The sequence below is a fragment of the Lichenostomus cassidix genome, chromosome 4 (assembly GCF_008360975.1).
Source record: "Lichenostomus cassidix isolate B80296 chromosome 4, HeHo_3.0, whole genome shotgun sequence".
Taxonomy (NCBI): domain Eukaryota; kingdom Metazoa; phylum Chordata; class Aves; order Passeriformes; family Meliphagidae; genus Lichenostomus; species Lichenostomus cassidix.
This window is the reverse complement of record NC_139484.1, coordinates 11,131,908-11,396,581: the sequence shown is the minus strand read 5'-3', so window position 1 is coordinate 11,396,581 and position 264,674 is coordinate 11,131,908. Positions and strand designations below refer to the sequence as shown.

General features: G+C 41.4%; 11 protein-coding genes and 3 long non-coding RNA genes across 27 annotated transcripts; 7 read left to right on the top strand and 7 right to left on the bottom strand.

Annotated features, from left to right (window-relative positions):
- The first annotated feature begins 20,492 nt into the window (after positions 1-20,492).
- On the top strand, positions 20,493-22,769 carry LOC146437862 (uncharacterized). Its single transcript, XR_014851572.1, has 3 exons — positions 20,493-20,682; positions 21,921-22,017; positions 22,588-22,769. It is a non-coding gene; the product is annotated as an uncharacterized LOC146437862 (long non-coding RNA).
- A 27,286-nt stretch (positions 22,770-50,055) lies between these two features.
- LOC146437861 (uncharacterized) lies at positions 50,056-53,536 on the bottom strand. 4 transcript variants are annotated; one of them, XM_085057890.1, is made up of 6 exons: positions 52,548-53,490; positions 52,246-52,353; positions 51,555-51,706; positions 50,558-50,808; positions 50,340-50,383; positions 50,056-50,283 (listed from the first exon to the last, which is right to left on the bottom strand). In XM_085057890.1, exons 1-3 carry the CDS (start codon positions 53,197-53,199, stop codon positions 51,609-51,611), a joined length of 858 nt encoding a protein of 285 aa, XP_084914016.1. In that variant the 5' UTR covers positions 53,200-53,490; the 3' UTR covers positions 50,056-50,283; positions 50,340-50,383; positions 50,558-50,808; positions 51,555-51,608. The 4 variants fall into 4 exon arrangements, with proteins under 4 accessions (XP_084914016.1, XP_084914015.1, XP_084914013.1 ...); XM_085057889.1 differs by having other exon boundaries at positions 50,056-50,383; positions 50,493-50,808; XM_085057887.1 differs by having other exon boundaries at positions 50,056-50,383.
- Positions 53,537-53,596: 60 nt separating this feature from the next.
- On the bottom strand, positions 53,597-68,507 carry RASSF6 (Ras association domain family member 6). 6 transcript variants are annotated; one of them, XM_085057883.1, is made up of 13 exons: positions 68,298-68,507; positions 66,771-66,878; positions 66,118-66,231; positions 63,691-63,780; positions 59,533-59,611; positions 59,024-59,175; positions 57,159-57,250; positions 56,535-56,719; positions 56,331-56,432; positions 55,680-55,731; positions 55,022-55,140; positions 54,838-54,935; positions 53,597-54,490 (listed from the first exon to the last, which is right to left on the bottom strand). In XM_085057883.1, exons 4-13 carry the CDS (start codon positions 63,759-63,761, stop codon positions 54,415-54,417), a joined length of 1,026 nt encoding a protein of 341 aa, XP_084914009.1. In that variant the 5' UTR covers positions 63,762-63,780; positions 66,118-66,231; positions 66,771-66,878; positions 68,298-68,507; the 3' UTR covers positions 53,597-54,414. The 6 variants fall into 6 exon arrangements, with proteins under 6 accessions (XP_084914009.1, XP_084914008.1, XP_084914010.1 ...); XM_085057882.1 differs by lacking the exon at positions 66,771-66,878; XM_085057884.1 differs by lacking the exon at positions 66,771-66,878 and having other exon boundaries at positions 68,346-68,507.
- A 20,873-nt stretch (positions 68,508-89,380) lies between these two features.
- LOC146437859 (interleukin-8-like) lies at positions 89,381-91,662 on the top strand. Its single transcript, XM_085059884.1, has 4 exons — positions 89,381-89,510; positions 89,689-89,824; positions 90,445-90,528; positions 91,125-91,662. The coding sequence occupies exons 1-4, from the start codon at positions 89,447-89,449 to the stop codon at positions 91,153-91,155; spliced, it is 315 nt and encodes a 104-aa protein (XP_084916010.1). The 5' UTR covers positions 89,381-89,446; the 3' UTR covers positions 91,156-91,662.
- Positions 90,921-130,305, bottom strand: LOC146437855 (uncharacterized). The gene is made up of 3 exons (XR_014851990.1): positions 130,241-130,305; positions 109,744-109,833; positions 90,921-91,151 (listed from the first exon to the last, which is right to left on the bottom strand). It is a non-coding gene; the product is annotated as an uncharacterized LOC146437855 (long non-coding RNA).
- Positions 94,173-97,091, top strand: LOC146437858 (interleukin-8-like). The gene is made up of 4 exons (XM_085059883.1): positions 94,173-94,251; positions 94,902-95,040; positions 96,001-96,084; positions 96,733-97,091. Exons 1-4 carry the CDS (start codon positions 94,188-94,190, stop codon positions 96,806-96,808), a joined length of 363 nt encoding a protein of 120 aa, XP_084916009.1. The 5' UTR covers positions 94,173-94,187; the 3' UTR covers positions 96,809-97,091.
- Positions 102,693-106,021, top strand: LOC146437857 (interleukin-8-like). Its single transcript, XM_085057879.1, has 4 exons — positions 102,693-102,889; positions 103,655-103,790; positions 104,557-104,640; positions 105,206-106,021. Exons 1-4 carry the CDS (start codon positions 102,829-102,831, stop codon positions 105,234-105,236), a joined length of 312 nt encoding a protein of 103 aa, XP_084914005.1. The 5' UTR covers positions 102,693-102,828; the 3' UTR covers positions 105,237-106,021.
- Positions 116,203-118,165, top strand: LOC146437856 (permeability factor 2-like). The gene is made up of 4 exons (XM_085059882.1): positions 116,203-116,390; positions 116,503-116,629; positions 116,714-116,797; positions 117,174-118,165. The coding sequence occupies exons 1-4, from the start codon at positions 116,336-116,338 to the stop codon at positions 117,190-117,192; spliced, it is 285 nt and encodes a 94-aa protein (XP_084916008.1). The 5' UTR covers positions 116,203-116,335; the 3' UTR covers positions 117,193-118,165.
- Positions 130,306-130,553: 248 nt separating the features above from the next.
- Positions 130,554-157,932, bottom strand: LOC146437854 (uncharacterized). Its single transcript, XR_014851563.1, has 3 exons — positions 157,340-157,932; positions 149,880-150,054; positions 130,554-130,597 (listed from the first exon to the last, which is right to left on the bottom strand). It is a non-coding gene; the product is annotated as an uncharacterized LOC146437854 (long non-coding RNA).
- A 4,254-nt stretch (positions 157,933-162,186) lies between these two features.
- PGRMC2 (progesterone receptor membrane component 2) lies at positions 162,187-174,632 on the top strand. The gene is made up of 3 exons (XM_085057878.1): positions 162,187-162,555; positions 172,250-172,405; positions 173,416-174,632. Exons 1-3 carry the CDS (start codon positions 162,228-162,230, stop codon positions 173,511-173,513), a joined length of 582 nt encoding a protein of 193 aa, XP_084914004.1. The 5' UTR covers positions 162,187-162,227; the 3' UTR covers positions 173,514-174,632.
- A 3,916-nt stretch (positions 174,633-178,548) lies between these two features.
- Positions 178,549-205,751, bottom strand: LARP1B (La ribonucleoprotein 1B). 2 transcript variants are annotated; one of them, XM_085057873.1, is made up of 19 exons: positions 205,272-205,751; positions 198,258-198,319; positions 197,462-197,521; positions 195,488-195,656; positions 193,942-194,085; positions 190,971-191,114; positions 190,696-190,864; positions 186,710-186,854; positions 186,338-186,512; positions 185,375-185,547; positions 184,833-185,204; positions 183,893-184,013; positions 183,166-183,371; positions 182,681-182,787; positions 182,072-182,229; positions 181,617-181,761; positions 181,054-181,163; positions 180,706-180,833; positions 178,549-180,501 (listed from the first exon to the last, which is right to left on the bottom strand). In XM_085057873.1, exons 1-19 carry the CDS (start codon positions 205,492-205,494, stop codon positions 180,280-180,282), a joined length of 3,033 nt encoding a protein of 1,010 aa, XP_084913999.1. In that variant the 5' UTR covers positions 205,495-205,751; the 3' UTR covers positions 178,549-180,279. The 2 variants fall into 2 exon arrangements, with proteins under 2 accessions (XP_084913999.1, XP_084914000.1); XM_085057874.1 differs by having other exon boundaries at positions 182,072-182,226.
- Positions 205,752-208,267: 2,516 nt separating this feature from the next.
- Positions 208,268-228,396, bottom strand: ABHD18 (abhydrolase domain containing 18). Of its 2 annotated transcripts, XM_085057877.1 has the most exons (14): positions 228,212-228,396; positions 226,007-226,171; positions 225,082-225,190; positions 222,480-222,564; positions 221,814-221,914; positions 220,062-220,140; positions 219,887-219,971; positions 219,349-219,376; positions 217,318-217,456; positions 215,446-215,535; positions 215,064-215,165; positions 213,802-214,177; positions 211,675-211,837; positions 208,268-210,997 (listed from the first exon to the last, which is right to left on the bottom strand). In XM_085057877.1, exons 3-14 carry the CDS (start codon positions 225,171-225,173, stop codon positions 210,946-210,948), a joined length of 1,392 nt encoding a protein of 463 aa, XP_084914003.1. In that variant the 5' UTR covers positions 225,174-225,190; positions 226,007-226,171; positions 228,212-228,396; the 3' UTR covers positions 208,268-210,945. The 2 variants fall into 2 exon arrangements, with proteins under 2 accessions (XP_084914003.1, XP_084914002.1); XM_085057876.1 differs by lacking the exons at positions 219,887-219,971; positions 220,062-220,140; positions 221,814-221,914; ... (2 more) ...; positions 226,007-226,171; positions 228,212-228,396 and adding an exon at positions 217,867-217,961 and having other exon boundaries at positions 219,349-219,363.
- A 155-nt stretch (positions 228,397-228,551) lies between these two features.
- MFSD8 (major facilitator superfamily domain containing 8) lies at positions 228,552-238,570 on the top strand. 2 transcript variants are annotated; one of them, XM_085057870.1, is made up of 12 exons: positions 228,552-228,688; positions 229,718-229,803; positions 230,722-230,765; positions 231,686-231,926; positions 232,250-232,363; positions 232,979-233,123; positions 233,730-233,788; positions 234,385-234,493; positions 235,479-235,613; positions 235,980-236,083; positions 236,182-236,441; positions 237,138-238,570. In XM_085057870.1, exons 1-12 carry the CDS (start codon positions 228,582-228,584, stop codon positions 237,351-237,353), a joined length of 1,620 nt encoding a protein of 539 aa, XP_084913996.1. In that variant the 5' UTR covers positions 228,552-228,581; the 3' UTR covers positions 237,354-238,570. The 2 variants fall into 2 exon arrangements, with proteins under 2 accessions (XP_084913996.1, XP_084913997.1); XM_085057871.1 differs by lacking the exon at positions 228,552-228,688 and adding an exon at positions 229,053-229,072.
- Positions 238,571-239,141: 571 nt separating this feature from the next.
- Positions 239,142-252,918, bottom strand: PLK4 (polo like kinase 4). Of its 3 annotated transcripts, none has more exons than XM_085057868.1 (16): positions 252,839-252,918; positions 250,912-251,007; positions 250,359-250,454; positions 250,149-250,263; positions 248,258-249,284; positions 246,616-246,716; positions 245,016-245,389; positions 244,471-244,575; positions 244,001-244,103; positions 243,402-243,551; positions 242,894-243,024; positions 242,410-242,501; positions 242,055-242,193; positions 241,103-241,243; positions 240,106-240,212; positions 239,142-239,747 (listed from the first exon to the last, which is right to left on the bottom strand). In XM_085057868.1, the coding sequence occupies exons 2-16, from the start codon at positions 250,912-250,914 to the stop codon at positions 239,648-239,650; spliced, it is 2,784 nt and encodes a 927-aa protein (XP_084913994.1). In that variant the 5' UTR covers positions 250,915-251,007; positions 252,839-252,918; the 3' UTR covers positions 239,142-239,647. The 3 variants fall into 3 exon arrangements, with proteins under 3 accessions (XP_084913994.1, XP_084913993.1, XP_084913991.1); XM_085057867.1 differs by lacking the exon at positions 252,839-252,918 and adding an exon at positions 251,438-251,618; XM_085057865.1 differs by lacking the exon at positions 252,839-252,918 and adding an exon at positions 251,133-251,213.
- Between the last annotated feature and the right edge of the window lie 11,756 nt (positions 252,919-264,674).

Genomic DNA, 264,674 nt, shown 5'->3' with positions numbered 1-264,674 from the left:
GAAAAGAACGGGTAAAAGCATGGATCAGGACAGGAAACCATCAACAGTGAAATTTACAATGTACATTTCCCTGCTGTGAAGTGCATTGACCAGATACAGTTTCCTTACTGACACTAACGAAACAAACCAAGGAATTGGCCAACACAAGCTGGTTTCACACCTTGGGAGTCCCCCCCTGTGCAAATAAAAATGTAGTACTTGTGTGTTGTTTTTTCTCCTTACCAAATGAAAATGTACAAAAGTACCAAAATTGATAAGGGACACTGTCAGTTTCTCATAGGAATGCATGAAGCTACATTTTTGGCATTGACAGTGGTAATTTAACAACACAAACTTTTCTACTGAACATGTAGGTTTTGGGTGGATATCACAGCCATTGGTTCAGTAAAAACTTTAGAGAGGTCCAAAGTGCAAATCTTTGGGATGACGTTTCCCAAACGTCATCCCAAATTAGTAACCAAATTAGTTTCAACTTAATCATATTGCCACACTCTTAGTCAGTAAGAAAATGCCACCATTTCTGTATTGAAGGGACAACCTCTCACGTAGGGAAAGCACTGATAACCTGTTTGCATGAGCAGCCCCTTTCTGGGGTCACTGCTATCCTTTCTGTAACAGCAGATCAGTTTTTCAACAGCATACAGAGATTAATTTGCAGTTTTGCTTGAGGGAGAAAGGTATTTTCAGTGCAGATGAAAGGAACAGAGTTCTGTGAGAGGGATGACATGAGCAGCAGCATTGTGTTAATGAGGGCATTCCTACAGTGAGATATGCCTTTGCTCCTTAGATATTTAGTGGTATCTTTGAGAAAAAATGCAGCTATGTTAAAAGCACATACATTTAGTGCCACTGACTGCTATGGTTTTGCTGGTCCTCAGTAAAAATAATGCATTTGCTAAAAGCCACTGTGACTTTGAGAGCAGGACTGGTGTTCAGGTTACCTGGTGAGTTTTCCTTTGGCTTTGGGGTCCCCATCCCCACCCATGTGTTCTTGCTCTTTTTAAAGTAAGAGGTTGAATTATCTCTGGAGTTATTTATAGGCCAGACAAAATGAGCCCTCTTGTTACACTGGGATTAACACTGCTAATCTGTGTTTTGGCATCCTGGAGAACACAGAGGTCAGCTCTTGGGCATAGCTGGCAAATAAGTGCATCAGCAGTGTGCACTGAGCTGCACTTGTGAGCATGTAGTGGCTGCAGGGCTAGCTGGTCTCCTGTCAGGAATCTCTAGGAGCCACGCCACTGCTCCCTTACCATGCTCCACAGCACATTTCACTTCAGGCTTGGCACCAAATGGGCTTTTCCTGTGGGATGCCAGCATGTCTTCATGTTAAGGATTTCCTTTTGTTTAAGTACAGGTCAAGGAAGTTCAATAATAGGATTTTGGCAACTCACTTAAAAATACAGTCCAGACCCTCCAAGGAGGTAACTGAGTGATACTTTTGAATATGTGAATAGGCCCCCTCTCTTTGATTTAAATCCTTACCTGAGTAGAAAAACATTTTGACATTTCTAGAAGCTATATTAATTTCCAAAAAGGAAGTGTTGGGAGTTTTCTTTCACTGAAGGTGTGAAACCCACAAACTCTACTCTCCCTTACTGAGATGAAACCTCTCCTTTGGTTCAAGGTATGATTTGGTCTCCTGCATCTGCAAAGTGTGCAGCAAACCCCACCTATTTAATGCAACATGTGCTTGGCAGTGTGACAAAGAGATCAGAAAGGTGTTTGCACTATGTAAAAAAAAATCCAGAAAACACATTTTAATACCTTTAAAGTACCCACAAACAGTTTTTTTCTGGCTGATGTAAAACAGTAGATGGTCTGAATAAAAATCTGGTGACAAAGAACAGAAATGCAATTACTGAAGTGAGGAGAGATCAGCTACAAAGGTGGAGAAAATGGGGAATCATAATGCAGAGAGTACACTAAGTCTGAAATATCAGTGAACATTCAGGGTGGGGATGATGGCCTATATAATTGTTTTTTTGTTAAACCTTCAACTTGATGAATCATGAAATCATAGGAGATACTCAGATTTCATTAGAAAAAAATAAAAAAGGAACAGTGTGACAGTGGAGCCAATACTGAACTTTCACTGCATGAAAACAAAGTCCCAGTCACCTGCTGTGGATGTCTCCGCAACAATGTTGGAACGTTTTGTGTTCTTCCTTTTAAAGTAGTAGTGTAACGACAAATCTATATGGCATATAAGTGATCCACTTCCTGGTTCTGTTCAGTGCATAGCACACATCTTGAAGGTTCTGTCCCAGTTAGTGCCACAAGAGCAGGTCCAGAGTGGTTTTTAATTCAGCAGTAACTGTGTTCTCCGTATCCAGACTGTGACAGGCACTGCTTGTGTCAGAGGGTGCACCCATGACTTTACTGCTGAGTACTGAAAATCTGGGTTCCCCTGACTCATGGCCCACAGCTGGCCTTGAGCAGCTGCCTCACCTCAGAACTCAGGTCCTGTCTGGGAGAGCAGAGTAGGGCAGCTTTGAGGAGACTGACTCACCTCCATGTTCTCATCTATAAAATCAGTGTAGTGTCTTGCTATGCGACTGTAAAACACTTTAGAGGCTTATGGAGGAAAACTCTAGCTGAGAACACTGCTTGAACATGAAACACCAGCTATTTCATGTGCGCTTGGAGCGTGAAACGTGATGGTTTAATCCCCTTTAAACTGCTGAATAGTACAAATGCCGGTGCCTTGATTACTGTTTATCAAGCGTTTCTCTGCTCACGTCTCTCCCTACTCTTTCCTCTGTACAATACATAAATTGGTTTTATATCAATCCCATGAGGGTAAAACAACTTCCTGCAAAAATGTTTAAAATCCCTTACAGAAAGTATTCATTAAGGCAAAAGAGAAGTGGAAAACTTCCTTTGTGTGGGTGTTGTTTTGGAAATGTCTCTTTCTGCTTCTGGATAAACTCTTTTCATCCTAATTACCCAAACTGAGTGTTAGAAGCAAAAGAAAAAAGTTCTAATTTTATAGAACTGTGGGGTTTTTTTATATTAAAACATTGAAAGAAATTGGTAATAGAGGCTCTCAAGTGTTCTTCAATTACTGCAGTAATTTTTTTTTGTCTTATTTGAATATGTGAGGGTTATTTTCTATTTTGTATTAATTCAGTAATGTGAACAAAGCACTGTCAGAGAGCAGGTTTGCCCAATAAGCTCTTTTAATTCATTTTCCCCTCTTATCGCTTCATTGTTGCCTGTTTTGCTTCTGGTCCCCTGACAGCCGTGAGAAACATCATTTTACACATTTAAGGAGCTGTACAATCTATCTCAGTAAATCCTGTGCCTTGGTTTTGTACTGCTGACCCTGATGGAGTCTGTTTTGGGCACAGTTACTGAAACCACACAAAATGTTTATGATGAGCTAAAAGCTAAGAAAACCCCAGGAGACAACTGGTTTGGGTTTGGGTTTGCATTTTTTCTCGGATGAAGTCATATCCCAGCTTCATATCTCAGAGGCAGGAGTAGTAATGAAAGGCTCTTTTGCTTTGCTTAATTATATATACAAAATTGCAGAAAGAGCTTGGTATGTTGTGAAACATCTTGGCATGGAAAATATGTTGACATGGAGGGAATAAAAGACAAAGAAAAAACTGGAATCACTTGGAGCAGAGAGGTGGTACAAATCACCCAGAAAGCAAGTGCATCCTCTGAAGGCTGCTCTGGGTTGGAAGGTCTGAGCAGCCCTGGAGGCTCTGTTTTGACCTTGTGAACAGAGACAAATTTTCATTCCTTTCAGTTTCTATCATCTCCGCTAATCAGGAAACCGACAAATGGAGCTGTGGAAAACAACTCAGTTGCTGATTTCCAACTTTAAAATGGAAACAAACTGAGGAGCCAGCTGGTGAAAATATTCAAGGTGCAAATAGCTGACATCAGCTTTGGTGACACTCAGCGCAGCTCTCACTGATCCTGAGGTCAAGAGTCTTTTATTGCAACATGAGATTCAGTCATTTGTACTACAGCCAGTGCTGGGACCAAACAAAATATAAATTCTTTGTTGAGATGACAACACTTGGCCAGTTCAAAACAGTGAGGCAAAGTGGGGAAGACGTAAAGGCAAATGTGCTTGTGAGAGTCCTTGGTAGAATCTGAGGGGAAGGAATTGGAAAGAGCTTATAACTGGCTCAGAATTGTTTGCATCTGACCTGGTAAATTGCTTTACATTAATAATAGTCTGTTTCCTTTCTGGAACAGAACAGTGTTCTGTGTTTGTGCTGATGACCAGGACTCTGACTTCATTTGATAGGGTAATATGTTCCTACTCACTCTGTGAGAGCACTCTGAGATCTCTGTATTTGGCCTCTTGCAGTTGGACTCAGGATCCCTGCCTTCAGTTGTCCAGGTTCCTGGTCATTCCCAGCTCACCATCAGTCTAGTTGCTTTCATTCTTTCTTAGAAACAGGGCCTGATCTCACCCTTGCTGTAACTACTTACTTTTGCAGTCCTAAAAATGCCTAAGGAGTTTCTTTGATAGAAATGCTGTGTGCTCTGTGCAGCCTTTTTAAGGAAGGCTGCAATCCCAACTTATTTAATGAATAAGCCCTACAAAGTTGTTCTCTTCCTTGAAAAAGTTGCCCATGTGACTAAAACACGTGGCCTTTCTCAGCAATTCCTAATCGCAGCACATGCTTTATAAAGGGCCTGCTGACAGTACACAGAGATCTGGCTGGTGGCAGAGTGTTCCCTTCCTGAAAGCTAAACTTTGTTACAAGAAAACTAAAATGCCCAAATTCCAACACTAATACTTCTTTGCTGCTTCTGCAACTGCTTTTGAGATCAAAAGGACAAAAGGTGAAGGTCAAGCACAAGTGATCAGCCTGAATGGTATCCTAATTCCAGCGGCGTACAGATTAGACTGTGGCATCCTTTGTTTAAGTACTTTTGAGCACTAAATATGTTACTTTATGGTGCAAAAAAATATTCAAGTATCATTGAAAACTCCCAGAGCCATTGATACACTACAAAATTACTTGTAGCACTGAAAAGTCTTGGAAGAGCCACAGGCATTGAGGTTCAAGAAATAATTTTATGTTGAAGATTTTTCTTATACCCTATTTGCAGAGGTAGATTTTACTGTTGAGAGTTGTTCTGTAAAATGAGCCTTTTTCTCCCTTAGGTGTATTTTTTGAGTCTTAGAGAACTGCAAAAATATCTCTGGTCATTAGTCCTTATGCTAAAAATACTTAGTTCTTGATATAGTCTTAAAAGCTTCAAGAGAAGGGAAAAAGCTCCCTGGAACTGAGAGCCTGGGAAGAAAGAATGTCTTTTGGGTCGCAAGTGAACACTCTGTGTGCTGCTGCATGTTAAATTACAATGACTGGAGATGTCATTGCTGGCTGACTCCTACCTTTAAAAGCCCACTTATAAATACTGTTATGTTGCTTATAAATTGTTTCATTTTGCAGACAGGTTCTTTCCATTCATAAGCTGTCAGCTGAGAGTGCATTTCAAATACAGTGGAGGTATGAACTCTTTCATTTTTGTTTTGTTTGGTTAGAAAAACTTTTGCGAGTTGTTCAGCCAATGCCATTTGCATCCAGGCTAAGGAAAGGGAAGAATTTTGTCAAGTGTCATTGGAAGTTATGTGCCACAACAAAATTAGTGGGAAAGATGGAGGAAAGAGAATTGCTGCAAGTTCCTGCCAGATCTAAGTGGATACAGAAGTACTGTAATAAGTGTTCATGATTTTGCTGTAGCCTTTCCTGCAATAGGCTGTCAATTGTTCCGCAATGCGAACGATGGAGGCAGGGCTGTTGCATACCCTGGTGACTGTCATCCCACGCTTGGCAGCCCAAGTGCATAGGAAATGGCATAGGTGAGTCTTGGGCACGAGATAGGAGTAACTTTATGTCCTTGATAAGAGAGACAATTATTAGGGGAAGAGCTATGTTGGATCTCTGGTAATTTCCTTTGATGTAAGGGCTGTTGGGTACTAGACGTTGGTCAGTGTTTCTCAATGTTTACTGCTAAAAAGACAGGAATAATTTGTCTAAATCTACAGGAGAGAAAATTTAAACTAGACAGTGGGAAAATCTTTTCTGTAATTAGAGTAAGGAGTCAATAGAAGAAACACATTAAAAGCAGTATCCCTATCAAAAAGATTGTGGAAGCTTTAAATTTTTCAATGTTTTATTGATTCTTTTTAAAGGCTAAATAGATAAGTATCTGCTCAGAAAAGATTGAAGTTGAATTGTAAGTACACATAGTGGAGCTGAGTAGTTCATCTGAACTCAGTATTTACACATATGCACTCACGACAAGAAAACTCTGCCTCAGTGGAACTTGATGTGACCTGTAACAGAGATGTTAGGAACTTAAGAATTGATGGTTCCAGCCCGCAGTGTGCTGGCTGCTTTCATTTACTGTTTTGTTCATCTGTGCTTGATTGGAATGGGCCTGCAAACTGCTGTAATGTGGATTTTACTGAGGACATTATTTCAAGTTTTGTTGCAAAGTCAATATAGTAGTATAGGTTAGCTTACAAAACACATGAAAACTAGATTTAAGGATAAAAGAAAAAACTACTTGTGTGGCAGAAGGACCTGCATTGGACTATAAATCAAGATTTGTGATGGGATATATTTGGAAAAGGGGACTGTGAACTAAACCCAGCAAAAGTGTGAAATGTTTTCCAAGTTCACTTTTTAAGTTGGCTAGGAAGTTTAAAGATGATTGAAACAATCTGACAAGCTTTCAAGACATACACATTTTTTCAGAGCATGCGTTGGCTTTCCAATGCCAATAAAATTGTGTAATCAGTTTTAAAAAATCCTATCTGCATTTTTTCTGGGTTTTTTTCTCAGTTTACAATTGCAATAACAATTTCTCTGCAGGGTCCTGGCCCATCATTTCCTTCTAGCCTTTGATTAGTCTGTAGGAAATGCTTACACCTACTTACTTCTGTTTAAACAGAACTGTCACAAATAATAGTAGTGCTTGTAATCTTTACAAAGGGTGATGAATTCAGACTTGCAGTGTCCTTGAGAGGAGATTAGTAAAAGCAATACAATGAGCCATGAAAAAAACCTGGGCAATGCCCACATAAATGTGGTTTTTGCTGACAAGGGCAGAAAGAACCAGAAAGGCAGGAGTTCTTGAGACTACACCCAGCAGACCTGGCCGTCCAGGGTGAGGGATTTAGCAATCGTGAGCTATTCCTACAGACCTCCCAATCCATGTGCACCACCAGAGGGACATCAGCATGGACAGCGAGTGAGGAGAGGAATAACCGAGGTTTGGTACAGGTGATTATCTTGTGCGAGCAAGGGGGAGATTCTAGAGACAGCCCAGCTATGCACTGAGCTAAGTCCAGGTTTGGCAGTGAGATCTGGCAGTGATGAAAACGTGGAATATGTCAGCTGATACCTCAAACATTTGCCACTGCCTGTAGTGATTAAATTCTGGGGCCTTACATTCAATCCAGCGTAGCAGGACTGGTTCAGACGTGAGCTTAATTAAATCACTGCGGTGTGCACACTGCTCAAGCAGTTTCTGAACTGATTTAATTAAATCAATCAAGGCAGAGTCTGTATTCAAACTCTTGCTCAAGTACTTCATCTGTGATCAAAGACATAATTTCTCCCTACTCCCTGTGTGCCATGAGTATCCCTGGATGTAGCAGGGCATTCATGTTTATTTGTTGCTATCCTGCCCTATATCAAACTCAAATGTTTAGAAAATAAATCAACCAAGTGCCACTTTCATATCTAAAGCAGCCTTATCTGTTAAGCTAGTATGTGTTTGCATTGCTATATGAAAACCCAGTAAAACGCTATAGGAGGAAATTTGGTAAAGCTTGGACTGGACGATGTTGATAAGTCCTGGTATTGGTATATAAACCACAAATAAGATAAAATTATTTATTTAGTATGCTCTGTATTTGTATTCCAAAAAAAAGGTGGCTAGTTAAACCCAAAAGCAGACAGTTTAAACTGCTTCTGGGAAAAAGATGTAACTATACAACGGCAGACAGACATAGATATACATAGAAACAATTTTATCTATGTATGTAATACTGGACTAACCTGTAAAACCTTTTGCCATCAAGGTCATGGAGCTTAATAGCTCAGGTGGATGCAAAGGAGACATCTACTTTGATAACAAGAAGGCTCACAATTACCTCAAGCAGCTTGATTGATTATTCAGTAAAGTGCAGTATTAACTTTAATGCTTCATTCCAGGTGACAGAAAAGGTGGTTTTATCATTTTGATATCTATTGTTTACTTTTTCTTTTTTAGCATCTGGTGTAGTGCACTTTCAAAGTCTGGATGAGTCAGTTACCAAATTATGCTTCACACAGCAATATATTCTAATATTGTTACGTAAATAGTGTGGTTTACCTAAGCAGCTCATCTGTCTGCAGAACACGTATCTGTGCATGCTAGAATTTTCAAGCAGTATTAAGATGTAAACTTTTTTTTTAAAAAAAGCAGTTCATTTATTTAAAAACAAAACCTGTTAGTAGGATTTGTCTTATGTGGAGGGAAATAATGTTATTGTTTCTTAGCTTTCTCATGTTTGATAGCATTTGAGAAATGAGAAAAATTGTCCCAGTTGTGCTTCATTTCATTTGAATTCATTGATTCAGTAAGTGTAATTCCCAAAAGCATTTCCAAGCCTCACTGTCATTATGAAGCCAGACACTTTTCAGTTAATAATTCTGGAGTTATGTGGGAATGAAGAACACTTGCTGTGACCTAAGAAAGCAGAACCTTCCTACATTTCCTCCTGCTTGTTTCCATCACCAAGAGGTGCTTACTGATGGTAGTATCTATGGTTAAATATCTCTTTTTCTAATGTATATTCAGCTGGGAATACATAATTCCTTAGATAAGGTACCAAAATCTCTCTCGAGCTGGGCTTCTGCCAGCCTTAACTGCTTCCATTTGTGAACACTCTGCTTTGCATATAAAATGCTTTAGGACATGGAAGAATACAGAACCTAGATTATCTTAGCATAGGCTTGCTACAGAAGGCACCTGTGTCTACCAGAAAATGTCTACCACATTATGATGCACTTCATTTAACAACTGTGTGGCTGAAGTCACAGCTTCATGCTATGACTTCTGAGTAGTCTACAAAAATGGGATCCAATCTTTTATTCTTGCAGGACCCATTTACAAAGGCCAAATGACTCTGTGGGATGTTCTGTACATTTTAGATATTGGTACAGAAGTTTGCAAGTTGCCTTTTCTTTCAGAGGGAAGGAAAATAATTATTTCTTCTAATGCTGTGTAACTGTTGTGTAATATGGAAGTTTGTCTGAGGAGCTAACTTGCCTTTTTGCAATGGTACCAGCTCAGCTCTTTGAGAAAGGGAAGATCAAATCATGAACTTAAATATTTCCATATCTGTGGGAACAAGTGTGCATGAAGTACAGAAATCAATAGCAGCATACACTGAAACCCTGCATGCCAGAAAACAATTGAGGACAGCTAAGTGCAGCACATATTTTCTTCTTTTACTCTGCAACTGTGGCTGGGCTTCAGAGCTACATTCTATTATCAAATGAAATCATTGCTTATCTCAAATGAGGTTACATTGCACAAACTGGTGACAAACGAGCCCATAAATGTGGTTTTGGCAGTCGGAAACAGTGTCACTGCTAACCAATGACAGGAGCCTGAGAGGGGTTGCACTGTTTGCCCACAAATTTCATCGTAGGCTCTTACCACAGCACGAAGCTGGGGTTTGCCATTTCTTATCATCGTGTGGGCACAGAAAGGAGAGCAAGTGTATCCTTCTGCCTCAGCTTAGACAGTTTCTGGGGCTCAGCTTATGCCCTGGTGTGCCTTCGGAGCTCTGATGATCGTATCCATCTGCAGGTATCAACATATTCGATACACAGATGCTCAGCTGGGCATTCTGAGAGTCACAACAGAGATGGAACCGCAGTGATGACTGAGAGGCCAGAGCATGTGCTGCACCCATCCATCCCAGTGAGTCTGATGGCACGTGGCTGTCCCACCCTCCCTGTGACCCTGGGACAGAAGGGGAATAGCATTAGCAGCAAATGGTCTTTAGCTGGCATCCTTCAGCTAAAGCCTATGAGGAGGCAAAAAATCCTGCTACAAAGGGTACCAGCCTGATAAACAACCACCACAATGCCCTGGTCTGATGTGAGCATGAATCTTCTGCTGAGCTGTGCTCCTCAGTTGTTCCCCGAATGTGCTCTGTCTCTGAAAAAATGCATGTGCAGCATCATTAAAAGCAGGATGCAAACTTGGCTGTCATTGATGAAGTAGATAAAGAACGGCTTGATGTTCTTTGAAGTACAGAGCACACAGCATGTCTGAGGGTATAGAATAAATTGCCCAGTATATTCTAGAGGAGAAACAATATGTCATGTTATTAAAGACTCAACTAATGCACAAAAGAGCAGGCTTAAGGTGGCAGACTCAACTTGGCATTATCATTTCTTAGGTTTTCCCTCTCCAGGTGGCATATATAATTATATTATTGTTGCAGGACACAGTGGGGATTTCACTGTTGATTATTATAATTCCCAGAGTAAATATCCATAATAAATCTCAATCTCTCTCTTTTTTTTTTTTTTTTGGCTTTTCAGGAGGGGTTGGGCTCAAGACATCCTTACCCTGAAACTCCATGACCTTTATCACTTAGCTCAACAACAGCTTGTCTAAGTGTCTGCTTTTAATTGATAGAAAGTTAAAAGAAGGTTTCAAGTCTGCATAAGGCGGGCAAATGTGCAACATTATTTTAAGACAGAAATTACTACTTGACCTCCTGTGAACCATTTCTACTTTGAACAAAGAAGATTGATGTCTCTGGTGTGTCTCTCTCAGCTGGCATTAATGCACACACTCGCTTCTGTTAGACTGTTTTTTGTTTCCTTGACTGCTATCCTAGTAACAAGGAAAGCTCCCTTTGCCCAGCCAGGCTAACAATGATTAAACCAGACAGCACATCTCAAACTTCTTCTCTTCTTCTGCCTGCTCAAGTGGAGAATTAAGCTGTGTTCACAAATATAATTCCAGCCATTTTTTTTGTATCCTTGTACACCAGTCAATGTTAAGCAACTCCAGGAAAAAAGGCAGAAACAATAAAACAAAAATACAAAGAACAGCTTAATACTACAGTAAGCAATTTAAACAGCTGTCTTGGTTTATCCTGCCCACAACACAATGTTTTCTTCATTCCCCAGCAGGCATCTCTTCCAAAAAGAAAAGTAAACCTTTGTTAGAGCCTACCAATTGGGCAGAGATGAATTAAGTTGGAAAATATTTTCTTCATTTGTTTCACATTTGAATTATAAGGCTTTATTTGCCTTTTATGCTACTGTGAGGTTTGTGTTTATATAAATTCATGTTTTCAATTTGCAGACATTAATTTTGTACAGACACTATACATAAATGGAGACTTGTTACTATTTGCAGACTTAAGGATTCTTAGTGGCTTCAAAACCAGTTCTTCTTCACAATGCAAATGGCAAAGAAAATATCAGACATCCCTAAGAAAATCATTGAAACTGAAAAGATTAGATGCCTGTTCTTCATATATAGGAAGTACAAAATGCTCAGGTTTCCACAAATGTTACATTCGTTTTAAGTCACTCAGATAGGAAGAGTTCCTTAAACAAAGGGAAGGAAATTTATGTGTCTGTAAAAACTCACATCAGTCTTAGAGGCCTAGCCCAGTTTGCTGTTAACTCATCCAACATTCTTGGTTTATTTTTCCCATTCCTCCAACTTCTATGTTTCCATTGCCAATTTTTTTAGTGAAGCCTTTTGGAGAAGGAGCATAATTTCTCATATGGCGCGGGCACATAGCTTCTTGAGTCATTCTGGAAATTAATGGATGGAGACAGCAGCCCTGCAGCTGAAAGTAAAGATCTTGGGGTTATCAGAACTAGTAATTCCATAGCTTCATCTCAGTTCTTCTAAGACTCCAGTCCGAGTAACTTGCACAAAAAATGGGGGAGTAAACAAGGAAACAGGTGGGAAGAGTGATGCCATGCTACCTCAGAGGGATGAATTGCCTGTTGTCTGGCTTTGCAGAGGAACCTTTGGGTAACCAGTGCTCAGGGTAAGGTGGAAAAGAGAAGTCCTTGTGTGTTTGAAGGCAGACAGAGGAGCCAGAGCTGCTGCCCTGTGTGCCTGAGGCCTTCATCCTCCTGCAGGGTTGATAATGCCTTTTGATACATGCAACAAATCCAGTGAGCCCCTCCTGGGACAGCAGTGTTAAGGTAGCCAGAGATACAAGCCAGTACCTTCCCTGCACGGGGCTCTTCCATCCCAGTGATGGCACAGTTACTGCAGACCTCAAAACACCCCTGGCATGCACTGTTATGGGCATTTCTCATCCATCTCTGATGAAGTTAACGAAATCCACACCCTGCCATAGACCAGTGTGAGGCTTTAGAGTATAGCTATGCAAGTTTGCAGTAGCAGTATCTAGTATCTACTTGATTATTTCCAAAAATTATATTTCCATACGGATCCTGCTTCCAGTTCTTACTCTTGAGGCATGTCTCTGTGCCTGACTTGTCTGTGAACTCCATCGGGGAAAGCAATACTGTGGTTGCACTTCTGAGACACTGCCTGCTGATGCAAGCCTGAACACGACTCCCTAGGTTCAGTTTGGGCAGAAAGGGAGCAACAGCATTGCAAAACATGCCTGCTGATAAATTCTGGAAGTATGTTTGTTTTCATGTCACCCAGTTTCCTTAAAATAAGTTGACAGTGCAATGATAGGAGGTTTCAATCTGACTCCCCTCAAGCCTGTGTCTACCCACTGTGCCCAAATCAAACTGGTCCAGTTGCCTCTGGAAGACCCCACGGCACTGACTGCAGCAAGCTTTCAGCAGGGCACCTAAAAGGGGACAGTCAGTGGCTGGCTCATTCCCTGTACAAATGAGGTGCTCTGACAGGACGTAGTGCAGGTTGGAAGGAGACAGTCCAAACCTCTGTAGTTTACGCTGTAACTTACAGTGAGTTGGGCTGCCCCACTAAGTTGTGGTGCCTCTATTTCTTTAGAAACTCCCCATGAGGAAGGCAGTGCGTATCCTGCGCCACGAGGTCCCAGAAATTATTAAGAGAGTTGAGTTACCCATCACGGGTCTCTCTAAATTGATACTTCCCAAAATAACTTGATTTCAAAGGCTTAAAAACAAACGCACACACAAAATTTGTTTATTCCCAGATAGATGAACCAAACTTTTCTCTACACTCCAAAGTCCTTTCTAGAACAGAATTTCTTCCACGTTGCCTTTTCATCAAAACATATTTGGTTTGTTTAAAGTGGTGTGTTTCAATGTGTGTGTCTCTTGAGCCCCATCTACTTCAGATCCAGCAAGGGTATCAGTGTCCCCTGTGGGTCAGCATCATAATTTTTTTTACATGCTGTGACAAGCAATCTCTTCTGTAATATTCTGGTCCAATTTTTACTGGGCTATTTAATCTCAGCTTTTTTTAAATTGAGTGTCCTGTAAAAGGAAACTGCGTTAAAGAGAGAGCAATAAATGCTTCATTCAGTGTGCTTGGTCAAAATAGCTCACTGAGTCTTGGAATGAAAAGACCCTTGTCCATAACAACACAGACACAATTACAAGCACAGACAGGATGGTTTTGGCTAGAAGGAAAAAATGCATTGAGGAGGAAGGTTATCAGCAAATGGAGGAGGAGGGTGAAATCTCTCAGTGGTAGGGCAAGCAGTTTGGTAATAAACACAGTTTGGAAGTGTGGAAGAGATGGGAGGTCAGAAGTGCCTAAGTGGGACTGCAAAGTGAACCTCCCATCTTCCTAAGGAAACCACTTCCTCTTGCTGCCTTCCTGTCTCCCTTGAGAGAATATTTAGGATAACTCCTCAAAGAAGCATTCCAAGGAGAAAACTCCATCACTTGTCACTAGCTACTCCTCCCTCCATTGTTCTTTCTCAGCTATACCTTCTTGAATGTCCTAACTCTTGATCCAACCCTTTGCTATGGCATCCTTCTCTTCAGTTGTTTGCATGTTGCTTTGCCTCTTGAGCTCTCTCACAGATTTTGCACTTTGCATTCCACTTCTACCCTCGGAGTAGAGTCTTCACCTTGACTCTTCCTCTAGCTTCTCTGGTCTTAATCTGCAATTCCTTTTAACTCCTTGTAACTCCTTTCTCCCAAAGGACTCATTTTGCAGATAGCAGCAAAAGCAAACCGAAGTGCACCTTAGAAGCCATTGGACAATGATTTTCCACAGTATGAGATCCCATAGCAGTGCTAAGAGGGATCCAACAAAGACCTTGTCTGATTACAGGAGTCAGCCTAGCATGATGTCTTTTTTTATTTGCCAAAAATTAGTAACTCCCTAGGCCAGTTAAAATCATCCCGCAAGGTTCAAATCAGCATGAGCTCTGCCTTGCAGAACTGCAGCAGCACTGCAGACCTCAGAAAGGAGTTTGGCTGAGGCTTAGCACTTCATCATGTTCACTTCTTGCTTCTCTGAAAGTTCTTCAGAATTTGGTTTCGGCAAGAACCAAAGAAGCAGCAGTCGTGACTAAAACAAACGTTTTGTTCTGATAATAAAGTTACCAAAAAAAGTTAGTCTTTTGGTAGGGTTATAATTGCAGAGTGGCTGTCAAATGTAGGGAATGCTGCTCTGCACGTCTACAGTGCAGTAACTGTTCCTGAAAGGATCTTTCATATGTCACAGCATTTCTGTTCCTTCAAGGAGTGCTTTCAGTTCCTCCCTTGATCACAAGTTCTCTGACAGGACTGCATTGGGGAAAAAAATGTTGTTTGTGAGCTCTTTTCATGCTCACAATCACTAGGTTTCTATTTTGTGAAAAACACTGGCTGCAAAGACAAGACTTACATATTCACCCAGTTTATACACAGGAAATTTAAGGTAGGGAAGCACATGGTGTAGTGAACAGTGTATGGGATTCACAGGGAGGAGATGCAGGTGCTCTTCCACTTCTGCAGACAACCTGCAAAGATGTGAGACTTACAGGTCAGTGATCCAGCTACCTAAGCTGAAAAAACATTGTATGCATCAATTTACTTCATCACGATGAAATCTGCAAATATAAAGAAGGGTTGTGTTGTTTTGTAGTAGCAAATGGTCTTCCTTCTCTTGCCATGGGAACAGAATCTCTGAAGGCAGTTTGCTCTCAGAGTCCTCTGCTTTTTGAGAGCAATAGGATGTGATTTGTTCCAAAGCAAAGTGCTTTCTGAAGAGGCTGTTACATGCTTTCCAGATGGGCTCTGCATTATCTCTCTGTACTGTTGGGGTACACTTACAAAGCTCTGCCAGCAACAGGAAGTTGCTAATGTGCTCAATCGCATGGTTTAAAATGCCTTAAGGTGAACTGCCAGATTTTCAAACAGAGGTTTTTCTGTTTAGCATGCCAGATATTTCTTAAAGAAAACATACTCTATTTTCTCTTGTCTGTAATACCAGTCAGTTGCCCTTTTGGCGTGGAAATGATGTTCTAGTCACAGTGCAGACTAAGAGAAAACAGGTTTTGCTTTTCTCCCTGGAAGGGGTACTAAGTAAAACAAATAAACAGCTGGTTAAATTACATCCTCATAGTGAACGCACTTTATGTTAAAAACTTTTGTTTGATGATACTGCTGTCAGCCTTCAGATAATTACATATAACAATGCCAGATGTTTTCACTGATGTTGTTTCCAAATGGAAGGTTGTCCTTGTACATGCCAACATGTCTTACACCACTGTCTAGACATGGCCAAAATTACTCTCAGCCTAGATTGACACTGTTGTGGAGACAGAGATAAATCCGTAATATGGATTTTCAACCCACTCAACACAGTGCGAAGAAATTTCTTTAACCTGAACTAAAAATGAGCCCAGACAATAGAAGCATATTGCCATCTTGGCCTAATACAAAGCACAGTTATTTTCACCTCCACATGTCAAAATGAAAAATGTGCAGCTTAAGTGATTATTTTCATATTGAAAATTTTAAAAAATGGTTCAACCGTGGAAAGAAACCCAGGATTTCTTTGTTCAGGAGGTGAGCAAAGCAGTTATCCGCTGGAAAGCACAGCCACCTGTGTGTGGAAAGCACAGCCACCTGTATATGGTTGGGCTTTGTGTCCTATTGGTTCCCATCTCCTCAGCAAAGCCACCATGCTAATGTGATGCTGTGGCCACACAGCCTGGGCTTTAGCACAGACCACAGCCGTTCAGAACAGACTGTAAACCTGGCTCAGGTCCCTTCAGGTGCACAGAAAGGTAAGACTTTTATGTACTTTTCTTTTTAAATATGTGATACAGTACTGTCACCAGAGTTCACCTGTAATGCTGAACTTTATCAGAAAAATTACATAAAGTCCCTAAAAAGTCAAGAGTTGCTTTTATTAATGTTTGCTACATTTAGTCTAACACACAGGACATATTTGAACTAAAAATTTGGTTATGGGTTAATTTGTCTTGAATTGCCTTTGGGGTTTTTCCTTCCTCTGGTACTCTGTTGGTGTGTGCATATAAACACACAAATGTGTATAAACACTCAGGCAAAAGTTACATTTCTTACATAGCAAGGTGACCAGCAGAGCTGATACTGCAGACCAGACAGCATCATATGCTCAGGCTCAGGCTATAAATCTGTGAGCAGCATATGCTGCACTCATGTTATTGAGACACAGCACTGCCTGCTCTGCTGCTCATTCACTGGGTGACGCTGGAAAAAATCCCTCTCTGCCTCGTGGTAAAATGAAAGCAATACGTGTCTCTGGAGTCCCATTTACTGACTTCAGTGGGAGTTGTGCTTGACAAAGAGTTGAATAATTGTAGGTTTCATCCCTGTATCAGCCTGTATTAGATGACTTGGTGTTATTTTGAGTCAACAGCTGCTCAAAACAGCTCTTTTGAAACCTTGGAGTTTCCCTTTAAGATCTGATGAGATCAGTGTCATTCAGCAGCTCATTTTACTTCCTCAGCATTTTCTCACTTCCGCATTGTGCATATTGGCAGTCATGATCAGATTGTTTCAAAATAGCCCTTCTGAACACAGGAGAGTTCTGAGCACCCGGTCTGATCTCACACCAGCAGTGAGCCAGCAAAACATCACTACATCAACAGTTACTCTGGATTGCTGTTAGGGTACAAAGATTATTTAGGCTCATTTGCAAAAAGTATAACACAAACATTCTGCAAATGATTGAATTCTGTCACTTTTTAAAGACAAGAAAGCATGCTGTCAATAGAATGCAATTGGGTTAGCCAAACTCTGTCAGTCTCACCATCTAAAACCTAGAGAAGCTCTCATTGACCATGGAACTACACCAACAGTGTATTGAGCATACACCATAAAAACCCTAAGTCAGTCTAAGAAAGCTTCCCAAGGAATGATAGTTTTTGTTTTTCACCATGTCCGCTCTCACCAGTGAAGTAGTAGATGTTTGTCTATCACACAAAATTGCACTTTCACTTGTGCCAGAGCATACAGTGCAGGAGCTCAGTTCTTTGCTACTGCAGTTCTGCTCTCAATTTCAGAGGAGTTGTGCCTGCTTTACACCAGTCCAAAGAGAAGGGAATCAGACATTCCATCTTCAGGGCTTTTGTTTCAAAGATAAATGACTCTGTTTTGCAGCTTTCCCTGTGGCTTATTCCAGAGATCTGCTGCCAATTCAGACTGGCTCAGTGTCAAGACTTGACACACAGCAAAAACAGTTGAAAAATAGCAACGCTCCTTCTGATCGGCTAATTTGGAAGTTTTGTGCACTGGGAGCTGTAATGCTTGGGAAGGCAGCAGAGCCACAGCATTTTTAGGTACCTGTTTCTGTTAGAATGCTGTGCAGAAGTTTACTCTCTGTGTTTTGGACAGGAAGCAGATGACTCCAGAAGCTTAAACGCTGAAAGAAGGGGGAGGGAGGAAAGAACCAGCTCATTCCTATAGAACACATGCAAATGCAAATGTGGGGCCAAGCACAACACAGCAATGTGTCACTTTTGGACAGAAGATAAACTGAAGGTCAGCTAAAGCAGTGCTGCTAAGACAAACTGATGACATGCAATTAAAGTCTCTTTTGTAAAGAATGGTCTTGTTGCTGAGTTTGGTCCCCCTGCAAAGATTCACAATTGTTTTGTAACTTTTCACAACAAGAAAAACCTTTGTTTCCTGCCTTAGCTTAAAGGCATTGAAAGAAATAGGGCCAAATTCATTTCCTTTGAGACTTTTCTAGTGATCTGTCAGAAAGAAACATCTCTGTAAACACTTAACACGTTTCACCTTCATCAGTAATCAAGTCCGCACTGCTGAATAGAAAATCTTGAAAATGAAGCAGACACCATTTCCATGGGGAAATTTTTATTTTACATCAGGTGCAGAGTGGACAATCAGATTCACATCTTAGAGCAGTTTGCACATGGTATACTGTTTGGGAAAGAAGTTTTAAGTTAGAGCAACTACTGCATCAGAAATAACTCCTAGAACTACGTGTGGGAGGTAAAAGAGTTCAGCCACAGTCAGAAACACATCAGCTGTTCATGTCATGTAATGTGCATAACTTGTTAAAAAACTATTCAGGCCATGAACTTTAGCTTCAGTCTAACACCTGCTTCCAAACAAAATAATTTCCTAAGTTCTCTATGCAATTGTGAGTGGAAGCTTCACCCTGCAGAGTGAGTCCATATATGAAGTTATGTTTATTTTTTTTTCTTTGCTGTGGATGTTCAGAGCCTCTGACTAATCAAAAGGACAGTCTCCTGCTTCCCTACTCCTCCTGGAGCTGAAAAACAAACACAGTAACAGGAGTGAGACGTTTTTCATCTCCCATTGTCAAGGAATGGGTTATGGTGCTGTTACACACAGCATGCAGAATTTTATTCCACTGTCACCTCAGCTGTGAGAGATGCTAATTAATTCAGAAAGATTTTTTTTCTTTTCAAGATGTGTGTGAGCAAACCTAGCTGAAATGTCAGCTTCCACATTTCAAACCTGACAGTTAAAAAAAAAAAAAAAAAACAAAGGAAAGTTTCTGCTTGTTAGCTGCTGAGGTTTCCTTGAGGGATACATGGAAACCAATTCCACATGGGGTGTGTCCCCCCCACTTCTTTAAAAAACAGTCTCCTTTAGTACTGGGACTGCATTTCAAATCTTCTAACAACTGCCTAAAATAATCTTTTTGAGAAACTATTCAGCAAAGCACAGTGTGAAACTCCCACTGTGGATAAGGAATATGATAGGGTCCAAGGCTTGTTTTGACCATCTCAGCTGCCCATCACCTTGAAAATGGCATTGAAATCCTTCTCTTCAAGGGACATCTGGAATCAACTGTGGGACAGTGAGGAGCATGATTACAGAGCAGAAACTTAGCTCTGAGCCTAGCCTCAGCCAAATAATTTAGGATGCTCAAGTGTTCCCGAGGGATGGACAACATTTTTTCTGCATTCAGGACTCTAGCAGAGCAAAAATGTTACAACCAAAAGATGGTTAAATGTACTATACTGTGGTGACTTCTTTAGTGAGTGTTATGTAATCACTTCAGGAGTGACCTCTTTTCATTACTAAAAAAAAAAATAAAAAATCACAGAATCTTTTACCGTACATCCAAAGCCTTGATACTACTGCCTATCTGAACCTAACTGCTCTTAAAAGCAGAGTTTGTCCCTTCTGTGCTTTAAAATCTGATCCGAGGGCAAATGTCAGGTCATGTGAAAGAACTTAGCATTACACCACCAGCCTATTCCTCCCATTCTGAGATGCCCACAACTTCACTTCAGTGGTTCAAATGTACTTTAAGTGGGAACACTCTGTATTCAGTTGTTGTCAGAACAACTGTTGTTAAGACAGGGAGTCCCAACTCAATCCCAAAACATTGTGGTTTTTCTTTTTTTCAAGCAGAAGTGTCTTAACTTACCCAAGTTTGCACTTCTAGGATTCACTTCTTCAGCTTCTCTTCACTGTCATGTAAGAGGACTATTTAAAATTCCCCAGAAAACTCTCCCTTAATTATAAGATTTCCAGAGCTATTTTACATGAGCAGCTCACATGAGATTTGTGGTTTGCAGTGATAGAGTCAATGATACCGACCTGTGGAACCTCTCTAGCTTACATTCTTTAACTGACATAACAAAGGGTGTTTTTTTCCTCTGTAAAGCACAAAATCCTCCAGAAATTGAAGTGAAAGCTGCGTGAGATCATCTACTGCCAGAAAGAGAAGGCAGCATCAGTCACTCTAGATAACATAGCTGCCTGCCTTCTAATTAAAGGCCCATTCCCTGGGAGGCAGATACCTTTTATCTTGGACATGGAAATCATCTAGTAGTCTCCCTCCTGCATTACCTGAGGTGTGTGCAGACAACCATCAAGATTATTACAAGCCTTATAGGTAAAAAGTTCCAAGAGTGTCACATTAAGAAAAGACAAAACAGAGGCATAACAAATCATCGCTTTCTTACAAGACTGAAAGTAATGTGTGTTGCTATAGAAGTATCTATTTTATTTGGATTTTAGGTTCTGTACTTCAGAAGATCCTAAGGCAATTTCCAAACCACAGCCCTCATTCTGTGGAGGTTTAAGGTCAACCATGGACTTACTTGCTGGGGTTGGAAATAGACAATGTGTTTTGTTGCACATTTCCACCCACCTGTCTCTAAGCATCCATGATCCATGATCACCCATCCCTAAGCATCGTGGGAAGCTCCAGAGGAGAGCCATGAGCCTAGTACCCATTGACTTGTTGATGCAGGTTTGAATGTCACTCCTTCTATGTAAGATAAAACAAGCATAAAATCCCTGCTTACTGCTCCCTGGGCATCTGGGGAGGGTGAAAAACTCTCCTTCCCCACACAGCTGCACTGGTTAGACAGGCTCTGGCCTTGGTACTACACTTGTTGCTGATAAATGGTCTGTAGAAGGCAGTGGATTTCTTATGGAAGCAACATGTTCCTTTTTTCACTCAGAGTGATTCCAGTGACAAAGGGGACTGGCATGGGTTTTTGCTTCACCAGTTACACAAAGTCTTCATTGACTGCCTGCTGGGTGAGAGAAACTGATTTTGAGAGAAGCCTGAGGCACTGGGTAAAAAAATCTCCAAGGATTCTGTCAAATGCTGAACCCATTACTCAGCAACCGTGAAAAGAAACTCTTCTCAGATCCAGCAGCTGAGATATGCTGCAAAGTGACATCTTCTCTTTGGAGAAACAATATTGATATCCCAGCAGGGCAAGAAGTGCTACAGTGTCTGAACTGATGTGCATCCCTAGAGAGGGAAGAGCAGAATGGTCTGCTGCACTGCATTATAACAATTCACCTTTAAGAGACAACTCATACTTCTGTTGCACAGCAGCATTTCCAATTAGTACCTTTTCCTAGCCCCAAAATATTTTGCTGGGATGTGAGTAGCTAGGAGAGCTGCAATTCCCCAAACAACTGTTGTCCTGCTTTTGCACCTAGGGAAACTCCTGGTTGGAGTCTGTAAGCATATGAGGGTCAGTCAGCACAGTGCTGTCTGGAAAGCAGCAGCTGCTATGAATCATATCCTGGGAACTCCACAGAGAGGGTACAGATATGTGAGGACAGGGCAGCAGTCCCTTTCCAGCCCAGGACCTGGCTGTCTCATGTTCTAAACAAGCAAAAGAAACAGTATGTGGGAAAGTATTTTAATGGTTGTGCAAAAAACTTCTAGAAAACTGTAGTTATTAATAATTCACTGTCCAGATGGAAAAAATGTATTTTGCAAGTTTCCAGAGGTGTGTTTTCCTACCTAAGTGCTGTTAAGTATTTCCACAGAAAATCTGGTGATACTTTTAATAGGGAAAAAGAAAATTAGAGATCATGCCTCTAACACCTCACACTGGCTCACACTGGCCAGGAGGCCTGCTTGTACCACAGCATAACAGAACTAGTTTGAAGTGTGACTTGAGAACATAAAAAGAGGATGCAAGAGGTGTGAGGTAACCCTTCCCTTCCATTCCATATCCACAGGAGTGCTGTGTTTGAGTAGCACACTGCCCTTCAAAATGAGGCATGGACAAGGAGGATATCAATGAGGACCATCAGATGTCTGGAAACCACACAGCCTGTGAGTAAATATGAAGTGGGAGAAGTTGTTTAACCCAGAAAAGAGTCAGCTTATTAATGACAAAAAAAACAAATGGGAAGGGATCAGTCTGTGCAGCCACATTCCCTTTAACCAGGGCAGATATAGGGGTACATAAGTTATACCAAATGAAATTTAGGTTAAACATCATGGACAAATTTTGTAGCTGAAAGGACAGTTAAACATTGAATGAGTGGCTGGGGGAGATGGTGGTGTTTCCAGCACAATGAGGTTTACAGAACAGCCTAGACAAAAGGTGCTCAAGAGCAAGCATATTAGTTTCTGGTTATTCTCCAGGCAGTCCCTTTTCCCAGGGCTCTCCCACTTCTTCCCTGTGGATTTAACTACTTTGTCATCACCCCACCTATCCTAGCTACTCTCAGAGGGCCTGACAGGTTACATACCCTCTGCAATCCTTGGCAACTTGCTTGGGTTTGTAATTTACTGCTTCTGTGTAAGACTGGAACAAAACCTTGCATCCCTTACCATTGAAATATTACCTGTCCACTGATACTAGTTCACATAATAAAGGTGCAACCTGCTCCACTCCAGGTGGTTCACCTAGAATCTAGACCAGCAACACTACCAGGCCTACTTGCTGTTCTCCTACTCCCACCTTAATTGATCAGGCCAAGTGCAGACAGCATTTCACAAGGGCTGAAAACCAGACTTGAATCCTGGCTTGGCTGCCAGAGCCCGAGTACAGAGCCTTGCCCAAGGACAGCTTCCTCTTTGCTAAGTGAGTACTGCTGACAATCCATTGGTGTTTTCACTGTGTCTGTTCCTGCCCTGGAAGCTGCCCATTTTTTAGTGCTCTGTGGTCCAGCTGTGTCCGGTGCCTGATGACAGCCTTACGGACAGCTGCTACAAACACAGTGGGAAGCACAAAGGAAAAAAATGGGTGCACATTCCAACAGCTGCTTTCCAAGAAAGCCTTCTGGAGCTTAATGCACAGCAACCACTCTGTACCCAGCTAGAGACAGTCCTTTTTCAGCCACATTGCCTAACAAAACAAAAATCATCCCATCTCCATGCAGTCCAACTCTTTCCTAACAGCTGATACTGCAGCAAAACCCCCATCCCTCCCTGTTAGTAACACAAGGTGTAGCACTGTTGCTCAGCTTCTGGGGCCTCTGACCAAGGCTATCCCACCCATTCCAGGATGGGTGGGAAAGTAACCAATTGCAGTCATTTCTACTCACCAAGATAGAGATAGCCAGGTTAGCCATGATTCCTTACTGACGTGGCATTTCTGTTCACACTTCCATTCACACGCTGAGGATTATGGTAATTTTTAGCTACAGCTCATGCCAGTTCTGCCTGGCTCTGCCCCCAGAAGATTTGGGAGCTTGTCTTGAAGCTAGCTTTAGTGATGCATTATCAGTGACTGACCATTCAGATAGCCCAGTCCCACAGGGTTGTTTTGCTTCCTGTAGCCTCTCACTTGTTATTTTTTTCTCCTGAAGGTCCCATGTCCCAGGAGCTCTAGACCTCGAGGAAAATCTATTTAAGTTGTCCCTGTAATCAGGTGTACAATAGTGTATAATCTTTAAGGCAGACACCACACTCCTCATGCAAAGAAAGCACTTGCATTTACAGTGCGAAGCCTGCAAGACAAGTTTTCCTTTAACCTACCGCCTGATAAGTAGAGAGCTTTAACACGGCTGTCAGAATTCCCTGAAGCAAAGGCTATAAAGAAGTGGGATTTGGCAAGAGCTGCTGTCATCTGCAAGGCTGCCTCTTTGATCCTCCTTACACTTGTGTAATCATGCCAACATCTCTGCAAAACAGAGCAACAGAGCTGTTGCACAAAGGTGATCTCCTTTCACTTGCTTTTTTCCTCTGATGTAATTTTTGCTTGGTGACTCTTATTTTTATACAGTAAGAAAAGTCCTCCTTCTCCACAGTCTCTACTTTTGTATTGCAGTATTACCCATGTTACAGGTATTTCCTTGATTTTTCACTATATTTTCAGTACCATGTTATATTGCACAACAAGTGAAAAGTAGTTAATGAAGTCAAGTAGGAAACCTTGTCCTGAGGAGTCACCCATTGCCAAGAGCTGACTTGGCTATGCCAAGAGCTGTGGCAAAACTCCAGGCAGTCTCTTCCACAGGCTTGCACTTATGTGCTGCCAGTACATTCATGTACCTTTCAGAACACTGTAATTGAAGACATTGGTCATGCAGCATTTATAAAAATTCAGTGTTTATAGTCTGGACCTCTTCTGATTTCTGAACTCTGAAGGTAGGCATCAGCCACATTTCTGAACCTTTTTGCCATGTTCTTCTTAACATGCTAACTGTGATTTTATTATCAGTGAATTAACACAGAAAGTTAATCAAGAGAAAAGACACAAGCACGGGAGGTTTAAAACACTTGAAGTCAAAGTCTTCCCTAATTCTTGTAACAAAAAGTTTTATGTACCTCATTAGAGTACATCCACTACATTAATCATTCAATATTCATTGAAGTATGTAAAGATTAACAGTATAAAAGTACATGTGGAATACAGAAACAGAAATTACTGTTTTACTTGAGACCCTTTTGTACATCAGATGAAAGCCAAGGGAGATAAAAATATATGTACAACTAGCATGCAAGCTTTTGCTTCCAATTACAATCAAACTACCAAATCCTTTTGCTACTTATGCTTCACTAGACTGTTTCTGTTTCTGAAAGGAACAAACCATGTCCCAGCTGCTGAGCTATACTTATCTAGAAAGCAGGAAATCAGAGCTTTCCAACATGTGCCTTTACAGTTAACATCCACCACAAAATTAGTACTTTCTTTAAGAACATGTGTTTTTAAGTGGGAGCATCTTTGGAACCTTTGAGTAGGTATTTTTAGAATCAAAACCAAAATAGAATTTGGACACTCAAAGCACTGTCTTTATTCTGTGTTTGTGTAGCAGCCAGTACAACAGGTCTTGGTTGATAACCGGAGTTCCTGTAAACTGACACAGTGTTTGTCTTCTAAAGAAAGCCAACTCCTGCACTGTCATGTACTACTGTGGGAATTATGTCCTTCAGAGGATCCTGCATTTTACATGACTCTGGATTATGTTCCTTCTAGAAGCAAACAGAACCATTTCATTTACCAGTACTTTAAATACAGGTGCCATTTAGAAAAGACCCAGTTTTGGACTCCCTTTCCCTTGGGACCTGCAACACAACTCAGTGTTTCGATGCAGCAGTTGCTGGGATATTCCTGAACAGAATTGGAACATGGAAGCAAGTCCAGTGTTCGTTGTAAACATGGCGTGAATTCATTGAACCAAGGTCCAAAAGTTATCAGTTTGCATTTGACCTTAAATATTGGGCTTCCATGAGTGTGTGTGTTTAACAGGTTTGTCCCCTGCTGGTGTATCTTATTCTTTGTGCAGTCATTTATACCAGCTCTCAGGGATGCGAAGATTTATCCGGATCAGTGGTAACATCTGACATGCACTCACTTAACCCTTCTGTCCTACATATTCATCAGTCTTTTTCCTTCTCTTGTTCTCTATTTACATCTAAGATGACATTTCAGACAAGAGAGCGAAAGAAAAGATCATTATTCTCTGCAGCACAAGGGCCAGATTTTTTGTTGCTTTCCACCATGCCAGGCAAAGTCATTTGGTTTCACTGCAGCTGACGTGGAGCACAGAAGAGCCCAAGTGGTTTGTGCCCCTCTTTGAGCCAGCTAAAATGACAGCAGAAGGTGAGGTGGAAGGTCAGGTGTGTTGCCCATAGTCTGTAGCCTAAACAAATGCCATCAGTTGGGCTGCATCACATACGTGTGCCCTCTGAATGCGAAAAACTCAGTAAGCACACAGAAACTTGCTCAGGACAGCTGAGTTGTAGGAGACAGTTTTCCCTCAGCCGTTTACAGAAAGGGACACAGCGTTAAGTTGTTCTGCTTGGTTCAGCAGCATTAGTAGGCTTGGTCACTACCCAAGAGCTCATCTCCCTTGCAATCAACAAGAAAGTTCCTTGAATGCCAGAACAACTAACTGTTGCTGGTTTTTGCCCAGGCAGTGCCCAGTATTGTCTTTGGATCCAAATACAGTTATAGCAAAGTAACTGAAGTGATAAATCAGGTAAAATCTACAGCAGATTGACATTGTTCAGTAACAATCATGTTGATTGTTACTGAACTGCATTGCAGCAAACAGGAAAATAGCAAGCAGAGCTGCTCTGCTTTCACCCCACACTGCAGGTAAAGAAGAGCACAAGCCATATTTGACTAATAGGAATCTCTACAGCAAAATTTAAAACTTAGTGTAATTATATTTTTGGGATGCTCTTCACAGTAGTGTTGTGATGCCAGAGGGAGGCAAAGAGAAATTTTCCATTTATTTTTGAAAGGCTGAGAAACCTCCACCAATATTAAGGGTGAGATTTGAAGAATATAGACTTTGTATGCAGTGCTCCCCAGTGATGCCTGACACCCCAGAAGGGAATCCTAAGACTTAGACAGGACCAGTTAAATTGCTTCTCCTGACAAAGCTTGTCTAAAACTCCTTTTCCAGTTTTCTGATCTGTGTTTTCATGTAATGATAATTTGTAAGCTGTGGGTATTCTGCTTCACTGAAGAAACAAACAAAAAGCTTTCTGCTGCAAAACAGTTTAATAAAGCAATTGGGAGGGAGAACTCAGGCCTCATCTCTTCTCTGCAGAATGCAGCCTTGCTTCCAATTGTTTTCATTCTGAGCCATTTCAACACTACTAAGTACCTTGTTTTTGACCTATTATGGGAGGATAATACGCATGAACTGTGCACTCAACATATTTCACCATTTTAATGAGCTGATTCACATTGTTATCAACAGCATATTTCTTGTTTTAATACCTTGATCCTGACAGTCTGAAGCATGTCTTTAATAGCCCAGAAACAGTCCTACTGTGAGGGGAATGAGGCAGTGCTAAGCAAGCCTAAAATATAAAAGCCTGTTTCAGCTCACCAGTACCCATGTGCCTTGTGCCAGTGGAACACTGCGAGCTGAGTGACACACAGGGCTTGGTTTCAGACAGGCAGCAGAGCTGGGAAGGCAGAAATCTTCCAGGCATAACTCCCATTAACCTCGGTACCCGTTTCCAAAGGGAGCTGTCGTTTCCCTCTTGGTAAGTTTTCATCTGGGTTGTTGCTGACAAGCCATCGAAGCGTCCAGCCGTCCCTACTCACATAACCAGTTGTACGATCACTGGGGAGAGGACAGGAGCTAGACCTGAGAAGGCTTTTGGCCTCCTGCTGTGCTTAGATTATGATTTAATGCTAAAACGTTGGCATGGCAACCAAATGCTTGGCAACAAAATGTTACTGCCAAGGAACGGGTCCAGAAAAGGGCCAAGCAAAAGTGCTGCCCATCTCTTCCACGGGCAGATCTGTGCTCTGCATACCCCTCTTGTCAGCGCTTCTGTAGGAGCCAGGATTACAGCAGAAGAAGGTGTTATTAATAAGCTAGGCAGGGCTGCAATAAGAGAATAGCAAATTTCTCCAAAACACTTGAAATGGACCCTGGCATCTCATTCAGGCTCCTTTTCTCCGTCCACCAATCAGCACATGTTGCCAGGAGACATTCTTGCTTCACACGAGGACTCGCCACTGGCTTCCATTGTGCTCTCTCTCTATGTCCCCCTCCTCCCCTGTCCTGCTCTTGCTCTCTGCAATGACAGAAGCCTGGCACTGCTCCGTTTCTCAGTTCTGACACAATTACTTCTTTTAATTTGGAAGTTCTCAAAAGCTTTTTGGTTTTTCTACAGTGATCAACTGAGCAAAATCCCCAACCCGCACAACTCCAGGCTTGCAACACGCAAGCTGGAAAAGGGATGCAAGTGCTTTAAAGGGTAGGGCTGATCTAACAGGGGATTAGTGAAGTATGCTGTGAAGACCACTCGTTTGCTGCCTGAGTACTGTGGCTGCATCTCCTGAAGTCCAAGGTATTAAGTTCAGGTGCCTGGTTAGGGTACACAAGTTCCATTTAGCCTCACTTGTGCTGGGAACTTTGTATAGTCCATTAAAGCATGCCCTTGGCTATTTAAATATTCTCAGACTTTCGTTTGATCATATAGGGCCTCAGAAACCTCTCTTGCCTTTGGATATTGGCAAGCTTAGTCCCATGCACATCAGAAAATAAGCCATTTGTTCCTCAGCCTTCCTGAGGCACTTCCTTTATACCCCTAAGGAAACCTTTTGGATATAGACTTGATACGGGCCAATACAGCGTCACCTTCCCAAGTCTGCTGGTGCCAGTTCCAATCTCTTACTTCAGAGAGCTGGGCTGCTAAGCAGATAAGTGAAGTTAAAGGCTAATCAGTTCCAGAGTTGGTTTGCCAAATACTGTGAGCCAAGGATCAGTTTATGCTGCCATTTGGCATCATCTTCCATGGTCAGAACAAACTGAAAGGTGGCAGCCAAGGTGGAGACTGCTGTTGTGACAGTGACCTCAGCACTGAAAGGCTCCAAGACAACAGTGTGGCCAGGGCATAACTAGAGAACATAGTACTTCAGCTTCCTCAAGGATCTTGGAAAGCAGACAGAAAATGAGCAGGGATTTTAATGCACTGTTTGCAGGGACTTAATGACACAGCCTATCCGTGTGCCTGTGGGGAGGGTAGTTCCTTTACCTGTTATTCTCAGTGCTGTATCCAGACTGAAGCATCATCCTGTTTTTACCTGGATGAGAAATCCTTCACTGCAAGTAAATTAAACTGAGTGTCCAATCTCCATCACTCCAATACTTCTTTTTCAAATTGCAGCATTGCTTTTCTCTGTCCGACACTTCACCATCCCACCCCTTTTCCCTCCCTAAAGTCAGAGATTTCCAGAAGCTCTTAAACAGACACGCTCTTCCTCTCCATGTCATTTAATGCAGAGAAACTGACACAAAGAAAATAACTTTAATTAAGTGGACAGGCTAATTAGACTAATTTATTTCATTTCACCAGAATTTCGCTGTTCTGTTTCCAATTCACTCTGGCACCATGGGACACATTCCCCTCATTCTTCTCTCCCATCACTAGGAGCAGTGACAAATGAGTTACATCTTGTTACTCTTCTGAGACTCCACAGTTGAAAAGGACATTCAAAAATAAAGCATCAACCTCACTGTTTCCAGCTTTCATAGTCTGAACAGAGGAGCTGTATTGTGATCCAAGAGCACAAGAGTAGATTGTCTATTAGCAATCCCAGCTTCGTGCCTTATTAGCTGAAGATAAATGGTTGAGATGTTCTCTTGAACAAAATGGAAGGGGAATTTCAGACTACTCAGGCAGCATAGTGAGTCTTCAGGGTGACAGGTGATACAGGGCAGCTGACCACTGTTGAGGTGCACATAAAAGTGTGTGGGGAGCACCAGGCTGCTCATTTCACTCTCTCTCACCATGCAGTCCTAATGACCATGCTAGTCACCAAATCAGCTGTGCTTATAAGCCTCACTTATGGCTGTTTTGTTTGTAGACCTCCTGAGGTAATTGTAGCTTGTCCTAATTAATGTGAACTTACTTTCCAACTCTGCTTTTAGGAACATGTGGAACGACATACAGAAATCTTTCAGACACACCAGGGACAGGCCATAGGCCTGGCATAGACAAACTGCAGGTCCTCTGGTGCATGGAAGGGTTATGTTTGCCTATTACTGCCTGCCCATCCCTCTCCTTTTGTCTTTGATTAAAGATACAAGCCACACACTGACCAGCACGTGGACAGCCAGCAAAGTAAGTGCAAGGAGGTTCACAAGCACACACACATACAGCTGAGGCTTTGTTTCAGTCCTGTTTACTCGCAGGGTGAACAGTTGAGCATTGTTTCTGTGTGACAAATTGTAACTGTCCAGCTAGGAGAGATCTAGTTCCAGCTGGTTAGAGCTGCTTGCATGTCTTACCTCCTCCCCCTCCCTCTCCAATAACTCACGAATCCATCTTACCCTGGGACAAAAAGAACAAGTACAAGCTACTTGTTGGATTGCTTCCCACTTTGAATTGACACTGACCTCATCAGTGTCACTACTTCGACTGCCAGCAGCGGTAAGATCCTTATGAAGCATGGCTGGAAAGGTGAACTCACGCTTGACAGGTGTCCCAAAGACATTAGGGTCCTGCACTTGTGTTGTGATTAGGAGTGAAGAGAGACCCTTTCATAGTCCCCACCAAGTGCCCTCAGCTTGTCAGGCACTGGAGAACAGTGGACACTTGATAGTTTTGGTGCACAGCCACAGGAATCTCAGAGCTATTGACTACTTAATTACTTTATTGCTTTGTGTAGAACCTGATGCAGCAGGGACTGATTGTCTGCTGCGCAACAACAAACGTCATGTACAACTCTTGATCCCAGCCTCAGAAAATGAGTATTGGAGCTCTCTATTGTCAAAACAAAGCCACCCATTTTCTGTTAGGGGGACAGAGAAAAGCAAGGCCAGAATGCCATGAAGTGCTGGATTTACATCCTCTTTCCATCAATTAAATTACATTACCTTTTTCAAGACAACTTACTACTTTAGAAGTAGGCATTGAGGCTCTAGCACAGCAGAAGAAACAGCTGTCTCCATGACTGTCATCTCAAATCTTCACAGAGCAGGGGTGGCAGAATCAGATTGGTGCTAAATGACATAAGGTGTGTAACAGATCTGCAAAGAGAACCCAATGGTTCTAGAAATATAGAACCAAACTGAAATTCCTGGCTTAGTGAGGCCTAAAGTCTTACTCCTAAAGACATCAGTATCTAATGAACTCCATACAAACAGGTGCTTGCTAGCTTCACTGTTCAGTCAGAAAGGTGGATTCAGAAACTTTAAAATCCATTTCCCAAATAATCCTACTTATGTTGCATTTTAAAACTGGTTTCTATTTAATTTTTTCCCTTCTGTAATTAAAAGCCAGTGTTCTTTACCTAGTGCTGAAATGCCTCCAAATAAACACACACACACACAGACACAGGAAAGTCTTTCAGAGCATAATTTAAAGCTAAACTTGCCCCATCATCCAGAACCCTGACCTTTGACTCCTGACCAAACAGTAGGCCTAGAAACTGAGTGCACAGTTCATGTGTATATAATTTGTGCTTATAGATGTAGTTAAAGAAATGCAATTTAAGTACTTTAAAATGTGTCACAAAATTCAAATGTAATAAGCTGAGCATAAGCCCCAAAGTTCTGTATTTGTTAATCCCACCATCAGTACACAAACGAAGGCTGAGTGCAGTGTTAATATTTCTGCTATATTGCATTTAATGTGCTACTTTAAGCTTCTTTGCATGCCAGCCTTTTGTGCGAGGATGGAGAGCTGCATGACCCCAGCACTGATTTCCCGTTTAGAAGGGGAAATTGTTCTTGTGGGCCCTGTGAAGGAAGGCATGCTCAGCTTTAGTACCATAAGGCCATCTCATACCAACAGATCTCATGACTGCCCCTCTCACTTGTTCCTCTAGTTACTAAGAATGCTGTAGATAAACTTTACTTTATCTGAAGGGAGGAAGTTGCTGCCGGATGCAGAGTCAGGAAAGACGGCAGCCTATTGCACACAGCAGTAGCTTTAGAGGAACTGTCGTTTTCCCATGCAGATGGGAAAGCAAGACTGTTAACCACCTGTGTGCCATGCCACTCATTCAACCTGTACCACTCCATGCAGTATGTATGCGCTATACATACTGCAAGGTGTACATACTGCTTTTTCCCTTACAATTTAAAGGGGGAAATAAACTATTGAAGCTCTTTGGTAACCTGAGCTGACAGAAATAAAAGTCTTGAAATTAGAGGGTGTGAGGCAGGGACTCTGTACCTTGTACTGCAACAGGAATCAAGTCTTTCTCTCTGCTCTCAACTCCCTATATAACCATAACCGGTTGGGCTTAGTGATTAGGCAAGAACACAATGCCGAGGAGAACTGATAGCTGCCAGTCCAGTTCAGCTGCCAGGGGTCAAGGCAGCTGGAGAAAGCACTGTATGCTCAGGAGTTGATCACTAAGTTGTTTTAAGAGTCACTCGGTCTATCTTTGGGGGGCACTTGGAAGATTAGGCTGATCTGAAAGAATGCACACAACCAGGACGTTCACTTTTCAGATGTTCTCTGCTCAGTCATCCTTTTTTTTTGCTCAAGTAGGAAGTCTGAGGGCAAGTGATAGCACCTCCTATATCAGGCTGCCAAGCCCTCAATATTTCTTAAAATTTAATTTTTGACAGATGGCTATCCTTCTGTGGTAGTAAAGTTCAGAATGCCTGTCTCTAGGCTCAGATTAAAAGTGGCAACATCTCCAAGCTACCAAGACAGACAGAATCTCCTCACTTCAGCTGCTAAGCAGATAATTTAGGGGGAATAAAAAAAAAAAAAGAATAAAGCCGTCAAACTTTCTAGTGGTTATGTCCCCATTAAATACTTCTGTCTGGGAGGACTGAAACAAGCAAACAGATGCAAGGACATGTGCCTCCCAAAGCCCAAAACCAACTCTTCCTGTACTGAAAATTAAAGAGGACTTTGCTGTATTCCAGCGTAGTATGACGCAGGCAGGCAGCCCCAGAGCTGGCTCTTCTGTAGGAACTGAAGCAAGTGGTTCAGGATCTTGTTTACAGAGAGCAGCTACTTGAGTTTGGAGATAGTGACATTGAACCTCAGAAGCTGGGAGGACTTGAAATATCCCCAAGGATGCAATACGTGTGTATCCCAAGTCTTGGTTCCTTCTGCTTGTGTCTGCTGCTTTATGGGGGAGTTACAGTTCATAGTTTACAATGTTACTTTAATTTTTTATCGCTCTAGGATTAAAGTCCTCCAGGACTTGGCTCACCTTAAGGAACCAAGGCCTGTCGACTTAGTCTTTACACAACCAACAATTTACCACTTGGCCAGCCTCTCAGAGGCCTTATATCTGCATATCCTGATAAGATAAGGATACATCAAAGGTGTGATTAACTCTCCAATTGCCTCTCTGGGCTCCTTTAGCTTTGTCCCTGAAGCATTGTTACTTTGAAGTGCAAGTCATTTGCTCCCCACTTACATAAGCCCTTCAGGGAACTCTCTACCTTGTGTTAAGTGCAGTCCGGCTGTCCCTCTGCCAAAGAAAAGTTACAGCAAAGCCTTACCTGGAGCCTGGAGGGAACAGCATGCCATAATCTCTTCTGAGCATGAGCAGCCACCCTGCTCTGAGGTACAAGTCACCCATAGCTGGGGTGTCACCTCACTCGTCTCTTGGTGCAGTGCTCCCCCAACAGAGTTCTTCTCTGGAAAATAGCATTATTTTTAATTACTTAGAACAGATCTGAACTTAATCACATTACTGAGGCCCCCAAGTGCAATATACCTGTATAACTGGTAGTGCCAACTACTCTCATTCCTGGAGCTCTTGTCTCTCAGGACAAAATCATTATCTTTCATCCCTTCATAACAGTTTGTTGGATGTCCCAAGTGCTGTTGTTACTGGGTGCTGGGTGCCATTGTTACAGATTGCTAGGTGCAGGGTGCTTGGGCTAAAGAACAGGCAGCTGTAGCCAAATTTACTTGATTCCCCCCCAGGAGCTGGGGCTCCATTCCATAGGTGGCCACCTCTCTTGAGCCATAGAGTCCATCAGAGCAGCAAAGTTTCTTTGTAACTGTGATACAGTCTCCCCTTCTAAGGTCTTGATATGCTTTCTGGACAGGACATGGCTAAACAAAAAGACCAGCACAACCTCAGTGGCAGTGCCATGATCACACAGGTTAGCAGGTTATGTCTCATCCAGTGGTGTTTTAACTTATTCTAAAAGCAAATCCACCCAGTTACGCATGGGTGAATGATGTTTCATGCTTTCTGAACTCAGAGTCTCTCTGTACATCTGCAGTAAGAGACACAAACATATGCTTCTCTCATTGAGTCCTCTTCATAAGGATACATTTCCCATATCAAATCAAATATCTGGGAGAAATGGCTTGACAATGAAATCTTAAAATCTGCTGAAAGCCAGAGAAAAATTTTATTTTTATCCTTTGAAACCACCTTGATATTCAACCATGCAGAGAATTCAGTGTTTGGGAGGGCTATTTTTGGGTGACAGAGGGGGAGTTGCATTTCCCTCCATGCACTGAGCACATGGACACCAGGGGTGCAAAAAGCAAGATCCATTCCAGAAAGGGAAGGGAAAGGAGGGGGCAGTGAGAAGCATGGAGACCAACCACGTAGGCAAAACAGGAAGCTCTGTCTGAAGAGGAAATGCTTCAATGCTGTCTTAAAAACATTTTGCTATGAAACTCCATGCAGCTATAGAGAGGTGAAAGAAAAGCAGTTTTCTGCAGATTCAGCAGTCTGAAGCTCATGTCCTGCCACACACAGGCTGTTGTCCCTTTCCCCAAAGAGGGGCCGCGGCTTGTGCTGCCCCTGTATGAGCAGCTGGAGAGAAGAGCCAGCCTCCCGAGAAGCAGTTTGAACACACACACTTCCATTTTGTGTGTGCAGGCTGCACGTGTCATTTCACGTGGTTTCTAGAAGTAGGTGAGGCATGCTCATAATCCTTCAGTGGCATGTGCCCTTCCTCTTTGGAAGCAGCTTGTCCAGTGACCAGAGCAGGTACATCCCATAGCATCATTCCCAGTCTGTGTTCGGCTGTCAGGATCCCATGCAGGGGAAAGTGGTTCAGCAGCAGCTTTAAAAGCCTCAGGGACGCCTCATTTCAGCAGCAGAGTAGTTTCCCTAGGACTCTCAGAAAGAGTCTTCTGGTGTATAGGTTTTAAGAGAAAATGGATTAACAGGATCACAGTGAACCTGTCTGAACATTCCCATTTAGAAATAAAGTACCATTCATCTGCCTTACCTTATTTTAGTGCCTGTGTAAGTAGAGAGGAAGCAGACTCCTTTTTAAGGACTAGGAAATGAAAAGTCTGAGCAATAAGAAAAAGCCCAAAGTGGCAAGTGTCTAGAGATAAGAGCAATCCTTGCATATCAGGCTGTGATGTCAGATAAGTCACAGATATAACTAATGCCTTGCATGGTCACAACCACACTGCTCCTTTCTTCTGTGAATTATAATCATTACAGGCATTTATGCTTTCAGACACAGCCTTTCTCCAAGCAGTCAAGGGTACTCCCCATGAATGAATGATAGGATGAGAATCAATGAGCACTGTTCTTCCTAATTCAGACATCTCAAAAAATAATTGAAACCTCATGGACCTCAGTTGTAACTTCCCATTTAGTTTGTTAAGTGCCAGGACACCACTTGCACAAAAGCAAGTCAGCCTCTTAAAGCCAATTTAGATAATCCCATGATCCATGGGACAACAAACAGGCAGAATTTCCAAGTACAGGGCCATCTTTATGTAGTCAACACCTCTGATGTTGAAAGACTCTTTGTGTCATGCAACCAGCATCATCTCTGAGTTTTCTCAGAAGCCAGTGTAAAGAGGCTCACTCCAGCCTCCGTTCTACAGCAGGTAAAGCTCTCTTGCCTACTGTGCAGGGCTCCTCCAGCACAGAGGGCAGCTGTTGTAAGGCTCACACAAGCCCAGACATCACACACACACACACTCACACACACATGCATGAACTACCCAACCAGCTTTTGTTGCTCTGGGGCTTCAGTAATTTGCTGAGTAGTCTTCTTTTTCTTTCTAATAATGGTGAAAGGCAGTTTTCAGTTCGCTGTCAGTGGTGATCTCAAAATGACAGGCCAGTGAAACATTGCATAGACCACAAAAGAGTGTTTTCCTTGGCAGCACGCCCAACTCTGTCATATTAATGCCCAGCCAACAGCTATTGTCCTTGACAAGTGACTCTGCACTGGCAGAACAGGATCCACTGCAAAAGTTCTTCCCATGTGCTACGCCGCTGGTGTCTTCTGAGACTTTAGGAAGGCTGAAATATCTGCCAGTGCTGGAAAACTTACATCCCCTATACCCAGCTATTTGACAGAGCTCAGGGGCAGTGATTTGGTATTGGAGCAGAGAACCACTGCCCAGGAGAAGCTGGCTACAGAACGGCCCTAAATAGACCCAGAAAACACGTAGGCCAAACAAGACCCAGCAGGCTGGGGGAGGGCAGCAGTGAGGAAAGGGCATTCACACTGTACGAGGGTAGGCAGCCAAGTGAGCAGAGTAGGCAGTGCACAACTGGCTCCTTTAGCAGCTGCCTTAGGGCAGGGGGTAAAAAGCACTTTGAAGACTGCTAAAACCCCATGTTTTGCCAACACTGAAATATGTCCATGTTCTGCTTTTTTGATGCCCTCTCATTTGTGATGAAAGAAAGTGCAGGTTCCCAAATACAAGATCGAAATGTTTTCTTTTGGTGATGAACAAATCCTTCTTGTCACAGAAACCCTCCCACACAAAATTTTCCTTCCATTTATCTGTGACTTCCAATTAATAAATGTTTTGTTGTAAAGTTGTCAGCCCTCCTGAGTGGAGCAGGGCACTATCAGACTGCTTAAAAACTGACAGTAAGAATTTTCTTTTAAAAAAAGTAAATGAAAGAACATGATGAGAGTCACAGAAAACTTCCCCCATGTAAGAACAGATCTGAAGGGAGATTCTGAGGAGCCAGTGAGATCAAAGAGCATAGCACTGGCATGCTGGGCTCTTCACCATCAGATACCTCATAGCTTCTGCCCAGGGTCTGCATGTCAACAAGGCCTAGAGGAAGTCTGTACGCACTAATTTTCACCCAGGAACAGAACTACCTGAGTGTACCCAGCTTGTGTTTAAGAGAGATGACTTTCCACAACAAAAGTGACCTTGGTTATGGCTGCTGCCAGTCAACACACTAAGCTGCTGAGCCCAAAAAAGTGGTGCACCAAACCAGTGTGGTGCCGTGGTGTAGAGAACCCCACTCACCCTTGGGGGGCCCTGTAGGCAATTCCTGGGATGGGAAGGTGTTCCCATGCTCAAGCAGATATTCATGTACCATACTACTAAGCAAGAATGTGGTAAGCTTTAGATCATGACACGTTCTAGTCAGATAAATGCAGGAGCTAAAAGTACACCCATCCATACGATGCCAGCTGCTTCTGAGGGGAGAGATATCTGAGTGTGAAAAGTCAAATGGTTCCAGTTTCCACTCATTTGTCCTTCAGCTGAAAAACTTTCTGGTGCCTTGTGTCATACACAGGGGAATCTCACCCGTCACTTCCATTCTGCTTTTAAGACAGGAGAGGAAAGGACACATTCTTTTCAAGCACCTATAAATCTTGGAACAGAACACCTTGTGTCTGTTTTATTTAATTGTTGATGTTATGATCACTTTCTTATTTGGGCTGTTAGGCAAACCTTCCTTTCCCTGATGAAAGAGTGAGAACACCCGCTGCATGTCTAAAGCAAGAATATGAAAAAGAAGCTCCATAACTGGTTTTGCTCTGGTTTTGAGATGGAATCTGGAGAGGAGGTTTGGGAATGAGATCAGAGTTTTATGGAAATGCATTGCATTTGTAGACTTTAAACAGAAATCTATGGTTGCTGTGCTCTGCCACTTGTAGTTTTTTGGTATTCTTTACATAGACCTTTTTCTCTTTTCATACTTAGACAAGGTTGTGCTTCCTTTCCCGTCCCAGGGGATTGCCAGTGAGATTTGAATAGAGTAATTTCTTTTCATAAGTTGAGAAAGTGTTACCATTTCTGTAGCTGAGTCACCTATGCATGATCACAGCTTTAAAGACACAATTTTCAAAGCTGGCTGGGGATTTGACTACTCAATTAAACCAAGAGAAACTGAATCTCCCAATCCTCTGAGGTGCTTTGGAAAAATCTCTTGCTAAATGTAGCAGCTTAATAAAGATCTGAAGATTCATAAAGACATTTTCATCTCTTTTTACTGAAAAATCAAGGGCTACTTCCACACTGTGGAAACTTGACAGGCATTAAAGAACATCACAAACTCCTCAGAGGAAAAATTTGACTCCATTCTTCTGGACTGCTACTCGGTTAGTAGCCCTGTTGTTTCTTTCCTGAAGCATGGCTAAATTATAGGGCTAGGGGCAGTATATCTGGTGTATTTTGGGGCTGCCTTTCCACAGGCAACATAAAGAATGACACCTCAGAGGTCTGCAGCATACTATTTGAACACAGGTAGTGTTCATCCAGGTTGGATGGCTTGATTCAGATTCACACCTCCATATTTCCATTCCAATTCATAAATAAAATAAGAATTGGCACTAGAAAGCTGACATGAAAGCTGTCAGAGCACTGAGGGCACCAGGTGCCCCTAGTTGCCCTGAATTACCACCCTCTGCCCCTTGGGCCAGCAGTCTAACTTAAGCTCAGGCTCAGGTACTGGCTTCTGCTGAAGTGCTATGCTGTTTGTTTGGTTTTATTAGTGTGTGTCTTGTTGTTCTGACTGTATTTCATGGTCGTCTTACTGCTGTGAGGTGGCCTGTCACAGTTTAGGTGCTGCAGTTGCCTTCATGAGACCTGCTGTGCCCTTGGCTACTCTCTTGAAGTAGTGTGGGCTGTGCCCCATGGCCTGAGGGCACAGCCATGCCTGCTGATGGTTAGCTGGAGGTCCCAGCTCGCCTGCTTCCACTGCTCCTTTGGACAGGTGTGCTGAGCTTCCACCTCACATCCATCCCTGGCAATGGGTAACAACAGAAGGGCTTCCATAAAAACACCTGACAACCAGGTCGCCCTGGGTACGAAGTGCCAGATACCACTGCATCTACAAACATTCTGTAAGCTTAGGTGCAGCTATAACAGGTTTTGATTGCTCTGTAAATTATGATCACACTTTATTGACTGGTATATCCAACATGATTCTGTAATCACTCCAGAGGACTTAGCTATCCTATTACTGTTTGCATAGTGAAAGCTTTTTAGTTTACAGTTTTGTTTGGTGCAATACCTTTTTTTTTTTTTCATTTATTCCCTTGATTTATTTAATTTAGAACTTTACACATGAGCTTGATGAGTCATCTGATTGAGAAACATGGTGACAATCAGAGCAATAGCTGCTGGGTTGTTCTGTTTATGGATAGGCTGTATTTCCCTTAGCATGAACTATAAACAACAGATGATTTAGGGAAAGAAAATTTGTGGAAAATTATGAATATTTTCTGTATAAAGGTTGTCAATGACATTCAGAAAACATGATTTACTCAAATACTGAAGCTCACACCATAGCAGAGGATTGCAAAACACATCTGTCTGGTGGCTCCCTTACATTTTTCTAGGCCAAATCTGTGAAGTGGTTTGGCTTCAGTGATAATACAATCCAGATGCTGGCCTACAGGGAGAAAAGGTATTTACTAAGCAGAGTAATTCCCCTTTTTTTTCAGTGATAAATTCACCAGATTCCCCTCACCTTATGAGAAAGGAACACACTGCTGAACAGTAGCAGGAAGCTCTACATCTTATCAAATGGCTCACTTATACAAGTTGCTGACACCCACCCAATAATGGCATCAAGCTTTGTTTTTGCCAAGTATTCGTGGTGTGGGAAAGGGGGAATTGGGATTCATTTTACCTTACAGGCTAAAGTTTCTTGAAACCTGGTGTATTCACTAAGCAGCACACAAATTGGGGTGATTTACTGTGACAGGGCATGCAGTCTGTCAGCAGTCAAGTGCTTAAGGGAGTGGGGAAGCTTTGGGATTTATTTGCTTGGAGACTGTCATATGTAATTTTTAAGGAAAACTCCTTTTTCCCAGAAGTTGGCTAGCTAGCATGATTCTGCATCTGTAAGCTTCCTACAGAACCTGGCTTTTGCTCTAGATCATTCTGTGAGTGCATTCTGGTGATGTTTACACAGTTGTTAAATGCTGTAACATTAAGTCCATTCAGGAATGCAACTGGGAGCTGTATCCTGGTGCCCTGATAATCCAGGTAACTGCTTCCTTGACATTGCATTGCAACTGGTGTTATGTGGAGTTTGCTGTAGAAAATATGGAAGTATATAGACCTGTGTTGTGGGAAAAACACTGCTAAACCTGTTGGTGAACATTTAGGGGGATAGGTGATTAAGCAGAAAGAGTGGAAGGTTTTTTAAGTAGTCTGAGACTTGCTGTAGAGTCTTTTGTAAGTGACTTCTTGTCTTCTGTGCAGCTCAGTGCAAAGCTCCCCTTCATAGCTCTTTTATGAGCATTGTTATCTTGTCTTGAGTTCTGCAAGCTGAAGTTAATTGACAATACTGGTAGCCAGAGCCATTGCCCCAACAGGGAATGCATGTAGGGAGAAATCCAAATCCCACTCAAGTCATATGGAGGATATCTCTGTTAGAGTACAACCAGTAAGTTGCTCCAGGAAAACGCAGGCAGTGTGTTAATCTGTATCCCCCACCTGTTATCTATTAATTTCAGTCAGTTTCTAGCCAGTGGTTACTTTTAATCTATTCCTTGAATGGAAGGATTTTTGTCAAGGTGGAAGCCAAACCTGTCACTGATTTTTCAAGAGGCGTATTTTGTTTTATTAAATCTTGTGCAGAGTTAAATACAGGAGCCCTTGGTACAAGGGAAGGTAATTGTTTTACAAAGCTGGTCTGTAGGGAACTTAGTGGAGATGGCTTTTAATAAAAAGCATCTGGAAGGATGCCATGATTTAATTGAAAGGCCACCCCACTGAGCAAGGCACATGTTAAAACAGGAGGGTGTGAATTAAGCCTTGCACCATCAAGTGTGGCCATGAACATGTGTGACAGTAATTTTCTGGCCCAAATGGCTACCTGCTCCAGCTAGTCTTTCCAGGCTCCTGCTGGGAATATTTTCTGGAATGCTGTGAGGGGCTTCCCAGCTGTATGTCTACAGGCAGGCCTGCCCTTGTAAGGGCTCCACGAGTCTGAAACAAGACTCACGGCTGTTGCCTTACTGTTCTTTATGTTCTAGAGGTGCTTACGGGACCTGCCAGCAGTGCTCTGGGGACACATCAGGCTGTGCCTGGCAGCAGGCTGTGTGCAGTGCTGGGCTGAGCAACCCAGCTCGCCTGAAAAACCACGAGATCCAGGAAAAACTGTACTGCTTAGGGGGAGCTGGGAAGATGGTGGAAGTTCCCTAAGTGGTCTTTCATCGAGAAAATGGTTAGATAAGCTTCTCCAGCCCTTCTTTCTAAGTACTTTGGCTTGATGTTGATTGAGGAGTCACAGCAGTGTTGATCCCTTTCCTTATCTAGTGTGACAGGCATGAGCTCTGTGACTAGCTTCCTATGATGAAGGGTGGGCACATGTTTGTGGCAGCAGGTCTCCTAGGAGAGAAACTGGAGCCTGGATCTAGGAGTACTGTGGAGCTTAGCAGACAGCTGTTTCTCCCAGTGTGATGCAGTGCCTCATGTTCCATTCCCAACATGTTTCTTCTAGTGAGGTGACACCACCTGGTGCCAGTCTGCAAAGCTGCCTCGTTCTCTCCCTGGATACAGCCACCTGCCAAGAGGTTGTGCTGGTAGTGCTCTAAAGCTCAGGCAGGGAAATTCAGGCAAGGCATTGAGGACTAGAGTTTATCTTAACAGTATTTCCACATCTGGGTGGCAAGGTTGCACACAGGGCATGTATTTATGTAGATGGGCTGAGTGTCTCCACGAAATCCTGACCAGATTTGGCAACTGGCAGATGAGAAAGCAAGTATTTCTCTGCTCTGCACCTGGTCTGGTATTTTGTAGAAGGTCATAAGATCACCAGCAAAGGGGAGATGACTGTTTCCAAACCACAGAGATATAAAATCAAGCCAAAGTGTGTGTGTGGGGGGGAAGTATGAAGGTGTGGAAGACTTCATGACTTCTTATTTCAGCTGTAATAAATTAAAATAAAGAAAAAAAAAAAAAGGAAAAAAAGAGACTCTCATGTCCTCCTACCACAGTAACAGGTATTTCCCTTTTGTGGTAGCCTGGTAGATTAGGGGGTTTCTGGAACACGTTGTTGGAAAGGGCTGCTTTACAGCCTACATCCTTAACTGCTAGAGAAAATGATCAGTGTAGCGGCAACTTAAATAACAGTGACGCATAAGATCAGAAACAGACACTCAAGCTTGCTATAAAAACAGGTAGGTAACAAAGAAGCTCTGAAAAACTATTATTATTTTTAGAGAAATTCTGTGAGCAGAAACACCCAAGCTGCCTCATCATCAGCTGGGCCCTGGGGAGCTGCTCTGGGAGCAAGGACAGAATTGTGGGCAGTTTTACTGCATCTCCATGGTCTTTGATTTATGCTGGATAGAGCAATGCATTGCCATTTGCTTGCCAGTTTGTTGTGACTTCTACCTGCAGTTTCAAAATCTCTTTGTAAAGTTTTCCATCTCTTTTTGCTCTGATAATATGTATTGGGACAATCTGGAAACTTGTCTTTAAAGGTCCAACTGCTTTTCCAGGACTGGTGAAATCTGACTGGCACTCCCTAGCATGAACCAAACACATAAGCAAGCAGAGGCAAAATGTCATACTCAGATATGAGTGGATTTATTGGAGAAAAATCCAAGGTCTAGGCAGATTGCTGGCAAAACACAGCTAGAAAATTGGGAGTGGAGGAAGCTTTACGGTTTCCGCTGCTCCAAAGTTACGTCACATTTCTTTAATGCCATACAGCTGCTGTAGGGGCTGGTAGTGCTTTCAAACAGGCTTTTGCCTTGCAGGCAGCCACAGACTGTATTTGGCAGAACCAGCCTCTGATAATATTTAAGCACAGACCACAGCATGTGGCAAAATAACAATCAGCAACTGCCTGAAGAAACCCATTAAAATAACCAGCTGTTTATTCTGATGCTTAATGAGAAAGCAGTTAGAGTGTTGCAATTTTACACTTACTTAAACATTTAAGAGCTCTTCGAGGTAAATGACAGTAAACTGGGGTAATATAAGTCTTGTGTTCATTTAGAGCTTGCCTTCAGGTACCTCCTTACAGCTTGTCAGCACAGGGGCCATATGGAGCTCAGAAGTGTTAGACTGCCTGAGAGGGAGAACAAGTCGAGCCACAAGACAGTAAAGCTTGGGAGGCATTTTGTCAGGTGCTGGAACAACAGCTGTTCTAAACATCAGTCTCTGCTGTTGTTAGCCTGGGATCCATGGCTTTTTGGGCTTTTGACCTAAAAACTGATGTGTGGAGGTAGAGATACTTGCTTTAAAAAAAGCAACAAAGTTCTTGGGTTTGGGGGTGAGGGTTGGGTAGAAGATGATTGTAATTATTTCAGTGGAATTCATAATAATGAAAAATGGTGCTCTAAAAAGTGAACCTGCTCTGACTCACCCATTGCAGGCTTTCTCATTTTTTTTCCCCTCTAATTAACTAAAGGACTAAATTTTTAGGAAGCTTGCTAGAGTTAATTTCCTGTTAGAAATGTAAGGTCGGTGGCCCCTGTTATGGTTTGACTGGCAGTCATTTAAACAGATCCTAGCAAAATGAATCAGCGCTTTAATTGTAGCTGATGCTTTTAAGTTTAAATGAAGCTTTGTTTCCTACATTCATTAAGATACCAACTGCAATTTCTTTTCTAAGGAAGTCAGGTCCAGGGATATTTTAGATTGCCCTGAAAATATTCTTATTTAGACTACAGGAATGAAAACAAGTATGTGTGGAAGGGTTTGCCCCAGGTCACCTGAATTTATCTTCATTATCTTAGCAGAGTCAACCTCCTTAAGAAAATGTGATTCATGATGGAGAGTTTCATTGGGGGATATACACAGCTAACATAAAAGCTGCTTATATATACATACATTTGCAGACTTTCCACATAAATACTGATGTGAGGGTACAGCACTTGGAATAAATGCAGTGATGCCAAACTCTTGAGGGAAGAAAGGGACTTGGAAGATCCCAGAGGATACTTCATCAGTGTCTGAAGTCGGTCTGCAGCATCTGTGCATATGTGATGTTCTGTGAGGACTATGTCACTCTCTCAATTTCACCAGTCAGTGACCCAAGGCTAGAATCCAGCACCATCCTGAGCAGTTAACACTTAATGGGAACATGGAAGGGAGTGAGGTGTAGGACACAAACATGACAGCTATCTGATTTGACTGTTTCTTGATGCCTCAGGTTAGCACCACTTGAGAGAACCCAGGTAGTGAGTGATCTGTGACCATGACCGTGATAGTACTTGAGTACTTCTGAAGGAAAGGGTTTCAAACATCCAGTGAAAATTTTGTATTGAGAGGCATCTTTTGGTCAGAATAGTGTGTTTTGAGCAGTGTGTTCATGAGCTGTGGTGGTGCCCAGGACAAATCCTGTTGCCCAGCCAGAGGTTTGGCCAGTATCGGGTCTGTAATGCTCTGTGTTGACACCACTGTGTCAGAACTGTGCTACAATCCAGGCTGTCTTTGAGAGAATGAGGAAAAAAACCTTGGCTGTGGGATTTAAGAGCAGGCATCCAGTCTTTTGTCAGCAAAGGTGAAGAAGAGACTCCATTCTGTGGGGCATAGGAATTCTGAATTCAGAAACACTCAGCTGGGGGGGAAACATGCTCTGGAGCAATTATTTCAGTTTGCAGTCACAGTAAGGGCTTGCTTAAAGAAACTGATGTGGTGTCATCCCTGTCATAAGTAATGGTAAAAAATTTAGGACTTAATTCTGAGGGGTTTGAAATGTTCAAAAGCTCAGACACTGATGACAGAACAGTGTTACTGCCTTTATCAGCTCATCTCTAAATTCAATATGTCACAAGAAGGTGTGCAGAAATACTCATCTCAACAAAAATCTCACAAAGCAGTCTGAATAAAAATGTGCTTCAGTTGTGCACCAGCACCACTCCTGCTGGCTTCAGCAGTATGTTCAACAGAAGCGAACATTCCTTCTGGGAATGTGCTGATTCCTGCTCAGGAGGAAGCTGATACCCCTAACTTAATGCCTGAGGTAAAATTAATATCCAGAGTAATCACCCCAATAAATGTATCAGAAAGAGATATTTAGAAATAATAATTGCAATGCCAATATTTCATAATTTTAAACATTCAGTCTCTCACCCCAGAGTTCTCCTAGGAAGGTAGGCCAGCCCAAGCCCTGCAGTGATTGTGTTTAATAGCAGCATAAGGAGAACTGACAGTCACTGTTCCCTCCCACATTATTCAGTATAGCAACACACCCAAACTGAGTTTGGAACATATATATTCACTGGATAATTTCTGTATCGCATTAACAAGTTTTGACACTAATGCTAATGCTTCATTAGAAGAAACATGACAAGTAGGCTGGTTTAATATGCATTTAGCACTGAAAGATTTCTAGCACATGCAGTGAGACTTTTATTGCTGTCTGACAGCTTTGGCTATCTCAAGTCTCTGCTCAATCACAGGGGAGGTGCAGCCAGCAGTGCTGCTTTCCCTCCTTTGGCTGCACTGGGGTACTGGTGCAGAGACTGATTCTTTGTGTACAGACACGGACATTTAATCTTCAGGCCTGTTTCGTTTGGGGTCTCCCTCGGCAGACACTGCAGAGGAGCACAGAAATGCAGGATTGTGCCTTTGCTGGGCTATTGAAGGGGGCAGCAAAGCCAACACTCCTGACACTGCAGAGGTTGCAGAGAATTTGGAGGTGGGGAAGTTGTTGCTGTCTCGTATGTGGCAACCCGACCTAAATCACCGAAACGCAACATCACCAAGATGAAGCGGCAAGGAAACTTGTGTTATAACCAGCAAACCCCCCCCAAGCCGGGGTTTCTCTGAGCGGTGGCAGCTCGGGCAGGAAGCAGTGCCGGGGCCGGCCGGCCTCCTCCCACCCGGCGCAGGTGTTCGGCAGCGACGAGCGAAGGAAGGGAGCAGGGATCGAGCCGGGAGCGGATACGTGTCCTTGGGCGGCCAAGCGGGGCTGCGAGGGACAGGAGAGCGGGCGGACTGTGCCGCCGCGGCGTGCACAGTGCTCGCATGGCCAGCAGGGCAGTCCTGCCGTGCTCCACGGGCTGAAACAGAGCCCAGACAAGTGTCAGTCAAGGAGCTCTCGGCCACAGGTACTGTTTTCAAAGCTTGGGGGAGCTGATGCAGATCTGGCTGACAGCTTACATCATGCCCGGCCAGAAGATGCCTCTCAGCTCTCTGGCTCGCTGGGAGAGGGGGTAACAGACACCACGCACGGCCACTGGGCCCTGGCAGCTCCTCCCCAGCGTGTGCTTTCTGATTGCCAGAGATTTTAGGGACTGCCTGTCTCAGAGGATAGTCAGAGAAACAGAGATTTCCTGTGACTGGGTGCAACCTTGGCAAGACGGTAAAATCACCCTGGTTTCAGGTCACTGTGTCCAATTTCATATCCAAACTTTTTCGAATCAACGGCAGCTTCTTGCCAACAAGTTCATAATATCCCTAAGCCCTATATCCATCAGCCCAAACCTCTCCACAGCTGCAGCTGTCAGCAGAAGGGTGGATTTCAGCTTTGTAGTGCCCCGTAGTGAGCGGTGGGGGGCTGATGTGCCAGCTGATGCCCAGGCACAGCCCTCCTTACCCGTGGAAGGGACGTGGCAGGTGCTTGCTAACTTGGCTGTGCTTCCTGCTTCCAGCTGGACTCTGGGTCTGAGCCAGGGAGAAACACCCAGGTCTCAGCTACACGGAATACTAAAACCCTTATGTGCGCAGCTGGAATTAAAGCACTTGCACGCTCCAGAACTAACTGGCTGACCCTCAGTCACGTGTCTGAGTTTTGTCTCTTTTTGAAGGGCTGGAATTGTGATGTTCTCTTCTGTTTCTGATTTCTTTCCAGCTATGGAGATGCACATGCAGCCCCTGGCACAGCGTCGCAGAGTTAATTTCTGCCGCGCTGGGTGGGAAGCTGTCTGACAGAGCCACAGGTGCTCAGGCAGCTGCTGAGTGGCTGATGACCTTCAGAGGGCGGACAGTCCTTCACAGAGGTAAAAGAGACTTTCCCCCTTTGGCTCTGAGCTTCCCCTCTCAGTTGCTGCAGTGCACCGTGGGCAGCTGGTGTGGGCTAAAGGATCACACGGGCTGTGGACAGCAGGGATTTGTCCCATCCTAGTACAAGCAGCCACATTCAGACCTCTAGTGGCACCAACACTGGCAGGACAAACACAGCTCCCTCCGTGACCAAGGCAGTAGCTGAGGCACACAGACTTCCCAGGTGCTCCCCGTTTCCTGTGTGGGTACCCACTCCTCCTTATCTCCTGGAGGAACAGATTGCTACGGATAGTTCTACTTCCACTCTTCCCCAGAGAAACTTTGATCCTCCAGGAGGAAGGTGTTGCCCAGCTCGTAACTGTTGCCTGCTGGGGCCTGGTTTTCTATGTCTCCTGGATGCCAGGTGCCCTGCCTGCCCCTCTCTCCTGCTGCCCATTGCTGAAGGTCCCTTGCAGGCAGCCCTGGCACGTTGCCCTCCCTGTGAGGCTGAGTAAGCTGGGGCAGTCCAGGGTGCTGTGATGGGGGAAACTCTGACCTGCCAGTTTGGTCTGTGCCTGCTGGGAGATTTCTTTTTCCTCCAGCCTTCTTTTTTTTTAATTTTGAGTTGGGTTTGTCTGTTTGGTTCTATTTTTAGGTTTGTTAGTGTTAGCTTGATGATGGTTTCTGTTGCAGCCTCTACAGTGCAGGTCTCTAGGAGATCCCCATTTCAGGAGTTACGGGGATGAGGCCCATTCCTGAGGCCCTGGACGTGCTGTGGTCAAGCTCCCTCAACCCTGGGGTGAGACAGGGAGACTTTGCCTGTGGTGATTCTTGTCCCCACAAGAATCAACCACCCGGTGTGGTGGTTCTTGCTCCTGGCACCCCATGTCAATCTCAGGGGGACACTTTGCTCATGAGGCTTTTTCCAAGGTTTGTGCCCTGCTGATGCTCCATTCCCCAGGGAGCACAGAAGAGCAGTGATGCCCCTCATGAGGAATCGTGAGTGAACATCCCCCAGGCGGTTGAGCATTCTCAGCTTTACCCAGGATGCATCGTCCTCTAAATACTTAATGAATGACTTGTAGTGCTTTGGTTTCCCTTACACTTGGGCTTTCCACTGACACATTGGGCACAGCCATTGGTGGCAGCGGCTGCGGCTGCTGAGGACATGGGAGCCGGGGCAGTCCCGGGAGACCTCCGGGCTCCCTTCACGGTTGTGTGAGTCCCGACCCTTCCTTTTGGACTCCCGTGCTGCCGAACGAAGGGATCACAGGGGTCACGGGCTGTCAGCTCCCCCGACGGAGGTCCTGCAGCGGGGGCGGGGCCGCTGTTTTCGGGGCGCTGGGGCGGAGATCGGCGGGATCGTGGCCTCCGCCTCTCCCGGGGCAGCACCGAGCTCCGATTCTGGAGCTCGGACAGTGAAGCCGGGCCGCCCGCACAGCTGTTCCGGGACTGCGGCTGCCGCGGGAGGTTCCGGGGCGGGGCGGGGCCGGTCAGGGGCGGGCCGGGCTGGGGCTGGATTGGTACCGGGGAGGGCGGGGCGAGCGGGGCCGGGAGCGGGGCTTGTACCGGGACTTGTATTGGGGCGAACAGGGTCGGTATCGGTGTCGGTACCGGGGCGGGGCCGGACTTTGGCTGGGCCGGTACCGGGGTTGGGGGCGGAGCGGTAACGGAGCGGGCCGGGGGCGGGCGGGACCGGCAGCGAGGCGGGGTCGGGGCCGGGCCGGGCGGGGCGGGGCGGGGCGGGGCGGTGGCGCCTGCGCGGCATATAAAAGCGGCGGCGGAGGGCGAGGTAAGGCTTTTTAGGTCCGCGCTCTGCGCGTAGGCTGTGGCAGTGGCGGCGCGGAGCAGGTGAGGGGTGGGGAGGGATTGGAAATTTGGCGGGGGCCGGGAGCCTTGGCGGGGGCCGGGTAGCTTGGGGAGGGCTGGGACTGAGAGCCTTGGCGGGGACTGGGGGAGTCCACGGCCCGAGTCTCCCCGCCCGCTGGGGACGGAAGCTGCCTCCGGCCAGGCAGGGAGTTCTAGGGCCGAGGGGGAGCGGGGAGAGTCCCATCCCGCTGCTCGGGCCGGCGGGTCGGGCAGCGGCGGCTATGGGGGTTCCTGCGGCTCTGGGCGAGAACTGGACGCCGCACGGGCTGGGGGGGCAGCGGCTGGTGCTGCTGCCGCGCGGGGCTTTCCCCGGAGAACGTTTGGGGGCAGCTGAGGGAGTCTCCTGGTGGAGGTTGGGGGACAGGCGGGAGGTTCCTCGTGGAGGTGTTTGGGGGGCCGAGGGCATGGTACCCCTTGAGGAGTTCGGGGTGTGAGCGAGGGATGTCCCCCTGGAAACGGGTGTATTCTTACTTTCTCGGCTGGGCTGTGTTCCCAGGTGAGGGGCAAGGTGTTGCAGCTGGTTTTCTGTTTGCAGGTGAAATAAACTTGAATAAAGTGATTCCCTCCCTGTGCTAGTGCTGCCCCACAGAGACACAGCACCGGACCCTCCGTTGAGGGAGGGTGCTTCCATCCCAGTTCCCAAGCACTTCCTGTAACCTGGATATGGGGTGGTGGGTGGGCAACACTCCTTTCCAGCCCCCCACCCCTACATCACACATGGGGTCACAGAGTTGCAGTGCTGGGTCTTAACTCCCAAGTGCCGTGATTTGGGTGCTTGGAACATGCTGAGTGGGTTGGGTTTGGAGCTCAGAAAGACAAAGTTCTGCATTTTCCACAGTTGAAAATGGAGACTAAGTCTTGTGGGTTTGGGTCTAAAAGCAAAAACTAAGTCTTGTGTTTTTCACCTTTTGAAAACAGAGACTAAGTATTGCAGTTTTGGGCCTTAAAACCAAGGTCTGGGGGATGATTGTGGGTCCCAAAAGCACAGCCCTAGGTGTGTGAAGTTCAAAAAAAACCTAAGTCCAGCATTTTCTTTTCTTGAGGCTGCAGGTTATGTCCTGTATTTTCCCAGCTCAGAGAAAGAAACTACTTTGGTGTTGTGCTTTTGGAGCTCAGAAGCAGAGGGTGGGCATTACCTTTCTGAAGCTCAGAAAAAAACTAAGTCCTACATTTTCTTTTCTTGAAAATGCAGGTCAAGTCCAGTGTTTCTGGGACTCAGAAAAAATTACTAAGTGCCACTTTTTGGAGACTTGGAAACAGCAGCTCAGCTGGCTGTTTTCAGCCCCCAAAACAGTGACTGGGGGTGGAACTTTGGGTGGGAGGGCTGGGGCTGGGCCTTGGGGTGGGGGGCTGGGGCTGGGCCTTGGGGTGGGGGGCTGGGGATAAGGACCCTCTCCGGAGGAGGGGGTCCGGTCACCTTGGTCCCCAAACTTAGGGACGCTGGCATGCACCAGGCTGATTTAAGGGTTCGAGATAGTCTCAGGAGCGAAAAGCACTTTTCACCCCTTTTTCCATGTCCAACTGTTTATTGTGTACAACAGTTGTTACTTATACTTAAACAATAACATTATGATAGTTATATGCAATTGATGACAGTGAGTGATTTACAACTTGGCCAAAAGCCCAGAGAACTGCAATTAGCTGGAGTTTTAAATTGGCTTGTAACAAGAAGCAGCATTTATTGAACTGGAGCAGCCATCAACTGGAGCATCTCAGAGCCAGAGCTGGAATGAACTGGAGCAGCCATCAACTGGAGCATCTCTCAGAGCCAGAACTGGAATGAAGAACACTCCATAGCCAGAGCTGGAGCTTAAAAGGCTGGACCAGATTTCACCTGCAAGTGAAACAAGCAGAAGGAATTGAAATCACCTGGGTCCTCAAATATCCTGACCAGTAAGTCAGCAGAGGGCCCAGCAGCAGGAGCTGTTAGGAATCAGGAATACCTGTTGTCCAGAGTGTCCATCAGCTGGAGCTGTAATAAGTGTCCCTGGGGGAGAGCTGAGCTTACCTGCAGCTGGAGCAAAACCATCTTGTGGCTGGAGCTGAAACTGCTGCACCCCGGATTCCAAACCAGGCATCGATGTCCCTTATCAGGAGCTCTGAGCAGCAGGGAGCCCAGCCTCTTCCACTGGTGATTAAAGCCACGCCAGGTGCCACTGTCCAAATGGAGGTCTCTCCCAGTCCTGTTCCTGAGAGCAGAAGTGAGGCAGGGACCCCAGGCTCTCCTAGGGATGTGGTACAGCAGCATCTCCTCTGTCTCTGCAAAAAGGGGGTCAGTCAGTTGCCACAGTGCACAGCACAAACCTTGATCCCACCCTGAACAAGCCACGGGGCCAAATATCAAACACAGCTGGGCTAAGCCCAACACTAAATATCAAATTAAATTATCTGGGCCCCACAAAGGGCCCAGAACAACCAGAAGCCCCCCTGGAGGGGGAGCAGGGCAGGATTGTCCCCAGCCTGTCCATGATCAGAAGCTAAACCAGCACTAGCACATGCTGGGTGATTGCTGATGGTGTGGGGAGAAGCCACCCTGGTGCAGTTCTGGTGCAGCACCTTCTCTCAGCTCCCTTCACAGCAAATGGGTGCCAGAATTATTTGGCACAGCTGAATGCCAGCCCCAATTCCTGTCCTGATCCCCCTGCAACCAGGGCCCTGTCCAGGAGCACTGCCAGTGCAGCCCCAAACCACACCACAGCAGGACGTGCCACACAGCCAGAAATCCGCAAGCACAACCCTTTTCTTCCAAGGGAATAGCCAGGCACAGTGGAGAAGCAGGGCACAGCCACAACCCTGACCCTGCTGCAGCCTGGCAGTGGTGCCAGCCCCAAACTGCCCCGCAGCAGGGCCAGCACCAGAAGCCACCAGCACACCATATTCTCCTCAACCACAGCCTGGCACAACTTCCTCAGCTCATGTGCATTTGGGGCATTGCTTCCTTCCTTCCTTCCTGCTTCACCCTGCCACATTCCCCAACAGCGCAGCAGATGTGTCACAGAACTCACCAGATATGCCCTCCTGTGCCAGCCTCTCCCGGTGCTGCGCTGGGGCCATGCTCCTCACCTGGGCTCATCCTCCCGTGTCGGTGTGCCCAGGGCTGCTCCTGCTGGGGTCATGTCCCAGGCTGAGCCCCTCAGCCAGTCCCCTGTGCTGTTTCCTGCATGGAGACAGTCCCTGGTGAGAAAGAGACTGCAGCTTTGCCTCTTGGAAGATGAAGCTCTTGCCCCAGCAAGAGCTCCCAACCCACACCACAGGTCCCTGCAGGCAGAAAAACCCAGTGGTGAAAGCAGACCCTGTTTTTAAGGGCTGCAGCCGAGCCCTGTGGGTCATTCCCTGCCCCGTGCTCCCCCCTTTTCTCTACACGTGCTGCAGGGGCCGGGTCAGCCCCCCCGAGCACCCGATCGCTGCAGCTTTCCGGGCAAACAAGAGCCCCAGTGCCTCTCAGAAGCTTCTCCCGGGCAGGTTGGGCCCCGGGCTGGTGTAGAGGCTTTGCCTCCTCTTCCCCCTGCTGTGGCTGCAGGCCCCACCTGCCCCTTTCCAGCCTGACCTGCAGTTTGGTGGCTCTGCCTCCCTCCGGTGAGCCTGGGAGCAGGAACCGAGCTGTGCCGAGCCGGGCTGCCCAGGCAGGGCCTCTGGACAACCAGGAACAGCTTGCTGGGAGACAGGGACAGTCAGGAAACCTTTCCCCACACTTACCAAATTTCACAGCGATGACCAGGTGGCTGCAATTGCCCCGTCGGGGGAAGCCCATTTTGGGCAGCTGTGCAGGGCAGCCTTCTCTGCAGTTTCTCCACAGCCGAATCTCTGCGAATACATTTGGAAGACACTTGAGTAGGTACAAAATTCCAGAGCGCTGCCTGGCTCCCTTCTCTACCTGTAACACTTTCCTGCGGGAGAGGCTCCAGCCCGGGGGCAGCCCCGAGCTCCCGGCACAGCCTCGGAACGGCTGCTCCCGCCACGCCGCCCGGGAGCCGCACGCTGGGAGAGCACACACTCACCCTGGGCCCGAGCTCCGCAACGCCTCGTCCATCCCCGCAGACATACAAAGGTCTCTCCACACGCACGGTCCTGCCGGGGGAGAAGAGCAGGCTCACAGCACAGCAGCCCCAGCCCCGGCGGCAGCGGCTCCTTTGCCCCACGCGGCATGCCCGGGCAGCGCGCGGCTCCCGCTCCAGCCCGGCCACTGCCGCAGGGACGCTCCGCCTCTCCCGGCTCCCGCTCCAGCCCGGCCACTGCCGCAGGGACGCTCCGCCTCTCCCGGCTCCCGCTCCAGCCGGTCACTGCCGCAGGGACGCTCCGCCTCTCCCGGCTCCCGCTCCAGCCCGGCCACTGCCGCAGGGACGCTCCGCCTCTCCCGGCTCCCGCTCCAGCCCGGCCACTGCCGCAGGGACGCTCCCGCTCCCGCTCCCGCGAGGCCGCAGCTCCCGGCACAGTCCCGCCGGCAAACGCGCACTGCGCATGCCCCAAGCAAGGCCGCGCTCCGCCCCCGCCGCGCTCAGCGCCCCGCGCTCCCGCCATGGCTCCCTCTGGCGGCCGCGCGGTGACAGTGACGCGGCCCCTCCCAGCCCAGCCTCGTGTCCCGGCGCTGCCCTGCTCGCTCCCGGCATATTCCCGTGTCACCCACGGCGCTGCGCTGCTCGCTCCCGGCATGTTCCCGTGTCACCCCACGGCGGCACGCTGCTCGCTCCCGGCATGTTCCCGTGTCACCCCACGGCGCTGCGCTGCTCGCTCCCGGCATGTTCCCGTGTCACCCCACGGCAGTGCCCTGCTCGCTCCCGGCATGTTCCCGTGTCACCGCACGGCGGCACCGGGCTTCGGTGCCTCATCCTTCTCTGGGAGAACGGATCCCACCCCTTCCGTGCCGCGGAACGGCCGCTGCTGCCCGAGAGGCGCGGCGTGCAGAGCGGGCGGCTGGGTCGCATTTCACGAGACCAGTTGCTGTGTGGAACTGCTCTCTGAGCAGAGCACCAACACATGGACCTTCACACACTTGAAGAGGCTCATTTCTGCAGCATATTTGATTACAGAGGAACACGAACCTGGGTCTACTCTTTTACATCCAGTCTTTATTCATTCTTCCCCATAAGTAGCACAGGAAGGAAGACAATAATTTATTCCAACTACAAAAGATGCTGAGATGCCTTTCAGGACACAACAGTGTTTAGTCAGGGTTCTTACTCTGCAGTTTATGAGGTATTTCAGGGATAAATTCTCTCTCATTGCTAAGAGCTGAGCAGCTCCTAAGAGGGAGGGTTTCCAGTTATGTTTTTCTAACAGTAGCTCAAAGCTTAAGCAGTTTCAGCATCCACCAGCCCAAAACCAGTGGGATTTCAGGCGTGCTGCATGGATATTTTATAACTTAAGTGAAAATTTTACCTGCAGTCTTAAATACATAAATATCTTCTGCCACTTGGCTCTACTGAAAAGCTTTCTGCTAATAAAAAATCAGTATTTCTCTAATAGAGGGATAACCATATACTTAATTTGCATATTTTCTATCAACACATTGGTTATTGCAGTATTTTTCTGTGCCAGCCTCCTGGTACCAGGTCATATATCAGCAGGATTTAAGCCTTGGGGTTTTCAGGAGATTTTTCCCCTAAGTTCCAAGTCAGATTCAGCATCTGTTGTTTGGGGGATGTAGAGCATCTCCTTAGGTGGCTCCAACCTGCATCGCAGCGCTGCAGCAGTGGGGGCAGCTGCAGTTGTTTAACGGCGAGGAGAAACCTCCACACTTTGTACACTCTGAGGCTGAGGCACTCTTCAGTCCCAGCCCACAGAATCCAGCAGCACAGTGACTGCCCTAAGCACACCCAGGCGCTCCCAGGGGGCTATTCCCAGGGTGTTCCCAGGGGCTCATTCCCATCATACTGTAGTCTCTGTTTTTTTAACAGTTCGACTGCAAAGGTGTTGCCATATCAGGTGCTTCTCTTTCATGTACCTGAGAGGGAGAATGCATTTAAATAACCTCTGCAAACTTTCAACCCAAATTCTAATGAGCTGGTCAAACAGCAAGGAAAACTTTCCTAATGCAGGCAAGTTTATTATTTTCTAAACATTTCCTGGACACTGATTCAACATGATTATCAGCCCATCATCCAGTAACAGATCTGTGGCTGCTGTAGCCTCTCAGTGCTCCTGGCCTCAGGACTCAGATGCTCACAAATAAGGGAGCCCCTCTGGCTTGTACCTTGTACCTCTGTACTGCCAGAGGAATTCCTGCCATTCACCACAAGTTTTAAAGGGACACCTGGACTCTGTGACGCCCCTCATTTTATGTCTATTTACCTTTCAATTGTCTGTTGAATCTCCTGCTTCTCCTCTTCATTTATTCTGTGCAGAATCGATTCCAAGAAGGGAAGATGAAATGAAATGTACTGAGCAACCTAACAGGGAGAAGACAAGAAAGGCACTACTAACCATGGTCACTGAGAAAAATTCCATGAGCTATCAGAATGGAGCATATACATACATCACTGCTGATCTCTTCCACATCCCCATCCATGAGAAACAACTTGGCAATCTTCTCAGAGGGTCCCTGCAGCAGCCTGTGCAGCAAGGGAACATCTCCACTCCTCAGCTGCTTCTTTTCTGGGATTTAAAAGCAGTGTCATGAAACATGGAACACACCACAGGGGCTCTATCTACCTCCTGCAGCCATGAGCCTTTTTTCCTGACACAGATCCCATACTGACTCAAGTGCAATTACCAAATACCCAACAGGTCCCTAATACTGTGCCACGTAAGGTACCTTCCCCCTCCATTCCCTCCCATTCTCTCAGGTGTTCCCATTAATAAAGACCTAATCTCCCTTTTCCTGAAAAAGTCAGAGTAAACTGCTATGGAAGTACATTTTTTTTTCCACTGAAAAATGAGTACTTTGAACTCAGCAAATGCAATCCAAAGCTGTCAGCTGAAAGGGCCCACAACGCAATTATTCAGCTTTTCCTCTCCAGAGGAGACATCTCTGAAGGGTCCTTGGAGAAGGCAAAATGCCACACCACACATACACTGTCCAAAAGAGGACAGAGGCCTGGGATGACTCCTGTCATTCCAAGGGACACATTCCACACACACACACAGGATGATTAGAGATGAAGTAAGTGGTCAGTCAGCAGTGTCTGGCTTACCTCCAGATGCATGGATAATGTAAAGTGCAAATTCATGGGGGCTGTTTTCTATCTGTGAAACAACAGAAAATCCATTCAGACTCACAGACCTTCCCAGCATTTCCCTCTCAGCACGTATTCCCTGTGTGTCTAAGCTCAGACATTGGGATCAAAGCCTGAGACAGGGATCCTGTCTGTAGAAGAGTTAAAGGATGCTGGATCTGGCTAAGACAGAAAGCTGTGGTGCAATGTTCATCGTCCCTGTGCCTGCCCTAACCCTTACATTCCCACGCTTCCCAAATCAGTAACACACGGGAACCCCGGCTCTGTCCCGGGGCTCTCCGCTGGAGGGCAGCACCTCCATGGACAATGAGCAGCCTTTCCCTGCCCCGGGAATGCTGGAAGCGCGGCAGCATGACAGAAGAGGTTCTGCAGTTCTCCATTCGCCGCTCACCACGCACCCAGTGCAACTTTTCTAGCCTCTGAGAGCCATGAAACGTTGGTAAAATAAACCCAACCCAGGCATTTAAAACTACCCACATGGGTTTTTTTACACTCCAATCCACGCACTATCCCCGCCCAGTTACTCCGTGTCTTTCCTGCAGTGCTGGAGTGAATACCAGAATGAACATTCCAGAACATGGCCACATTTCCTCCTGCCAGCGCAGTTACCTTAAACTTACGAAGCAACTGTTCTATCACTTGTCTGGTTCTCATCTGGCTGTTGATTCTTATTTTGGTTTCTGCTCCAAAAGCCGGAGTGAAAACTGATGTCTGGAACAAGAACAGTCATGCAAGAGCATGAGCATGAGGTAAAACTCACTGGACAGGGTTCCCAGTCCCTCAGGTGACAAAGCCAAGTCTAAAAATTCCTACCTCGTGGTTGTAGAAGTGGCCATTGATTGAGAACCTGTGAGTTTCTACTTCTGTCCTGGTGATCGTGGGGAGCTTGGTCCTCTTCCGCACAGCCGTGGCATCACTGCTGGTCCGGGGCAGGGTGGCACACTCGAGATCCTGCTCACTCCTGGACTTCAGTGTGTGACTTTCATAACATGGATAACCTGGACAGAATAAAACCACATCAGCACCGTGTGCAGCTGCTCCCCACTCCCTGCCAGCACCGCCAGAGGAAGGAGGCTCTTGGCGAAGGGATTTACTCTTTATTTATTTTTTTTTTATGGGGGTGGAGCAGGAAGGGAACAAGGCATAGGTATATGATGAAGAATAGGCTGACTGCAGTGGCTCAGTTTGCTATTTTGCTCCCTTGGGAATGATCTCTTGGATAAAAGCACAGCTCAGTCCCACTGGCTGTTCACCAAGTCACCTGCACAGCAATGTTGGCCCTAACCAGCCCGAAGTCAGTTTCCCCAGCTTGCAGTGCATGTTACACAGAGCAAAGAGATTTCCCTTCACTGGCAGGGAAGGCCTGATGTGTGAGATTCGTTTTGCTCCATCACAGAAGACAGAATTTTTTGTTAACGTGAGACTAGTGACACTAACTTTGCTCAAGGTCTGGCTGCTCCTCAGTAGACTTCAGTGTCTCCCCACTGATGTGATGGAGATTATCAAATTCTCCCCAGCGAGTCATTCCCCTGAAAGATCAAACATGTAGTTATCATTGATTGCTCCTCATTAGCTCAGTGATTTCAGTTTATCCCGTGGTCAGGATTCCTGTAATCCATTTCTATCCCTGCTCAAGTTACAGACTTCAGCATGGTAATTTTAGTCTAAGTGATAATAAAATCAGTTATAAAAATATGGCCTGACCAGGGATCCTAAATGAAAAATATCCAATTTAGAACCTGTCAAACATCAACCAGGACATAATGGAAACAACTTGCAGTAATTCCTGATCTATTTTACAGCAACACCCTGGATTAATCACACAAAGACTACCAGGCAGGTACACAAATACTGTTGTTTAAATAGTCACAGAGCTTAGGTCTGTTTCACAGATTAAATTAAACACAGCCCCTTGTGCTGTCCAAACCAGTTGTGTGTGAGTGTAGGAAGTTCCATCCAGCTGTCAGAAAAACTATATTTTTGTCAATATTTCCATAATTCATTGCCTAAACTCTTCAGCATGAAGTCTCCAGCCAGTTACTGCTCTGAGAAAAAAAACAATTTGTAGGCCAATATTAAAAATTAATTTCATGTGTGTGTGTATATATATATATATATTTCCAATAACATTCAGCTGCCCCCAATTTACATGCCAATCAATGCAAGAGGTTGTATTCCACACATTTACCAAGTTCATTTAAGATCAGACAGCCAAGCTGCTCTGCATACCTTAAAGCATGTCAGGGCAGCCCCACATTTCTGGGATCATGAGTTAATGTTTACTTTAATGTACAGATTTCCACCAATTAGAAGTTTTGTAAGAACTGCCCTGCAGGCCACATGCACCCACACCAGCAGACCTGGTCAAGGTAAACAGAGAGACAGATTTGCCTAAAACTCAGGTCCTTTCCAAGTTACTCCTGTCAAACTTCATCCCTGAATTTCAACATCCAGAGATAGGGAAGAAGACGTTACTGGAACTCCACAGCCGCAAGGATGGCAGAATTAAATCCCCAGTTCCACCATGACCCACAATCAATCTAAGACAGTAAGTAATTAGGAAAAGAAACTCTGCAATACACAATTTATCAGGGAGTCATTCAGGGTGAACATTGGCTCTGCCTCTGTATTACAAGACTCAGATCCACCTCATCAAATTCACCAACCAAGGCTGGGGAAAGAGTGTTCAAAACAAAAAGTACACTGAGTACCTGTATCAGCCAGTCACAACACATTGGGATATAAAATTGGCAGCAGCCTGGAACAGCTGGTCCGTGGGCATTTTAAGGGGTTTTTACATTAGATTTTGCACAGACAAAGCCAGTATTCATTCCCTGCCTTGAAATTCCCCTGAGCAGCAATGGTTCCACATCTGACATACCTGGGAATCTCATCTGGGACAGACAATCCCTCAGCACTTACCTACCAGATTTTGGCTTCATGCTCTAGTGTGTGCAGCAACATGAGGCCTTTCAGGGGCTACCAGTATCAAGTGTACATGGAAACACAAGGGGTTTGTTTGGGTCTTTTCCTATATTTCCATATACATCAATTTCCCTGTCCTTATAGAGGAATAGTCAGTCCCCATGAAAAAGAGCAGCCTTCTCCAGCTCCTCAGCCAAATGAAGATGCCACAAACACACACCTTTCTGCCCAGCAGAAACTCTGAAAGGCTCTGCTGCACATCAACCACCAAGACCTTTGGGGAATCTGGGATATCCAGTGTAGCCAGCCACATCCACTGAAGCCACAGCATGAGCTTTCTTGCAATGCTAGCCTCCTTAGGGAAGTTCATACATTACCTTTTGCTAGGGAACAAACCCACATTCTCTGTTGACTTCAGGGTTACAAAAGAGGGTATCTGCTTCTCATCCTGAATTTTTAATCGGATAGGATGTCGTACTCCCCAGAATATCGAGAGGATTCCTTCAATGAATGGTGTGCTTCCTTCTCGCTGGAGAAAAATAACAAAATAGTGAGTGCTGCATAACAACTGAGTAAAAACAATCAACTAATAATATTCAATTTCCCCTCAAAGGAACAGGAATACAATGAAATCACTGAGGCTGACACATGCCTGGAACAGATTACTCGGAGAATGTGTAACCTCAGTTTCGAGCTACTTCCAAAACAGCCAAAGCTGAAGCTGACCTGATCAGTTTAGGAAACCAGCTCTGGTTTATTATTTTTGATGGAACATGTCATGCAACAAAAACACCACAGCAAGTGCTGGAGTCCAGTGCTGTGAGGAGAAGAGAGCACTAATCTGGTATGTCCAGATTAGTGGAGCTTCTCTCCCTTAAATCCTTACCTGATTATATGTCAGTTGCAGATTCTCTTGATCTGAATAGTAAGAGTTATAATTCTTCAGAAGAGAACTGAGCTGTTCTCTAGAATAAAGATCACAATGAAAAAATAATGTTTAACATCTCTGTCTGTAAAATGCAGGTGGTATGTGGCAGAGTAACACCCCATACCTGAGCTACCCACTGCATCCTTGTACAGGTTTATTAATGACCAACACATCATTTCCTGAGAGTAAAGTTTTGTCAAGTTACTGGATTGCTTCACAAGTTGCTTCTTTAAAGACCCAGAGGAAATTAATCAGTCAGTCTCACATGACCTTAATAACACTACTCCAGCATAGCTTGTACTTTGCACCTCTGCAGCAGTCATGACGAGGAAGCAAACAGAATATCCCCATGCACCAATGTTGCAGGTTATCTTCACAAGGCTACAGTTTGTTTTCCCTGCATGATGGCTTCCATTCGGTTTTAATATTGCTTCAGATACTTCTTCTTATTTCCAAACATCTACAGGATGTCTAATATTTCTGTTTCACTCTGCTTGAAACAAAACAGCTTTGCACCAAGTCTTTGCTGAGAGGAGAAAGACTGGAGATGAAGAGAACCTCTGCCAACCAGCAAGGAGCCACAGAGACAAACAGCCAGCTGCAGCTCAGGTTAAGCAGGGCTGGACAGTGACAGAATTAATTGAAAGGTATTTCAAGGCCATTGAGAATGAAACACTCTTCCCCACACCACTTAAAGATGACTTAAGAGTGTAATTCAAGCAAGCAATTCCCACCAGCAGAGGTAATTAACTATGGGGAACAACTGCATGGAAGTGTACGAATTCTTCCTTATGGACTAATGATTACAATGCTTTAATATCCTGCCTCGCAGTGATGTGTGAAGACGCCAAGTTTGTTTCCAAATAATGCCTGTTATTTCCACATTTGTGTCTCGTGTGAGCTGTTGGAACAGCAGGCCCACAGACTGAACAAACAGCACTTGCAAACTCTGCACCATGAGCTCCTCAAAGAGCTGCTGAAGCTATTCAGGACCCCTGTACTGCCAGAAGCACTGCTACAACTCCTCCAGTTTTAAATGAAACAGTGCCCCAGAGGAACTGACAGCCCAGCATGGGGTGAGGCCCCAGGAACATGGCCATGCCCTGGGCCTAGCAGCCCCACACACCAGAGAGGGAACCAGGACAACCAGGAAGGCAGGTAGCATGGGCATGCTGTGCTTGGGGCAGAGGGCCATGCAGAGCATGAACATGGAAAGCTCTCCCTGGCACCACTTAATAAACAGAGCAGTGTCCTGTTGCTTAGTGAGCCTTTTCCCATGGTAAGAAGGGAAAAGATCAACTGGGCTTTTACCTAGCAGGTAAAATGAGGACAAGGGCTGCACCACTAAACTCAAGGTTCATTGCATTCCCTGCTAATTTTCTGGATGTAAATTATTTACTTTACATGACTGCAATTCCACACACAAAAATATTTTTTAACTAGCTTTATCAACAGAGTGCTGGACTTCAAACAAGGATTTTCAACATTTACTTCAACTCACTTTGGTCTTAAATACTCAGAATACTGGCGGCAAAACCCCTTCTTTCCATTGTGTTGAAATAGCTCAGGACAGGCTCTTTGTGTCTCGTGAGCTGTGAGGCACTGTATTCAGGTCATCCCACCACAAGGGAATGCAAACAGACTTGGATGTCAATCAGATACAAGCCCAGTTCTGATCACACTGGCTACAGGTAAGCAAGATTAAGCACGTTTTGGCCTCGTAAACAGGCAAGCTCCAGATGCAATTCCTGATTAACAGCCAAGTAGGAGATAGGCAGTTCTGTCTGACAGATGTTGTGACAGACCTGCTGATCCTGCTCGAGAGATGCTGCAAACTCAAGTCTCTTTGTACTTCACAGCCTTTGGCAACCATTTTATTGACAGCTGTTATTTCACAAGTTTTTTCCAAGTAGCAAGGCGGGAAGGTGAGCTCCCTGAAGATGGATTAGGAATATATAAGGACTTGGGTCACACTCTGAGGCCCACCTATTACTCTTAGTCCATGTTGACTGTAAAGGCAAATAAAATCACAGACTAACAGCAGTAAGAGGTCTGGTAAGACCCATCTCTGAAGCAGATTCTGTTTGTCACAGCAGGCTCTCAAGATTTGCACACAGTTTCTTCCCTTGCCTGGAAAAACTTGCCATTACCTTCCTCAGAAGTTGGCATAAATAAATCTTTCAGGTTTCAGCCTTGGATTAATGCAACCAACAGTGACAAACCACACAGGCAATTAGAAAAGCCCTGAGGGAGAGATTTAACAGCAGCTCACTCTGACTTGTTTGTCCTTGTGTAGTGGAGACATAAGAGAAAAAAACATTTTCCTTCTTTTTGCCGCAGAAAGGAATATGTGCAACAACCTAGTTCCAGGAGGAGTCTTGCTGTAACACATCTTCCTTCTGCCCTAACCTGGAGACAGATGCCATCTCTTGCTGAGTCTGGCAGCTGGAAAATCAGCAGCTGTTGTGTTGCAAGTCTTTTTTTCACAGCAGCTTTGTGACAACAGCCAAACACAGCCATTAATTGAAACCAAAGCCTAGTAACTGGCAGAACAACTCACCCCAAAAACATAACATGCACTGCAGACTCACCAGTTTCTTCAGTAGCAAAAGCAGGGTACTACAAAGGAGCTGCAAGGTCAGGTGTCCCAGTGGTAAACCACAACAGAGCCCAGACTGCTCACTGGAAACAATAACCCAGGAGAGCTCACCTGTGCCCTCTCCTGCCCCAAGCCCTACGCACAATCTGTGAGTATTTATGGCAGTTATGCTGGAGACGCAGCAGTTCAGCCAGCCAAATCATCCCACATGCTTTGGTCAGCCTTTTGATCCAGCCATTGTGCAATTCCCAAACAGCAGGCTTGCCCCATCAGCAAGATTTGCAGGATAGAACTGGAAGAGAAGTAGTGTAACAGCAGATTCAAGGTATAGATGAGGGATGATAGTCTGGAAATTGCATTGGAAGCAAGCCTGAGTGCATATGGAATGTCAGTGGTTCTTGAAACACTTATTTCTTTTTATGCAAGGCAAAGAAAGTTTAAACCATGGCTGTCATGCAGAAAGGTCTCAACCAGGATCCACATTTCACCACATGAGCAGGCAAGTATATAGGGGAATAAAACCCCAGAGACACTGGTGCACTTGGAACATTTCCACAGGCTTTTGCATGCCAAGTTCACACACATTAATTACCTCTGACACAAAAGCACTGCATCCCAAATTAGCAGCAGTGTAAAGGGAACAACTCTTGAAGAGAAAAGGAGTGATGCATCCACTCCCTGGGTGCTTGGGCAAAGCCCTGACACCCTTCCTTGAAAAGGGAGAAAACAAGAGCATTGCTCAAGCCACACAGGAAAGTATCAGGATTCAGGAACAAATCTCTACTGCAGCACTATAACTCCATTACAGACCCCATCCCTGGTTGAGTCTACAGGTAGTTTCTTTGCCATGGGAATACCAAGAGCAATGGAAATGAAGAGAGAACAGTGGCCCTTCTTCCAGCTCCTGTGCTCTTGCCAACAGGGGAAAAATAATCCCATAAGAAAGGAGCTGGAGCTAAACACCAGGTGGCTCAGAGTTTGGGGCAGCGTTAGGAAAAATTCCTCCCAGGGATACTGAACTGTGGAAAAGCATCCCACAAACTACAGTCAGAGTGCAGTTCCAAGCTTTTTTACAAGTAGGTGAAAGAGACACTTTCCTGAGCACAGCAGAGAGCTGGCAGCCCAGAGGTCTTTCCGCACAGATTCCCTGCAATCCAGGGCTGCCAAACCACAAGCTGCAGACAAGCAGAGCTCAGCTCTGGAACTTATGGTCAATTCCAACAGATTTCCAAGATAGGAAGGTCTTCTTCCTTAACTTGTCATTTTATTTCAGAATCCTCTAGAAGAACTATTCTCCTTAATGACCAAAACCCACAGACCCAAAGGTTTAATGCTCTGTTCTTTTAATTCCACATAAAGGGCAATTCTATTTTGCAGACAGGTTAAATAAACTAAGTGGTAGGGATTGCTGCTGCTACAGGCTCAGCTGCTACAGGATCCCCTGGCAAGGAAGAAACACAGAATAACTTGAAAGAAAGCTGCAAAGTAATTAAATATCTGGGTTTTTAATAATTTACCTGGTTATGAACTTGTCTTCATTGATGAAAACAGAAGGCAGATGCTGTGCCTTCATAGTCACTTTCTTCATTTACTCAAAAGAGATGAATCTAAACAAAATGTTAAAAAAAAATTAAATATATCCACTACTGCTACTACAGAAGATGGAATAGTAACCAAGCACAAAGCTTTAGCTGGCCAAGTGAAACAGGCTGGGACACTCAAGCTGAGGGCTCACTACACCATATTTCGACTATGTCATACTTTGCCTTAATACCCAAATATTTCCCACTCCTCAAAAAAAAACCTCTATAAACCACTCCCATCAGGTACACAACAGTACTTTAAATCCCAAGTACTACATCTACAAGGACTTTCTCAAGCAGTTTTAGGACTACTTCAACTCCAGGATTATGCTGGAGTAGTTAGCAGTCTGAGACAGCAGCTCCTGCACTGGTCAGGATCCATTTGTGCACTACGGATAGAGCATTAGCCAGGGTCACTGAAACACATCATCACTCAGCAAACTGCCCTCGTCCAGATTCCTCAAACTAGGCAAGAGAAGGAGTGCTGATGATTAGCAGTGTCCTGCAGCACAACAAGAAAGCAGGTGGAATAGCAAAGAGAGAATAAGACTGTAATTTCAGGGAGGGAGCAATACAATTTACGGATTTCCACACTGGGATTCAAGCTCATTATGCAGGCAATGAGCCAGACCCACGAGACTCCAACAATGCCTTCCTCAATAAGCTTAATTATGGAGTCTAGGCTCTTTCCTTCACCCTCAGGTACTAGAAGAAAAGGCAGACTGAGGAGACTTAACTGAACAAGTGGCATCACACATGGCAGAGAAAAAAACCTCAAAGAATCTCATCAAAAGCAGGAACATCTCCAAAGATTACACTGGAAGTTGATCATTCCACTTTCATTTATCTTATTTGGGCATGATGAGCCAGGAATTTGGCTCACAGCACTCAGTGCCCGCTGTTCCTCATGCCAGGGGATTGACTTGAATCTGATTTCAGACTGCATTGGACAGGGCCTGGTCAAACACATCTGCAAAGTAGCTGATTGCCTGCAATCCCAATGACAAGCAGCCTTCCAAAAACTGATTTAGGAAACATTCCACCTTGAACAGATCGTGGCTGGGCAAAGAGTAAACACCTCAGCTCTGCGTACTGCACTACTGAGCTGCTTTTTTAGATGTCCCCAGTTTTCCACAGTTATAGATAAACAGCTTCTAAAAAACAACCTATGTGGACAAATGAAAAGTTTTGCATATAAAATACAAGATCTTCACCCTAAAAAATGTACAGGAAGTTCTTTCACTATCCCAAAACCCAGAATGCACTACCAAAATGAGCTTCACCTGAACAGCTGGGGTTTCTAGCGGTGCTCAGTGAGCAGCTCACTGAAAGGAGCAGCACTCCCTTTGTCCTTTGGGTGACATCCATCAAGACAAAAACATACCTGAAAGCCAAACAAGCCCAAGGATTTCTGTACAGACATGAGTTTGTGTGTGAGGAATACATGACTGTACACCACTGCTGGGTTTTTGCCTCTGAAATGACCTCAGTAACCACTGGCCACACCTTGAAATCTGATTTTATGTGATTTACTTAAGACCTCTAAGTGAAGCAGCTGCCTGTGTCAGTGTAATTTCAAGGCAATTTTACAAGATGCAGAGGAGTTTACGTACGCTGGCACCTGAATAACTGAATATGCACTTCAACTTCCTCCTACCTGTCACGAAACAACATGTTAAGAGCAGTGGATGGCCAAGTCACCTTTCTTAACTGCAGAGTAGAGACACTGGCAAGCTCCAGCACTGCTTCACTGCTTGTGGTTGCATTTTTTTCTATAGAATTTGGCCTTAAAATGATTCATTTGAAAGAAAAAGGTGACCTCTGCACATGAAGAAAAGCGATCTTTACACACATAAAAAAAGATGAAGACTGTGTTTTGCTACACAGTGCATGATTCCCAGTAAATTATTTACCTTAAAAAATTTATAATTATTAATAATACCTTTAATAATACCTTAAATAATACCTTTAAAACCTTGAACAAGTTTTAAATCAGCTGGGTGCCATTGAAATGCTGAACATAAATCCAACTGGAAGAGTAGGTAGTGATGGGGATAATTCTTCACCAATGCCTTTCTCTTTTCTTTCCCTCACTGCTCCAATATCAAGGACAAAGACTTCTCTCCTATGGCTGCTGCAGAAGCACAACTCACCATGTTTTCCTCAGTTATGTGACCTGCTCTGCTTATCAGCCTTGTACCAAACACTTCCACACCACCAACTCACCCCCGAGACGAACCACTTCTCCCTGGACCCCTCCCATGGGCACATTTTGGCTGCACACCTCACACAGCCCTTACTTTTAGCCAAGCTCTAAAAGAGTGTGTTGCCACCACGCAGTGACTTCCCCAGCACCATTACCTGACACAGCAGATGTCAGGATATTTGCACTGGCGCTCCCTAAATCCATAAAGCTGGTAGATTTCCCATCATCTCCTGCTGTCTTGCTGCTTTCTGGGTCACTTCCCTGTAGTCCTTTTGAGGAAGCAAACAGAAGTGAAATGTGTTTTCATTGCTCCCTTTGATTTGAACTAACCAAACCATGCTAATTTTCCAGCTGCTCCAGCAATATATGGCTGTGCCATTTACTCAAAGCCATCTCCTGACTTGCTTGGTGTCACACAGGTGGCTTTACCATTATGTTCAGCTGGACTAGACATGAAGAATTTCCTCAGATAGGTTACATCTGGAAAGTGGGAACTTGCCTGGACCAAACTGCTGGCCTGAGACTTAACCAAGTAGAAACACAATGCTTGGAGGAAGACTGACTGAAACGCGAACTAGGTAGTGAAGGAAAGAAAGGAAAGCAAAGGGAAAGTCAGGAAGAAATGAAAGCTGGGGCAGCTGCAAACTGAGCATCTCTAGAGGAGGACTGCAACTATTGGAGGAGTCTAGGAAAAGGAAAAACAGACCAGTGCACGTTTCAAAACTGCAAGAGCATCAACACATTCAGGGCACAAGACAAATCTCACAAAGCTAATGAGCTGTACTTGTCTGTAAGATTCATATCCTACCTGAAATGTGGGGGCTTTTTCCCCAGAGAAAATGTCCAAATGTCAGGAGAGAGGCAGATAGGAGGACTTGCTCCCTTTTATTCAGTACAGTGATATTTAAATCATTTGCTTTAAGGGGACAGAGCAGGGACAGTGGAGTGCAGGAATGACAAAGCATAAGTTAAGAGCAAATGGCTACCCAGATTTTTACACCAGGATAAAAAAAGGCAGCTGCAGGGGAGGACTGGAAGGAGGGGGATACCCAAAATCCAGATCTGAGCCAAGCAGGAGCAGCAAAGCAGCACCTCAATTTGTGTAACAGCCTGGGTGTGCTTCTTGGTGCATCCATATGCTAAGACAGGGATCACAAAGTGCTGTGTGCTGCACGGAGCTCCCACCAGTGCTAGACAAACTAAAACCCCAAACCTCCACAAAGATCTCTGCGTATTTTGACCCTGAGCTTGCCAAAACTCTTCCAAACTCCAGAAGTCCCGATAGGGCAAAGCTCTTCCATTTCTTTTACAGAAAGAAGGCCACAAGGCTCAGCTGCCTGTTAACTCAGCTATGAACTACACACACACAGAATATTTTGAATATTTTGTGCACCACAAAGCTTTGCATAGGCACAACACCATATCCAGCTGAGTCATCTTCTAAACTCGCAAGTATCTGGTATTTAGTAAATTTCTGGATCATTATTGGTTTCTATATAGACGAATTTAAGATTTTTTTCAGATAGATAAACTCAGTATCAGCAGAATAATTTTAATAGTCACATACTCTATGGACTTCATGTTCCCTTTGTTCTTCTTGTTTAAGTTAGATGTCCCTACCATCAAAGAAAAAGGTGGTAATTAAAACTAAGTACTTACTCTGAACAATTGTGTTCTCCCCACTAAAAATCATGGCTTTGTTTTTTTTTTTGGACTTTCAGATTTCTTCGCACTTTATTTTAAATACCAGCTGCTCAGTACAGAACATTAACAGCACTACTTAAGTACAAATCACAGCCTAAGCTCTCTGCTCAGGCAGGCTCGGGATGGGATTTGACAAAACCAGCAGTGAGCTGGTTTATCGGAATATGGCCCCGAACTTTCCCGGTCACAACCAGGAGATCCACACGCTCCCTGCCCTCAGGCATTGCCAGAGCGCAGCTCGCACACCTTTCAAACACTGTGTTACCCGTTTGTAGGAGAAGTTCCTCTCCGTTTCCAGGATCGGCACAGGCCGCTTTTAGCCGCCAGAAGAGCGCACAAGGTCACCCATGTCACCTCTGAATCACCTGCACCGCATGAAGGGCACCGAGGGCTCACCGTGGCCACGGGCACAGCGAGCAGCAGCATTCCCCATTCCCCGCCCGTTTTAATCACTACTGACTCACAGGAACTTTTGACAAGAATTTCTGAGCGAGCATTTCTCTTTCCCTCCGGCACCCAAATTACCCCAGAGGAGTCTGACTGGAGTTCCGGGTGACTGCGAAGGACCTTGCTTCCCCTGCCACTGCAGCTCACAGCAAGCACAGCAGCTCCAGCTTTCCATTCCACTTACCTGGGCGGGCGATCCGAGCAGGAGAAGCAGAGGAGGAGTTTCACGTACCTTTCCCTGAAACCTGCAAGGGGCATGGCAGCATGGCCCTGGCAGGCAGCTACCTCTGCAGCTGCATGGGACCCACAGAGCTGGTAATTAGTATTTTGCTTAACAAACTGGGAATGCTGGAAGCTCAGGACACTCCCTGCAACTCGGTGCACGTCGGGAATATTTACCTACCACTTTCCTTCCTCCAAACGCTGACAGGAGCCCGCCCTTAGTCACGGTTCCACCTCCAGAAGGCTCCGGTTAACGCTTTAATCACTAACTTTACGAGTAGAGGCGACCTGCCGATTCCCTGGAATCATCTGCTGACAGGGCATGCCGTGGGACATGCTGTGTCCAAAACACTGTTGGGCTTTAACCTCTTCTGTTTTCTAATCCACGGGATAAAGTACTCTTTCCCTCAGATGCATGCCCATCGTCATTGTTTGGGGCAATAGCTGGTACAATCCATCAGATCACGCCCAAGTGCAGATATACGGATTTAGAACATTATGACAAATTGTGACAGCACAGCTTGATCACTTGTTTTTTTGCTGAACTGTACGATGCCCTTATGAATATTACTGGGCAAGAGTTGTGTCTGTAAGAGGGAAAGCATTGCCTCGTACTTTAGTTGCTCAGCAGTAAATTGCATACGCAGATGCTTAAGCTATTAAAAAAAAAAAAAGGAACCAAGACACACGTTCCCAGTTCCTACTGTTTGCCCATCTGTTTCCAGCAAATATTTCATTCACCAGATCAACCCCAAACCAAGAAGTTATTGGGCCACAGAGAAAATGTTTGGCATGAAAATGATTTTTGGCATGAAAATCACCAAACCTGAATTTGCTTTCACACCCATATTATTGCACTGATTAATATCAAGTTACTTTTGCTTTACACAATTTGATGTTAGGGAGAGGCAGAACAGAGTAAAATATTTGATTCCTGATCACATCCTATCGTCTGATGTACTTCTCTCCAGAGACAGACACACTGCCAAACACACACCACAGTAAGCCTGGTATTGGGGATTAAAGTTTGCGTTGCAGTTTCTGGCTTTGCACCTTGAAAATATTGACATAAGGATCTCATTGGTATTTACAACATTGAGAATCTCTAAAAACCGGAGAGAAGTAACATGCAAGAGTTTTTTTTCTCAGTTCACAACAGCATAGAAGTTCCATGCTGGGGCTTGGAGCTTCATGCCAAGCTCAACCTCTGGAGCTGCTCCATCTCAATTGTGATTGTTTAGCACAAATCCACACAGCTTCCCAATCGCAGTAAAATCAGAGGTTTGATTTTTCCTGTCCCAGCTTCAGATACTTGAGCATGCTGCCTGATGCTCTGGGATCAGAGAGCTGGAGCAGAGAACAATAGCAGCCTCACCCCATAAAGTCTCTAACCCAAGATAATGTCAAATATCTGTTTTTGACAAGTCTGCCACCCTGCTAGACACTCACACCCTGAAGCTGTTGGGCACCAGGAGGTACCTGACTATTTTTATGACTGAAGACCACACTATTGTCTTACAACAGGGAAATGTGATGTTAACCCCCCTTCCCCCAAGGAAAAATCAAGCTTCATCCTGACCCAAAACTTTTCAACTTAAAAAGCAATCAAAACCTCAGATTTCTAGGAATAGCTTTTTTTTTTTTTTTTAACAAGCAAGTTTTGAAAACCCAATGCTTAAAGTACTTAGATTCATGCAAAGATGTCTCAGTAAGAAATTAATACAATAAAGCAATGAAACCTTTAATTGTAATAAAAACCTGCAGTTCCCATTTCCAGTAAAACCAGGTATGTTAGTTCTTACCTTGGCCTGGTCAGCATGGCTGTGGTTTGTTTCTAGTTTTCTCTCTCACCCTTTAATTGTTCCTACCAATGGACAAGTTTCTCATCTCATCTGAGTCACACACCATTACCTGATGAGTACTTGGGAAGGACTGGTCAGTGCAGACTGGGAACAGGGGAAACAGCCCTTCAGGGCCACAGAGCAGGAATTGCTTTACTGTCAACTCCAAGAAACAATGCTTTGATCCCTTTCATAGAAATTAAATAATCAATGCACAACCATTTTTTCATCTTTCATAATCAACATCGTTTGCATGCCCTGGAAATCTATGAACAAGTCATGACTTGGTAATACTATTTCACCTCTTAAGCAAAAGGGTAAGGATGATTCCTTTAGAACAGGCAGGGAACATGATGATCCTGGAGTCTTTACAGACTGTATTACATTTCTGCTCCTTGCATGATTAATAACTAAGTAATTTTAAGTTAATAAGTAATCGGAAGTTGGAGTTGAGCTACTTCATAACTTGGCCTCAAATCATTAACAAGCAGACTGCTAAAGATAGGAGAGAACCTCTAACAGGAAAAACAGAGATTCCTGTTCTATTTTTGTAGTAGACAATCACAATAAGCAGGCTGCCATGGAATCATCACACACACGAGCTGCACTTCAGTGGAAGGACTTTGATAAAGACAAAATATTCCTTTGTTTTATAGCAAGAAGGAAAATCCCTAATCCTGTTTTCAAACACCTATTTCTAGGCAACTCATTAACTTCAAACACAGAAAATTCTTCCTGGATTTTCTGAGCTGGCTACTCTAATGCAAAAGGAGAGCCCCATCTAACAAGACTTGAATTTAGTTTAAAAAACAAGTGACCAATTCTTTTCTTCTCATTACAAATGTTACCAGAGGCGTAGCATGATCATAACAACAAATAATGAAATTAAAACCTGAATTTAGCCTGCAAAGGGTCTCCCACTCCTTAGCAAGACTATTTTCTGTCATCACACCCAAGTGCCAACAGCAATACTTGTGTGCCAGGACATGTTCTGGAGCCACAACTGATAAGCTCAGAAACCAGAAACTGGGTAGCAGATTACTAGGTCAGATAATGAAATATGCAGTGCACACAAGGTCTTATGCACTGTCACGGGCCATAATCCCTCACACATACCTTCTGGTGGATTTGAGGGCCACAAGTTTTTAAGGAATAGAAAAGAAGCAGAGCTGAAGTTATTTCAGCTATTTCTACATGTACTAAAAGCTATGGTTTTAAATATTGCATCAAGAATTGGAACTTACCAAGTACTGCCCTTTGCCTGCATGGAAAGCAGCTTGCAGGTCTCACTGTCATTATCCTCATGAGCCACCGTTGGATGGGCAAGTCTGACCTAAGCATCTGAAACACCTTTAGTCATACCTCGTGGCTGTCGTTTCTCATCCACACCCATGAAGTCATCCATTTAGTGTTACAGGACTTCATAGAGGCACACAAGGATTTTCACTGCCTGGAGGCACAAAATATCATAGAGGACAGGACCAGAGGGAACTGCCTTGTCCCAGAGAGCTACAGTAATACAGCTTGTCACTCCCATTAGAGCTCAGCCAGGAGTAAAATCACCGCCTCATCACACCCAGCCACCTTGCACAGCACTTAGAAGCTGTAACTCTGCCTTGCTCATGGTTTTCAGATGTAGATTTTTCTAAAGTCCATAAAACATAATTTCCCCAATTTTTTTCTGTAAGCCATGCTCTATATCTGGATTATTCAGTGGATCAGGGACTGGTGGGCACTGGGAATGTGTGGCTGTTGCAGTGTGCCTGAGCAGCCCACGCTCCTGTGCTCACAAGCCCTGAGCAGTGCAGGCATTCTTCACATCGTGTGCCCTGGCTCTGCAGGGCACACAGCTCTGCATTGTGTGCTGCTGAGCACAAATCACTCCAGTGACACATCAGACTGCTGGGAAGCTATGAAACCAGCAATATATGAGACCTAAAAAATGTTTCTGTAGTGAATATTGGCAAGTAACAGCCCTGAAGCATTAGAAAAATTGTTCACAAGAGAGAACTGTGTAATATCTGTGCATTAGAGATCTATACAGACACTAGAGCAGAGGGTCTAGAAGTATCCATGGCACTTATTTATTAATTTGCTCTCGAAAACATGAGCCCAGAAGGCACTGGGAAGGAGAAAGCGCAAAGCAGAACAGATCAGGTTGACTCACTGAGGTTCTGCCCTCTGCTGGGTGTGTTGAGAGGACCATCGTGACTCCTCTCAAGTTCATCCTCTGACACAGACATTCCTCAGCTCAGCTCAGTCCTCTCACTGGAAATCACCCCACAGACACTGCAGCTGCCTGTTCTGTGTTGCTCCTGGTCTTCCATAATGCTGCTTTTCCCTTACTGTGTCAAATAACCCCTTGGAGCATTGTGCTGTTGGCACATTTTACCAAGAATAAATACATTTATATACTTACTGTGTCACATTCATATCCTCCTTCCAAGTGTCTGATCGTATGGATCACATTTTTCTTCTCACTCAGATATCCAAGGCTCAAATTCTTAGGGTCTTAGAGCTCAGGGTGGCATTTATGTGTCCCCTCGAGGGCAGAGGCGGTGGCATTTCAGTAGCGCTGGAGGAAACAATAGTCTCTGACTTTGAAGGACCAAACCCTCTTTCATGCTTGGCTCACACATTTACCAAACTGTGTGAGGGTTTGCAGCAATTAAGGGGGCTAATCTTTGATTTGATTGTTGAGGACATCTGCATGTCTTTCTGGCATAGAAGTGCTTTGGAAAAACTAATCCAGATGAGAAGAGAGGCACATGGAACACAGTGGGATATCAAACCACTATCTGACTTGAACTATGAGCTCTGCCTGTGCCTGTGTAAGGCAACATAAACAAGTCAACAGCTGTTTAGGAGATGCTGAAATTCTGGAAAGATTCTTCCCTTTGCAGTTGCTTGGAGGGTGTGTCTTCCAATTTGGAATTTGATCTGTCTGAAACTGTCATTCTCAGCCCCATGGGCGATATCCTGATTCTAACCAGCACACATGTCCTTACAAGTGAAGAATCTGAATGCACTGGAAATTCAGATTCAGCCTCTGGGATCGTGTCATCCTGGCTTTTACAATGCATGCAGGTAGCCACAGGCTGCTGGGTGACAGAGCCAGTCTCCAACAAGAGGATGGTCGATCAGTTAAAAAGCTGCAGAGTGTCTTTAGGATTGCTACCTGGAAGTTGTGCTCACCCTGGTCTGTGCAGAGAGCACAGGTTCTAACAGGTGCTGCAGTGGAAGCAGCTTCAGGCATGAAATATTATTCCTGAGTTGTTGCAGAAACATGAATTGCACTGAGCAGTAAATGTCACAGGTGACACTTCAGGTGAGAGCAAAACCTCCTGGTATGTAAGCACGTAGATAGGTCGGGTGGAATGAGCTCGGCGTGCATGACCAGCTCAGGGCCACACACGCAGATTTTGGTCTGCTGTCGGTCTGTCTCTGTCCCCGCTGGTCTGTGCCGGACGCGGACACGAGGCGGTGCTGCTCACACGCGTTACGCGCCGCGGCTCCGGAGCGCTCCCGCCGGGCCTGCGGGAGGAATCTCGGTGCTCCCGGGAGAGCAACGATGGCAGCAGTGCAAGCAGCTTCAGGCATGAAATGTTGTGCCTAAGTTATTGCAGAAACATGAACTGCACCGAGCGGTAAATGTCAGAGGTAGCTTCCAGGTGAGAGCAAAACCTTCTCGTGCCAAGGTACATACACAGGTCGGGTGGGATGAGCTCGGTGTGCATGACCCGCTCAGGGCTGGACATGCAGATTTTGGGTCTGCTGTCGGACTGTCTCTATCCCCGCTAGGCTGCACTAGACGCGGACACGAGGCGGTGCTGCTCACTCGCGTTATGCGCCGCGGCTCCGGAGCGCTCCCGCCGTGCCCGCGGGATGAGGTTCACTGTTCCCGGGAGAAGGATGTTCAGAGCGTAGATACTGCTGCCTTACTTTTGTACACCTCCTCGCTCAAACATCCACGGGGAAGGACTTGATTTCCTAATTATCCTGCCCTAAGAAGCGCTGTAATTACATTTTATTTAGCTGCGCTTTATACAGTGACCCGGGGCAGAACAGAGACGGATGGACAGAGCTACAGCTGCCCTTCACACGCTGCACTGCACATGGTGAACAACCACACCAGTGTTTCCCTGCCAAAGGGCTGCCCCTGCAGGGCCTGGGGCTGCAGGAGAGGATGTGAAACAGAAAAGGAGTCCATCCTCAGGGATATTGGTACATCTTCCTGCACAGGAAATTAGATCAGAAAAAGGGTATGAAAGATTCAGGTTTGGTTACAAACTCTACAATGGTTCAGTGACAGGAAAGATAACTGGTCCTGGACAATACAACACTACAGGCTCCTGCTTGCCTGAAGTTGTTAGAGAAGCGCTTGCAAAGAGAAATCCTAGAAAAGTAAAATTCTATTAAAGGAAAAAATTTAGACCAAAAAAGCTGAGTCCTGGAGAAAACAAGAAATGCACATGGCCAGTGTAGCCTGTTCTGTCCTAAGAGCAAGGTGCTGCTTCTGCCATTGTGAATAAGAAAATATCCTTTCTTTTAGCTTGCAGATTTATGAACTCCTAGACTGCAAGGAAACAGAGTGTCCTTTCCCATCACACACTGCAATCACATAAACAGGGCTGGATCCTATCAACTGGATCTAAAACGTTTGGGATACTGGTGTTGGGAAGCATTCCAGCCTTGGATCACCCTCAGGAAGTGTAGATGCTATTTTTTATCCTGGCTACTGTTCTCTCTCTCTCTGTTGGACCCTATTGGCATTAGCTGCTGATGGCACCTCTTGTTAAAAACCATAAGCTTATGACCAGTTATGACCCTCTGGGATAACCTGACAATTTCTAGGTTCAGGCTGATGTGTCTGAAACTGACACAGCAAAATGTTACAAGCACAAACCTCAAAATAGACTAACAACACAATGCAATACTTGTCTTCAAGAGAAAAGGCCCACGTAGCCAGTCAGCAGCTTGCTATTTCCTGGGTGGTTTGTGTGTGCACGCAGGGACTTGCTGCTGCAGGTTATTTCCAGCATAGTTTCAGAAATTAATCTGTTTCACATAAAATAAAGCATGAGTACCTCTTTGTCATAATTTCTGAAAGTCACATGGGCATCAGTTTGTTCTATTTCTGTATAAAGCAATCCTCCAGAACATAATTCAAGTCCATGTTTAGACGCTATTGGGCCAGAACTCTAAAATAAATGGGAAAGCTTTTAAATGTGCAGACCAAAGTCTCTACAAGATGCAAGCATTTTATTTTAGGTATTTTTATACATTCCTCATGCATTTCATTGACAACACTTCCCATGTTATCAATGTGCCCTGCTAGTGTCTTGTACCTTGTTCAAAAATAAATACCAGACCAATATATGTGGGAAAACAGTTAATCTCATAATGTGTGATGTCAGGAGGAACTACTTCTACCTTGGTTTTTTTGCTACAATAGTAAAAGCAATTTCCCAGGGAAAAAAATGTGCAATGGCTGTTACTAGTAAAGAGCTGCCTCTATGTAACACCTCTCGCTTGGGAGCATGAATAAATTTAGTCTAAAACTTCCCCATTAGTGGCTGAAGTATTAATATTAAAAACCTAAGGAATAGTGAAGTCTGTGGACAAGGATCTTTTCAAATGCTGACATGATTTTGAGTACCTGAGATTCAAATACACCTGGCTTACAAAAAGAATAGAAGAGTCACTCTGAAAATCACACCGCGTCCAGGCTTTCAGGAAAACCAAAAGCATTTGCAGCCAACAACTGGATGAGGAAGCACACTAGGCAATTTCTGCCACCACTGCCAAGGGGCAGAAGATCAAGCCTAGAGCAAGCATACATGATTTAAAATAGTTCAGTGTGTCACACTGAGCAAGGAACCTCACACAGGAAAGTAGTAAAGGCCTGTTTACTCTGAGACATGTACACTGTTTACACTGGCTCCCAGTCCCTTAGGGAGCAGCTGGTCCTTCCTGGACCCCGATACCTACCTGCTGTAACTTGCCCACTTGCTACAAAACTTGAGCACTGACTCCTGGTAGTATTTCCTGGATGCTCTCTCACTGAAGATGTAAAAGATTATGTTGCTACCAACTGAAAATAAATTAGGAAAATTTAAATATTGTGATCCATGCAAGAGCAAGGGAGACACATGAAGATGCTTTCAAGTGGATGCTGTGAATTCAGTTCTGCTGTAAGCAGCAACATTCTCAGCTGGTACCCTGCTAAAACATCCCCTTCTTACTGGTGTCTGGTCATCTACTGCTTCATCTTGGACCTTTTGAGGTAAAATTTCCCAATGGACTCTCATGATCATTAAATAATCAGATGCTTATTATATTCACCTTTTTCACACCTTCTGAAACAGAACCATTAAACCTCTGAAGCCAAAAGAATGTTGAACAATGCACACAAGAAAGGAATGCGTCACATGCCAACGGGAAATCTTGACAGTGTTTTTAAATTCAGGTATCTCGCTAGTGCATGTGAGATGGGGGGGAAATGATCAGATTACAGAAGCGGAAAGTGGGACAAGGAAATCACCTCAGTGACTTCAGTGGGGTGAATAAGACCCTTGCAATTCCCAACAATATGTTAGGTCAGCTAATTCAGAAGAGAAATAAATCATGCAAATCCTTTGTTAAAGGATTGATATCTGTGTCAGCTTCAAGCAGGAAGTTCAGCTTTCAGGTGGCGTTTGTAGCAGACGCTACTACGAAAACAAAATGGGCTGCATTGAAGCCAGTGTGTCACTTGTGACTGAATTTCCTGGCTCTAAGGTGTGGAGCAAAAAGGATAATCCACCTCAAATCCTTTTTCCTGTGTAGTTTATTTATTAAATGTGATGAGGGTGAAATATATTGCTTGAATCCTTTCCAAAGGATTATAAGGCAGATCTGTCCCAGAAATGAAGAAAGCAAGACACTATTTTTCTGGGTTACAGATTTACATGATTTCTTTTCAAAGGGTTAAAGTGCCTGAAACATTAAAGATAAGCTTGGACCCATAACTTGTATTGTTTCACACAAAACATACAGAATAAATGTCTTCTAAATCCATACTTCCAAGTGTGCTTTATAACTCCCGAACCCTACTTTTGAAAGAAAGAAAACCCAGCATCACTTACATTGTCTGAGCTCTGTACTACTTGCGTTTGAGAACTGTGCCAATTCCTTATTTAATCACGTAATCCATGGTAATCCTCTGCTCCTGTTTTTTTTTTTTTTAAATGCATATATATATGTATAGAAATATTAAAATATTAATCATGCAGCTCTCAAGGCCTCTAACTTTTCTCCACACTGTATATTTTAGTGGTTTGTTTATTTTTTTTAACCTCTAGAAATGATTTTGAAAGTCTCAGTAACTCAAATTCATCTCCTGGGAGTCAGGCAGCTTCATCCTGTGCAGCCATGTAATTTTGTATAGGAGAAGTCAGGCACAAAGAAATAAAACTTCAATCTTCAGCAGTAATTAATTTGCTCTGGCAGGACCTTTGGGGATGACAACCTCATCTTTGATGAGAACTTGGCAAATCCTGGCTTAATTGACTACCCCAAAGTCACAAACCTCTGCTCCAAGGCTCAGAGCTGCACTGAAATCTCTGAGGTTCCAGGTTAGCACTTGAGGCATGTGGTTGTCTTTTCTCTGAATCTATCCATCTTCCAAATCATGTACATGCAATAGATATAATTTACCTGCTGAATTTGTCTTGGGTCATCCTTATAATTTTCTTTCACAAGGGACTTACATAAAGCTGAAAATTCCTAACGGGTCCATGCTTTCACAGGTGCACATGGAAAGTAAAATATTGAAATGCTCTTGATTATTGCTTTCCCAGATACTGAGCAACTTCAACTGGAATTACAATGTGAAAATCAGGCCATTTATTCAATGGTAGAACTTTAAATGTGAAAGGCCAGGTGGTTAACTTGCCTGTGGAAAGTTAGCATCACACTCCGTACCAGGTAACACTAGGTGGAAAATAGGCACATCACGAAATGATTTCATATCCTTGTGTTGAACCTTAGGCAAAATTCCTGTGTTCAAACACCCACAAGGGAATGGGAGCTTCAGATCCTCACTGTGATCTCAGCTTTGTGATTCAGGCCTTTTCTTCGCCGCCGCTTGGTACAGAAGCCAGTAGCTGGTGGTTGCGCAAGAGCGCTGGAGGGTGTGGAAAGGCTCTGTCACATTCTGGAGAGCTGTGGCTCAGCAGCAGCACAGTGTGCACAGCACTTCAGGGATGAGTCTCCACTGCCAGTGTTCATTTTTGCTGAGGCAGTGTGCAAAACCTCAACTGCAGATAAAGAGTCCATTATTCCAAATACTCTTCAACAGGAGAATGGGATGCTTGCTGGTGCTGGACTCTTAGAGCCCCTTGCAAGTGCTGCACCAAGAGCTCTAAGATGCTACCTGGTAAGATTATGAGTTCTGCTGGACACCCTGCATGTATACTCTTTGCCATTCCTGACTTTTCTAAGTGTGCTGCCTGCTGGGCTTATGTTGAAAAAGAGTATTCATTGCACCCACTTACCAATCCCCTTACAGAGAAAGATGATTACTCTCAACACCATAATGAGCTACACGGGGAACTGGGACGGAGTAGTGGTGAAATGCTGCCTGCTCCGAGCACAAGCACTCTCCCTGAGCGGAAACACTGAAGAGCTGATTCCTGCTCCCAAGCAGGATGATGTCCTGCTCTCCTGGGAGAGAGGCATCTCCATGCCAGGGAGAGAGGGACCACCATGGCTCTTTCAAAATGACGCTTTCCTTGTGTACGTGCCATCAGTGCAGAGCTGACACTGCACACAGGGCTCCTGGGATGACACTGCAATACCAGGACATTGCAACACGATGCGGGCAGGATTTTATTGTCTTGCTGGAACTCATTACCAAGTTCCTGCCTCCAAGTACAGGAATGACATGAAAATGGCCTTTGGATGTCCCACTAATGAATCACTTTGAAATGAGTGATGGCTGGTTCACAGGTTTGAGGATGAGGCCCTGAAAAACAGCAAAGGTGCAATGTACTGGCCTTTTGCAATTCACCCTGGGCAACAACTGCTCCTGTGCCTCCAGCCTGCTTGTTCTCCCTCTGTACCATCACAGTTGCATGCAGCACCATGCTCTAGCTGTAATGCTCCAGCTGAGGTAGAAGATGTGCACTGGAAATCATCCCATTATGATCTGACTCCTTCCTGAGCAGCACTGTCTGCTGCTGAGGTTCATGGATTCAGCATGTCTTCAGAGATATCCAGCACTTCCTTAATTTACACTCATTGCTGCTAGCAGGAAGAGCAAACATGACTGAACTTGTCATGAAATAAAGTGACCTATATGTTACTAAGGCTTTAGTTCTGTGATAAAAATGGCATTGTGCCTTGAAATTCCATTGTGTTGTATAACTTAAATTCATGGTGCCTTAGTTTGTAAGGACTTTGGAACAAATGCCACTAATCCTTCAGATATCTGCCAGCTAATAAAGTGCGTCCAATGCTTCACACATTTAATAATTTTCCAGCCTGTGCTGTTAACTAATGGAGACACACAGTTTTGGGGAAGCCACTAAGATGCTTTTATTTCTTCTCCAGCCCTGGCCTCTTCTTCCCACCTTTGCAGTGCAGCTTTTGCATTGTGTCCTCAGTTATTTCACCACCAGTGTCGTAGAGTCAGATTATAAAATGTACCCCTTCAAAAAAAAGAAGAATCACCCTAAAAGTAAAATGACCAGCACTGCAGTGAAAAAAAACCTCAGAAATCTCAGCCCATTCTATTCCCAGGTCTCAAAGTCAGTCCTAAAAGTCCTCCACTGAAAATCCAATTTGACTGCATATTAAGGAGAACCATTATTCCTTTCTGGGTTAATCTGTCCAAAACATAGTAAAACAGCACAATAGCTGTAGATTGGGAAGTGTCTTTGATTCAGAGAAGAAATAAAGACAAGCAAATAAGGGAGGACTCCAAGGAACTCGCAGTGGTGCAACATAATTTGCCTTAATGTTCTCTCTAAGAATGTTAGTTTTAGTATCTTTAGAAGGGAGGCAATTAGTTGTCTGAACTTCTGCCACTTGGTTTTTGTTTCTTACTGTCAAAAAATCACATAAGTACTCAAAAATGTGTTTAAAAACCAAACTGCCTTGCTCTTATGCCTCCTGCTCCAGATATATGCAGATACATCTGGAATGTCTTTTGGTAAATGATTACCATGATGTTTGGCATTTCCTTTTGGACTGTGCTGTGCAAAGGATAGGACATGCACTGGCTTATACAGAATTAGAAGGATTACTTTCAGAGCGCCCTGGGATGAGTTCAGGACATGACACACAACTTCATAAACAGGGATCACAAAACACCCAATCAAGAAAGTACATGATGAAAAATACTACTGTGACAGAAAGCTTTGGACAGGATCTGACTGTCCATCGTGACAAGATTTTTTACACCAGAGCAACAAAGAATGCAGCAGCTTTTTCATTCTGAGTGTATATTTCAGGGCTTCAAAGGTCAATGATAAATGGAGCCTATCTTGAAAGCAGACATAAAAGAAAAAAAATTTCAATGAGGTTGCGCAAACACACTCTGGAACTCATTTTCTGCTTCTTGTCCAATTCTACACCCTAAAACTGCAGCTTTATTACTTAAAGTTTATAATAAGAAAAGCTGCAAGTTCAAGTGTGATCTGTAGCTATTCCCTTTCCCACACTGCTATAATGTACTTCAGGAACTTGTGTGAAAGGTGAACAGTGACGTACAAGTTAAAAAGTGAACATCCTGCTCATCTTGCAACATTAGCTGGAAGGAAATTGTTTTCAAACTGTAGTTTAGTAATTATTCCTTGATCAAAACCACTGTCACATCACCCTCACTAAAGTGCAAACCAAATCCTTATGTACTAATAATTGTGCACCACCACTGCTACAGACCTGGTAGTTATTGTTTAAGACACTATTGCCTGAAAACTGTTTGTGTCCTAGCTGTAGGAGCTTCCTAGGCCTGCAATGCTCATGCAGACTTTTGTCACTCCTCACACTCCATGTGCAATCAGCACCAAATGTGCACTCAAAAAAAAAAGTAACAATAAAGCTCCTGTGCAGTAGGAGAAAAGTTGGAGCCACTGTGTGAGACAGTGGCTGTGAGAGTCTTACTGGATTTGGTGGAACAGAATGCAGCCAAACGCCTCAAGTATAACAGTAAAACTTGAATACATGGGGAAAATATTTTCAGAAGAGAATCTTTTAAACCCCATCTAAGCCAAAAAGTAGATGAAGCAAGAAGTCTAGCAAGTAAGAAACTGTCCTAGGTGTCTTGCATGTCACATTTACTGACAGTCTATGAGAAACTCTTCTGGAGGACCTCGTACTACCCAAGGAGTTTCTGTCCTCCCAAACTGCTTAAATCATGGGGATTTTGCAGAAGAAAACGAAATGTCCTCTAAAGGATATGTGTGATTGACAGGATGAACCATACAAAAGGCTGCCAGCTGGTGTGCAGTCACACATGCCGCTTCAGAAATGAAAATGATAAAACATTGGCAGGAATCAGGACACATAATGACTCTTACCAGTTCCCAAACTCTCCAGTGGTTATTACACTTTAGAGGAATGGGGAAGGGATATGGCTTTCTGTGGGTGATTAAACATTCGGCTCCATGCCCTGTGCTCACAATGGACAGTTTCCTGATTAACTGTACTGGTATTGGATATCTCAACTAGCTTGACCTAACAAACAGGTATTGTCAGACCTTCGGGGAAAAGGTGCTGGGGAAAATCAAACTCCCTGCTGCAAGTTTATATCCGTGATCTACATTAAATATTCAGATGTTTGAGTTTGGTATCGACCACTAATGTTCTGTGTCACACAGCAACGCAGCTCTTTATGCTAAATAAAAGCGGCTCAGTTCCTGGGTTCTAATCACATTACTTCTTGTAAAAGGAAATTAGCTCTGGACAGAAAGTAGGAGAAAAGGTGACATACAAGAGTAATTTCTACATCTTTAATTGAATCTGGATGACAATTACTTTTCCTCAAATGAAGAGGAGAATATGCCTTTTATGCAAAGAGAATCCAAGCCCAGAAATTACAAATGCTGAAGCCTAATACTGAAGAAAGGGTAGGGTGGGAATGGCAGAAGGAGATTAGAACTTTTCGAAGTTCAGGACACATCTTAGGAATTGCTAAAGGTATAAACCCACTTGCAGTTCTACCTGTGACTGTCCAAGCCAGTCAGATCTTGCTTGATGACAGTTTGATAAACATCAGGCCCCCAGATATAAATCAGTCATACAGAGATAGGATCTACCTCAGATGAAGAAGATTGATCAGGGTAGGAGGTGGTTACAAATCAGTACTTTAAATTGTCCAGTCACTTTCTTTTGAAGAGTTAAAGATTAACGTCATTATTTTTTCCCCCAAAGCACCAGGATGAATTACAAATGTACTAGAAACTTAGTGTGCAGAGGAGATATGATTCAGTGTATAAACACCAAGATAGTTAGGCAGATATTTACACTGCTGAACAATGGGATTTTAAATTTCAAGTTCACAAAATATTATACAGTTTACTCACATATAGAGTTGCTTTCCAAAAGTGCTGTAATTCTACAGGGAATCTACAGAGGCTTAAAACAATATGAATTCTGTCTTTGTACCAATGGGCCTTTAAAAATCTAGAGAGCTACTTGTGAGTGCTTGGAAAAAATCCAGGGTGCAAGTTCCCAAACTCTCCCTGTCACACAAGTATTCTGGTTTGCTGTTACATACCTCTGAGGAGTGGGAAAAGGCAAACAGGTCATACCTGAAGCATTTGTTTGACCTGCTGCTAACTCATGATCAGTCTTACAAAATTCACTGAAGTTAAAGGAAGTTCTCTATGGCAGGAGTTGCCACCAAATCAATACAATGTAAATTGTTCCCTGGGGTTTTTCATTTCATGTGGGAATGAAACAACATTAAATGAAGGAAAGAAGAGGAAAATCCAGTGACAAGAAAAATGAGTTTGATTTCCCTGAAAACCATTACCTTCCAGCATAGTGTAACCAAGCAGGAAAAGTAGATGTTGGAGGTGCTGCCTTTGCTCTTTTTTCTTGAGCAGAAAGACTGGGTAGGAAGAGATAAGACTCAGGGCCTGTTCCCATCACAGCTGACCTTCCCAGCCTCTGCAATACCCAGATGCAACTGCAACACAAATCCTTATTTGTATCTATTAGAAAGGAAAACTTATCTATTTCCCAGCAAATACTGAAAATTAACTTAGCACAGAACAAGCAAACACAGATTGTTAATCTGCACAGATCAACACCATGCACTCATCTTGCCAAATATTTGACCTGTAAATAAACCAGCAGTACTGAGTTCCTGGGGAATAGTTATCAGTCAGATAATTTTTCTGCAGTGTCTAACCAGCAGATTCTGTTGCAGTTACCAACACCAGCAGCAGAATCGTCAGGATGTATTTGTACTGTTTTGACACTTGACGTTTTCTCTCAGCTCCAGTGTCAGAGGTTGTTGTTTAAGGATCTAGAAACTCTGCCTTGGTTTCACATGCTGTAAACATACACACAGTGTGCTCAATGATGATCAGTCCCATGGGAAGCCAGATTCACTCACGATGGAGATGGGTCCTCATGGATAAAATGCAGCTGCAGTTCCTTCCTCTCCAATTTCTTTTGTCTTCACCTTTTGTTCTCTCAGGTGCAGACAAGAAGTACATGTGAGCCCTCTGTCTCTGGTTCAGACTGATCTTTCCTCCAGACAGCTAAATCCTTCAAAATAAAAAATGTCTTGATGATTCACACAAGGAATTTGAGGCCAATGCACTCTCTTTGTCTGCTTGTAGCTGTTGTGCTTTGCCCCATCTCACTGCTTCTGAGTTCAGGACCTTGTTCTCTCCAGATCTACATCCAATGCTGAAGTGTGACTCCATTGACTTTATTTATTCCTGATTTACTTCAGTAAGGGGGTGATTAGAATTGCAATGCCCATGGAATATAGCATAAGGTTGTTAATTCTGCTTTGCTTAAATTCTTGAAAATACTCTATCTTTGGAAAAGCTGTCATTATTTTATCCTCCTCCCCCAAGCAGGTAAACCTAGAACAAAGGCTTCTAGTTTTGGGACAGTTGAGGGGATATAGGCTGGCAAAGGGGAGGCCAGGGAGTCAGGGCGGGAGTGTAAACAAGTGCTGCTCCTAATTATATTCTCCAATCCTTTCCCTATTCTCAACTACCCTTTTTGCTCAGCCCTGGAAGTCTTGGCTTTGTCACACTAAATAAAAGATTTTCCTGAGTAACTCTTTTGTTCGTGTATTGTAATAGGTTTTCAGTTACATATGATGATTAATGAAAAAAGGTATCTATCTAATAGGAAAGACAATACATGGTGATACCAGCTGCAATACTGGAAAATCCCTAAGTAATCCTACTGCAATTAGTTTTTTTTTTTCTTAAAAATGCAACTAATGCAATTAAACTAGTCACTTTTGTTCTTTGAAAAAGTTGTTGCGTGCAGAGTAGCCTGAACATCCTGACTGCTTCAGGCAGCATCCTGTCCATTTCTTCTTTTTCTTTTTTTTTTTTCCCCCAATACTACTTCTCTTTCTGGAGATGATTTCATTTCCTATGCAGTTACTACATACATGGGGAAAACCCAGGAATACATAGAGGCAGATATTTTCCATCAAACTCGATCAGTGAATAGCTTTTGTTGTATTGTGGATTGGCCAAAGGGCACAGAAAGGAAGGACTGCAACTCTGGATTCCTTCAGACTGCTGATAAATGTGAACCAAGTTCTGAGTCAACCAGAAATGTTCTGCTGGAAGCTCAGGGACTCTGCTGAAGCAAAGCTCAGCATCGCTGCTAGTGAAGTTTAGATGTACAGCTGCAAGTGTGGAATATGAAATGCACAGCACTAGGACCCAGAACAGCCAGCAGGATGAACATGGGGAAGCCAAGCTGGCTAACAGAAAATTCAGGAGAGAGAGAAAGAAATGCTAGCAATGGTTTTAGGTGAGTTATATAATAGTGTATTGCTGGGGCATCTGCTTGGGCAGCAGGGACATCCACGTGCTGTGTCCTCTTGAGACAGAACTCTAGAGTGCTTCTCCTGCCTCTAAACCAGAGATCTCATCAGCAGGGCAGGTGGAAAAAAACATTCACCAGCAGAGATGTTGCAACTGTGCTTCTCTGCAGCAAGAAGCACGGGCTGCACGGAAAATACAGGAACAGGGATCATCATCTCCTGCGCTGTGAGGAAGTAGTGCTGTGGTATAGCAGAGCTCTGCCTCTCATCCTTGTTCTCAGAAGACTGTGCAATTTTATGACTAATTAATACTCCTTTCCTAAAGCACTTGCATAGTGACCTTTGTAACACCTGCTCAGTGCAGGACTGATTTGGCAAAGACCCTCCACTCCATAACCAGCACTTCTGAAAATGAACAAATGCCATTTCCATTTTTGTAAAATAGGGCAAATATCAAACACAAGCAGCTACAGGAAGAGGGGACGAGGCAGCCACACAAATGTCAGTGAGCCTCTCCCGAGAAGGAGGGCTCAACAAAACAAGTTAGGCTTGCAGAATTGCACATTAACTAAACGGAAGAGAATTAGTATTTTTGGACAGGGCTGACCAGACACTGCAGAAGCTCATCAGAAGACAGACACTAAACATGGATCTCATGGTTGCATTTCTAATTGTAGCCCTTTATTCAGTATTTTTCATATAAAAGTAATTTTGTGTGACAGTTGGCAGACTTGAAATCTTGGGGGGTTTGCTGATATCTAATTAAGGAATAATCAGGGAGAAAGACAGAGTTATGGCATTTGTAACTATAATTAAATTCTCTGTTTGGCCCTCTCAAGTCAGCCAAACTGCCTCAGGAAAGGTTCACAGCAGAGACCATCTCACTGCCAAAACACAGGTGACACTAAAGACCTAGACTGCCAGGAAAAAAACACAAAGAAGTTGAGGTTATTTTCCTATTGCAGATCAAGAGTATGGAGGGACTTTGCATACAAGGTCACAGAAGTGTAAGAAATAAAGAGGAAGAATTTGCCTAAAGGAAATCCAAAGCTGACACAGGACTACCCTTTCCTGTTGGACCTAATTCTCTTTCAAAAAACCCCAGCAAGTCACATGGACTGACTCAGCTGCTCAGCCATTTTCAAATCATCTTTTACATGTTTGGATGTAAAATTCCAGGCATGAGGCAGGATTACTAAAGATAGTGGTGAACAATATTTGAGTGAAATGAGGACAGAGCACTGCAAGGAGCTCCCCAGGGGAAAGAAATTCCTCACTGCTCATGTGAGTATAAGGAAATATAAATTTCCTGGGCTCTCAGTTCAGGGAAGGTTGGGCAGGAGCACACAGAAAATTATCTGAGAAACTACAATGTTTTCACTTGGGTACCTCAACCTCTCTCCTGTCCTTTGTTTCCTATAGCATAACTGATGTGGAAGCCTTGATTAGTGGAATTATTGAATTTTATGCCTACTGTAGCACCTCCAGATTGATTTGAACTAATCCAGCACATACCAGTTTGCCATGTGATTTGGACTGGGACTTTTGTACCACACATCAGTGTCAAAAGTTAGAGATAGGACAGTCTGCATTCCTGTGTGTCATACACTGCTGATAAGCTCATCAGTACTCAGAAATCTTATCACTTGGTAGCTGTTAAAGCACTTTCATGCCAAGAAAACTGAAGCTTCTCAATAACTGTATTTATGACCCTTATGACAAAAAAGGTGTTTATACAGCTGAAGGCTACCAGATATCATTTATGGCACTCATATTGAAGGCTTAGGAATGGCTCTCTTCAGTCAGAGTGTGTGCACTAGAATTCCAGCAGCTCTTAATTTGCCTGCCTCACGTCTCCAAAACAAAGTCCTTTTAAATCAATTGGAACAGCAGCTCCTCTATTTGGCCCAAGTCATACAATTTACAATAAAACATGTGACCTATTCATTCAGAGTTCATCTCTTCTGACTTCTCTCTGAAACCACAGGAGAGATTTTATCTTCATTGACTCTTAGTTTTTTGCAGGCCACTCCTGAGCACTCTGCTTACTACATCCTAAATTACAAGTCAAAGCATGGCCTCCAGAACACTACTCACTTGTTCCCACTGCTCCATATCAAGATTTGTTATGCTGCAATCATTATGTTGTCTCTGATAAACATAAAACACCTAGGCCCTTTCTTTATATTTGAGTAGAAACACACAGAGCCACAAACATCTGGTCTGTCTGGACCAAGAAAGCAGAAATAATGTTTCCTTAAAACCCAACAGGCAGAAGGTTTTGCACAAAGAAGACAAAGGATAAAAGTTTCATTGCATATAGGGTACAGAAAGAATAATTTTATCTTTGAGATACTGAAAATTATTAGTGAAATTAAAGAGGAGTAACAGTTTCTTGAATTTATTTGGAAAAAAATCCATGCTCCTCAGGCAATGCAATTCATCCTTCTATTTTTCCCTTGTATGCAGGCCAGAAGACATTTCCATTGATGCTCTAGCTTGCATTTCTGCAAACAGCTTGCTCTGCATTGAAATGGCGTGTGAGGGGAAAATAAAAAGTCTGGAGTTAGGAACAAACAAGCCAGTCCATGCTGCTCTCAGGCAACAGGGCAACACTTTGTAAAAAAACATTGACCTGGAGATGTGATAAAGGCCTATAGAATTATGAAGCCAGTGGAAATCAGGGATAAGGATCAATATCTACTTCCTGCTGTCCTGCAAAAGTATCAGGAGGCAGCAAATGAAACCAGATTCAGACTACTAGGGGTAACTCTCAAAGATACTCCATCTTTTCTTACACATTCCTAGACACCTGCTGATGGCCACGCTTGGAGAGGACAATCCCTAGGCAGAACTCAGGTCTGGCAGCCAAGGGCTGTAATTGTTTGTCTGTTTGTCTGTTATAGCTAATCCAGCTGTATTTGCTGCAAGCTGTAAAGTGAAAGGAAAACCAGGTGCTTAATTCCACAGCTTCTGGAATAGCTACTGTTCAGATGATATCCCCTAAAGCTATTTATAAACTACAGACACTGATAGATATGTTAATATTAAGTGGAATTCACTCTGGCATATGTAAATCTCTGAGACCTTCATGATCAGTCAGAGGAAAATAACTTACATTCACTCATATCTGGCCCTATACTTTGCTCCTTTGACGTCCCCATTACCTGGCAGAGGAAGAGTAATGGGATTCCTTAATGTTTAACCCAAACAAGGCCAACTTGTATTTTAGTATTTGTCTCTACTGTTAAAAGAAATGGTAGAACATTTCTGACTTTGTCTGAATAATCCTCCCTCATGATTCCATCTTCACTTTTCTTTATTTTCATCATAATCAGAAGAAATCTTCCCTTTACAGGGTAAAATTTAAATTTGCAAAAGTGCCCTGTTTTATTTCAGAAGCAGAATCCTATAGCAGCTTTTAGATATTTCCTCTGCCCAAACTCAAAGCAGCAAATAGCTAAGAAGTTCTGGCTTCAGAAGGAGCAGTCATCCTCAAAAAACAAAATCCACCTTAGGTTAGGCAAAGCAATTCATCATATCATAATAACATATTCTATATGTTCTCAATGGTACTACAGAGTCAGTCTGGATTCTGTTGCCTATTTCAGTGAAGCTAGATTTTAATTAATCAAAAGAATACTGTAAGTATTTCTGCTAAAGTTATCTCAGCATATAAAAAAGATTTTTTTAAATGTACATGAATATAAGGACAAGGAGAACTAGTATCTACAATTTCTAGATTTATTAGCTCCTACTTCTATCATGTCTTAAATGGAAAAAAAAAAGGGAAATAAAAAATTGAAGTCCAAAGACACAGAGGTGGAAAATTACAGAGCAAATGCCTTCAGCCTGTGGTGGAAAGTCACAAGGAGGAGAAAAGTACAGAATAAAATTGTCCCAAGAAACACAGAATTACAAACTCCCTACAGACTCCACACAGTTCAGAACATAGCAATTCTACATATCTTTACCTCATAAAGTGCTTTCTATTAATGAGAAGCAATTTTGTGGTCATGAAGGGAAAGGGGCTTACCCACTCACCTGTGACTCACTGCACAGCAGCATTCTGCAGGTTTGGAGTTTCCATGGGTATGACCCACCCGTGATGCTGGAGTGTCCTGGGTGGCCCAGGCAGGATATAAACTCAGCTGGTCCCAGAGCACAGGCACTTGCCACCTGGGATCTGCCAGAGCTCACCCCACCACAGAACCAGGCCTGGGCCACGCGAGGAAGACACGCTCTTGCATCATGATGGGCAAAACTGTGGCTGCTGTCCTGATCCTGCTCCTGATCTCAGCACTTGGAACAAAAGGTAAAGAAACCCTTCCTAAAGCTCTCCTGACTAATGGCCGGAGCAAATACTCATGGGGAGACACTGTGCTGTCTTACGAGTGCAGCTAAGGACTCTCCTAATGCTGTCAGCAAAAAAACCCCTATGTTGTTCTTCTTGTAAAAATAGTGAAACACTCCACCTTTTTTTTGTTTTCCAGGTGAGGCTGTGCCACGCTCAGCCATTGAACTCCGGTGCCAGTGCATAAGCACCCATTCCAGGTTCATCCATCCCAAGTTCATCCAAAACGTGAACCTCACCCCTAGCGGGCCTCACTGCAAGAATGTTGAAGTCATGTAAGTGTTTTGCAAAACCTTCCTGATTACTTAACAAGAAGGAAGCAGATTTTGAACTCGGGATGGTGTAAGTGCTCTGTGAGCCATGAAAGCAGAACAGCAACACTCCTGGTTTCTGCAGACAATGTTCAGTGTTGTGAATTGTGTGTTGTTTAGCCAGTCTCTGCTTTTTAAACACATGCAATATTTTGACCTAAATTTGCAGTCATCCTGCAGAAACTAGCTTTCTAAAACTCTGAATTCTACTGGCTTGTGAAAGTGCACGGAACCATGCTGAGCAAGTGATCAAAATATCAATTTTAAGGGCTAGGTCAGAAAAATGATCACACTTCTACTCAAGTCAATGATAAAATTACCATTAGCACACAAATCATACATTCTAGTCGTATTCCAGAACTTTTACTGTAAGTAACCAAATTCCTATGGACTAGGCAGTACAATTTCTGAATCAATCTAAACCAGTTAAAAAAAATCCCTTTGTGTTAGGCTACAGCCTTGGTTTTATACAGCTTAAAGGGGAACGTGTCAGTGTATCCCTAGAATGATGCTATGAGAGAAAAGTGACATCGCGTTGGATTTCACTAAGTAGCCCTTTCCCCTTCCTTTCTTCTGTGTTGCAGAGCTACCCTGAGAGATGGCAGAGAAGTGTGCCTGGAGCCCACTGCTCCCTGGGTGAAGCTGATCATCAAGGCAATTCTGGACAAGTGAGTAATTTCTCCTCCATAAGCATAGCTGATCGAAAACCGGTATTTTAATTGAACTACCAAACACAGACTGTGTCAAATGCTCCAAAATTCTGTCTCCTCAGGCAGTTATTAGCTTTTGTGTTCACTGATTGGGACAAACACTGTGACAGCTTTGAGCCTTAATTACAGCATTAGCTATTGAAGCCTTACTGTGCCACACATCAATAAGAAGGTTACCTTCATCTCCCCTAAGGCACAAGGATTTTGAGAACCTGCAGCACAACTGCTCAGGAAATCCAGGCATTAACTGACTGGTCTTCTCTTGCTTGAAGTGGTAGAAAGCAGCAATCAGTTTTTCAAACTAACAGCATACAGATAAGTGGGGGGAAAATCAGACTTCACTTGTCAAGTGAAGCATCAAACTATGGAAGTTCACAGCTATTGAATCCTTTTGGGAATGTCATGACATACCAGTGCCCCTTGGGCTCAGTCACAGCTTTTCAGGGGCTTGGGCACAGAAGCACAAAGTGGTGGATTTCAGCTGATGCCAGCAAGTCTTACCTGTTTTATGTTTGATTTTTAATAGCCTCCTTTTCCATCTTCTTTCTTTCTAGGGCCAACACCAAACCTGAGACAGTGTCCTAAAACAAAGAAGAAAAATGTCCTAACTCTTCCAGCGAGGCAAAAGTAGGGAAGACACTCATCCAGGTTCTGACAGCTCACCTCCTCCTGCCTCCCACCTTCACAACTTCACAGCATCTAGAATATGTATTCCCTGGTCTGTAGTTAGTTTACAACAATACTTTTAGTTTTTTAAAGAGGTCTTATTATGTAAGAAAGAAACCACTGGCACCAAAACAAGAAGGCAAAAGAAACGGCTTTTGAAGGAGTATGGAGATGATTCTGGAACAGTTTTTGCTAAACAGAGCTGGAACAGTGCAGTGCATGCCCAGCAGAACTTTCACTAAATGACACCTTCCCTTTTTGCTAACAGTTTAGGAAAAGACCAGCAACAACTTCTCCCCAGCAAAGCATGGGCAGGTAACTTCAGCTGTCCCTTGGCCACTGCCACTCACAGTGGGCTACTGGCTGAAGAGGGGAGCTTGCAGAATTAACATGTCAAAATTCTGATACATCAGGTTTTGTGTCACCATTTTCAAGCTATTCTTTAATATTAATTAGTATTGTGAAGGTATAAACATATATTTTAATGCCATCTTTCGGCTAGAAAACACCACTTCATGTATTGATAGAATTATTTTTATTATTTATTTATTTATTTATTACATATTTGGGGAGTTTGCATAGGTGCAATTGGTCTCCAATGTTTATTTATTTATTTATTTATTTATGGAAGATTTTTATGTTTATGTTCCTAATAAATCTTGTTGAAATATTTTCACTCCAATATTGTTTTTTATTAATTTTCTTATTGAAATAGAGACCTGAAAGAAAGAGGAAGGATTTTCTTTCAGTTTGTATCACATCATGGGTTCCCAGACAGGCAAGGGGTGTCTGAGTTGTGGGAGGCAGTAAATTGAAAAAGCAACTTGCTGCATCTGTAAAGTGTAAATAATTTACAACCAGAGGAATTATGAAAGTTATCTACTTTATTCCTCTTTTCTTGTCAGACTCAGTGTTTTCAGAAGTTTGGATGATAAAATTCCCAGATAGCAATGAACAAATACTGGTTAGTCACAGAAATTGCAAGGCCATAACAGTGTGGTGCTCTGACAGCACGGCAGCTGAGAACATGGCAATGAACAAGGGTTTTCATTAACTTAAATAAACAGGGAAATCTGATAAACATTAACAAAGTCACTGAGCATCCTCCCTAATTCCAGTGAGGAGAGAGGACTACATTAGGGGAAATCCTAAGAAACAGAGCTCCGATTGTATGACCTTACATCTACCTGTAGCACAGCAATTTACAGAGGAATGTTGAAATTCAAGCAGCAGATACTTGAGAAATGGGAAAGTTGAGTAAATATTTTGATACTTGTTTAGGTTCAGTCTTTTCCACCAAGGAGCCACTCCATATTCTGCGCAATCAGCTCATGTTTGCTCATGGTGCAAGACACTGAAGGGAGATTTTGGCAGTGTTTGAGCAAGTTCTTGCGCAAGAGGACAACTATTCTGACCACACTTTGCTCCCCATCCCCATATTTCGCCCTGTCCCACCACACAGCATTGCACAGTCTGCTAGACCTCAGAATGGGAAGGAGTCAAAGTTTCTCAGGGAGATAGGTTTTGTTCAGACTTGTCTTACAATGCTAAGCCTTCCTGTTTCCTGAGGGATTTTTGTAAACTGCCTTCTTCCAGAGATCTAATTTGGAGATAAGGATGTCGCAAGTGTCAGGCAAGAATGGGGAGAGGTTGGGAAGAACAAGCCATAAAAGTATGGGTGTATCCTAATGGACTGCCAGTGGTGTTAGTGTAATATGGTAACCTTTGCCACCAGCAAAACCCAGTCAAGTTATTGGGAGCTGAACTATGGCCGAGGAAGGGCTCTGCTCATCAGTTCTTCCATCCAAAATGTCAGCAGTGGCTGCACACACAGGACCCTGGGCAGGGCATCTGCACCTTCCTCTGTAGCCTCATTGGTGAGACATGACTCCAAGGGTAGAAAGAATAACATATCACATCACTGTTCCGTGTACAGTCACAGAATATCTTCCTTAGAAGCACAACAACTACCCTCATTCTTCCTAAAATGTGTTTCAGTGCTCTTGGAGACTGCTAAGGGAAGCAGTGTGGCTCTTCTTACCTCATGTTGACATGTGTTAGACTGGGCTGTTGTTCTGTGTCGATAGAAGTCACTTATGACGTGTTTATCTGCTGTTTTAAACACCTGTGATTATGCTAAATGCACAAGGTTAGAAAGAAAAACAAGCAACTTCCTAAGTGCTTATTTTAACTTGGTATCATTACAGCCCTTAGTGCCAGATACTTTCTCCTTTTATATTCTGAACAGATGAAAGTTTCAGAAGAGCTTAGGTGACTGTGGTAACAATGCCTCAGTCATTTTAAGCTCATAATTTCCTGCTTAATGATGAGAGAGACTTTTCAGTACAGAACAAAGCATCTAAATCCCTTTAGCCAAACTGAAAATGACAAAGCCCTTTCAGAGAACAAGAGAAACTAATTGTGACTTGCCTTCATAAAACACTGGCTAAACAAATTCGTTGGATTCATATCAGAATATAGTGTGTTAAGATTGGGATGAAACGTTCCTGTAATTATGTTGGCTAAACATTTTTGCACAAGGCATTTAAACGTGATGGAAAGAGCTCAACAGAAATTCTATATTCAAAAAGGAGGGGGAAAGTCCCTTTGTTTTGGCTCAGAGGGATGTCTAGTAATATTGTATTGATTTCCAAGTGCAAGCTCAGCATTGTTGGCTAAAGGTAATATCCCATGAAGAAGTGCAAACAGAAAGTGATGGGTAGCAATAACAATTTAAAGTAATAATTGAAAATATATAGCAGCAAAAGCTAGGGAAGTTTGAAGTGCCACTGAATGGACTGCACAAAGGTTTGGATTTCTTATGCAACACTCTCATGTGTTAGGAAATCTGCATGTGCAGAACCCACCTCTCAGCACACTGGCTGCTGGGAGTGCACCTTTCAGGTATAAAACCTGATGGGAAACAGCACCAGAAGAAAACGTGCACAGCAATGGATGGCAAATCTCTTGCTGTCACTTTGGTTCTCTACTTGGTCTCAATGGCAGGGTCAGAAGGTAAGAAAATTATTTCTTAAAACTCATGTAAGCAATTAATAAATATACACATACAAATGCAAGTGGGCTTACTCTATGTCCATGATGACTTTTTGCAAGAAAGTGCATCCTTAATAAACTGTCATTCAGAAGTAAAAAGGATAATTTGTACCTGTCAGGATGCTGTGGATGTTTCCAGGAGTAAAATATGCTTCTGTCAGGAAATGAGTTTATTCCTGTGCCATAATATATGCTTGTCTCTAGATTTTAAGAAGGGTTTGAATTAAAACAGGACCTTTATTTGTAAGTATGTCCATACATCTCTTCCTTTCCAAGTGACAATTTTATCCTATTTGTGATTTTATTCTCGGTAGGCAGGTTGATGACAGAGCAACAATTATCCCATTTGCAAGACAAAATAAAGAATATGTGCAGATGATCATGGCAGAAAGTTAGCAATCCAAGTTTAAATTCAAATGCACCTGCACACCAACAGCTCTGAAAATGCAGCCACTGTGTCGTGCAGATGTGGTTAATTTTATGTCAGCACCCAGCAAATCAGAGTGTCTGAGGAACAAAAATGAAGCTACAGGAGGGAATATAGTTTGCTTCAGGGGAGCAAATAAAGAGACTGTTCATGTACCTAGACATAACTGATTTTTGTTCCACAGGTAAGGCCCTGGAAAAGACAGATGAAAGAGGCTCCCATTGCCAGTGCATAAGCACTCATTCCAAGTTCATCCCTCCCAAGACTATTCAGGATGTGAGATTAAGTCAACGAGGACCACACTGCAAAAACGTGGAAATCATGTGAGCACTTTTCCTAAACAGCATCTTGCTTCCAGCTGAGGGGACAGACTTGGCATTTGTCACCCTATTTGCATATGTACTTTGAGTGAAAGGGTATTTCCCTTGCAAAGCCTCAGAAACATCAAGTATGAGGAATGAGGCCTTCTATCCAAAGGAATGAGTTAATTCCTAGCCAGTGTTACAAGCAGCTTCCAGACAGTATGTGTTTATCTTATGACCAACATCAGAGGGGTGAATCAGATCCCCATGACACATTCAGGGCACAATTAATAACTTAGATAATGTAGAATCAATCAAAGACACAAACTTGATCCTCTTGACATTAATTTAAAAAAGTTCCTCTGACTTGGCCTGCATGTGACAAAGTCTTGAAAGGCTGCAAGTTATCTCCTGTGTAGGAATTGCACATGGAGCATTTCCCTATGTGAGGAGTGTGGAATTTGGATTACATTCCATGTGGGTACAAAAATAAAATTCACTATGTTTCACCTAAAACCACTCCTGGAACTAGTCACAGGAATTGTACCACTGCAGTCAGTAAACAGAAGGGCTCTGTCAGTTTTTTTTGCTTTCACTACGGTCTCTTAAGCAAATAATGATTATACAATCATATCCTCTGTGCAGCACTGCATGGCATCCAGTTCTACCTCACTAGGAATTGGTACTTTAAGGGAGGTTTGGTTAAAAAAAAAAGCTTTCAAGATCATTAAGTTCCTAAAAGACCTGCTAAACTATGACCAGATAGAGAATTGAAACCAAAGAGAAAATTCATCAGGCTCATTAATAGATTACAGCATAAACACCTGTATTGACATCGTTCATAAACCCCCCCCCAAAATATGACAAAACCAAACAAGTCCTTCATTTACTTTGTGGACAAATGGCTAAGAGAAATTTCCAGCGATTAGGAGAGTGTGAGGGACACACCTGGCCTTAACTTCTCTGTTTCTTTCTTGGCAGAGCTACGCTGAAAGATGGCAGAGAAGTGTGTGTGGAACCCGCTGCACCCTGGATCCGGCTCACTGTAAAGGCACTGTTGGCCAGGTAAGTTGTCTTCTTTACTGGAACACTTTCACTTGAAAGCTCATTTTGGAATGCTGCCTGAATTCTTGGCATGCAAATGTTCAGCCTCTTCAGGCTTTAGTAACTCTTTCCATCAGCTCTCTCTAAAGCAAGATTTCACCCTCTTCAGGCATTAATTACTCTTTCCATCAGGTCTCTCTAAAGTAATATTTCTATATGCCTGAGGAGTCAAATAGTTTCCTTTGATACCTTCCTGGTGTGTTAAACCACCCAGAAAGCCATGGCTATGATGCCCCTAAACGTGGGCTGAGAGACAGCACAGTGTGTGACACTTCCAAAAATCAAGGTCTCAAAGTCTCACTTCCTCTTTCTGGATATAATTCTGACATGCAGCCAGCATTTCCAAGAGCTTTCACTGCTGTAGACAGGGGACAGTCAAATCCATGCTTTGCACACAAGCAAAGATGGAAGTCCATTCTGTTGGAAGACTTCATGCAGAAAGAGTTTTTGGGGTGTTTTTTGTCTTTGCACAAATGTCAGTTGGTTGGTACAGTAAAAATAAGTCATTAACAATTCAAGAGCACTTATTGCTCTCTCTGTAGCTTGTATTAATAGCAACTGTTTCTTTAATGAATTTCTGATTTAACTTTATACTTAATCTAATTACAGGACCAGGGAGAACGTTGAGTCACCAGTCAAAGAAATGTCAAGGAAAAATAAACCTTGGATTTCTGCAAGCATATGAAATGAGAGAAAACACTGCTGATGAAAATGCACCCTCTGCTACACTACTACAGCTGATTATTTTTCTTCCCCTGAGATGGTTGCTGATTTATCTTATTTCCTTTGCTGTGCCTCTCTCTAAAATTCTGTCTGTGAAAGATCAAGGAGTTCAAGCTTAAAGAAAGTGTTTTAATGCTGTATGGATGAGAATAAACAAGATGAAATTACCCTGAAATAGCCCTACTTAAAATAGAAATAAAATGGATACAATTTGCAACCACATGAATAGACACATAATGAGGAAAGCATCTATGTAGCTTTGAAGGAAGTCATCTTCCACAAAACTTGTTGCAGTTATTTAAAGGTGACAAGAAGACTATGGATGTGGCAGGCCTCACAGGTAGGGTCACATTGTCCTTCTGAAGTCCTTTCACAGCCCTCACCAAACACTGCAAATAATGAGGCTAAGAAACATGTCTTGGAAATGGATAAATAACATGTGAATACAGAGAGATGAAGGGCAGAATGAAAGATCAACTTTTATTGATAAAGGGACATCATCCATGGATCCCTACACCCCCTTGTGTGGTATCCTATTTGGTTGGGCAGTTCCACAGGGGGTCTGGGAAGGTCACTTGCCATGAGTTGAAGTACTCTGATGATGCTAAATGATGATGATGTAAAAACAAGTCACAGCTATAAACAGAACTGCAGAAAGACCTCAGGAGATTCACTGATTAGGCAACAAACTACCAGGTGAAATTCCCTGCAGGAAGCAGCCAAAGTGATTGGCACAGGAAAAAATTACAAAGCTCCTACAAACAGACATTCTGGACTGACCATTAGTACACAAAAGAGAGATCTCAGAATGATGCTAAATGTATAATAGGAATGTCATGTCAGGGAATGAAGAGTGTTTATAAGTGACTTTAGCTAACCAGTATTTGACTGGGTGTAAGGAAGGTGCAAGCAAGCATGGGCTGATTCCTACCATACCTCCTCTCTCATCAACAGTTCCAAGTCACTGTCAGCCTCAGGGTAGAGACTGTGAGTTCATGGCTTTCAGAAGGGAGCAGCTAAAAATAGACACACTGCATCACCTGTGTTACTTCTATTTGTTGTGCTGTAGTTTCCATTTACAGACAGGATGATGCAGGCAGAGAGACACATACATACACATATACCAAAAGGTGTTTAGAAGTCATATTTCTGAAGAAAAGAACACATTATTTATTTTAATATAACAGAAAACATTTGGCCTTTTTTCTCTCATGCTAGTTCACAGACTAGTCTGAATTGGAAGAGATCCAGAAGGACTATAGAGTCCAACTCTGAAGTGAAAGGCCAATATGGGGATTGAATCTGTGACCTTGGCATTATAAGCACCATGTTCTACCTGACACTATAACAGACCACATTTTTGTTTTACAAAAGGATTTTGCAGTTTACATGACTAAGCATTGGTTTAAGGTGTCAATTCCCATTGATTTATTGCTAATTTCTTTCTACAGTCAAAAAAATGTTTTGTCTTCGTGATTTGCTACACACTGTTTATGGCTGGACATATAAATCTAATTTCTGAGGTAGAAAGTGCTGAAGTGCAGATTCTAGAGGCAATCATCAGACTAGACACACATGGCGAGAGTGATAGGGGACTCAAAAATGCCAGGAGTGCCCTGTGGGGTTCAATCTTGAGAGCCCCAGGGTGGGAGGTGACGTTTGAGATTTCACCCCCACCAGCCCTGTAACCAAAGCAGCTCTGGACTGAGATCTGAATCCATGAGCTGACTGAACATATCCACTGTTCCTTCCTGCTGCTGCACCACCAGGTTTTGGTGAACAGTAAGATTTGACCTGTCCAGCAGCTTGAGATCCAATGGATCATCAAGTTTACATATTACAGCTTTCATGCCAAACATAAGAGTCAAAGATGAAGGTGTGGCGTGTGTTATGGCCACTGACCGCTTCTAATTTAATCAAAAGATCCCAGCATGACCTTCTTAAAACTTACCATGTGTTTCCTCCCACCACTTCCAGGTCTTATTTGCATAGTCAGAAAATGCTTCTGGCCGAGCTCATGAGAGGCAAGTGCAAGTAAGCAGTAAATGCAGCCTTTATAGGGCAGGTAAAGCCCAAGTGCTGGTGCCTAACAATTGTCTAGGTGGACTTAGCATCTCTTCTGTGAACACCAGATAGATACATTTTATTTGCAGTATGTATATTTGTTAATATTTTCTAGTATTTTATGTTAACACTACGACTAATATTAATGTATCATTTTCTGATACTACTAGATACCTTATATTAATATTTTCAATAAATTTTCATATTGAATTGGAGCAAATTAAACATTTGATTTAACCCACAACAATTTTTCACGTGCAAGCTACAATACAGAATTCACTTTTTTCCAACCAGAGCTGAAATAAATCTCAAAAATAAATAAACAGTAATATAAAGATATAAATACACTACTTTTTGTATAAATACACATATTGAAAGGCAAATCAACTTAAAAGCTCCTTTGTGATTCCAGAAGGATTCAGGAAAGTCCAGCACTTCCTGTGATCTGACTAAGGCTAGATAACCATCTATATTTAAACACTGAAGTTTGAAAAGCCCACAAGATGACCTAAGCCTTTCTCCCTTCCCTATCACTTCCTCCTAGAGCAATTCTGATGTCTAGCAGATATTTCACTTTTTACGTATCTGTTCCCTAAGCTCTGCCTCACTGCCGACTTCCAAGTGTTTGCACAACATTGGGCACAGCTTCTCAGCAGTGGAAGTGATTATTTCCCAGCTCCTGTATTTGTCCCTTCAGCTCTCTGCAGCTCAAGTAGAATGGCAGGTGAATGCCAAGGCCTGTGTGGGGAAAAGGAGGTGGTTTCAGAAGACAGAGTGAGATCTTCCCTGGGAACAGGAGTAGCTGGAACAGACAACACAGGAGGCAGGAGGTGACAGACAGGCAGAAGCTTTCCAGCTTTCCTTCATTCCAGCAGAAGTTTTGCATCCTGGGCTTCTGGGTCCTGTGTGCACAGCTTCTCCAGTGAGAGGTTGTAACGTATCTAAAACAAGACAGATTCTTAATTTTCTTAGAGTAACTTTATCAGTCCAGGAGCTGGAGCACTCCTCTGGAACTGGACTGACTTGAACCAATAAGGGACCGAAGCTCAGCTGTACCACGTCCCTAGTAATGATCTTGTCACTGGAGTACACCTGAATCCCCCTCAGTGTGTCCCTTGTGTAGGGGCATCCTTTGCTACATGCAAAGACTAATGGATCCCAATTAAGATCCTAAAAGATGCCCTTTTGACTTTTGTGCTCATTTGACAAGGGTGATGAGTCACCAAAACCCACTAGTTTCCATCCTGCAACATGGAGAACACAAGCTATATCCTGCCTCAGAACACAGGCACGGGAGGTGTTTGCTTCCTTTTTAGCAGTCTTTCAGTAATCAGAGTGTTGTGTAAGTGCTGTTTTGTTCCCTGCCGGCATGGTTTTGCCAGGGTTTAGCATGGAAGGTCTCTGCTCATGGCAGAGCCAGCTAACTCAGTGACGTGATCCTTCAAAAGGAACAGCAATTCCATTTGCACAAGTCATCTCTGCTGGCTGGCAGGAAAACAAGCTTCCAGAATCCCATAATGAATTTGCAGTTCCCATGGCAAAAGCCTGGATGAGATCCTGGGTTAAGTGTTGAAGGGATGTAAGGAGAACTTGGGCGAAGCATGGCACTCCCAGGAACGCACCTTGGGAGTGCCTAGCCTTTGGGCTTGATCTCATGCCTCAACCTTTCCACGCCTCTTTTGTCTCTCTTCCACCCCCTTCACACAGTCCCGATGAAACTGTAACATCGGCGAAAAGGTGGAGAGAGAGGAGATGCTCCAGCTCTCAGAAAACATAGTGGATTTATACTGCATTACAAACTCTTTTAGACAGATACTAACTCTTAGTTCAGGGGCAGGGTTAGTCATAGGTGGAGCAGGCACTTGGCTTCACTTCTGCCCTGGGGATTTCTGCAGATCTCTTACCGCCACACGCAGGAAATAGCTGAGTCTGGAGATAAGCAGCACAAGCACTCACTATTTCACTTGGGGATTTGAAGGGGAATTCTCTTTTTTTCCCCTCAGATATTAATAACATTTCAGCACCCACCAAAATTATATAACAAGGCTGCAAATAGTAACTAAGAAAAGAGGGATCTCTAATCAAATGTTAATTAACCTCTGTGTGTGTGCATACATATGTGGAGACAGAGAGAAATCAAAAGAAAAAAGTCGGCAATATCCCCTTCCAAGTAAACTGGTTAAAACTCCAACATCTACAATCTGACACCAGTGAAACCACACATTAATACAACTTTACACATACATCATAATACAACATAAGCAATAAAACATAGCCTGAAGTTCCTGGCAAAACCCTCTCCTGGTTCACACCTTCAGAAAACTAAACATATTTTTCAGTGAAGTTCTCTAAGAGACACAGCACCTCTAGTGACACAGAACCTCTCTAAGGAGCAGCACTGTCAGGAGACAGAATCAGTATCTTTTGTGACTCAATACTCAGTAAGTGGTAGGAGAGACAAAGCCGCTGGATCTTTTCCTGGGACAGCTGACACAGTGATGGGAAACAAATTAATTTCCATTGCAAAGTTCCTTTTATCAAGTTAATGATAAGTGGTACATAGGAAACCATAATAAATAATGGGCAAATGATTAAATTCTTACTATAAATAAATTACAATGCTTTACATGCTAAAGATGACTGAATTTTTATGAAGTCCCCAGAACTGGGGAGAAGTACCTCTATCAATCCACAGATCCTAAAAACACAAAGCTGAAGATGACAAGCAGCTAAAGTCATCACGTCAAAAGGATGATGCTTTTATGGCACTGAAACAGAAGGCTTTCTCCTAATCACACACATTCCAGCTGGGTTTAAAAATACAAATCTTAATTTAAACAGAAGTTCAGCATTTGAGCCCATCTTCCCTTGGAATTGTCCCCCTTGCAGGGTAATATCTACCAGACACAGCAAATAAACCCTCAGCATTCATGCAACAAGATTCTGTAGCATAAAAGTCTCTACAGTGACATAACTCTCACTGTTATGCCCCTTTGCTAAGACCTAGGGTTACTGTCACTGAAAAAGATTTCAGAAAAGACTTACTAAAAATGTCTGGACGTACAGAGTAAACAAAATCAGTTGTGTTCAGAGGATCATGCTGTTTAGTTTGCATATAAAGCTTCCTCTGTTTATCATTCTTTAACATGCATAACATGAAAAGTACAGGCATGATTTTCAAATCCATTCAGAATTCAATATCCACTTCCCACAAAAAGCTTTGAATACTGCAGCCTCAATTCCTCACTAGACACAAAGAATTAGTGATGAATTTATTGTGTATTATGCCTCTTGAAGAGAGGAAAAAAAATAACTAAAATGAAAATCCTCTACATCAAAACAGTGCTGAGGTAAAATCCTGACCCAGTAAAAAAGCTTTTCAGTAATTTCAGCAGTACCTGAATTCTACTGTGGTGCTTACATCAGTTAAACAGAAGCTGCCACCATAAGTGGAAATAAGAAATTCAGTATCTCAAGTATAGACCTGACATGTCTACAAAGAACAGTTATAACCCTGAAGAAAATAATAAGTGATAACATAGATGTAACTGAAACCATCCTTAAGTTATTAAATAAGGATATGCTTTAGAAAAAGCACAAAATTTACAAAGTCTACCAAAAATAGGAATGTGTGACTATTATAGACATATTTTGATAAATGAATATATTGTATCATAATCCACAGAATATTTCCTCGTCATCTAGGAAGAAGTTTCACAATGGTCATGTGACTCATTTTTACTGCATCTGGGAAATTCCTCTAACGCAATCCATGCCAGCAGAGTACACAGGCTGGGCACACAACAGTATATAAGCAGGAATCAACAATGCTCACACACAGCAGGAATCAACAATCCTCTGGGACTCAAGCTCACAGAACTAGACCTAAACAACCCAGTGAAAAACTCCTGTCCAACCATGAACGGCAAACTAGTGGCTGTCCTGGCTCTTTTCCTGATCTCCGCAACTGTGTCTCAAGGTAAGTAAATCTTCCCAAAATCTCCTTGGCTGTAGTTTTGCTGGGCATCTACTGAGATGCTTGTCCTTGCAGAGTAGCTTTCTACTAGTCTTACTAAATTAGTCTCTTTTGAGAGATTTTCAGCACCTCTCTTCAGTCAGATATCTACCATGTAGACAGTGGACTGAAGAGTTACTGACATCTTGTGGGAAATATTTTAAGGATGCAACGTGCATTTGCTTGAAGCGTATGTGGCTAGAGACAGGTTCTTCTGTGGCTAGAGACAGATTTTTATTCTGGAGTGTTTTAATGCTTCTCTCCCTTCCCACACAAAGAACCGTTTATCATCTCATATTTGTTGCTTAGTGATCATGCTGCCTCAAGCAAGTAATACACATTTGGAAAGGGAGAGCAAACAATACAAGCACAGAAACATGGGCAAACCTCCAATTAACGAACAAATCTAGGGCTCTGTGTTCTGCAGAGTGCCTCGTTTTTTTATTCACATATAAAAACAATGCAACCATATGGTGTAGTCAGAACCAAGTAACCACAAAATACGTGGGGTCATTTTTAAAAGATTTGTTAACCTAGTTTCCAATGTACTTGGGCATCAGCTCCCCTGAAACATAAGCAATCCTCCCTATAACATGAAGATTTAGGCAGCTTGGACAAATGCAATGTTTTAACTGAGAATGTTGTTCCAATAGAGCAGCTCTGCTTTATATCTGATATACTGACCATAAGATCACCTGCTAAACCCTGATCTGCCTTTTCTGCTCACAGGTAGGACCCTGGCAAGGATGGCAACTGAGCTCCGGTGCCAGTGCATAGCCACTCATTCCAGGTTCATCCCCCCAAAAACCATTCAAGATGTGAAGCTGACACAGAGTGGCCCCCACTGCAAGAATGTTGAAGTCATGTAAGTAGTTCTGCAAGAGGCTCCTTCCTTCCTCTTCCCCTGCCCTGTTGCCACTGCTGTGGAGCTTTTAGGCTTCACAAGTAGCACAGTCAGCAAGCTGACCTCACGCAGCCAGACTTGGGTATTATTTTGAGACGGATGGTTTTAAGTGAAATACTGTGATTTTCACTGTCTCTATGATGTTACATATTCCTAAACTGATCATTGTCTCTCTGGCATGGGACATATTAAATACTTCTGTTAGCAGAATGTGAATCTCATGGACTTGTCACTTCTCAATACACAAGGCAATGAGATAGTTTAAAACCTGTATTTATTAGGCAGGCAGTCTCAAGGAGAAAAATTAAGTTCCAACAAGCAGATTTAGGGAAAAAATGAACCAACCTAACCTGGTCTGAATAGCACAGGGGAGACACTAAAATGTTAAAATCCCCGTACTGCTCAAACACCTTTTCACCACTGAAGGTTTCAATCTTTGTGTAAGAAAGCTTTACTAATGTAAACAAATCCAAACCAAGAATTCATATGTACTGGGAAAGATTTTTGGGAATGTGTGACTGCTTTGAGAGCAGACACAGAGACTCACACAATTCTGAATGGTTCTGGTCTCCTCAGCTGCATAACACATATAGCAAAACAGCCAAGTCTAATCTGGAGTAGTTGGGATGAATTTATACTATCTGATCTAAAAATGCAAGATTACATTCTGTGAGTAAAACAAACTCATGTACTAGTTTCCTGACTTTTCTTTATTCCTGTTTTGCAGAGCAACTCTGAAGGATGGCAGAGAGGTGTGCTTGGAGCCCACTGCACCCTGGGTACAGCTGATCGTAAAGGCAATTTTGGCCAGGTAAGTCCCATCCCCTCTCTGTTTGGCCAGTTGAGTGGCAAACCTCCCAGAGAGAGCCAGTTTGTAGGATTCCGTAGCGATACTTCCCATTCTTTCTTAATCAGATTAAAAGAACAGGGAAGATATCCTCCTTAATTATAGAATTAGGCTTAGTTTTTCTGACTGTGCTGCAGGGTCCTTGCTCTAGGCAGTATGTTAGTACTAAACCTCTGAGTACCAGCAACTCTGTCTGCAGGCAGAGAAACACAGAACTGTTTGTGTCACTTTGAAAAACAAGGCTTAAAAAAAGTCATCTTCCCCTTACTTATTTTTGAATTAATGAGCTTCTTGCTATGAGTAACTGCAGAAGCTCATGCTGCAGATGTTTCCCAGCTGGACACCAGATATGCACATACTGGGATTTCAGCAGTTGCTTTCAAAACATCAGCTTTATTCTCCCTGCGCTTCAAGATAGCATATAGAATTGGGAAGAGACCCCTCATCCTTAACTGTTTGTGCAATACTAAGCAGTGAAAACTGTCTTGAACCCTCTTTTAAGTTATCCTTTTCCCTCACCTCTTAACAGGGCTCAACAAAATTCTGACTCTCCTCTCTAAGAAACACCAGGACAGAAAAACCTGGGAACTGCTTCTACTCCTCCGTTAAGAGAAATATTTGGGAAAAGCATCATTCAAGCAGTCTTCCACCTCCTGCATCAGTGTTGTGATGTTAATTACAGATGGTTTTATTTATTTATCTATTTATTTAACTGTGTATTTAAGGAAGTCTTTTGCAATGGTCACTGTTGTCCATGGGACACACTGCCAATGACACTGAAGGAAAAGTGGTTTGCTGAAGGAGACTGAGAACCTTTGGCAGACACTTTAGCCAAATGTATGCAGTGAGGTGCAATGCACCTGCAGCACAGCTTATTTACACTAAGCCTGATAATTTTGCTATTTCACCAGCAAACTGATGAATCCTCCTGCTCCCCTGGAGTGCACTTGTATGTTGTGTCAACAACAGCTTCCTGAACCACAGTCAGCCTGTGGCCAGACTGTGAACTGCAATGTCTAACTTGAAAAACCTAACCTACAGAATGTGTAAGACTGTACTTGGTATTTATGTAATGTGATTTCTATGGTATTTATAAATGTATTTATTAAGTAGTTTCTATATAAGAGAGAAACCAATTATAATTTATTTCATTTTTACTGGATGTTTCATTGCTACTATTCATTTCTGAAGAAATATTCACAATCTCATTACTCTGTACTTGATTGTATGCCTAATTAGCTACTTCACTGGCTAATGGAAAAAACTGCATTTTACAGACACAGAGTTCAGTTGTGAGAGTGTAATTATTCCTATCAATGTATTATTAAAAGTTTTATACAAAAAATCCATTTGTTATCTGTTTGATCTTTTAACTTTTCATTTGCTTTATTTTTGCCAGCCTGATTTCTGGAACTGAAATGAAAATTTTTATGGCCATGGTACCATAACTCCTCCTGTTATGGTAACCTGGCACTCCTGACTACACCGACTAATCCTTGGGGTGGGGTAAAAGGCTCACTCTCCTTTCTTCAGGCTGTTCCCAATCCCATGGGGACTGGTGGGCTGCAACTACCTTGCAGATAAGAGTCTTACCCCCGGTTGCCTGAACACCGCTAAGTGTCCATACCAGCCCCACAGCTGTAAATCTTTACTGCGACAAAAGGCCACTATTTGACCATCAAAATGGGAATTTGTGACCTTTACTTTGGGTACCCTAACTGGAAGCACTTGTCCTGGTGTAACAACTTCTTCCTATTCTGATCCCTGAAAAGCAGTGTGCTGAGCACGATGCCTGTCTCTCTTAAATGTTTTCTGGAAAGAAACAGGGAATAAGAGAGAAAGGGCATAGGTTTAAAGCCTATTGCTTTTAACTAGAGTATAACTGTTTATTTGAGGGATGCACACTTTTATTTCACTTTTATCTGCAACCTAGATAGTAATAAAACAGCAGAAGGATTTTTGCTGGGTAACTTTGTGATCCTAAGAGAGCTATCTCTAGCTTGGTTCTTTTTGAAGACCCTTCTCAGTAAGATTAATACGGGTCCTCTCCCTGACCGTTGTTATTTTGGCATCAGTTTGAGGAGATCTGCCACTTTAAACAATGTGCCTCGTGGCCCTCCAGCTATCTGGCCATGCAGAAGCCGCAGGGGGAAGCTGCACCCTTTGGAAACATGCAGACTGTGCAGTCAGTGTCTCTTTGTGTGTGTACATCTGCACGTCTCTGCAACACAGCAGGGAGCTGGCCAGGGGGTGACTGAGAGTCATGACATTTGCACCACAGGGCAAGGATGGACCCTGGGATTTCCCTGCAGTTAACCATGTGTTCTTGTCCATCTCCTCCTTTTCCCAATCTCATGAAAGATTCTGCTCCCCTTGGTCTCTTCATTTAGCATCTAAACCGTCTTTCTACAAGACAGTCAGAACTTTACAGCTGCTGTGGGCATTCACCACCTTCCTTTCATTTCACTGCCCTCCAGATAATGCAATGCAATGCAACAGAGATGTTTACATGCAGTTTCTGTCTATCATTATTCTGTGGGTCCCTTACATCACCTTCCTTTCAAACTACTCTTATTTCCTTTTTTCACCAAAAATTCATTTGGGGGCAAGAGTAGCGACAACTACCAACCGACCAAGCACTGACCTCTTGTCATTTCCTCATTCTCAAACTTCCGCTCCCATGTCTGGGTGCTGGAGTTCTGCTCTTATATCGAGAACTGCAATTTGTCCCCTTGACCGTCCATGGTTACTGTCCTTGTCATAATGAAAGTATATTTGTCTCTAATGTATAAACACTGCAAACTGTAGAGGAAGTCATTGAAAGAAATACTGGAAAATCCCTGAAAAACACTTCTAACTTTTCCTTAGATGATCAGAGAATACAAACATGAGTTTCTTGGCCTCAGCTTCTCTGTCTGTGATGAATATTGACTAACATAAACATAATATTGGCTAATATAAATATCCTGGGTTTGTATTAGTTGACAAATGCATGATCCATGCTTTACACGCTTTTGATTATGGATTACTTCCCATTCTAAAAGCATAGCATTTCTTATCTTCTTAACATGGGAAAATCCCATTTTCCCCAGGAACATTTATTTTGACTCTATATATCAGACTTGGTTCAAGTCTTGTTCATAACAAGATATCATGAGCAACTCTACAGGAAATGGATCCTTTGGAAATTACATAAGCTGCCATGGAAGCTTTAGGGTCAGCAAATAGGCACTTTGGTTTTGTGTGCACAAGTGAAACAAGCATTTTGCCAATATAAAAATAAGCCTGAGATTTCTATTTTTGAAAGCTGTAATGAAAACTGACTTTAATATTACCTGCAGTAAATTACTTCTAATAGCAACCATCGGTGTCCTTCAGTGCAAAGACTACTTCACAAATCCTGTGGATTTCTGGAAAGAGAGATTCTTTGTGCGGAAGAATCTGGAAGGTTAGAGGTTGAACCAGGCTCACTGATACTGTTTCCTCTGCCCTTTCATGAAACAGGCAGCAGTGTTACATCTCTCTACAACCTTCTGCAGGCAGATTTCGACAAAGCTATGCTGAATAACTTGGCATCATTTAAAAATATAATATATTTTAACAAGCATCAACTCCTGATAGGTCCAACCACCTTATTCCATGAAAGTTCAAATTCACAAGGAACATGATCAATATTTTTTTGAAAGAAAAGAGTTGCACTAGGTTTCCCAGATCCCATCTCCACAGACTCAGCCAAGGACTCTAGCAGAAGTGTGAAATAAGACTGCACCCTTCAAAATGCACATTGGCAACTCCAGCATCAGTCTGTTGATTTCTCCTATCCTTACTGGAAGACAAGTAAACTGGGGAAAATCCAATCCAATCTTTTTATCTTTTGCAGAAAGCTTTTTCATACATAGACACCTTATAAAAATCTGCTGGAATAAGAGATCATTAGGCAAATGGCTTGTTTTGAGAGCACATTTGGACCCAGTTAATCAGCTTACCTCCAAATGAGCCTTCAGTTTTTGAGGAGAATTAAGCAGCTTTTCTGACTCAGTTAAATACAAAATGCCAGAATTCCAAAACCAAGTTTTAATCACTGAAGTAAAACTCACGCTGGACTCCTAAGACTAAGGATTTCCAGCTTTTCCCTTGGAATAATTTTCCATAATGATGAAAGCTTCACAGCTCCTAAGAGAAGCAAACTAATAAGTCCACCCTGTTAGCATGGCTCTTTTATTAAAGGCATATGTTACATGTTTGCACAGAAATAATGAGGCTTCAAAATACTGACAATTATTCTTTTCCTCTTCTGTTTTTAAGGCCACATTTTTTACAAGTTTGCAAGCAGACAGGAGAATCAGAATTCAACTGTTGTACCAAAACCAAAATGTCAATAAAATTGCAAAAGCTTAAAATACCATTTCTATGTAGAGTGTGTGCTAAAGCATTCAGTGGCAGATTTCATGAACAGAGAGACAGTACCTGTGAGTGAGAGCATGGATCTCATGGGCTTCTTTTTACTTGGTGCAGAATTTCTTGAAGGAATAAGAATGTGTGAGAATGAGCCAGTGTGTGGGGGCAAAGCACAGGCACAGATGAAACAACTACAGTGCAATTAAAGGGCAAGGTTTCTAACTGAAAGCCAGTAGCTATTCACAGGTGCTCAGGAAAGCATGGCCACCTGGTATAGCAGCAGATAATTAAACATATGCAACAGATATGTGACTTCTGTTCTCCCTTTGGTCAGGCTTTCAGTTAGTAAAGGAGAAGCAAGATATACCAAGTCCAGGAAAGGACTAAAGAGCAGAACTTGAAACACCACCTGCCATCCATTGCTCTTACTGAAATGTAAGAGTTTGTCCATGCAGGTATCAGACCTTGGTGTGAAAGGCACTTAGTCACCCAATACAGTGAGGAGCAAGTGACTTGTCAAAAAACCTGGTACTATGAAATCTTTGTGTTTGATTTATCAATAACCAATAAAGGAAGGAGTGCACAGCCACCCAGCTGGTTCATTGCTGAGCTAGACATCACCAGCACAGACCAGTAATTGAGCCAATAAAAACATGCTTGCTGACTTACTGAATCCCTGTTGTCAAAATTCTATCAGCTCCTCATTTTCTGCTTTCTTCTCTGTTTGGTACTTCACCTCTGACAGCAAAGCCTGTCATTCTGCAGAAGAGAAGCAATTTACGTCAGCACTGCTCGCTGTGAACACAATTTGTTGTGGCTGGGTCATATTGAACACTGCAGCTTCACCTACCCCATGTCAACACCAAGGAAAACCCAAGTGTTTTTTGCATACACAAATCTTTCACCAAAGTCAGCAGGAAACTCAGTTGAGGAAGAAATGGAGGAAGGAGCTGTCAATGTGCCTGCACACACCTCACCTGTTGGCAGGCCAAATGCTAGAGAGTAATTTCCTTGTTGAAAAATATTCACAATACTATTCCTGCTTGGAGGAAAGGATGAAGGAGAGCGTGCAATGTCTTCTGATACTAAAATGACTATTAAAAAAAGAATAAGAAGAAAATGAGTGAAAAGTACCCTGTACAGTTTGTTTCAAATGGTGTGTGTACCAGGAATACAAGCCGAGGCCATCCACATGGAAAGGACACTGATGGAACAGTGCTCCCCTAGAAAAATGAGGATTCGAACAAAACAAAAAACTTAATTAAAAACCAATGATTTTGTCAAATTCAAGTATATATTCAAGTGCTAATGGCAAAGTTCATCTAAATTAAACTAATCTTAGCTCACAGCAAAACAGCATGTGGAGCTAAGTAAAATTATTCTTTTCAGTCAAAGTCCTGATCAACTTCATTTTATGAGGATTTTCACTGTTTAGAAGAAAACCAAAGGTGAAAATGCTGAATTTCAATTCAATCAAAAGTTGCTTTTTTTCAATAGCCTGTTTTCTAGAATGTCCCATTTTTTAGAATGCCCCCAACTTCCTTACTCTCCTGCCACCTCAGTTTACTCCTGATACCAGCAATCACCAGCAATTTTAATTTCTTAATTTTAAAGAAAGAAAAAATGCAGTGCTCATGTTTCTTGTCATAACTTTTAGCACAATGTGTTGGCATAGTCCTGTACCCTGCGTGTATTGAGGCAATTTGGAATCACACTATCTGGAAATTTTAAAATGAAGGGTGGGGGGGAAGATAATGGGGAAGATAACCATTGACTGTAATCTCAGTGGTGATCACATTTATCAAAAAAGTTTAAAAAGTTATCAGAATGTTTCCTCCAAACATCTCCTCCTCTAAACACCTCCCTGTAACAAGCTGAAAGGATACATGTCCCTCTTACTGCTTTGTAGGCTATTTTGGATAATTCACTGAGAATTAAACAAATATATCAGTGTCATTTTTACTTCCTTTCAACAAATATCAGCCTTTTTTTGTTGCCAGGAACGATCAAATTCATTTTACTACTGAGTCCAAATATGCTGAAGACAGAACATGCACATGGCACTCAAAGGGCTTTAAGAAAGTGTTCCCAGAGATGGCAGCTTCAGTCTCCTAGGGTGTAAGCCAAGAACAACTTCTTCATTTTTCCTTCCTTGCAACACAACCAATGTAAGTAACAGACACGATTAAAGTCTGGGTGTCATGAAAGATGACTTCAAAGATTTTGGGATGACTCCAATGAGTCCTCTCATTTCTTGTGGTCAGCTGCCTCGTGTCACTGTTTTCCCAACTGAGGTCATCACTTTAAGCATAAGACCACAACTATCCAAAGCACACCCCCAAAAATTACTCAACTCTCCTGAACCTGAAAACTTAGTTGGATTGAAATTGGCTTAATCCGGGTTTGGGGGGATGTTCATTTTGGGGCCTTGGATTGTTTTTTTTTACTGGTGAATAGTTCAGTTTTTAAGAGGCTCATATTTTCTTTACTTCCAACAATTTGCAGATGGAACGAGTTTTTAGGTATGTATTTCCAAACAGCTTAGTTTCCAAGTTGAGTGAAATCTTTGTTATCAGGTGAAAGGTATAAGGGTGGGAGGACTTTGCACAGCTTCTTTGTGGAGTCCCCATGGGAACAAAAGACTTCACCATAGTTAGCAATGTCCTGATAAGGGACCTGTATTTTACTGCCCAAGAGCTGTTCCACTTGAACTGAAAATATTGGTTTATGTTTTCAAACTGAAAAACCCCCATGTTTTTAAAATCAGTCTCTTGGTCATGCTCCCTGCGAGGCCCAGGTATTTCTATCCACCACTACCAAATATTATTACCTAAAAAGTATCACCACAATGGCAACATATCAGTGATTCTATTCTACTTCTCCCATGCCTGGATGATACCATGGGAACAATATTTAGCTTTTAGAGGATACACTTTGTCATGTCTGTGCAAGGCACTGTCAGATGTTGGAGCCTGAATTCAGTATAGGTTTACCTGAATTCATGCACAAACCATACAACCAAGATGTGTCTCAGCAAGCACAGAACTGGCCTGCAGGACCTAACAGCTCACAGCAAGAAATCCACTCCATCTGCTGAATAAAGGGGTGCTCCTGGTGTTCACTCAGATCCACAGGCAAAAGCCTGCAGGCAGTTCATCAGATGAAGAGCATTTTCAGCTCCTGGTAAGGCCAAGAGGAGCTCCTTCTGCCTTTCAGAAGCTGTGGTGACCTCAAAGGCTTATCAACTGAACAACTATGTGGGGGTGGAAGGAGTCACACAGTTATAATCTTTATGCAAGATCATGCCTTCCACCAAAAAGCCTGGAGATTCTTCCCCGCTCAGCGGTGGTAAGAACAAATTGCTTAAACAATTGGTTCCCAAACGCAAAATAAAGCCTCTGCTGCCCTTATATGTTAGGTGCAAAATACCAGAACCGGTGAGTCCACCACCAGACAGTCAATTTTTGGAAATGGTTGCATGTCCAGGAGTCCCACAAGGTAAGGTGACAGTGTAAGCACAGTCCCTACAGTCCCGTCAGTGATCTCAGAAAAGCTGGCACTGAAACTGAAAAATGGAGAAATGATTGCCAAACACACTGATTTCAGAGCCAACCCATTCTGTTTGCCAAGGTAATGCATGAGTAATACAAACACACTCCTTTTAGCTATAAGCAGAGTGTGTGTTCACACTCTGATTCCCAGCAGTGGGCACAGGCAAAGAACCTCTAACTCCATGGAGGGGAAACAGAAAGACCCAAGGGCTCCAGAATGTTAAAATTAGATGAAGATGCACAAAGGCAGGCAGGAAAATACTAAGCATTATTTGCTATAAATCATGATTGTAAATGCCAATTTTCACATCTCAAAAGGTATTACAGTAATGAGCACACAACAGTATGTGATGTGTGCCACACTGCAATTGGCAAAACAGAGTTGGGATCCCCCATGACGCAAGTTGAACAACAGGATACTTCTATCTCTGACATCTTCAGGTATTATATTCAAGTGCATTTGGACTGGAAACAGCTCAAAACACGAGAAACACACAGGGAAATTGAAAGAAATAAAACATCTGATAGATATAAAATATAATTTGCACAAAACTGTAGGTTGAAATTTGGCTGCAACCTCCAACAAGAATTTTTATACTCCATGACAGAGTTGGATCCACAGGAGGGGTCATAGGTGCTAGGGAACAGCACCCCATCATAGCCAGGGAATACTGTGAAGCATACTGGTATAGGTAAAAAAATTAACATCATAAAGATGAGAGGATATCAGCAGTGTATAACCTCTGACTTTAAACAACAGTAGGTAGCAGCGACTTGACATTTTACAGATGAGAACATAAATAATTTCTAATCAAAACCCTGGAAGAAATACACCTGCTCCTTTTGAGTCTGGCCATGTTAAAAGGTTTCTAGGCCATGATAAAAGTTGACCTTAGACTTGCATCTGGGACACATCCTCCAAAGTCATTCTCATGCATTTACGAGAAGTCCTCACTTGCTGAAGTGAGACATCTCTTGTTTAATTGTGTTTTAGCTTTCTTGGGCCTGCTGCCAGTGAATGGATGCCACTACAGGTGCCAAGCCAAATAAATATCTGCTGGGGAAAGGCACACAACCAAAGTCTGCAACAAAGCAACCAAATTACTTCCTTCACATAATGAATTAATAAATGGATAATGTGACGGTAACTGAGCCATGTGGTTTAGTCTCTTTATGCATTTAGACAGGGCCTGCCTGAGCTGGGACTGCTTTATGTGTCCCAGTAACCCCAAAACCCATGCTAAGGACACTGAGGGATTTCACAAAATCCTGGAGTATCTTCACACAGTAGCTCCTGCTAAAGAGCACCGGCAAAGGTGGGTGACTTGAATAGCAACTTCAGTGAGGCACATACAAACATTGTGGTGAGTTCTGTCCCAGCTACACTGGCACCACTACTTACAATAACTAATTTAAACTTAATTCAAGATGATCTTCAAGGTCCCCTTCCAACCCAAACCATTCCATGATTCTATCTGTACCACCTGCACTCAGTGCATGGCAAACTTATCTACAATGAAAGAGATATGGCAGCAGGCAGGGAACAACTCAGCTTTCTAAAATAATGCTGTCTGTTCCCTATCTTTTCCTTACTTGATAAAGGAATTGTGCCAAAGGCAGTGAAGGGAGAGAGGGGAAAAGGTATAACTCAAGACAGTTCTTCAACAGCTCATCCTTGTTGCTGCTGTCATCTGGACTAAGGAGACCCTACTCACATTCCCATGGAAGGGAGCTAGAAGTGACCTGAATTCTGCAGGTACAAAGTCTTGCTCAGGCAGATGGTCTTGCATGTTGAAATAGTCCCAGAGACACCCATTTCCCTTGTTCCAGGCCTGTTTGTGCAAGTACTGATTCAGAGGACCAAGCTCTGTACCATCAGCTGCATAGCAGCACATTCATGACCTCTCTGACTGCTCCTCTTCTTGGCACATGTCTCTGAGGGAGAGCTGGCCGCAGAGTTTCACACATTGCTGCTCCATGTCTAAAATCAGTCTCACTCTCCAGACCCCAGGAGACTTCTGGAATTTCCTCAGCAGTAACCACTGTGGAATGAGCCTGACGGGTCAGTTCTTCTGAGCAGTCATGTAAGCATAAAGCCAAGCGCTGTCACGTAATCTGTCCTTACTCATGTGTACTGTCCAAGCACAATGTCTGATCTGGCTGTGCATGAGTGACAAGGAGTGATCTGCTCCCCACATCCATTCACAGCTGGATGTGCCAATGATAGTTGCAATGACCTGAAGCAGATTATTTGTGCATCATCCTACCTGCTTATTGCCTCAGTTTGCTACAGCTGAGCAAATCCTTCTTCCTGCAAAGGACTTGACACTTCCTTGGGACAACCACATGGGGAACTTACAATCCAAGGCTTGTGTGGCTATAACCTGGAGGGAATGGTGATTCCACCCCCATGATCTCAAGGGATCTCAAGGGACCCCGGGAAGGTTTCTAATTAATGGCTGCCTCTTTCAAGATCTAGCTAAAAGCCAACCACTTCCAAGAATGTCATTATCAAGCTGCAGCTGGAAAGGGGTCCAAATTAGTCATTAGTTATTTCCTTATAACATGGGGCAATCACCATTTGCTTGTGTCATAGAGTCTTCCTGCAGAGCTGATCTCCTGGGGGACTAAGCCAGCAGCTGCATGAACCAGCTGAGCTCTAGACAATGAAGCTCAGGAACGAGAGTCTCTGTGTCCCACCTGCTTGCTATCTACTGAATCCCTTGCTAGGACTGCTTTACATGCTGTATCTTATCTGTTTCAGGTCCTGACTTGGTTTTGTTTTCAGACAGTAAATCTAATCGAAAGCATGCAGGGAGCTGGGCAAGACACATGGCAGCCTGACCCCAGAACAATTTGACTTGCTGAACCCCACTCATGTTCACAAGCGCCTGAGGAAGAAAGCAGGTCAGATACAAAAAACCCCAAAACCCAACCAAACAAAAAAAAAAGTACAAAATTATATTTCTTAATAAAACTTACTACAAAAGAAAGTGTGTTGACCATAACTGAACTAAACCTATATGTAAATAAAACTCAGAAAAGCTGTGTCTCATTTTCATTAAAAGCTCACAGAAAACTGCTTTTTTGCTCTTTATAACAGAGCTTGCAAAACGCCTTGACAGGAATGAAGAAAAAGAGAGTGACTTATGTGTGCAGAGGAGTGGAATGGAAGGCTTGCAGTAGCGGAGTGTAGGTATGGAAACCTGAGGGTTTCCTAGTTGCAGGAAAAAAAGATTTGCAGTTTTCAAAAGGCAGATGAAGTAAGGGGTGCTCAGGGGAGCAATGCCAAATGAATAAGAGTGCGTGATTGCACGGGGTTAGGCAGCAAAGCAAGCTGCAGAGCCCAAACTCTCTTTCGGCTCAGCACTCTGCACCCTGAAAACTAATGGAGAACCCCACAAAAAAGCCTCAGCTCCTTTCGGAGAATGGGGTCCCAGCAGACCCTGAGCGATCCTCAGGACCGTGCACTCTCACGGTTCCCTCTCTCCCTGACCTGAAGGAGCCGCTCTGCCTGGGGCAGCCGCTCTTCTCTCTCCGCCCTGCTCCTTCAGCACCACACACCCGCCGGTGGAAAGGAGCCAAGGGGCCACTGCCCCCCGGCTCCACTCCGGGAAATTCCCCCGCAGCTCCCGGCAGGGAATAAAAGCACGGGCGGGAAAAGGGGCCACCCCGCCGGCTCCCGCACCCCTCCACCGCCAGCACCAGCCATGAACCCGCACCTCTGCCTCCTCGTCCTCCTGGCCGCCGCCGCTCCATGCCAGGGTAAGCACAGAGCCGGGGTTACCCATCCGTCCGCGGCCGGGCCTGGGCAGGGGGCCGGGGGGTGTCGGGGGACTCCGGAGCCGAGGCTCAGAAGGCTCCTTCCCCCTGCCAGGTGCGCTGCTGGCCGGGGAGCTGCGCTGCCGCTGCGTGCGGACCGTGTCCGAGGTGATCCCACCGCGGCGCCTGGCCCGCCTGGAGTTCCTGGCCGAGGGGCCGCACTGCGCCGTGCCCGAGGTCATGTAAGTGCCTGGCCCCGGCCCCGAGCCCCGACCCGCCGCTCTGGCCCCGGCCCCGGCCTCACCCCCTGCCCGTCTCGCCCGCAGAGCCACGACGAAGCAGGGACAGATGGTCTGCCTGAACCCTGCCGCACCCTGGGTCAAGCTCCTGGTCATCAGGATCCTGCGCAGGTACCTGCCGGGCCAGCTGCCGCCAGCGCCTGGGGCCAAACTTTGCCTTTGGAGGGGCTTAGAACCAAGAATAATGAGCCACATTCTGCCATTGATTCCTGTGGGGAAATCTGGCTAGTTATGCAAAAAATGTGTCCAGGAGGTGGCTTCTTTGTTGGGAAGAGACAACCCAGCAGGCTGGGAGGTAGAGTATCCACAGCAAATGCCTGATTAATTGCAAACCTAGCTGCAGTACAGTCCACCATCACCATCAGGCATCTTTTCCACACCTCCTATGGGATTTATTATCCTATGGGATTTATTATCAGGGGTATGCAAGATAACTTAAGGAAAGATTTCCTGACTGGCTTTACAAATTGAATTCTGCCTGTTGCAGTTCACCTAACAAGCTCTGAGGGAAGGAACATCTTGGAATGAAGTTACCTGTGTTTGCGACAAGATACCAGGAAACAGATGCTACAAGAAGAGAATAGCTCAGCTCTCTAGCTTTGATAAGTTTGTAGATCACATGTTCTATGTTTAATCCCCTCTCCTCATATTTGTTATTGCCTAATCCCATGTATGGATTTATTGACTGAGATAAAGTGATTGAATCCATTTGATAAGACAACAGAAGCTTTGCTGGACACCTTTCAGCAACATTCTCACAATCCGTTCCACCTTTGTGCAAGCTCCTTCTTGCCAAATACTATTTGCCAGTAAGTTCTTATAAAACAGCGTTAATATCTGAAAAGAAGATGGGCCCATCATGTCTGCAAAGAATGTGACAGGAGAGGTTTGAATGGATTGTGCTGGTAATCGGGGGTAATCCTTCTGTTAGGGATCAGAAGAGTGCTGTCTGGCACTTAACATTTCAGAGCCTATTCAGGATTAAATGGGAATAAAACCTGGTTCAAGCAAGAATGTTTTGCTGAATTTTTTTCCCCACTTTAACTCACCAGCCTTTACTGCAGAATGCCTTGGATCTTTTTGCACAAGATACCGTGCAATGAAATCACAAATTTTGCCCCTGAAGTCTTGCCCCTATTCAATACTTAGATAAGTTTAATAATTTCTATGAAATTGCGGGGGTTTCTGCCATGATTTGTTTGGTTTTTAACCAGATAATGTTGGGATTGGTGAGTTGGTTTGTTTTTAAATGAGTTTACATTGAAGTATTTGGTATTTATGCACAAGATCTAAAGGAACAATAAATGTTCTGAAGAAACTTAGATATTTTATGTCTACTTGTATGACATACTGTCATAACTCATAAAGAATAAGTTATTGTTATTATTCTGCTTTGGAAGATTGTATGTAAAGAGGTGGATTTCTCATGATAATGTAGTGAAATATATGATGCAATAAAAATGTTTTCTGGTTGAAAAATATACCGGTGTTTTTTGTCAATTCCACGTTAAATGGGCCTGTGTATCTGTGTCAGCTGGGCCAATGGGATGCAGGGAAGCAGTGACTTCTGTGTGTACCCAGGGATTCCTGGACACACCTGCAGATCAGATCTCTCTGAGGGACACTTTGTATCAAACAAACGTGTTTCTATATTCAGGGGAACATAATTTAAACCCTGTAGTAGGAGCTGCTGATGTGAAGTTGATGAGAGATCAACTGCAGGGTGGATGTATTGAACCCAAGCACACCCCCGCAATCTGCAGGAATTTCTATTCTGGTTTAACTTGAAGTGGGGCTGTGCTTAATGGTAAGCACATTTTGTTGCATGGGAAGGAGTGACAGTGTTTGCTATGGTAAGAAACAGTGAAAGTTTGCAACAGTAAATTTGTTTCCAGAAAAAAAAAAAAATTGTTCAGGTCCCACCTGTAACAAGGATCTCTGACACTTCTGAAAGCCAAGAATCCCCATGTCTGGATTCCTCAGGGCACATTTCTAGTGCAAACAATCTCTTCCATCACTGGGTACATGGTACCTGCTTAGTGACAGACAAATCAACTGTTTGCACATGTAATCCAACAAAACCTTATCTGAAGGCACAACCACACCCTGGCCATGTTGACATGGCTGAGTCATGAGTGTTCTCCTGTGACACCTGAGGAAAGCAGGCTCATCCTCAGAACATGGGACAGACAAATGAAGGTGCATGGAAACCTGTCTTCTTTCCCAGCACTAGAGAATACTGTAGATAACTAACCTCTGTTCCCAACCTTGGCAGGGCCAAAACACACCCATGGTTCAAGAGCATGAACTGTGCTTTCCTTTCCTTGCCACCATTATTTTCCTGCTGTTTAAAGGTGACTTGAAACTGTTGCTCCCTCTCCAGAACCTTGAGAAAGTCCTGCCTGTGCTGGCCACCACTCAAAAAACTCGTGTGTCTGCACATACAATGGCTTTTCTCTAAGAATGGTGTCTGTCTGAAATGACCACATTGCCTCATTGCACAATGTCTGTCTCAGGAGCAGCATGGATTCCAGAGAGAGCTACATCCAGCTTCACTTGATCAGAGCAGCACCTTGGGATATTTGCAAAATCCCAAGGCAGATTTTTCACTTTCCGTCTAGCACACACCAAAGACCAGGACCAAAAGACTGTCAATAACCAGATTCCTTCAAAGGTCAAAATGTTTAATTTACCTGCAGGAATAGATGCCTATTTTGTAGGCTATTTTTGAAAACCGTGGCTTAGTAAAAACTTCTACAGTTCTTCACTTCTGTTCTATGTCATATGTTTTTCTTCCAATGCAAGTTAATCTACTACAACAGCAATGGAAATATCTTGTGTAACTCTGGATTTTTGCCTCCCACCCAGTTGCCAGCAGGGAAGTACACTGCCCAACAAAAAAAATGCTAGTAAAACAGGACACATCAAAAGCATCTCAGCTTATTAAAGTCCTCATGGGGCTCAGGAATTGTTATCATCCATTTTTTGAAATTCTCAATATGTTAAGCATGAAGAAAGTTAATCTTCACTGTATCCAAAGAGATTCAGATAAGTGCCTGCAGATAAATCAAACGTACATCACAGTAAGCCTATCGTTGCAACTTAAAACTCCATTTAACACTTGCAATTGTTTGCTTTTTTTTTCATGGAACCAGAAAGAGGGTTTGGTTTCTGTCAGGAAAATTAATCCACCAGAGGTTTACATCCAAAAAGGAGACAGAGAAGTCCTGTAACTTTATTCATGAATAAAGGGAGAGGTCATGGGCATTTCCCACAGGGTCTCTCAAACTGATAGAGGATGCAGCCTCCTTTTTATCCTAATTCTTGGCCACAAGTTCTCGCTCTTCTTCCCCATTGGCTGAGGTACTCAAGAGGTACAGATTTCCCAGAATGCCTAATGCAGACACCACAATGCCTGTTTAACCAAAGTAAAATGAGCCAGACTCTCCCTATAGCTGGGCACTGCTGCAGAAAGAACGGTAGAAGTTAGACAGTGGTGACACAAGACTTCACAAACCTTTCCCAGATTTTCAACATAGTTCTTACAGAGAGAAAAAAAACCTTTTTCTGGAGTTTCTGGTCTCAATCTCCTCTCTTTAGAATCTGGACACATCAGTGAGCATTTCTCTCTATCCTAAACCGAGATTCCTCTGCCTTGTACTTGGATCCATTAGATTCCTGTATTAGTGATATTATCCCATTTCTGAAGACCATCCACATCCACTTACAAGAGTTTTAAATTAATAAACACGAGAATCAAGTACCAGGTCTGATTTCCTTTTTCAGTTAGAACTCTTAGCTGGACTATTCCCTTATACCTTTATACTCAATTTCCTCCTTTTAAACATTTTCATGGTATTCCTCTGAGCCAGGCAGCTTTCAGTAAAGCTTTCTGGCAGCAGTGTCCAGTGTCTCCAGGCATTTCTTGGAGCCAGACCATCCCCTATCCTGAAGCACAAGGCCAATGAGTCTCACCAAGTTTCTCCTCCATTATTTTGAAGTGTGTGACCAGACCCATTTTAGCACATTTATGAGGACTGCTGGGAAGTCTGGCATTTACTAAGCTCCTGGTGTGCTGAGATTTCAATTAGTTTATTTCCCTTTCTTCAGCTGACAGTGGCTGATCTGGCTAACCAGCTTCAGATCTCTGTTAAACTTTACTGAGCCCTGACCTGAAGGAGCAACTTCATGTCTTTGCCATTAAAAGAAGGTTCAGCACACTAGAATTCCAATTTTGTCCTGCTACTGACTGTACTGTAGCCATTTGTTAGTGATATATTTAATAAGGTCAGCATAATGTACTCCTAAATATATTTAGTATTGATTTCCTCCTCTTCACTAGCAAAGTAATGTTGGACAGCCTGCCAAAATATTAGTTGGTTTTCCAGGATTTTTCTCTTCCTAAGGTTGTTTCCTACAGTTAGATTTAGAAAATTAAATCTATCATCTCCAAAAATGTATTCTACATCCAGGTGTCCGACTGTTTCTGCCTCCTGGATCCCTTTCTTTACACTAGAAAGCTGTGCTCTGAGCTCCTGACAGCTATTTTCTTCAGCATTAAACCCTCTATTCAGCATTTGCCTTTCCTTTCGGGTGTTGCCAGTGAAGAATCTACTTCTCCTCAGCAGCAGACCTAATCAGTCCTCATCCAACTAAGCTTAAAATGGACATTTGAAGCTCAGAACCGCTTTCCTCAAATACTCACAGAAGTGTTTTTCCCAAGAAATCTTTTCATTAATTTCATAGTTTTGGGCTAAAACATGTCAGCTTGCATCTGTTCACAAGCCTGCATAAGACACACTCCCTATTTTATACAGATGGCATTACATTCTTTTTATCAGCCTTTGTATAAGATAACACATTTTCAACAAAACATTGAAGTAGGTAAATTGACCAATGTATTCCAGCTTCTGCCAGACACGCCAGCAGCTAGCTGGGAAGAATCTTCCCTTCAAAACATCCTGATCCACAGGTATCCCTAACAAGCCATCTTAAGATTTGTTAAGTTTTCCATAAGACTGCATGAAAGAGTACCATTAAAAAAATCTTCAAAACCCCAAACAACAAACCAAATCACAAGTACACCTTCTTTCTTTCATCCCACAGGAGAACTTCAAAATTAGCTACTCCAATTTTAGCTACACAAAAAACCAGAAAATCACCATAGAAAATATATGTGATTGAATTAATTTTATTGTACTTGTTAACACCTGTAGGCTAGTTTCTCCACTGATACAAATTGGGATAGTTCACTAATTTCCATTTAAGTAGTTTTTTGCCACCTGAGCAGCTAGCTGAGTTCTTTTTGTTTTGTTTAGCTTCAATAACCACGTGGATGCAATTTGAAAATGCAGATAGGAGAATTCTTAGAGAAATTATTAACATTGCATTATAACATAGTTGTGTTTTTAAGCTGATCTGTAAAATCAGGCATGAAAACTCAGATTTGGGAGTTAACTCAGTTTGGACTATTTCTTTAACATAGAATCCCCTTTCACCTGAGGCATTCAGAAATCTCCTTCATATTTCCAAGTGTTTCCTACAAACTCTGCTGTCACAGCACATCTGAAGTAACAGCTAATGTCTGGATAGTACTGTGGCGTCAGTTTCCTAACAAGATACAAATTCTTGGATAAAGTAGAAAAGCTCAAAACTATTCTCAATAGCATGGGAGGAACTAATAACGCAAGGAATATGACATTTTTATTAAGCACCATAGCCTAAGTCTCCTCAGAAACCAGCTTTAATAATTTGGTAGTACATTGCTCTGACAGGATTAATATTATTTAGTTATAAGCATGGCTTGAAGCAGGACTGCTAATACATCTTGTACTCTTTCATCAGCTCTGCATCCAATTTGGGCTACACATAATTCAGAAGAATCACCACAGAGTGATTTCCCAACTATCTATGTACCTCCAAGCACAGGCAAGGGAAAACTCTACCATGCATAAAAACCAGCCTTTAATATCACAGAACACCTTTTGAGATGCTTCCCTAAACTAATTCAGAAAAGCAGATGAGCAATGCTGTCTGTTTGTTCAGGAAAATATTGCAAATTCTACACAGTCATGTGTAAGAGGATCAAACCGAGGCTATCATCAGTATTAATCACTGCTCTCCAGATAGGTTTTACTTTGCATTCTCCTTGTTTTGTTAAGTATTTGATAATAGCCCTGACTGATCACTGTTGGTAGCCAGAGGATGGCAGGCTTTTAAGAAAATGGCATAGCTGTAACACTTCAAAACAGTGCAGTAAGACAGAAATAATATATTCAAACGTGTTCTTAATGTGTCATTGATGAAGCTAATATTATTTGTTATAATAATTTCAAAAATGCTTTATAGAAACACCTAATTTTAAAGGTACATCAGCATCAAACTTTTACAGAATCTAAGATGCAGTTACCAAACATCTACTGATATGACAACTGAGTAGAAGCCATATTTCTTCCTAGTTTTCCTTTGTTTAATTTTTGTTTGACTATCAGAAGGATTCATGCTTACTGGAGTTCAACAACAGGTTTAAGAATCCCACTTTTAGGCTCTTTAAGGTTTAGGATAGGTGACTGATCTCCCTTAGTCATAGTGGGAATTCAGGAAGGAACTTTAAGTGACATAAGAAAAAGTAAAAAGATGTCTTGCCCAGCGGAGTGTGTTTGGCACTTTGTGTAACATCACGAGCACAAAATCTGAACATGTGTATGCCATACCAGCACCAAAATGAGCCCCAAATCTGTCTGTATTAGTGCAAGAATTCTGTCCCTTTTCCAATAAAACAAATTTTCCTTCAAGCAAGATTTCCACCTGAACAACAAGACAACTATATGAAAGAAAGAAAGGGGTTGCAGACAGCAGTAAAGCTGGCATTAAGGATAAGTACAGGAATACATGCAGACATTGGGAGATATCAAAATGTTTATATAAAAGGGAGGAGAAGAAAGTTTTCTTTGAGTGAATAACTATCTCAAACATTGGGAGAAGAAAGTAGCTGGTCTCAGCCAAGGACAAGGGAATCAGCTGCGGCTGATCAGCAATTTCTTCATTTTCCTCACCCCCAATATACTTCAGAGAGTCCCTCAGATAATTAATTACTTTGGGTCTGCTGCTGCTTGTAAAAACATTTTCCTTGGCACCTCATAAGCTTGATAAATATTGTTTAGATTACAAATTTCTGGGATTTTCCATATCAGAGAGTCAGAAATGAAAGAGATACTGTCATACTGTCAGGTCAAAAATAATGGCTGGTGGCAACTGCTGCCTCTCTGTATTTAGGCTGCAGACACACCCCTGCAAACTGACACTGGAGTAGGTACTTTTTGAAAAAGAGGATGGTTGCTGCCTGAGCAAACCAGTAAGTTCAGACACTTCCTAATGTTACAAATAAATAAATCAATACACAGTTATCATAACACCAAACACTATGTTAATGCACAACATGTGGAAAATGGGAAAAAGGATGGGAAAATAGCATTTTAGGCCTCCAGGTTTAGTACAGCCATTAATGTACCTAGTACTATTTAATCAGTGAAACATGTTGAGATGCACACAAGGGTGAAAATACTTGGTTTGGCTGCAGTCAATATGAGAATGTCATACCACCAAAAGGTTAAGATCCTGCTCTTCTTCCCTGCCTATCATTCCCAGCCACAGAATGGATCTTTAAGCCAGGTAATTTCAGTGATCCAGGTTACAGTGCTTCCTAAATAATATTATATTGGCAGACCTGAGGAGGCAGGCAATTTAAACACAGGACACATGGAAACAAGCCATTGTGGGAAGGAGACAGAGTTTCCTAAGTTGGCATTCTTGTTGAAACCACTGTCTGGCAAGCCTGCACATTTAGCACATATGTATTTTCAGAGAGCACAGTTTGGTTACTTCACTGGCAGTGTACCTTGGTGCTCATTAATTACCTGTTTTTTCAAAATAAACTTTACTAATGACTCTTCTTTCTCTTTTCTGAGGTGAAGCAACATCATTCTGCTACCTGGAGTGGCTGTCTCCCTTCCTTCACTGCCTTCTTCCTTGTACCACTTACAGCACTCATGTGAGCCCCTTGAGAGGTTCTTCAGCTCCCTCCAAATCACAGAGAACAAGTCACTTTTTTTGCTGGGTTAGTTTTCTCTGGTTTAGTGAGTGGAACTAGATTATAGTAGGATCAAACATACACAATCAGCAACAAGGAAACTAACAGGAATATGTGGCCAGGAGAAAGGGGAAATTGAGTTGACTGTTTCAGCAGTGGCAAACCACTAAACCAATTCAACATCAGAACTAGAACAAATCTGTTCTCTGACTGAAGATAATAACCAATGGCTCAGTTACTGTTGGCTGTAATATTTGCCCAAAGAGCTACATTTAACAGTTTTTCAAATAAACCCTTGTCACCTCCTGTATTTTCTGGTTATAAAGGGTATCACTGAAAAGAACTGCAGTTCTCAGTAAGACAAACCCATCTTCTTGGCAATGAAAGCAATAATCTGCACCATGATCGGCAGTAGCAGTGGAGAGTATCACTGGTGTCTTTTGTAACACTGATAGCAATAGATGAGGAGATATAGCTAAGAATGTGCTTTTTGGGTTAAGATCAGTAACAGAGGATTTTCTCAGATGAAGGAGTTTCTCTCCCAGCCCCATTGCTCCCTTATTGAACTGCTTCTCACCCAAACTGCCTTCTAGGACACACAAATGGTTGGTGTCTCAGTGCTCTTCTTGTCCTCTCCTCGGGAAAAGCAGCACTTCTCCTGGCCAGGGAAGAGAGGGTGAACATTTCCATCAGAGGAAGACAACCATAGGGGTAATGTAGACCCAGCCCTGGGAGGAGGCCAGAGGGAAAGGGAACAGAGACAAGGCAATGGTGGCACAGTTATGCTCAGAGCCAAGCAGGCTGTGACAGCGAACAGCAAAACTGAGTGCCACAGACACAATCCTAGCACTGCAGGGACCAGCAACTGTATCATGTACATTTAGAACTGAACTATTACCATGTATCACCATATGCTGAAACTACCCACTGCTAATAGCAAGGATCATTCAGATGTTGTTTTCAAGCATGACAAAGGGGTCCATAATTGGCTGGGCTCTGTCTGAAGACTGTGGGAGGATAATGGCCACAGGAAAAAAGTCACAGCTATTGCCATCTTAACACCTGCAGATTTACTCCCATTATGGTGTGACTCCTCTGGGCATAAAGAATCAACCTGTTTGAATGGTGCCCTGCAGATACTTTTCTAAACACAAGATTATTTTACATGAGCTGTATCCTGGGTTTTTCTTAAGTAGAAGGGTCAAGCAAGTCTTAGTCTTTTCATATTTTGTTATGGATCCAGACTGATGACAGCTAAGCCACAAGCATATATGTCTGACGTCGGTGGTACAGAAACATACCATGTTGAGACTACTGCAGGAGCCAGCAGCCCAGAATGTCAGAGTGTCAAACAAGTATTTTTTAGACCTATTAAAGTATTAATTTCATGTAGTCTTGTGTAATTCTAGAAAATCCAAATGTAGCCACAAAAGGGTTTATTTTCTATGGACATCATCTTATTGGGTGTATTTGAAGCAAAGTGGCTGCTGAGCCCTTGGGAATGAGCACTGGATAGCTCTGAGGGCTCCAGGCACTAAGCAGTGCAGGGAGTGCTGCCACCTCTTGGCCATTTGCTCAAAAAAATCCTTATCCCCATTTTTTAAAACCTCATCAGTACATAACATTATTTCTTTTTCCATAAAATCCTTCCTTCTTGGAAATTCTCCCTCCCTTCTTTTAACTTAGAGATATCTGGATACTGGATATTTAATATCCTTTGTTGTATTTGATTATTAGGCCATTTTCTTTTTTAACAATGCTAAGAAGATTCTGTGGTTTGATTAATTTGAAATAAAAACATATTGCAGTTTTTTTCAGACTCCCAACGGCACTGATATTTGTGACTGCAATCTTTAGATACTGCTGTCCTGGAGAGTTATTAAATATGTCCTTCTCTAAAATAGATGTCATAAATAATAATAACAACTCATAACTCCGCTCTGAACCATAAGACTGGAAACCAATATCCTCAGAAATGGACAACTTTCAGTATGACACAAAAAACCGCCAACATCCATTCATTCCAGCAGCTATTTAACACAGGGGATCAATTTTCTCCTGTGAAAAAGACCCACATCTTGCATTTTTGTAAAGTCAACAGGAATTCTGAATGAAAAGTCCCAGGTTGAAACTTTTCAGATCACATTTGCTACTTCTCTGTGTGAATTACTCAATGTCACTTAACTTCCTATTCACATGTAAGATTTAGACATAGCTCATGCTCTAGGAAGAAAAGGAAAAATGCCAGTTCTGAAAATTTCCAAAGGTCATACTCTCTGGTAATAGGAACTGCAGGAAAAGACACAACACCTTGTCCTGTCAGGCAATGGAGACTAAACTAGCATATTTACTTTTATTAGTTTAGATCTGTGCACTCTAAGTCATAAAGCACTCAAAGTGACCACTCACTTCTCCTCTCTGGGGTTACAACCTTCTCAGTAGCAGCTGTTGCAATAGGACAAGGACTAATTAATAATTTTACACTAAAAGAGGGTAGATTCAGACTAGGTATAAGGAAGACATTTTTTAAGATGAGCATGATAAAACTGCACAGGCTTCCCAGAGAGGTGGTGGATGCTCCATCCCTGGAAACATTCAAGGTCACATTGGATGGAGCTCTGAGCAACCTGGTCTAGTTGAAGATGTCCCTGCTGTTGGACTAGGTGACCTTTAAAGGTCCCTTCCAAACCAAATCATTCTACAGTAACACTTTTTTGGAAAGGTGAGGAAACTGGGGATTTTCAGACAGGTCAAGAAGCAGACTTGGGTTCCTTCAATAACTGCTCTTTCTCCTCCATTTCCCTAATGAACTTACATCCCTCCAGCCAGACAATGTTCATGTGAGGATTCCCCAGGGTACCGGACATACTTTCATTTAAGTGACAAAATTTTTTGCACAATTGTTCTTTTTTCTCAGATGGTAAAAGGCCAGGGATTACTTTGACTGCTGCATTGGACCCTTATGGTTACATTTTCAAAGCTATACTTTTGTTGGCAACACAAATCCTGTTATTGTTACAGGATTAGGGTGCATAACTTTCCAAATGCAGCTTTGAAAATGGAGCCAAGGCATATTATCTGTATGCACTTTCTGGAATTAATGTAGGCTCTAATTACTGGCCAGTTGTTCAACAGCACTGTTATATATGCATCTTTAGATGTCCTGTCTTTAAACACTCATTCAGACTTGTCTGAATTTCTTCAGTAGTTGGACATTTATTTAAAAAAAAGGAATGGTAAAACATCAGTTTCAACCTACCTCTTCCTTTGCCGCAGATAAATAAAATTTGTCTTGACTCTGCTAACACTATTTCTTGGCTTTTTCTATTTTTTAAATGTCTCTTAGGAATCAAGAAAAAACTCAAAAAATTATTAACATGATCTCTTTTTTTTTTAATTTAGAAACTTTAAGGTTGTACTGCAGCAATGGAATCAATATGGCACTGACATTGCCAATTCCCCAGTTCCTTGAGCCTCATGAAACATTTTTTGCCATTCTGAACTAAAACAGGTTTTGTATCTTATTACATTATACAATTGCCACAGGTGAGAACTAGTTTTCTCCTATTATTGTGCAGCCTCTACTGCAACCATAGTAGTAATGTCGAACTATAAATGCTTAAAATTCTCCTGGGCTTGTATTATCAACTTTTAAATGACAATGGGCCTTTTAACCATTGTTTTAACCACTAAAAATATTAATAATGGTCTTGACATGGAAATAGAGGAAAAGAAAAGAATTTGTCTTATAACAGAGAGAACATATCACCAGGTCCCTGGCACAGTTTGAGAAAGCCTAGAAATTGGTACCACATAGGCAGGCATTTTCATATTCCTGATTTTGGCCTTAAGTGCCTTATTTTGCATGTGTCATACTACAGGCTTATATACTTAGGATGATTTGGTTTTTATCCCTGATGTTGTCATTCCTTTTCTCCATTTATACAATAAAGTAGGAGGTTGGATGCTGTTGGTGTCCTGTGCATCAGCAGGGTGAGAGGGCCTCATTAGGAGAGTAATTTTGTTACCTGTGGTGAATCCTTCCTCAGAATTGCCCTCTAGGTGGTACAAATCTCTTTGTCCTAACAATTTTGGAGGGCTCTAGGAAGGCTACTCAACCAACACAGGCATTTGCCTTAAAGTGCCTTGAACGAGGCTGTATGAAAAGCACCCAAGTCACAAAATAACACCACCCATGCCTGGATCAAACAGCAAGATTTTTTTATATAAAAGAAGGTAAATTATGGTAGTTGTCTTCTCTGCTATTGTCATGCTGACATCTAATACAGAGCTGACATAGAGTCAATACAAAAAAAAACATTTATCCCATGAACCACATTTCAACTATTTCAGGACTAAATCTTTCACTGACCTTTGCTTTCATCTTCATCTTTTGTAAAAATGTTCTAGGATTTAAGTATAATCCAACTCTAAAGAAGAGAGATTAGTTTTCAGGAAGCAACGATAATTTCTCTTGTGTTGGTGTGGTAAAAATACAGACAGCATTCAAAAGTCTTATAGCCACTTGTGTACTAAAGTTCTTTTTCAGTGTGATTTAACATCAAATAGTGTTAAAGAACCCATTTATAAAATTTGAATTTCAAATGCTTATTTCACTGTCGAAAATTTTGTATTATGTTCAAACAGCTGAACTATAAATCCTCCTAATTTTTAAACTGCACTGGCCAAAGAACTATATCATTCATTAAACAAGAATAGTGACTACCTCATTTAAAATGAATCCTAGTAGATTACAGGCTGTGGAGGGAATATTTTCTAGTGTGACATGAGCCAGAAATGCAATTAGCTAAAGGAAATAGCATTGAGGAGTGGTAGATATTAAACATGGAAAATGCCTGCATGATGATGACTGTTGATGGAGGCCATTTAGAGCTTCTACATAACCAGTATTTCTTACATGGTTTGACTGCAATCCAAGACTTCATAGATAAATATATATGTATGTATGTATGAAAAATGCACACTCCATCCTGGTATATAATTTAAAACATAAATTAAAAATTCTTACATATATATATATCCAACAGTTGTGGGCCACTTGCTATGAGAGTCCACTACATGTTACAAGGAACAGTATTATTTATCATACTATATTATCTATTATTTTACAATATTATTGTTTAAATACCTTTGGTCTTGCGATATATAGAAAACTGATGGTGTAAATCAGGATCTTATGTCTCATTTGGCAAGAAATAGACATTTCTAAAGGTTTTAATCCTCTGAGGACAAAGTAATAATTTGCTTCCAATTTTTGCACAGGTCCGTTGCATTCAATATTAAAAAAAAAATCAATGTGAATGTTCATATGAATAGATTTTAGGCATATTCATAAAATTGGAAGAGATATGGCCTTAGTATATACACAGATAGAAGCAGTTTTACAGCAAAGTCAAGAAGATTGGTCTATATTGACTGGACATGTCAGGTACTCAAAGGCCTACCTGCACGTGAGCAATCACTTCTAAAAGCAGCTTGAAGGGAGATGGAGAAGGGCAAAGGGCAATATCTTTCTGTAGAGCAAAAAGTGAAGACTTTAGACTTTTTAAAGAAAAAACCTGAAGGGTTTTTTTTCTTTCATTAAAAAACAAAACAACAAAAACCCCAAACAAAACCAAAACAAAAAACCCTGCAAAACCAAAACCAACGAAACAAAATTATTTAGAATAAAGAAATACAGGATTGAATATAGAAAATGAGAGCTACTTCTACCATACTAACCTAAAATGTCTTGAGTGCTATGACATGTTCTTCCAGTGCATGGCTAAGGCAGGAATAAAAAAGCTGAGATCAAATTCAGCCTGGAAACAAGAGGAAAATGCTTTCAGTTACATTTTGGTCTTGTCCAGAATGGTTCTGTTGGCATTCAATATGCATCCACAAATTTTAAGATATGGGGTACCTCCTGTCAGTTGTTTGGATGCATTTCAGCCCAGAACGCAGCAATAAGGTCAAGAGAAGTTTAGGATTTATTACAGAGAAAGGATTGCTGCTGTGGGACACCTCTGGCATCAAGCCCTGAGAGCAGCCCCCTGGAACTGCTGGTCTACACAACCTCCATTGTTCTCTCAGGTTTCACAGCTGCAAAGGTTGTTTCCACCTCCAGAAGGCAGGAGCTCTCCTCTCTGCAAAGCTGCACAGCAGCTCCACGACAGCAAGGATTTTGCTGTTTCTGTGTCATTTTGGGGAGGGAGGGGTGTCCCCCTGGCTTGTATCGCCCTGCTCCAGAACCAATTAACTTATCCTGAACAGCCCAGTGGGTCTCAGGTGGCCGGGGCTTGATAAGGCATTTCGTCTCCCTGTTCTCGTCCGGATAAAAGTTACTTGAAGGACACGCCCTCTAAATGATATAACCTTTATTTATTTATTCCAAAAAACAATTTCTGCCCTATAGATAAGAGTCTGAAGACAGGGCAAGAGCATTTGAATTGAATATTTTAGTCTTGTTTAGCTGACTGCGTTTCTCAGAGATAACCCTTTTGGCTCCTAAGAGGAACCTTCACATAAGAGTTTCCTTTCACGGAGGGTAAACGTTTCCCAAATTCTTTAGTAACTCGATCCCTTTCCATACTGGAATTCTCCTGTGTCGCCTAGCAGGAATCACCCACAATACCCAGATGATGACACTCTGGAAGGCAGGATATTTGTGGCATAAGGAAACTACAATTTGAACAAATGTCTGGAGTTTGAAAAGGAATCTATCCATGCTTCGGCTTGGAGCTGTAGGGCTGGTGTCCCACCACTCTGCTAGGGCGTAGTGCCATCTTGTGGACTACAGCAGTTCCTGGCAGAAAGCAGAGGAGAAGGGAAAGATGGAAAGGAAGATGTAGACAGAACAGGTATTCAGAAAAGAAACCAAACCCTGTTTCATCTGCTCTGCTCCTGATACAGTAGAGCATTCTAAGCAACCTGTAGGCATCTGGTTACACAATTACCATTGCATACATTTGTCCTTGAGGGCCTTTGTGGTCTTTTCAAGCAATGTGGATGTGAAATTGCAGTGTGACAACTCCAGAAAGCTCAGACATAACACACGTGAAGAGTGGGCCCAAAACCTGAAGTTTAATAATGCGTAACTCTAAATAACAAAGGCAGTAAAAAAAAAAACCCTTGTAAAATAAAGGAGATCTAAGAGGTTAGTATAGTCCTTCCATGTGATTACTAATGTCTCCTACTATTTGTGCACAATTGTTCATATTTAATGCAGTGAAAAACAATTAATTTAGCCACAAAACATTTATGTGAACTAGGTACCAGAAAAACGTAGAATTTTTTTTTTTTTTTACTTCACAAATTTGGTGGCCTGAGAAAGACAGTATGTCGTGATTTCTGTATGACCCTATTCTAATCCAATGGGAAGTGAAACTGATTTGTAATGATTTAAAATCACAGATTTTCATTGGAAATGTAATGTGTCACGCACCTGAACTCCCACTATGGCTCTGCAAGACATTATTTTGTCAGTATAGTAAGCTTTTAATTACTATACTGCCCAAAAGAAATGCATCACTCATCAGCAACTACTAACACAGCACTGAGTCTGGATCTAACCTTTTATAATAAAGTAATAAGAATATTATCCAGATTAAGAACTACCTCGTTTTCTTAGGTAGGTCACAGTCTCCTTCACTGCTTTATTTTTTTTTCAGATATGAGTTGAAACTCTTTTGATAAAGGAAATGCATCTGCCTTGATGAGGATTTGGCAGCAAACTCTGCAGTACTATGGTCTATCATATCAGATGACACCAGGGCTTAAAACTTTTCACATTCCTCTGGTTACACAATGTAGCAGAGCTCTGCACAACTCCTCACACCTGAATTTTTAAACAGCCTTGGGTTTGATTTCTGCCTGATGTTGAGCATAAAAACGGGCACTTTATTTTGTTGGGAAAACTCAGTTGTTTTTAGAGTAGAAAAAGATTAACCTGGTTTATTTTCATCATGGATGTAAGTGTTACAATAAAATTCACTTTCTAGAGAGGTGCCTGCAGTCCCCATAAAATGCAGGAAATTCAGGCATTCAAACCATCAAACTTAACAGACTGACATCTAGGCTACCAGTAAAAGATGCCAAACAAGAAAAAAAAAAAAAAAAAAGGAAAAGGAGAGGAGAGGATCTGATATATGCTCTCCAGAGGCAGTTTGGGGGCTATCCTTATCCAGGATTCTCAGCTACTGGCTCTCCTCTAGAACAGCTCTCTATGTCCCATCAACTGCTCCTCATAAAAAATAACACACAAAATTCAGTGTCTCCCAATTTGCAATGCTTAGTAAGTTTGTAGGGGTAAGTGCTTGTTTGAATTCCTTCTCTGGATAAATTGAAGCCTTGATTTTTGCTCTTCCATGGTTTATGTGAGTTACCTGTTTTTCAGAATATACCATCAATGTTTCCTCCTCTCCCTTTGGCTCCAAATAGAGAACAAGAGATTCAAATCCTCAGCTCTATGAAAAAGCTCTGACTACTGGGTTTGGGGGAGACACATAGAAAAACTTGACACTTATTGTTCCTATTGCCCTTCTGCACTGATGGAGCTGGACCCAGCTGCCACTAAAAAAAACCAAAACCACACAAACAAAAGAAACAAACCACAACAAACCCCCCCATAAACCCACAGGCCTTCATGTAGTATTTCCCAGATTCCTTAACCTACCAATACAGTATCATTTCAAGCTGGTTTTGTGAATATTCTTTATAAATAAATTATTTCATTTCTGACAACAATACAGACTTGAGCAGGTTGTTTTCTCTTTTTTTTTTTTTTATAGAATGGAAAGATTTGCCTGTCAGACTCAGTGAGATTTTAAAATGCTAATCCTCTCTTGGAACATATAGCTGACATTGACGGAATGTTTTATTATGTGATCTCTTGCTCCTACTTCCAGCTAAGATTAATAAAGTCCTCACTTCCCCTTTGGCCTCCAGATCTTATTCCAGTGGGAAATCACACCTTAAAGTAACTGATCCTGCCAGATACTTCATCAGTTTTCACTAAGAGGGAAAGTGGCAGGCATGTTCCATCATAGATCTTCCTAACTGTGTTGAAGGGAAAGAGGAAAAAAATTAGATGTGCTCAGCTACACCTGTGAGTATCTTCTATTGTAATAATGAGTATCCTTTATCTTTAGATAATACACATGTAAGAAGTTGGTCTACTCTGAAGTTTTCAGGAGTTTCTTTTTGTATGCTTATTACTGTATTACTGCAGCCAAATAACTTCAATTATTTCATTAAGACCGATATTTTTAAGTATCATCCTGACATATTTGTTGAAATTCTTTACACAGATAAATTTCTGGGCATTATTGCTCTGTACAGTACAATGCACAGTACATTTCTGTGAAATCCACCTAATTCCAGAAATATTAATGTAATTAGTATAATGGTTTTAAAAAGCAATCTAGTGGAATGGAAAAAAGCCCAAATGTAGAAAGATTTTACCAGAGATGAGCAAAAGTGATTGAGGGCTCTCTTTTCATCAGGCTAGACCCAGTGATAGGACAGTATTCAATGCCATGTGGGACTGCCAATTTCAAGCATGGTATGACAATGCAGTAATGTGTTCAATCAAGTTTTTGCATTATCTGGAAAGCTATATCCAATCTGTATTGTGCAGGCTTTTTTTCTTTTTCAACCATTAACATTGCCTGCATATAACACATTGTTCTATTCTGTGAGTTATTATTCTAGATTTCCAAGGGGAAAGGACTGGTTGTTTTGTCTTCAGGGTTGCTCAAAGAAAACACCTGCATTTAGAATAAGACATTTTATAGAGCTACGAGATATTGTCCAGGGTGCAAGTGGAAATTCGTGATTGAAATGAATGTACTTTAAATTTCTGTTTCACTTTTGCACATATGGAATACGTTAAATGTAATTCTCAATGCCTGTAGACTTCCTTAAAGCCTGAGATAAATTTACTGTCACAAGGAGCTGTGTAGTCACACAGAAGTCATTACTTTTAGTCTTACTCCACATTTTAGCCTGAAATCTAGTGAGCATTTTTGTTGCCACCACAGAGGATCCGACATGAAGAAAGCATCTCAAATTGTAATCTCATAACCTCTAAATTACTTCCATGCGCAGCTGGAAATCACAGCTGAGTCATAGCGCCCCAGACTTTTGCCAGAGCAACATATTTTAGTAACAATATTACAAAATATTTTCATGTTTTTTAGAACTTTATAAAGGATAGGAAAGGATGGTGGTACAGAAAAATCACATCCTCCTAATGATAGTTGTCCTTAGAAAATTTTTCAGATTTGAGATAGGAACACGTTATGGGATTTTGATAGATTATGCGGTTATTTAAAATAAATATTCGCAGGTAAGACACAATTTTGCAATGTCACAAAGGTAATTCTGCCTGGGAGTCTTCACTGTTTCATAGGTTCCCCCCACACTGAAATGTCAGATGTTTTGACAGGCTTTTGATCCATGCAGGCATTTGGTTTTGGTCTAGACCTTCAACCTCTGAAACAAATGATGTGGTTTACATGCTTAAAGCTCCTTCAGACCAAATATTGGAAATATGCAACGTCCTTCAATATGATCACAACTAATTTCTTAGGATTGTTATGAGACACAATGTGAAAAATAGATATTTCTATAGAAATAAAGTTACTATTTGCTGTGAATGAATTTAAGCCTGATAGCTTTGACTCATACACAGGACATACAGAACACAACTCTTCCTGCTCTGATTCAGAAGCAAATGCAGTTGGGCATTGTCACACTGATTCTGCCTACAAGTTTCAGAATAATCTGCAGTGCAATTTGCAAAATATAGCATTTTAAATTACTGAAGCATATGGATAATTCTTCAGGAACAATTTAGTTCAGTTTCTTTTTTTCTGAGTGTCACTGACTGAGATTATTCCTCCTTGATTACCCCTGATTTTACAGAAATCTTAGATTCTTAGTCTTTAAAATTATTTTCTGTTGCATTGCCATAAAAATAGATTGTCCTATTATTCTTTCATGTATAATATATATTCATTATCTTCCTAACTCATCTGCTTAAATCTGTAGTGTACTAACATTTTTTTCTGGTTTGATATTTCAGTTTCTATACCAACAGTGTTTTAAAGCCCAAGACTGTTCTTTGTAGTATCCAATTACAACAACCTTACAGCCAGGTACTTTATATTTAATAGGTTCAGAATTCCTGTTTGAGCTACATCCATGAAACACAACTGTATGCACATGTCTGTGGCCATGATAGAACAAGACATCCTGTAAATTTTTAGTTATCACTTTAGTGTCTAAGTTCTCTATTAAATACCATTGGCTTTTTCTTGCTCTTTATAAAGGAGCCCTGCCTCACAGCATATAGAAAAACAGCAAAACCAAGCAGAACACTAAATTCATCTCAGGGCTCTGCTGATATCAGAAACCACTCAATCTTTGCTCAAGAGACTCTTCATGTATTTATAACCCTGTAATTTACAGTTTCTTTCCATTTACTCTCTACGTGGGTGACCTACCAAACATGCACAACAGCCAATATTCATCCCTTATATGCTGACAGTGAGCTGCCTGACGTTAGTACCCACACTCCAAGCAGGCTTGAAAATATCCTGGACAAAGACATTTATCGTGGAGCAAAAATTAGAGGAGCTGCCTTCTAAATACTACTCATAAAAACAAAACTATTGGAAAGCGAGCCTGACAAGATACAAGTAACTGAAGAGTTCAAAGATGGGAAGAACAGTTGGGTTTTACATAAACAGTGCTGGTTTTCTTCATTAATTAATTTCCCTTACTTACATAAAAATAGAATAATTTTCTAATCTTTTCCATAGAAAAATCCATTATTATTCATGTTGAATAAAATCTTGTTTTTAAATGGGTTTGACAGAACAGTTTCTCTTAACACTTCTTCAGAAGTAAGCTGGGGCTTACAGCAGGAATAAATCAAATGCCACTGGACCTTTTTTGGAATTTGTTAGGAATAAAATTTTTCTAGATTGTACAGTATATTAAAACACTGCTTAAATTAAAATTAAGTTAAAATAATTTAACTGCCACTTCATTGCAATCAGCCCTTCTGCTTCAAAGCTAGCTTAGCTCCTTTGGTTTCTGTTTGTATACTCTTTGAAAGACACAAAGTTGCCCACAGAAAAGACTACCAAAGAGTACCCAAAAGTCCTCCAGTTTTGTTAGGAGATTAATTCAAGGGAAGGCCAGAAACTAACACCACCAGTTGCAGCACCATACACGAGCAAGGCTCCAAACTGAATTAATTGAGAACCAGTTTATGACTCATCTATGTTATGCTGTTTCTTCAGTCTGTGCTTCATTCATAAACAGATGGCCTGTAAATATTCATGAAACAATTTTTTCAAAACTAACTTCTAACCTCAAAACTAAACAGTAACTAGACAAACCTCTGTGAAAGTGTAATTTAAACAGATCTCTATATTTAAGTGTAAGGAATGTGGAACATAACATCATAAACCCTGAACAGACTTTTAAAAAATTTTCGAATTTAAAATACTCAGTTTTTCAATAACATTTGACAATCTTTACTAAATTGGCCTCTATTGTGCACAGAAGATTTAAAAGATTAGGGGTGCTTGGTTTAGAAAAAGATGAAAGAAAATCTGGCCTATGAAATATAAATGTCATCTTTTACTTTTATTCATTAGGCAAGAACAATTGGACAACCATAATTACGGCAGACTAACACATGCCTGTAAGGTTTGTGCTGATCTGTAAATTCCATTCTGTGACCATTATTTTGTCTAAAGAGCTTCTAATTTTGTTTATTCTTCTGCATTTTTCCACTTTGAAGTAAATACACATAGAATGGTGAAGTCCTTCCATTCAGCAAGAACATATTCATGAGAAGTATGCCAAAAGTGGAAATGCTAATCATTAATTTGTGTTCACTCTAGAAAAAACAGGCTGCCTGCAAGCCTGGAAAACTGCTTCTCCTTGTTTGCAGTTGCCGTGAAAGGGCGAAGTTGAGGTAGGCAATGGAGCTCATGACTTGAACTGCTGGAGACCTTTGAAAGATAAACTAGAAACAGCACAGATTTTTTCATACTGATGTCTCTGTAACAACCTATCAGCTGAGGTCAGGATTAAGGGTGTATTACAAAAACCAATAAACTGTAAGAAAAACACATGGACTTTGTAAATCTTGTGAACTCTCAGAGGAAGTGTTTGGTGGGAAGGTGTTTTGTTTAGCTAAAAAACTATGGCTGATTTGAAAAGAATTTTCTAAATCTGTAAATTCCACAGTTTTACTTGTAACCACCCCACTGAAGGGGTTTATTGATCACAACATGCTAAAATGCAGGGCCCTGCATTAACAGAATGCTTTAACACAAGAATATTGCAGTATTAATATTGGTCAGACTGAAAGAATGGAAGTTGTCAGAGTCAAAAAATGGGCTCTACTATGGCCCTGAGAAAAGCTACACCACCTTTTGAGTTCTTTTCCCATCTCAAGTAAAGACCTTGAATCAAATCAGAAATACATTGTGTTTATTCCTTGTCTTCTGGCTCATGAATAATAACAAATCACTAGGGGAAAATAGTTCCCTCTATATTTAATGGAACAAGTACAACCAAAACAATATACCGGACAACTGTGGAAATATTTGTAGCTGTTGTAATGTACTAAGAAGCAGAGTCTTTCTGGTTCTGGTAAATGAGATAGTCATAACACATGAACAATAAAATCCCAACGGTGGCAAATGCAAATAAAATAAAATAACCAACTGACCTTCTGATTGTACTCAGAAGGAAGGATAGGACAAAGGCAGTGTTACAATGACAGGTTTTGAGGACTGATCAAGCACACAGTATTAAAATAAACACCCCGCTCTAAGAAAACCTATGTTATGCTCCAATTAGAAATATGCTGAGAGTCACAGCTGTTAGGGAAAGGAAAGTTAGGAGCTTATTTAGTGGTTCCATATTACTCAGCTCTTTACCCTTACAGAAGAAAGTGAATCCATAAGATATCAGCCAACTATGTAAAGCAGGAACCATGCAAAACTGCTAGAGAGGGGTCCAGAGATTAGTTGAATGCTTTCTGCATTCATTTTCTGCAGACACCTTATTTTAACTTGAAGTCTTATGGAGCACAAATATAGGACTCTGGTTTTCAGGTCTGGAATATACTTAGGTTACCATGGGACTCTGGTTTTCAGGTCTGGAATATACTTAGGTTACCAAATAAGGTGTAAATTTATGGTGTCCCTAGTTCAAAACAAACAAAAAATAAATCCAGACCTGAAAGCGGAGTTTCTGTAGCAGAAAAGATTGACTTGCATTACATCCACAGAACACTGACATTCTCTATTTCTACAATAATCACTGCAGCAAGAAAGAATTGTGATATTCTAACTTTAACCTCTATTACTAAAACCAGATGTCTTGTTGAAAAGAAACTGCTAGAGTTTACAACCACAACAACCTCAGTAGTGGCAATTTTAGACTGAAAATAATGAAGATCTGAAAAAACCCTGGAAAGGATTATAAAGGCAACTGTTGTACCACAGCATGCAATCGTTATTACATGGTTATTTCAACTGCACAAAGTATCTTAGAGACACTTCTGAAACTTTCTAGGGTAAAATTTATGTATGTAGATAGAAAAAAATAAAGCACCTAATTTTTTTTAAAAGCTGGATTTAGGCTAGTGTTACAAAAGTCACTCTCTGTTTATGCCTCCCCAGCCTATGCACAAACTGAAGCAGGGCACCCCTAGGCAAATTATAGGCTATCATGTAATTGTATGCTGTATCATAATGTATTCACTCTAGAAGGCAAAATTAAAGATACATTTACTTTCATGGGAAGAAAAAAGCCAATAATGATGGTGAATATTTTAGAAGCCAAGATTAAAGATACATTTACTTTCATGGGAAGAAAAAAGCCAATCATGGTGGTGAACATTTTAGAAGCCAGTATTTGCTAAGAACAGAGAATTAAAGGGCTTTTATCAAGTGGACTTTTTTCTAACTGGTACAAGTATTCCATTTATATTCTCCACACTTACAACCCCAACAGTGGCAGCAATAATGGAAGTGATGTTAGAATTAGGGTTCAAGGTACTGAGGCTCAAATTGCTGTCATCATCAAGGGGAAATGTTACAACTAATCACAGATGCTCAAACAATCAGCTGGCCTGACTTAGTCTGATGACCCATAGAGATTCCATACTGAACTTAGCAGGATTTTTGGAAATAGTTTGTATATGAATTCTTAATGTGACTTCTGGAACAGATCTCATCCTCTTTACATTCAGATTTTTAATTACTTTTTGTAGTATCTTATACCACTTGACAAAAAACACAATTAATAATCAGAAGGTGTAACTTCACAGAGGTTTGTTTTAGTGTAAACTCAAGCACAAGATCTAAAAGGACAACTCAAAAGAGGTAGTATTCACAATGCCCTCACTTGTCTCAGGTTCACAATGAAAATAAGCTAAAACTTTTCACTCAGCAGGTTTCTGTTCCTCATTCTAGTAGGTAATTAATTTAAATACTAATAAATAATCATAAACTTTTATATTGTTCGTGTTACTGGAATAACAAATCAACTCCCAGTATAATTCAAAGGGTACTTTACAGGTATGTATCTACTTACCAGCAAAGGCCACGAGTATTCCAATTGTACATTTCAGTTCGTATTTACCTCCAGTAATGGCATTAACTACACTACTTAATAAACTAAATTGCACAAAATTGGAATTTATCCTTGAAAATATGCAATTCCCATATGCAGCCACTGGATGGACTTATGGAACCAGTGAAACCTTTTGACTGCAGACAAGATGCACAATTAAGTGAGCAACTGCCAAGGAATTTCCTTCTGGACAGAAGAAACTGTCTGTGAAAAAGGGTTTGAGCCTAAAAAACAAGGTACAAACAGGGATTTTAGTTTCTCCTCTTCAATCGAGTACTTGTTTTTCAATATAGTTAGTTTAAGAACAACTAAGTTGCTGACATGAACCAGAATGATAAGAAAATTAGTTTGTAGAACATGTATGTCAGTTCCAAAAGTGATTATTTGACCTTAAAGTTTTAGGGTATAAGCACTAAAAATTGTACTGAAAAGAAACTAGGTTTTTTTGATAGTTCAGTTTGCAAACAGAAGCAGATCATAGTTATTTAAAATTCTGCTTAATTTTTAAAACTTACACTACTTTAAAAGGCTCATATTCTTTAAGAATAAGTTAGAACAGTATTTGCTCAAGATCTCTTACCATTTTCTGGAATAGAAACCTACTACTCTGCATAGTAAATGTAAAACAAGCCCTACATTAAGAGCATGGTCATCCATGAATATAAAACCTTTATTTCCTTTTTGATTACAGGTAGCTGTTAAAAGTACTCCTGAGTATTTTGTGTGTATCACATTTAACTATATTAAAATTAATTTAATGCACTTTTTTAGACCAGTTACCATTTCAGTGTATACAGCAGTGATAAAATACATATGTGATCCCACACACTGTGTTCTTCTTGTTATGCAGACAAGAGCAGTAGAAAAATGACAGTTGTAGCAGGAAAATTCAGTAAATTCACCTCAAAGGAAGCCAATAGGGTTGCTGTGGAGAGAACTAAGTGAAGCTGGGGAATGAAAGGATAGGTGTATGAGCCCAGGAGAATGAAGAGCTATGGCATAAATCTGCCCATACCTGCAGTTCTCAATCTGTGGGCAGTGACAGTGACAAGCACAGCCCTTCACTCCCCCTCTGCAGATACACTCAGTTACAGGATCTAAAAGGGGATCTTGTGGTTTTGTAATTTTGTCTTCACGCTCTTCTGTCCCAAACAATTTAGAATGGCACCAATCCCAACTCGGCATGCCTGGATTTCTTTAGTCTTTGTGTTGTGAAGGTCATATGCAGAGTCTGTGCAGTGAGTGAATGTCCTCTGACTAATTGCACAGGATAATCTTACTGGGTACCTATTATAGCCAGGACTGAATGAGAGACAGTGAGAAAAAGGCATGGGCAAGGAAGGCTGGGTCAGGTTCAGTGCTGCTGTCTATTGCTTTCAGTCCTCTTCTGGAACAAAGCATGAAAGGAGACTGCAGACATTTGTCAACTAACAACTCCTTCCCAGCCTAATTTGCATCTTAACCACGCGTAAGAGCAACTCTGTGGATAATAAAACATCTGCAGAAAAAATCACTCTGGATCTCACTGATTTTGCTGCTTTCTACCATATTCTTCAAATTCCTGTTATTTTTTAGGAAAGCAAACAAAGCCACTCACAGGGCCCAAAGAAACTAACTGAGCAGCCAGATTTAAAGATATGTGTGCACTTTAACACCATTCTAAGTCAGGAGCTGATATCCATGAATTAATTGCCTGCAATGATCATACAAATGGAACAGGATGGAATGACACCTCGTGCAATAATCATGGTGCCCATCACTGGACACAAAATACATGCAGTGTGTCTCTGGCATGCCAAGACTCCTGAATGCCATATGCTCTCCTGACCTCAGATGGGGGAATACCATCTGACATAAAAGCCCCACAGTTGGCACTGTAGACTGCAGGCTCCAGGCTCCTCTCTCTCCCACCCCACTTCTCACCCTACCCCTGTTGACAATTACAGAAACAGCAATCTTGCAGGAATGAAGTCAGGCTACAAGAATATTGAATGACTGAGTCAGAGACTAGGAATGGAGGAAACTCCAGAGCTGCCTGATACATATCATTGCCTAAAAGCAAAATTGTGACAAATCAGGTTCTTCTGTACCACTCACTAGGCAATGAGATGCCTTCCCTGATCTCCCTACTACACACAGTGTTGTGTCACAGGTGTGTGTTTCCCTGCTAAAATCCTCTCTGAAAACATCCTACCTCATCCAGGAATGCTTCCCCCTGCAAAGCCCCTGAGCACAACTTGCTATTTTTGGCTTGTTCTGACCTCCTTTAATTTCTTGACCTTGTTCTGGAACTAGGTGTTGGTCCACTTTTAATCATGCCATTACAACCAAGCAGCAATCTTCCCATACCAGTGCTGATTTGGAAAGCCTTTGCTAAGCTGCTGCACTGGGAATCTTTCACCGTACAGAGATTAGGTCACAGACTTCCTTCCAGGGAAGGTGGCACCAGGAGCTGCCAGCTCCAAGCTAGGACAGTAAAATGGGTGGGGCAGCATTCTAATATGGCACAGGGTGATGCAGACAGAGCCTGTGGAATTACTGGGACCACTAATCTAACCACCCACATAAGCAAATCAAGTGAATCATCTACCTTACTGGTCTATCAAGCCTCCGGCACACACATGATACTGGGTACATAATGGGGGACTGGCTCATATGAATTAGATTTTTAAAGTGCTTCTAAATTATATGTTACAGTTCAAGTTGCTTAGAGACACAAGCTCAGTTTGGGAGTGGTCCTCCTTCAGACAGAAAAATTAAGCAAATTTCTTATTCTGCATGAACCACTGAATACCAAACTGTTTATTCCTATTAATAGATTATTTGTCTCAAATTCCAAGACCAAAGAATTGCAGAATAATCAAATTATTCTACTGCTATGACAATTTTTTCAATCTACTCTGGTTAGGAAATATGAAGTAAATATCTATACTTACAATGTTGCTTTTAAGTAGAGCTCTGTCAGGCAATTAGTTGTTAGATTCACAAATGACAGAACTGATGCAAAGCTCTGAATATTTTTACTCACAGATTGTTTGGTAAATTGGTTGATTTGTGTTGGATGCACTACTCAAATAGTTCAAATTACTAACAAATCAGTTGCTGTTACTGTACACCTGAAAGTGTAACAGCAAATCTGTCCTATTACAGCCAAATGACAAATATCAGGAAAACTGTTGCCAAGGCTGCCTGGCTGTTCTGTGCTGAGGCCTGTGGATTTCCACCTGTTCTGTGCAATGCCACTGCCTAGATTAAATCACAGCACAGGCTAAGCACAGCTTGGAACACTGAAAGTGTGTATGACATATGACATTCAGTATGAATTCCCCCCAGTTAACATTGTGTACTTTCTTTGACAAACACACACACAAAAAAGACAACTTAGTAGCATATTCTTAAAATTTAGAGATTTGGCTTTGATTTCTTTTTGGGCATTCATGTATGCCATTCTGAGGAACAACATAGTAGAACTCACAGTGCTCAACCTCGACATTCTCAATGTCTAAACCTCATGCCAAATTATTTTTTGCACATCCAAAGTGCTTACATACTGTCATGCTGATAGGTGTTTCTTATCTCCTGACATTTCAGATTAGCTCTTTTAATACATAAAGACTACCAGGACATGTTTCCATGTGTGCTGTAACACATTTCTACTCAGTTCAGACTTTAATTTCTGGTACCACACACACATGTTGCCTTTTCTTATTGAAAGCAAATTCCCATGCAAATGTGAAGGAAGAAGGAATTTGAAAGGGAAAATAATAATTTGCAACTCCTGAAAAACAGATCAGAAAGTTGATAAACCTTCTATCCTGGAGAACAGCTGCTTTTATTTATGCATAATCAAATTCCAAGGCCAGAAGTTGGTAAGAAGAGATTTCTCTCCCCACTACTAAACGTGTATCCAGAGCTGACCAATTCAGTTCACACGCATGCACAACGAAGCAGGTCCTGATCCAGGGTAGCCCTACACTTACTTTGCTGGTCTTCAGTGACTCCTTGTCCTATGTCCCAGCTATCCATGCCTGACTTCGATCCTCACTGCTTTACAATGAGGTATGTCTTTTTATTAATTGGTTCTTTATTGAAACTTCTGAAAATTATATATGAAAGTGTGTTACATGGTGTATTTCCCCTCAGAAATGTGAGTCTCGCAGTGCTTGCTAAAGTGCAGATTGCATGCCGTAAATCCACCCTCATTAGCCAGCAAATCCAACCCTAATAAGGGAATAGATTCCTTGAAAAGGAGTGGGCAGGACAATGCAGGGTATTAATTTCGTGTACCAAAATGCATTGGTATGTACCAATAAATATTATAATCTCATGGACCAGTTTGCGTTTCTTTTTCCACCACTCTGAGCCTCTGGATGAGCTCAGAGCTAATGATGACTCTGAAAATTAGTGGAATGGTTTTTATAGGTATATTTGAGAAAAACATTGATGGAAATGGAGGCCAAAATTATATAGGGAAGATGTACATTCAAGTGTGCGGTAATTGAAGAGGAATAGAGTGGTTTAGCATAAATTACAAACCTTGCAGTATTAATAGAATGGACAAGTGTACTGTGACCTTTCTTTGTAAGATGCTGTTCTTGCATTAAGTGATTTCTAAATATAGCAGTATTCTGTAGACAGACTACTTAGATAAACTGGAGTGGCAATGCCATTTCATCTAAAAATAGAGAAACACTTCTCCCTCTAAATACCTAGAGCCTGTACCTGTGGTCTCAGGCAGCTGAAGGCAATCTGTTTCCACAGTCATGGACAGTGGCTGTCCTGTCCTCTCCTCCATCCCTGCTTGCAAGGATCTGCTCATAGTGATAATGCTCCAGTTTACAAAGTGGTATTAATCCTTGGTCAGAGGTAGGAAATTTGGCCTAGTTTCTTCCTCGGCCAAATGTAGTTAAACACAAACCTCTCTGTGATGTGCTTTGATCATCAGGCTAACACTTTGCTCTTGGATGAGGGCTCAAGTAAAGTGAATGGTCAGGCACTTTAAGTACTTGAAGTTGTGCCTCTTGAAGAGAAAAGGGAATTCTAAGCTCATTGGGCAAGATAGAAAGCAACACACTAATCATTTAATGTAAAAAAAAAAAAGAAAAAAGAAAGAACTCATCTTCATTACATGATGTCCAACTGTAGGTATGGAAACACAGCTCTACTGATGAACAAGGGGAAAAAAAGATTTAGCTTTCTCACATGTGAGACTCTAATTACTATCAATTAAAATCAAAACAAAAGCCCCAACCCAAACAATAGATTTGTCTTCTAAAATTTTAGGAGTCTGGGTTTTTTTCATGCATCCAGGTGGAGCCTGCATGTTTATCATTAATTCAATTTACGTTATCAAGTTCACTATTCATATTAATTTACTTTATCAGATCTTCAGTTCCTACTGCAAGGTAGTACTTCTGTTCATACAGAAGCCCCAGTTTCCAGCTCTACAAAGTTATGTGAATGATGATGAACAATGACAGGTATTTCTAAATACAAATATGTACAAATATGCATAGTTGTCCACACCAATTGAATTCACTACCCAAAGTGCAACAAGCCACGAATTACACACTCAAAAGAGACATTGATTACATATTTCAGAGGTGCACAGGCCTGGGTGCTCAGTGGTATTCCACAAATCAATTCCACACCAACCACTAAAACTTTTTACTCGTTATACATTTTAGCAAACAAAAGGATTAGTGTTCATTGGCTACAAGTTACACGGTTCTCTTATTTAATAGTATTCTATCTTCTGTTGGTTAATGATTCTCTCACTTCTAATTCTAGTTAGTCTGTATGCTCAGTCTTTCTCTTCTTTTGGGTCAGTGAGTTTCTTGGGTTGGTGGTCTGTGAGTTGGTGGCCACAGATTTACCCCTGCCAGAACTTTTACCAACTTCATGCTGATTACAGCCCAGTTGCTGGGTTGGCTTTATTAGTTTCTTCCTTATCTTGGGGGTTCTGACAAACACCCTTGTGGCCCTTAAATTCTTCATTCTTTGTGTCCACTATCAGTGGTACATCCTTCTTCCCAAGCTTGGTTAACCTCCCCCTGGGTCTGAGACCACTGAAGCATGTCCAGCCCTAAACCTTAAAAAGGCAATTCTACCAACAAGTAATTTGTTTTTCTAACACCTGGACAGCACTTAGATCTTATTAGCTGCTACCTGTTTCACACATGTATGCTGTAGCCCCAGCTGTCAGACTTTTTGAAAAGGTACAGATATTGTCTTTCCCATTTTTAGGTTCCTCTTCCCTGAATTGTACAAAAGTGTGATGAGGCGACAAAGGAATTTCTACTTTTTGCCCTTCTTTTGTGCTGCAATGATTGCCTTTCATTTCTAAGATGCTTACAATTGTCAATACTAAGGAGAAGAGAATAAAGATTGTAAAGGAGGAGACTGCTTGAAATCCTGTGTCATGGGCCTTCTGACATCTTTCCACACACATCATAAACAGAACTTTCATCCTCAGCCTTAAAAGCAGTCAAAACCACCTGAAGACTCTTTCAGATTGGACTGTCCTGTTAAACCAGTATCACTGCTGCTCTTTACCAGAGTGCCTTCTCATGTGTTGCCAGTAAGTCACCTGAATTTTCAGTTCAAAGACCTACCATGTCCTCCCATATACTCAGGAACTCTCACACCAAAGTAGAACATCTCACTTAGATAAATTTCCAAGTGCAAATCAATAGAGAGGATACAGAAGGAAAGAGCAAGTATTAGCCACAAACTCTGCTGATCACCACCAAGATAATCATTAACTGCACATTCTAGCTGAAGCCTGCAGTCAGTTACAGAGCTTTGTTTCCTTTTCTTCTGGATCATGAAGAGCAGTTGCAATGTTATTTGTAATCCACTTTCAGAACATGGAGTAAGAAGGTATTTAAACAGGGAGACAAGGATATACAAGCTGCCCTTTGAAGCAGCCTATAAAAAAGGAGTTGCAGCTGCCTTAACGAGGTAACACTTGTATTCCTGCCTGTAAAATGTCTGGAATTCAGTCTGATTTGAACTTTGCAGAATGTCTGCATATGTGGGTCAGTTCACAAAGCAGGACAATTCAAGTTGTTTGCTGTGTCTGAGAGATGTATTACAGGTCAAAGAGAAAGAAAGAGACTGCTGAGGGTGGCCAGGAGGCACTGGGAAGTGCTGGCCGAGAGGATTTAGTGAAACTGCAGCATCTCAGAATACAAGGAAGTGTTTTGTAAAATCATCTTTTTAGCTGGGCAGGAGGAAGGAAAGGGAACTGCTTGCTTTTCAGTCTGCTTCTCTTGCAACGGCCTCATTCTAGTTGTTCACTTTTGACTGTGATCTGCTTCAGAGTAGAGAAAGAGTAAATATAATCAGCTGTAGATGGGACTCCTGCAGTTCAGAAACCTGCTATTGCCTGCAGCACAGCCAAAGACATAGAAAATTTAGCTGAGATGTAAGATTTTATGATTGCATTAGCAAATATCAAAGTACCACTGAAGACACACACAACATAAATGTGTTGGAATAGAACTATTCACAGCTGATTACAGGAGCAGCAGAGGGGAGGAGCACAGGTACAAATTACAGCAAACACACCACACTGATGCATGGAGGACTGTAGTCTTGCCAGATCAGCAGGTGATTATTCCCCTTCCCCATCCCATTTCGTACAGAGGGAGAAATGGATCGTAGGTACCCACGATGACACATCTTCAGCTGGACTTCTTTAAATTCAAACTACATCTGACAGCACAAATAGAAACGCCTGATGTTTCATAGGCAAGAATAATTTTTAAATGTTCTTGCACTGAACAAGGCTTTTACAATTTTTTTTTAATTAAATCAAAGAGGAGCATGAAAGGGTGCCACAATGAAGCATTTAATCCAAGAACCCTAGTTGTGCTTCATTTTCCAAGATTAATTATCAAAAACTTCTAGGATCCTGCTAGAAGAAACAGAACTCTTTTTTTTTCCCTACTAGATCAAATTTTCTCTCTTAATAATTCTTTTCCTTAAAAGAAGAGCGGTTTTTCTCTTCTTCTCATACATGCAGCCTTTAATTAGTCCATTAGACAAAAGCAGTATTAGCTAGACACTGTCACAATTACCCACATTTGGTAGCTAATTACTCCTTGAATAGTCTTAAGGCTACCAGCAATTTTAGTACAATTGGCAGCCCGGGGCCCCCAGGAGCTGCTCCAGCAGCCAAGAATAGCTGGAACAAGGGGGAGGGCCAGCCATGACCCTTTCTCCTCAGTCACAACCTAACTGATCTGCTATGCCAAAGGCAAGAGTAACACAGAAATGAAAATATTCCCAAGTGGCTAAATGTGCTCTCTTTATAGCCTTTTTAGACTAATGGAGTGGCATAAAGGGACCACAGGAGAAGAGAAAATAGGATCTTTTAAATGCTAAAGCATTGGCAGGACTACTAATGATTTTTCAATTTTGCAATGTTCCATTAGAACAACAGTACAAAACACTTATATGAGATCAAATTCTGACACAAGACTTTTATTCTAGTGCAATTCTATTCACTGATGCCTCATACTGCAACAATTTACATCACTGCAATATGGGTGTCAAGACAGTACAAAATGCTGACTTGATTTAGTAACATTTCATATGCATTTTACACAGGTAGAAATTACTTCATAAGGGACACAGCAACGTCTGTGATTTGAGTGAAATTATTGCTCCTGTACGCTTGTGTGACATCAGTGGAACACTAAAATTAACATAAAAATTTAAATGAGAACCTCAGTTTTAAATACATTGCTAATTCAGATTCTATTCCACAACTCCAAAGAGCACTGCTCTGCAAATTCAGCAGTACTGTGCTTGTAAAGAGCAAGGAATTCCTTTTTAAAAACTTTACAAATACAGCAGGGATCCCTTTCCACCACATTCTTTTAATTTAACCTTTAGCTTACAACTGTTGATGAGCAAATTGATACAAGTACATGGATGTGGCAGCATTGCAGAGGCTGACTGTAAGATGGACACAACAGCAACAGCTTAGCTCACCTGTCAGCAGCAGCATCACAAGGCTGTAAGTCTGGAGAGACATTGCCTTTGGCAGAAGTATTGACTTAAGGTGCTTCCAACCATTTTTGCTTCCTTGCTGCCCATCCTGCTCTCTCAAGAGCCATACAACTTTTATCAACTCAACTGTCTGTAAGGCCACCCTATGCATCAGGCCCAGGGAATTTAACAGGTATTAGAGAAAAATTCTTTAAATAAAAAAATTTAAAAAGCATTGTTAGTCAGTTTAACCTGAATCAGTCTCATGATTCAATTCCCAAACATCAACATATACAGCTGTGTTGGCACAGCTGAAAGGGTTTCAGGAACAAGCAGCTGGCAGTTGAGGTGCTGGAATGCCTGGAAACAGGTTGATCCTGGCAAAAGTGTGCATGGAACAATACATTTACTGCTGTCCATCTTGGCATTGCTTACCTGCATGTGCACTGGCCAGTTACAGACTATGGTCCACAACTTTAAGTACTGCAATAAGCTGAGGCACCAGTAATCCTTTACCAGTGTTTGTGAGGGAGTTTGCCTCTCCTTCTGGGAGCAAAGCAGGGATTGGAGAAATGGCAGTGTTCTTAGCACCTGACTGCAAATCACCAGCCTAAGGGAAAACAAAGATAAGACGTATCAAATCTGGGTTCCACTGAAGTACAAACCTTGACCCTCCTGACTACCTCTAGCAAAAGGTGCTCCTGAGCTCATCTGCTTAGTGGGACTTATGCTAAGACCTTGTCCAAAGCACTGCACAAAATCCTCTCTGGCTTTAAAATCCAGAAGGATTCCCAAGATTCTGTGGTGTCCTGGCTTGAGATTCCCTGCCAGTTGCACTCCCCTAACATCAGAGTCCAAGACTTGAAGAACAAACAAATGCAGCAGATTCTGAAGACAGTAAATTACTTCCTAAAATGGTCTTGGTCATAGACTGGATAGTAGCATACATGGATGGTAGGACAGACAGAACAGCTACTGTGGGGGGGAGGAAAAATCAAAATAAAGATAGACCAACACTGGAGCAGGTTTTCCAAAGGTGTCTCTTGACTCTCTGTCCTTCAGAACTCAGCAGGACAAGGCCCCAGTCAATCTGATCTCAAATGGCCCTGCTCTGGTCCAAGCCTGACCAAGGATTCCTTCAAATTAAATTATTAAATCCCTTCAAATTAAATTATTCCGCAATTCTGTCACCAAGGTGTACCATGTGCATGACGGATGAGGCTTCAAGGATTTGAACTGGGTAATGCTCAGGAACAATCCAAAAGAGCAGTCAAAAAAATCAAAGCCTCAGCCTATCCTTTTTATCACTTATCCAGTTCTTTAAGCTCTTAATGTCATCAAAAAAAAAACCCCACCACCTTATTTTTAACTTTAATTCCCCTGTAAACCACGACAGGTAAGCACTTGATGACACAGGTGGTTGGGAGAAGCTCAGTGTTTAGAAGCAATACCTGGAAGGTGAAGAGTTCTGTTCAATTTTCAGTTTTAATAGTAGCTAAGGTTTTGATCTTGGGTTCTGAGTGTCACTCCTGATAGTGGAGATCACATGTCTTTTCCCACCTCTTATTTCAAATGCTTTGGAAATTAAGGAAATGTCCATAGCTCTGGCACTGCTAGTAGTTGCATCAGAGCAGTGAGGAAAATGGGAGCTTGTTTGTAGCACAGGAAATGCTCTCAATCTTTCTTAGTATCTCTTAAAAGAGTACAGAGCTCATGGGAAGCCTTGACATAGGGGAAGCAAGGCCTGAAGTGCCTTTCAGGAAACACTGAGAAGGATAAGGGTAGGTAAAAGGCCTTAGTTTTATTTTCCAAAAAGAAAAATAAGTAAAATAAATACTTATTTATAAGAACAGTGTTACACTTATTTTCTGCAAGGCTGGAAGATGTAAAGAGACCTATCCAGCAAATCAGAAAGTGGTTTTGCCTTGCATTATAGCTTTTCCAAGCACTTTTCATTTGGGGGAATTTCTTTTATATCATCTGTGGGCAAATCCTAAGTTAGGTGTGTCATTACCATTGCTGTGCAATGAGATCTAAGCACGCTGGGAGTTAACAGTATAGCAATTATAATAATTGTATATAATTATAAATTGCATTAAATGTTTCTGTGCATTTTGCCTCACTAGTGGAATGTGAGAGTTATGGGGTTTTTAGAGATTTGTATCTAAAACATGCTAATTAGACCTATACAAAACCTATACATATTACATGGTAAGAGCAGCAAACTACAGGAATGAAAATAAATACTATGTGTACACAATATCATATTTACACCAATATCTTACCACGGTAAGAGAAATGGTTCTTAATAAATTCTTCTACAATGCAGCTTACAGTCTTTCTTTCACAGAAGACCAGCCAGCAACTGGGATGAAGGGAAACAGGAAGTGGAGGAACACAGGACTCTATCCATTCCTGAGAAATCAAGTCTCTGCATACAAAAATCCCTTGGTATATTCCTCAGTCATATCCCACTAACTGTTCTCTTCCATACTGTCAATGTCCAAAATGGAAAAGTAAGTTGTATCAATGTCTTTTTAAAATATCATGTTTATTTTGAATTCTGATAAAGGCCCAGCAAGTATGAGTTTTCCTTTTGGATATCTTCACGTATTTTGCTCTTAATGGGATGTTCACCAGGGCCTGTGACCAAGCTCAATTCACAAGTGCCCTCAAAAGGTTTAAATTCTAATCTTCCTTGTACTTTTACCTTTTCTGTGCAAAGAGCAAGAAGACTTAGGAGCTCAGCATAGCTTTTACGTGAAGGACACAGAAGAGGCAGAGGGAAATTTTGACTGCTAGAGTGTGGTGTTACACAAATTTGCTATTATTTTATAAGAAAATGCATCAGGAGAAATCACATGCATGTTTGGATTTTGGGTTTTTTTTTCACATGACTCTCATTCCCACCTGGTTTACCACAAATTAACAGGCCCTATCATTCAAAGAGATTGGATCCTCTTGGAGTATCTGGGCCAACAGTACTCAGTAGTCTTCAGTTGTTCCTTTGCTTTAAGATTTGTGGGCAGGGTCAGTCCTGAGACTGAGCATCCACAAGTTTAAGAAAGTGCCTTTTACAATGTCTGCAGCTGGATCCATTCCATCCCAATTGTACTGGAATCACAAACAGGACAGCAGGTGTTTCTCTTGCAGGTAGAAGTCAAATATATAAATCTCTTTCTGGGTTAAATATCCTCATATGCAGCAAACTGCTATGTATCATCAGAGCTTAACTGAGTATATTTCATCAGCTTTTGCCTGGAAGTGTTTTCTGTTGATGAGCTTTTTGCAAAATTCAACCCCAAAGGGTGCTTAAAGTTCTCTTTTTATATACCTTTAGTACTTGCATATAAACTAATGTGATTGCAGTTAAAATTGCACCACTGGTGCAGATTAAATCGGAATGGTCTGGAGTCCAAGCCTGTCTGGAGTGAGTGATGGGAGCACTTTGTACGAGTTGAATAGTGGTGCACTGCCAGGAGCCCAGGTTATTCCTCCATAGGAAACTGTGTTAAAAATACCAATCTCTCAGTACAATCTGGTCCCATTTGGAGAACAAACATAAGCTTTTAAGAGGTAATCGTAGTAGAAGAATTAGTAATGGAAGAATGCTAAAGATGCTGCAGCTGTGCCAAGACTGGTTTTGGAAAGTTCACCAAAATGTATGCAGGGAAGTAAAATAGTTCTTCAGCTTCTAAAAGGTAACTTCTGCATTGTCCCACAGTGCTAGCTGAGAGGAATAACAGCTCTGCAAACTCAGACCTGCACAATAGGAATTCTTGTTGAATTTGGGGCATGCAATGTTTACGTTAGATGGGTATGTTATTTATTGATTACTAATTCAAATTTTTAGGGTTCTTGTACCTGTAAAAGTTTTATTAGCATCACTCTCTCGGTTAGGAGGACATTTTTATTTACATTAGGAGGACATTTTTATTTACACTGTTAAACCAGCACCACTGTTATAGATGTAGTCATACCAGAACGAATCTGACTTACAGCCCCCAGTACATGTTTGTACTTTTCAAGCGTTTTTGTATCCATATGACTGCATCTACTTCAGGATATCCTTTCCAACTTTAACTTATGCCCTGGGGTGGAGGTACAGGTATGCTCTTACCTTAAGTTTGTCAGGGATAATACTTCTTTACATTTATTCCACACTGCCATCATACCCTTTTGCCAAGTCTGCTCTAAGTTCCCAGCTCCATTTGTTTTCACAGACTGTGTTGTTTGGAGGAAAAAAAAAATCAGTGGCAGTGTCAGCTGTCATAATCCCTGCTATTCTTCAGTTTAATCAGTTGCATAGGCTACTCTAGCATGCACCCAAAACCATTGCTGTTCTAGCCCAGTAAAGACTGCAGTAGAGGTGCAGGCAGAAACAAGCAGCCAGGCTGGCCTGAACAGTGCTAAGCAGTGCTGTCATTGAATGTTGCATTGCAGTCAGTCACAATCCCTGGCCAAAGACTGACAATGGTGGAGTGACAAAAATCAGTTAATAAATTCTAATGAAATTTAAATGAAAATTAACAGAATCTCAACAAAAGTCTTACATGACCTCAGCCAACTTTATAGAAAAATCAGTAAAACTTGCATACACTTATTGATGGATTCGGCCCTCCAGCTTAGGAGATCTCAAAAATCACTGGGTTCACACTGTCATGTTCTGGTTTGCTATCTTCGCTTCCCACAACTATTGTCATGACAATTCAGCTTCAGAATGAAATGCCAAGGATTCATAATATGACACAGAAACTACATATTTAAAAGATGAAACGTGGGAAACACAAAATCAAGTCCTTTTTCGTTCACAATATGGGCACAAAACTAAACAAGTAATTTCAATAATTATGTTTCTATCACTATGACTCATTTTTTTCCCACCTCATTATTTACATTTACACATGAGTACACTCAGGATCACACAAATCACATTCTGGAATATTTCTGTACTTGCCTAAGGTGTAAAATATAATGTGAATTTGTGACTCTCCCCTTCTTTCCCTCTGAGGAAAAAATTGTCAGTCTATTTACAACTAATCAGATATAGACATGCTTTGACTTGAAACAGATTTTTCTAAGGTCTATATAGGGTTTAAAGAATATTAGGGTGGTAGGCTATCACTCTGTGTGATAGCAAACAGTTTAAAAAAATAATTTTGTCCCAGGAGAGGTCCTATCAGATGAGATACTGTCTGTTTGTACCACTCTAACTTTGTGCTGGATCAGGCATAATTTATCCTGCTCAACTGACAGAAAACTGGCATAAACCCTGAATAAACAATGTAACATATGCTCTGGCTCATTTGGTAAAAAATGCAGTCGTGTGCTCACACCAATACAGATCAAATTTCAACTGCCAGGAAATCCCACATTCACAGATTTTACAGGACTTAATGCACAACCACAGCCTTATATTGCTTCATTTTTTTCCTACATATTAATTGAATTTTAATTACTTTATGATAGGCACAAATCAAGAATACAAATATTTGAAAAGATATTTGAAATCTCCCTGACAAATACTTGTGTAGAATGAGTCTTTTGTAGTATAATGGTTCTTCAAGTAGGGAAAAACAGGATATCCAGAGAGTACCAATGTCCCTTTCATAACACTGGTGGACATGATTTTGTACCTTTATGGCCTGTACAGAAATGAACTCACACAAGGCAAAGCAGGCTGTAACATCCCTCTGTAATAAAGAGGTTGGACTGGCAGTACTTTTGTGCTACTTTTCACCTCTTTGCAGCCACTAACAGCACTGCAAGAGAGGAAACACTGATTTCCAGCAGCTCATGGCCCTGCACAGGCTTTATGCTGTCTGAACTCTCCTGTACACCCCTGCATAGCTGAATCCCTTTTCAGAACAAATTACTACAAGTACATTGTTGCTATTACGATTGGAGGGAAAGTTTAGGCTCTGAGATTACTTCAGCAAGACTGCATCAGAAACAGACTTTGACAGGAATGTTCCTAAATCCTTACCCATGTCAAAGAAAACCTCTCTTTGTGACTCTCTCCAGGCTGTTTCTAATGCCCATCCAGCTTCCAGTTGCAACAAACTGATTTTTAAATTATAATATTACATTGTCTCTTTGAAACATGGATTTCTCACTCAGTTTCAGCCTAGTCCTGGTCATTACTCAAAATCCAAAGGAAGACATAGTGGGGTAAAGAGATAACAGATGGATATACACACACTAGGCCTGCTTTCCTAGTGTCTTGCATTTTATTTACTCATATACAGGCCTGATAGGTGAGTGCAAAACACAGGTCAAGGGCTCCTATTTTAATTTCTTAGTATTATTCACTTACTTGCAAAAAGGTTTTAAAAACCAATAATTTGCAAGGTATCTAGTGTACTTCACCTGTGAATTAGAACCTCTGAAGCTAGCCTCAGACTAACGTGTACAGTCAAGAAAACATAACAAAACACAGAAATTACATTCTTCTTCTTTCCAGTTGTCCTTCAAATCTTTAAATACTTAATGTATTTATTATATGCACAATAATTACACTCCTCTCATCACAGGATCTAGACTACTCCCCAAAGGATATGGCTGTCTCTTCTCAAATAAGGCATGTCTACATAAAATACCACAGGGTAATACTACATAAAATACTCTCCCCTCAGAAAATGTCAGGCCAATAATTTTTCCTCCCAAAAGTTTTAACACCAGAAGAAATGTAACTCCAGTTCTGAAAGTCTTGAGGAATTTGGTCACACCTATGTCAAAAACCCTATTTGCCAGTGTCAAGCACTAAAAGGACAAACTGGAACTTTATTCAGAATCAGTGGCATTGCTTGCAATGGATTAGCAGTTGTTAACACACTTGGGTAAAACGCATCGACCTTCTCCTGACATTATTTTGGAAGCAAGTCCCAGACAATGTGGGACCTGCAGAGAAAAATGAGCTATTGTTCTCAGCCACTGCTGAAACAGAACATGGGTTTGGCAGGCAGGACAACACTTCCTTTTATACTACCAACAATTTACGCTGGTTTCTAGCCTACTTCATTTTGCACCTTCTCTTGAGAAATTGAAAGTGAGGATTCTGACAAGGTTTGGATCTTGTAAACTTTTGCTGGGAGCTGGTTTGAGCTGACTCACACTTTTGGGAAGCATCCATGATTTTGGAAAGACACCAGGAAGACTAAAATTAGAAAGACTACATGTATTCAGATGAGGCCATTTTAGGGAGCAGTTTATTGTTGATAGACAGGGTGGTTTGACACTAGAAAAATGCTTTGGAAGCACCATGCTTGAATATTATGAGGTTTTATAGAGGCCTGTGGTGCTTATTCTGTAACAAGCTTTAGGTTAGGTGGCCATAAATTTCAGCTGTATAGCTCCAGAATCATTGTAAGGTTTCCACAGGGTAAGGATTGATTGCTTTTTTAGATGATATGTCAAATTAAACATAAATCTTTCTGTGAGCACGGGATGCTGATCTGATCTTATAGATTGGTTGCTTTACTCTTCTTTAAAAATTTTGACATGATGGCCATTTCTTTATGATGAAGTGAACAAAAATTGTCTAAATAAACAACTTCATTAATATTAAAAGCATATAAAAGGAAATGTTTAAGAGCAAGGCCATCAAACCTGCCAGCTAACAAAACCCTGGTCATAACTACCTAGTAGTTTGGCAGACCAAAGCTAAAGTGAAATCTGTGAAAATAAACTCTATAAAAGCACTGTCATAACTTTTATGTGCTACACTATATAAGTTATTGCTCAGGGATCTTGTAATTAGTCTTTATAGAATTTGTATCTGCCCATAAACCATAGATGTTGGAAACTATTTGTGGCATTTTTAGCAAGTGCCTTCTTTGCTCATTTTTCCTCATGCCATTAAGTTGGCAGTTTCTTATCCTTTGTTCCTGTTGTACCTGCCACAGATTTTGGAATTTGGTGTTCCTCTTCTGCATCTCCACAGCAATGTCACAGGGTATGAGATACAGTTCTTTGCTGGCTGTGGCAATGGCATTGCCCAGCCTCCTAACTGGCCCTCCCATCCTCTGAGTGCCTGCAAAATCAGAGAAAGAGAATTTGTTGATCTGAGATTCCAAAGGAAAGTGTTGTCAGGCCTCTTTCTGATAAAGGCCCCAGTTTACAAACTGTACCACAAAGGCTGTGCTGTCTGTCTAAGAAAAGAAAAGGTGTTTTGTTACAGTAATGTCTTCAGCCAGTGAAAAGGTTTTGCAGACTCTGGTGACAGCACCACACATCAGTGAATGTGAGTGTTAATAACAGAAATGACACAGCTAAATTCACCCTATTAAGCAAATCAATCAAAATTCTGGCTGTGCAAGAAGTTTGTAAGTAGTATGTATTAGAAAGTGGCAAAGGCTACTGATGAGTTGCTGATGTAAATGATCCTACCTGATAAATAAAATCTGATTGTTTTCAACTTCCTCCCCTTTCCTCATCAAAAATAGAAAAATACAAAGGGCAAACCCTGAAATAAACATGGACCTTGTTACAGAGGTTCCTGTTGTTCCTGTTCCTTGCCAAAGAACAGGAGCTGCATGTGTGTACAGTTTTCACACACACGCCTCCAAAAAGGAGAAGAAAAATTGCTTACAAGGACAGACGGACTTTTGGAGACTTTGAACCCTAACATACTCCATCCAATGAAGAGGTCTAATTATCAGTAGTCTAACTCATGACAACTCTATCTCAATCTGTTTCCCATTATGTGTGAAAGATGCAGTTCTAGATTATGACACACTAAAGAAAAGGCATCTAATTGTATGAATGGTGCCTATTTAAAATATATAGGTCACTATTATGACACATTTACACTTGGCTGTGTATTTACCATTCTCCCTCCTTGATAATGAGGTGGACTTTGGGATGGAGGAGAGGCAATAAACTTCTGTGTAAGCTGCTTAAATGGCTTTTGCCCTTTACAGAAGCCAATCTCTTCAGGAAAAACTAACACTGTAACAGATATGGCTAAAAAAACATGTGTTGGCTTGAGACACTGGTTCCTTCACTTTGATCCTACAAAGCAATATGTACATGTAAACACAACGGCATTTTATGCAGATAATCAATCCCAAGAGTGAGTTAAAATTAAGAACACCATTTTTAAGGACAAAGAAATAACAGTAGATTTTTTACCAAAGAAAAATTGAGCCCCAGACCAGTAAGTCTGAAGAATATTAACTCTATCCTAGCCAAAACCATGACAGTGGGCCGATATGATTTTTATGTGACTGTTCATACTGCATTTTCAAAGTTTTAAATTAAATTTCTGAATAATTCAGTATTCCTTCTTCATAAGACATGATATTAAACAATTTTTGATAAGTCTACTTACCTATGTAGAACTTAAAATAAATATGAAATAAATATGTGCAAAGGAATTCAGGCAGGTACTATTTTGAAATAAGACATCAAGCATTGCATTGACCTCATCAATGTTTCCAAGCTGTATCATCTTAAAACAAAATCGTCAGTGCATCCCACACATTAAGCTGGGTTTAAAAATACCCCAAATCAATGGAGCTGATTGATTGTTCTGTGAATCTAAATTTACTCAAAAATCCCTACATTCCTTCAAACACAGTCCACCTCTATACTGAATGCAGCTCGTCCTTGTGTGATAAGAGATGTTTCTTTGGCTTCAAAATCAATGGAAAATAGGCCTCAGCCACGAGAGTGGCTTATGTCAGAGTTCAATTTTTGATCATAAAGCTGTGCTCTCCTTGTGCTTTCCCCTGAGTTCAGTCTTCTTTCCAGAGGCTGTAATAAGCAGTGTTTGAAGAGAAAAAGTGAACAGCATAACTCTGAGTTGAGGCACTCACCTCCAAATGGGTAAGTTATCCAGAAGATGAAGAAGCAGAACAAGGTGAGACTGCGTGTGAATATAGTGATGAGTTATTCACTTTCTAGGTGTTCTTGAAATTTTCTAAGGGGAAAAAACCCCTATAAAATTAAATAATTACTAAAGAACAACCAAAGCTACAGTATCTGTAATTACAAACTTCTTTCATACATTTTTTCAGGACTTACGGAACTCTTCATGGGAAACTGTCATATGTAAACATTATCACTACTTTCCTCTTCAGATCAAACCCCTAAGAATGAACTAGCTGTGCATAGATTTCAGAATCTGAAAAATTCTGAGGGTTTTTTCCCCACAGATAACCCACAGTGCCAGACTTTCACTCCTTTAATCATATTGCTGTAATTACTCCCCTGACACTTGCAATTATATACTTTAGCTATACCTGGGCTTCCCAATCATGGATCAGGATCTATGACAGCTGGCTGTCAATTAGATCAAAGCAAGACTTGTTCACACCTAAATAACCACTGAGGAATGCACATAAAGAACAGAAGCAGCACAGTAACACCAAGAGATTTTTGAAGACCCCTTATCATTTATCAGTACAGCATAACTCTTACACTGTACAGGGACAGACTTTTTGTCTTGGCAAACCAGTCAGGCAAGGAAGAAAACACTACAAGTCATGGTGGAGAAACTGTGTTTCCTGGCATTTCTTTGGCAGGTCGAGCTAACCGTGCATTAATAAAATTTGACAGGTTTGGAAATGGTCTAATCCAGATATATTTCATATTTGTCTAGTTTCTAGTGTTCAAATTCTTTCAAGCACAACTCTCCTAAATGCAGTCTTTTAAACTATTTTGTGTCCTTAGGGCGGGTTCCTGAAACTCCTCTTGGTTTCCAGCTCTTATCTGGGGATCAAAAATAGTCACTATGGCTCACAGAACTAAGCCAAGGTGTCCCAGCCAAGCCCAGGTAGCAATATAATCTCCTGAGGCATCCAGAAGAAAAAAAATGAAGATGAAAATGAATGGTTGGAGTTGCAACACCAATTTCTTAAAAGTATTTCTGCCAGGATTTAGCATACCACCACATCCACGCAGCGGGAAACCACAGGTTTTCAAAGAAACAATTTTCAATTTAGCCAGCCTGTATGAACTCAGAGGCAAGATCCTTCAAAGTAGATGGATGAAAGTTCTTCACATCTCTTACTACTTGTTTCTCTTTTCTGAACCCATCTCTGAAATACCAAGGAAGAGAATATATTAAGATAATGTGGAAAAATCTATATTAAACTTGAGAGAAGGAAATCCAGAGATAAGACTGCAACTTTGTCTTTTTCTGATCTGCACCATAGCTGTGCCCAGACAATTTAAACATGTTATAATTCTGTAATAAAAACTGTTGTTAACCACAATCAAGCTGTGACTTGTTCAGATAAAAGGACTTTCTTAATAGTGTTTACTTATACATATATTAAATAGAGCCTGCTGGGTTAAGGAGAATAGTAGTATTTTAATTGCAGGTCTTTAACTAGCAAGAACTTTATCCTGTTTCCTCACAGAGGTAGTCATTACCGAACCAGCTCAGAGGGCAGAAGATTAAACACCTAATCATTACACAGGGTGTTGAAAACTCGGGGCTTTATGTAAATACCAAATATCCTTAATGTTATTTCCCACTGGGTTTAGTCTCTTGCACTGTCTTCCCAGCTTCGTAAAAACGTTTGAGTTTTCCAAGCGAGTTACATAACTGTGAATTAGTCCTGAAGCTGGTATTAGGCAGGGATGCTTCAGCACCACAAAGTTACGTGGAGCAAGAGCCTTTCTCAAGTCCAAAGTACTCCCTGTACCACATTCCAGCCGCAGGGAGAGTTGCCGAGGCAGGCTTACATTCCCTGGGCCTGTTACACATTCACAGAGTGGCTCTTCTGTGTCATCCGATGAGATGGTCAGTGCTGCTTGGCATCACGTTCACAGAGTGACAGGAGCACAAGGGCTAAATTCTGCTTTCAGGTCTCTGTGGTCTCTGCAGGTGTCCTCCTGCTGTGACGATCTACACGCACCCCTCTCTCCCCCTGGAAACAATACAACCTTTAAGAAGTCTTTCTCCTCACGTAACCGAGCAAACTCCCTCCCGAGCATGGCTAGTACGTAACGAGGTGTACGAGAGCCATCTATGTGCTGCCAGCGATGCATTTCACAGCACCAGAGGTGATCGTAGCGCATCAGCCTTCTGTCAGCAATCACCCCGTTTGCTGACAGCCACAAATGGAAGGAAGGGTACGTTCATCCTAAGCAGCGAAGCGCACCAAGCAGCCCCCGAGCCGCTTCGCCCCACACACCGGCCCGGCGTGCCCCGGGCGGGCGCCGCCGCCTCAGAGCCCCGCACAGGCAGACGTGTCGCTCCCTCAGCAGCTGCCAGGCCGGAGCTGCACGACGTGGCCGCACCGCGCTGGCCAAACACCGCCGGCCTTCGACCCCTTCCCCGGTGGCGGACCGGGCGCCTCCTGCTAACCCCCCTCCCCCCGCGCCGCGGGTCCAACGCGGTGCCCTCAGCCCCTGCCGCCGCTCCCGGCGGTTCCCGCCCGCTGCCGTGAGGAGGCGGCGGAGCGATCCCGCACCGATCGGGAACGGCAATGGCAATGGCAATGGCAATGGCAATGGCAATGGCAACGGCGCCTCCCGCGCGCCTCCCGCGCCGCTCCCGCCAACGCCACCTGGGCGCGTGAGGGGGGGAAGCGGGGGGGCGGCCCGCGCGCACGCGCGCTAGGAGACGCGGCGCCTCTCGCGCGAGCGGCGCGCGCGCGCCGTTGGGCTGGGCGCGGGGCGTGCCCGCGTCCCCATTCGCCGGCGGGGCGCGAGCCGGGCGGGGGCGGGGCCGGCTCGGGCCGGCAGCCAATGGGAAGCGGGAGGGGCGGTGGGCGGGGGCGTGTCCGTGGCCGGGCGTGTCCCGGGCGGGCGCGCGCTGTCCGGGCAGCGATGGCGGACGATGGGCAGGGGCGGCTCAGGACTGAGGGCGGCCGGGCGGGCGGCGCGGCCGTGGCGGGCGGCGAGGTGCTGCTGAGCGTGGGGCTGCTGGCGCTGGCGCTGCTGGCGGCCTACCGGCTCTACCTGCGCTGGGGAACGCGGAGCGGGCCGGGGGGCGCGGCCCGGCAGGGCAAGGCCGCCGAGCTGCCGCGCATGAAGCGCCGGGATTTCTCCCTGGAGCAGCTGCGCGAATTCGACGGTGCTCGCAACCCTCGCATCCTCCTGGCTGTCAACGGCAAAGTCTTCGACGTGACCAAAGGCAGCAAGTTCTACGGGCCCGGTGAGACGGCGGGGGCACGGGGGGGAGTCCGGCCTGGGACCCAGCGGCGGTGTTGCACTGGTGATGCACAGCGGGCCTGGGTTCTCCTCGGGCACCCCGCATTGCTCCACATGCCTTCACTTGGATGTGCCGTGCTTAATTCTATTTTTTTTTTCCTTCTGTCTCTTTTAGTAGGTTTCCCAAGTGCAGCTGAGCAGTGCTTTCTTCGTTCTAGCGCTTATGGCTCAGGAGAGGAAACCAACCAGCTGGTTATTTATTTAGGTGTAAATGGCATATTAAGTATGACTTTTAGTCGGGATAGAGACAGGCAAGGAGAACTCTGGGATTAGTATGTTGCTGCTGTTGGGAAGAGTGCAGAAATCAAGCCAATCTCTTAGACAGACAGACAGCACTCCTCTTCAGAGAGAAAATGTGTATTTCGAAGGTTCAGAAAAGTAAGCTTCAAAGAAATGTTCTGGTTTTGTATTCACCTTGTGTCCTGTGAAACTGCAGCATATTTTCTCATGATAAACAGTGTTATTAATAACGAGGTGGGTAAGCTTACTGGTGAGCACTGAGTTCACATCTGATGCCAAAGGAAATAAGGGCTATGACTGCTGATAATTTTCTTCTTTAAACAATGGTGGTTTGGAAAACTTGATGTAATCAAACTATGCAGGAGCTTTTATAGTAGGCATGGCAATCTTCCCTGTGAGAGGGGTGGAGGTGAGAGAGGATACTTCCCACTCCTCCAGGAAATAGTTCGAGTTAAGTAATCATTATTATTGTTATTATTTAATAATTGGGGTTACCAAAAGAAAAATACAGAGCTGGCATGTTACAAGTCTCTGGTTCTTGGCAGGGAAGGGACAAGCAGTTGTATGGTTGGAGTGGGCTAGAATTTTGTAACTGTTTTTACTCTGAAAGTTTGTAATACCAGTTGCAGAAATTGAAACTGCTGTAATTGAATGAAAATGCTTCTTTGGCTGGGTACTGTTAAAGTTCACCATGGAATCTGAAGTACCTTGCCATGCTTTATGTTGTTTATTAACTAGTAAAGCAGAGAAAATGCAGCCTGGTGAGCTGCAGCTTTCATGACACTTAATCAGGCTAGTTCTTTTGTCTCTCTTATTTAGGGGTTTTTAAACTGAGACCTGTGTGCTGACATAAAATGCAGGTAATACACGTGCTGCATGAAACGTAAAACACTAGTAAGCTGACAGATTACTCCATGAAATAATGCTGAACCATGATTCTAAACATTCACTTTCTCTCTTTTGTGTATCAAACTTCAGTTAAATGTTAGGCTCTCCACTGTAGATACCATCAGTGGTTCACACTGTCAACCTTTGGAGGCCCATTATTGTGATGAAGCCAAAACTTTATGTTCTAGGACATCAATCTGCTTTTTGATAACTGGTAGCAGCTGGTTTCCTTAAAAGCAGTGCTTGTAGTTTTCGTGGAGGCTTTCTTATAAAAATAAGGCTTTCTTATTTTTTCTTTGTCCCTGTAGTGAAAGATTGCCTTTTTCTAACAGAAGTGACATCGTTTCATCTATCAGATCTGTACCTTGGGGTGTTGCATGTAAAGCTCAACCAGTGCATCATCAGCTGTGTGTTCTCTGCCAGAAATGTTGATTTTTGAATCGTGCTGACGCTGTTTCCCTCTTTGGATACATAATCAGGGAGTTTTTTCTTGCAACTTTCTTGTGGCTATAAAGAAAAATAGTCGTAGGTAGTTTGCAGGCCTTAAAGACCTGAGAAGAGTTCAGGTGGATAAGTCTCCTACAGCTGGTTGAGAACTTTTCCGAAATGCTTCAGCCAGAGTAGCCAGATGTCCTCAGCAGTTCTCATGGTAATTTTATGTCTCATAGCTGGAGTGTGGCAAGGGGAGTGCAAAACATGGCCAAATTTTAACAGAAGAAAGAGCTGAGGACACTGGCTTTGCTGATATTTCAGGCTCTGACAGTGAGCCTGTAGTAGTTTGTTGAGATACTGATGTGGAGAAGTAGTGCTTCAGCTTTGAAGGCAGCAAAAAGCAATGGCTGAGGGCTTGCTGTCAGTCTTCAGCATGTCTGGAGTGCTGGGTTAACGTTGAATAAAGTGACTGTCTCAGGTGGCTTCTCATGTCTTCATAGTGAGGTCTGGGTTTTCTCTTCCAGTGTAGTTTGGATGCCAAGGTGTTCCTTTTTTTTCTGCTCATAGCAGAAAGTTTAAAATGCACAAAATTGTTGTCTAGTCCAGATTTTTGTCCAACAGTTCAGATTCCATTAAAGTTTCCACCAAACTTCGGATTTTATTCAAAATCTCTCCTGGTTTTAAGTTTCCATCCGGTGAATCCTGTTATACTTTGGTCCGTTTCTTTGAAGAGCCCTTTACATACATACAGTTAAGGGTTTTTTAAATATTGATAGACTGTTGAAGCCATCTTTTCAAACAGCCATGACTGAAAACTTCATTTTCTTGAACATTTAATCCAGATGTTTCCCAGTTTTGTGGGGTGTTTTTCTCATGTTGTCTTCTGTAAGCCTTCCATGGTTTATCTCATTGGTATTACCCTGTTAGTGTTTGGTATGTCTTAATGTATTTTAGACCAAGAAAAGGTCACATTGTACATTTAACTGTCTGTGTCTCCAAAAACCACTTTGCTTACATTGAACTTATAATTTAAAACTTTACTTGCCAAGTTCTTTGCCAAAATGCTGCTCTGTCCCGCAACTACACCCTTTGTTTCAAGACTTGACTTAAGTGTATTAAATACCACTTCTGCTTGTGCCCAGATGAGTAAGTGACCTAGAATGCTTTGACTGATTATTAATTCTAATTAATTGCCTTTCCCTTTATCATCTGCAAACTCCAGAAGAACTAATGTAAACAATTAGTGATTCAGTATTAAAAATACCACATAATGAGACTGTCAGAGAACCTCTATTGGGATGATTTCCCATCTGTAATCACATCTCATGACTTAGGGTTTAATCAGTAATACCTTTTGTGTGTGCTGTGTTGGTTTTATATCTTGGAATGAGAGACAGTTTTTACTTTTCATTTATTGTAACATTCGGTTTTGTGTTTGTTTGTATCAAGATTTCAGGTTATGTATTTGTCAATAGAAGATCATTGTAAGAGTTAAAGGACTTCATGTCAGCAAATCTTAATATTTAGCATTTCAATTGGCATGCCAAGGTAATGCTGTAAACATGTTTTGATTAACTTAGCAAATACTTTTGCATTTTTGAAAGTTGGCATCTTTGAGCATGACAAAGCAAGATTATGTGCAACCCTGAGTATGCAACTGTTTGCATCACTTCTTGGTTCTTATTGTTTCATGATCTTAAAAAAATCAATTTCATGACTTTCCTTCATTGCAATATGTTGTCACTGTCTACTCATTTCTCATGCCATTCTTGTCTTTCAAGATGTCGTGAAGATTTTTGATCTTCCAAGTTTGCCAAGAGGAATAGATTAGATAGTAGTAGTTCCTTCTACAAAAAATTTCATCATAGTTCATTTTTCATGAAGGGAAAACTGGTTTTATTTCGTTGAGGTTAGCAGCTGTCATTTTTTCCAGTAATTTTTATGAAAATAATCTGATGCTGTTAGACTTGGTTCAGAATTGAGTGCTGTAAATTTCACTGTGTCCCTGTTGACATGGCAATGGTGCTTTTCCAATAATCCTTTCCAAGGGTATGCTTAGAGTGAAATGTTGCAGGAGGGACACTAGATACGTTGTATTTGGAGAATACTGTTAAGGGTGGCCTTATCTTAACACAACAGGCTCAGGGGTTAAAGATGAGTACAGAGGATAAGACTGGGGAAAAGAAGTGCCTTCTGTAAAGTGTGTAAGGTCTTCTCTGTGGTTCTGATGTTTGTCAGCTATTGGGTGTCTATGAAGTGGAAGTGTCTCTCGCCCTGGGATTCAGCTTTTCAGAGAAACAGTATTTCTGGATAAAGAAGTGGAGTTCTAGTCAGAAGCAGTAAAACTAAAAGGTTTGGGGTTTGTTTGTTTGTTTATTTATTTAATTTATTGGTGAGAGATTGTTTCCATACTTCTGGTTAAAGGGAGTAGTGTCTTTGCTACCAGGATGGAGGTTCTGAGCCTCCAGGCCATGTTCATGGAGATCAGTAAAGTGGTTTTGTGCAGGAGAATCAGCACTGTGTCCCTCCTCTGCTTCTGCTGTGTGTCTGTCAGCTCTCCCTTTGTCTTTTTTTGAATTCCTTTTTCCATAACCTCAGTGTATTCCTTAAAACTTGAACAACTGTGTATTTGATAAGAGGTCAGTGTAAATTCCTAATTCCTATTTAAACCAATCATGCTCCAGTCACAGAATTGATTAGGCTGGAAAAAACCTCTGAGATCATCGCGTCACCTGATGCCTGATCAAGCAGTTGTGCTCAAAGCAGGATATATTAGATGTGATAGTGACATCATGGTTAGTGACATGTAGATGTTAAGTCCAGTCCACAGCAGCATCGCTCTCATTGAACCAAAAACCTGGCCAGCATTGCTTGTCTTACTGTGAAATAAACTAGCGGTCAGACAAGCCAAGATGTGGAATCTAGATCCTTCTCAACACTGGAACTGTCTTCCACCAATCTCCTGACTGCTGGACTACAGGCTCTCTTAGCAGTGCTTGTTGTCTGCCCCTTTAGTTGAAATTGGGTCATTGATGCTTGCACTTTTCTTTTTGTTTTTTTTCCACAGAGTTAAATAGCAAGTAAGCAAAAGAGAGAGTGAGGCTCTCTGGCCTTGTGCCTGAGGAGTCAAGTTTAGACCCCTGTTTCTAAGCAGTTCCCATCTTAGCATGTAAACTTCCCATCTGTAGAGTTCTCATTTTAGCATGGGGCTTGGTCTCCTAAGAACACATACTTTCCATGCAAGTTGTAACTTAAAATTGACCCACATCTTTCATTTCATGTAAATCTGGAGCAGTATAGTTAAAATTGTGTCACCTTGAATTCCCAGTGATAAATGTTATTAGAAACCTTCTGCTTTTAAGCTGCATCTCCAAATGGCTTAGTCCAACTTTCAGCTTTTTCATTCTCTTATGAAAGATGCAGCACTGAGCAAACATGTGTCAGGATTCAGATAAAAAATTTGAAACAGCCAGTGGACTTTTCACTTTGATTTGGAGTGGAAAAAGCAGGCAAAACCATAGAATAATGTAGTTGTTCATAATTTTGTGGCCTGTCTCCCTTTGTTCCTTTAATTCACATTAAAGGAGAGATTAGTCCTTGTCTGCAGATTAACAAGTGCTGTCCATGAGTATCTGAGCTTCAGACAAAAACGGGGTTTATTTCCAGTAGCTGTATGGAGCCCACAGATGCATATTTGGTGATTGCTTTGAAGTGCTTTTTGACCACTTGAAGAAACCAAAGCTGCTGGTTTAAAACTGAGCCTTGTTGTTAACCTGTGCAGCTTCCTGAGAGAAATCACGTGGACCCTGTGAAGATGGATACAATTCTTAGCTTACCTAATCACCTCATTAGCTATAAAGTCCACATGTGGCTGTGTGTGGTGTATTCCTCATGCTGCCCCTTGGAGCGATCCAAAGTTCAGTGTACAAGGTTCACCTTCGTTGCTGCTGCTGGACTCATAGTCTGGGATGTTCCACAAAGCTGCTACTGAGCTGAAATGGTCAGTGAACCTCTTTGGCAACCAGGGATATATTCTGAAGTTGGATACCAGCATAGGTTTTGCTGGGGGAACTATTGGCCAAACTGGCTGAAAATTGAAACGTGTGCTGTTCCAAGATCCAGTTTAGCCTGTTTTGGAGGAAGTGACTAGAAGCAGTGCTTCCAAACAAAAACTTCAAAATGGTTCAGAATTTTTAATATGGTGCTTTAGGTTGAATAGATTTTTCCTCATCTGCAGAGAAATTAAATCTTCATTAGAGAACCAAAACAGGGCTAGGAGATGCAGAAATCCTGAGTGCATTTTTATTATCTGAAGAGACTTTAACTTCACCAATTCTCAGCCTACCCATTTATTGTGGATAAAGACAAATAAATGTTAGGCTGGAACAGGATGTCAGATTCCTCAAGGCTGCTAGATTCTTAACTGGATTCTGCAAGGAAGTGAAGCTCTGCAGGTGGTGGGTAGCAACGTTTTGCATGTGTTGTAGCTTAGAGAAGGGCATACTTTATAGAAGGTGGAGTTGTAAGGTAGATGAGGACTTTATACAGGGAAATGCAGTGTATGAACATGGAGGTATAGATGTGGAGATAGGCAGGCAAATACGTGGGCTTGATTACTGGTCTCAGGGCTAAAATAAACAAAGGCTCTGAAACAGAGTGCTTTAATATGTGAAAGCCATGATGGGAGGAAAAGCATTCTTCAAGGAACAATTTTCCTTTATGGAAGACTTGTACCTCCATATAGCCAAGCAGCATGTAGCAGATGTGTTTTAATTGGTTTTGACACTTCCCTGACTCTTGTTGTTGTGGTATGCCAAATAGGAGTGGGAGGAGAATTTTCTAAAGACATATTTGACTGTGAAATAGCTAATTTGGGGATACAGCAAAAAACAAATACCACTGAAATTCTGTGATATGGTCTCAAAAACTTGCTTTGGTTTACATACCTGTGCTACAAGTCACTCTTCCTGCCCTCCCTTCAGCATGTCTGTCATGTCATGCTGCAATCAATTATTTACAGCAGGAGCCAGGCTAAATAGGTGGGCAGACGAAAGGAGAGAAGGACTGTGGGTAGGGCTTGCAGAGTAAATTGCATCAGGCCATGAAAGAACTCCATGGGAGTGTGTCTAGGATTGCACTAGTGCCTCCACCTCAGAATCCTCTTCCTGAAGGATATTTTCGCCCCAGGATTTCATGTGCTGGCACCTTCCTGGACACTTCTCCAAGTGCAATGACATCTGATACGCAAAATACCCTTTAAGACTGTTGCACCACTGTTTTATATAAAAGTGAATAATAGACTGGGGCTTAGAGCAGAACCTGAGACCTGTATGTTTTGTATTAATATAAAATTCTGTGCTTAAACTCAGTGCAGAAGCACCTGCATGGAAGCTTTAAATCTCGAAGTAGATTGCTCATACTGAGATCTCTGAACTTCTGCTTTAGCAACTAAGGTGAAGCCAAGCTTGCACCATTTACTAATACTCACAATTCAATATTTACCTTTTAGTGTAGGATTAAAGAATAGGATACATTTCTAAGTTACATTTGCCAAGCTGGAATTTGAAATGCTGTCTACTGAGTCCAAAGGTTGGTTTTTACAAGTTAGCATTCCACTGAGTGCTTGGACTTGGCTTGACGATTCCTCTGTGACTTCTGAATACTTCTGTAATAAACATTCTGGAATGTTAACATTCAAATTCAGTTTTAGAAAAGAAAAAATATATTGGTGTAATAGCATCTGAGATTACAAGATACTTGCAGAAATTTTGCATCCATTAATCTTAATGCAAGCTGATACATTCTGAAAGTTTTCATGCTTTCAGTTAAGTGTATTATTGAGATTTAAGAGTGTTCAGTGCTTGATACTGATAAATATGTCATTCTCTTTTTAATATAAATAATTGGAATCAAGCTGGTGGACCAAGAGGTGGCATCTCAGCAGGTGCTGTGACTAAATGCAGAGTGAACAGGAAGGGGAGCAGGGTGCTACTTTCTGATTAGCCAGAATTTGGAAAACACCTTGTGCAAATAGTAGGATTTATGGACATACTTGCTTGAAACACTTCAGGGAAAGGAAAAACTGGAGACAGAATACTGCTGGTGGGGTCGTTAAGTGACAATTTACAATTGCTTTTAAGGATTTACTAATTGTGGTATTTGTAAGAGCTGTTTATAGCTCCTGTGTTCTTCATTCAGAACATCAAAAAGGAGATCACTTGAATGTTTGCTGTTTTGAATGAAGCAGGAGTTTTTGTTTGAAAAACTCTATGTTTTGTTGCAAATGATGGTCACTGCTGCCTCTTAGCCTGTTCTGTGAAAGCGACTGAGCATGCAGAGTGCATTGGTATAGGTTTGATTTCAGTCTCTAAATCTTGTTTTTCAAATAATTCCTTAACTCAGGATGCAATTAGGAAAGATAGCCCTCTTGACTTTGTTTCTCTGAAATCCTGTAACTGTAGTTCCTGATCCCTGAGGTAGTTCTTGTGAACGCTGTTCCTGGAGCTAAATAGCCAAAAGGATGAGCACAGAGATGCTGTTCATTATTATGGTCAGACTAGTACAGTGCAAACTTCTACCTGACAGTTCATTCTCTATTGTCTCCTTCTTGTGAAACTGAGCTTTGAAATCAATTGGTTTATTTCCAGAGAGACAAGGGAATTGTCTTTGGTACACAAGACAGCCTTCTGTTCTCAGGTTTGACTGTAAGCAGCTTACAACACCAAACACTGTGGGATGGAGAGATGACACCAGTTCTGGTGAGGACATAGTTTCTTCTAATCCATATGGTACTCAGGTTCCCTGCTTCAGGAATTCTTCCTGCTGCATTCAGCCTCTGTCTCAACCCTGGAGTCAATGCCCGGCAAGAGCAGATAGGTGTGGTGGCTGCAGCGAGCGGCCTGGGAGGAACCAACCTTTCGGAATGATTCCCCATGGCTCGTCCTGGTGCAGAAGAGGTCTGAGGTGCTCCAGCAGGCAATAGAGGGGGTGAAGGACAGTGTGGTTGCCACTTGCTTGTGTTCATTCTTGCCCATGCGTGCTGCCTTTTCTTCAGGTTGACGACCACTGTTGAGAGGTAAGCCAGAGAAGGGTTCTGGCCTGTTTACTACCATCACCTAGGGACTACTCTGGAGCAAGCCTTGCGTATCTCTGTGGGGCTAGGCTGCTGCAGTTAGTGCAGAAAATTTTAAAGTGGGATTTTTGGTTTTTTTTATTGGTTTGGGTTTTTTAATTGATCTGAATTTAAGGTATTTGGTTTTAGGTCAAGAAAATCTAAGATAACAATATGTTTGAAGTTCTTTCAGTTAATTAAAATTTGGGAAAGCCAGTTACCAACTCTAGCGTGCAAATTATTGGTTTGCAAATCATCCATTTCTCTTGGTAGTACTATTTCTTTCAGAGTCATTCCTCAAAAGTGAATTGGGATATTTGTGCTGCTTTGCATTGGTCAAAAAGCACAGAGGAAGCAGTTGCTTTATATTCTTAACATGACAATATGTGCCATTTTTTTTTCAAGAGCATTACAGGCTAAGGCTATGTGGGATCTGCTGCCCAAAATAAGTGAGGTGATGTCCTCAGAAGTAAGAAATGTCAAAAAAGATTTAGAAAGTTCTTGTGATTCTGTAAGTGAAGGGAAATAATTAATTAGTCCTCTTAAGTTACATATTTTTATAATAATGGATTTGTAATTAAGATGTCTATGCAATTTGCTTCTGTTCCTGCCCGACTTGTAAATATTCAATGTGTTGCTTAATAGAAGTGTATTTCTTTTGAATTCCAGCCTCTGGTCCTTTTGGAATTTGCATCAACTGGCTTGCATCAACTGACAGGGATTTTTCCAGTTATCCCTTCAAAGCTATTTTCCTAGTTCTGCTTCTCTCAGCAGACTTTATCTCCTAGTGATATTAAAGATTGAATTGCAGTGCTGTTGAATGTCTAACAGCCATGGCATTGAAACTGCTGCTGTTCCCATCATTGCAGAAGTTTAATGTATGGCTTTGGCAGACTGCGTAAAGAAGTGATATTTGCTCACCATAAACAAAGACGTGAAGGTATCAATTTTGTCTTTTTGTTTTCAGAGGGCCCATATGGAATATTTGCTGGCAGAGATGCCTCCAGGGGACTAGCAACTTTCTGTCTAGATAAAGATGCACTCAGAGATGAATATGATGACCTATCGGACTTAAATGCTGTACAGATGGAAAGTGTAAGAGAGTGGGAAATGCAATTTAAAGGTAAATTCTCAAACTATCGGCGTAAGGAAATGCTTTTAAATAAAAATGACTGATTTGGGCTTGGGGAAGCTTTTAAAGAGATACTGACAGTAATATTATCACAGAATATGCTGAGATGGAAGGGACCTGCAAGGATCATCCATTTCAACTCTTAGCCCTGCACAGGACCATCCCCAGGAATCCCACCCAGTGCCTGGAAACATTGTCCAAATGCTTGAACTCTGTCAGCATTTGTGCTGTGACCCTGGGGAGCCTGTTCCAGTGCCCAACCACCCTCTGGCTGAACAACCTTTTTGTAATACCCAACCTTAACCTCCCCTGCTGCATCTTGAGGGTTGTGTCACTGGTCATCACAGAGAAGTGTCTGCCCTTCCTTGTCCCCTCATGAGGAAGCTGTAGATTGCAGTGAGGTCCTCCCTAATATGTGTGCGATGTAACTTTGTTAAGAAAATACATGGCATTTTAGGCCTTTCTTCCACAAGAGAGCCTTTTGCTCTTAGTACAGCTTTTTTAACGTTTTAATTTTATACAAGAAAACTGTTCTCTCAGCTCTTCAGCACAGAATTTCACTCTCAAATCCCATCATCTTAGCTGGTGCAACTCCCGCTCAAGGTTGTTTGCTTTGGATGCCATGAAATTATCATTAGGACTAAGAGTTGTTTTAGCATAAAGGGTTGAACGAGTTTGTCTTGAAATAATTTCTGAAAATATGGAAGGAGGGAGGGGGAAATAATTTTGCTAATTGAAATCAGGCTGAAGCATTGAAGAGCAGTGATTCTAGGCCTTGGGTGATAAATCTTGGGTGATCAGCTGGAGGAGAATGGAAACAAAGTACTCTCAGTTAGAGAAAGTAATGGTAGAAAGATTACTTTAGGAGGCTGAGCATGCTGCGATCAGTTTCAGTGACTGAGATTCAGAACCGTAGTGTGCAGAAGTGAATTTGCAGTAGTATGGGCTAGCAAGCAAATGCAGCTGTATTTAATTGTAATGGAATCATAAATCTCTTTCAGAAAAATATGACTACGTAGGTAGACTCCTAAAACCAGGGGAAGAACCATCAGAATACACAGATGAGGAAGATACCAAGGATCACACTAAACAGGAATGAACTTTGTAAACAACCAAAGTCAGGGGCCTTCGGAACTGCAACCTCTTTATTCCCCATCACAGAATGTCCTGCATCTTTGGGTACAGTTCATCTGCTGCGAAAAAACATTCAACAGGTTTTGTACAAGGAAGATAATATACTCACAAATGAAGATTTGGATACTAGACATTCTTTGTGCTGCCAAATTTTTTGTTGCAGTTTATTTGTAATGTCTGGTTAGGCTTCATTAGTGAAGAGGGGCCAGGGATTTAAAGGCAAAAATGCTATTCCTTTTTATCAGTAAGCTGAAGCCTTCAACTAGTGTATCTTACAAGCTCTCTAAAAGATATGAGTCTTCAAGCTCAGAGGAAGGTTTGAATCTTGTTTCGTGTGTGTCTTCTCCTTCAGCATTAAAGAAAGACGTACTCATCCACATCAGCAGCAGTACGTTAGAACACTGAAGCTGGTGTTAAAATGTGAATTTCCAATTTTGTTTTCTATGTGGGCGTTAGTAGCCCGGCAGAATACTTCAGTTCTCTAAGAGAAGTCCATGTAGATTAGGATGGGGATAAAATTCATCCTTTTCTCAAAAGGATTGGGTAAAAATGTTTCTTCTGCAACAACTATTATCTGAAGCCTGTCTCTCCCCCTTTTTCTCATCCTCTAAATCAAATCAAATATTAATTGTGCCTTATTTTGCTTACATAGACTTGAATTGTTTTAAGGGACAGCCCCCAAATTGCGGTTTCATAGTCACTACAAGCAGCAGTGAGACTGAATTGGAATGTTCTGTTGACTGGAAAACCTTGATGTCATTCTGTGTATAGAATGTAAAAGAGGAGTACTCAGTGTTACTGCCGTATGTTAATACTACATATACTTAAATTAGCATTGTGATGGCCAAATGCATACTCCCATGCTTCTTTTTAATGAATTACAAACACACAAAAAAGTCTCCCTTCCTCCTCTTCCAGAAGCTGCCTAACTTTTGGGAGCATAGCCTTCACATCCCCGTAGAGTGAAGGGGCGTTGCGCGTGTGTGTCTGTGTGTGTGTCTGTCTGAATGCAAGACTTGGGAGGGATTGTTTCTGCAGATATTGTAAATACGAGTACCATTTTAATAAAGCATGTACAATACCACATGTGCTGTTAGACTTTGTGTAGAAGCTGTTAAGCAGAGCTGGAATATGATGGAATAAAAAGGGGAAGAAGTCTTGGATAGATGAAGCAGCCACTGCTATTTATACTGCTCCTTGTCCCGGTGGAGTTATTTTACCTTTCAAGTCCCAGATGTTGAGGAATCATGAAGACTTACTCAGGTAAGCTGTATTTAAGAGACTAAACCTATGTCAGTGCATTTATGGTGGGGGGAAAAAAGCAATTTAAATAAAGCATTTTAGGACCTAAATGTAATGTAGAGTATAAGGAATATGTCTCATGGCATTAACAGGACAAGAACAGCAGCTTCATGGCTTATGTTTGTACCTGTGGTTGCAGATTTCACCTGTGATAAGTCTACAGTAACAATTTATATATATATATATATACTTCCTGTTGAATTGTAAATGCTGAAATTCCAGGGATGACTACTTTTTTATTCCTATTTGACTGAACGAGATTCATATCAATGTAAATGAAACAAATAAACAAAAACTCCTCTGCAGAATCATGTGTAACTCACGTGTCCTAGAAGGCAGGTTGAATTCTCTTGCATCTCCAGCCTTGGAATAGAATAGTTTTAGCATGGAAGAAGTAGAAGAAGTGGAGCTGTTTTTCCGTAGAAGTTGTGTTTCTCCACAGAAGGCTCCTGTACAGGCTGGACTCTCCTGGGAGGTGTGAATTCAGCAAGCACTGGCTTCTGCTTGGGTCACGTCCTTATAAGCTGAGCAACGGTGCAATGTCCAGCCTTGGATTGAGTGTCTGCTAATCATCTAACTGCTGAAATGCTGGGCATGCTGCTGTAACTCACCACAGAAATATGTGGTTTAGATGGGAGAGTGGGAACTAACAGGATAAATAAGCTTCCTCGCATAGGACAGGGGCTGGGAGTAATTAAACACCAGTTCTATATCTGGATGCTTCACTAAGGAATTTTTTTCTTTTAAGTAAGTCTCGCTATGAAAGGTTTTACACTGCATTTACAGTATGCCTTTCACTTTTAGCTATTGCACAGCTGTTGCACCTCATCATGGCACCCAGCTTGTCTGGCTGTGGAACAAGCAAAGGCAGCTTGCCCAACTCTCCCTTAGGACAATCGGATAAGTTTTTTTCCCCAGGCTTCCACATGAAAATGCATGTATGAGTTACAGCTTCTGCTACACGGAGTCATAGCTAGAGGTTCTTGACACTTGCTGTGAGTTTCTCTGCTCTTCACTCAGTACAGCTATTGGTATTGCTACATCTAGCACAGCTGTAGCATTAGCTGTGCCTCGTGCTTGTATCTGCTTGATGGACTAACTTCCTACTGCAGAACGGTAGCTTTTGAAGGAAGGGTTGTATCTGCTTGATGGACTAACTTCCTACTGCAGAACGGTAGCTTTTGAAGGAAGGGTTGTATCTGCTTGATGGACTAACTTCCTACTGCAGAAAGGTAGCTTTTGAAGGAAGGGTTGTTTAGCATCTGCTGTGACTTACCAGCTCAAGTGCAGTCTTTTCCTTTCCCTTGCTATCAGAAAGGCAGTGAAGCTTAATCACAGTGAAGTTATATGTAGCTCTGTTGGGGTTTTTAAATTGTTTTAGAAGGACAATGCTTAAATTTTGACCTTCAGGATTAGCTGAACAAGATGGGGAAAGGGTGAGTTTTGCTTTGAAGCATCTTAATGATAACTGTGAAGAATACAAAACTTATCCCATGCCAGCAGAATGTTGCACAGACGTAATGGTTAATTTTGATGTTTAGTGGATTTAAATTAACCTCATCCATCCTACATACAAAGACACTAGTGAGCTAAAGTTGGCAACCTAAAAAAAAGGGGCTTTAAAACACACTGTAGCTTTCATATTTATAAAAAGTTGACACTAAGCATAATTTAGCATAACATCAGCTCTATCCAAACTTCAGTGCAATTATTATAATTTTATGGAGGCATTCAACCTTGGAACATTTGTGTCAATCACGTGGTCAAAATTCACTGTTAAGTAAAATGACAGGCAGGTTGATACCGTGTTCAATTTTGTTTAAGCAACATGAGAGTCTTGATGGAAGAATTCCTCATCTTTAGAAACAAAATACATTTCCAGTTTAATATATGACTTGTTTTCCTAAGCTAGACTTGCTGTTAAATTAGTTTGAGTCATCATTTGTTTTGACACTTCTGCCTCATTTTGTACACCGCTTCCCAAAAATGCCTCATTTTGGCAGCAGATTATTTTCAATCCTCCTTAGTTTAAAAAAAAAAAAAAAACAACAAAAAACCAAACCCTGTTCTTACTTGATCTGAACATTTTGAATTTCTAGTAAGGACTACAGAATTATGCTTATACTTGTTTGTATCTTTTTATTGAGCTAGATCTACTTTTCCTTGACTAAGGTTTAAATTTTCTATCATTCAGAGTTGGGCACAGCATATAAAATCAATATGGTACTCTGCTATTGACATTGTTTCACTTTAGGTATCTCAGTTCTAAGCTATTTTCTAACTTTTTTTTCCTTCCTGAAAAACCAGTTTGATTTTACTGTCTTCACTGTGAAAGGCAGGGAGCAGTTAAACAGTTCATAGGCATTGTTTGAGTCTGTTTGACAATACAGTAAGAGTTTGTGGGGTTTTATTTCCTATAGGGAGAGGTACTACTCCTCTGTATGGAATAGTACAAAAAATTTGGCTCTTTAAACCTTTCCTCAGCTGGAATAATAATGTAACTCTGGCCTTGCAGACTTACTTATATATGGGAAGCAAATCCTCCTCCTGGGTTCTAATTTACGGTTAAAGGTAAATGTTTCCTAATGGGTGCTCAGAGTGGGTTTAAGGTTGCTTTGACAGAACCTGTGTGCCAGGGCTGGCTGAAATACAGGTGAAGGGTTGTTCACCTGAAACCCCAAAAGCACCGAGGCTGAAGACAGCAGAGAAGAAAGCTCTTGAGGTGGCAGATGGAGTCTGGTGTAGCTGTGGAATTTGACAGAAGAGATCCTCAGCTACTTTTAAGTGTCCTCTCTGCCTGGAGCCGAGGGAGTGTCATTTGTCACCTCAGCAGTACCTGAAGCAAAGGCTGCAGCAGGGTGGAGGCTGCTGTGAGTATAAACTCTTTCCCATCCATTCTAATGCTCTATCTCCCACAGAAATCCCTGACAGGCTACTGCTGCTCAGTGCAGGAAAACATTATCTGGTCTCCATCAGGAACAAGAGCCAGCTTAAGTCTTCCCTCTGAAAAATCCAGGATTTTGATAAAAATCTTCCTCTTTTTAGACAGGGTAATGTTTTGAAGTGTTTGTATGTTTAGTTGTCAACAAGAAATGAAGACAAACTTAGAAGTTCTTCAGCAAGCACATGGGAGACTTTTTAGACAAGGTCCAAGACTTGCAAAGTGGTCAGTCAGAGACCACTGTTAGAACACTAGTTAAGGTCAGATTAAATGGACCTAAAAGGCATGGGAAAGGATGCTGGATACACATCTATGCATGTTCAGTTATGGCCCTGCAACAAGGTCCATCAGTTCCCATGAAGCACTTGAAACCAGACAGTGAAACAAGCAGCATTGCAAGGATTGTTTTTCACACCTAGCAGGGAAGAGAGGGAAGATTCAAGTCCATGGGAAGTGAAAGGGGCATTCCTGAGAGGCAGCCAGAGGTGTAGATGGACTTTCACTCTCCTTGCTTTCCACCACATTTATCATTCCCCTGTCATATTTCTGACAGATACCCAATTGTATGCCAAGAATAAATCAATACTGAACTTGAAGAAAGCTGGCTTACATTCCAAGAAGCACTTCCACCTTTAACGGGCCGGGTTTCCTCACTACCTCAGTGAAGCAGAAATTCCCGTGCAAATCTACAGCCTTGCACTCTGCCAAGTTGTTTTTCTTCACACTTTGGGGGGAAAAAAGTTGATATACAACAGTATTAGGGTTTTTTGTTGTTTTTATAAAATTTTTCAAGGTATCACAAAATTACACACACTAAAAGCTTAATCTGCACATTTTCCAATGAAAAATTGAAATATCTTAAATTTATTACTTGTATATACAATTTTAATCCAAATTTATATTCGCATCATTTTCATGGGTAGCAAAAGGCATGGATCAAACACGGGATTGAGATGTGTCACTTGAGAATATTTATAGGATATAAACTTAAAATCTTGGTATGTGTTCATTTAAATTTATTTAGAACAGGCCACTGACAAAAGGCTGGATTTTGTGCTGAAATGATATAAACTGTGGGGAAGGTCACTGCTACCATCCACTCTTCTCAATGCAAACATCCATCATTTGTTTCAGTGAGATTCACAAGACAATGACTGAAAAATTAATAGATTCATTATAACCTCTGAGAGCTGATAGTTTAAAACTCCATCCATGGCTGTGCAGTCAGTTTAAGGCATCTGTGCTAGACATCACTTTTTGACCTTTAAAGTTAACTGAAGTAATTCTGCAGTTAACTAACAAAAAGCTGGAGTTCCTCTCACCTATCCCAGAAGAGAAGTTATTCACTTGGTTCTTCTTAAGTCTTCAGAAACAAAGTAATGAAGTTAATAAGACATGACAGGTTATAAACATCCCCATCTTTCAGCTAAAAAAATGAATTTGTATTTGAGTAACTTACATTCAGTGAAATTGTCTTTAGACCTGTTTGAAATCACTTAGGCTTAGCGAGCACAATTTAAGCAGAACTTCATTCAGATATTGCAAAATAAAGCAAATAAAATTTACAAGGAATACTTTGTTTCCCTCCAAACTAATTATTACTTGAAATATGGAGAAAAAAAAATCAAAATTATGCCTCTCTTGCTAGAGTTCATAATCATAGGAGAATTCAAATGAAGATACCTCTCAAGCCCAGAATAATCTGAATAGTTGGCTGTCTTAACAACCTGCACAAACTGTAGATACTGAATGTTAATTTAAGACACTATAAAATGAAAAGCTCAATTTTCCCCTGTAGTTTTCTGTTGCTTGAGTTAATGAAGAACCAGTACTGAAGGAAGTATCTGCAAAACTATACCAGTCATGTCCACTCAAACTCCATACTTAATAAAATACTAACTATGGAGACCCTGAAAAAAATAAAAACTTTAATACAATCCAGAAATGCAGTTTCATATGCAGCCGCATGTTCTTGAGTATGCTTTTGCAGAAAAACATACTTTTTGATAGCTAGCTTTGAAAGCAAACCAATCACATAGATCCTTCCTTTCCATTTAATATTCTACATATAATGTAATCTTTTTCTGCTTTGGTAAAATACAAATAATGGGGAAATATGGGTAAGGAAAGCACAGTAAATAACATGGGTATATCATACCTTTTTTAAGAAATCTGAGCTGAAATGTAAGGCATCCCTCGAAGTATTTTTTGCATATGCAAGGAATGCAGTTCTTTGTAAACAAAAGCTTGAGGAAAGCAATACTGAAGCCAAAGAATCTCCCCTAGGATCCTTCCAATGATCCCATAACCAAGAGCAACTCTCCTAGGGCAAGTGTTTTGGAACTAAATCCCGTGAAAAAGAGAATCCCATCCTTTGTCTTCCCATGCATATTTAATCACGTAGTAGAGACTGCCTCGCCTTGAAGATCTCCAGATTAGGAGAGTGATGTCAAAGTTGATTCTTGAGGGCAAGAGCTCATCCAAAAGTCTATTTTTCTGGTACATCACTTTCTATAGATTTTGTGGCAGCATTGCTACGGCTTGCAGAGGCTTGCAGAGTATTCCCACAGGAAACACTTCCCAGCGCCCGGGACTGACACGCAGCAGAGGGTTTGGTGGTGGAAAGTGTTTTGGAAGAGTTACACTGATGTCTGCGATGACCTGAATCCTCACCTGGTCTCCTCCTGCCACACTCTTCACCAATAGGAGGCTGAAAAGAAACGTGGGCAACCTGTTACGTGTTTTGCCATAAAGCCAGGTATTTTTGCCTTTCCACGACTTGTAGGACTGAAAGGATTAGGCCCTTAGGATTTATCAAGCTGCCTTCTCTTGAAATCAAATATTGCTCTCAGATTATCTTGCAGTGAAAATATCAGTACACCAAGTATTATTTAAAACAGTCATTGAAACTTACATCCACCCTGAAGTCCTCCAGTCTCTTAAATTTACTCAGGTATTCTTGCAGTTTGGGGTCAACAGCTGGAGTCTTGTGCTGAGAATATTTTAGGTAAGCCCAAAATTTTTCCAGTCCATACAGCTGACCTAGTAACAGAAAAAAGATAATTTTACCATTTTACAAAGGTCAAATTTAATTAAAAACTTAATTATTCACTGGTAACTATATTTTTAAGAGAACTGAAGATAAACAAAATACATTAATATAAGCTGTTCTTGGTTCATTAACAAGTCAGTGCTAAGGAATTAGAATTATCTTCAACTAATGTTACCACAGTGTGAGTAGTGACAGGCCTATGATAATTACCAGCTTCATAGTCCCTCTTTGTTTCTTGTTGGAAATCCTCGAATATTTCTTTCCTGAATTTCTTTTCTAGGCCATAGCTGTAAAATCTGAACAAGCATTCCAAGCCGTACCTGGAATAGAACAGAGAGGTATGAAAATCCATCACAAGGTGGGGGAACTGGGTGAAAGGAAGGGAATTCTATCCAAGAGCTGTGACAATTTTCTTTGTGATCATTTTTCTGGTATTTTTGTAAGGCAAGAGCCAGTTTGGACAAGTTGAATGAGGCTGAGAATGTCTTCACCTACGGAAGAACAACCTTAGGAGTGTTAGCACAGAACTGACTTGCCATGGTCAGCAAGCTGGAGGATTTTGTAGAATTCAGAACTGATTACAGGTCAGGAAATGCTGCACATTTAGCTGCTCATCTGCAAAGCACAAATACATACTGTTTTTTGCTATTAAAATAACTTACACACACTCTATTTTAAAGTTTTACAAAAAGGCAGTACTAAAAATGTTCACTGAAGATATGTGTGAACTTCACAGTCATTAAAAGGAATGGTAAGGCCTCAAGAAACAATACCTGTAGTGTTCCTTTGCATCCTCTAGAGCAAGCTGTTTAAATTCTTCATACATTTTCTTGTTGAAGTGATCTCTCAGAAAAAAGGACCAGAAACGAAAAAGTGTATTCATTTCTTGGGACTGGCCGATTCCCAACCGTTTCCTCTCTGGAAGAAAAAAAAAAAGTGAAGAACAAAACCACTATTTAAATTTTTCACCGGCATATTTTATGTGCCTTGCCTTTAGTAAACAACACACCAGATCTTCTGGCAACATCAGTTCAAATCTGAGGGCGATTTTTTTGTCAGGGAATGTAAAGTTAAATGGAAAGGAGAGTTCCTAAAACAGAAGTGTCAAATAAATTTTGCTTGCCTTTACGAAGAAAAATTAAGGATGAGGAACCATCAAGAAAACTGGTATAAGACAACACCTGGAAACTTCTATGTAAAATTTTAGGGAGTGCATGGAGCAGCTTACCCGTTAAACACCTTCGGCGGTACTTGTGGTACACCTGCTGAGTAAAGCCATTTTCCTTTAACAGTTCGTGAGATGGATGCTGGAATTTGGGAAGAGAATTTGGAGTACAGCCATAACCTGCTAGTGGAGCTCCTTCTGAAGGTGAGGCATTGGAACTGCTGGAGAAAAAACCCAACATATTTCTGATCTATAAACAGAGCTTTTCTGCAGAATTGGTTTTCACCCACCCTGGCCTATGAAAGAGCTATAGTGGTGACTGCTGCAGTGCATCTGGGTTTGGGTGCACCTCAAGAAAATCAGATTTCGTGCTAATATGTCAAAAACAGAGGCAGTTTTGGACAGTAATTATTAAACATTATTACTGTCATGCCTGATTTTTAAATGACCACTGAAGTGCCTCAAGTACTGCTGCTATATCATGGATTAAAACACGTTGCAAACACTGGTCTGCCGAGATTGTTTCCAAACAGCCTTGTATTCCATGTTTTTGTCTTTCTTGATCCTTCTTTTCTTGCTTCCATGATATTTATAAATTGCCTTTTAAAGCCTGTTTCTCCATAAGTAGTGAGAACTACCTGCAAATAAATTTTGAATAAAACCAACATTTACCTCACAGAAGAAGTTCTTGGCCTGTGGTCTCTGGAATCCATCACCCAACCAACATGGCATTCTAAGGGAGGATTTGTACTGTGGCGTGTTTTTCTTTTTCTTGGAGTCTAAGAAAATAAATGAAGGATTTATTTCCCTAATTTGACTTCACTCATTCTCTCTCTCTTAAAATAGAGATCTAAAAATTTTATAATGTTATCTAACAAATTATAAAGTCACAAGACCACAGGACATAACCTGAAGATTAGTCTTATGTAACTAACCAAAAATCTTAAATACTACACTTCTTTTAGGAAGGACTTTCAAGAAGACTCGAAAAACATTTAATAGAAATTTTAAAAATTAATATGGTAAATATTTTGGAGATTAACAACAGGAGAACAAGCATTTACTTTTTTTGCCTTTTAATTCTTGTTAAACTGTATGCACAAACATGAGTTTTATAGGCTTTTCCTGTTGGATTTTTAATATGTTTTTCCACTTACCTTTACATCAAAGGATCGTGCCTCTTTAACAACAGGGTAGAACCTGGGTGTTTTGTTTGGATCCTGTAGCCTTGGGGTGCGAGGTGTTCGTGGGATGAAGCCAGGGTGGAAACGGGGGGAATCTGGGACTGCTGTTGGCAGCGACCGAGCCATTCCTGCTGTTGGAGGTACTTCAGTACTTAGGAAATTGGAAGTCAGTTCCTCTGCTAAATATGGAGGCAGGAAGGAGAAAGTGAGGTGGTTTTATTGAGCTTCTATAGAGATGCTATTAGCAGGTAACCCAGCAAATGTTAATAGTGCTACTGTATGAGAAATACCTCAAGAGATAAGATTTGGATGTTGTGACTGCTCAGCAATGTTATGGTATAAGTAGTAAATTCTTCTAATCTCATTTCCTTCCATCCCCGTATCCCATAAAAATGCTGGCTTCTATAAAATGTTTCACAGTTTAACTTTACAGATTGTAAATTCCAAGTTACGCAAACAAAAAGCACCTGGTGCTGGTGGATAATGACAACAAAACAGAACAAGTGCCAGCTTCTTGTCATTCAACTGAAACCATGCTACCCATGAACAATTGGTAATTTCAAAAATTAGCAAAGAAAAAGCCCCTCAGCTTGCTGACTGAACCAAAATTAAAATATTACACAGGCAGAAGGAGTCAAAACACTTGCAAGAGTTGTTCATTATTACAGAGATTCTGAAAGAAAAATACTTTTATACTTACCTTTCTGTAACCCTGGAGGTCCTGGAGGAACTTCTTGGGTTGGGTCAGCAGTTTCTGGTGCAAGACTAACAAATTCATCCTTACTAACGAGGTTTAGCTTCTTAAAGTTCTCAATCTCTTGCTGAATTAGAGAAAGCAAATTGTAAATGCAAAGCAGGGTAATAGATACCATCCTGAGAAATAGATGCATTTCATGAATAAGCCAGAACTGACACACAAGTACCCTCATATCTGTCTCAGGTGAGACATGTGCATGTTGTGAGTGAAAGATCTTGTCAAATCATTGTCAAGATGGAAACAGCAACAAAAATGAAAATATTCTCTCTTGCAGCTTGCTAATTCTCACTGCCCTCTTCATGTCTGCTGGTTTTCTTGGTCCATTCTAATCCATATTCTAAATTCTACCTTTATTTTTGCTTATTCTCAGCATTCACTTCCATCTTTGTCAGCTTGCCTTTGTATGGACATACTCTATTTGCCCATGAAGCTACTTCCCCTCTTTGTGCACGGATAAAGCCCCTTTCCCTCACCACTAAATGTTTAGGTAACTTCATTCTAACTATTGTTCTAACAAACTACAAAGCAAACAGAACCTGAATATAAAACTACTTGAAAATTACTGTATTCCTTTCCTCTCATTATCTCATCTCAGACATGTGCCCCCTTCCCCTCTGGACAGGGGCGTACAGAACAAGAAAACACTGGAAAACTTGAACCTTCTCCAAAATGTTAAAAAAAAAAAAAATTCATTCAGTGTTTTTGGTCAAATCTGTGGCATGAAAAACTTGGGTTTGCTTTCAACTGTAAAGGTAATTCAGCAGACCTGCAAATTACTGATACTTTTCTGTAGCATTTTACAACTACATAGCAGATGGCTGAAATTAATTTGGGAAGTGCTTGTACAGGCATGGTTTCCAGGACAAAAATTAAAGAGAATTACCTTCATCATGGTATCATTTTCACTCTGATCCAGCCACAAATCCTGTTCATAGTAGTACAAGCCATCGTTAATGACTTTAGCAAGTTCGGATGTAATTTTTGCATGGCACACACGGTTGCCAGCACGGTCTCCACAAGGATGTTTTTTCACATACGGTGGTGTCTGTGTTACAATCAAAATCTTGTTTACATCCTGATCATCAATTTCATAATCAGAATCACTATCTGACCAATCTGTAAATTTATTCTTCTGACACTGATTTTGTTCCATTTCTTCATCAAACAAAAATTCAAGTTCTTCCTGTTCTTGTTCTTCTGGAGGTGGAGGTGGCTGGTTTTGATCTGGTGTTTGATCAGGTACAGGAGCAGTTTCCTAAGATGGAAAAGGTTTTATATTTGAATTGGATAATGATTTTCCAAATGGTATTGCATTATCAGGCATCACATATGTTAAGATGCATAAAACCTTGGTTTACAGTGTAACCTCAAAGTTGCTTTTGCATTTGTTTATTTAAACATAACTTAAAAGGTTTTTGATTTTACCTTTAGCTTGACAGTGGATGCACGATGCCTCTTCTTCACTTCTATCCAAGGTTCAGAGTCCAAATCAGGCAAACTTGTAGACAGTCCTTTAGACATCGTCTGAAAATTAGTTGTTTCAGCATTTTCCTTTGGACTCAGCGGGCTTCCCACTCTTGGAGAACTTGGTGCAGACTCTAGAAGTAGAAAACAGAAGTTCAATTCCTGTTGTGGACTGTTTTGGTTTTCTTTTGCTTGTTTTTCAGTTGTTTCACTGGTCTTTCTTTTAACCACAGCTACCATTTTTCTCTCTGGATAAATATAATGCTGATCAAGGAATTTTTCATTTTTAAGAGACAGCTTTTCACAGGTCAGGCAACATTTCAGAATAAAATGAATTCTAAGAACTTATTTCCATGGAAAGTTTCTTCATAGTCTGTGAGGTATAAAGTGTTGTTCAGAAAAAAAAGAGCAGCATCATTAGGATCATGTTTTCTCCACATAATTCTCTAGCTCTATGGATGGATGCATAACTCCATCTTCATTCTTCCAGTTTAATTTCAGCCAACATTTCAGTAAAAGATTTACTTGCCAAGGGTTGTCAGCAAACAAAGCCATCTCCCTATTAATAATGTGAATGAGTTTCCCATACAGAACAAGGATGCACCAAATAAAGAGTGAACTTCCAGCTGCCACAAAAATGAAGCAGATTTTAGGACTTGTTTAAGATTACTATTACTAATTCCACAGGACTGTAGTCCACCATTCTATATTCTGGGGAATGGTCACAACCATAACACACAAGAGACATTTTTATCTACTTCCCATCAGCCATGTGACTTGGCAAGTGGAAGGTTGGCAGGCATAGCAGCTGAATAAACCATTAGCAAATGTACAACTTCTATTATGAAATCAGTATCAGGAGGCAAATTTCCTAAGCTAGACAGATAGCACCAAACTTATGTTTCTGTAAAATAAATCCTTTACCAGTATGTGAGCCAAAAGTTTGGCCTGGTATGAATTCTGGACAATTGATGAGCTGAGAAAAGTCAGTTGGAGGCAGGTTGCACGGAGGAGGACCTGGAATTGGCCACTTTTCTGGATCAACCCTTTTTCTTAGCTTCTGATCCACAGTTTCAACTTCTGTGCTGTCCTTTAGGGCCTGTGTGACAAACATGATAACATCAAAAACTATCCAAAAAAAAGAAAAAAACCACACCAGCTTGGCCACTTACAGCCTCTTTATAGAATCCTTGTTATTATGAACACCAATTTTTCTTAACTTCGTAGCACTGACTTTAAATGGCAGCACAGAATTACCAAGCAACTTTTCAAATACATCCTTCTGAATGATTTTACCTCCAAAATGAGTGCAGCATTTGTAGTCAGAGCTTGCATCCGACGGAAACTGGCGATCAGTGACACAGGCAGAAATCCTTGTTGGTCCATCTTTCTCCTCAAAAAGAAGTCTCTCTCCAAATTTTCTGTGCTGAAATAATACTCACTGCAGGACGAAACATACAAACCCAAGCTTATTCTACCGTTAAGGGAAATCCTAAAGTAGTAACCTAGATTCCTTGTTAAAGTTTTCCATTAAAACTCAGAGTGTACTCTGACATCAACAAAATCATTCTTCAACAGCTGTATTACTACAGAAGACTCACAGAGCAGTACGCATGCTCAACAGGTTAAGGCAGACATGACTCAGGACAGCACAAAGGGGTAAAAATGAAAGCCATGTTACATTTGCACAACCAAAAACTACACTGCAGTTTTGTTCAGCCCACCCCCTCCCTCGTTACTTACATGGACAGAAGGGAACAACACTGTCTTGGCCTCCACACAAATGAAGGACAAGCACTGCTTACAGTCAGGGCTTAAGTTATGTCCCACACAGCAGTATCAGTTCATCCTGAACTGCATCTTTTATTGTGCCAGTTTCCACTGCAATAGAACATTTAGTATCCTATCTGAGTGTGGAGGTACAGATACATACTCTGAATCATCGAGCATGCTTGTGGGAAGATGAGAAAGCAAAACCAGTAATGCTGTATTCATCATGAAACTGTACCAAAAAGGCACTACAGTTCATGGAGAAAGGGAGTCTTAAAGAATAGATTATGTTTAATGGATAAAGAAGGACAAGGACGTTTCAGGAATCTGGAAATACCACAAAGATGAGGGACAAACAGCAGAAAGACAAATCTTCAACAATGAAGCTGCTCTAGGAAATAATCTGGGTGTCAAGATGTTTTATACTTAGTGAAGACAAAATGTAAGGGATTAAAATCGTGATCTGTCACACAGAGCAAGGGAATGAGAAAACATCCTATGAAAAAGAATGGACCCACTTCCCCCAAATTTAATCACGACGACTAAAATCTAGGCCTTTCATAGAGCTTACACATCATACCATGATTTTGCACATTACATCCACGGAATACTAACTCCTCATCACATTCAGAAAAACGCAGGTAGAGAAAGACTTAATGGAAAGCGGTTAAAAATCAATGACAAAAATAGAGGAAGTGCAAAAAGAAAACAACAGAGTATTAAAATGCTGCACATGCAAATGTCAATAAAGATCATTCTGGTTTCAACAAAGTATAAAACACTGAGTATCTCCACTGAAGTTGGGATCAAGGGCAAAGTCACCAAGAGGAGGGTGCTCTCCTGCCATCATTGGCCCAAGCAGTACCTTGATACCATTTTTTTCTCTTAATTTCTTGTAGCTGAAGAAATTTGAAGCAAAAGCTGGCTCTATGAGACACACGGAATGACACTGAGAATATTCTGAGTTGGAAGGGACCCACAAGGATCCTCAAGTCCAACTCCCAAGTGAATGGCCCACACAGGGACTGCACCTGCGACCTTGGCAGTATCAGCACTGCGCTCTGACCGACACTAAGCTCCGAGACAGAATGAATTTAAAGTCTCAGTGCTGGACAAGACAGGACAAATGGAAACACTGCTATTAAGTCAAAGCAAGCAGAATGGAGAACAAGGCTTTTGGAGAATTAAGCTCTTATTCAGAGCCAAGTATGATCAGTGAAGCAACAGGGCACAAAGACAAAGTTTCTTTCAAGAATATCCTCTTTACTGTTCTGAGCTGCTACATTCCTTTCCCCTCCCAACCTACAAGATAAGCAAACACAAATGCCATACACCAACATTTGACTAATGTTACCTTTACAGTCATACAGTAAAGGTAAAATCTTGTAATGATTCACCTAGTTAAAAAATCCACAAGCAGAAATGGACAATGACTGAACTTGACTCAAACTGCCTCACTTGATGTCCATCACTCTAGAAAAAGGAATGTGAAAGACCATTAATGATAAATGAAGACAATGCACAAGTTTGCTCCAAGTAGAGGGACAAACTTAAACACACACACCCTCCAGCTTTTCCACTTCTTCCTTTTCCTCCAAGTCCCTTTGCTTATTCTTGAATTAACAGATGAACCTTTATTTATTTATTTTCTAAAGCAAGAGGATTTTTAAGTAGAGTTCTACTGCATTTTGCAAAATGAGGAGCTGCTAAGCAGTGACATTTTTCAGGCTGGCAACTTCAGCCTGCAATTAAAATTATATAAGTTTTTTTGTATGCAATACAAATATTACTGTGTTGTACATCGAGCTGGTTCTTGGGACAAGCATAAACTGCTTGATAGCAGCATGTTTCTTCCTGTAATTACATATCAACTCAGTTGGACAGTGTCTAAGATTTTTCCTTATTAAGCAGGTAAACTTTTAAAATTTATTTATTCATTCACTAGTATTTAATCTCACTTTTTTAATATATTCTGATTTATCTTGGACTCCAATAGGAACTCTGAGACATAATAATTTTGTGTACCTTTATTCTGTACATACTTTTTTGGCTACCTTTCCTTCCTTAGTCACTTTAACATTTTATTGCTAAATTATGAGAGGCAGACAAAGCCACCCCCATTTAGAGGCTAATAATAGGTAACTGATGAATAAAGTCTATTTACCATAATTTTCAATGTGATAAAAGAAGGGACTAGATAAAAACCACCTTGTTTGTTTGGGGTTTTTTGTCAAGGGGGAATAAAACTAGTGAAGTTATGTTCTAAAACTGCTCAGGAATCTCCCTCTCATGGAAAGCAAACTCCATAACCAAATTGCCTTAGGAGTTCACATCAGGCAAGCAACCAATGGCTGTGGTTACCCAGCCATGCCAAGTCTTCTACCAACACTTGCCAACCTCTCGGTGCCAGAAGGAAATACAAAAATACCCAGAAGTCAGATGTGACCAATGCTGTAACTGACATTTTTCTCAGCAGAGGGGGACATCGTCATGTCCTACCTTAGGAGGTCTGGATTCTACACTGCATGCCCAGAAATCTGGCCAACAGTGGAGTGGCTGTGCTCCTCCCCCACTTGTCTGAGGACAGTGCAGGCCGATTATCCTGACATGGGGGTACATGTCCACTGTCAGGTCTCATAGGGGCCTGGCAGCAAGAGTAAAAAAAGACTGCAATAGAAGTTTTGAAGTTGATAGCCACATGTCAGATACTTTCTGCCCTTTAAAGAGGCTTTTCTCTTCCTTTTTGCGTCAACTGTAACAAAAGAAGCGAGAATAAAATAAGCAAGTTGCTGTACTGAACACGAGGGCAATCAAAAACCACCACAGAGGCATCGCAGAGAAATGCAAGCACTGAGGATGAAATATCTGCCAGTGGTGGAAACTGTCTCTTTAAAATGAACTAGTGGTTTCCAGGCCCTTTTTGACTTGTCTCCTGGTGATAATCAGTCTTCCAGATGGTTTCTCATTGCCTAATGATGTACATGAGAAAGTAAACATTTCAGATTATTGAAAAATCAAGTATCATTGCAAAACTACTCTCTCTCAGTTACATGTTTCAGGTGAAACACACTGAAAACATAAAACTAACAAGACTTCTCCAAGTGAAATTGAGAGCAAATAGGGGAAACGTCACCCAAGAAGAGCTTTATAGGCAAACAGACCAACAGTACTCAAAAGCACAAGCTCAGAGACATCCATATCTCAATTACATGACAACATAAAGAGGGCTGTGTACCATAAATAAAGCAGTTCTACGAGTTAGAGCCAGACTACAGCACAAGATGCAGAAACAGCTTCCTTAAAATTCCTCCCCATTACTCAAGTTTTTCCACTCAATCAGTGAATAAATTTGATCTGACACTAGTAATGGTCAGAGTTAACACAAAAAGTTAAATTGAAGTGCCTTAATCTCCAACTTGATATGGATAATAAGGATTCAACACTGTTTGAAGTAAGTCATTTTATCTTAACCAGATCTCTAAAAATATTTATACATTAAGCAATCCACTTACATTTGGTGTTTTATATATTCCTTGAGCAGTGCTTCATCCACAGAATACATCTGCACTCCTGTTGCATCACCATAGTAGTAAATCACACCAGGATTAAGCTCAGGCTGAAATACTTGGTCAATTCCTTCACCATACAGCTCTTGGTAACCAACTGAATAGTCAAAGTTCACTTCAACATCAAAGAGAAAATAAAAGAATAGCATTAGAAAATTAAAACAACAACATTATAAACATATTTTTAAATTTTTTTGCCAAGCATCCATTTCTTTGCATACCGTTGGGGTTTCCCCTGCCTCGTCCTCTTCCTCTGCTTCTCCCCCTTCCTCTGCCTCTGGAGAATCCTCGGACACTGCCACCCTCACTCCTCACACTGCACACTTCGTCATGGTCATCTCTCCTTTCTCTATCACGACGCCAATCTTGAGGAGAAAAAAAACCAAAATACTTGCAATCACAATGAAACATCGTGGTGCCAATAAGTCCCTCAAAACACAAGAATTCTCAGCTTGCTCCTGGGCAATCCACAGCTCAGCCATGCTGGCTGAAGCAGGTGGTCAGAGCTGAAGCTGCAAGAGAGGAACAGGAAGGTTTGCCAGCCCTGCCAGAGGGTGAGTCAACAGGAGTGGTCAATAGTAAGGAGGCAATCAATTGACTGCAGTCAATCCCAAATGCTTCTGAAGCAACTGGACACTCTGGTGCCAGCTCAGAGATCACAGAATCTGTGATCAGCTCAGGGCAGGAAGGAATGGCCCTGACAGTACAGTCTCCTCCTGTGCCTACTAGAGAGAGATGGGAATCACAGAACTCCAGAATGGCTTGGGTGGGAAGGAATCCTAACGACCATCTCATTCCAACTCCCCTGCCATGGACAGGGACACCTTCCACTGGACCACGTTGCTCAAAGCCCCACCCAGCCTGGCCTTGAACACTTCCAGGGATGGGGCATCCACAGCCTTTCTGGGCAACCTGTGCCCAGGCCTCACCACCCTCACAGTAATTCTTCTTTTCGTAATATCTAATCTAAACCTATTTGCCTTCATTTTAAAACTATTCCTCTTTGTCCTGTCATTCCATGCCCTTGTAAATAGTGTCTCTCCATCTTGCAGGCTCCCTTCAGGTACTGGAAAGCCACAGTTAGGTCACCCCAAAGCCTTTTCTTTTCTAGACTGAACAAACCCAATTCTCTCAGTCTTTCCTCACAGAAGATGTGCTCCATCGCTCTGATGAGCTTGGTGGTCTCCTCTAGACTCACTCCAAGTGCTGCATGTCCTTCCTGTGCTGGGACCCCAGAGCTAGATGCAGTGCTCCAAGTGGGGTCTCACCAGAGCAGGCCAGAGGGGCAGAAAACCCTGCCTGTTCTGCTGCCCTTGGTGCTTTGGGTGAGCCTCGGACACATTTGGCTCTCTGGGCTGTGAGTGCACGTTGCTGGGTCATGTTCAGCCTCTCCTCCACCAGCACACTCAAGTCCCTCTGGGCAGGGCTGCTCTCCACCTGTTCCTCCCCAGCCTGGATTGACACTGGAGGTTGCTGTGACCCAAGCGCAGCACCAGCACGTGGACTTGTTAAACCTCATGAAATTCCCATGGGCCACTTCTCAAGCTTGTCCAGGTAGCTCTGGGTGGCATCCTGTCCTTCAGGCATGTCAACTGCACCACTCAGCTTGGTGTCATCTGCAAATGTGCTGACAGTGACCCCTTTGCCCAGCTCTTGATGATGGGATTCCCACAGCAGTAGCTCTCTGGATTCTTCCTTTTGTTCCTGGGAGCAGCTGCCAACCACTCCCCTGACTCTGCCCATTGAACAGCAACTGTCCAAACCAGACCCCAGGCACCTTAGCTTCACTCACCACAAAACTTAGGGACAGGTGTAACTCTCACTTCACCCATGAGAGGAATTGTGTGAGAGAGGGTTTCATTTTCTCTTTTTCTAACACTGCAGGAGACGTCTATGTTCAGTCACCTTTGCTGAAGTTTCTCTGGGTTGTAATTGGATAGTCTTTCAGGTGCCAGGGGGATCATTTTATCACAGGAATGCCTGGGGATACAGCCCCTACTTGACCAAATTGAGAGTTGCTAAATTTAACAAAGGACTGACTAAAGATATGGTCCTTTGTATTAAAAACCTCAGTTTAGCAACTATTTTTAGGGAACCCTATAACCTCACATGTAACCTCCTACACTCCAGTCCTGTCAAGTAAGACCAAATTTACACAGAATATAATCTGTATGTGTGTGTCTCACTGGAGATTTGGACCTTAGCACTTGTCACCCTGAACCTCAGAGATCCCAAATGCATAGGTATTCCTTGAACTATTTTTCCAGATCAGTTTAAATTTTGCATCCTAAGACTGCCTATGGCTCAGACTCAGGCAGAAGTCCTATATATAACACCCTCATGAGCGAGTTTGTATTTAGCATGAAATGAGGTTTTTTATTTAAACACAAATGTTCCTGAAAAGAGCAACAGATGTTTTATGTTCTCTCACACTCAGACTGGTTTTGAATCACTCAAATCTTGAGGGAGAGTTCATGCTACAAATTTTCACCCATTTGACCTAAGAAAAAACTGCTGAAGGAAGTGATAACTGGTAAAAATCCTCCCCCTGCCCATATCAATCCTTCATGCATCCAAATCAATCTCTTACATGTTCCTAAAATGACTTCATAAATTCCGTGTCAGTAGCATCCAGTACCTTTTATAATGAGCAAACATTCAAACTGTTAATGTATACTGCAATTTTAAAACTTAAACCAAAGCCTTACACTCAGCCTAAGATTTCTGCCACCTAGCCAGCTGTGTTCACAGCACCTGAAGACCAGAAGCTGCACCAGCTGTGGTGCAGGTACAGCTTTTTTGCACAGCCATGCTGAGAAACAGGTCGGGGAACTAAGGGAATCTGTCCAGCTCAAAGGAAAAAACATCAGTAGAACTGCCAAAGCAGAGTTCAAAGTGTAGCTCCACAAGCAACTGCTCTGGTAGCGACAAGCTGGGGGAACAGCAACCGAGCAGGACAGAGCAGACGCCTTCTGAAGCTATTTCCAAACTTCCTGCGTTGTAAAATTGTGGGACAGAAATTGTGTAGGGAGCCACGAAGAGGAAAATATATGCTGCTGATTACTGGCAAATATAAACACCAGCTCTACCTGTCGTAGGTAAAACCTAAGTTTCAACATGAACTGCCAGCTCACGTGATATTTCACTTTATTTGCCACCAACAGCAAGACCCAGAGACTGAAAACTACTTACGTCTTGCCTCATTCCTTCTGTTGTTATGAGGAATTAACTTGTTTGTTTCCAGGACAAATCGGGAGCTCGTTCGAGAGCCTGGTCTGTCTTGACTATCTGACCTCACATCGTCCAAGTGAAGTGGCACCCATTTCTGCTTGTTACCTTGAAAAGTTAATATATTACTCTTAATTATACTAATACTTGAGATTTCAGCTCCTGAAAAGATTCTGTAGAAGTCTTCTTGCAAAACTAGCAACAGTTAATTTCAAATTTTAAAAAGCAGGAAAAGCTTAATATTGAAATTTTAAGATATTACAAATTACTAAATAATAAATGCAGTAGACAAGAATTTCTCAAGTGGAAAGGTAACCTTATCTAAGCTTCAAATATAAGAAATAAAGGCAAATTTTTTTATTTAATGGCTTTTTAGATGCTCCATGACCTAAAATTTATTGCTATGTGAGTGTTAAATATAGACAGTAAATTCACTGCTATATAATTTCCCAACTTGTACATGAAACTTAGAGGTAAAAAAATAACATATAAAATTAACCACCACAATAAAGATTTCAATCACAAACCATACAAATTTTTCTGAGAGTTTTTTTCTGTGGTATTGTGTTTTCAAGTCAAGATATTCAGAGTAAGCTCATTCACATGCATCAAAAATTACTAGCAAAGCTTTATTTTGTTGTAGACTGGCCTAAAATACCCACTAACGATTTACTTAACTATAATATTGATTGGTATTGTGGGTTTTTTGTAGCTAAGAAATACAAGCAAATACATAAAACGTGTTACCTACACTGGGGAGAAAAAGAAAAACATGTTGTACCTGTGGAATGCTTCGCTTTAGATTTCCACTTAGACTGAAAAAATTAAAAGTGGTAGAGGTTTTGTTTTTAATATGTATATATATATATATAGAGGAAGTTTAATAAATCTAAATAGCAAAGGTCTTTAGAATCTGGAAAAACACCAGCAGGGAAGCAAGACCAAAAAGCAGCTGATGGCAGCAAGATCTTGAAACTCTTCCTGCTGTTTCTCCTGCCTCTTGCAATCTCCTGACTAAATGAGATACAAGTTTGCTTCCCATTTTTAATGCAACAGATTGGCTCAAAAAGAAGCAAATAACCTGGTTTAGTTTTCAAATGATCACTTCAGTGTGTAAGCTAACAGTAGAACATGAAAGTTGAAGAGTTAGTGTACATGCAGTAACATATATACACACACACACACGAAGTTAAATTAACACAGTGCTACCTATTGAGGGAAATAAAGGTATGAGAGACAGTTATGGCTTGTACAGCCATGATAAAATCTGCCAGAAATTGTCAGAGCTCCAAGGACGAGCTGCTTTTCCCCCAGAATTCCTGCTTGACCAAACAGCATGCTCCAAACCCTGAGAGAGGAAGCCTGGTTGAAGCTTCCATGCAGACAGCAATATATTCTGTATCCACCCAGCAAACACAGATCATGAGAAGTTGTATTGAATCACCCAACTGGAATCAATGCAGCTGTATCAACAGTGACTTACTGCATTATACACAGTGCTGAAACTCACCTTTTTTCCTTTGGTTATTAGTTTGAGCTTCATCTTCACTAGTGTTATCTGCTGGACCATCTGGCTTTGCCTCTGGATTGTCCTTGATTCCATTATTGCTTTTTTGATCAGATTTCTCCTCCTTTTCTTTTCTATTTGTTGGCTTCTTACTGTGACTCACAGTCTTATACTGTAAGAGACACAGGTAATTATTTCTGGCAGTACAGCTGCTGATAGCAGGAGGTGCACATTTCCTTTAGCTATTAAAATTCCTTTTTTATTACCTGTTCTCAACCTCTTCAGAGGGGTGAACTTTAAGAATTATCTTGTTTTGTAAAGTCTCTAACTAGCTTTATTTTCTGCTAACTTGGCACAAGTATAAAATTAATTTTTAGATCAAGAAACTTTATGGTTTTTAACAGAAGACATAAAATGGCAGTATGCACAACAATCATCAATCAATCCCTCAGACATGAAAATTTATTTTCTAGGAAAGAAAGAAATATTCTCACTAGTATCTACCATTCAGACTGATTACCTTTAAAAAGCTGGGCTCACAGAATACTGTGAGGGAGGGGATTCTGCTCTGGTGAGACCCCACCTCCAGTGCTGCATCCAGCTCTGGGGTCCCCAGCATAAAAACATGGACCTGCTGGAGTTGAGTCCAGAGGAGGCCAAGGATGATGAGAGAGCTGAAGCTCCTCTCGAGTGAAGACAAGCTGGGAGCTGGGATTGCTCAGCCTGCAGTAATAGAAGGCTTCAGGAAGACCCTATCATGGCCTTTCAATGCATAAAGGGGGGTTATGAAATGGGGACAGACTTTTTAGCAAGGCCTGTAGCAACAGGATAATGGGGAATGGTTTGAAAGTAAAAGAGTTTCAGGCAAGGTATAGGAAGAAATTTGTCACGATGACAGCGGTGATACAGCAGCACAGAGAGAGGTGGTGGATGTCCCATGCTGGGAAACATTCAAGGTCATGTCTGATTCTGAACCTCTGAGCCACTTGAACAAGTGGAAGATGTCCCTTCCACTTGGGTTGGGGGGCTGGACTAGAAGACCTTTAAAGATCCCTTCCAACCCAAATCATTCAATGTTCAGATATAATATTTACCTGCAAAATGGGAAGTTTCGCAGACATTTCTGCTAAAGAGAAAGAATTTTCCTACATTGTGGGTACAGCTTTGAACCTGATGGAGTACATACAGTGGATACTGCAGTACTGTGCTATAATTAATTTGAACACAAAGCCTTCCCCTAGACAAATAAACTCAGTTTAAATACAAACTGAATGTTATTTTGTTTTATGAACTCTACACGGATTTGGACACTTTCAATTATAAAATGGAAGTTGTTGAACCCAAATGTTCTGGTTTCCCTGACCAAGAAAACAGCAAAAGCACCACAGGGATGCTGCTGCAGAGCTACAGCAGAGTGAAATGGCACCTCACCACTTGCAATAATCTGTGCTCTCTTCATGTTTTAAATAGCATCAAAGAGGTCTAAAATGCATTATGCACTCATCACTTGAGACAGAGAGAGAGGAAGATAATTTGACAGAATAGATATTAACTTAAAACCCAGAAGGGGAAAAATTTATCAGAGGAACAGGATAACTAGGAATAACTAAATTGTGTTAAGACAATGGGCACAAAGCACTCTGAGCCACAAGAGAGGGCAGCACGTTCACAACTCCAAAGGCCTTCTTACCTGTGCACACACAGATGAAAACAGCAGAAAAGGTAAATGAAACTTTTTAAACAGCAGAGTAAAAAAATGCAGTACATTTTCATGTACATGTCCGTGGCACACCACTAACAAATTCCAGTACCAGTGCAGACAGTTGAGCACACACCTGAGTACACTGAGTTTTTGACAGCACTTCCTCTGAAACCCTACAGCACCCAAAGCACATTCTGGAGGGAGCAGTATTAAATAGATAAGCCAACACGGCTTAAAAAAAAATAATAATACTGAGGATAACAAAGGATACTCACTTCATTGTTTGCTATTTCACTTGGTGTCGGCCAGTTTGCGATATCGCCCAAATCATCAGCCTGCAAAGGTGACAAACAGTTTATATTCCTTCCTTGATTTAGCTCTTTTTAACACAGGGAATATGTCAGTCATGACTCAGCCAGACTATCCCCTGGAGCAGAACTGTTAGAAGAAGCAATTTAAAAAAAGAAACAAGAAATACAACAGAAAACAAACACACAACTTTTGAAAGAGGTCTTATGACTTCTGAGCACACATCAAACAACTGTCAGATTAAATGCTGTCTTACATATAGGTGATCGAAAGGTATCTACTGCTCAAGGCTTTTAGTTTTTGGAAGACCTTGACAGGTATTAACCAACCTAAAAAGGGGTGGCTGTACAAAATTTTAGACACTTAATGTTTCAATAAAAGGACTCAGTGTCTCTTGTTGTTTATGCACATAAAGGACATACATCACATAAAATGCAAAAAGGATTTCCAAAACAAATCCAGCAACACTTCTGCTCAAGTGATGCTGTTTCTTTGCAGCCCCTTCACATTTTTATGTCATCCCACTAATTTTTTAAACAAAAACTCCTTTCTTTATCCCTCTTGCATACAGCAATTTAGCATCCCTTCTAATTTTAAACTTCCCTTCCTTTTTTATTTGCCTTTGTGTTCAAAATTATCTATGACCAAAGTATAACGTAACATTTCTGGCTGGAACTTCAAAATACCTTCTTTTTACTAGAGCAGTATCAGCTATTTATTATATTATTTATAATATTTTTTTATTCACAGGCAAATACAAACCTTGCTGCTTTTTCTTGTCCTGGGTTTTCCTGCTTTTATGACTTTAGTGGAATTTTGTAGTTCTGAAAAGGAAGAAAAACATTTTCAGGTGAAGAATTAAGCCACTTTCTCCAAATGAGAAAGGAATGTGTATGGTAACAAGTCTGTCATGCTCTATCATACTACACCAAAAGTGGGTGTAGGGCTTGATATTGAAGTCAAGAAACTTTTTTTTAGTGAATAAAGTCACTAATAGCACGTGATATTGAAAAACTCATTCACAATAAGTGCAAATACTCCTGCAAACCAGGTGTACAAGATACTGCCTAACACTGTATTTAAGCATTTTCTCAGCTAAGAAGGTCAAGACTATGTCAAAATGCTTGTATTTCAACCTAACAAGTAGCAAAGAAAATGAGCCCCTGATACCAGAAGTTCTCCTAGTAGAAGTCCAACTTATGAGACAGAATTTATGAAATCTGTAATTACGCAAGCAATAAAAGAAAAACCCATAGAAACAATTACATATTCCCAAATTCCTAGTAATTTCCTATTATAATACTCAAATGCCAAATAGAGTTTAGCCATATAGCTCAAAATCAAGGCAAAGCCAAAAAAAAAAAAAAAAAGGAAAAAAAAGGAAATTGAGAAGATGAAAAGAGAAAATTACTATAAAACTGTATTAAGACTGATAAACTTTAATGCCCAAATTCCACAACGGATATGTTTATGGTAAACACGGCATTTGCAATGAAGCTGACACATACATTTTCAGAACCATCCTAAGTGAAAGCCTAAACATTGTAACAAATGATGATCTGATCTCCTGAGCAAGAGGAAACCATCCCTTAATGTCTTGTGTTAAGCCCTGGTTCTCCCAGCACATATTTTCCCATACAGATGGGAGTCACAACCATTCCTTGAAACTTCTTATTCAGTATTTTATTGCAAGACAAACTTGAAACACTGAACGTGTCTGAAATCACAAGAGGATTATTTTATATGGGGATAACATCACCTCCTCTGCCCTTATCTCTTTCACATCCAGTGACTAATCTTCCTTATCAGGGCTCCACACTGGGAACCCCACCCTTGTGCCCCAGTGACTCTGGAAAGCCTCTCTGGCTGCTTCCTGGAATACACAGTGAACGTTAGAAGCATAAACTAATGCTTACCCCACATTCCACTCTGAATTTTAATATAATTTATAGTCACGGAAATTATGAATTTCATGAACATGCTATATACAACTTGGACGTCTCAGCAGACATGAATTCAGTGAATCCTGATCACCATTTACTGGCAGGTTTTTGCCTCTCCTACAGATCTACTTTTTAAAACAAAGACAAAACACACACCTCAATTAAGTTCAGAGTGAGAGCTTTAAGAAACACACAGTGACCATGTAACCCTAATTTTCGCTTGCCATTCAACAGTAAACTAATTGCCCCTTTTACAAAACAAGACAAACGACTGCAGAGGTGGAGCAGCAAACAAATTTGTAATTTTCTCCAAGAGAGCTGCCAATTACCCATGCAGGTAAACTGAGCGGCCACAGCGTGGCTGTAAACACACATCTCTGTCCAATTACCTGACTGAAGCCCTTTTTCCATCTCGCAGCACTTTTACTTAAATTGCTGCTGAAGGACTGTTCTGCCTGAACTTCTACTCTCTGTGTCACCAGGGCGTAGCGAGGGACTCCAAAGTATAGGACTTGGTGTTGCTGCTCTATCTTAGTCATGGGATATTATTCCAGGCGGCAGGAGAGGCCATCTGAATCGAGCAGAATGAGACCCAACTTGTTTTAAGGAATCTCTCTTATCTGAATGGAGTAATCCAAGACTCTGAAGATGCATTTGCAAGCTAAACAAAAGGAAAAATATTAGGCAACACAGCGCCTGGTTGATGATGCCCTTTCGGAACTCAAAAGGCTTGAGATCTCATGTCACACTGTGCTTCCCTAGCTGACACCACCTCCAAAAAGGTTCTGGTCCTCCCAGAAGAGCCATGCTCAAAACCAAATTTAAAAGGTCCTTCCTAGCTGTATTTCTGGGGCTTATCACATGGGAGCTGTGAAGCACGAAAGGGAAGATAAAGGAGAAGGAAAAACAAAAAGGAGGGTGGCAGAGTAAAAGAACATAGCATCAGATCACTGAAAGGTTTTACCCAGGTCACACCTGTTCTGTTGTCATGAACAAGCCACTGTTCAGGCAAAACATGTGTTCCAAAAAAAGCTCCATGTTTAACATCACTCTGGGGTTTGGTTTTAACATCCCATAACAGTGTGGGGGACCCCGAAATGGCATGTTTAGTACACTGTTTCAGCAGAACTCAACAAGCCCTTCCAAATAAACCACTTCACTCGTTAATTCCAACCCAACTGCATTAAAATGGTTTATTCTGTCATATGCCACAAGGAAACTATTCAGTGGTCATCTTCAATGATTTTCCTTGCCGGGCATCAGACGGGAAATGGAGTGATAGGTCGGAAGAATGAAAGGTGAATTTTGGGACCACCAAAACTGCAGCAATTCTCTGGGACAACAGCAGCAGAGAAGTAAAAACAGTCTGGGTGGCTGAGGAGCAAAGTTTGTATGTAAGATGTGTCAGCAAACGATCCCTGATCACAAGACAAACTACACTTACAGTAACAGGACTTCAGAATGGATGGTTTGAAGCTCTGCAAATAAACAGTCAGCAAGTAATTTTTTTCTGATAGAAAGGGAGGGATGATACTGCCAATTTCTTCTGAAAGCAAAATCTATTAATATAGGTGGAAGACATTCTAGTTTTGATACATACACTGTTTATGCTGTGAGGCTTTCTAGACAATTTTCAGGTTTTATTTTTACTTGGACTGCACGTGTGTTCCCTTTTGTGAGAGAAAAACATCATATAAATACCAGAGGTGCTTCAGGGAGCAGATAAAATCACCCAGCAAGACAGCTCTTCAAAACTCAATTGGAGCCTGTTTGTTCAACTAGTACAATATTTTCCTTTCAGTGCTCAGTTTGAAACTTGACAATATATTCCGTTTTTAAACAAGGTAAGCTATGCTTAAATCTATTGTTTTAAAAGGTGAAGTACTGCAAATGTAACAAAATAATCCCTTGGAGAATATCATTAATTTAAATCCAGAGCATGAATTTAGAGCAGAGATTCTGCAAAACAATGAAAAAAATCCTAATTATGATCCTAACATTCTGTCCTACAATAATTCTAGAATTTTGTCACAAAAACTACATTAGATTGACCTTCTCCACGCCATTTGAACAATTAACCAAGGCAGCGAGTTACAACACCTGCACCCCTCCACCTATTAACGTTCAAAACCAGTCAGTATTTCAATACAACAAACAATGGGGGGGGGAAATCCACAATACATTATTGATTTACACTATTTATTTTCCTTATATTTCATTTCTCAACTCATTTTTTTCTTAGCTTCTTCATAAAAACTGCAGCCTGGGACTCAACTGCAACCAAAGCTTTCAGTTAAATGTAGCATGTGCTGTAGCACAGAGAGCTGGGTTTCAGTCTCAGAACAGGACTCCAGTTTAGAAACAAAAACCCCTTACAAAAACCCACCACGCAACATTACACATGCTGTTATGTACAACTAAAATACAGGCAGCAGCTTTGTAAGGATAATGTTTTTAATCCCTTTAAGGTTGAAGAAATTGTCAATGCTGTAACCTCTGATAACGCTCTGAATAATTTTTAGAAGCTGCTATTAAAGCACTCTGTGAATTCTAAGAACTAATGAGAACACCTACCTTAATAACACCCCAAAAAACCTGAAAATCAGATCATTTATGAATTTACTAATCTAAGGTTTGCAATTCCTAGCAACTCAGTGTATCTTTACTAAACTGTACTTTTACAATCTGTTTCACTATCAGACCAAAGCAAATTAATTTATACAATAGCACTACAGTGAACTGGGTCTGCTATCAAAATATCAAGCAGATAAAATGTATTCTTTGATGCCCAGAAATAAACACAATGAGCACAAAATAAAAGAATGAAGTGTGCACTTATTTTAATTGACTACATCATTCAAGCACACACTATTGGGCAAACCCACTTCAGCAGCACAAGTATTTTGTTTCATTGAATATTTTCAGGAATTTCATGAACAATTTTTGAATAATCCTCTAAAAAATCATTAGAGACCCACATCAGCTATACAAACCAGAGGAAGACTACAGCATCTGTCATTCAGATTCTCTTTCTGCAACCTTACAAAAAGGGCAGCGCTTAAGGTTTCATCAGACAGGTGGGATAACTTTTGAAATGAAATTATTTTAAAAACTACATCCTGGGTGAATTATTTATGTGGAGGATGAGTAACTCACAGTTTCCACCCAAAGAAGTGACGACTTACTGCAATATATTGGTTGGGCACTATGAGGGAAGGAGGCACATTACAGAAGCACCTTTCACCCCCTGACAGCCTGTATTAAAGCTCACTCCCTCTAAACACGATCACCAGGATTTGAATCGTGGAATCATTAAGGCTGGAAAAGACCTCCAAGATCATTGAGGGCAACCTTTGACCAAACACCACCCTGTCAACTAAACCGTGGCACTGAGTGATTTCTTGAACCCCTCCAGGGACTGACACTCCACACCTCCCTGGGCAAAGCTTAATCACTCTCTCAGAGAACAATTCTTCCTGAATTAGACAGAAGCCTATTGATTTCACTAGCAATTTTATACCTGATATGAGTCTTTCCCCACAAGCTAAAAGCAGATGAGGAGGTAAAGGCAGCTGTGTAATTCTAAAGTTATTCTACTTAAAAGCGAAGTTTAATGAAACACTTGGTCAGAAACACTGAACTGTGGTAACAAACACACCGTGAAAAGTTTGAATATTGTTTGCATTGGGTGTTTGGTTTACTGTAATGACTAAAACCTACTAAGGTATCTGAGACAAAAATATAGTAAGTTGTAGTAACAACGCTTGGACCGAATTCTTCTGCTAAAATTTTACATTTTCCTTGTAGTATCAGGTGACATGAACAGTAACAAGAGCCAGGTTTGCCTCTATCACAAACCAATCCCATGACAAATTGAAAGTCCGAAGATGACAGACTGGAGCCAATTTTCTCAAGTCTGTAACTATCACTGAACATACCATAGGTGCACGTCTCAGGAAACTTTTAACAAATTAAGCCAGGATCAACAAGTCTAACAGGATTCAGTCACTGCTTTGATGTGAGAGCCTTTTACATTTTATTATCCTCTTTACGGATAGTTCTACATTCCATCCCAGTAGTATTTCTGCTCATCCACTTATTATTTCACACGACTAATTTCCATACTACAACATTCATAAGGGCCTAGTGTGACAGATTTTGCTTTGCCAACATGCAATTAGCTCCTTCAAAATACATCCCTTGTTGCGGGTGGAGGCACATGGCAATTCCTTCCTTCAAACAGCCAGGAAGGATCAGCTGCTTTGCCTTTTACAAGGGGAAGAACGGTGGCTTCCTCACGGTGCTTTTGGTGTTGGCCAAATCAAAACACACACCCTGGTGTGTGTTCTTCACCAGCACCACTGCCAGCAACGCTGACTCCCTTATTTGCTCAGTTATACACCTGCCTACTGAAAATCATGTTCTAGTACAACTCTGCAGTTTAATTATTAATTCCATAAACTGTAAGCACAACTTTCTGCAGAAGAAAAACAATATAAAGTTCTCCAAAAATCATGAAATGAAGCAGATAATGTGCACAGTGTATGAATACACTGCTTCCTGCCCTCTCCTTCCTTCAACAACCATTTGTGTGCTTTATCTTTGCTGGAAAAGCAAACTTTACAGAGGTGAAGCACAAGGTGCTAAATCGACAGAAGCAGCTTTCCCACTGCTTTTGAAGTGCCACTGTTATTCTTACTGCCACAGCAGGGCAAACGAGTGGCAAGTCCCCTTTCATGCATGAAGCAGACCACAAGCTACTGCCCAGCAAGCCGGATTGTGGAAGCTTGGCATAAAGAGGTACTTAGGAGCGCGTCAGTACACATAAACAAAACAGTCCAGATAATAAAGATGGGTATATATGCTGCCAAAAGTTCTGCTCTTCAGCCAAATAGAGATTTTGTGGTCTGGAATGTGGTCTCCGTTTGTATGACCTGTATACTTGAAACCGTAAATTATATATTTCTCTTTGTCAACGCACATGTTTAACTCAAGGATAAAAGTGACTGTGACATCACAAAAAAGGTTTGTCAGGTGCCCTCAGGAGCCAGTGCTGAGATTAAAATTCTCGGGAAGCACTGGTTGAAGTATTTATTTTGAGGTCAGCAGTTTACTTGCAGCCAAGAACAATACTCCAAGAAGCTGCAAACTTCTAGGAACTCTTTGCTAGCCTAAGCATAAAACCTGGCAATTTCAAGTCAGGTCTTTGACGACCAGCCTTGTAAAACCATATGCCTGTTCTGTCAGCGTGGTGCCTACAAAGCAGCTTTATCTCACATGTAGTGATTTAAAGCCAGAAAATTATACCGTGGCTACTCTCGCTCCCATCTCTTCCCATGTAAACGCACTGAATCCCAGCAGCGAGCGAACTGCCTTCTTTTGTCAACGTTTAAAGCCTCCGCAATGCCATTCTGGAAACCAAACCCAAGTAACGGATCGTTCCGAAGGCCTTAAACACAATTAGGAAAAAAAAGAGCTGAGGCAAAGCGGTATTTCTCAAGGAGGCAAAACGAAACGAGCGGGTGAGCAGCCCTATCTGCGCGCACCAGGGGCCGGCCGGAGGTCACCGCCGGGCCGGGCTGGCCACTCGCAAGCCCCGGGACCTGCAGCCAGCCCGGCGCTCCCGGCCCTGGCCGTGTCCTCCGCCCCGTGCGCTCCCTCCTGTGCCCATGTATGTCAAACCCAGCGCGCCGCGCCGCGCTCGGGCCCGGCTCCGCGGCCGCCGACAAACACGCGCTTCTCGTTCCTAAAAAAAAAAAACCCAACCAAAAAAAACCCCACAAGACCAAAACCAAAACCACCCCCGTGCCACAAAGGCACCTCGCAGACGCACCTGGTTCCTGCGCTCCGAGCCGCCCGTCCGGCCCCGCGGGAGGGGAAGGGCTGTCCCGCCGGGCTCTGCGCCGCGTCCACGCGTTCTCCTTGGGCGCCGGGGCTTCCCTGCTCCGGCCGCCCTCCTCCGCCACCTCCTCCTCGCGGGGCGAGCCGGGCTCGGGCTGCCGGGGTACCTGGGCCGCCCCCCAGCCCCGCCGCTCCGACACCTGCGCCGCGGACATGCCCTGCCGTGCGCCCGCCGGAGGGGCCGCAGCCGGGGCGGCCGAGGCGAGGAGCCCGCGGCGGGGGAACGGGAACCCGCCTCCTCTCCTCGCCGCCCCGCCCCGGAGCCGCTGTCAGCGCCCCCCGGCCGGGCCGAGCGCCGCCGGCTCCTTGCTGCCCTGCGGCCGCTCGCTACCGCGGGAGAGCGACGCGCGGAGCGAGGGACAGGGACACCGACCGCGACCCGCCGGGGCCGCCGCCGCCTGCGGAGGGACGGGCGGCGCTCCGGGCGCGCTGCCTCGGCCGCCGCGGCCCCGCCCGCGCGGGGGAGGGACCCGGGGCTCTCCCGTGCGCCGTGACCTCACGCGGCCGGGAGGCTTTCCAGGGCCTTTCGGACATTTCGGTCCTGCAGGCCTCGCCCGCACCTGCGGCACGCCGGGAGGGTCTCACTGTGGTGAGCGGGAGGAGGAGCGCGTTTCGTTGGTGCGGAGGGGGCTTCCCGGGGCGCAGCCTCGAGAACGTGTTCAACAGGCGCCGGAGAACGCACTTGAGGTCCCAACAGCGAGGGAATACTGTATCATTTAAGCAGCCCAACAGACAGGTGCCTCTCTCATCGCACCATTTCTCCTCTGCCTTTCTACTTTCTGCCAAAAATCTGCCAGAAAATCATCTCACAGTAGCACATGTACCACGCTCACCGGTTACACGCACACTTCTGCCACTGCGTGATCCCACAAGCACTACGGTCACAGGATGAGGAAAGCCACCACAGCACGGCATTAATCACCCCTTCAGCTCTTTGCCAGCTCCAAGTGCTCCCACAATTCTCCCTGATTACACTTTTAGACACCTGTTCTTCTCCCATGTCTTTCATGCAGTCTCTCAGCCATGTTTCACTCCCTTTCTTACAAAAGCTCTTAACCCAACAAACTTCTCTAATGAACTAAGCAAATTCCCAAATTCTATAAAACTAGAGAAATATTTTTGAAGTAGTGTCACAAACAAGCAAATTTCCTGGGTTTTGCAGAAGTAAAATATGTTCTTTTTGGGGTAATGTTATTCGCTGCTCTAATGAGATTATGTGGGGTTTTGCCCCTTCATCAGACAAAAAATATCCACAAATCAACCAAAAACCCAACAAATGCCCCACCACAGCTGACACTTCAGGCACTGAAGCATTTTTAGAATTATTCTGGACCTGTGGGTCCAGTAGCAGATCAGATCACATGATGGAAGTCCAGGTCTACCTCAAAGAAAACCTCAAGTGCCTGCTGCTTTGTTCAAGGTATTTGGAAATTAATGACTTGTGGTAAAGGCTTGAAATTAAAACATCTACTACAATTGTTATGTGACAAGGAGAAAACCATATAGATATGCTGATGCACATTCCTGTAATTGCAATTCCTGTAATTGGTAAGAAGCGGATTAACTTCTTGTTTCCTCTTTTTCCCATACAGTGTTAGAAGATAAGCAGAGGAGTAAGCCAGCTGGGACTTGAGGAATACTACAGTGCAGGAACCTAAACAAAGCAGCAAAGAAGCAGGAAACTAATTAACGGCTAATTATGTGGGGGCAAAACAGCACTGAAGTTGACCAGTAACGTGGCACTTGAGAAGCTTTTGCCCATACTTGTTTTGCTATGTCTGTGGTAGGATGGAGCTTCCTGCAGACTTTGTTGGATGGACTGGAACTGAAGAGCATATGAAAAGCTTTTACAGTTGCTAAGACTCATCCTTCACATATTGTCCACTTGTATCATCCTCCTTGTTACTTTCTAGCAGTGTGAGTCAGACGTCTGTGGCAAAACTCTCTTTCCTTCAGGAACACAGTACTTAAAATACTTATGTTTGGAAAAGGGGCTGATTTACACCAAATGAAACCAAGAGACTAACGATTCTTATGAGCCACTTTACGTTTTAATGCTCATGTTTTATCTTGTGTGGAAGCATCCAAGCGTTCCAGGGAACACTGCAAATTCCAGGATTTCATGGAATACCAGCATTTACTCATATTAGGTAAAAATTCACACGGAATTATGTGGCTACAGACCACCCCAAACCTCCTTTCCATACCGTGGAACTTATCATTGCAGCCAAGCTGACAGAGAACCTGACAGTCTGAGATAAAGAAACTTCCCTGCCCAACCAACAGCAATGCAGACCAACATAGAAAAAAACAAACCCAAACCAACACAAGACAGAAACAATTAAAAAATACCTGCCTCAAAGTGTTAGGAGCTATCAAGCAAAAATAGTATTCTTAGGATCCAAGGATTTTCACTTTTCTACTGTTTACAGAGTATTTCCATTACAGGCATCTGGCATTCCTGTAAGAAGCAAGAAAAAGCAGCAAGACTTCATTCTTTCATATAATGTTTCCTTTCTGCAGACTTTCTACAGTAATAAAACACAAGGGATCAATCCTTGCTAAAAAAAAAAAAAAAAAAGGTACCTTTTGAGTTGTTTGGGGGCTTTTTTTTTGGCCTTGGGGAAAAAAACTACAAAAAGCTCCATCTGACAATAACTAGATATGTCCTGCATGGCAAGTGTAAAATTAGAATCACAATGGTATCTTAATTAGCTGATACAAACTTATTTTCTCTACTCAGTACTGCATGTAGAAAAACATCAAAGCACCACCAGTGTTTGTTATGTGAAGCTTTTATCATGTCCTGTAGATTACCTGCTCTCCTCCTGCTACAGCAGTAGTAGGAATATAAAGGATTACAGGATGACAGTGAGACGCGTTTTGAACACCTGTTAACAAGAAAGAAAAAAACCCCGTGCACCTAAATGTTTTTTTAGGACTTTTATTGAAAAAAATTAAAACCAAAAAATTACCAAGGCCAGTTTTACAACAAATTTAAGACATACAGAATGTCTTACCTTCTACATGGAAGAAACCTTATTACAATATTTCTCTCATGCAACTCCTGGATTAAAACCACATTGTCATTTAACATCGAAATGGATTATTTATACTTTCTTAGAATTTAACCTTAAAATATGATTTAAAAAGTCGATTTTGCAAGGGTTAAAAACATGTACACAGCAAGATTCTCCCTGTCATAGACCAGCTCCCTATGTCTGATAACTGGCAGAAATAGACCACTGAGCTCATTTTTCCTTTTTTATTATTCTAACCTGAGAAATTTGTTAAATAATGCTTACTGGGCTTTCATATTTGGCAACATGACTTTAGTTACAGAGCAAAGTGTGATTCCTTATTCTTGTCAGAAACCAATCTTTCACTACTTGTCCCAAAAGACCCTCTCACAACCAGGAGTAGCATTTGTCCAAAAAGACACTCTCACAAGCAGAAGTAAATCTTGTTCTGTGCACAGTATGCCCTTTTGGTAAGTTAAACCTTGTTAGTAATACCATCGGGACACTAACCTCAGGATGCAGAGTTCCCATCAGTTGTGTAATTCCCAGTATTGTGCGCTTTGAAAATATTTACTTTGGCATGTTATACTTTGTAGCATAGTTGATTTTTTTTTGTGCTTACTCCTGGCCTTTACAAAATCTGTCTTTTCTCTCTTGCATTTATTCAAGCCCTTTCCTTTGCCACCAGTTATCTCCCTTTCTCATAGCTGCAACAGAAACAGGACATAAAGCACACAATTACATTTAAAATGTGAGAGCAACAAAAGCTGCTGAACAGCAGACAGTGCTCTTGTAAAGCACTCTAAGCTGATGAATATGCTTGTAAACCCTGTGAATTGTTTAGTTCACTTCAATTTTAAATTGGTAAACTTACTAATATTTGATTTCAAACCCTCCAAATATTTGGTGTTTTACTCTATTTAAATGTACTAGCATTTCACATTTGCTCCCCATATATAAAACCAACACTGTCCAAAGAAATGATGAAAAACCACTTGAAAGAAGCAATTTAACTTTCGACACATTAGAACTTTTTTAAATTTTCAATAAATGTGTATGTTACATAATTTGGGTTATTAAAAATTGATGCTCTTCAGTTTTACCTGAATAGACTTGATTTTCAAATGAACCATGATTCCTTCGCAGTTACCAGTCCTGTCTACCTAATTAAAATTCAAGAGAATATATAAACTGAGCTTTGCTTGCTCCATACTTTGCCTACTAAAAACCTTTACAGTAACCATGGAGATCAAAAGTGCTTGATTGGAAAGGTACAGAAGTCACACATACTGAGAAATGGCTGGATTTGCCTGTTGGTTTCAGTGTAATCCTGGTCGTGACTGTACTAAGTGTTGTGTTTCAGTTTTCAACTTCCCTGCAAACTGGCTTTAAAAGAATTTTATAGGAGATTACCACAGAAAAAAGATGTGGAGAGATACCCATGCAGTTGCTACATGACAACCTTTTATTCTGCTGTAATTTGTTGGCATTTTTGATCCCAAAAAAGGAAACAACAGACTTTGGATTTTCTTACATGTGTTCAAAATCCAAATTTCTTTATTTTCCATCCAATTTAAAAACACAAGTGTTGTAAACTGAAGAGCAAACCTAACTGTTTCAATAACCTTTAGTCTCATGTATCTTTTAAATTATACAGTGCAAGTGTATTTTGCATATCAGTGCTGAGTGCACTTTAGAGAGGACATCTGTTGAAGTACTTCCAACAGGTCTTTATAGCACCATATAATCTGCTGTCAATTTAACTGTTTAGAATCATCCAGTGCTTAGAAAGTAAACTGATAAAGTTTCTATTTCATCTATTATTCCCAAAAACAAAAATAAATCTGGAAGCTTATGTAATCCTACAGAATTAATGTAAACAATGAATTACCAGACACTTGATTTTCAGTTATTCCAGTTTTGTGAACCTGACTGATGAATTGCTACATGATCCTTCTGTAATGGCACGGTTTAATTCAGTGGCAGGAAAACTTCACAGACATGTTGAATGAAACTGTCTCTCTCACTTATCCTTGAATTGTCCAAGTCTCTTTCAGCAAGATTTGGTGCTGAGCCATCTCCTAAGACTCATTTTCAATTCATAATTGAAGAGAAAAACAGTGACAAACACGAGTGCTGGCAGAGCCACAGTACAACACAACTGGAACAACAAGGCCATGAGGAAGCAAGAGGTAACCGAGGTATCTGGAACAAACCAAAACTACACTAAACACAAGAGAGCAGCTTAGCCCCACAACACATTTTACATTCTTTCAATACTTGATTGGTCTGTTTTGTACTGACACACAATTCAGGATTTATTCAGAATTAAAGGAATACACAATCTGATTAGACATGAAGTACACGAACCATTCATGCACTGACAAATGCTGCTGCTGTTGTTTTTTTCACAGGTAACACCGAAGCAGCCGTGTCAGAATGGCACTGGGTTGAAATGAAAGTGATGCTGGTACTTTACCACTTCTGGTAATTGTTACCTACAACAGTCAGTGACCATCTGCTCAACATTGCAAGAGGCTTGTTTTCCAAACATGAGTTCCAGTAAGTCTGAATGCATTAGAGAGATCACATGGTGTATTTCTGGAGAAAGCGGTCAAATGCGTCATAAATCGCTTGTCTGAAAAAAGTTAAGGAGAAGAGAATTTGTATAATTTGTGACAGGGCAGATAAAAGTGGCATCTTTCCATATATTTACAAATACATTTACAAAGCTATCAACACAATTCCAAAACAGTGTTCAATAAAAATATGTTATCAGGTGCTATTTTCTCCTTCCTTCATTTCTGAGAACTCTCACTTCAATCCAGTAATATATTTATGCTTCAGGAATGAGTGGGATGATTTTCCAACTTTAATGAAAGTGCAAATATTGCTGGATTAGGAGCTTTCTACTCAAACACATCAGAAATGTGTTAGAGACATGCATAACTGAAAATTTTTGAGCAGCTATCATAAAAATAAGGCTGGAGTTTTAAATAGCAATAAACTAGTGGTTAGCATACATTGACCCAACATAATACTATTCTTTTTTGTTGTTGCTTGGACTTCCTAAATGGTGTGTACAGTCTTACTGATTCCTTATATATTAAAATTAACAGCACTAGTACTTAACTTTTTGGTTACAGAACTGCACTCATGTAACTGATTACAGAACTGCACTCATATAACTGATTGATGTAACTGTCTTTAGAAAATCAATATCTAATATTACTAAGGCACAAATTCATGCAAGTACGCAAGCTTACATTTTAATTAAATCTAAAATTTAATTTTAAACTTTTCTGTTTCCCTTACCTAAAGAGTGCTTGTTTGAAGAGGTAGGCACTGACATGACCTCCATCCAGATACCTGATTTCACACCCTGGCCAGATCTCTTGGAGGCTGCGCACCCCAGTTCGAGGAATGTACGCATCCTCCTTAGCTTGTACAACTATGATTAAACTTGGGTCAACTGGAACTGAAGGAAAACAAAGCAAAACTGAATTTATCTGCGGCCAGAAATAACAACAGCTGAGATTTCTGTTGTAAAAATGCTATTTTTACAAAAAATTAAATTATTCTAAGCTTTAATAAAAGTACATGTCTAAAGTTTCCAGCAGAATTTATCTGGTTTTTGATGTTACAGTATTAAGGTCATCAGCCTAAAAGCAAACTAACCCTTCCCCTTCCTGCCCCCAAGGCAGAAAACTTCACAAGTCTTTGAGGAATGACAGGAAAATTCTTTCCTCTTATCAACAAAACTCTATAGCATTCATGTCAGTTCTTTGAGGTCCCTTTTAACCAGCAAAAAGAACACTGAAATTCAACAGACTGGAAGCTTCTTTTATTTTTTCCCCTCAAGGAGGGAAAAACACAACTTTTCATACAAGAGGTCAGAAAGTACAGCCTATGTTCACTTTCTTTTCTGTTTCCTATATGGTTTACTTGCACCATAAAAATCCCAACATATTGTTATACATATTTATTACTCATAACCAGAATTGCACCAATCAGATTACTAGCGTGAATAACACCAATATGATGCTGAGAAAAATACCACCAAAATTATGTTGAACACAGAACATTTCTCTCTTCAAAAAGAAAATATGTGATATGTTAGAGAGTGACCAGCCAAGATGTCTGGCAGTGGGGTGTCACCAATAATTTAAACCCTTCCTTCTTTCATGCTAAATCATGTATAGAAAATATATAATGCTAAGATAAATTCAACTCTTCCATTCAGTTTTCCATGAAACCTGAGTGTTAGGCAGATTTTCTGAAGCTCCTCTCTGGCCTCACTCCAAGGATACCCTGGCAGAGGATGCTAAGTCTCCCAGAGCATGACGAAACCTGGGAGACTATTGACATGATGGACTCCATCACTTTGACAAGTGCGTTAGGATCACAGATCCTTTACAGTTCCAGGAAAGGTCAGTGCTTTAGCTAAGTGATACCTGGATAAGTCTAGATAACTAAGAATGTCTGTACTTCGAATAAACCTTACAGGGCTCTTGCTGACTACTGAAATAACTTTGAAAGCTTAAAGGAAAGCACTTCATTGGGTATTTGTCACAAAACACCTCTGGCTTGCAGTGAAGGAATCTACACTAGATTCCTTTAATTGTGTGTTTCCTTTTATTTAATATTTACTTAAATTTAAATAATTGTAGCAATGGAGTACTCAATGCCAGAATTAAAAAATGAGGTGGCACAGGGGCTCCAAATCAAGAAGGTTTTGACATTAAAAGACAACTCTGTCTGAAGTCAAAGCATGTTGTGGGAGATGCCTTCAGCAGGTACATGCACAGACAAACCATGGACTGCCACAAAAGGAATTCCAAACCCCCACTCCAGCAGAACCTTTTAAGGCTGCTCTAGGAAGCAAGCACTTGTTTGCATTGCTGAAAGGGATTTGTCCTGAACTCCAAGGAATGCTGTACTACAGCTCCCTCTATATGCTATGCCTGTCCTGGGGAAACTGTATTCACCAGACTGCACCACCCCACAGGGACATCCCTTCTACCTGAAGTCAGTATGAGATTTCTGCTTTATGGCATCTACCTGAATCTGCTGGAAAAACCTTATTAGGAGATTAATCAGATCTAGGTGTTACATCACATAAGTGTTTTCTTCCTTCAGATAATACAAATTTGCACTAATTCATAGCTGAAATGAGCCACAGCAAGGCAGAGGAGAAATGAGGAAAGATACTGATGGGCAAATTTTTAATTCACTTTGTCATTAGTTGGCCATCAAGAAGGAACAGAAAAACAATTAGGAAATTGAGTAGTAAATAGACACTACTGAGTAATGCTCGCAATGTTTCCATATTTGAGCAAAGGTGCCAGCAGGTTTACACATGGAAAATGAAGAAAATACCTTTCCCTCCGCTGTATTTTATTCAGCTTTCCAAAGTGCACATTGAAACAAAGAGATACATACCTGGGAAGTTACCTACATGGGTACATTCATCCATTACTCCTTTCATGAACATTAAGGATTCTCTCTGTAAAGTGTCACTCCTTCTTGTATTTATCCTGTGTCCTTGTGGGCTGGTTAAGTTTTTATTGCTACTGCTACTGGTTGAAAAGGTTTGATTTATGCACTGCATTTTAGGAGCATCTTGTATTAAGAGTCTTTCTGAAGAGGCACTTAGAGCACTTCTGTTCGTGCTAAAGCTGTGAACAGCTTCCTTAGATAAAGTATCATTCAAGGACTCAAAGCTGAATATTCTGGAAGTCATGTCCATATCCTCCAGACTGTCCACACTCTCAGGGAAGTTTTTAACAAAGTCTTGTCCCATCTTGAAAGAATCCGTCTAAACAAAGACAACAGATCATTTATTAAGGGTTTCCCCATTAAACCAATTGGTTATTCTTATTTTTAAAATGAACTCATTATTAAAAAAAATTAAAAATATACAAACAGCACTGCTCACTTGTTATTTTCAGCTTGCAGGTCATTCAGTTAAATCCTCACCATCATAACCTCTTGATAATTTCATTCTATATTTCTGTCAGCTTAAAAAATGTAGGAATACTTATATATACAGAAGATTATTATATAAATAATTCTTTTTCTTTTTATAATAAACTCTGAATTTATAATTACAGTCATTTAAGCTTAAATGATCTAATTATAATAATAGAAAAATAAACATATGTGAGCAGGTCTAATGTTAGGTTTAGAACTGAAAAATCAACTGTCTCTAAATAACAGGAAGACACAAGCTAAACATCTTTAAATGTTTCTTCTTTTCATTTTGTCTTCTCCATCAGTGTAGCTGGAGTGTATATGACTTAAAAATGACAAGTGCCCAAGTAAGAACTATCTGCACCCCTGCTCCTCTTCTCCTGCTGTAAGGTATTAAAAAAAGAACAATCACAAAGCAAAGAATCTTGGGGGGAGGCAAAAGGCATTTATCAGAATTTTGATTGAATACATTTTAGGTTGCAGATTACACCAAGTGTGATCAAAGGAAAACCTTGTAGCAAGGGCTACACTTAACACTCATTATACAACCAAAATATTAGTTTTGTTTTTCATGTTTTTCCTTCAAAGAATAAACTTATCAAAAGCATAAAGAAACAACATGCAAGTATGTTTTAGCTAACAATTGTCTAATTTAGTGGAAGTAAAAAGAAGTTACCTGTTAGATTTTCACATGTAAATTTTGGCAAATAGGGCAAATAAACCATACTTACTCCACAATATTCAAGCATTTGAATGATTTCTTCTTCATAAACAGTTTGTGTAAAATACTGTTTCTCCAGCTCTCTCCAGTTCACTGCCTTGCTCAACACACCCTGAGATGATAAATTAAAGCATTCACTGCACAAGGAAAACCCAGAGGTCATTCTAAAATAATGATACATGCAGAAATTTGACCTGTTCCTCTCCCGATTTTTTCAGTAGAATTCTGTTCCCGGACAGCCCTCAGAATTATTGCAATCAAAGCATAAGCACATATTGTAACACAGGACATGGAATCCCACCTCCCTTGTGGCCAGCCCAAATATTTTAACTTACATTTCTGATTACAGTCTAATATATTAACCAAAATGTATTTTGTAATTTGTTAATTACCGTAGTAAAGACTGCAGAGGCTGTTGACCAGGAAAGACATGGAATCAATGGCAATGGTTTAGGCCAGTTTGTCACTGCTAGTGAAGCCATCTAGAATCAAAAGCACTTATTACACATTTTAATATTGAATTCACAATATGATAAGAAGAACTCTTCCATCTTCAATTTCTTTGTTTATGTGGTATCTATGAAATATGTGGTGCTGAAGAGTTAAGGACTGTGGCAGCTGGATACACTTTCACCTCTTTAGAAGTTACTATCCATTCTCCAGTGATCTTTTTAAAAATAAACATTGCTCTGGAAAGGATTCATTTCAAGGCTGAATGGGTTTTGGTAAGAATTCCCAATGGAATATTTAATTAATATTCCATTAATTATAATTCAATTAATTATAATTTTTTGTAATTCTGTTCATTATAATTATAAAAACTAATACAAGCTATTAGTTGTTTAAAACCATAAAAAAAACTTTCTATAAAGCTTTTCACCAAACTCTTGCAAGTGTATTTTAAGGCAAAAGAAAGGCAATCTATGAGAAGGATTACAAAATTCTGTACTTTTAAAATTTGTGTACTGGAAACAAAATGTGAAGGAGAAGTAACTCAACATGTTAAGTGGATTTTTTTTCTGCCCTTTAACTTTGAATTATTACTTTCACATCCATTCTCAGAACGTATTTGTGTGACTATTCTGTTTATCCTAGAAAAAGCCAGAGCAAGGGAGTGCAATGTGCAGAAGTTCCCTGTATGGTATGTTCTTCTTGACAGATTTTATTTTACTATTGCTTTAAACAAAACCCCTTAATACAAAAGACCTCGTGTCTGTGCCAGATGTTCTAATAAGTGGATTTACACAACTGAACTATACTTCTATTCTAATTATTTTTATTAATAAAAAGTTACAAGAATGCCACGTGTCTATGTTCTGATTCTCTCCTGTAGTATAACTCATTCCCGTTTAGTAGAACTGAATCAATGCTTATAACCTTCTGTTGTAAAACATATTCTGTTGAGGATCAACATCAAATGTTATTTATTTCCCAGAAGCTGCTGATTCAGCAGGGTGATGTTGATGTAAATCAAAGATGCTTTGTACCTTTATGACATTTAGAGTTCTAAAACTGTGCTTTAGGGGAATATTTTCCTTTCAGTAAATGGTACCATTACCAACATTATTTACTGAGCTCCTAACAACAAACGAAGGTTTTAGTAAGCTTTGCACCTGTGTCTCACAGATCTATGATAATCTGTAGAGACACAAGCAGTAACATTTTAAGTGTGTATCAGTCTTTCAAGCACCACAGTAACACACTGCTGGTTTAGTATGAATATGCACAGTGTCACACAGAAAGTGTTATCCATCTCACCACAAATCTCTGAGCAGTACCAATGATCAGGGGGAAAAAAGAGATGAGTTAAGAACAGAACTGACAGCACAAGTCACCTCAATTACAACATGCCTACGAAGAGGGGGTATTTCATACAATGCATTAAAACACAAAGGTTTAAGTGAGAAAAAAGGAGGAAAAGAGGGAGAATTAGCTATCGATCAGTGCAGACTTTCTTTCAGCAAACATTTCTGCCCCCCATCCTTGTGGGAAAAAAAACAATTATGTGAGAAGTTTATATTCTTATTAAGCCTGCTGGGAGATGGCTGACAAAGGGCTCTATGATTTGTCAGTACATATTAAGGATTATACTAATTCAGCACCACAGAACATGAGAATTGCCAACAATTTGTTTCTCATGACTCTAAGTGTTTATTTTAAAGTACTTCTGAGATCAACACTGTAAAACAAATTATTTCTGTATGCTACATGATCAAATGAGAAGTTAAAACAAAAATTACTGAACAGGAGATATAAAAGCTTACATGTCCTCCCATGGATATTCCAGTCATCCCTAGTGGTCCATAGCCTTCTCTCTCTAGCCAGTGCAAAAGAGCTGCCGATTCTAGAATTAGAGCTCCTCCCATCACAAACAGGTCCGAGACATTTTTTAAACATGACCGTCTTTTCTCCCCAGAAAAGGAAAATATAGGGTTTATTTTCTAAGATTAGACTCTGACAGTTCTTATCATTCTATACATTTATACACAGCTTAATCCCAACCCCAGAGAATTTTGGAGCTGAACTCCTGTTGATTCAACAGGAGGAAAAAGCAAGCCCAGATTTACCGGCACTTGTAATTTTTCATCCAAATGAGGATGAGAAATAGACACCTGCCTGTTCTTTCACTGTAATATCACTGACAGCTTGGTCTTTTGGAACCAGTTATTACCAACATTAGCATCTCATTAGTAGTACTATTCTGTCCTGTGAAGTTGTAACAGATATTTTAGAAATAGAATCAAAGTGCTACACTCCTAGGCATACACTATCTCGTTTTCAGAAACAATTTTTTTTTTTCTTTTCTTATTTACCTGTTTTACATCACTGAAAAATTGCACACAACATTTGAAGAGCAATCAGTATGTCAGCTTTGGAAGCACTCATCAGTGTCACTGTAAGACTGAAACTGTAAAGTGGGAAGTTTGTCACGGTTCTGAGAAATTCAGGCAGCGTACTGCAAAGCATTAAAACACAGAAGACACACAAAAAAGTAGAAATCTATTTGGCTGAGCCATCAGAGGGACTCTAAAAATAATAGACCTCTAAACTGGGGAGGGGGACTGAGTATTTTCAGTACCACAGGCAGGTTACAAAGGGCTCCTGGCCTCTCCTGCCAGCATGCCACCATCACATTTGCGACACTCTGAAGCACAAGGACAAAGCTCACTGTGAAGTCACACAGAAATGAACATAGCTGCTGCAGACCAGCATTTACAGGCTAATGCAATTCTTTCCTACAGCTTTGTTATGAAATTCCTCAGCTCTCTGCAGCTGCTGTATTTACTGAACACTGTTACCAGCATATTAACTAAACCCACTGGTGCTGCATAACCCTGGATTGGAGAGTGACAATTACCTGTTGGGGTATCAGACTGAGCACCTCCCCATTGAAACAATCCTCCTCTACATGGCACATGATCTACTAAGCTGGTATGCTGGACAACTGAGAACAGAGTTATTTCATTTATTCTTCTACATCAGATCACCCATGACTGGAAATAAACCTACTAATGTATTCCAGCAAACGGTTTCCCCCTCACTTTCCTATAATCTTACATAAATCACCTTCTCTGTGTCGTCTAGTCATGTAAAATGTCCAAGTTAGGATTAAAAAGGATTAAAACACCAACACATATTTGGACTGGCAGAAATATTGGGAGACTAAAAGCACAGCTTTGCTTCAGACACATATCCTGTTGAACTCTGATAATAATTCTGTGGTTTGGAAAATGTGAAAAAAATAGACTGCCTAATTAGGCTTCTAAATTCACATTTAAGAAACTGACTGGAGGAACAAATCCTGTAAAATACCAAATATTGCATAGCCTCCACTGACTAACCACTGAGCAACAGTAGATTTATTCATGTCTGAAAATCCTTAAAAGATCTTGGAAAAGCAAAATCCTAGCAATTATAATGAAAATACAGTATCTGAGCAAAGACTATTACAGCTGACTGAAATATAAATGCAGCACTTGTACATGTGCAGTTAGTTGTGAGTCAGGAAAATAAAATGGCCCTTGCTTGTACTCACTCAAGTTGTTTGCATCTCACGCCATACTGCAAGTTCAACTTGTGCAAACTTCCCTGATCCCTGTGATCTCCTAACACAACACCCAAAGCAGTTTAGCAAAGAGCAAACAATTTCACACTAGCAGGTTACAAGTGGTTTTTTAAGTGGTTTTTTTCTTAATAAGCTATCAAAGTTTAGACAATTTTTGGCTCAAAAGAGAAAAACAAGAAAAGTGATATTTTAAAAAGACAGTATCCATAAATGTAACAGGAATACTTACAATTGATCCTTAGGTTTTCTACAGCCATGTAAAAGACTCCCGTTAAAGAAAGTAAAAAAGCCTTTATAAAACTGGTCACTAAACCAAAATAAATAAATAAAATAAATAACATACATAAATAGCACAGATTAATTGAAATTTGAACTTAAATTTCCAATGTTAAACTGCCACTAAATCAAATTCAATCTATTTTGATGATGCAGTTTGGAACATATTACTGTTGTCAAATACATGGGTAGGAAAAAAGTGTAACCCAAGATCCTATTTAATGGATCAGAATAATACTGTTATATAAGATGACAGAACAGATTAACTGTTTTTTTAGAAAAACCACCCAAATCTTAAGTGGTAATAGCAAGTTTCTCAAAAGTTACCTGGGGTGGTACCACAGAACTGTGTTTCATGTAATGGTCATTCTTTCTTTGCTTCTACCCACTGGGAATGGATCGAAAAAGTAGGTATTTTATGAGTGTGGTAAGTCTTCTACCTTCCAGAGAGGACATTAGCAATAACTATTGTGTTTTCCACAAAAGGATATAATAAGGATTTTCTAGCAACAGGGAAGCCATACAGGCTTCTTTAATCATTGGCCGTGCCATTAATGTGCGTCTTCTCCAGAAGTGCTAAAGACAAGATGTACAAACAATATATGTAAGACAAAATTGATAATTTAATTTCTCAGTAACTATCAATTTTCCATTTTATACACTCACATGATCTCCAGTGCCTGCTAAATGAATGCACACAGGTCTGTGCTTGCTGTTCCATCTTCTGGGTATGATGAACTGAAATCTGTGAGAAGTGAACACCTATTTTAGCAAAGTATATCTGTACAAGCTGCATCAAGAGAAACTAACTAAAAAAAAAGCCAAAAAAAACAAACGACATAATAAAGTATTTGTAACCCATGCAGGCAAACTGCCAGCAATTCAGCAACATCATTTTTCATCAACCCATTCAGCAAACAAAGGAATCTGAAAGTAGGACAGAAGAAAGGCCAAACAAGAAAAGGAGCCAAGATGAAAGATCATGTTCCTAAAAAAACTACTACCTCATCATCACAATTTAAATTTTGCAGAGTGGAGAAATGCAACTTCAGATAAAGAGCAGCCTAAACAAGCATGTCCAGCTCTCCTACGCATCATTGCTATTTTTCTCCTGAAGGCACAACAGCTGAAATTGAAGATTAAGATCAGCAATAAATAAAAAAAAAAAAAATCAAAAACATACAAACCATGAAACTATTCTATAGACACAACATAAATCAATTAATGTCTTCTGCTGCTTACTTATCTATAATCTGAACTACTGGCAAAAGAATCCCTTCTGAGCCACCAGTATTTTCTCCACAAGATGGAGCACTGCTACCTACAACAGTGTTACACTTCAGGAAAAACATTCACTCAATGCACAAGCATCTTGAGGGAAATTTGTACAGCTTTTCAAAACTGTCACAATACTGGCCAAAGTAACAATTATACTAACTTGGCTACAAAACACAAGAGAACATAGATAAGGAAACAACGACCATATTGTATTTTCAAATATTGTACTAATTAATTTGAAAATGTTAACAGTTTCTTTCTCTAACCAGTGGAGAGGAGGAATAGAACTGATATCTTGACTATCAACCTTTTTCTCACAGTCCTTAATGTTACGTGCTTAAGCACACATATAAAAACACCAACCAGTGTTACTGACAAAATTTACAACATCAGTATCAACTTGATCTGACAAACTTTTATGTTTATGTTATTAAACAAACAAAGTCTGGGAAGAAAAATTCATCATGACAGTTTAGCTCAGAACTAAAAGCAAGCATAAATTATGCACCCTTTGCAAACCAACTCCTCATCTGCAAAGCAGTCTTAGTGTGAAACCAGCACTGTTAGGGATCATCCAGCTTTCTGTGAGCATGCTTTTTTGTGTTGGCCAAGTAAGAAAGGCACCAGATTCTCTTGCTGCAAGTAAATGAACTTGCTACTTCATCATACATACAACATTTTTGTATTCAGTGTAAACGGAAAGCTGGAATGGCTCCTTCAAAAACAATATAACACACTTTTATATAAACAGCTTCTCCTGCTGCATATAAAAAAATGACTACTGTTCTTCATTTCCAGCATCCCACTCGTGGAAAAAAAGAAACCAATAACACAAAAACTCCAGGGTATTCCACAGCTTTATGCAGTATGACTTCTACACTCGAGAGGAAACAAACCCAGAAAAGTAATACTTTGCCAGTGGATTTTTTTTAAAATACACAGATTGAACTATCACATGAATAAGATTTATTTCCACTTTTGAAAACAAATCTGTTTTAACACATTAGTACAAAATACCCGCAATTTGAAATATTTTACAGATAATTTGCATTACAATCAATTAGTTGCACAATACAACTATTTATAGACAATTATTTCTCTGCAGCACTTATTTCAGAAATACCTCTTGGTTTCTCTTACCTTGCTACAAGAGATTCAACTGGCAGGATTCCTGGGACACAATGAGCCAAGGGGGAAATGAAGTGTCCCTCAAGGATTTTACAGTCGGATTGCCCCTCAACCTGCAGAGAGAATGGGACAATAGCAATAAATATAACATCAGTGTTCAACATCAGCTCCGAAAGAAAATATCTTAAAGTAGAATTTGTTATAGGATAAAATATAGAATTTGATATAGGATTTGTTATAGGATATAGGATTGATATAGTAGAATTTGATATAGGATTGCTTTAAGAACACCCAAAGCTGAAGTCTACTCCTCAAACATAGGGATACATATTATCAACAGGGTCAAAACACTTGCTTCCAACTTTGCTTTTATTAAATAACTTTTTACAGGAATCAAAGAAAGGTGTAATGCTATCCCATTTTAAATACATTCAAAAAACACATACTAAGTTTTGAACACTTTCCGAGTTTTAATATTTGAAATCTCACTCCCCAACTACTGCACTACTGGGGAAAAAAATAATATCTGTACACCCACTGCTTTAGTCTCTGTTTCCTTCCATTCTCTGCGAGTAGCCTATAAAAATAGGCTGGTGCTAAATACCAAGTTATTACACCTTTATAAACTATTATGAAACCAAACGTAGTTAAATCACATCATCCCTTGCCTTTAAGTACCTTGTCAATGAACACTGGGTAATCTTTCGAAACCAGCGTCTGGCATTTTTCCCTGTTTCCAATAATCTTTCTGAATTCAAATATTCTGTTGAAAGGAAACAAGTAGAGAAGATTCAACTTTTAATCTAAAAAAAAAGAAGAGACATATTTATATAAAATTTCAGGAGCTAAAGTAAGCCACAAAGAAAATAAAAGTTACGAAGCCAGCTTTGCATTTACAGGTTAACCAGGCCACTGTAAGGTAGGCTCAGGTACCTTGCTGGGGAACAGAAGCTGAAAATCTGATTGCTTTCTTCTGCTACTTAAATGGGTTGCAGAGCCACACAGAGAAAATGAAACAAAACTCTTCTCAGAGGTGTACATGAATGGACAGGATTACTGAAGGACATGAATACTGAAGCGGCAATGGTTGTCTGTTGCAATGTAAGAAATCCCTACTGGAGCAAAGTGGGGATTTTTTCACAATAAAGCACATGGAAAAACAGCCCAGGGAAACTATAAATTATCTTCATCCTCAAGGGACTTTCAAATGAATTAGGTGCCAAGTTGAAGAAACAAGGAAGTCAGCTTTATTTCGAAGAGGGATTTTGATTTGATGCCCTCAAATTGGCCCACTGAATCTTGAATACTCTCTGCCAAGGATAACTTGCTCATTCTTATGGTCATAAATATACACATCACCTGACAAGCTAGAACAGTTTTGAGTGAAAAGAGGAATGACCTGTTCACCTCCCCAAAACCAGAGAAAACGCAAAGAATGGAAAGAAAAGCCAGTTTATCACCCCATCAAAAATAGCTCCACTGTATAACCTTTGCTTTTCTTATACAGAACAGCAAGTGCATCAATTCTGAGAACATATGGCTAAAGGTGTGAGATGTGAACATGGAGGGTAAGCTAAACAAAGAGATGCTTTGCTTGACAATAAGTATTCTAAAAATAAAGCATTTATCTCTTTTTTTCTACAGTTAGGTGGATACTAAAGGCTAAATCTTGCCTCTGTTGAGGAATTTCAACCCTTGCTGATGACTTGAGGATGAAGAGTTAGGATATTAATATTCATCACATCAAGGGCACGCACATAAAATTTCAGATTACACCTAGGAAGGATAGTCTGTCATTCAATCTCATTTAATGCCTGAAGTAAAAAAAATAGTAATAACTTAATGGAACTTCACAGAGATGAGTTAACAAACAAAAATAAAAACCCTCCTTCCACTAGCCAGGTTGAGGAGTCAGGAGGAGGTAATATTCTTCTTTCTTCATCCAGGTGAAGCCTGGCAGCTGGAGAACAGCTCATCTTCTTCCCACTGGGGGGCAACATATAAAATAAAATTTTCTTCCCCTTTTCAGACCTGCATGCTTGCCTCCTATTTCCCCCACCATTTTTGATCTCTTATGAGAGGGCCTTTCTCCTGAATGAAGAAGGAGGAACTGGAGCTGATATCACTGTTACCACCAGCAACACCCCCTTATTGCCATTTGGTGTGAGTGTGATCAGCCTCCAGAGCCAGGCAAGCTTTGCACTGGTCAACAGCAGCATCAGGCAGAGGCAGTGAAAACTCACCATGTCTCACCAAAAATCCAAAAGTCTTTATCAGAGAGACAGTTTTGATAACATTAAAATATACCATTTCGGCTACACACACAGAATAGAATACAGAAATGCTGTAAGCAAAACAAACCCCACTATTTTTGGTGGGGTTTATTCCAACCAAAGCCAAGGTTCTCATTTTGCAGGAAAGTCTGCTATGTAAGAGAAAAAATCAACTGAAGATAGACACACAAAGCAATCCAAGTGCCATATCCAGATCAGATCTTTCACGTGGACTTAAAAACAAAAAACCAAGCTCCCACAAAACTCCACTGCTATCTATGGTGCAGAAAATTTTATTTCAGTAGTTTTCAAAGTTTTCTTTATTGATTTTCAGATACATAAGAATGAGCTTATTAAATGCAGATTTATAATTTCCTATTTAAATACTGCATGATGTAGAATATATATATTCAGTCACTTCATTTCTAAACTTAAGAAATCCAAGTGCTCAACTTCCAGGTGTTACTCTCATTAGTAATTAATAAAAATATTTAAATGCTTAAAAATTAAGAGGTACTTCAATTTTTTTCTTATTTTCAAGACACCTTAAAAGGAGGTTTACTTCTTTGGGCTATGAGAGGAACTTCTGATTAAATCTTACACTTCTAAAACTCACTAGGAAGTTACAGACAGATAGCAAGAGCCACTTTAATGTTAAACAAAACAATTCTTCTGCAGAAATTCAGCAAGTTTTGTTTTCAGAAAACACTTCCAGAGATGCTGTTTGAAGGATGTCATCATACATACATAAGTCAAAAACATAATTGGACACATAGACATTCTCTCAAGAAGAGCCTCTTTAAACAGAAAAGAAATAGGAAATCACTTTAAGATTTCTTTTAAATCCAGTTACTCCCTTGGTTTGGAAACACATGATTTCCGGAACAAAACAAACACTTTTGGTATTTTAAATACAGGATGGCAATTACTGTTGCTACTTCAACGGTTGGGTTTTTTTCTCCTTTAATGCAACATATTATTTATGCTGTTACTTTTTAACAAGTCACCTTTTCAGATCCTCTGGCTTTCCCCATCCTCTGATGAAAAGTTTAGTGAGGAGAAGCTTTCGGTACAAGACATCTAATTTACTTACACCCATTAGCAGCACACTGTCATCTGGGGAAAAAGCAGAGGTAAAAACAAGGCAGTTAAAGGGGTTGTCTACATGAGGGGCAAATTCATTGATTGTAACAAAAAGTATTTTCTTATTCTGGTTTTTGCATTAAGGAAAAACCATCTAATTTATTCCAAGAAAATTAACCTTGATATTCAGGTCAACTTGTTTTGAACAAAACATAAAGGCAGTTAATACAACATGTAGGAATTTAAAATAGTTAATTATAACCAGATATTCATTACATAATTGATGACAATCTGACTGAAGAGGCACATCAGGTCACAGAACTCTATCTTCAACCAGTCCTAACTGTACTTTACTTGAACCAATAAAACAAAGAGTGGCACTGATCTGCGTTCTCTCAGTGCAGCTACGATGGCAAAACATTTCAGCGAACACAGGCTTTCATGGACACATCTCAGAATGGAAGCTTGAAACAATGTTTGGGTTTGAACAACAAGAAAACTTCATCTCTAGCTACTTAAGAGGAAAGGAGAGGCAAGAGAAGAAGGGAAAGAGAAGGAGGGAAAAAATGTAGTTCCAGTCACTGTTGCAAAGAAAGCTTATTTTTGTAATATTGTCTTCATTGGTGTGTTAAACGTATATCATGATCGTCATTTTATCCATTCCTTTCCAATTTTGCCATTTCTTATGGTTTTCAAATCAATACTCCTCCCACTCCCTTCAGGGAAGAAATCACACCCTCAAAATCCTTGCCAATGTCATTTCTCTTTCAATAAATACACCACCTCAAATAGAGCTAAATCAAACAAGATTTTAGGCAAGGTGAGTATTATTTTCAAAGCAATACTTACTGAAGTGAATAGGGAGCCACTACTGAGCTCTTCCAATGAGGAAGGGAAAAAAAAAAAACCAACCAAAACTAAACGCAACTAAAAAGGAGAATTTAAATCTGGTTTCTTGGTCAGCAGGATACAGGTCACTCAATTCAAAAAAAAAGGTCCACGATCTGGATACACCTAAGAAAACAGCAGATTTAATAATCAAAGACTTGGTTAGTAAGTTCATTTCAGGCATTTTCTAGTATTTCCAAACCCCTCCATACTCAATGCACTCCATACTAAATGTACTCAACAATCGCGTCACACTCCAAAACAATTTAATTTAATTTATGGTTGTTTTTTTAAATTTTATTTTAATCCAAAAAGCATTTATTTTGCCACACTCCAATATGGTCACTCTTAAAATAAATTTGTATGAATATAACAGGTTTAAATTGTTGTCAGATTAATAAAAACATTCCTCTGCACTTCTAGAAAGTCAATACTTAAGAATCAATATACAGAGAAAAGAGAACTCTTAAAAACCTAGAATAAACTACTATCAAAACAGATTATAGAGAACTTAAGGTACTTGAATATTAGAACAAATATCCTAGAAAGCCACAGTGGCTCCAGGATGGTTCAGTCACTACAGGGCAAAAATAGATACACAAAATGAGCAGAAAGTCATAGTGGGGACCTTCTGTTTTGAAAGCATGACATTGTAGATTTTGCTTTGAGTCCAAAGTCTGGCCTGATGAACTCTCTGCTGTACCAAGGGAGTGCCAAGACAACTTTCTAGGCAAGCACATTATATTTTAATGTAATATTGATCAGGGCAAAAAGAGTTCTCTCATCCTCTCTTCTGCTTCATTGATGGAATGGAGACTCTGAAGTAACTCAGGCCATTTCAATGAATCAGAACCAAGACAAAAGCACTACTGGAAAGAGTACAGGAAACACTAAAACAAACCAAAACAATATTCCAAGTATGTGAAGTATGCTGCATAGAACTTCTCAGAAATATGACTGAGATATAAAAATTTGGGAAGATGCCTCCTCTTGTATCTCTCTAACTAATGGGCAGGACACACTTCAGTCACTGCCCATCCATGCCTACAAGGAGAGACAATCACAAACACTTTCACTGCCAGAAAAGGCAAATCCAACTGTTGGAGGCTGAAGTTTTATAACTTCACGTTAACAGGCGTATTTCAGCAGTGAGAATTTGAAATGGACGAGAGAATCAGTAAAGGCTGCTCAGAATGAGACTCGATTTCCACCACCTGACAGCACACATGTCACATCCCGATCCCTCTGTGAGACAGGTCAGCTGGAAGCAGTGACCTGATAAAAGATGCTGTGGAGTTGCGCAGCCCAAGAGACAGTATCTGTGTTATGAATCTTGAATGAATACACAGTCAACACGGAAAGCTTTATATAATCGTGAGCTGTGAATGGAAACTGCAGCAGATACAAAAGCACACTAAGAAGAAACATAGAAGCGGACAGAAAATTTCATTCAAAATCCAACACATTAAAAACTAGCTATCGCTTTTTATCCAGTGCAAACAGCTTCAGTTACAAGAAAAACACCCCCGGAAAGTACATGAGGCCTTCATTCAAAGTCCACAGTGTAGTTTCTATTCTATACATGGATGTGAAAAAGCTCCTACCCAGCAGGCAACCTGAAAAAACCACGGAGGTTCTGTTCTAGAAGGAGGAGTTGTCAACTTCCCTACCCCCTCTATTTAAATACCTATCTTACAATTAACGCCAGGTCCTTTTCTGATAGAAGAAATGACTGCTTAAAAATCAAAGAAATCACAACGAAGTCACGGCAAGGCAGACACAAGCCCCACAAAAACTCCACACAACGGGATGGACACGCAGGAGCCTGAGGATAAACAACGGGGCCTAAAGCAGGGTGAGCAGCTCCCTGCAAGCCTGACCCGAGCACTCAGAGGGGACAGGTGGCATTCCCGATGCCAAATCTCTCCAATCGCCCCCTCCGAGCCCTGCCCCAGTGGCGAGAAGCAGAACACGGCCGACACAGACACCGCGGCCCCCCCGCCCCGCTCAGCAGCACCCCGCGCCCCGAGCCCGCCTCCGAGGCCGGGCAGTGCCGTGAGGGGAGCCGCGGCAGCTCTGCGCTCAGCGGGAGCCGCTCCCTGGGCGGGCGGCACGGCCACCCCCGGCCCGGCCCGGCCCGGCCCGCGAAGGTCACTCGCTGCTCACCCGAAGCGCTGCCAGTGCCGAAGCACCACATGGGAGGGCGGGAGCGGGAACCGGAGGAGGAGGAGGAGGAGGGGAGGGCGCAGGGCGGGACGGGACGGGACGGGACGCGCCTCACGCGCGCGGGCCTGGCGAGGGCGCGTGCGCGCGCGGGACCACCCCCCACAGCGGGCCGCGCGCGGGAGGCAGCCGGCCCCGCCCCCCCGCCGCGCGCGTGACTCGCCCCGCCCCCCCGCCGCGTCTCGCGCTCGGCCCGGCTCGGCAGGGCCCCGGCCGGCAGCGCCCCCCAGCGGCCGAGAGGCTGCTGCGCGCGCCGTCGCTCTGCCGCTCGGGCGCCCCCTGGCGGTCTGGCGGGTCCCGGCGCTGCGGGGCCATGGCGGCCGCGGGCTGCGCTCCTCAGGCGCGTCCCGACGGGCGGGAGCCGCTGCTGGGGTCCGCAGAGGCGGCGGTGGACGAGGAAGAGGAGGAGGAGGAGAGCAGGTAGGGGCTTGTTGCGCTCGGAGGCGGCGCCAGGAGCTAGGACGCCCCCGCCGCGAGTGTCCCGCGGAGCCCGCGGGGTGCCTGGTCCCTTGCCGCCCCTCCCGGCAGCCCGGGGCTGAGGCGCTGCCCTGCCGGGTCCCGCCGAGCCGCCGCCGTGGGTCTCGCACCGTGCCGGGCCCGCCTGCGGCAGCGGGCCCGGCGCTGCTTCCCTCTGCGGGAAAACACAAACCCCCTCGCTTGGGAGTTCCTGAAAGACACCGAACAGCGTTCATGTGCGGCACAGGTCAGGGTGTTCAACAGCAGCAGTTCGGCGCTCGGGTTTGTTTTTTCCCTTCTGACGGCAAAACAAGTGTCTTGAACTTAAAATCGCAGATATGTCTAAGTGTAGGTATGACTTAACATCAACAGCGTTTATAAACTGTGTTCAGGCATCTGTATGCCTATAACCTGAGTGTGCATCATTTGATGGAGATTACTTTGTTTGTAACTGAGTTCGTAACTACTAATTTTTTTCAGCCCTTGCAATCTGCAGCAGTATCTTTTACACACAACTTTTACATTATTGTATATTGTTGTTTTTTCATCATGAAAATAGACTGGCTGTAGCTTTTAGTCAAATCAATAGCTGCCCAGGTTTGTGGTTCTTTTAAGGTTACAGATGTGAGGAAATATCTGGGGTTTTATGGTTTAAAGCACACTTCTTAAAGCCTTTATATGATGTGTGATGCCCCAAAGTGTCTATACAAAGAGTTTGCAGAATTGAAGACCTCCCTAGATCAAGATCAATTCTCTGTAACATTTGGTGTGTGATAGCATTTCTGTTATTTTGTTTGATTTGTCAGACTGGTGTTTTTCAGCAAAAAATAAATTCTTTATAGTCTTTGCTGAGTGGAAATCCACTCCTGCGTAACAAGTTACACAACTCTGTTGAGAGGTCTGTGAAAAATGTTGTTAGTGTCATATGGGAACAACTAGAAGAGGCTCTGATAATTATTTCTTTCTCTCTCTTGCTTTTTGGTTTGAAAACAGGGATGTTGTGGAAACACAGGAACATTATAAAAGCAGGTGGCGATCCATCTGGATTATGTACCTAACAATGTTTCTCAGTAGTGTAGGTGAGTAAACACATGTGGAATTCAATGTAACCTGTTTAATTAATATACTTTAGTTTGAAAATTACAGGGTTTTCTAAATATCAACTACACAGCTTCTTTAATGCTAGTGTTCTAACCTCAAAAAAGGTGTATTGTTTGATTCTTCAAAAAAGGATATATAAATCTAGCAAATCAAACAGTTACATCTAACAAGATAAGTAATAAAACTGGTTTTAGACAAAGTGGCATATTACAGGAAGCTGTGGTTTATGACTTCTTAATAGTTTGGTGATAGCAAGGTAAGGTTATTGCTCAGAACTGAGCAAAACAAAGGTCCCACTTTTATCATCCAAAGTGAAACAGAAATAATGTGGAGTTCTTAAGAGGTAAGATCTTTATGGGAATGTAAGCTGTATATTTCAAAATATGTATCAAAACTTGTTTTCTTCTACTGAACTTTGAATCTCCATTGCAGAACAAATTGAAATTTTATTCTTAAATAACTGCCCCTGAAAATAAGAATTCTGTTGATTTTTGACATGTCATGGTTTTCTGTGGGCCTCGCAATTATTTTGAGATTCATACAGGATACTTCAGTAACTCTTTTTTTTTTTTTATAAGTTAAAATCTCTTCAACTGATGAGTACAGATATGTCTGTATATCAAGAAATTCTTTTTACTTTGGGTACCTTGTCTTTCTGTTGGGAGGACAAGATATAAATTCTTTTGATTAGTGTGTATGCAGCTATAAAATTATGTTTTAAAAATAGTTCCTCCTGATAGGATGAATTACCACTCATTAAAAAAAGCTGGAAATGCACAGGTTTAGACTATAATACATTTAGAGGCAGAAGAATGAACCTTTACTAACTGTTTCAGGAAAGAAAATTACTGATAAAAATGACAAATAAAATAACTTCTGTTTTTACTGTGTTACAGGTTTCTCAATTGTAATTATGTCTGTGTGGCCGTATCTCCAAAAGGTTTGTAAATATGAGATTTTTAATTAGTAAGAACAGAAAACTGCTCAGAGAGTAGGTAATACAAAAACTGGCATTTTATTTAGAAAAAGAAAAAGTAAAGGGAAATGTGTGGCTTTAAGAGACTTATTCTGCCATCCACTTAGATGGCTTTTATTATTTCTTGTAAAATCTGTCAGTTTTTTTCTTGAATTGATAAGGTACCTCATAATCCAGAAACATTTGGATTTCCAATATCATGATTTCTTGGACAGTGAATCAATGGAAATGTTGTTATTAAAACATAATACACAAGACTTGCCATCTTGATATTCCTAACAGGGGGTTGTCATTGTTCCTGCATAGTGATTTTAGTTTGTTTGGGGGTTTTTCACCTCTTAGGTGTGATCTTAGGAGCAGCATAAAAGTCTCTAAAACTTTATACTGTACTGAGATTTTAGTGCCCCTGGAACTGTAGAAGGCAGTTTCAAATGCAAATTTGGAAGCACATAACTTGGGCAGGGATCTGGAGGTGTCATTGAAGGTGAGGCTGGTGATGTATTCTTGCAGATGACAAGCAAATGCATGAGATCAGCCTTGTAAATCATGACAGATTCAGGCATGTGCAGAGACAATGGAAGTGACTCTTTGCTCCTGGTGTGGAAACTGCCTGCCATATTGCTTGAATTCTGTCTCTAGCCCAGAATATCAGCAGTGCTGTACAAAAACTGTGGGAGTTTGCTGCAAGTGAGCCACTCCCAGGCTCAGAAGCAATGCATGTTTTATTGGTTTGGTGCATTGCTGGAGAGAGTTAGCCAAGGTTTATTACCACAGACAAAGTATTACAGTACAGAGTCCTTGGTATCCCAGGTACTAACTCTAAAAGGGTATTACTGATGATATAAAACACTTTACCAACAGAGCTGATTCATGTGTTTCCGCAGATTGATCCGACAGCAGATGCGAGTTTCTTGGGCTGGATTATAGCTTCGTACAGCATTGGCCAAATGGTTGCCTCTCCCCTGTTTGGCCTGTGGTCCAACTACAGGCCCAGGAGAGAACCTCTGGTCATTTCCACTGCTATTTCAGTAGCTGCAAATTGTCTCTATGCCTATGTCCATGTGCCCCATTCACACAACAAGTACTACATGCTGACTGCCCGTGCTCTCGTGGGGTTTGGAGCAGGTAACCACAGCAGAATTTATATTTCTGGAAATTCCTACATTCTGTGTCTTGTGTAAGATGGTTAATGCTGTGTTTTAGTACCAGGTTTACCACTGTGTGAATGATAACTAGATATTTAACAAGGCAAAGAGTTGGCCAGTAGTGGCTTGTAACAAAATTGTGTAATTGTGCGGCTGTGTAAAAATACTAGAGGGAGTGGTGGGTTTTATTTTCTTGCTAAATAAGAAACAACCCCCTAAAATAAATGTTGCTCAACAGTTTAACCATGTTACTTGATATTTACATGAACACTTGTTTGATTTTGGGTTGTCTTTTCTTGGAAGGAAATGTGGCTGTAGTTCGATCATATATTGCGGGTGCCACTTCTCTGACAGAAAGAACGAGTGCCATGGCCAATACCAGTGCCTGCCAAGCAGTTGGCTTCATATTAGGGCCAGGTAAAGCATATCTTCTTTCCTCTAATGCTTATTAGGTTGAAACTGGGCAGTGGAAATGGGAATCCTCAGCAGCTGTATGTAGGGGATTTTAAGGCAGAGTTTGTCAATGATACCAGAATTGAATGAATGGGATTGACTCCTCTATAGTTCTGTAAGCCAATGTAAATGAAACTGTCTGATCCAATTGCTTTGCACCCATTCAAAACCCCCCAGTGCATCTTTTCTTTCTAGTTTGCCCTTAGCACGAGGAATAATCCAGTCCCAGAGCCAAGGTTTTCCATGTAGGAGCAAGAGGAAAAAAGAGTAAATCATCTGTCTGCCAAGAGAATTAATTATTGGTACACTCAGAATTCTGTTCTATAACTGTCATGATGTTATTTATACTGTGTATTTATATGTAACCAAGTAGTTTTCTGGCTAGCTGAGATCCCACTGGTATCCATTTTGTTTATTTAGAGTAGGATTCTCAAAATGTAAAAGGTTATACAGGTATAATACTTAAATTTTACTTGGGAATTAGAACAACTTTGTGTATCCAGTTTTATATGTTCTGCATGTGTTCTAATATTTTCTTAATGATTCTCCAGGTTTTCACAGGACATTGATGTTTTTAAGTTTTTCAGACATGTTTTACACTTATCGGAGAAGAAGGAGTAACGTGGAAATTCCTTTGTCTTCAGCTGAACATGTACACGACACCAGTTTTATTTGGAGCTCTCTTAGGAGTTATTAATATTATTCTCATCTTTGCCATATTCAGGTAATCAAGTAAGAAAAAAAGATAACTATGCTACCTTGTGGGTGACTTGTAGCAAATAAATTGCTACTCAGCAGGAGGAGTAATAAACCCAAAGTCCAGAGTGCTAAAATCATATGTTATTTATTTTTTCAGTTTCTGCCTTCTTTAATACCTGTATTTTTATTATGCTCTTAAGTGAATCTTGATGATGCTATGGTTAGAATGTAAACTGGTTTAAAAAGTTAAAAATATTAGACTATTAGGCTCGATATAGTTTTAGTGTAAATGGTTGCTGCCCATGTATCTTCTCTACGGAGAAATGAGGTTGGTCTGCAGGGATCTCGCTGTCTGTGTCTTTCCTTTAAAGATCTCAGGGTTTTTTTTTTTTATTCATTATCCCATTGGTGCAGATGCGTAGGGATATGGGATATTATCCCACTAGAATACTATCTTTCTTGAATGGGATGGTGTTCACTACAGTCAGATGTAAGCTTGGTAGATGGTGTTTAAAGGAGCTGTGAATAATTATCATATAGGTGATACTGTTACAATTATTTTAATAGAAATATGAATCAGTAGAAGATTAAACAAATACGTGTATTAATGAAAAAAATTCTAACTTTCTAGGGAGCATCGAGTGGATGACATGGGACGGCAGTGCAAAAATATTAATTCTGGTGGAGAAGGTACCAGTGTTTTCTTGAAAACTTATTCTGTGATTATAATTTTGAAGTACTCTCTTATAATGTGTGAACATTTAGAAGTATTCTAAAGTCTGATGCACTGGGAAGTTGAAGTGGAAAATAGTCTACATCTCACTCTAGCTGGTCCAGAAAGTGCTTAATTTGTTCATGTTGTGTCCATAGTGCTGTCTGGTAGCAAAGAAGAAAAAAATTTGTATGGATCCTTCCATATTTTCACTCTGAGAAGTCTGCTGTGTAGCTTTGAGCTTGCAAGGAAACAGAAAATGTTTTGGTTTCCACTGTTAAGATATTTAAATAAATTTGCTTATTTTGTGGTCACTCAGGCCTCATTGGGAAAACAGACACTGTAGCCAGTTTGGAAATAATTTTCTGTAATTGTCAGCAGAATTGAAATTTCAGCAATTCCATTTCTATTTTAAAACTTTATACTTTGATTGTCAAATTATAACTGCCTAGCTGCCCGCCAACTTGCATGCTAAATACTTAAAAGACTGAAGGAATCATTATTGTTTGTAATTTGTGGTGGTATAAAAAAAAGCTCAGTGTGCACTTCAGGTAATCCTTCTGTTTTATTGCAGGAGGTGATGTTCTGGATCAGAACACAGAAGGAAGCATTGACCACGTTGCTGTGGTAGCACTCAACGTTCTCTTCTTTGTCATCCTGTTTGTGTTTGCTGTCTTTGAAACGTAAGTTTGTCTGTTTCCTCTCAAAATACTCAGATATGTAGAGTAACTAGATAGGGGGTGCATGTAGAGGCTTTTCTGTTCCACTTACTTTCCTAACTTCAAAGATAGAAGTCCAAAACCATAGGCAATCAAGTTGATGTGCACTGATACAGAGTAATGAGTTAAAGGTCAGTAATAACTAAAAGTATGTACAGTTTGTGGTATAGGAAACATTAATGTAAAAGCTTTTGAATGGTGGCAAACCCATATAGTCAACTTTTTAAGCGTTCAAAAATAAAAGTAGCTTAACTTGGGTTATGTAAAATCTTCAAAAAACACATTTTCAGTTGAGTATCTTGTTCTATGTTTTTATTTTAATTCTGTGGAATTTCTTAGTATGATTCTGATTAGCTCCAAGAGCTTCAGGGAATCCCTTACTTCGGTAATGATAAAAACAATTGTTTGATAGAGTTAATGCAGTTGTATTCTTAAATACACAATTTCATATGACTGGGGTATTTTTAGCCTAAATAAAAGATAATGTTATTCACTCCCAAACTTTGTGTGTGTAAGAAAATAAGTAAAACATAGCATTATCTCAGGCTGAAGTGTACTTCATTTTTTTAACTTAGAAAATACTCTGAGGATGTAAGATTTATTCTGCAAGTTTTTTGAGCTCTAATGTAGTGAAAATTTGTTTTACAATATGTCTCTGTCATAATTGCATTATTTTTAGAAAACTGAGGGTTTAGAGATTGGTTTCTGAAATGGAAACAGTACTAAAAGCTTATTATTGTTTTTCTCACAGAGTCTGATTTTTTTTCCATCTCTATTACCCTGGCTTGGTTTTAACTCCATCATATTTTCATGAACTATCAGAAATAGATTAATGATGCTTCAGAGTATGACTGGTATAATGCACTGATGTTTGGGACAACACATCTATGGAAACTAATGTAGGGCAGAAACTTTTTATGATCACTGTATTTTTGTTCTGTCGTTTCAGTATAGCTACTCCACTGACAATGGACATGTATTCCTGGACCAGGAAAGAAGCTGTTTTTTATAATGGAATAATCCTTAGTGTGATTGGCATTGAATCAGTTATTGTTTTCATGGTGGTTAAAATGCTATCCAAAAAGTAAGTTTTTGAGATTTTGTTGGCTAAGTGTGAAAAGATTTATGTCACAGCCAAATCTGTGTTACTCAAATCTTTTACTTGGTAATGAGTCAGGGTTTGCTGTGACAGTGAAATACTTCCAATTTTGGCACAGCCTTGATGCTGTAGTTGTTCTTTATTCTGTTAACATAACCCCCATATTTAACTATCTTTTACCACTGAATCACAAAACCCCAGGTTTTAAGATACTGTGATTTTGTAACTTTTCTTGCCAGTGTTTTGGTCAGGTATCATTTCCACAAACTAATGGGCTATATATCGTTAGCAGCTGCATAAATTTTACATTAATTAAATGATACACTTAATTGCAATTTCATTGCTTGATAGGACTGGTGAGCGTGCCATACTCCATGCAGGCTTACTGATTGTCTTGGTTGGATTCTTTATCTTACTGCCTTGGGGGAAGAAACTACCAAATATCCAGTGGCAAGGTATAGTTCAAGTCATACTAGACCACCTTTGTAATCTTCTTTTGAAAGCCTTTTATTGCACTTTTGTTCTTAATGACATGAATAACTTACTTTTACAGAAATAAAGAACAACTCCATTCCCAGAATGGTTCCCACTGAAATGTTAACACCTTTCTGGAGTTTGCAAGAGATGCAGCTGCCATCCAACCACACAGCAGAACCTGTGGGCTGCCCTGTCACACAGTCCTGGTGCCTGAACACTCCCATGATCTACCTGGCCCAGTACATCAGCTCTGATGTACTCATAGGGTTGGGCTATCCCGTTTGTAATGTCATGTCCTACACTTTATACTCAAAAGTCCTAGGACCAAAACCTCAGGTAAGCACAGTCCCTAAATGGTTTATGTCGTTTGCTCTTCAAGACTTGCACTGTCTTTATTAGAATGAGGCGTCTGGTTAGATTTCCTTTTGTCATCACCCAAGTAACAGTGTGTTTTAAGCAGGGCAGAACTTTGCAGGAGCTCTGATCTTTTTTAAAGTCCAAGGCAAGTCTCTAGGGCAACTAGAAAGCAAGGCTTGTGCTATTTATGCAAATATTAATGTGAAAATATCATGACTGTTCTGGAAGAGTCCTTTTTGTAAGTACCAATTATTTGGAATATCAGTGGAGAATAATGTTCCTAAGTTTATTATATAAAGACTACAAAAGCTACTAGATCCTCAGTACTGACATTTTGTAATAGTGAAACACTATAGCAAACTTATCGTGTAACTAAAAGTTTTACTCCCCTTTTCGCCGTTTTTTTCATGTTATATTTTGGTGAAAGAGACTAAATGCTTTGAGCCAGAATGCAATTTGCTGGAAAGCAGGAGTACTATGAGTGGAGCCTTGGAATTAATGGTTAGAGAGGCTGAGCAGTACTCTTGGAAACGAAGTAATCCGTGTCTTAATGAGTTAAGAAAGATAAGTGGTTGTTTAAATACTTCTAAATTTTCTAGTTAGGCTAATGGGTTGGAATTAATGGCAAGCCAAATAATTCCTGTATCACTTACATAAGCTTTTGATCTGCTGTAGGGTGTCTACATGGGATGGTTGACTGCCTCTGGAAGTGGAGCACGGATCCTTGGGCCTGTTTTTGTGAGCCAGATTTACACTCACCTGGGGCCACGCTGGGCATTCAGCTTGATCTGTGGAGTAGTTGTAGTCTCTCTCTTACTCTTGGAGATAGTATACAAGAGACTAATTGCATTTTCTGTCAGATACGGAAGGATGCAGGAAGAGAATTGTTAAATACATATTACAAAACCCCAAAAAAACCATAAAACCAACCAGAAGTAATACTTAGTTTATTATTGCTTTTTAATGAGGAGTACTTAACCACTGGCCTTATTGGCTGTGTGCTAATTGTACAGCTGTACTTACACATTGACAGAACACATAACTTGGTCATATCCTAATACCTGGTCACCCCTGCTGCAGTTGGCTCTTGTATTCTGCTTTTCTAGCAGCAGAGGAAGGAATGTGACAGGTTAGATCAACATGATGGCACATTTGAAGTGTGTACAGTTTAAATGATGTACATGTGCACTGAATGCAGCTGTGAAGGTCACAGGTTATGTGCATCCTTTCCAGAAAGAAGTAAAAGAAATATTATCTTGATTCTGTGAATCAGGACTAGTAACTCTTTTGTGACAAGAAGATTAGTTGAGCTGCATGCACTTTGTATGGAGACACCACTACTTGAGCAAACCTGATGTTGGGTTTGTTGGCTTGTGAGCACTGGTTAATACAGATCATCTGGTTCTGGAACCTGTTACATCTTCTCCAGGATTCCAAATGACAGGTGACAGAAGTGCAGAGGAAGGTATGTGCCCTCCACACAGGTAGCTGGTGTGGGATTTGGGTCTTTAAGTTGATCAAAAGCCATTGAAAATCAGTCTCAGCAGCTGTTACTTGAACTACAGTAAACCATATGTGCAATTTTTCCTCTACTGTTTTGCTGAATGCCTTTTTGTAGGAAGATAACCTGCAGAGTTGAAACATGCACAGCTTTTCTTAACTGCAAGAAAAGAAGTCTAAGCATGAGAGTTTACACTTTTGTACTTGGTGACAGTGAATGCACTGTGCTGAGCAGTGGTGGTAATCAAGTGAAAACAAAAGACTGGCTCCTTGGCATTCACTATTATCTGCAGACTTCTTCTGAGATTAGGGTACAAGAAACAGGAATTTACACTGTTTTAGTCATTCAGACTTTATTTTAAAAAGTAAGATTGTAATTTTCCTTCATAATGGGGCCTAAGCTCATCTGTACGGGTTTAGCTGTTTTAATGCTACTGGGGAAAAAAAACCAACTGGAACAATTCCAGTAGGAGAGTTGTGGCTGCTGTTTAATGTCTCTACTATTTGATGCTTATTGAATTTAATAAATGTAATTATGTATTCCTATGTAATCAATTGTTCAAACACTAAGAGACTACTGAATTAAAAGATGATTTTTTCAATACTGACTGAAGAGAATACAGAAGTTTTATTCCCTCCCAGGCTTTCATGCTGCAGAATCACAAAGTGTTAGGAGAAAGGAGTTCACTTTTATTAGCTAATTCATAGTAAGTGCTACTTGTGTATCTTTCTTGATGTTCCTAGTGCTAAAATCTTTGTTTGCAAGCTGTTTGCTTGATTTGGACATGAAAAAGTTATAAAAGTAAGTGAAGTTCTGTCTTTTAAACAGTAGCTGAATAAGGAGAACTGACTTGAATCAGTTAAGCTGAGCTGTGCTTGCACAAAGGCAGCACCAGCTCCTCTGAAACTCTTCATCTTCCGCCCACCAACACCGTTTTGGATCTCACTCCATTTAAGCCTTTTTCTAGCCTAATAAGGAGGTCATAGAGTATTTAAGTACACATCAAGCACCATCAGGAGTGTTAGCACACTTGAAGCAAAATGCTTAGGAAGAAAGCTACTGTTAATGCTGCTTCAGTTGCTATAAGTATTACTCAACATGTAAAACAAGGTAAAACCATCTAAAGTTATTAATTCCTACCCTTTAACCATCACTTGGCTATGAAACAAATAAATAGATCCAGACAATAACCACTGCATTTATTTTTTTTGTGTAACATGCTTGTGCAGGGAAGTTTTATGCTGCTGCTACAAAAAATAAAAACAGTTATAAAACATATACATATTTACATATATTACTTGTAAGACGTAAAAATATAAGTTATTTACAAATACAAATACTTGAACAGCACAGATGTATTTTCCTTGATTGTTGGCACTGAGTAAGCAGTGGGGTAAGAAAAAAATATAACAAATTCCAATTATTTCCAAAGACTTAATGCAGTCAAGAACTAAGTTGCTCTAAGTTTTGCTTGAGCAAGTTTATCCATCACTTTAATGAAAACTGTGTTTTGTATAATACTTTACACACAATTTGCTACACATAAACAGAACAGCCCTCCCCTTCCTACTTTTTACCAAATTTTGGCAGAATTTCTGCATAAGCTGAGTAAGATCAGTCACTTTACTGCGAAGTCAGAGTGAGTTCATTAAGCTCTTGTGCCATGACACCTGGTTCCCTTAAATCAGTGAGGACCAACTGGATTGGTAAACATCACAAGAATAGAAGATAGACAGTGCAGCTTCTCTTTGATGTATTCTGGCAATTTATCATCTTCTCCATACCTAGAGGCAAAGCAGCAGAGACCCTTAAATAATTTATTTCATGACAATATAGTTATTTCAAAACATTACTTTTCTTACCCTCCCTGTTTTTAATACTATGCCTGAATACTGGCTATACCCTAGACACCAAGTTGATACATTTTCAGCTTGTTTTATTCATTTGTTATCCAGAGTTCAGTCACAGCTATGAGTGCTCATCTTTATTTATTAAGCTTAAATAAGCTAATCCACTGAAGTGATTGCAAAGCTCAGGTTTAGTATTTACAAACCAAAGTCAATAGCAGCTGTGAAGCTCCCTAATGTACAGCAGCCTCGTACTGAGTGACCTGGACTGTTTTTACAGCAGGAACAGACTCACCTGGTTGTCTGGCCATCTGGAGAAGTGTAAGTGATAGAAGAGACACCTGCTTGGGCTACCAGCTGGGATCCATCATTGAACTGAACCCATACTGCTCCACTGGTCAGCTGAAGAGAGAAGTTGCATTACATTTTGAAGATATGAAATACAAAATTACACACCTAGAATTTTTCTAATAATGGAAGCTGAAAGTTTTTCAAAATTGCTGAAGTGCCTTAGGTATTTTGGTCAGTGTCTTAAAGCTAAAGATTTCATGGATATTACTTTGGAGTAAGTAGTCTCATGCAGACTTCCTCAGGTTTCAGATGCTTGGCTTTAATTATCCTTGTCCATAACAGATAAATAATTACCTTTACCTTAAACACTCCTAAAGAAATTTTATATAGGACCAAACACTAAATAGAGGTCCACTTGTAAGAGTTCACAGCTATACACAATTTGAAGTTTATACATATAAAAAGGATCTTTTTCTGTTAGGACAGGACGCTTACTTTATCTGGATTGCCAAGAACAATTTTTTTAACCTAAAGCTTATCCAACAGAAAAGCAGAGGGAAAATGGCTTTGCAAGGAAACAGTTTTTCCTGTTTTAGAGGAAGATGCATTTCATATGTACAGATCTAGTACATATGTAGTAAAAACTTTGTCATGACACCTTTGCATCTATATTAGTGAACAGAGAAGTTATAACAGTTTCAATTTTTTACTAGTGTCAAATTTAAATGACAAAAGACACTTAAGCAGTAATAGCCACAGGAAAATTGTGGTAACTGAGATGCTGAACTATTATTTTGGTTTCTTCTACTTACGTAGTTCACCATCTAATAAATATCTAAGACATTTATTTAAAAATATCTTTCCACAAACGAGTTTTAAACTAGTCCACAACTGAATGATTCCTCATAAATCAAGTTTAAAGTTAATGACTTGAACATACATACCTGAAATTTAATATGAAAAAAGAATAGACATGCCTCCTTTATCTATTGATTTCTCACCTGAGAAGCCCAACCAACATTTTTCACAAAAACAGATTTGACAAGTTGGGCTGAATTGGGACTGCATTCCGTTTGATGAACAGAGGAGCACATCTTTTCAACAGTGTTAGTCAGAAAAGTAGGTGTTTCACAAGACACCACCTAAAACCCAGAGATGCACAGAATTAACAGCCTTGGTATTAATCCTCCTGAAGAGGTACCAGCTGTAGTGGTAAATTACCACCTGTTCATGCATACAGGTAGATTTAGCCTCTATGCTTCATTTAACAGCATTACAGTATAAAAACCCCAGAGGGACACAAGTTTTTGTTGTCAGGTTCACTTCAGTCAGGTGAAAGTGATTCTGAACTCGGGACAGGAGCTACACAAACTACAGACATGCAGATCCAATAAATGTAGATGGATGTAGAGTCAACAAAGTTCACAATGCAAACTGAGTGTGCCAAGACCCCAGTAAATTCAGTCAGCTGAGGAAGTTTTACCAGGAACCAAAGCTTGGAGGGCCTTTTAAACAGAGCAGATGAAATTGCTCATGAAGCCTTATTGGCTACACGTATATTTTCACTTGCCCTTTTTTTATATACACATTAACACTTGATTATTTCAGAACAACAACCTCAAGTGTCAATATCCTTTGTGACTACCATTTGATATACACCACTGAGGGCACATCAGAACTTTCAAATTCAAGTCTGTGCTGGATAACATGAGTAAGCAATTCTCAAACTCTGCTCCCAGGAGGCATTTGTAGTAAAGTTTTGGAGTATTCTGATTTTTCAGATGCTCTTAAATCCAGATGTCAGAAGTTAGTTGAAATCAAAGTTAAAATTTCTAGTCAATATGCTCCCAAATGGCTAATAAAATCCTATGTCCATACAAATATCATTCCATCAGTTCAAGTGAAACAGCATTATGGGAGACTGGTTTCCATGGTATGTCCTTGTGTACTTACAGGAGCACAGTTTGGAGTCTGAACAGGAGTAGAACTGGCAGCTTTATTTCTATCCAATGCCACAATTTCTTTTGAATAGTTTGCATTGTCCAACAGTGGAGGTGCTACAGCCTGTGGTGATTCAGTATTACCAGGTTTTCTGGAGAGATAATGAGAAAAACTGGGAAAAAGTGTCCAAAAGGGACTAAAGAAAGAAGTGAGGAGACGCAGCTGTTCCTTCATTTTACCATGGACCATCCAAAGCACCTGATGGCAGAAGGCTTCTGCAGAACTGTTTTTCAGTTCAAATATGGAAGTATTCAATAAATATTCAATAAATACTTATTCAAATACATTTTCAACTGAAAGAGATTACCTTCCAACAATTATTGGAAAAAATGGAACACTTCTACTCCTTTTTTCTTCTTCCAAAACAGCAGATTCCAGTGCAAGGCATATACGATGTCCCTGAAATTAGAAGGAGTTTATAATGAAGTTTTAAACTGAGAACTGTATAAATATTTCATACATGTTTAGTGTGGCAGGTGAGCCCACACAAGGCAATTTCAATGATACTGAATTTTTCAAGTTGCATAAAGCAGCTTCATCTATTCTGTTTAATCCTTTCATCAGGCAGGCAAACCTGCTTCACACACTAGTGAGAATCTCCTCTCAATCTTGGTTGTGAGGCATCATAGCTGTTACCTATACACTGATATTTGCTCTTCCAAAAAACATCTCCCTCCTTAATAGTGTCATGAAAAACATGGAAAGCAACACTGGAAGCACACTTGTGAAAGAGAAGCTGAATTTTCAGCAAGTTGCTTTGCACTGGAAAAGGCCTATGAATAACACCTTACCTCATTTGCATGATCCATATAAACCTGTATTTCCTTCTTCAACCCTGCTTCGCTTTCTCCTTTCAAAGTGAAGGACTTCCCTGATTTTTCAATCACACGAGTTACACCAGCTGTCTTATGTATCTTTGCTCCTGCAAGAAAATGTGAACCCTTTTAGTGTGAGCTGTATAAAATACCAGTTAACCACAGAAAGCTTGGAGTAGGGACATGCCTCTCACCAAGCACGTTAACTATCAAAGGTAGATGTAAAAAAAAGCTCATGAATAAAAACTAAGTATAATTTAAATAACACTTCTGCAACATGCACTTCCAGAAGAAGATACCAGTAAGGAATTAAAGAATAATCAAGTAATCTACAAGAGCTAGAATAAAGACAGAGTGGCCAGAAAACTCTTTATAGGGCACTATTTTCTTCAAACTGAAGTGGTGGTTGTTTAGTGTTTGGCAATATTTTAGTGCAGCTCTAAAACCATGATCCTACTTGCATAACAGCAACATGAATACATACCATCATAAAAACAAATTTCAACATCTGCATGGGGTGAATTTTCCATCAACATGCACTTGGCATATCTCGTATAGAACGTCACTTTGGGGGTTTTTGTTCTTACCAACTGCACAAACTTAGCTGCATACTGGTATTTTTTCCAGTACTTTTCTAAAAAAAAAGAAAACAAACATTTTTAGAAGTTAGAAGATTAAAGACTGTGCACCAGCTTGAAGCAATTGAAATTATGTATTTGCTACCTTAAGGTTAGGAGTGATATTTAAGCATTTGACAGAAGTATGTTTAAAGAAACTGACTTGTTTCCACCAACAGCTCCTAGTATGAACTAGGAAAAGATAACAAGAGCTTTAATTTTAGTACACTACATTTTAAAATGGGTGACTCCTTAAAACTCCCATATAAAAGTTGGGAGTTAAATTAAAACCTGTGGGTTACACTTTCTTGTGAAGTTTCAAAATATTTCCACCATTTTAATCTAATTCTGAAAGGAATTTTACTTCAGAATTATCTGAGAAGTAACAGCTAAAAGCCATAAAGTTGCAAGATTCACTTAAAATATCCTGTTAATCATCATAATTTTAAAATAAATTTCAGGTTACCTGGCAAGTTGTCAAAATTATACATGCAGATGCCTTCAGGAGGAGCAGGAGGTCTGTCATCAAGAAGGAAACCTCTTCCTTCATTTGGATGATAAACTGCAATCTACAAAAAGGGAACAAAAATTGTGTGTAGTTGCAACTTACTACAGCACTGTGCACTTTTAGGAGTTATGGAAATAGGTAATATTTTAATTAATTACTGTGATTTACCATGAAAGCTCTATTCCTCTAAGGAATTATTTACAGCAGCACTTTTTCAGCAACACTTCACCTATTCCAAAAGTCAAGTCCAATTTTTCTCTGAAATAATTGCTTGCTACCTATATGGCTTTATTATGGAAGGGAGAAGTTTACAGCTGTGCATATGGAAACACTGGATTTCAAAAGAAATAATCACTTAACACAAAAAGACAAGCTATGAATGAACTCTAAGACCTTTATACAACAGTGAAGAAATCAAAAACACTCACCACATTTCCATCACAAGATATTCTGAGAACTTCTTTCACAAGTTCCTGTGAATGGTGTTCTTTCAGAAACTCCATACACACTTCCCCAGTATCTAGAATGCTCACCTAAATTATATTAAATATACAAGTTAAATAAAAAGACCTTTACCTTCTGCAAAAGGTAAAATACCACTTTTTTCCACAAATGCTTTAATAAATGCTTTTCTTTTTCCTTAAATGCACTTCAAACTTATAAATGCTTCTGACAGTAACTTTTGTTATTAGTGCTGTTAAAGCAGAGCACTTCACAATGACTGAAGGGTATCAGCCTGGTCACTGAGGGTGTGGCTTCTTAAGGGACAAATCAAACACAGACAGGCCTATTATATTTTAAGTATTCTCTATACAAAAATTAAGATGCATCTTATTAATATAATTTTAAAATAAATTATTATAGGTTAAGTTTCCTAAAAACATATGCTTCTAGTTTACCAAGTGATTTTTAAGAGACAGTTGCATTGCATTAAACACTTCAATTGTCCCCATTTTAAAGAACTGATACATACCACTGCATTTTTGGTTTTTTGCCTGATGGGTTTCAGCCTGTGAGCACTGAGAGGTGACACAACACTTCGCAGTGTAGGTTTCTGGTGTGCTGATGGTTCTTGGCCCCAAGTTTGGTTTTGTTCTGGAGTTGACCAAAGGCCACATGTAGGAGATGGCTGAATTTTCTCGTTTTTGCAGAGAACTCCAGGGATGCATTTCTTTGGGTTTCTCTGGTTTAAAGAATGTGGACAGTCACCAGATGCATCCTGATTCCTTATATCTTTTAAGGTGTTCCATGGATTTCTTGATGCATCCTGCTGCACATCCAGATGATACCGAAAACCTCCATGCGCGTTACTCTTGCCAGTCAGGTCTGCAGGTGGTCTCAGAGGAACTGAAAACATCACCAAGGGACATTTTAGATTCAAAGAGTCACAACCAGAAGGAAAAAAATTCTATTATCATTTTAAAAGCTTTTCAAAGCATTGTCTTAGAAGACTTATTTAAGGGAAGAATGGGATTTCTTTAATCCTCAGTACAAATCATCAGGCTATGACTTAAGTGCCATCAATACCAGTGCTAACAAAATTCCAGTGCTACTTAAAACAAGCTGTTCCTATATTTCAGTTATGACAGTCTTCAGTTTTTATACATCAAGTAATTTTAAAAAAATCATTTATAAACAAAACATGAAGATTTCAAATAGATTCTTAAACAAGAATTAGTTTAATCTGTTGAAAGACAGCTTATTTACCATTCAGATAACCACTAGTAGCAAGTTTCATGCAAGTTCCAGTTTATGTAATTAGCGTTTTACCACCAACCAGAGGTTTTGATACTCAAAACGCTAAATGCATGTTCCAAATCCCTTATTTTTTAAATCCTTGTATTTATTTTCTTTTAAACCCCTATTTTTATGTTTAATCTTCCTATAATCCCTCCCATAATTTTGATATTGAAGCCCTTGATCAACTTTCACCTCACCCACATCACTATTGTGCTCCTTCTGCTGTGTGGCAAAACAGTTGAGAAGGGACCAAAAATTAAATAGGATTACTCAGACCATATGTTGTTCTCTGATTCAAATTCCCTGTAGACAGGAAAGGAAGGAGTCCAGTAATATCAAACCAAAAAACACCAGAATGGATTTGTGGCTTATTCTTATGATTAGATTACATTATTTGTAAATGATGTAACGATGCAGAACAAAGAACACCTCCTTCCCTTCTGTGTCTTTTGTCCTTCCCTCCACCCATCCTTCTGCAGCCTTATTATCTTTCTCATTCACTGAGGTGCCATCTTCTCTTATTTAGTTGTATTTGCATGATGAAATTAACAGGGTTTCAGATCACCTGCTAATATTTTGTCATATTTACACTTACATATTTACACAACTGAGTAATTATGTCAGGGTCTAGAATTCTGGTTTCCTCTTTTTAGTTTTTTTTTTTTTTTTTTATTTTGCTAAAATACTAGTAGAAAATGAAAACTTGTTTTAGGAAACTAAGTATTCAAATTCAATTTACAAAGAAATAAAAAAAAATAGAAAAACCCACAGAAACTATTACAAATCAGTGCTCTAACTTGAGTGCAAAAATACACAGCTGATGAGTAACACACCATTTGTTTGCATGCTTCCAAGCCACTGCTGCATGGTCTCAGCCTGGGACTTCTGCTCTAACAAACCAACCTGGGGCTTCACTGGGCACAGATAATTTGAGCTACAAAATAAAAGTTAAACATGTAATCAAGATTGCATCAAAGACACTTGCACAACAAAAGTTACAGCTGCAGAAACCACAACACTTAGAGGATTTAAGAAATGCAGGCAGCGTTTTGTAGCTCTAGGCAGCATAGAACATGTTTCTTTTTCATGCAGTAAAGCATAAAAAAATAAAAGTTTCCAAATGGAATGAAAAGTTACAATAATGCTGCCAGCAGTAGCTGTTCTTACATCTGGATCTTTATTCACAGCCTTGGAGAAGACACAGTGATGACATGACACCCAGGATGCCAGTGTATCTCACTCAGCATAACAAATATGCAGCTGAAAGATGCCAATCCTGTGCTCCAAAGTAATTTTAATTCATATAAAATACAGTCAATCCCAAAAATTATAAAGATCTTTTTATCAGCTTTTCAGTTGATGACATAGATGTAGTCACAGATGAACTGAGGCTATAATCCACGTGTTGAAGGATAAAGAATACAACCAAAACCACTCACTGCAGAGTCACTGATATGTTGTAAATTCACTCTAAGCTCCTATGAGGTTTTTTATCTCCATAGCCTGTACCTGTCTGCACTTTCTTTTTGTGATGATGACTACTTCACCATTGGCAAGGACTTAGTTACCACCAAAACCACCCCAAAACTACAGAATATAAACCACCTAATTTAGGTCTCATGACTTTGCATTTAAGATTGCTGTACAAGCTGACTATAGATGTAAGAGGCTTTCCTATAATCAACTATGTAAAAGAAGGAGTAACCATTAAGTAAATCCCCACACTCACATTAATATTCTCTCATGTTTACATTCAGCATGGCTTTATGAAGTCATAGGGAGCAAAAGTAAGCATTACATTAACACGTGCATAAATTTTTGATCATCAAACATTTCTCAAACTAGAGAGAATGCACATGCCCACTGAACTTTGCTTATGTCAAACATTTGAGAACAGTCAAGAAAAACTTCTTGCTCCATTTACTTTTTCTGCAGGGAAAAATGCTTGTTTGTGTTTTCCTTGAACTGATTTGCAAAGAGAAAATATAGGAAATGATGATACCTCTAAAGTGGAGAGGAATGCAGGAACTAAGATATGGAAATCCTTATATTAAAATAGAAAGTGGTTCTTTTGATAATCTGCTGATGGAAAATGTATAGAAAGAAGCCAGAATTTTCACACAGAAACTACAGCTAAGTACAGAACTAAATTTTAGATAATTACATATGATCAATGCTTTCCCTACTGGTACACTACTTTTATAATTTATTGCCTAACCTTTACTAAATTTTTATCTTCTGCAAGCATAAGAGAGAGAAAAAAAATCACCTCAAGAGATCAGCAAGTAAAAATGTTGGTAATTGCACTTTGAATGCCTTCTGCCCTCATCTGTCTCTTCTACAAAGAACAATTAGCAAGGCTGTCCACTACAGTTTCTGGGGGAAAAGAAATACTCAACTTGCTGCACGTGGAAAGAAGAAAATAATGGAGTATTACCAGCTTTAAATTTCATCTGAATAAAAACTGATTCTTACTGTGGTTGATCTTTTACAGGTGGAGATATCTGCTCTTCAAAAGAACCAGAAGTACTAGAAGTCTTCTCCTTAAATATTTCTCCTATATCAGTATAGCTGTTGGCAGGTGAAAAGTATTCTGTGTTTTCCCTTGTTCCTACTTTAGGCTTGGAAAGCACTTCCAAGGAGTGACACCGATCAATGACGTTGGATATGCCTTGAGTCTGGGATGTGCCAGACCTGTCTGAGGAGTGGGCTCTTCGGAGGTAGCGGGAATGTGGCCTCTCCTCTCCAGGCTGTGTGGCTCTTCCCCTGCCACTTACGCCAATATCCTTTCCCTGAATCCCCCACTGTCGGAAAGAACCACTTCCATCTCCTGATGCATTAGTACTGGAATTCTTGTTTGTAGGAAAAAACGTAATTTTATTTGGGAGTGGCTGTCCAACTAACAGCTTCTTCTTTTCCTTCAAGCAACCGCTGGTACTGATGCTGGAAGAGCCTGTGAAGGTTGTAGAGATGGTGGCATTTCCGCTGTCCATGGAATCTTCCGAGGTTCCCAGATCTCTACTCCGTGCAGAGCTACCCCTGGACATGAAAGGATGATCCAACACCGAGGAAAGACTCAAGCGATCGGCCGGGTTTTTGCGCAGCAATCTGTGTATGAGGTCCTGCGCCTCTCTTGACAAGAAAGCTGGCATTTCATAATCTGCCAACACCACTTTATTCAGCGTGTTCCTGACTGTGTCTGTGTCAAAAGGGGGCTTTCCAATGAGAAGAGTGTAGAACATACAACCCAGAGACCACACATCAGATTCAAGTCCGTGTGGGCTCCTGGTGGCTATCTCCGGAGAAATGTAATTGGGAGTTCCACACATGGTGTAATGCTTTTCATGAGGCATCTTCAGCTGAGTCGCCAGTCCAAAATCAGCAATCTTGACATTCATGTTATTGGTGAGTAAGATATTGGAGAGGGTGAGGTCACGGTGCAGTATTCCATGGGAATGGAGGTACAGCATACCTGTGATAATCTGATGCAAGAAGTGTCGGGCTGTCAAAAAAAAACCAGATGTTGTAGTCTTATAATTAAAATCATAGCACTGAAAAGAACTCAGCTTTAAGTCTGCTACTGGTCTTGCTTCTTCTGTTTTTTTCTTTTTTTTTTTGTAATAAAAAGAATGTTACAAGGATGTTTATGTGTAAGGCTAGTGAAATTGGAATCAACTTTCTGCTTTCTACTTGAAGCAAAATGGCACAACTATGTCCTAAGTTCATGAAAACATATGCAACGCAGGAAACAGGACTGGAAATATTTTCAGTTGGCCTAAACCTTTAAAAATTACCTTCTTAAGCATTAAAGTTGAGTTGCTCATCACTTTTGGAAACATACAAGTTAAACTGATGATGCCTGTATAGCAGTACCCCTTTAATCCAGTCCTGTGGCCTGGGTTTCAAAAAATCCCTACCTATAGTAGTTCCATGGAATCAGAAATAAACTGGAAGAGAAACAGGTAAACTGGAAAAATTGTGCAACAGGTGAGCAGTGAGGTGAGTTTGGAAGCAATAGAGGCAGAAACTGACAGTTTTCCTGTACTTCTTTCCCCTTCCCAGTCTCAACCCACATTTCAACACAATTCTAAGTACAAAGGTAAGCTCCACTGTTTATATACCTCTGCCTTCTAAGATCACTATTTTTTTATATGCCAAATAGCACAAACAGAAACAAATGTGTATAGAAATGCAAGTGAATACATGTACAATAATAATTAATCTTTAGATTATCACTTAACCCAAGATTTTAAGGTATAAAACTGTGATGGCAGTTCTCAATACTCTTCCTCTAGAATAAAATATTTATTGAGTGAGCCTAAATGTTAATGCAGAGGGCTCCACAGAACAAAAAAAAAAATCTCACCTTCATCTTCTGAAAAGGGTTTCTTTCTGTTCTTTATGTATCTGCTCATTTCACCATTGTGACACATCTCAAGTATCAAGTATACGTAGTTGCTATCTTCAAAATAGTTATAAAGCTGGAACATAAAACACGTAAAAAATGAAATTCCATTCTGTAGACTATGCAGCAAGTCACATATACAGCCCTCTCGACAAACTCCACAATTCTTACCTCGAGTATAGATGGATGCTTTAGCTGACAATGTATTTTCACCTCATTCTGAACCCTCTGTACCATTCCAACTTTGTGCATGGCTTTTTTGTCTATCTGTAAGTGGATCACAGAATAATTTAGATGTTCTCTACCTATATTTGCCTAAAAATGTCTAAGCATAAGCAAGTTTTCACATAGTTTAATCTAATGTACTCTTGTAATGAACAAGTATAACAGATAATTGGAGGAACACCACAACCAAAAACAGTCAAGCGTTAATATTTTCAATACTAGCACTAACTAATTTTCTTCTGAAGTACTTGAGCAGAGAAACCTAGTTCTGATTTTGCCAGACATATCGGCTAAATGTAGTCAACATTAAAAAGCACTTCTATTAATTACCAAGTCTAATTGGTTCTGGTGCATCTTCCAGCACCGAATCCTAACCTTAATGTCCGTTATATACCAACATTCAACTCAAACATCAGCGCCCAACTGCATAACCCCAACCTGTTGCAGCTTTGCATCTGGTTTCTTGGGAGACGGATAGTTCCTTGGCCGGCTGCCTTACCATTTTGATGGCCACTTCCAGGCCGGTTTTCAGGGATACTGCTCGGTAGACCCCTGCGAAGGAGCCCTTCCCCAGGAGGTTCCCCACCTTGAAATCCTGCAACACGAACAAACGGGCGTCGTTAGCCCGGGGCTTTGTCAGCCGGGCTCCGGTGCGCCTCTCCCAGCGCGGACCCTCCCCCCAGCGCTGGGGAGCCCTCACACCCCGGGATGCGGGCAAACCTGGGGGCAGCTCTCCGGGGCACAGCCGCGGTGCCCGGAGGGGCCGCGCAGCCAGCCGCGCCGCATCCTCCTGCCGGCAGCGCGATCCCGGCTCGGACTGGCGCTGCGCTGCCCGGGGCGGCGCGGCCCGCCCGCCTTCCCGCCGCCGCTCCCGGGCCGCGGGATGCACCCAGCGCGGCTGCCATGGCAGCGCCGCGCAGCCCCGCTCCCCACAGACACGTGGGGACGGGCGAAGGCGCGGGAGGCATCGCGCTCCCACACACACCGCCGGGAGCGGGGCGAGCCCGCGCACAGCCCCCCCGCACCTCTATCCTCTCGCCGATGCAGGTCGCCATGGCGCCGGCCGCTCTCCCTCGGGTCCCGCTACCGGTCGTACCGAGGCCCTGGGGCGCGGTTGCCCATCAGGGCGCCCCGGGCCGCCCGCCCCTGCGCAGCCCCGCTCGCTCCCGGGCCCCGCGGCGGCCGCTCCGCGCCCCCCCCGCCGACATTTTGAAAAGTCGCGCCGTTACCCCCCGGCCCCGCCCCGGGACGAGGCTGCGTCTGACGCAATCGCGTCACGCAGCGGCGCGCGCGGGCCTCGCGGCCGGGCTGGGAGGGGGAGCTGCCGCGCGTGCGCGGGGCGGCGCGTGCCCGCTTCCCCCCGGGCGGCCGTTACGGCGCGTGCGCTCTGAGGGGCTCGCGGGGGCGCGCGCCGCCTCAGCCCCTCAGCGAGTGTCGCCTCAGGCCGGCCCGCTGCAGGACGGTGCAGTCGGGCAATGGCGCGGGATGAGCCTAAAGATCAGCTAGTTCCATCCTCCGCTGCCAGGGCCAGGGACACCCCCCTACACCAAGTTGCTCAAGGCCCTACCCAACGTGGGTTTGAATACTTCTGGGTATGGGGCATCCACAGCCTCCTCTGGCAGCCTCTTCCAATGTCTCACCACCCTCACAGTGACAAATTTCTTCCAAATATCTAAGCTGAATTTCCCCTCTTTGAGTTTGTACCCATTACGCCTTGTCCCATCACTACAGCTCCTGATGAAGAGTTTCTCTCTCGTTTCCCTGTCACCCTTTCAGAGACCGGAAGGTTACTCTGAGGCTTCCACTCAACCTTCTGTTCTCCAGGCTGAACAGCTCCAGTCCTCACAGGACAGATGCCCCAGTTCTCATCAACTTTGTGGCCCTCACCTGAACTTGCTTCAAGAGTTCTGTGTCCTTGAACTCTGAACTTCTGTGTCTGAACCTTACACTGGCGACACCAGAACTGTACTCAGGGCTCCAGGTGGGATCTCACTAGAGCAGAGCAGAGGGGAGAGCCACCTTCTCTGACCTGCTGGCCACGCTGCTTTGGATGCAGCCCAGGACATGGTTGGCTTTCTGGGCTGTGAAGGCTCACTGCCTGCTCATGCTGAGCTTTTCATCAACCATCACTCCCAAGTCTTTCTCCGTGGGGCTGCTGTCAATCACTCCTCTGCCCAACTAGTTGGTGTTTCTGCGATTGTCACAATCCAGGTGTAGGACCTTGCACTTTGCTTTGTTGAACTTCATGAGGTTTGCATCAGCCCGTCCTCAAGCCTGTCAAGGTCCCTCTGGATGGCATCACTTCTCTCCAGCGTGTTGACTGCACCACACAGCTTGAAGTTGTCAGCAAATTTGCCAAGGGTGCACTTGATCCCATTGTCCATGTCACCAACAAAGATGTCGAACAGTGTTGGCCCAGTACTGACCTGATGGACACTGCTTTCAGCTGTAAGTCATGGTTTTGTGAACAAATTCCTTCTGGGTCTTTAAACTTTGTCAAAGGTATTGCAACTCCCACATCTGTTAGTGTGTTCCTGACTAATAGAAGGAATTCCAGGTAGGAATTGTGACAGTTTTGTGGTGGTTGTTGCTGTAATTTTTGTTTGAATACAGCACAGCTTTTCTTTGAATTGTCTTATATGACAAGGAGGTGCAATGAGTATCAAGTACAGGCAAAACTGAGAGGCAAAGACAGCGCAGCTGCTTTAATCCTTTTGTGGATTTAATTCCCAGCTATCTTGTTTAGTTTTTTGAAAATGCTATTTCCATCCATTTTGCTGAATTAACATCTGAACTATGGGTCACACTGGGGTTTAAGGAAAGACACAAGTGAAGATAATCAGGAATGAACCTCATTCCATCACCTGTGTTTAGCACGCTCTTCTTGACAGAAATCTTTCAATAGGAGATACTAGCACATTATTGGGCAGACCTCTGAGTCATATGCCTGTATGTGACTTTAAAAGTATTCTGTGACTCTTTTGTGTTGAGTTTTACCTAAAATATAGGATAAAACAAAATCCTGGGGCAATGTACAGAGACTCTCATGTGTCCTTTGGCTCCTTCATTTAACTTTTGTTTATTTTGTCACAGTAGCAATTAGACCTGGTCAACAGTACTTCATGGCTAATGTGAAACAAAGCAACGGAGTTGTAACAAATTTAATTTAATTTGCTAGGGGCCTTCGCTCGATGCCAGGTGTCATTGATGGATTTCCTTTCTATGGGTAAGGTGAATTTAAAATGTGAGGGAACATCTTCAAATTCCATTACCTCACCAGTTTGTTTACAATCTCATGTGCTTTTCTATTCCTAGCTGCTCTATTAAAAATGAAATTCATTTTTGGGCAAGCATGCCTTCAATCAATATTTAGACTCGATCCCTATAGTGAGCTGGTGTCTGTCCCTTGCACAGAATAAATCTCCCCCAGTTTCTGAGAATATATTTTTTTCCATTTCTTATTTGTCAACTTATATAACAATATTTGGTTATTCAGTTTTGTTTTTGTTTCTTTCTTAATGTTCAGATGCAGCACTGTTTGCACAATCTGAAACAGATGTGACTATTGGCAGCCTGTTTGTTCTTCTTTTGTGAGACAGGACTGTTCATGTGGCTCCACAGTGAACCAGATCAAGGCATTGATTTGGGCTGGGAAAAAGGTTTTTATTTTTATTGATTTCTATTTTATTAGTCTGCCCTCTGAATTATCCCACCTCATAAACACATCTTGTTGGCTCCTTCTGTACCAGGGGAGTGCTCCCAAAGTTATTTTTGCTAGGGCAGGCATCCAGGATGCAAGGAGGAGATGGAGTGATTTAGCACTTCACCTTCTCCAGTGTTTGCCAGCTTGTGGCTATAAACTTAAGCAGTTCCCTCACTACCTGCCAACTTTCATTGTTGAAATAAAATACAGAGGTGGCTTGTAATCAAGCTGCACTTTCTCCTTCAGAGAACAAGGCTCTTGGGAAGGTGAATGCAGTCATGGATGTGAAATGGATTGTGGATAAGTGTATGTGTCAATTGTTGAGAATCTTTAAAGGTGAAACAGAAGCTGTGTGAGTGATTAAATAGACCTGGTTTGTGGAGCTGTGGAACATTAATAGTAATTGCTGGCTTGAGTAACTAGAGTAGAAGATTAGCAAAAAGGAGACTTTCAATTTAATTTCAAGGCCAGATTATTAACCTGAAGAGCAATGAGAAAAGTTGTATGGTGAATTCATGTGCCAAAATATACATACTGATGTTGGGGACAAACTAAATAGCTAACAGCATACAAAATATGTTTCATGGCTATACAGGAGACAAAATTCATAGGTAGAAGGGATTACTTTTTTAAATTAGCCACCACAGTTGAAAAACTGTACATTCTTTAGGGCACAGGCATGGAATTCTCTGAATTTCTGTTGCTAGTGTGTGGCATATTTGGGGTTGCATAGCAGTTGGGAAGTTATATATAGGAAGTCTTTAGAAGATGATTATGTTTCGTGCATGAGCTTGGGAGTTAGATATTGATGTCAGTGTCTAGTTTGGCTTCTGTTACTCTCATGTCTGCCCATTAAAAGGGACTTTCAACAAGTGAGTAGCTGCACCTCCACTGATTGCCAAGCCTGGAACATACAGTGAAGTGATACTTTCCTCTGTCTCATTGAAAAGAAACTCGAATCACTCTTCTGTTGCTGGGTTGAATTTATGACTGCAGGGGTCAGCATCTCTTGTGAGCAGAGCTTGTGAGACAAACTAATGATATAACAAATCCTTTGCTAACTGATGCTTTGGAGTAGTCCAGTTTACCAGTGTATAAGGTGCTAGTGTCTGTTTGTCTAATAGCATTCTTACAAACAACACTTCTGACCTCCTAAAGCCTTTATCTTATCACTATAAATAAGCCAAGCTATTTTACTCTCCTGTCATGTGCTATGTTTCTTGTTCCCCAGGTCAATCTGTAGCTTTTCTTTGCACTTCCTATGTAACAAATTCATCTTTTTCTCAACATGAGTTGCTGGTATTAAATTAACATTTAGTGAGTGATGCTATTCTAAAAGAATATTTAGTAGAAATACTTCTGGTACTTGGGAGATGGTATTTTGTTTTTCAGTCCTGTTATACTGGCAGTTTATACTATTCTTTGTGGCAATTACATTCAAATCCCTCCTTTGTTACCATTCTTCAAATTTAGAAACATCTTCTTATAGCATACTTCTTTTTTATTAATCCACACATGCGTGACCCTTCAATGTATATTACTGCATTTTATTTCACCTCCATTCCTCAAATTCTGAGAGTCACCTGAGTCATCTTCTAGGATACTCAGCCCTCTGGTTTTATGATGGTTTCTAATTCTATGTTACCAATAAAGCTTATTCTCGCAGCCCTCATGTTTTTATAACAGGGCCATTGGTAGTCTTTTAAATTTTTAGTCTTAAATTTTCAGTACCTTTGATAAAAAACAAATCTAAGCTTTCTCCGTACTTCAGTTCCAAAATCTTTGTGTCAGACATTTGTATTTTTGCTGAACTGAGGCAGAAAGCATAGTTCTGTGATTATTTTCTATAAGCTGGGCTTTTAATGGTAATTTTGCTGGTTGCCAGTCCAGATTCCAAGTAGAGCCACCCCTCTGTCTCAGTGTATGTGTGGCAAGGACTATGAAAGAGCTTCAGTTTCTTTTAACTGCTGAACTGTTTTCTCACACCGACTTTGTACTCTGCAATATTTCTTCTTCTAATTGTACAAGAACACTTTAGCCATATTTAAGTCTGATTCTCTCCCTTCTGGACTTTATTCCACCTCTGCGAAGTATCTGAATCCCAGTTTGGAATCCCCTAGTTGATTTGACCCTGCTTCATTGATAGTAGTCCTGATTAATTTGGTCTGTCACATCATCAACATGTTGTACAGTCTTAACAACAAAATTAACTGAGTTAGGCTTTCTGCAGTAATTATTAAATTACGTTTGTCATTTGGGGCCCAAAGTTTTGCCTTTTGCCAGACATATGCTACTAAAATATGCTCAAACCAAGAGAGAAATAAAGAAATCTTTGAGTTACTCTGCTGCAGGTGCCATAAGCAGACATAGTCACACTACACTGTTTTCTAAAATGAAGAGAAGGAAGAGCACTGGTAATGTGGCTGCCTGTGTGGCCCACACCTCTGCAATTCCATCTCCAGGGATCTCATTTCCATGTTAAACATGTCAAGTGCCAGTGAGCCTGTCATGCTTGTAGCTAGATTGTCTCTGTAGTTAATCACCCCCACTTTAAATGTATGTGTTTCTAGGAGAAACTAGGAGTGACTTTGGCTTCAAACCATTTAGCTTTGTGTTTCTTTTCTGCCAAAAATACAAATTCCCAATTACTGGATTTACTTATTCCGTGTCAGATGTTCATGGAACAATTTTTCTTGTGTAATGTAGAGATGTCAGGCTGATGCCTTGTATTGAGTGCAGATTTGCTGGCTGTTAACAGTATTCCAGTGCTATTCTCTTAGCCAGGAAGGCACAAATGGTTTGGAGAAGGACTCAGTCATATCCTCCCTCATACCTGAAGAACTGGGAAGATGGCTGTGCTTCTCAGAAGAAAGCTCATTTAGACACCATGGCAAAGTTTGAGCTTTGCATTACTTCAGATTTTTTTTCTTTTTAAATTTTGCATAACTTCTCTCACTTATGACTGCCTTAATATGTGAGAATGCTAGAAATAGCACATTCAGCTGAACTGAAGGGGAGGAAAGGAAATAAGCCACGTAGTGCATCATTCACTCTCTTAAGACAATTAAGGTGTGGCACAGGAAGGTGTTGAAAGGATCCCTGTCTGATTCTGCTTTGATATGTTAACTTTCTATTCTAAATATTTGAATAAATGGTGCCTTGCCTTCCCCAGCATTTGCTCAAGAGGTGGCTGCGACCTGCCCGGGATGAGCTCACCAGCTCTGTGCCTGTGCATGGAGTGTTTCAGTGGCACTGCAGCTGGGGAGGCACAGAAGGACAAGCACCCAGCAGTCCTACGAGCCTGCCGGGGTGTGTTCGCAACGTGAGAGAGTCAGTGCAATTCTGTTGCCAAGTCCTGCTGTCAAGAACAGTTTATTTTTAACAACTGAAGTTTGTAGTTACACAGTCACAAAACTTTAGAGGGGTGTTTTCATGCCTAACACCACTGACATGCATGTTTTGTTTTCCTATTTATCATGACTGTGAAGGAAGAGCCTGTTTCAGGTACTGTTACAGATGGTTTTCTCCCATATTCTTCATTCTGGATGGTAATGCTAGAAAACTTGGTCAGGGAAGGAGTGGTTTACCAAAACCAAAACTGAATCAAATCCAGATTATGTTTGTGGTGGGTTTTGTTTTGTATTTTTTGTTCATTTACTTTATTCAAAGAAAAGTACATGATCACGGAGACTTGGCTGCTTCTGTCTCTTTTTCACTAAACTGAATTCTGTGTTTCTACAAAGAATATAAAATTTTATCAAATGAAACTTTTCTTTGATTTGGTGCCCACCTGCACAAATGCTTTTGGAGTTCACCTTTCAGCTTTGCTTTCAGAGATGAGAAACCTTGCTCTTGTCATTTGGAGTCAATCGCCTGTCTGATAAAAACTTGAGTGGTGAAAAGCAAAATTTCTGTTAGTAGCGATTCATTACCAGGCACTTGTCTCAGTCTGGCGTTTCAGAGTTTGATCATGAATTTTGGAATGTATTTGCTGGATGTTTGCTGTTTACAGTGGTCTGCAGTCTCCATACCCTTCTTCTTAAGTTAAATGTAATAATGTCATAATTGTAGTAAGTACAAGTTACAGATGAGCAGAAAAAGGTGTTGCCACTCACATACTTTATCTTAAAAGGCACTGGGCCAAAATTTGTGAGAACAAAACCTCTTTATCTTGATTATACTGAAGCTTGGATTAAAACTCATTAAAAGTTTTGGCTATGACTGTGCTTGGTTAGGAGCATATGACCTACTCCTTATGGTTATAAGCCACACCTTCACTGTCTGTAAATTTGCTTTGTGTTCTAAGTTACAAACTATCCAAATAATTTAGTATGCTTCTATGACTCAGAAGAGAACCTGGGGAAAAAACCAAACCAAAGCAAAAAACGCTTAGTTTTTGGCTTATGCAAGGGACATTCCACCTCAGACTTAATGTGAGCTGAATTCAGCCAGGAAAAATGAGAAAACTGCAGCATCAATTTGTTGTGAATGCATTTTAATAATGTTAAAGCTTCAGTCTATTCTTTCTTTCCCTTTCTATCTTGAGCATCACAATATGCAAAGGTGACGCTGGTCTCCAGTTTATCCTCAGGTGGAATTTTACCTGTTTGTCGTTTGCTCTGTCAACATTTTCACCTGTTTCTTTGCCTTCTGTCTTGGCAGCTGAGTGCCATAGTCACTGGAAATGCAACCCAGCCCTGCAGATAGGCATTGGATGAAGTGTACACTCAGCTGGCTTGGAGTCTGAGGATTCACTAGGCTGTTGTTTTTATCTTTGCCCAATGCCAGCATTGTTTCCACCCTCCTAACAATTTATTTAGGTGTTCAGTGGAGGATCCTTGGTCTCCTTTGATGAATATTCAATTGCCAGCAGTGGGTGTAGCTGCCAGTGTTGACAGCTAGTCTTACTTGCAAACATGGACTCCCTTAGGCACAATTCCTTTGTTAATGGTGTTTCCAAGCCATATTGAGCTATGCAAGAGTCATGAGAGTAATTACTATCTTATATTTTAATCCTTTTTCTAATTAGCATTTGTTCTTATATGTGTTTTCAGAACTCAGGGATTAGCACTTAGCTGTACACTGAGCTTACTGCAAGCACATGAAGTTTGCCTGTGTTCCACAGAATGCTAAAATAATAAGAAACAACTGAATTTTGAATGGCATTTTGATGACCTTATGTAGAAAGATATAGTAAGCAATGGTTTTGATAATAAATAAATGGAGCATCCATATCTCATTCATATCTCTATCTTCTAAAGTTTAAAAACCCCCATCTTATTGAGTGCAGATATTCTTTTAAGATATTATAGGTAAAAAGAGTTAATGTGCCTTGGCAGAACTGTTAAACTTGCTCTACTGTCAGAAGAGAATGAATGGATTTACGCCATCTTTATGCTTCACAGAAGCAGCAAAGCCAGCTAAACTGTAGGAGGAAACATATATACCTGTTACATGCAGCACAGTATTATGTGTATTTATTTGTAGTATGAATATGTATGATAATTCGCTCAGCCACCAGGTATTGCCTTGTGTCACGTGAAGTGTAGAAGCTTTGATGTGTGAATGAACAAGCTGAAGTGACCATTGCTGTATTCCCAGGATCCCAAACAACCTGTGATATTCCTGTAGCTTCAGGGGCTTGCTGAGCTATAACAACCTCAGCCTCCTCTAAAATAAGAGGAGCTTAGGAAAGGAATAAAATTTCTGTCAGTTTTAGCAATAGAACCAATCACTAACTGAATGAATGTGGTTATTTTCCATCATCTTGGCTGAAAATAAATTTGAAGTGCCTGCTTAGACCATGCAACTCCTCTGAAGCAATCATAGGACAGCATTTTCAAAGGACAGAAACTGCAGTGGACTATTTTCAGCTCTAAACATAAGCAGCTGTAGTTGCCTTAAAATTAGAGAAGTTGAATAGCTTTGTACAAAGGTGCAATTCGACTCCTAGGTTGGGATTTAATTTTTTTAAAAATGGGGATGTTACATTTTTTCTGTGACATTTGCAGCTCAATGGTAAACAGCCTTACTCATAGTGAAGAGGAAGAAAAATGAGAATTATTTTTTTCCCCAGTGAAATTCACATTTGGTTTGTTGTTTTTTTTTCCTCTGTGTTCCAAGTACTCAGAAATACTCTGACCTAATTGCTTCACATCTGTGCCACTTCTCTTCCAGCCATGCATGCCTAGTTTTACTGGAGCCTGAGGCTGGGCCTGTGTATGAGGATGGAGAAGCCTGTGTTGAGCTTTGTGCTGCTGTGGCTGCACCAGGACTCAAACAAGGCAGTTTAAAACTGGCAGAGGTATATTTCCAATGTGCCTGAAGTTTGGAGGTATGTCAAGCAGTGTGGAGGCTTAACTTTGAAACTCCTTTCTTAAGCAAAGCCTATGCTCAGCTTTAATTATTGAGCTCTTATTTCTCTTTCCTGATACTCTCTCCTACCAGGGAGACCAGACTGATTTTCCTTGAGAACTTTCCATGGCATGTTTATTGCTTAAGTCTGACTAACAGTAGCACAGCTACAGTGCAGTACAGTCTCTCTTTTTACTTTCAGTAGCCCAAGTTTTGGTTTGTTTTTTTAAACTTTCTCCACTTCATATTCCTCGTGTGGCTGCTCAGGAGAATGATATTTCTCTCTTCAGCATGCTCAGAGGAAACGTGAATTCAGATGGCAGGACCTTTGTGTTGCAAGAGGCTGGGAGCTGAACAAGTATCTTGAGACCTGTATCACTTTTGTGCTTTGCCTCACACGGGAAAGCGCTGTGGCCCACATCGGTCTGTATGATGGTGAGCTCTCCAGTGGGAACATCTGCTCCAGAAAACTTCTTCATCCTGTCACTGACTGTGTCACTGCTGTGCTGACCAAGGAAAAAGGTGAGGAAAAAATTCTTTCCTCACGTACCTTACTTCTTTAGTTGTGAAATTCCATTCATTTCAGAGAAGGAATTTTTTATTTAAATCTGTATCTTTAAGAAACAAGCCAAACTTGTTATCCATGTGATTTAGTTTACTCATCTGTAAAACTGACAACATGTTTCATCCTTAGCTAAGGAGTGTGGCTGGAGAGAAGTAATTTGTAATGTAAGTGAAGGAAAAAGTAGTTTGTGCAAAGAATGATTGTTTCTGAGAAGCTGGTTATTAAACATAATCTGTTTTGAGTAAGATCCTTGGTGTGGCATAAAGCTTTGTTGCAATGACTAACACATTTTTGTGGACATTCCAACTTTGAACCCTCTTATGAAGTTACTGGCCCTGCAGCAGTGTCCTTAAGTCTGTTTTACACAAATATTGTGTTGCTTGTATCAATGCTGTCAAAGACAGGTGGATATTTTGTTTTTACTAATTGTGTTGGACTTCAGTGGCAGCATTTGGTAGTCCAGTCATACTTTGCCATTTATGCCAACATAAAGCTTTTTTCCCCTCAGATCTTTTGTACGTTTCCCCCCTCAGATCTTTTGCACATCTTCGTGATGTACAGTATTTGTAATTTTGTGTGGTATAGTTGAGCCTGTCTCTGTAGATACCAAGGGTGAGATTAGTCAGTGATTTAGCACTAGAACCAGGCTGACATCACGCCTGTGTTATGGAAACAATGAGGTTGTTGGAATGATTTGCGAATTTGGCTGATGCCTTGGTTGTAGGTGTCTGTATTTGCTGCTGTGTGGAACACAGCACCAGACTGTGCCCTGTTCCTGAGCAGGACATGAACCACTGTGCAAGTTTTTCCAGATGCCTTTTCTGTGATTCTGTTGATTGTACAGCACTTGAGAGCACTAAGTGATAGTTTCTAACAGAGAAAACATTTGCAAGTCAAAATAAATTCCATTAAAAAGTCTGGTCTAAATATTTGAACCGTTTATTAAGATGACCTAGCTTCGTCTAGAATTATGATCAAATCCGTCACACAATCGGCACAAACTTGCTTGCATCAGTGAAAAGAATCCCTCAGCCCAAAGTGAACATAACACCATCACTGCATAGCTGAAGAAGGTGTTTCAGATCAGTGCAGATACTCGTGGGTTAGCACTTGCATCATGTGCCCTTATGAGTGATGTTCTGACTTGCAGAGTGTAGTGAGACAAACTGAAAACCAGAGGACAGATTTTTCTGCGTAGCAACACTGCTATTTGGATACCTAGAGCTAAAAACCAATTTAAATACAAGTCTATTTAGTATTTCCCATGGCTATTCTGTTGGAAATCTTTATTGACTCCTTTGAAGTAATTTTTGTAAATTTTCAGCTTAGTTACTGAGCAAGCAGCTGGATTTGCAAAGAAGCTGAATGCCTTGGGTAGTCGTATCTGCCAAGTTCATTCAGATGGGTTTCAAGATGGTAACAATGGATGCAGTGTGAGATTTGAAGGCTTTCTCAACAAAATATAATTTCATTGTAGTATGTATGATTAAAATACTAATAATATTTTTCCCCTTTTTTCAGTTCATACTTTACTATCAGGGTATGTATCTGCTTCTCTGGCTTTGAAAATTGGTTTACTGAGGCTATGCATGAAAACAAAATATCACCTGAGCATAAAGGTGTCATTTTTGCATTTGTCCAGTTATTTAAAAAGGATTTTGATCAACAATTTAGCATACCAAGACAAATGACATTTCTTACTGCCCTTTTTGGGGCAAACAGTTTGTTGTGGTGTTTTTTTCTGACATTATATTAAAAGAAAGCAAGACAAAATACTTCTCTAGTGGCTTGTTCCATCCCTAAAATGATATTGAAAAATAAGTTCCTGTTGTCTGAGCTTAGTTAGTCTTGAAAAAGCACTATCATAGGAATGTAGCAAATTGGACTATGGTTTATTTTCTTGCAAGCAGAGACAAATACAAATACTCTACTTCTGTAATTAAAAGTTGTAGGATAATTATCTTTGAAATTTCCATAGTCTTGGCAACTTAGTGAATTTAGATACATTTTACATGTCTACCTGTCAAATTATATTTATAAATGTGTATTTCATATGTACTGTAATATGAAAGAAAATGAAAAGTTTTCTATGGTAGACAGCTTGCTTCTGTTTGACACACTTCCTTCCCTGTCATTTTAGGCCCAGAGATGTCAGCCTGGTAAACTTTATTTGGAGTTTGTGAACTTGATGTTACAGGGAAATGCTTTTGAAAAAGCAAGAGAGATAAGCTGGGTTGTTTGTTCCTTGTAAATTAGCACTCAAGAGCAGCAAAAGTAATGCCAGTGACTTTCTGAAATAATGTGAGTAGGTTGTTAATCTTTATTTAATAAGAGCTTCCAAAAGCTGGTGTGGTTATTATTTCATTAATGAGTTTGCAAAGCACAGGTTTGGAAAAGCCATCATAAATAGAGTGAGTGATCTTTGCGCCTTGGATCTCATTATCCATCTCCACTCTCTGTGCTAAAATCATCATTATAATGTATTTTCTCCTGCCTTGATACTGTAGACAAGGCAGTGCAGGTAGATGATGGAGTAGGTGGGGAATATTTATTGCCACAGGAGCATTTGAAAGATGTGAAAAGAGTAAGTAAAGTGGGAAAGCTTATTTTTGGTTGAGAAAGGAAACTTCCTGTGCCACATCTTCCTGTTGTATTGTCAAGAAAAATGTTTCCTGTTTTGTTTTGACATTTTATTTTCCAAGAGTAGTTCTGCTGGCTGCTGCCATGCCCTCCAGGAGGAACTCAGAGCTCTGGCCTAGGGTTTTTGTGGTGGTGTCTTGCCTTCCTGGTGTTGTTGGCTCCGTTTCCAGGAACGTAACAGGCTTTGCCCGTGCTGTAGGTATTGTGTGACTTGGATGAATCACTTCACTTTGCCTGGGAAGCAAAGTGGTAACCCACATTTACTGTTGTCTGTTCAATCCTTATAAAATGTTGTTTTATTTCTTGGAGTGTTATTTCATGTGAGGATAAGGCTATTTTCTGAAGAAATTTGCAAGTAAAGTACTCTTGACTAGTAGTTTTTAAATGCTGTATTTCCTGTGGAAATTTGTAGTTTTCTTCTTTGTGATTGCAAGTGCTTCAGCACTACTGAAAATCCAATTAACCTTACAAAAGGAAGAGCACACTGATATTTCTAGGGGGAGTGAAGAATGTAGGACAGAGTTAAGCTGAGAAAGTAAAAGATAATATTTACTTGCAGCCATGGTAATGATCACGGGGACACTCTTGTTTCAGAAGGTCTGTGACAAATACAGTCCCTGTGAATAAATTGTCTTTATTCTGCAAGCAGTTTGTTTCTCCCTGAAACTGCACCAATCCAGCCCCTTGAGGCAGTATTAGCATATTACAGTCCCAGAGAAGCTGGTTTTCAGACAAAAGTTGAAATCTAGGTCCTCACAATCTATTTCAGTATTTTGATGGAAATGCCCTTAGCCTTTCATCATGGCTGTGCTTTTAATTCCTTGAGAGTTTCAGATGGCTACCTTGAGCTGACAGAACGCGAGGGAATGGCTTGGAGCTGTCAGGGGAGGGTCAGTTTGGATAATAGGAAAAGTTTATTCACCCAGAGGGTGGTTGGGCACTGGAAAAGGCTCCCCAGGGAAGTGACCACATCACCAAGCCTGACAGAGTTCAAGAAGCA

Coding starts and splice junctions, on each gene's coding strand:
- PLK4 (XM_085057865.1), bottom strand. CDS start 251,198: ATGCGGCGCGGCTGGCTGCGCGGCCCCTCCGGGCACCGCGGCTGTGCC. Junction 243,552..244,000: donor TAATTTTGACAACTTGCCAG/GTAACCTGAAAT, acceptor CTTTTTTTTTAG/AAAAGTACTGGAAAAAATAC. Junction 240,213..241,102: donor ATGTTGGTTGGGCTTCTCAG/GTGAGAAATCAA, acceptor TTCTCTCTTCAG/CTGACCAGTGGAGCAGTATG.
- MFSD8 (XM_085057870.1), top strand. CDS start 228,582: ATGGCGGCCGCGGGCTGCGCTCCTCAGGCGCGTCCCGACGGGCGGGAG. Junction 228,689..229,717: donor GAGGAGGAGGAGGAGAGCAG/GTAGGGGCTTGT, acceptor GTTTGAAAACAG/GGATGTTGTGGAAACACAGG. Junction 232,364..232,978: donor TGGCTTCATATTAGGGCCAG/GTAAAGCATATC, acceptor GATGTTTTTAAG/TTTTTCAGACATGTTTTACA.
- LOC146437859 (XM_085059884.1), top strand. CDS start 89,447: ATGATGGGCAAAACTGTGGCTGCTGTCCTGATCCTGCTCCTGATCTCA. Junction 89,511..89,688: donor CTCAGCACTTGGAACAAAAG/GTAAAGAAACCC, acceptor TTTGTTTTCCAG/GTGAGGCTGTGCCACGCTCA. Junction 90,529..91,124: donor ATCAAGGCAATTCTGGACAA/GTGAGTAATTTC, acceptor CTTTCTTTCTAG/GGCCAACACCAAACCTGAGA.
- LOC146437857 (XM_085057879.1), top strand. CDS start 102,829: ATGAACGGCAAACTAGTGGCTGTCCTGGCTCTTTTCCTGATCTCCGCA. Junction 102,890..103,654: donor CTCCGCAACTGTGTCTCAAG/GTAAGTAAATCT, acceptor TTCTGCTCACAG/GTAGGACCCTGGCAAGGATG. Junction 104,641..105,205: donor GTAAAGGCAATTTTGGCCAG/GTAAGTCCCATC, acceptor ACCTCTTAACAG/GGCTCAACAAAATTCTGACT.
- LOC146437861 (XM_085057886.1), bottom strand. CDS start 53,199: ATGCCGGGAGCGAGCAGCGCAGCGCCGTGGGTGACACGGGAATATGCC. Junction 52,354..52,547: donor TTGCGGAGCTCGGGCCCAGG/GTGAGTGTGTGC, acceptor ATGTATTCGCAG/AGATTCGGCTGTGGAGAAAC. Junction 51,707..52,096: donor GCAGAGCCACCAAACTGCAG/GTCAGGCTGGAA, acceptor GTCTCCATGCAG/GAAACAGCACAGGGGACTGG.
- LARP1B (XM_085057873.1), bottom strand. CDS start 205,494: ATGTCCGCGGCGCAGGTGTCGGAGCGGCGGGGCTGGGGGGCGGCCCAG. Junction 180,834..181,053: donor AAAGAGGGACTATGAAGCTG/GTAATTATCATA, acceptor TTCTGTTACTAG/GTCAGCTGTATGGACTGGAA. Junction 180,502..180,705: donor TGGAGGACTTCAGGGTGGAT/GTAAGTTTCAAT, acceptor GTTTCTTTTCAG/CCTCCTATTGGTGAAGAGTG.
- ABHD18 (XM_085057877.1), bottom strand. CDS start 225,173: ATGGGTGTAAGTAAATTAGATGTCTTGTACCGAAAGCTTCTCCTCACT. Junction 220,141..221,813: donor GTTGAATCTCTTGTAGCAAG/GTAAGAGAAACC, acceptor CACTTCTCACAG/ATTTCAGTTCATCATACCCA. Junction 217,457..219,348: donor AGAAAACCTAAGGATCAATT/GTAAGTATTCCT, acceptor TGGGGAGAAAAG/ACGGTCATGTTTAAAAAATG.
- LOC146437858 (XM_085059883.1), top strand. CDS start 94,188: ATGGATGGCAAATCTCTTGCTGTCACTTTGGTTCTCTACTTGGTCTCA. Junction 94,252..94,901: donor CTCAATGGCAGGGTCAGAAG/GTAAGAAAATTA, acceptor TTTGTTCCACAG/GTAAGGCCCTGGAAAAGACA. Junction 95,041..96,000: donor TGCAAAAACGTGGAAATCAT/GTGAGCACTTTT, acceptor CTTTCTTGGCAG/AGCTACGCTGAAAGATGGCA.
- RASSF6 (XM_085057880.1), bottom strand. CDS start 68,371: ATGCCCCTTGCAGGTTTCAGGGAAAGGTACGTGAAACTCCTCCTCTGC. Junction 59,176..59,532: donor TGCAACTGACATATAATCAG/GTAAGGATTTAA, acceptor ATTTTTCTCCAG/CGAGAAGGAAGCACACCATT. Junction 56,433..56,534: donor GCCACTTCTACAACCACGAG/GTAGGAATTTTT, acceptor TTCTTGTTCCAG/ACATCAGTTTTCACTCCGGC.
- PGRMC2 (XM_085057878.1), top strand. CDS start 162,228: ATGGCGGACGATGGGCAGGGGCGGCTCAGGACTGAGGGCGGCCGGGCG. Junction 162,556..172,249: donor CAGCAAGTTCTACGGGCCCG/GTGAGACGGCGG, acceptor TTTTGTTTTCAG/AGGGCCCATATGGAATATTT. Junction 172,406..173,415: donor GTGGGAAATGCAATTTAAAG/GTAAATTCTCAA, acceptor AATCTCTTTCAG/AAAAATATGACTACGTAGGT.
- LOC146437856 (XM_085059882.1), top strand. CDS start 116,336: ATGAACCCGCACCTCTGCCTCCTCGTCCTCCTGGCCGCCGCCGCTCCA. Junction 116,391..116,502: donor CGCCGCCGCTCCATGCCAGG/GTAAGCACAGAG, acceptor TCCCCCTGCCAG/GTGCGCTGCTGGCCGGGGAG. Junction 116,630..116,713: donor TGCGCCGTGCCCGAGGTCAT/GTAAGTGCCTGG, acceptor TCTCGCCCGCAG/AGCCACGACGAAGCAGGGAC.